At 56.5% G+C, this 261,795-nt stretch overlaps 13 protein-coding genes, 2 long non-coding RNA genes and 1 pseudogene across 33 annotated transcripts in view; 7 read left to right on the top strand and 9 right to left on the bottom strand.

Moving 5' to 3' along the window:
* The window catches only part of LOC105471126 (kinase non-catalytic C-lobe domain containing 1), a 66,225-nt gene extending 24,357 nt beyond the window's left edge, over positions 1 to 41,868 (top strand). For 3 of the 4 annotated variants that reach the window (XM_011723501.3, XM_011723496.3, XM_011723503.3), the window contains 27 exons: positions 427 to 573; positions 949 to 1,066; positions 3,196 to 3,911; positions 5,786 to 5,900; positions 6,922 to 6,993; positions 7,078 to 7,139; positions 13,203 to 13,361; positions 14,520 to 14,597; positions 15,111 to 15,204; positions 15,765 to 15,927; positions 16,006 to 16,691; positions 16,865 to 17,009; positions 17,800 to 17,939; positions 18,882 to 19,264; positions 21,035 to 21,128; positions 21,206 to 21,303; positions 21,486 to 21,700; positions 23,652 to 23,765; positions 24,437 to 24,584; positions 24,693 to 24,872; positions 26,009 to 26,215; positions 26,899 to 26,981; positions 27,225 to 27,375; positions 32,074 to 32,196; positions 32,274 to 32,333; positions 33,225 to 33,382; positions 36,077 to 41,868. In XM_011723501.3, the coding sequence (XP_011721803.2) occupies positions 427 to 573; positions 949 to 1,066; positions 3,196 to 3,911; positions 5,786 to 5,900; positions 6,922 to 6,993; positions 7,078 to 7,139; positions 13,203 to 13,361; positions 14,520 to 14,597; positions 15,111 to 15,204; positions 15,765 to 15,927; positions 16,006 to 16,691; positions 16,865 to 17,009; positions 17,800 to 17,939; positions 18,882 to 19,264; positions 21,035 to 21,128; positions 21,206 to 21,303; positions 21,486 to 21,700; positions 23,652 to 23,765; positions 24,437 to 24,584; positions 24,693 to 24,872; positions 26,009 to 26,215; positions 26,899 to 26,981; positions 27,225 to 27,375; positions 32,074 to 32,196; positions 32,274 to 32,333; positions 33,225 to 33,382; positions 36,077 to 36,308 (4,941 nt within the window). In that variant the 3' untranslated portion in view covers positions 36,309 to 41,868. The remainder of the gene's footprint in view (positions 1 to 426; positions 574 to 948; positions 1,067 to 3,195; positions 3,912 to 5,785; positions 5,901 to 6,921; positions 6,994 to 7,077; positions 7,140 to 13,202; positions 13,362 to 14,519; positions 14,598 to 15,110; positions 15,205 to 15,764; positions 15,928 to 16,005; positions 16,692 to 16,864; positions 17,010 to 17,799; positions 17,940 to 18,881; positions 19,265 to 21,034; positions 21,129 to 21,205; positions 21,304 to 21,485; positions 21,701 to 23,651; positions 23,766 to 24,436; positions 24,585 to 24,692; positions 24,873 to 26,008; positions 26,216 to 26,898; positions 26,982 to 27,224; positions 27,376 to 32,073; positions 32,197 to 32,273; positions 32,334 to 33,224; positions 33,383 to 36,076) is intronic. The other variant, XM_011723499.3, reaches the window with a different exon arrangement.
* Positions 41,869 to 44,220: 2,352 nt separating this feature from the next.
* Positions 44,221 to 45,593, top strand: LOC105471476 (undifferentiated embryonic cell transcription factor 1). Its single transcript, XM_071068895.1, has 2 exons — positions 44,221 to 44,901; positions 45,031 to 45,593. The coding sequence occupies exons 1-2, from the start codon at positions 44,352 to 44,354 to the stop codon at positions 45,504 to 45,506; spliced, it is 1,026 nt and encodes a 341-aa protein (XP_070924996.1). The 5' UTR covers positions 44,221 to 44,351; the 3' UTR covers positions 45,507 to 45,593.
* Positions 45,594 to 52,509: 6,916 nt separating this feature from the next.
* On the top strand, positions 52,510 to 56,578 carry LOC105471151 (VENT homeobox). Its single transcript, XM_011723505.2, has 3 exons — positions 52,510 to 52,810; positions 54,370 to 54,530; positions 54,612 to 56,578. Exons 1-3 carry the CDS (start codon positions 52,570 to 52,572, stop codon positions 54,990 to 54,992), a joined length of 783 nt encoding a protein of 260 aa, XP_011721807.2. The 5' UTR covers positions 52,510 to 52,569; the 3' UTR covers positions 54,993 to 56,578.
* A 3,465-nt stretch (positions 56,579 to 60,043) lies between these two features.
* On the bottom strand, positions 60,044 to 61,762 carry LOC139356028 (uncharacterized). The gene is made up of 2 exons (XR_011607398.1): positions 61,444 to 61,762; positions 60,044 to 60,595 (listed from the first exon to the last, which is right to left on the bottom strand). It is a non-coding gene; the product is annotated as an uncharacterized lncRNA (long non-coding RNA).
* A 14,192-nt stretch (positions 61,763 to 75,954) lies between these two features.
* On the bottom strand, positions 75,955 to 91,639 carry LOC105471183 (ADAM metallopeptidase domain 8). The gene is made up of 23 exons (XM_011723553.2): positions 88,860 to 91,639; positions 87,619 to 87,722; positions 86,411 to 86,487; positions 86,206 to 86,284; positions 86,017 to 86,093; positions 85,507 to 85,696; positions 85,210 to 85,272; positions 85,051 to 85,119; positions 84,641 to 84,810; positions 84,440 to 84,521; positions 84,055 to 84,203; positions 83,780 to 83,957; positions 83,455 to 83,544; positions 83,136 to 83,325; positions 82,991 to 83,060; positions 82,589 to 82,742; positions 82,136 to 82,213; positions 81,614 to 81,698; positions 80,920 to 81,031; positions 79,871 to 80,060; positions 79,317 to 79,382; positions 77,220 to 77,297; positions 75,955 to 76,759 (listed from the first exon to the last, which is right to left on the bottom strand). The coding sequence occupies exons 1-23, from the start codon at positions 88,903 to 88,905 to the stop codon at positions 76,682 to 76,684; spliced, it is 2,475 nt and encodes an 824-aa protein (XP_011721855.1). The 5' UTR covers positions 88,906 to 91,639; the 3' UTR covers positions 75,955 to 76,681.
* A 122-nt stretch (positions 91,640 to 91,761) lies between these two features.
* Positions 91,762 to 120,353, bottom strand: LOC105471177 (tubulin gamma complex component 2). 3 transcript variants are annotated; one of them, XM_011723533.2, is made up of 18 exons: positions 120,225 to 120,353; positions 113,531 to 113,752; positions 111,455 to 111,583; positions 110,793 to 110,969; positions 108,858 to 109,017; positions 104,634 to 104,841; positions 104,154 to 104,353; positions 103,618 to 103,807; positions 102,131 to 102,276; positions 101,214 to 101,394; positions 100,556 to 100,736; positions 97,648 to 97,820; positions 97,277 to 97,405; positions 96,160 to 96,280; positions 95,365 to 95,508; positions 94,433 to 94,552; positions 93,131 to 93,294; positions 91,762 to 92,035 (listed from the first exon to the last, which is right to left on the bottom strand). In XM_011723533.2, exons 2-18 carry the CDS (start codon positions 113,678 to 113,680, stop codon positions 91,900 to 91,902), a joined length of 2,709 nt encoding a protein of 902 aa, XP_011721835.2. In that variant the 5' UTR covers positions 113,681 to 113,752; positions 120,225 to 120,353; the 3' UTR covers positions 91,762 to 91,899. The 3 variants fall into 3 exon arrangements, with proteins under 3 accessions (XP_011721835.2, XP_070924993.1, XP_070924994.1); XM_071068892.1 differs by lacking the exon at positions 120,225 to 120,353 and adding an exon at positions 119,592 to 120,129; XM_071068893.1 differs by lacking the exon at positions 120,225 to 120,353 and having other exon boundaries at positions 111,455 to 111,552; positions 113,531 to 113,632.
* Positions 120,346 to 163,192, top strand: LOC105471164 (zinc finger protein 511). 3 transcript variants are annotated; one of them, XM_071068894.1, is made up of 9 exons: positions 120,346 to 120,498; positions 120,900 to 120,973; positions 121,286 to 121,487; positions 121,675 to 121,799; positions 123,653 to 123,778; positions 160,667 to 160,733; positions 161,983 to 162,023; positions 162,609 to 162,739; positions 162,846 to 163,184. In XM_071068894.1, the coding sequence occupies exons 1-9, from the start codon at positions 120,346 to 120,348 to the stop codon at positions 163,049 to 163,051; spliced, it is 1,125 nt and encodes a 374-aa protein (XP_070924995.1). In that variant the 3' UTR covers positions 163,052 to 163,184. The 3 variants fall into 3 exon arrangements, with proteins under 3 accessions (XP_070924995.1, XP_011721824.2, XP_011721880.2); XM_011723522.3 differs by lacking the exons at positions 160,667 to 160,733; positions 161,983 to 162,023; positions 162,609 to 162,739; positions 162,846 to 163,184 and adding an exon at positions 124,621 to 124,993; XM_011723578.2 differs by lacking the exons at positions 120,346 to 120,498; positions 120,900 to 120,973; positions 121,286 to 121,487; positions 121,675 to 121,799; positions 123,653 to 123,778 and adding an exon at positions 157,420 to 157,525 and having other exon boundaries at positions 162,846 to 163,192.
* Positions 135,256 to 146,479, bottom strand: LOC105471198 (calcyon neuron specific vesicular protein). Its single transcript, XM_011723573.3, has 6 exons — positions 146,325 to 146,479; positions 138,681 to 138,835; positions 137,734 to 137,847; positions 136,712 to 136,825; positions 135,631 to 135,950; positions 135,256 to 135,399 (listed from the first exon to the last, which is right to left on the bottom strand). The coding sequence occupies exons 2-5, from the start codon at positions 138,813 to 138,815 to the stop codon at positions 135,660 to 135,662; spliced, it is 654 nt and encodes a 217-aa protein (XP_011721875.2). The 5' UTR covers positions 138,816 to 138,835; positions 146,325 to 146,479; the 3' UTR covers positions 135,256 to 135,399; positions 135,631 to 135,659.
* On the bottom strand, positions 142,160 to 146,552 carry LOC139356066 (myosin IC heavy chain-like). The gene is made up of 6 exons (XM_071068865.1): positions 146,337 to 146,552; positions 146,185 to 146,295; positions 145,983 to 146,084; positions 145,239 to 145,821; positions 144,446 to 144,994; positions 142,160 to 142,632 (listed from the first exon to the last, which is right to left on the bottom strand). The coding sequence occupies exons 1-5, from the start codon at positions 146,550 to 146,552 to the stop codon at positions 144,867 to 144,869; spliced, it is 1,140 nt and encodes a 379-aa protein (XP_070924966.1). The 3' UTR covers positions 142,160 to 142,632; positions 144,446 to 144,866.
* Positions 153,362 to 154,843, bottom strand: LOC139356027 (barrier-to-autointegration factor pseudogene; annotated as a pseudogene).
* Positions 163,193 to 165,936: 2,744 nt separating the features above from the next.
* On the bottom strand, positions 165,937 to 173,121 carry LOC105471235 (fucose mutarotase). 3 transcript variants are annotated; one of them, XM_011723603.3, is made up of 6 exons: positions 169,537 to 173,121; positions 168,026 to 168,094; positions 167,790 to 167,860; positions 167,485 to 167,583; positions 166,590 to 166,696; positions 165,937 to 166,231 (listed from the first exon to the last, which is right to left on the bottom strand). In XM_011723603.3, exons 1-6 carry the CDS (start codon positions 169,580 to 169,582, stop codon positions 166,165 to 166,167), a joined length of 459 nt encoding a protein of 152 aa, XP_011721905.2. In that variant the 5' UTR covers positions 169,583 to 173,121; the 3' UTR covers positions 165,937 to 166,164. The 3 variants fall into 3 exon arrangements, with proteins under 3 accessions (XP_011721905.2, XP_011721892.2, XP_011721900.2); XM_011723590.2 differs by lacking the exon at positions 169,537 to 173,121 and adding an exon at positions 168,740 to 168,876; XM_011723598.2 differs by lacking the exon at positions 169,537 to 173,121 and adding an exon at positions 168,740 to 168,875 and having other exon boundaries at positions 166,590 to 166,663.
* Positions 173,122 to 173,264: 143 nt separating this feature from the next.
* LOC105471246 (enoyl-CoA hydratase, short chain 1) lies at positions 173,265 to 184,122 on the bottom strand. Of its 2 annotated transcripts, XM_011723606.3 has the most exons (8): positions 183,968 to 184,122; positions 180,969 to 181,166; positions 180,308 to 180,435; positions 179,184 to 179,283; positions 176,916 to 177,020; positions 176,259 to 176,378; positions 174,933 to 175,000; positions 173,265 to 173,731 (listed from the first exon to the last, which is right to left on the bottom strand). In XM_011723606.3, exons 1-8 carry the CDS (start codon positions 184,053 to 184,055, stop codon positions 173,666 to 173,668), a joined length of 873 nt encoding a protein of 290 aa, XP_011721908.1. In that variant the 5' UTR covers positions 184,056 to 184,122; the 3' UTR covers positions 173,265 to 173,665. The 2 variants fall into 2 exon arrangements, with proteins under 2 accessions (XP_011721908.1, XP_011721909.1); XM_011723607.3 differs by lacking the exon at positions 176,259 to 176,378.
* A 5,825-nt stretch (positions 184,123 to 189,947) lies between these two features.
* Positions 189,948 to 202,150, top strand: LOC105471252 (polyamine oxidase). Of its 5 annotated transcripts, none has more exons than XM_071068883.1 (8): positions 189,948 to 190,262; positions 190,742 to 191,228; positions 192,217 to 192,416; positions 194,697 to 194,974; positions 196,784 to 196,908; positions 199,573 to 199,685; positions 200,169 to 200,326; positions 201,880 to 202,150. In XM_071068883.1, the coding sequence occupies exons 1-8, from the start codon at positions 190,082 to 190,084 to the stop codon at positions 202,021 to 202,023; spliced, it is 1,686 nt and encodes a 561-aa protein (XP_070924984.1). In that variant the 5' UTR covers positions 189,948 to 190,081; the 3' UTR covers positions 202,024 to 202,150. The 5 variants fall into 5 exon arrangements, with proteins under 5 accessions (XP_070924984.1, XP_011721916.2, XP_070924987.1 ...); XM_071068886.1 differs by lacking the exon at positions 189,948 to 190,262 and adding an exon at positions 190,298 to 190,434; XM_071068884.1 differs by lacking the exon at positions 189,948 to 190,262 and adding an exon at positions 190,326 to 190,526.
* A 2,683-nt stretch (positions 202,151 to 204,833) lies between these two features.
* Positions 204,834 to 228,718, top strand: LOC105471294 (mitochondrial ribosome associated GTPase 1). Of its 3 annotated transcripts, none has more exons than XM_071068888.1 (11): positions 204,861 to 205,030; positions 206,413 to 206,479; positions 206,869 to 206,971; positions 208,687 to 208,767; positions 209,420 to 209,476; positions 209,774 to 209,864; positions 211,343 to 211,404; positions 211,955 to 212,051; positions 212,496 to 212,577; positions 227,674 to 227,786; positions 228,220 to 228,718. In XM_071068888.1, the coding sequence occupies exons 1-11, from the start codon at positions 204,919 to 204,921 to the stop codon at positions 228,357 to 228,359; spliced, it is 1,005 nt and encodes a 334-aa protein (XP_070924989.1). In that variant the 5' UTR covers positions 204,861 to 204,918; the 3' UTR covers positions 228,360 to 228,718. The 3 variants fall into 3 exon arrangements, with proteins under 3 accessions (XP_070924991.1, XP_070924989.1, XP_070924990.1); XM_071068889.1 differs by lacking the exon at positions 204,861 to 205,030 and adding an exon at positions 205,091 to 205,485; XM_071068890.1 differs by lacking the exons at positions 227,674 to 227,786; positions 228,220 to 228,718 and adding an exon at positions 227,388 to 227,648 and having other exon boundaries at positions 204,834 to 205,030.
* A 137-nt stretch (positions 228,719 to 228,855) lies between these two features.
* Positions 228,856 to 232,900, bottom strand: LOC105471275 (shadow of prion protein). 2 transcript variants are annotated; one of them, XM_011723652.3, is made up of 2 exons: positions 232,670 to 232,900; positions 228,856 to 231,858 (listed from the first exon to the last, which is right to left on the bottom strand). In XM_011723652.3, exons 1-2 carry the CDS (start codon positions 232,879 to 232,881, stop codon positions 231,387 to 231,389), a joined length of 684 nt encoding a protein of 227 aa, XP_011721954.2. In that variant the 5' UTR covers positions 232,882 to 232,900; the 3' UTR covers positions 228,856 to 231,386. The 2 variants fall into 2 exon arrangements, with proteins under 2 accessions (XP_011721954.2, XP_070924992.1); XM_071068891.1 differs by having other exon boundaries at positions 232,659 to 232,788.
* On the top strand, positions 232,736 to 233,488 carry LOC139356148 (uncharacterized). 2 transcript variants are annotated; one of them, XR_011607558.1, is made up of 2 exons: positions 232,736 to 232,840; positions 233,215 to 233,488. It is a non-coding gene; the product is annotated as an uncharacterized lncRNA (long non-coding RNA). The 2 variants fall into 2 exon arrangements; XR_011607557.1 differs by lacking the exon at positions 232,736 to 232,840 and adding an exon at positions 232,851 to 232,935.
* Positions 233,489 to 261,795: the final 28,307 nt, after the last annotated feature.

The raw sequence follows: 261,795 nt of genomic DNA, 5'->3' as shown, positions 1-261,795 counted from the left end.
CCAGAGGGGTGGGGCCATGAGCCAGCACAGACCAGGCCCAAATGTGTGGGTGGCATGGGTGCGAGTGGCGTGGGTGCAGGTGGTGTGGGTGTGGGTGACGTGGGCATGGGTGGCGAGGCCATGGGCAGTGTGGGCACAGGTGGCAAGGGCGTGGGTGACATGAGTGCAAGTGGTGTGGGTGGTGTGGGTACAAGTGGCGAGGGCGTGGGCAGCGTGGACATGGGTGGCGTGGGCACCAGCGGCAAGAGCGTGGGTGGCGTGGGCGCCGGCAGCAAGAGCATGGGTGGCATGGGTGTGGGTGCTGCTTCCCCTCAGGGGAATCTCCACGATGCCTGAAACTCGAGCTCCTGGCCCGGAAAAGCGGTGGCCGCGGTCGGGGTGGCACACACGCACAGACCCCGAGCTGATGGCCCGTCATGCCCACAGGCGCACATCTACTCCCTGGGGGCCACACTGAAGGCCGCCCTCGAGTACGTAGCAGAGCCCACACTGGAACTCAGGCTGAGCCAAGACCTCGAGGCGCTGCTGAGCCGGATGCAGGCAGAGGACCCCAGGGACCGGCCGGACCTCGAGGTAAGCGAGGCTGCCCTGGGCCGCCCCGGTTGTGACCCTGACCTCACAGGCCCAGACACCGTGTGCTCACCCCACACACGCCCGGCAGCCTCCCCTGGGTTCCGTGACCACAGTCCAATGGCATTTTGCTTAAAGGAGGACTTGGTTTTTTATTGTCCATTTTTGATATGAAAGGTCTTGCTTGTGACAAGGCTCCTGGTTCTCTGCAACCCGGATGTGCTGCCTTTTCATACTAGAAAATGGGCGAGACAGGCGCAGGCAGGCTGTGGGGACTGTCCCCAGGTCACCTTCAAAGGATCCGGCCCTGTCGGGTGGGTGGCCACGGGAGATGGCCCCTCCTCCGAGCCTTCCTGTCTGAGGCACTCACGTCCCCAGAGCATCATCGCGCTGTGTGAAGAGAAGCTGCAGCTCACGTCCTCCTGCCGCGTGTGCCGGAGCCTCTCTGCCGTGGGGAGGAGGGTCCTCTCCATCGAGTCCTTCGGAGCACTGCAGGGTGAGCTCTTGAACCCACACACATGCATCCTTGTGTGTCCACATATACCTGTGTACCATGTATACACACGTGCACATGCTGCACACGCATGCACACACACATGCACACATCCATGCACACACATAGGCCGCACACATCCATGCACACACCCATGCACAGACACACTACACACACACACTGCACACACACCCATGCACACACACGCTGCACATACCCCTGCATACAGACACATGCTGCACACACACACATACTGCACACACACCCATGCACACACACACGCTATACACACCCATACACACACACACCGCATACACACCCATGCACACACGCACACACCCACTCATGCATTCATACAGATCACATGCACTCGTGTACTCACACAGCCACACACAAGCGTTCAAATAGATCACATGTGCCCTGTACACACATGTTCACACTTGCTCACAGTCACACACATGCAAATTCAGACATGCCTGTTCACATTGCACACGCCCATACCAGAATGCACACATTACATGCCCGCTGTCATGCCTACCACGTCCACTGTCTCACACGTGGTCAAACACGCGAACATGCTGGTCCTGTGCACACACCCGTTTCCACACTCTCATGTGTATTGATTGTGCCAGCCTTGCAGGCACCCATGCAGGCAGAGGTGACTCTGGGTCAGCTTCAGAAGTCCGTGGCATTGGTGCCGGGCACATGGGTGTTAGTCTCATGGGCATTTACATAAACGGACGCGTTGATGTTTCACAGCTGATTTTCACCTGCCCCCACCACGGGTGCCAGGCGGGTGCGTTACAGAGCTGCAGCCGCAGCATTTGGGGTGTTCGTGGCTCACGCGGATTCTGGCGTCTCTCAGGCCGCCTTTGAACAGAGGCCGTGTCTGTGGGGCCTCAGGTGGGTGGCCGGGGGCACAGTCCCAAGGAGCCTCACGGTGGCCAGCAGGGCCCTCCCTGCCGAGTGAGCACGTTTGCAGCTCAGGGTTTGTGCTGCTGCGGGAGGCAGCTCAGGGTTTGTGCTGCTGCGGGAGGGGCGCAGTGTGGAGCAGGCAGTTTGTGCAGCGTGGAGTAGGCAGAACAGAGACGCACAGCAGAGAGAGAGTGATGCCGTGTGTGGGAGGCGGCCACTGACGGCTGTAGCCACATCAGGTTCTTCCTGTGGGGACTCACGTGTGTAATCCTCGTGGAAAACGACGTGCCTTTGGGTGAGATAATTAGACAGTCCCCGGATCCCGCAGGAAGCCCCAGCAGGAAGCCCCACCTGGCCTGGGGAGAGGCAGCCCCAGCCTCTAGTTAGCCAGGATGATGTGATGAGTGGGGCAGGTGAGGAAGGCGGGAGCCTCCTCCTGTGAGAGCCTGCGCTGGGGTCTGTGGTCAGGGGAGGGGAGGGGAGGGGCGCCCAGCAGCTGTGAGAGCCTGCACTGGGGTCTGTGATGGGGGAGGGAGGGGAGGAGTGCCTAGTGGTGGTCCAGCGGTGGTGAGAGCTTGCGCTGGGGTCTGTGATGGGGGAGGGGAGGGGAGGGGAGGGGAGGGGAGGGGAGGGGTGTCCAGCAGCCATGAGAGCCTGCGCTGGGGTCTATGATTGGGGGAGGGAAGGGGGGGGAGAGGAGGGGAGGGGAGAGGAGGGGAGGGGAGGGGAGGGGCGCCCAGCAGCAGTGAGAGCCTGCACTGGGGTCTGTGATCGGGGGAGGGGAGAGGAGAGGGGGAGGGGAGGGGAGAGGAGGGGAGGGGAGGGGGGGAGAGGAGGGGAGGGGAGGGGAGAGGAGGGGAGGGGAGGGAAGGGGAGGGGAGGGGCGCCCAGCAGCCGTGAGAGCCTGCGCTGGGGTCTGTGATGGGGGAGGGGAGAGGAGGGGAGGGGAGGGGAGAGGAGGGGAGGGGAGGGGAGGGGAGGGGAGGGGAGGGGCACCCAGCAGCCGTGAGAGCCTGCGCTGGGGTCTGTGATGGGGGAGGGGAGAGGAGGGGAGGGGAGGGGAGAGGAGGGGAGGGGAGGGGAGGGGAGGGGCACCCAGCAGCGGTGAGAGCCTGCGCTGGGGTCTGTGATGGGGGAGGGGAGGGGAGGCGAGGGGAGAGGTGGGAGGAGAGGGGCAGGAGGGCGCCCAGCTGTGACCACGTCTTGCTTGTGCCCAGATGTCAGCGAGAGCAGCTGGCGGGAGAGGCCTGTCCCAGGAAACGCTGGGCCCAGGAGGCCACCTGGGGACCCCAGCGCTGACCCGGAGGTTCTGCCAGCCCCCAAAGGCCCAGTGTCTGAGCCCAGCCGGGGCCCCAGAACCTCCCCAACCAAGGCTTTGCTGTCCACCCCGGTGAGAAATGGCGAGAGCCACAGCCGGGAGGAGCTGGCCAGCCTCGTCCTGGATGCCGAGCGCACCCTCGGGGACCCGGACAGAGACGCCCTCAGGAGGAGCCGCCTGCGGAAGGTGCAGACATTTCCCAGGCTGCCGTCCGACAGCCCCGAGGCCGGCCCCTGCCTGCCGCTGACCCGCGGGAAAAGCCAGCTGCCCACATCGGAATTATTCTCTCCGGACCCCAGGAAGGCCTTTCTGGACAGGAAAAATGGCCTTTCTAGCTTCCAGGCTCAGCCCAAATGCAGGCTGTGGCCGGAGCAGGAGCTGGAACACCATCTGGGAGGGGTTCCCTGTGCAGGCCGCAGCGCGGACAGGGGCCCCGGGGCGCCCGGCAGTCCAGGACGGCCCGAGACTTCACACCCGGGTCCGGGGCCAGCAGAGGCCGGACCCCCAGCCTGCCCTGCACACCCTCGAGATGCTAGCGGTGAAGCCCAGACTCCCGGGGACGATGAGAGAATTCCGGAAGGAGCCAGGCAGCCGGAAAGTGCAGCCGCAGAGCAGGTGGGTGGGCGGGTCTGGCCGGGTCTGGCCGGGTCTTGTGTGTGGCCGGAGGGTCAGTGGTCAGTGAGTCCGGGCTCAGCCTCTCCACAGCCACAAACGCTTTAACGCAGGGAATTAACCTTCACCCTCGCTCCATAATTAAGACATTTTTGTTGAGCTGCCCCGTTTCTGAAGGAAGCTGTGGCTGCGGCTGGGGATGCCGTCACCCAGGCATGGCCTCTCGGGTGGACATTTGCCTCAGGATGACCCAGAAGGCAGCCGCCTCCTCAGCCTGGCCCAGGCTCCTCGCACAGCCCTGCACGGCCGTCTCGACGGTTAATTTTCTTCCGGGAAGCAAGGCCAGCAGCCCCGGCTCCAGGACGTCATGTCAGGGGCTGTCTCCCCAGTCCTGACGCTCACAGCCTTCCTCGTCTTCCTGTTCCGATGGTTTTAAAAGTTAGAAACCAAAGCTGTGGGCTGAGCTTGCTCATCTGTGGGGCTTGGTGGTGTTGGTGCTGGGCCACCTCCGCAGCCTCCACAGGGACACTGGGATCTGAAGCAGCTGCCCGGACGTGGCATCTGTGCAGGATGGGGCCTCCCCAGCCCAGTGCTGCCCCTGGTCAGCTGCTGTTCGTGAGGATGGAGGATGCTACTGGAGCCAGTGTTCTGGGGGGCCTGGCCTGTTGGCCCCTCTGTCCAGCTGAAGACACTTGGGCCAAGGCCTGGCCAAGGGCATTGCCCTCCTTGGCTCCTTGGTGAGCCATCCCCAGCTGTGTCCCCGTGAGCAACTCAGGGCAAGGACACCTGAAGCCAGTGGCCCGCACGCAAGTCCGTCTGCCAGGCAGTGCCCGGCCTGGGAATGGGGGTGCCCTCAAGCCACCTGTCCCACCAGGCCTTGTTGACCTGAAGGACAAGAGCAGGCCATTCTGTAGCTCGGGCTTTTCTGCATGTCCTGAGCACGTGTGCCCTGTCACCCTCTACCACCCTCCCACTGCTCTCCCTGGCAGCACGCCGTCCCACACACAACAGCTTACCTTCCAGAAGGGCACATGGAGGCACGGGGTGGCTGAGCCACCTGTCGGAGGGTGGACTTTGGTCCCAGCTGTCCATGGGGCCTTGGAGTGGAGAGCGGCCTCCCAGGCTGAACGCATGCCCGGTGTCAGGGTGTGTGTGTGCGTGAGAAAATGCACCCAACAAAAGCCACCACTTTCACCCTCTGCAAGAGCCCGGCTCAGCGGCACCGGGTGTGTTCACGCTGTTGCACAGCTGTCCCCACCAGCCCACACGAAACCCCAACCCCCCAGCCCGGCCCCTGCACCCAGCCCGCCCTCCACCTCCATGAGCTCCGTCCAAGGGACCTCGTGGGGGTGGGATGGACGGTGCTTTGTGTCTGGTCTCTTCACTGAGCCCACTGTCTGCACAGTTCCTCCCCGGGGCAGCCTGCGTGAGAACGCTCCCCGTCCCGAGGCCAAGCGCCGTCCACACTGCCCCTGCATCCATCCGTGGATGCCTGGGTGCTCCCCGCATTGGCTGTTTCGAGCCGTGCTGCTGCGAACATGGGCGTGCACATATGCCTGAGCCCTGCCCTCAGTTCCTCGGGGAATGTGGCCACGTGGAACTGCTGTCACCTGGGAGGTGTATGTTGAGCTTTTTGAGGAACGGCAGCACTGTGGTCTGCAGTGGCTGCACCATGGGACGTTTCCATCCACAGGGCCAAGGGCTCCAGTCTCCCCACGCCCCCCACATGCTGGGTTTGACCTGGGACCTCCCCAGCCCTTCTGTCAGGTGTGGAGCGGAGTGGGCCTTGCCCTGGCCTGTTCCCCGGACATGTCTCTGCAGGCAGCGGGCCCCGGCAAGCGGTGTCCACACTGACCTCACCACTCTCCTGTCCACAGTGGGTGTCCCTGCAGGACCTCCTGTCCCAGCTGGGCCGGCCCTTCCGGGAGTACGAGCTGTGGGCCCTGTGCCTGGCCTGCCTCCGCGCACTACAGATGCACCCCGAGCACCCAGGTGACGCATCCCCTCGCCGTCCCATCGCCCCTCCATCCTGTCCCCCCACCGTCCCATCCCCCCTCCGTCCTGTCCCCCCGCCGTTCCATCCCCCCACCATCCCATCACCCTTCCATCCTGTCCCCCCGCCATCCCGTCCCCCCACCGTCCCATGTGTACTTGGCCCCCACCTGAGCCAAGGGACCCAGGGGCAGCCAGGACGGTGTCTCTGGTGAACGGAGCAGGCGGCTCCCGTCTGGAGCACCGTGGAGGTGCCTGCTGGGTTGCAGCACCAAGGGAGGTGTGGGGACAGATGCCTGCAAGGCGGGCCTTGAAACCGGTGACCCTGTCCCAAAGAGGAACAGGGACCTTGCCATGGCCCACACATTCTCAACACAGTGACGTTGTCCCCAGGGAGGCAGCAGTTGGCTTTGGAGTGGGGAGGGAATCTTCAGCATTGTACTGGTCCTGCCCCATCAGAGCCCGGCCCTGCCAGACAGCAGGGCAGGCGGATGGTGCGTCTGTGACATAAAAACACCCTGAGGGTGACGAGGGCAGCGTCTACGAGGGCTGGGGGAGAGGCCATGGGAGACACACCCGGCTCCAGTGTCCGTCCACCGTGGGCCCAGAGCTGGGGGAGAGGCCATGGGAGACACACCCGGCTCCAGTGTCCGTCCACCGTGGGCCCATGGCTGCCCCGTGGGCCCTGACCCGGGACAGGAACTGTGATGCAGGGGCTTCGGCTGAGGAGCTGTTGCCCGTGTTCTCCCTGCTGCCCAGCTCCCTTTCAGCTGCAGTTGTGCTGCTGCAGCCACTGTGTGGGCTGGGACAGTGCTACCCACGGGGAGGGCCAGGAGGAGGCAGCTCCAAGGACCCCAGGGGCTGGGGGCAGGCCGTGTGCGTGCACTGGCAGGTGCGTGCCCGTGCCATGGGGAGGCTGGGGGTCTGCACAGCCTGACCGAGGCTCTGCAGCTCCTTCCCCCTAGCCAACCCCAAGTGCAGGGCCGCACGCATGCCTGCCCTGACCCAAGCTCTGCCACAGCCTACCTGTGTCTGGACTCCGTGCTGGTTGCTGAGGACGGGGCTGTGCTCTTCCAGCCACCCCCTGCCAACGGTGAGTGTGTGGGGTCCCCCTCAGGCCGAGCCCAGCACCGGCTCACCAGGGGTGAGGAAAGCTCAGCCGGGGTTTCTCTCTTAGGTTCCTATGACTCGTTCTTTCTGGCTCCTGAGCTGGCAGAGGAGAGGCTGGTAACTGAAAAGGTACCTGGGGTCTCCTCACCCTTCCCCAGCCCTGCCCCCAGCCCTCGGGGGTGCCACGTCCCCCATCTGTCCAGCAGCCCCTCGTCAGGACTCAAGGGAGTCAGGGCAGCCCTTCCTGGCCAGGCGGCCACAGGCAGTATCTGCCAGCAGGGCTGTGGCTCTGGCCGGCGCACTAGGACCGGGCTCGGCGTGGACAGCACTAGTCATGTGCCCTAGAGCTTACGAGAACCGAGGGCTCAACGTCCGGGGATGTGCATAAAGTGCCTGTGAAACAAGAGCATTATTAAAATTTAAATTATACAAATTTAAATACAATTAAATAAATTACATTCAAAATCAAGGTAGAACTTCCACTCAGGAAGGATAGAAATGTGTACTTCCCTGCTCCTGCCACCAAGGAGGAGCACTAAGTATCCTACACTAAGCATCCTGCACTAAACACCCTACACTAAACACCCTGCACTAAGCACCCTGCACTAAACACCCTGCACTAAGCACCCTGCACTAAACACCCTGCACTAAGCACCCTGTACTAAACACCCTGCACTAAACAAACACCCCGCACTAAGCACCCTGCGCTAAGCACCCTGCGCTAAACACCCTGCGCTAAACACCCTGCACTAAACAAATACCCTGCACTAAGCACCCTGCACTAAGCACCCTGCACTAAACACCCTACAATAAACACCCTGCACTAAACACCCTGCACTAAGCACCCTGCACGAAACACCCTGCACTAAACACCCTGCACTAAGCACCCTGCAATAAGCACCCTGCACTAAACAAACACCCTGCAGTAAGCACCTTGCAATAACCACCCTGCACTAAGCACCCTGCACACTGTGCAAAAAACAAGCACCAGGCCACCTGCAGGAGGAGAAGGCAGCTGGCAAGGGGCCTCTGGACCAAGGAACAAGGCAGCCGTGAGTGCCCTGGATTTTCTTTCTGCCTCATATATTGAGACTTGGATGTAAAGAAGCCAGCGACTGGGAAAAACGAGTGGGCACACACACACTAAAAGCTGTGCTTTTTCATCTTCTGGGGATGTTGTCTAGAGGAACTCGGAATGGTCCACCATTTGCCAAACCATTGAAGGCTTTCCTGCAATCTAGTCTGTAATGAAAAGAGGCTGTCGTGAACCCCAGCAGTAGATGGTTCACCTTTACACCAAGAAGGCTGGGAAAGCGCCACAATCTGCAGGTGGCCCAGGCTGACCTCAGGGGGTTGGTGCTGTGAGACCTGAAGCTCTTACGAGATTTCTCAAACAAAAATCGCGTCCATGAGGCTGCAGTGGCTCTGGGTGTGTGTTCCTGTAGGATCCAGCATCTTTCTTCTTCAAGGAACAAAAATCGCTGGGAAAGTGTTGAGGCACAAGCACAGAGTCAGAAAACTAAAGAAAAAAATGAAGCTTTTTTGAGTAATAAAAAAGAATTTAAGCCCCAACAGGCCAGACACGGTGACTCATGCCTGTAATTCCAGCAATTTGGGAGGCCAAGGCAGGCAGATCACTTTAGTCCAGGAGTTTGAGACCAGCCTGGGCAACATGGCGAAACCCCATCTCTACTAAAAATACAAAAATTAGCCAGGTGTGGTGGCACATGCCTGTAATCCCAGCCAGGTGTGGTGGCGCATGCCTGTAATGCCAGCCAGGTGTGGTGGCGCATGCCTGTAATCCCAACCAGGTGTGGTGGCGCACGCCTGTAATCCCAACTACTCAGGAGGCTGAGGTGGAAGGATTGTTTGAACCCGGGAGGTTGCAGTGAGCTAAGATCATGCTACTACACTCCAGCCTGGATGACAGAGCGAGACCCTGTCTCAAAAAAAAAAACAAATACTCCAACAGGCCCGGGTGTGGTGGCTCACGCCTGTAATTCCAGCACTCTGGGAGGCCGAGACAGGCGGATCACCTGACGTTAGGAGTTCAAGACACCCTGGCCAACATGGTGAAACCACACCTCTACTAAAAATAAAATTATCCAGAGGTGTTGGTGTGTGCCTATAATCCCAGCTACTTGGGAGGCTGAAGCAGGAAAATCGCTTGAACCCAGGAGGCAGAGGTTGCAGTGAGCAAAGATGATGCCACTGCACTCCAGCCTGAGTGACAGAGCGAGACTCAGTCTCAAAAAAATAAGTAATAAAATAAATGCCCCAAAAAAAGCCTGGGTCTGTAATCAGAGGACCAGGGAGAACCAGGATGCGCTTATACTCCCTGCTGTGCACCAGCCAAACCCCACGGGAGCACTGTGTCCCCGCCCAGCAAGGGCCGAGCCTGGAGCCTGGACTCATCCTTGTGAGACTGCAGAGAAGTGCCCAGTGCCTGCCCTGGCCCCAGGTGGCCTCAGAGAAAGTGAGCAGGAGCCAGGACCTTCCTTCCCTGCAGCCTACCCTGCAAGGACAACTGGAAAACATGGCTGAAAGGAATCGGAGACTGCACAAGCAAGTGGAAACGCATCCCATGCTCACAGATGGGCAGGATCAGTGTTGGTAAAGCAGCTACACTGCCCAAAGCAATCCGTAGAGTCAATGCTATTGCTATCAAACTACCAATGTCATTTTTCACAGAATTAGAGGAAACTATTCTAAAATTCATATGGAACCAAAAAAGAGCTGAAATAGCCAAAGCAATTTTAAGTGAAAAGAACAAAGCCAGAGGCATAACGTTACCCAACTTCAAACTATACTACAAGGCCACAGTAACGCAAACAGCATGGCACTGGTAGAAAAACAGACACATAGACCAATGGAAGAGAACAGAGAGCCCAGAAATAAGGCTGCACACCTACAACCATCTGATCTTTGACAGAGCTGACAAAATCAAGCAATGGGGAAAGGACTCATGATACCAAGAATCAGGAAGATGTCAAACTGAATGAAAAAAGACAACCAATAGATACCAACCTGGAGATGACAGAAATGTTAAAAATGACTTTAAAATTTTTAAAGCAACCATCATAAAAATGCTTCGTTGGGCAATTGCAAACATGCTTGAAACAAGTGAAAAAGTCTCAGCAAAGAAATAGAAAGTTTCAACAAAGAAATAGAAAATGAAAAGAAAAAGCTAATGGAAATTTTAGAGCTGATTTTTTTAAAAAACTCAACGAATGGGCTTAAAAGCAGAATAGAGAGGGCAGAGGAAAGAATTGGTGAAATGGAGACAGAACAATAGAAATTATACAGTTTGGACAACAAAGAGAAAATAGACAAAAAAAAAAACTAACAGAGACTGAGAAGCTTGTGGGACTATAACAAAAGATCTAATATCCATGTCATCAAAATCCTGGAAAGAGAAGAGAAGAAGGGTGGGGCATAAAAAGTACTCAAAGAAATAATGACTGAAAACTTCCGAATTATGGCAAGACTCATAAAGCTACAGATTTACAAAGGTGAGAAAATCCCAAACGTGATCAATGCAAAGAAATCCACACCAGGACATATCATAGTCAAACCTCTGAATACTAACCCTCCCCTCTCCAAAACAATAGAAGTAAAAAACAAGAAGAGAGAAACAGCAGCTTACATATGTACATATGGGGGGAAACAGCTCAAATGATCAGATTTCTCATCGGTAATTGCAGAGGAAGTGCATAGCATTTTTGTAAGTGCTGAAAGAACTTTCAACCCAGAAACCTATTTCCAGAAAACATATCCTTCAGAAATTAAGGAAACAGGCTGGACGCAGTGGCTCAGGCCTGTAATCCCAACACTTTGGGAGGCCAAGGCAGATGGATCACCTGAGGTCAGGAATTTGAGACCAACCTGGCCAAGATGGTGAAACCCCATCTCTACTAAAAATACAAAAATTAGCTGGGCATGGTGGTGGGTGCCTGTAATAATCCCAGCTACTTGGAGGCTGAGGCAGGAGAGTCACTGGAACCTGGGAGGCAGAGGCTGCAGTGAGCCCAGATAGAGCCATTGCACTCCAGCCAGGGCAACAAGAGTGAGACCCTGTCTCTTAAAAAAATAAAGGAGGAAGAAGAAAGAAAGAAGAGAGGGAGGAAGAAGAGCAAGAAGAAGGAAAAAGGAGAAGGAAGGAGGAGGAGGAGAAGAAGAAAGGAAGAAGATTGACAGAGTAATGTTTAGAAACATGACCTAACCATGTACTGTCTACCAGAAACTCACTTCAAATAAAACAATGTAAGTAGGTTTCAAGTTAAAAGAGTTAGAAAAGATACATTATGAAAATGATAAAAAGAAAGCAGAAGTGACTGCATTAATATCGGGTAAAGTATACTTCAGAGCAAAGAAAATTGCCAGAGACAAAGAGGGACTTTCTATAACAATAAAGGGTCAATCCACCAAGAAGACATAGCAATCCTAAACGTATATGCGCCACATAACAGAGCTGCAGAATATGTGAAGCAAAACTGATGGAATTAATGGAGAAACAGATTAATCCACAATTATGGTTAGAGATTTCAGTTTCCCTCTCTCAACACTTGATAGAACAGTCAGACTGTAAACCAGTAAATATATGAAGGAACTGAACACCACCAGCAATCAACAGGGTTGGGTCAACATTTAAAGGACACTCCACCCAACAACAGCAGAATCCACATTCTTCTTAGCTGCCCACTGACTCTGCATCAAGCTAGACCAAATCCTGGGCCATAACGCAAACCTCAACACATTTAAAAGAATTTAAGTCATACAAATATGTTGTCTGACCACAGTAACAAAAATAAAAGGGAAATTTTCCAAACACTTGGAAACGAAACAACACATTCTAAATACTCTTATGTGTCAAAGAAGAAGTTTCAAGGAAATTTTAAAAACATATAGAACGGAGTGAAAATGAAAATGCAACAGATGGTGTACCAAGATTTTTGTGCCAATGGCGATGTGCTGGCTAAGATATTGGACTATAGTTTTGCAAGCTGCCACTGTTGAGGAAACTGGGTACAAAGTACATGAGCTCTTTCTATATTATTTCTTAAAACTATGTCAATCGACAGTTATTGCAAAATAAAACATTAATTTTTTAAGTGTAGCAAGTGCTCAAAATGGGTAATTTCCTACTTATCTGACTCTAGTTGGCTGTTACTGTTCTCATGGGGCTGTCTGCGTCCGCTGTGCCTGGATGGTGGGAACTTTATAAAGGGGAGCTTCCTCTTCCCAGCTCCACACTCAAGGGCACTGTGTTGGTAGCCGGAAGTCAGCCACGTGGGAGTACTTACACCAGGGAAAGCAGCCAACGCTACAAATGTCTTGTTCTGTTGACTCTGGACTTAAGTGATGGAGAGCACGTGGATAATGTGATTAAACTTAAAAGTGTGTCATGTCTGCAGACACTCCATTGCGGATAGCCCAAAAGATGGAGGACATGGTCTTCCAATATCCACCACGATCATCTGATTCAGCAAAGACGTCGCTCAGAGCAGTGCCCTGAATTCCAGCATGGGTCTGTCCTGTTTCACTTCCATCTCATTTACTGAAACGAATGAAAGCATCAACCAGCACCCATGTCAGAAGCGCCTGTGTATTGCGGCGGACCGCAGATGAATGTCAGTAGAAATCAACGAAAGCCTTCAGTGAGAATCGACAGGCTCTGTGGATCTTACAAAAAGTGCATGAAACGGTGTGCTGTGCGTCCTTTCCGTCCACAACGTGCCAAATGAAGTCAGTTTGCACACACGTGGTGCGGTCGCTTGGAGAGCCGGTTGTTAGCTGTGTAGCAGCACAGCACCGGGTGGGGGGCTCCCGGGAGCGGGGACCGTGAGGTGGGAACTGTGCCGGTCAGTTCTCCTCAGACCCTCGAGCTGCTGCCTTCGTGAGGAGAGCAGAAGGCGGGAAAGTCCAGTTGAGGCTTCCAACCCTCAGGTGTTTTAAAACACGGACAGAACCACGGGGGAGAGTTTGACCGGCAGGTTCCTGGACCATGACCTGGAGGCAGATGTGGGGGTCCAGGGTGGGGCCCGACAGATGCTGAGGAGGGTTCCTGAGGAGAGGCCCTCTGTGGGGGCAGTGCCTGGGTGCCCCTCAGGGTGCCTGACATGGGCAGGTCTGCTGGGCACAGTGGCCCACAGCCCTGCGGTCAACACCACTGTTCTCTCCCCACCCACCCAGGCCTCTGTGTACTGTGTGGCCGCTGTCCTGTGGACCGCAGCCAAGTTCAGTGTCCCCCGCAACCACAAGCTGGCCCTGCCACGCAGGCTCAAGACCCTCCTCCTGGACATGGCCAGGCGCAGCGCCCCGGAGCGGCCGTCCGCGGCCGAGGCCATCAAGGTAACCACACCGCTGTCATAGTCCCAGCCCAGGGTCTAAGGACTGTGGGCAGTGGCCACCCTCAGTGAGCTGGAGGTGGAGGAGCACAGGCTGCCAGTGTGCAGGTGATGAGGCCACCAGCTCTGTTTCCAGGTCCTTGTTTCTAGATGTCAGCCCAGCCATCGCATGGGGAAGGGAGTGGGTTTTGCGTCATGGCCACATCCATGTGGGCGGACAGCATGGGGGTCTCTGCTGCTCCCCACCACGGCCATTCCTCCTGTGGAGCCTGCTCTCTCCAACTTGTCCAAGAAGCCAAGGCAGGGGCAAGGGGTGTCCTGTGGCCACGTACAGACCCCTGCTTTTAGGCCCTGCTGGAGGGGAGCAGAGAGAGGCCTCCACACCCCACCCCCCACCCTGAACCCCCACCTCCTCTGAGGATCCCACCAGCCCTGCCCCTCCCTGCCTGATCTCCCCGCTGGACTCAGGCTTTGGGGCTGGGTTCTAACACACTCCTGCTGGGACCTGCGCCTGCACCCAGCAGGTGGAGCTGAGCCGTGTGTGGGTGATGAGGAGGACCTCCTGGGGAGGAGCCGTGTCTGGAGGAGCGGAGACGGCCATGGAGTTGGGGACCTGGGCCCAGCCGTCTCCGCCTCAACTGCTCTGTGGCCTTGGGCGGGTCACTCAGACCCTCTGGGCCTCTCAGGCCTCCTCTGCCATGGGAGGATGAGATCTAGAAACGGCTGGATGTCCGCTAAGCAGTGAAAGCAGATTTTATTCGGTAACTACCGAGAGCCAAGGAAGCTGAGCTCAGTTCCCACATGCACAAGGCCTGGGCTTATAAAGGGAGAACAGGAGTGGCCAGGGGCAGGGGGTGCGGGGCTCAGGTGAACGTGACCAAGGGCTGCCAGTGTCCAGGCGCCGAGGCCACCAGGTCTGTGGCCAACGTTGGGTTTGGGATTCTGCCTCCCAGAGGGCCTGGCGGACGGTGGCCGACTGTGAGCCCTTTTCAGGAAATGCTCTAAGAAAGGCTTGTCCCGGGCCTGTTGTCAGGTGTCGATGAGAACAAACAGGACCCTCCTGGCAGCCCTGAGCTTTTTCAGATGGGGACCCAGCGACATGGGGACGGTCGCAGCCGTAGCTGAGGCCTGTCGGGACGTGTGAACCGTCTCCTTCCCCCAGGTGTGCGGCAGCTACCTCCTGCAGCGAGGCATGGACAGCCGGAAAATCCTCGCCCACCTCAGGGCTTCCACCTGCCAGGTGGGGCGGGGCTAGAACAGCTGGGCCGCCTCCTCCCCCGCTGCTCTTAGCTTCCTCCCACCCGCATGCGCTTGCCCCTGCCTGGCCGCCTCCGGCAGCCCCACCCCCAGGTCTCTGCTGACCACCGAGCTGGGGGTGGGTGCGTCTGGGGGTGCGGGGGACACTTGGGTCCTATCTCCTGAAGGCCCCACAGTGGCCCCAGGGAACCAGATCAGGATCGGGGCAGGATCCCAAGGATGGCCGCCCAGCACCCACCCCAGGGCCCTGAGTCTCACATGGTGCCGGCGTCTCCCCCTCCCCGGAACCCACGGAAACCTGGTTGGATTGGGAGACAAAGGAGCCCCAAAGGCTCCCTCTCCAGGCAGAGCTCAGGCCTTGCGGCCGCCACACCCAGCTCCTCCCCATCGGGAAGCTCCACCGCACCAGCGGGCGGGTGGGGGGCACCCTGTGGGTGTTGCTGGTGCTGGCGGAGCTCCATGGTCACCTGGCCCAGGGCTGTCGCCTCCTCCCCAGGTGTACCAGGAGGAAGAGACCATCAGCCTCCAAAACGCCTTCTCAGTGGTTGAACTGAAGCCAAGTGTGGCACCAGCCCCAGAGCCCAGCCCAGGTGGGGCCCCGACCAGCCCCTGCTGCCCCACTAGCCCCTGCACCTCACACCACAGCTGCCCCCACCTTTGCATGGACAGACACAGCCGGCACCTCCCGGAAACCCGGGCAGCAATTCTAGAGCTCGGCCAGCGTGGCCAATGCAGCCCAGCCTGCCTGCCCCTGCCAGCCCCTATCTCTCCCAAAACTCCCGGTCCCTCAGGCCCCAGTTTCAGGTTCTCACTCCCATCTCCCAGCAGCTGGCCCTCCCAAGCCCACATCTGGAGACCCTCCCAGAGTCCACACAGAGCCCACCCACCCCTGTACTGAGCCCTCCTCAGCAGGCCCTTCCAAGCCTTCTGGTGGGGCCTGGTCTTTCTGGCCTGTCCCCGCCTCCTGGCCCACCCCCCAGCACCAGCCACACCCACCCTCCCGTTCCGGGGCCAGGCCGGGCACAGAGGAAGCCGCTGGGGACATGCGGGAGGGGACGTGGCAGCCGCACACCGGGTGGGATGAGCCGGTGGTGTGGCACGTGCTGGGGCCACTCCGCCCGCCCGCACCCTCAGCCCCCTGGGTCCCCAGGCTTCCTGCCGGTGAACAGCGACACCAGGCTTGTGGCTGTGCCAGGGCCGGTGCCCAGCCAGCGCCCCTGCTGTGAAGAAGCCACCCAGCTGCCTGCAGCGTTCACCTCCGAGGCCACACACTTCAAGCCCATCGTCCTCGCGCAGAACGCAGTTATGGCCAGGTGAGCTTCGTCCCCACAGCCGTGAGCTGCTGGGTCCCAGGCACGGGCAGCCCCTCCTGAGCTCCGCTCCTCCCCTAGGGACCAGCCTGCCTTGGCCCAGGAGGAGTCCCAGAAGAGGGGCAGCCAGAGGGAGGGAGACGGTGAGAAGCTCTCCTCAGAGGCCCTCGCTGGGTCCCCCAGCCTGAAGACGCCTGACGGGCCGGCGCCTGGTCCGGGGTCCCAGGGAGCAGCCCCAGAGCCTCCTGGGGAGTCGGCGCAGAGTGACCCAGCCCAGGGCTGCCCCTGCCCTCCACCCCGGGCCCCAGCAAACCAGCCAGAGGAGGCCTCATCGGCAGCTCCCAGCTCTCCAGTCCCCGCCCCGCCCATGAAGGCATCTTCGCTGCCTGAAAGGCCAGGGCCATCTGGGCAGGCCCCCCCTGGAGTCACTTCCGGGGGTCTCAGGCCCGACACCCTGGGGCCCACCACAGCCCACCACGGCCCACGCCACCCGCCCAAGCCTCCCCGAAGCAAGGCCACCGAGCGCCCGGGCCAGGACCCAGAGGGCCCCAGGGCCACCCCTGCCGGGGAACGTGATGACCAGAGCCCAGACAGTGTCGCAGAGAGGCCACGGCCCGCAGACCGGAGGCCCTGTCTGCCCGGCGTGGACGCCTCGCCACTCCCAGGGAGGACGGCCTGCCCGTCGCTGCAGGAGGCCACGCGCCTCATCCAGGAGGAATTTGCCTTCGATGGCTACCTGGACAATGGGCTGGAGGCTCTGATCATGGGTACGTGGGGGCTGCAGATGCCCCAGAGGAGGCCTGGGCCCGGGAGAGCCCCACAGGGGACTCAAGGCCGCCCCACGCCCGCCCCCCAGCCCCGCAGCCGAGATCAGCCACGAGGAATCCAGACAAGCAGCCTTGCCACCATCTCACTTGTCTCCATCGTTTTGCAAAACCAGGGGAGTACATCTTCGCCTTGAAAGATCTCACCTTTGCCACTTTCTGCGGCGCCATTTCTGAGAAGTTCTGCGACCTGTACTGGGATGAGAAGTTGCTGCAGAACCTCTTTAGAGTGGTGAACGGGCAGGCGTCACCCTCCCCAAGGTGGGTGCCCAGGTCGGCCCTGCATCCCCGCCCCTCCTGGACACCCACTGTGCTCGGGCTCTGCTGTCCCGACGTGGCCCAGCCTTCCCCTCCCAACCCTCGGCTTCTGTCTGGCTGCCGTCTCCAGGGGGCCACCCTTGGTGGAGCTGGGGGGGCGTCCCAGCAGCCCCTCCTGGGCCTGACGCTGACCCACAGCCCCTCCTGGGCCTGACGCCATCCCACAGCCCCTCCCGGGCCTGGCGCCGACCCACAGCTTTCCCGTCGGGCCTGAGTTTCTTCTGGAGGAAGAAAGGGCTTGCAGGGAATATGAGGCAGGGGCTCTCCGGGAGGCTGCAGGGGGCCTGGGCAGTATTGGCCACAGGGCTCCCTGCTCAGAAGGACCAGTGTGAGGGCCCCAAGGAGGAGAGGAGACCCCCAAACAGGCGGCCCCAGACCCCGCAGGGCCCGGCACCGAGCCGTGTTGGGTGGGGCAGCGGCCACCCCACATTGCCTTGCTCACAGCTCCATGCAGTGCTGGCAGCCCGGGCAGCTCCTGTGCCTGTGTGTGGCGTAAACTCACAGCTGTGAACAAGTGCACCCACCCCAGCCCCAGCCTCCCCGGCCCGCAGCCCTGAGAGACTGCTCCAGAGCCCCCCAGAGACCCCAAGCAGTGAATGATCCAGGGACCCCATTGGCTCCTGCCACCCGCTTAGTGACCGGGAGGGTGAGCTCCTGCTGCCTCCAGTGAGGGCTCCGCATGGCCGTGTGGGCCTGTGGGCCTGGCCCTGTGGAGACTGAAGCCTCCTCCCAGTGGGCAGGGGCGGAGACGTGGGGACGGCCACCTGACCTGCATTCTTGCTGTCAGCACGGTTGAGGACGCTCAGTCACAGCTCGAGAGTAGCCGGAGCCCCCGCTCCCCGTCCAGCAGGAGGCCCTCGCTGCACCCCCTGGGTAAGTGCTGGGCAGGTCCCGCGGCAGGAGCTCTGCAGGCTTCTCTGTGCTCTACAGTTCAGGGGGCACCCCGGGGTCCTGGCGGCCTCGGACTGCGCGGCTCTGGCGGCACTGCCTTTGCCCCAGGGGTGCCCCAGCCAAAGGCCGTCCTCTCCAGGGGGCGAGCAGGAACCCGGGGCCTTGGAGGTGAGGGGTCCTCTGTCACCAGTCACTGGGACAGTGGGAGCCGCCAGGAGCCAGGCGGGATCCCCTCTCCAAGCAGAGGCAGGCCTGTGAACCCGGGGCTTTGGTAACAAGGCAGAAGCAGCTGCCGAAAGACCCTGGGGCTGGGCTACTGGCTCGTTAGCTCCGGGCTCCCAAGGCACATGAATGCCGGGCTGGGGAAGTCCCAGCGTCCGGCCAGCAGGCTCGGTGTTAGGGACAAGGTGGTGGCGGTGGTCACCCTCAGGCTGTCCATGGTCGTGGCCAGGTTTGGTGATGGACCCAGTTCCTATTCCAACAAGTCGGAGACCAGGCAGGCAGACTGGGGCATGAGGCCTGTGCACTCCTGGATGGCAGGAAAGCCAGGGACAGAGCTGGGGACCACTTTTTAAATTCCAGAAGAAAAGAGGAGAGCGTGAGGGGGCAGAGGGACACAGTGCTGATAGTGGAGCCAGCGAGGACAGGGCCCGGCCCCACCCCAGGGCGAGTAAGTTTGGAACCAGTGAGGGCCCAGAGAGGGGCTCCACCTGGGGAGAGGCCTCTCGCTGTAACCCGGCCCGTGCGGCAGTTCAGGGTCCCAGCATCTCCCCGGCACTGGGAGGCGGCAGTGCCTCAGGGGCGCCCGTGGTGGGTGCAAGAGAGAAGGGCGTCGGGCACGCAGGCACCAGCAGCCTCCCAGTAAAGCCTGCCCGGGCTCCGCCCACAGGAGCTGCTATCCACGTAACCCGTGTCTCTTTCAAGGAAAAGAGAAGCCAGCCATGGCCAGGACCAGCAGCAGGACCTCGGTGTCGGATGTGGACTCGGAGGCACTCTCCCGGGGAAACTTTGAGGTGGGGTTTCGGCCTCAGAGGTCCGTAAAAGCCGAGAGAGCGCAGCAGCCTGAGGTTGGCGAGGACGGACGGCCAGCTGGCGGGGCCTCGGACGCGGAGGTGGTGACCCGACTGGCCGGGTCCAAGGGGGGCGGCCCGGCCGTGTCCCCTGGCCCAGCCGGATTCCAGAGCTGCAGCCCCGGCTGGTGCAGTGCCTTCTACGAGGCCGACTGCTTCGGGGCCGACATCCACAACTACGTGAAGGACCTGGGGCGGCAGCAGGTGGACGGGGCCCTGCCCGACGCCCAGAGCCCGGTGAGTCCCAGGCCTCGGCACTGCAGGGTGGTGCAGGGGCCTCCTTCCAGCAGGGCTTCCCGGTCACTGCAGGTGACGGACGGCACCGTGTACCCAGAGCCCCCACCAGGATGACACTGGTCCTGGTGCCCCCACCCCGTGGCCGTCAAGATGGTCAGGGTCCCCTCCTCGGGCTGAGCTCCACGTCGGGGCAGGCTCGTCTGCACGGGTGCTCCTGGTGGCTCCAGGTCTGGGGGCACGGAAGGGTTTTTCTCTCATGGTTGCCGGGGCGACGGGTTCACAGGAGGCCCCTCCATGCTCGTGACCCGGTTCCACCTTCTAGGCAATAACTCAGACTCCGGGCAGGTTCAGGAGAAGCACCCCAGGCGTGTGCTCACACTCACACGCTCACGCTCACACTACAGAGCAGCCAAGGGCCGGGGCAAACCCTGCGGCCACTGCCCAACACACCGCAACGCAGCCAGTGGGTTCCCGGAGGAGGGCTTCAGGGGTTCGTGTGCACAGGACAGCTGGAATCCGTGTCGTTGGGCTTAAGTTTAAAAGAAAGGCAAGGCTGGTGCAGTGGCTCATGCCTGTAATCCCAGCACTTTGGGAGGCTGAGATGGGAGAATTGCTTGAACCCAGGGAGTTGGAGGTTGCACTCCCACCGGGCAACAGAGCGAATCAGGCCACTGCACTCCAGCCTGAGTGATAGAGCAAGACCTCGTCTCAAAAAAATAATAATAATTAAATTAAAAAGTCAATAAAAATTAAAAACGGCTGGGTGCAGTGGCTCACGCCTGTAATCCCAGCACTCTGGGGCGCCGAGGCAGGTGGATCACCTGAGGTCGGGAGTTTGAGACCATCCTGACATGGAGAAACCTCGTCTCTACTGAAAATACAAAATTAGCCAGGCGTGGTGATGGGCGCCTGTAATCCCCGCTACTCAGGAGGCTGAGGCAGGAGAATCAATTGAACGTGGGAGGCAGAGGTTTTGGTGAACTGAGATCGCACCATTGCACCCCAACCTGGGCAACAAGAGAAAAACTCCGTCTCCAGATCACGAGGTCAGGAGATCGAGACCATCCTGGCTAACACAGTGAAACCCCGTCTCTACTAAAAAATACAAAAAAAAGTTAGCCGGGCATGGTGGCAGGCGCCTGTAAGTCCCAGCTAATCGGGAGGCTGAGAAAGGAGAATGGCATGAACCCGGGAGGCGGAGCTTGCAGTGAGCCAAGATCACACCACTGCACTCCAGCCTGGGCGACAGAGCGAGACTCTGCCTCAAAAAAAAAAAAAAAAAAAAGTTAAATTAAAAAGTAAAAAGGCAGACACCTGAAGACACATGGGATGCACGCTGGGGAGGTCATACTGCCACCCCCGCCCCCAACCCAGCCCGCAACATGCACTTGGGTGTCCAGAGGTGGCACCGCCCTGCCTGCTTGGGCAGGAGGGCCTGGTGCTGATTTGGGTGGGGTCTGGTTCCCCTGAGGGCCCAAGCTGGTGGTCACACGGCAGTCCCCACAAGGGCCTGTGAGTGAGGGACGCAGGGGGCAGCCGGCCCCAACTGGGCACTGCCCTGTGAGCCTGGGGACTGCCGAGGGTCCCGCAGAACACACTGCCCAGGCCGGGGCCGGCCTCGCTGGCTGGGTGGGCCTCTGTCTCCATGGGACCCTACCCTGCAGCTGGTCTCCAAGGCCAGGGAGGCCCCAACGGGGTAGGGCCTGGCCCTGGATGTGGCTGACGTGTGTTGGGGCTGCCTGGGGCTTAGGCGCTGTGTTTCGTCTCCAGGAGCTGGAACAGCAGCTCATGATGGAGAAAAGAAACTACCGCAAGACCCTCAAGTTCTACCAGAAACTCTTACAGAAGGAAAAGAGGAACAAAGGTAAAGCCCGGGTGGGCACAGGTCCAAGAACCCGGCCGCAGGCAGCCCGGCCCCCGCCCACTCTGTTGTGCCCACAGGGTCCGACGTCAAGACCATGCTGTCCAAGCTGAAAGGGCAGCTGGAAGAAATGAAATCCAGGGTGCAGTTCCTCAGCTTGGTCAAGAAGTATCTGCAGGCAAGTGGGCTCCGGGCCCCGCTCTGCTCCGGGCGGCAGCAGCTTCAGACGGGCCTCCCGCTGTCGGACGCGGCAAATCTGTCCGTGTGAAATCATAAAAGGGGCCCCGATTTGAGGGTCCAACGGAAGGAAGCCCTGGGGCGAGGGGCGGAGCGACCGAGTGCCTGTGTCCCGCCCGGCAGGTCCTATACGCGGAGCGCTGGGGCCTGGAGCCCTGCGCCCTCCCGGTGATCGTGAACATCGCGGCGGCGCCCTGCGACACGCTGGACTTCAGCCCCCTGGACGAGTCCTCCTCACTCATCTTCTACAACGTCAACAAGCACCCGGGCGGCCGGCAGAAGGCCCGAATCCTGCAGGCCGGGACGCCGCTGGGGCTCATGGCCTATCTGTACTCCAGGTGGGTCGGGAGAAAAGCTCACCCCGAAAGGGAGACGTAGCCCTGGGTGCTGAAGAGAGGTGGGGAGTGTGCCCTTGCCCCTCAGCTAGGCTGTTCGCGCTTTTTAGTTTAGAAAAATGTTTAATCGGGGTTTAGGGTTTAGGCCAACGTGCACTAGATGCCGCCGGCAGCTTTGCAGAGCCCCAGGCCAGAGTGGCCTCCGCCGCCTGTGGACCTGGGCACCGCGCCTGGTGGTCCCTGGAGGTGCTGGGGAACCCGCCCTACATAATTAACTCACGGAACGGCTTCCAAAAATCACACACACGGGCAGCTCAGCGATGTGGCCTGGACTCTATCCAACTCACCGGGTCAGAACACCCGGGTCATGAGCTCCAGGGACGGGCGAGGCTGGGTGATTCTGCAGCCCCCGCTCCGTGTGCACACTGGCTGCAGGGACGGTATGGGGTATAGTGTGTGTGCACGTGTATGATCTGTGGTGTGGGGTAGTGTGGTGTGTGTGTGGTGTGGGGTATAGTGTGGTGTGTGTGTGGGGTGTGTGGTGTGTGTGGTGTGGGGTATAGTGTGGTGTGTTGTGTGGTGTGCGGTGTGGGGTATAGTGTGGTGTGTGTGGTGTGTGGTGTGCGGTGTGGGGTATAGTATGGTGTGTGTGTGTGGTGTGTGGTGTGGGGTATAGTGTGGTGTGTGTGTGGTGTGTGGTGTGGGGTATAGTGTGGTGTGTGTGTGGTGTGGGGTATAGTGTGGTGTGTGTGCACGTATGTGCGCTGTGGGGTGTAGTGTGGTGTGTGGTGTGGGGTGTAGTGTGGTGTGTGTGTGGTGTGTGATGTGGGGTGTAGTGTGGCGTGTGTGCACGTATGTGTGGTGTGGGGTGTAGTGTGGTGTGTGTGCATGGGTGTGGTGTGTGTGGTTGTGGAGTTCTGTGTGGCTTGTGTGCACGTGTGGTGTGCGTGTCTGGTTGTGGAGTTTGTGGCTTGCACGGTGTAAGTGTGAGCACTGTGCTTCCATGAAAGGAGCGTCTCCTGACCGTGCATGTGGTCACGAGGGGCTTCTCTACTCTGTGGACCTGGTGGGCATCACCTTTGCAGGGCAGCCTGGGGCTGGAGCTGTGTAGGGCCTGGCGTGAGCTGTGGCCACCTGTGTCCTTGGCCCCCAGGTGAGCAGGTGACCAGGCCCCTTGTTCCAGGGCCATGCCGTCTCCTGCCTGAGACTCCTCCAGTGTGGGAGGCGGCCTTGCTGGACCTCGGCTTCCTGACCGTGGCCGTTGGGCTCCCAGGACAGTCCCAGACCCACATGCAGGGCCCTGGCCAGTGTCTCCTGAGGGTGGCCCCGTTTCACCCAGTGAAGAGCCAGAACCTCTGAGCATGCAGCGTTGCGCCCAGTCCCGAGGCACCGGCTCCCTCAGCTTCCAGAGCTAACGGGTCCTGCAAGTGGAGACACCAAAGTCCCGCACAGGCCGCGTTCAGAAAGGCCCTGGTGTTGAGCCGGGCGCGGTGGCTCACACCTGTCACCCCAGCACTTTGGGAGGCCGAGGCAGGTGGATCACCTGAGGTCAGGAGTTTGAGACCAACCTGGGAAACATGGTGAAACCCCGTCTCTACTGAAATACAAAAATTGGCCGGGCGTGGTGGCGGGTGCCTGTAGTCCCAGCTACTTGGGAGGCTGAGGCAAGAATTGCTTGAACCCAGGAGGAGGAGGCTGTCGTGAGCCGAGATCGCGCCACTGCACTCCAGCCTGGGTGACGAGCAAAAGTCTGCCCAAAAAAAAAAGGCCCTGGTGCTGGAAGTAGTTGGGAATTGTTATCCATGTCCCCCCTTTAATTTCTCCGGGGATTCTCCTGACAGCGATACACAAAGAGAACGCACACACACACATGCCATCACACCCCCAGAACACTAGCTGAGCCCTGGGGTGAGGCCACCCGGCTGCCTCACTGCCACCCCGTCCTGTCCCACAGCGACGCCTTCCTGGAGGGCTACGTGCAGCAGTTCCTCTACACCTTCCGCTACTTCTGCACACCCCAGGACTTCCTGCACTTCCTCCTCGACCGCATCAACAGCACGCTGACCAGGTACCGCGCTCCTGGGGCAGGGTGGGCGCCCATGGGCCTGGTTTAGCCCCCATGAAGAATGAGGTGGCCCCTGCCGACCCAAAGGGGTGAGGGGCCAGGGAAGCCTGGCTGGAGGTCTGGCTGGAGGTGGGGACACACACGGATGCTGAGAAAGCAGCTGGGGCAGGAGGGCGGTGGTTGGGCACCTGGGAGCTCTGGGAGGGGACCTGGGGGAGTCGGGGTCTCTTCCTGCTGGCCCGGGAGGAAAGCGGAGGGCAGGTGGGCAGGCAGTGAGAGCCAGAAGGTCAGCTGGGGGGAAGGGGGAGCACCAAGCAGAGGGTCCTGCCGGCCCCCAGCCTCCCTCTGGACCCATGGCCAGCAGCTGGGGTCAGGAGAGGGGTGGTGGGCCAAGGGGGGAGGGGCTCTGCCTCTCTCTGGGCTGACCTGATGCCCCCTCAGGACATGCCATGCACCCCCTTGCCCCCATATGCCCAGGCTGGGCACCTTAGGCCATCAGCCAGCCAGCTCCTGCCTCGGGGGAGGGACCCACAGAAGACACCCAGCCCCCTAAGCCCCCTGCACTCATGGAGCCTGGTCCCACACTGCCTCTCCGGGAGAACCTCACGCAGCCCCTGGGCCTCTGCCCCCGACTCCCACATCCTGGCAGCTCAGCAGCTCCCCCGCGTCTCCAGGGCCCACCAGGACCCCACCTCGACCTTCACCAAGATCTACAGGCGGAGCCTCTGCGTCCTGCAGGCCTGGGTGGAGGACTGCTACACCGTGGACTTCACTCGGAACAGCGGGCTGCTGGGGAAGCTGGAGGACTTCATCTCCTCCAAGGTGACCGTGGCGCCCAGCTGGGCAGGTGCACCCTGGGCTCCCACCGCGGAGGTGCCGCCCTCCTCCAGAAGGTGGCAGTGACCCCCCCACCACCGTGCTTCTGCCTAGATCCTACCCCTGGACGGCTCTGCCAAGCACCTGCTGGGCCTCCTGGAGGTGGGCATGGACCGGCGGGCCGAGGGCAGCCCTCGCAGCACCGACCTAGAGAACCCCAGGGAGGCCGAGGAGGATGCCAGACCCTTCAACGCCCTCTGTAAGAGGCTCTCAGAGGACGGCATCTCCAGGAAGGTGGGGTCCTTTCTCAGGGGAGGGCCTCCGTGGACAGGCGGATGTGGCTCCCTGAGCTCAACCTCAAGGGCACAGCTGGTGCATGCACACACACACACACACACGTGCACATGGGCACACCTATATACATGCATACATATAGATGTGTGCACATATACCTGTGTGCACATACATACCTGTGCACATCTCACACCCACATGGGCATACCTGCGTGCACTCACACAATACACACACACACGCACCTTCACACATCCACATGCACACACATGCACTCACACAGTCCACACATACACACACACACGTGCACATGGGCACACCCATATACATGCATACATATAGATGTGTGCACATATACCTGTGTGCACATACATACCTGTACACATCTCACACCCACACGGGCACACCTGCGTGCACTCACACAATACACACACACACGCACCTTCACACATCCACATGCACACACATGCACTCACACAGTCCACACATACACACACGTGCACATGGGCACACCCATATACATGCATACATATAGACATGTGCACATACACCTGTGTGCACATACCTGTGCACATCACACACATCCACACGGGCACACCTGCGTGCACTCACACAATCCACACACACCATCACACATCCACATGCACACACATGCACTCACACAATCCACACACACACACCATCACACATCCACACATCCACACATGCAGCCTCATATCCACACATGCACATTCACATATGCCCTCCATGTTCCCGGTCGCAGGCAGCCCTGCTGGGCTGGCACCTCCTGCCCTGTCCCAGGTGCTCAGGTGAGGAGGGTCCTGCTGTGACTCACTGACCCCAACCTTCTGACCCTCAGGCCAGAGACTAAGGTGGAAGAAGCCATTGCGGGGAGATAAATGCCCTTTCCATTAACCCTCAGCATCCTGCCCCTGGGGGACCTGCCAAAGTGACCAGGACAGGCATCCTTGTGCCAGCACAGCTATGGGTGGGCAGGCTGCTGTCTGTCTCTGGCTGGGCCAGTCTGAGGAGTCCTGGACTTGGACCTGACCTGGTCCTCACCCTGCCCTGCCTCCCTGGACCCCTGACCTGGAGGGGACACGGAGCTTGGGCCCCTCAGTGCCTGGCCTGCCCTGCAGAGCTTCCCCTGGAGGCTGCCCCGAGGCAACGGGCTGGTGCTGCCGCCGCACAAGGAGCGTCCCTACACCATCGCCGCGGCCCTGCCCAAGCCCTGCTTCCTCGAGGACTTCTACGGCCCCTGCGCCAAGACCAGCGAGAAGGGGCCCTACTTCCTGACCGAGTACAGCACTCATCAGCTCTTCAGCCAGCTCACGCTGCTACAGCAGGTGAGGAGGACGAGGATCCGTGCCCCGGCCACCTGCGAGTAGGGGCCCCAGAGACACTCGGCGCCCACAGGGCCCTCAGCAGCTGCTTCCCAGAGGAACAGACGGGCAGAGAAGGGGCAGCTGCCGAGTGCACAGGTTGGGGGTGGTGGCCAGGTGCACAGGTTCAGGCAGCTGTGAGTCCTCTCCAGACCACTGCCCGCTGGGGCTTGTCCTGCCTCTGCCCAGCACTCTGGCCTCACAGGCACTAGAGGACGCCCTGAGGGCCATGTGGGGTGCTGAGTCTCTCCCCTCAGTCCCTCTGCCAGAGCTGGACCAACCCAGTTCCTTGTGCCCCACCCAGCTGCCAGGGCCCTGCCCAGCATCTCTGCCGCCGCCACAGCCAGTCCTCAGGTGGCCTCTTCCCAGGTCCCTGCCATCCCGGGACCCCACATCACGTAGCAGTGATGCCAACCTAGTGATCCACCTGCTGTCATGAGGGCTGCCCTGGACGCCATGAGCCCCTGGGGGCCAAGCACGTGGGGAGCCCTGTGGTGGACCCCGTGGACTGTTGGGTGGGCATTGAACCTGGGATTGCAGAGATGGCCCCCAGAAAACCCCCACCCTCCCTGGCTCCCTGGGACCCTGCCTTGGCCACAAGGCCCTAAGGGATGGAAGCCTGAACCTCGTTTCCACGGTCTGGGCAGGAGTTGTTTCAAAAGTGCCACCCGGTCCACTTCCTGAACTCACGGGCCCTGGGCGTCATGGACAAGAGCACCGCCATCCCCAAGTGAGCGTCCGGGGCCCTCGGCTGGGAGCGGCGGTGGAGGGTCTCAGGGGCTCCCTGTAAGAGTGTCATGGGCGCTCCTGACCAGCAGGAGATGGCTGTCGTCTCCGGAGATGCGAGAGAGCGGTGTCTGCCCGTCGGAGCAGCCTCGTGGCCCGACCCCAGCCCACCCCGCACCAGCACCCGGGGCCGGGCAGGGCCCCCTGCACATCTCCTGGGGTGACGGGGGCCACATTTCTCTTCCAGAGCCAGCTCTTCTGAGTCTCTTTCGGCCAAAACCTGCAGCTTATTTCTGCCCAATTACGTTCAGGACAAGTATCTGTTACAGCTTCTAAGAAACGCGGATGACGTCAGCACCTGGGTGGCTGCAGAGATTGTGACCAGCCACACCTCCAAGGTGGGCACCCTATAGTTCCGAGGCCAACACGGGCGTGGTGCCCACCTGCCCGGGGGTGGCAGTGCCTCCTGTAAGGCCATGGCCTGAACCCTTTCCCGATGCAGTGAACCCAACTCCATGTCCCTCGGAGCCACACCGGACCCAAGGCTGAGGGGAGCAGGGCACAGGGGGCAGGGGGTCAGCTGCACTCCCAGCTCTCCCCCAGCAATGCCTCCCACGTCCAGAGTCACATCCACAGCCACATCTCCACGTGCCCAGCCACGTCCACAGCCACATCTCCACATGCCCGGCCATGCCCACAGCCACATCTCCACGTGCCCAGCCACGTCCACAGCCACATCTCCATGTGCCTGGCCACGCCCACAGCCACATCTCCACGTGCCCAGCCACGTCTCCAGCCATGTCCCCATCTGCAGCCACAGATGGCTCCCCTCAGTGGTGGGTGATCCTCCGCTGTGGGCCACCTGGAGACCCAGGGCAAGCTGCACCCACCACTCCTACCACCCCTACCTGTGCTCACCACACAGGTCCCTCGTGCACCACCCCCAGCACTGGGCTCCGCCACAGCACCCCATGCCCACCCCAGGGCCCCACCCCTCTGTGCCTGAGCCTGGCCCCTGGGCTGGTGTTTGTGACACCACCCTGGGCTCCTCCCGGCCGAAAGGTCATTGTGGATTCTCAGTCTGTGGAACAAATCAGCTCCGTGGCCTGAACAAGGTCAAGGTCAAGCTCTAGCGCCAGGGCCCAGTCTCGGCCTCTTCTAGGTCCTGTGGGCCTTGGGCTGGACTGAGGGCTCCTCACCTGACCTGCCCCACTTGCTGTCAGGCAGGGCCCTGTGCGGCCCCGAGAGTCACCTGCCTTGACCAGCTTATCCCTCACGGGGCCCACCTGCCCAGGAGGCATCAGGGTCCACAGGTTCTCAGGAGGTCAGAGTCCCCCAGCCCCAGGGGTCTGCACCTTCACCCAGCGGATGCCTTCACCCAGCGGACAGACACCCTATGACAGAGGCCTCTGATCTCCTCACACCTGAGCTCAGCTGGGGCTTGGCTGTCGTGGGCTGGGGAAGACTCAGGATGACAGGACCCCTCCCCCACAGCAGGGACGAGGCAGCCTCGGCCCATGGGTGGACACCCACCCCCTCCTAGGTCGGAGCTCTCTGAAAGCAAACTTGGGCCCAAGGAACAGGACTCCCGGCCATGAACCCCATCACTGCTGTCCCTGCTGCCGTCCCAGAGTGGGCCGAAGGCTCTGGGGGAACCAGGAGCTGCTCACAGTCCACCAAGGTGCAGTACCTCCCTGCCAGGCGGCAAAGCCACCTCCACGGTAGACAGAGCTTCCCTTCCTGTTATTCCTTCACGCCCCCCCAACGCCGCAGGCAACTCCGGGGCCTGTAAAGGAAGGCAGAGGCACCACCTTCTCTCCTCCCTTGGGGAGAATTTTCCAGCTTTGGGGACTTATTGCCAGGGCACACCAGCGCGGGACATGGGAACAGAGAGCCTGGCTGCCCGTTTGCGCTTATCCACGGTTTTCCCAGTACCATGAGGGACATCAAAATGTGATTTCCCTAAACCAGAGCCTTCACACACGGCCCGCGTAGCTGGGCTTCGTGAGGATGAGCACAAGGACAGCTGGCTGACACCTGGCCAACCCGCAGCGTCCTGGATGCTCCCTCATCCCGAGCTGCCCCAGCGGGTGGAGGACCACCCCTCCCAACCTGAGACCACCTCGAGCCTGCGGGGGCCCTGCCTGAGGGTCTCCAGGATGGCCGCTCGCCTGGTCACGTGCCCGTGTCCAGGTCTGCGGGGTGGGCAGGAGCTGTGCAGGCTCACACCCAGGGCTGCCGGCCCCCAGCGTGGCCGGGACAGAGCTCGGCACTCCTGCCGCATCCCCGTTAGCAAAAGGGAGCCGCGGATCACTCAGGACGGGCCCCTCAGCTCCACGTGGGAGGGGACAGACCTCGCCGGAGACCCACTCGTGTGAGACCACACTCATCGATCTAACGAGTGTTAGATACACGATGTCTTGACGTATTGTGTATCAATGGCTGGGCTGTCAGAACGTTCCAGGACACTGAGCTTCACATTTGTAAATTCAGGACCCCAGAAAATTGTTAAAATTCAGAATCTGAGCAGAGGGCAGCAGAGGTCAATCACAGCACTCGGGGATTCTACGAGGCCTGGAGGGAGGTGAGGTGGAGACAAGGGCAAGAAAAAATGGAGTAAAATTTCTCACCTTAGGAAAACGGGGGATCAGTGTTTCCGTTCAGACAGTGTCTCGGTGGCTCCGTTTAGACGACGTCCGGAGGGAGGCAAGGTGGAGACGGAAGCTCAGGAAAAAACAGCGTAAAATTTCTCACCTTAAGAAAATGCAGGCCAGCCGCGGCGGCTGATGCCTGTAACCCCAGCCCTTTGGGAGGCTGAGGAGGGCAGATCTCTCGAGCCCAGGAGTTGAGACCAGCCTGGACAACACAGCGAAACCCCATCTCCACTGAAAATATAAAAAAGTATCCAGGCTGGTGGCACACACCTAGAATCCCAGCTCCTCGGGAGGCTGAGGTGGGAGGATCACCGGAGCCCCGGAGGTGGAGGGTGCAGTGGGCTGAGGTCACACCATGGCAGCCTAGGCGACGGTGCGAGACCCTCTCTCAAAAAAATAAAAACTAAGATTGGAGAGTTTGAAAGCAAAACAGGGCTTTGGTTTCTTCAGATTTGTTTAAAAGTATGCAACACCATAGCCAAGAGGTGGCGGCACCCCCACGTCCATGGAGGGAAGAACCGATAAAGAAAATGTGGCCTCTTCGTATCTTGAGAGTTTACTCGGCCTTAACAGGAAGGAAATTCTGACACCTGCGTCAGGGAGAGGAACCTCGAGGGACTCGGGCTCAGGGAAATGAGCCAGTCATGAAGCCCGGACACCGTTACGGCTCCACGTACACGAGGCGCCTGGAGGTGCCGGATTCCCAGAGACGAAGCAGCAGGGCAGGCGCCGGGGGTGGGCAGTGGGTGCAGGGAGCTCGTGCTGAACGGGGACCGAGTTTCTGTTTGGGAAGACGGAGCGTCACAGAGATCTGTCGCTCGATGTGGACGTAGTTCACGCGGCTGACCTGCGCACTTAGAAAAGGCTACAAGGGAAAATCCTCTACGTGCTGCTTACAATTAAAAATCAAAAGGTTAAGACAAAAATGAAAAAGGGTGGTGAAACAGTTTTACCTCAAAATTACACACTTTGCATCTGCTTAAACCGATGAAGAGACAGACTGAGACGTCAGCGTAGAAAGTGTATCCGGTAAACACTTCTCAAGCCCCTCTCAAGGCACTCGGGCAGGAGAGCTGGGGCCGCCGTCGGGGCGAACGCAGGATCATCTCAGGCGTCTTCAGCTGCACAGGGTCCCTGCAGACAAGAGTCGAGCCCAAGGGCAGGCACAGTGGCTCACGCCTGTAACCCCAGCACTCTGGGAGGCTGAAGTGGGTGGATGACAAGGTCAGGAGTTCAAGACCAGCCTGGCCAACATGGTGAAACCCCATCTCTAATAAAAATACAAAAATGATCACGCCTGTAATCTCAGCACTTTGGGAGGCTAAAGCAGGAAGATCACAAGGTCAGGAGTTCCACACCAGCCTGACCAACACGGGGAAACCCTGTCTCTATTAAATATACAAAAATTAGCCAGGCGTGGTGGCGGGCGCCTGTAGTCCCAGCTACTTGGGAGGCTGAGGCAGGAGAATCGCTTGAACCCAGGAGGCGGAGGCTGCACTGAGCCGAGATCGCACCACTGCACTCCAGCCTGGCGACAGAGCGAGACTCCGTCTCAAAGAAAAAAGGAGTCGAGCCAGGGGACGGCATCCAGCTGGACTCTGCAGCCTTGGTTTCCACTAAAGGATGGCCCAGGCCAAGGTGATTCCTCAGGGACAGGCAGCTCCAACAGGAGGGGTCAGCTGAGTTCTCCAGAATCTTCTTGAAGCCCTAGAAGTAGATCCGAGAACGCAGCCTCTTGGGACAGCTCAGAATACAAATCCTGCTGGGTGGGGCATTCACCACCCATGATTGTTCCCACCAAAGCCAGCCGGGTCGTCACCGCGAGGACCGAAGCCGGCCGGGTCGTCACCGCCAGGACCGAAGCCGGCCGGGTCGTCACCGCCAGGACCGAAGCCGGCCGGGTCGTCACCGCCAGGACCGAAGCCGGCCGGGTCGTCACCGCCAACTGGAGCCCCGGAGGAGGAGGGCACTCAGGCACCCCCCAGGGACTGCACCCAAACACTCCTGCCACGGGCTCAGCGTGGAGGGTTGCAGGGGGTGGGCAAGGAGCTGCCTATGGCTCCCCATCTGCCTGTGGACATGACAGTGGCCTCTGCCTGGGTGGGGACGCCTTTTCCAGTCCTGAAGCTGCCTGGGGAGGTGCGTCCTGGCACAATCTTGCTTTTGAGAAGGGAGGGTGGACTTCTTTTCAAATCTTTCCATGTATCAGGCGTTGCTTTTATTTTGTTTTGTTTCAAGTCATGCCCACCCCATCCTGCCAGCCCAGCCCCTCTACGGCCACAGCCGCTGCTCACCTGCGTCCACACAGCCGCTTCCTTTCCACACATGTGATGCAGCACACGCTCTTGTGTCTTGGCGCTGGGTGATTTTAACAGGTTCTCAAATATTCCCTTTGTTCATCTTGAACCAGAAGATGTTGAATGTGCCATTTTCTCATTGCAGCTGCAGGTGAACTTGCTGTCCAAATTTTTGCTGATTGCAAAATCTTGCTATGAGCAGAGAAACTTCGCGACAGCCATGCAGATCCTGAGCGGGCTGGAGCACCTGGCCGTGAGGCAGTCCCCGGTGCGTCCCCCTCGGGCCCCGAGGCGGGGGTGGGCACCCGCGCGGCCGCAGGAGTCTCACCTGTGCTTCCATTTCAGGCCTGGAGAATTCTGCCTGCAAAGATAGCAGAGGTCATGGAGGAGCTGAAAGCCGTGGAGGTACCAGCACTTTACATGGCCTGCGGCTTTCGTGCACCGAGGCCCCCTCCTAAACAACCTGCTCTGCAGAGTCTGCCGCGCCCAGACGCAGGCACCACTGAGTGTGTGCAGATGGCCCAGCCAGGGTGGCCTCAGTGAGGCCCAGGAGTCATCTCCCGGCGGGGCCTCTGCTGCCGCCTGTGCAAAGGTGTCCCCCCTGCTCAGTCACGGGGCCCTGCTGGCCTGAGTTCCTCTCACAGAGCACAGGTGCCCAGAGGACAGCACTGAGGTCTGTGGCTGGGGCCTGAGCTTGACCAAGCTGGATCTCCCCCAGGACGGCAGGGGTGGCCTCGTGAGATAATGAACAAGGAAGCACCGCGGAAGTGAGGGGGCATCCCCCAAAATGACACGGACGAGCCCCACAGCAGCCAGAGCCTGTCCCGTCCTGGGTCTCAGAGCTCGGCCTCAGGCCCCAGCCACAGCTGTCCGCGGGTGGGAGGGCTCCTGCCGGTCCTTGCTGGACACACAGAGCAGGGCCTGCACTGGCCAGGGTCTCATTTAGGGAAGCTGGGTAGCTGGGTCACCTGGCACTTTCCTGGAGTCCAGCAGAGAGCAAAGACAGGGACTCACCATTTCAGTAGCAAAGACAGGGACTCACCATTTCAGTGGCAGGAGGCGCAAAGCCTCCCAGCGGCCGTCAGGGCCATGCAAGCTTAAGACCCTGCAGGTGTGAGCCAAGTCCAACCATCCAGGCACATTCGGGACTGGAAGCTAATTCAGAGAGCCGGGCAGACCCCGAGCGTGGAGAACGCAGGACCAGCTGGGACTGGTTGGGCTGCACTGGCCCCAGCGAGGCTCCTGCTCTGACCACGCCCTGTCTCTCCCCGGCCCACGCCCCGGCTGGACCACCAGGTCTTCCTGAAGAGCGACAGCCTGTGTCTGATGGAAGGGCGGCGCTTCCGGGCACAGCCCACCCTGCCCTCGGCCCACCTCCTGGCCATGCACATCCAGCAGCTGGAGACAGGTGGCTTCACCATGACCAACGGGGCCCACAGGTGGAGCAAGCTCAGGTGAGGAGCAGGTGGGCACACGCCCAGGTGAGGAGGGGCTCAGGTGGGCACACGCCCAGGTGAGGAGCAGGTGGGCACACGCCCAGGTGAGGAGGGGCTCAGGTGGGCACACGCTCAGGTGGGGCAGGCTCAGGTGGCAACTCTCTTCCTATCCCTGTTTTTCAGAAGCCTGGGTACCTTGCCCCTCACTTGGCACTCACAGCCTCAGACCTCCCTCTACCCAGGATAACCTCCAGCCACCTCCTTCTCTGCAAATTTGGAGGTTTCCTGCACTCTTGCCGTCCATGGCCCCAAAACACTCCCCGTGGTCTCTTGGGACCCCTGCGTTGCGACCCAGGCACACTTCCCACCCCACCCTGAGAGTCTCTGCAGCAGAGGCTGCCCGGCAGCAACCTGCCCTGACCCTGGGTGCCACAGTGTCCCTGCCCCCCCCAGACCCCTCTCCCTAAAGATGTGCATGTGGGACCCAGGATCCCTCCTCAGCCTGTGGTCCTGCCGTCCACCTGCCCAGCACCTGGGACCAACCACCTGGGAGGCGCAGACTGGGGCTGGCTGTAAAACCCACCACCACGACCCACAGGGCTCACGCCCCAGGCCACGCAGGCTCTTCCACGTGGTAACGGACATGGGCCAGCCTCTCCTCGGAGGCCCAGGCCTGTGTCCAGTGGCCTTCAGGTGCCCACAGCCCCAAGCCTCACCCTCTCCCTCAAGACACAATCTCCCACCGTCCCGTCCCTTCTCGTCGCCCACCGCTGTCCACACACGGTCAGGTGGAGGCTGCTCAGGCCACGGCAGCTCCACCCTCCTCCACGGTAGACGGCCCCACTTGGGGAGCAATGCCCAGTGCACCAGGTGCCCGTGGATCCCCAACCTGACAAGTGAAGGTCCCCTTCTTAGACAGACACCAATCAAAAAACAACATTTACAGTATGCCGTAAGTGTATGCTCATTGTAAGAGATCAGAAAACCCAAGTCAGCAAAAGAGAAGTTAAAGACTTAAGGTAGGCTGGGCCGGGTGGCTCACGCCTATAACCCTAGGTAGGCCAGGCCGGGCCGGGCGCAGCGGCTCACCCCTGTACCCGGGCACAGTGGCTCACACCTGTAACCGTATGTAGGCCGGGCATGGTGGCTCACGCCTGTAACCCTAGGTAGGCCGGGCGTGGTGGCTCACGCCTATAACCCTAACACTTTGGGAGACCGAGGACAGATCACCTGAGGTCAGGAGTTCAAGACCAGCCTGGCCAACATGGTGAAACCCTGTGTCTACTAAAAATACAAAAAATTAGCCAGGTGTGGTAGCTGGCATCTGTAATCCCAGCTACTCAAGAGGCTGAGGCAGGAGAATCACTTGAACCCGAGAGGCAGAGGCTGCAGTGAGCTGAGATCATGCCACTGCACTCCAGCCTGGGTGACAAGAGTGAAACAGCGTCTTAAAAAAAAAAAAAAAAAAAAGCCGGCGCGGTGGCTCATGCCTGTAATCCCAGCACTTTGGGAGGCTGAGGCGGGCAGTCAGGAGATCGAGACCATCCTGGCCAACATGGTGAAACCCCATCTCTACTAAAAATAAAAAAAATTAGCCAGGCGTGGTGGCGGCGCCTGTGGTCCCAGCTACTCGGGAGGCTGAGGCAGGAGAATGGCGGGAACCCGGGGGGCGGAGCTTGCAGTGAGCCAAGATCGCGCCACTGCACTCCAGCCTGGGTGACAGAGCGAGACTCCGTCTCAAAATAAAAAACAAAACATAAGGTGATGCACAATCAGGAAAGAAAACAAGCCAAAACTGGCACTTGCCCTTCATGGCATCCACGTGCCTGTGTGAGCGCCTCCAGATCTGCCCGTCCCCGCATCCACGTGCCTCTGAGAGCCCAACCAGGCATGCTCTTCCCGGCGTCCGTGTGCATGTGTGTGCGTGTGTGCATGTGTGCGTGCGTGTGCGCGTGTGCAGGTGTGTGTGTGCCTGTGTGTGCGTGTGCGCGTGCGCGCGTGTGCAGGTGTGTGTGTGCCTGTGTGTGCGTGTGTGCGCACGTGTGCATGTGTGTGTGCGCGCGTGTGTGTGTGCGCACGTGTGTGCATGTGTGCGCGTGCACGTGCACATCCAGGCTTGCCCTTTTCTTTGACGTAATGCACGTCCCTTTGTCATTCACACTGGGTGTGCAGTGTTTCCGTCCAAAATCAGGACAGGGCGTCCGTCTGTGGCACCAGCGTTCCCAGGCCCGGGTGAGGGCTCCTGTTCCTGACTGGCCAGTTGACTCCGTTATATCCCATGGTGAGCTGGTCACTGTCAACAACCAGCTCTCCCAGGAACACGGCCCTGGCCCGGGCCGCGGTGATTCCCAGATGTGAACGCTCCGCACGGCGGCAGAGTTCCTTGCCTGCCTCGTCCTCTCAGCTGCAGCCCCTGCAGCCGACTGGGCTTGACTCCTGTTGGGACGCTTGGCACAGACAAGCCTGACCCTGCAGGGTTTCCGTAAGCGTGTGTGGACTGAAGCGTGGGCGGATGGACAATCAGACACACGGAAAGGTCTGAGCAGTGACATGAGGTTCGGCCGCGCCAATAAATACAGAAAACACCCTTCAGTGTTTACACGGTGAAAAGGTTTAGTTCAAATGACGCCTAAGAACGCGGGGGGACGCCCTCTGCCTGGAAGCTGCGCCCCTCCCTGTGCAAACTAACGTCTCTTCTTTCCCCAACGGAAGGAACATCGCGAAGGTGGTGAGCCAGGTGCACGCATTCCAGGAGAACCCCTACACCTTCAGCCCCGACCCCAAGCTCCAGTCGTACCTCAAGCAGAGGATTGCCCGCTTCAGCGGTGCCGACATTTCCACGCTGGCTGCAGACAGCAGGGCCAACTTCCACCAGGTCTCCAGCGAGAAGCACTCACGGAAGATCCAGGACAAGCTACGGAGGATGAAGGCCACATTCCAGTAGCCGAGCTTGGGCCTGGTGTGGAATTCCAGATCCAAACCCAACTGCGGGGGGCGGGCCGGGAGGCAGAAGCCCCATCTCAGGCCCGGCCGTTATCCAGGCCCCTTTGCCCCCAAGCCCTGGGGAGCTGGGCCGGGAGGTGGAGGCTCAGGGGACCCCATAGGGACAGGCAGAGCTGGTCTCCTCCCAGCAGACGGAGCCAGGACGGGCACAAGAGTCTTGGAGGTTTGCGTGTTTCTGCTAAAATTAAAGAGTTAAATTTAAAAATGAAAACGAAAGACACCTTCCCAGGAGTTTTGTGCCTGTCTGCGCCTCACACACAGATCAGTGGCCCTTACCCAGCTCTCAGCGACGCCCCCACAAAACAGCGACGCCCCCGCCGACTCAACAGACTTCAGAGTGGCTCCTCCCTAAGCAGGTTTCTGAGCCAGCCTCGGTGGGCTGAGCAACGAAGGACCAAAGCGGACCTCTGAGCGGCATGCCAACCACAGCTCGCGGGGCTCCGAGACCTCCCGTCCGAGACCCTGCCTGGGTTCACCCTCCACAACCCAGCCCCAGAACCCCCGTCCCCCTCCCCTGCCCGGTGCCCCTCCTCCCCAGCCCAGACCCCCAGGTGCCCGAGGCCTGCTGCTGGAGCAGGCACCTTGGGCTGGGTCTGCTCCCCGAGGGCCCAGAGCTCCCAAGCTTAGAACAGCCCTTGGTGAGGCAGCCGCGCCCAGACAAAGGCCCTGCTTCCTGGAAAGGACACTCATAGCAGGTCCAAGGCAGAGGCTCTGCAGCGGGGGTCCCTGAGAGTGCCCCACCCATCTCGTGCCCCAGGGGCCGCCGCCGCCCACCACCTCCAGCAGCCATGCATGTACGCCCGCAGCCCTGCCTCCACAGCTCGCCACGCACTCACGCTTCGCCAGAGGAGACAGGAAGTGCGCTGCCTCCATGGCTCCGAGCCCTCGCCCAGGTTCTCGGACCCCAGGCAGCTGGTGTGGAGTCCCCGACCAGGGCCATGGGAGACCTGCACGGTCAGATCCACACTGGCCTCTGCAGCTGGGCGGCCAGAGCCCCAGGCACCGCCCCAGCTCAGTGTGGCTCTCGTGGTGCCAATCACAAGACCCAGGGTTGTGCTTTTGAGTTTTAGAATTAGCCATTCTTTAGAGCAGCCAGCTAGTGGCATTTCTAGGAAAACTGTGACTTGTGACAAATTGCTGCATTTTTAATGTCAAGACGTGTTTTCCCACATAAATTCACCGGAGACATCCGGGCCCTGGTTCGATGCAACGTGAGAGGAAGTCGGCGTCCTGGCCACGAAATGCAGTTCACTTTTTTTAGGCTTTTCTATGAGGATTATGTTCTGCAGACCCACGCCCGCATTTTCAGATTTTGTATTTAACAAAGATAGTGCCCAGTGCAGATCAACATTCCAGCGGTCAGGACTGACCTCAGGGGCGCACTGGGCTCAGGCTTCAGCGTGACTGTCCGCATGGCTCCCTCCTGTCCTGGCACCAATTGCTGAATAAAGTCCTTTCTACCAGCCGCTGCTGTGTGGCCACTCTGTGGGTTCCCAAGGTGACCTCTGCAGGTCGAGCTGGTTTCCTTCAAGGCCACACGAAGGCCCCTTACAGGCGCTCACGAGGACTCCAGGTGCGAGAGGTGCTCGGCCCAGGACTGAAAACCAACCTGCCGGTCCACAGCGACGCCCTCTGATGTTGCAGAGAAAGGCCTGGGTCTGCCAGACGAGTGTCGCAACTCGGGCCCTGCCAGGAGAAAAGCTGCCCCCAAAACTCCCAGGCCGTGCGAACAAGCCGACGTACCCACCGGGGCAGGAAACGCTCGCTTCTGGTGAGGACTGCAAACAGCCTAAAAGAACGGACTCCCGAAACCACGCTCGCACATCCAGGCTCGCCCCTCCATTCACAAAAAGGACGCCCTCATACTGGGCGTGCAGTGTCTTCATCCAGAATCAGGACGGGCGTCTGTCAGTTCTTTCAGGCTATTTGCACAGACCCACGGCCGTTCCTGGTCAACCTGCCCCAAACTCTGCCCAACCCAGCCGGTTCCCACCTGGCAGCCCTGTGGGCAAGACAGAGCCGGGTCGCCCGTCACCGCGGCGCAAGCTCGCCGTAGCTCTGACCGCAGCAGAGGGAGGCCAGGAGGGGAAGCTCCCGCAGGTGGGGCCTGTGGCCCTGGAAAGGACGCTGTCACGGCCGTCACAGTGTAAGGCTGGTGGACACCACTCGAGGAGGGGCTCACGGCTTCCAATGGTTTTGGGTTGTAAATTGCGGATGCTTTTGCGAAAGAGCTGATGGGTCTCTCGGGAAGTTCCCGCGGTGAACGGGTGCGGTGATCCGCCTGGAGGGAGGCCCAGGAAGAGCCGAGGAGACGACGAGATGGTGGGATCCAGCTGTGCTAACGGGAGCTGCGCCGGCCGGGGGCCCTGGGTCCCGGTCACGTGTGCTGGACGGGAGCTGCCCTGGAAAGGGGGCCCTGGGTCCCGGTCACGTGTGCTGGACGGGAGCTGCCCCGGCCGGGGGCCCTGGGTCCCAGTCACGTGTGCTGGACGGGAGCTGCCCTGGGAAGGGGGCCCTGGGTCCCGGTCACGTGTGCTGGATGGGAGCTGCCCTGGGAAGGGGGCCCTGGGTCCTGGTCACGTGTGCTGACGGGAGCTGCCCTGGAAAGGGGGCCCTGGGTCCCGGTCACGTGTGCTGACGGGAGCTGCCCTGGAAAGGGGGCCCTGGGTCCTGGTCACGAGTGCGTCGTCGCCCCCGATGCCCTGCAGGCCAGACCCCTCACCACAGTGGCTCCGATAAACTCAGCCCCGCCGAGCACAGGACTTTTCTCTCGGAGAGCTGAGAGCCAGCAACCCCGTGAGCCTCGCTCCTTGGCCTCCCGCCCTGTGTGAGCCTCTCCTGCACTGGCCAGGGCCTGTGGCCACTGTTCCAGGAGCCACCACCACATACGGGGCTTGAGCTCCCCAAGGCCAACGTGCCGGGAGCAAGCCCAAGGCAGCCAAACAGCAGGCTGGGTGGAGAGAGAGTTGCCCAGCCAGCCTGGCCCAGGGCCTCCCCAGCACCAGCTTGTGCCACTTGGAGAACGACTGAGGGTCCCCAAAAGAGCCAGGCCTTCGCTGCAGATATAGTGCCCTGGCACCTCCAGCCAGAGCCATCCTCTCCTGCCCCAGTCCTGAGGGACACAAATGAGTGGATCCTGGTCCTCACCCAAGCTCCTAGCCACGGGATCACCCACGTGAGAGGTGGCACCGGCGTCCAAGCTCTTGGGGAATGACTGGTTGCCCCACGGAAGACCCCCAAAGTGCTACTCATACAGTGAAAGCGGGCGAGTCCCTTCTCTGAGACCTGGCTTCCTGTTGGTAAAGCAGGACGCGCCAGCTCACCCACGGACCGCATAGGTCCTGTTGTTCCTGCGTTGGTGACATCCACAGCGTGCCGCGAGGCCAGCGGGAATTCCCACTGTGCGTCTGCACTTGGACCTCCCCTCCTGGCCTGGCTTCTCCACAGCACACCTATGGGGAGCGTGTGGCAGTGGCACGGCAGGCCCGTGGGGAGCGTGTAGCCGTTACGTTGTTGGCAGGTCACTTTGTGGGGAGTGTGTGGTGGTTCTGTTGTTGACAGGTCACACCCACACACAGCTGTTTCCAAGGGATGTGCAGGCACGTGAGTGTCCCCACCTGACCCCAAAGCTGTGGCCTGCGGTGGGTCTGAACTTGCAAATTGTTGCAGTGGCTCCATCCACACACATACCTCTGCGGCCACCCCGCTCCCAGCCCCTGGTGACCACGGATCAGTACCCACCCAGCCTGGTGACCGCGGATCGGTACCCACCCAGCCTGGTGACCGCGGATCAGTACCCACCCAGCCTGGTGACCGCGGATCGGTACCCACCCAGCCTGGTGACCGCGGATCGGTACCCACCCACCCCCCGTGGCTTTGCTTTTTCCAGCATGTCCCATAAATGAGTCCCATAAATGGACTCACAGCGTGTGGCCTCTGGGGCTGGCTCTTCTGCTCAGCAAAACGCACTTAGGATTCATCCCTGTCGCTGCATGAATTAAGGGCCGAGGCGCGTTGCAGCCCAAGTGCACCATCGTCCGGGGCTTCTCAGCCCTCTCCAGGTTCCGGCAATGATGAACAAAGCTGCCATAAAGGTTGCGTGCAGGTTTTTCTGTGGACACAAGTCTTCGACTCCTTTGGGTAAACACCAAGGACAGTGAATACCGGATCCCACGGGAATAACATGTTTAGTTTTCTTAAAAACCACCAGAGCGTTTCCCACAGGGCCTGCACCACGTGCACTCCCGCCAGCACCGACAAGGGTTCCTGTCGCTGCGTCCTCGCCGGTTCGGGACTTTCTCAGCACTCCGGCGTCCACCATGCCGGCCGGTCTCCAGTGACCGATTCGCCCCATCCTCGCTGGTTCGGGACGTTCTCAGCGCTCCGGTGTCCACCATGCTGGCCGGCCTCTCACGACCTATTCGCCCAGTCTCCCCACCCGGGGAATCCTCAGTGTTCTGGTGTCGGCCATGCTGGATGCTCTCTAGTGGCCGATGATGTGAGCATCTTTCCACATCTCCATCTGCCCTTTGCACATCGCATCTGACAAAGGCCAGGTCTTCTCTCCGTTTCTACGGAGTCGTTCTATGTGGTACAGGGTGATGAACGCATAACTATAACTCTCTGTCTTTATCAAAAACTCATGGAGCCTGGACGTCCCTCCTTGGGTTCAGTTTGGAAAATCTTAGAGGAGGACTCAGCTGAGTCCAGTTTGGGCCAGATGTCTGCCCTGGACCAGCCGGTCACCAATGACCAGCAGCAGTGTGACCAAGGTCAGCCTTCAACTGGGCCTCACCCCCAAATTCTGGACTTATTTTCAGAAAAGGGGGTCTTTATGAGCTGTGCTGGAACTCCGAGATCCAGCACACTTACGTTCAACAATTTGTAACAACTTTTTAAGAAAAAAAAACTAGATCTGTCTTATAAGCAGGATGTTGGGAACCCCAGGGCGGAATCACAGAAACTGTGACAGGCGACCCTGATGCAGCTGGGTGACGCCACCTCGCTGACGGGAGTGGAGACGGGCCGACCTCAGTAACAGGGGAAACCAAGGCAAGGGCCAAGGACCACACACAGACACCGTGCTCTGGCAGCAAACCTGCTTCTCAGAGGGACGCGGTCAGCAATTCTGAAGGCACCTTCCACGCACCTCAGGGCTGAACCAGTGCAGGAGCCGGGCCTCCCCACCGTCCAAGAAAGCAGTTCCAGAAAAGCAAGTCGGGAGGCGAGAAGGAGCCAACCGCGCAGGACGAGGGTCAGAGGTCATGTGAACTCACGTGTATCCTAATGATGGTCACACATGCGCATCCACGGCCAGCCCACGCCATACACGTCCTGGTTCTGTCCCAGACGGAATCATGGCGGGCTGTGCTGTGCACTGCAGCTGCCACTGCGGGCTGGACCGTCTACCCTGGGGTCCTGCGCACCATCATCTCTGATCTCCACCCATCAGATGCTCCTAGCACCCCCAACCCTCAGTTATTAAAAATCTTTCTAGTTTGTTTTTTGAGGCAGAGTCTCGCTCTGTCACCTAGGCTGGAGTGCAGTGGTGCAATCTCAGCTCACTACAACCTCCACCTCCTGGGTTCAAGCGATTCTCCTGCCTCAGCTTCCCGAGTAACTAGGCCTACAGGCACGTGCCACCACGCCTGGCTAATTTTTTGTATTTTTAGTAGGGACGGGGTTTCACTATGTTAGCCAGGATGGTCTCAATCTCCTGACCTTATAATCTGCCCGCCTCAGCCTCCCAAAGTGCTGGGATTATAGGCTTGAGTCACCGCACTCGGCTTTTTTTTTTTTTTTTGAGATCCCCTCCCAGGTTCAAGTAATTCTCCTGCCTCAGCCTCCCTAGAAGCTGGGATTACAGGTGCACAACCAACACCTCGCTAATTTTTGTATTTTTAGTAGAGACGGGGTTTCACCACGTTGGCCAGGCTGGTCTCAAACTCCTGACCTCAGGTGATCCTCCCGGCCTCCCAAAGTGCTGGGATTACAGCCACCATGCCTGCCGCCCCCCCTTTTCTTTTTTTTTAAGACAGAGTCTTGCCCTGTCACCCAGGCTGGAGTGCAGTGGGTGATCACGGTACACTGCAGGCTTAACCTCCTGAGCAAAAGGACATCCTCCCACCTCAGCCTCCCAAGTACCTGGAACTACAGGCACCTGCTACTACACTTGGTTATTTTTAATTTTTTGCAGAGATAGGGGTCTCACTATATTGCCCAGGTCAGTCTCAAACTCCTGGCCTCAGGAGATCTGCCCACCTCAGCCTCCCAAAGTGCTAGGAATACAGGTGTGAGACATGTGTATGAGTGCCTGGCCAGGAACCACAGATTTCTCGAGAAGAGTCTGAAAAGCTGATTCTAGGGCCAGGGTCAGCAAAGGACCAGACGAGGCAGGAGCATCCTGTAGTGCCAGGGAGCTGGGAGGGGGGTTTCAAAAGGACACAGGAAGACAGGAAGAGGTGAGAAGAGTTTCAATGGCCAAAGTGGGAACAATCTGAGCAAACATAAACAAAAGCCGGGTACAGGGGCTCACGCCTGTAATCTCAACACGCTGGGAGGCCCAGGCAGGAGGATCATTTGAGCCCAAGAGTTCAAGCCCAGCCTGTGCAACATAGCAAGACCCTGTCCTTACAAAAAGTAAAAAAAACAAAAGTAAAACAAACAAACAAAAAAAAACTAGCTGGGTGTGGTGGTGCACACATGTAGCCCCAGCTACCAAGGAAGCTGAGGCTGGAGGATCAGCTGGGCCCAAGATTTCAAGGCTACAGTGAGCTGTGATTGGGCCACCGCACTCCAGCCTGAGTGACAGAACGAGACCCCATCTGTAAAAAAGAACAAAAACAAACAGAACTTTTAAAATAAATAAATAACAACAGCATCGGTTTATGACCTAAGAGATAAAATAAATACACACCAGCCCACACTGCAGAAATAAATGAGTAGATAAATCAACAGGTGAGAGACAAACCTCCTTACAGAAGAATCCCACAAAATACAGACACCCCTCCAGGAGGTGGGGCCTAATTCCTCTCCCCAGGGGTTGGGGATGGACGGAGGGACCGGATACCAGTGACCACAGCAGGGATGGGGCGGCGGTAGCTGAGCAGTGCAAGACGGGCAGACAGTCCCCACCTAACCACAGAGCGGACCTCACCGGTGCTGAGCCACCGGATAGGAGGGCGAGACCCCACCCCTGCGCCTTCCTTCCAAACACCGACCCCCCCAGTCCGATCACAGGAAGACACCAGGCAAACCCAAGCCGAGGAACATTCAACAAAACACCTGGCCCGTCCTCAACCGTGTCGAGGACGCGAGAAGCTGCCACGGCCCAGAGGAGACCCAGGAGACAGGAGGACTCGGCGCCGTGCGGCGAAGAGGAAGAGGATTTCCTCCTGCCGGGATCCTGGCTGCAGACGCGCTCCAGGCGGAAGAAGTTCAGATTTAAGAAGTTCCTTCTGCAGAGCGCGTGAATTCCAACGCCCATGCCCGCGGCTGGCGCGGCTTCTCCCTCCACCCAGCCCCTGGCCTGGCAACTCCCACTGAGACCCGGGCGGTCCTCGGGACCCCTCACGTGCAGGTGCAGAGCCGGGCGGGGGGGCGGGCAGCGCCTTCCGGAGCGGGAGGGGCTCCGCACACACCTCGACGGGGGCGGGGGGAGGCTCGGCGCCGGCTAAAAGCGAACGGGGCTCAGGCATCGCGGCACCTCCGTTAAACGCCTTTAAGGACAGACCCACTGCGGACTCTGTTTCCGCCCGAAGCCAGGCTTTGCTCTGTCTTCCCGGCCGCGGCGTCAGGACGGACCCCTTAGGACCCGGCGGACGGGGGGGGCGGGGCGCGGGGGGCGGGGCGGGGGCGGTGGGAGGGTCGTGTAGACCCGGCTCGGACGGCGGGACGGCGGCGCGGGGTGCTCAGAACGCGTGTGGGCGGCCCGGGCGGCGTCCGACCCCCTCTCCATCTTCGCGCGTCGCGCCCCGGCCCAGGGATGCTGCTGCGGCCCCGCAGGCCGCCCCCGCTCGCGCCCCCCGCGCCGCCGTCGCCCGCCAGCCCCGACCCCGAGCCGCGGCCGCCCGGAGACGTCCCAGGGACCCCGCCCCGGAGGCCCGCCTCGCCCGGCGCGCTGGGGGAACTCGGGTTGCCAGTGTCCCCGGGCTCGGCGCAGCGCACGCCCTGGAGCGCCCAGGAGACGGAGCTGCTGCTGGGGACGCTGCTGCAACCGGCCGTGTGGCGCGCGCTGCTCCTGGACCGCCGCCAGGCCCTGCCCACCTACCGCCGCGTGTCGGCCGCGCTGGCCCGGCAGCAGGTGCGCCGCACCCCCGCGCAGTGTCGCCGCCGCTACAAGTTCCTCAAGGACAAGTTTCGCGAGGCGCAGGGCCAGCCGCCCGGGCCCTTCGACGAGCAGATCCGGAAGCTCATGGGGCTGCTGGGCGACAACGGGCGCAAAAGGCCTCGCCGCCGCTCCCCCGGGTCCGGGCGCCCCCAGCGCGGCCGCCGCCCGGCCCCCAACGCGCACGCGCCAGTTCCGGCCGAACCAGGTAAGCGGGGGACCTGGGGGACCGGATGGGGCCGAGAGCTGCGGAGGGTCCGGGGGCGGCCGAGGGTTGCGGGGGAGGGGCGGGCGCGTCCCCCGAATCCCCGCCCGACCGCCCTCTCCGCGATCCCAGACGCCACTCCGCTGCCCACCGCCCGCGACCCCGACGCGGACCCCGCCTGGACGCTCCGCTTCAGCCCGTCCCCGCCGAAGTCTACCGACACCTCCCGCGCCCCCGGATCCCCGCCAGCCCCCGCCCCGACCGCCCGCGCCACCTGCATCCGCGAGGACCGCACACCCCTCCGCCGTCCGGGTTCCCCGCCGCCGCCCCCGGCCCGTGAAGACGCCGACTCGCCGCCCGGCCGCCCCGAGGACTGCGCGCCCCCTCCGGCCGCGCCCCCGTCGCTGAACACCGCCCTGCTGCAGACCCTGGGGCACCTGGGCGACATCGCGAACATCCTGGGCCCGCTGCGCGACCAGCTGCTGACCTTGAACCAGCACGTGGAGCAGCTGCGCGGCGCCTTCGACCAGACAGTGTCCCTGGCCGTGGGCTTCATTCTGGGCAGCGCGGCCGCCGAGCGAGGGGTCCTCAGGGACCCGTGCCAGTGAGTGCCGGCCGAGGCCCCTCCGCCCTCCCCCCTCCTGCTGCCTTCCCACCCCCGCTCCTTGTCCCGTCAATAAAAAGATTGTTTTCCTGGTCTCCGGGCTGTGCAGGAGTGCGAGGCTCGAGGCGGGGAGGGAGTGGCGCCCGGAAGCGCTGGGGCTGCAAAGATCAGGGCAGGGTTGTAATGCTCTCATCACAGAGAGGAGCTCCCAGTCGCTTCTGAGGTGTGGACAGAGCTAGGCCCAGGAGTCCAGGCTCGAGGCTGGTGGGCGTGGTGCTTTCTGCCCGGTCCTGGTTACACACCCGGTTCTCAGGGCCACACCAGACTATCCCTGTCCCTCCTGGGGAGCCCCACTGAGTAAAACGGAGGGGGAGGGGGAGTTCCGCTGCGGGTCCGTAGAAAAACTGAGGCTGACCGCCCCCAGGGATGGGGGTTAGAGTGGCGGCCTCCACACTGCCCAGCAGAGAACCCCTTTGACCCAGGAGTAGCTTGGGGCGTTCCCAAGGTCCTCCCATAGCCTTGGGCAGTCTTGAACGACCTGGCTGAACGCTCCCAGGTCCAGGGCGACAAAAGAGGAAGAGGAGCCACACAGCTCCAGGGAGAATGTGGTTTTGTCTCCAGGGAGGCGGCTCTGGTCCGGGTGGGCCCAGGGAGGCGCTGAGCGGCTGTGGTGTGACCCTTGGGCAGAGGCTGAGGGCAGGCCCCTTGCAATTTTGAGAAAACCGAAGCAAACCTGCCCAGGAAGCAATTTCCAAGTAGCAATACAGGGCCCCACCCTGGACCCCTGAGTCAAAAGGGGGATTGGGTGGAGCCGGAGATACAAATGTAGCCTGTAGGAGTTCCGCTGGCATAACAATACCTGCAAATTAGCGGGCCCATCCAGAAAGACAAGTGGCTTGCCCAGGGCCATGCAGCTAAATGGGGCTGGGGGTCCCCACTGGCCCAGCACCCAGCAGTCCTGAGGGGTTCCCTGTGGGTGGTAGGGTTGCAGCCCCTCCCACACATGCCTTTCTGGGGATCCGGAAGAATAGGTCCGGCGAGTGCTAATGGCAGCTCCTAGGGAAATGAAGGGCTTGCCCAGGTCTGAGGGGAAGGCCTATGAGACCACGCCTGCAAGAACTGACTGCAAGCTTCACCTCATTTAAGACACTGAGGCACCGGATGTTGTGGTTCACGCCTGTAATCCTAACACTTTGGGAGGCTGAGGCGGGTGGATTGCCTGAGCTCAGGAGTTCGAGACCAGCCTGGGCAACACGGTGCATCCCCATCTCTACTAAAAATACAAAAATTAGCTGGGCATAGTAGCACATGCCTGTAGTCCCAGCTACTCAGGAGGCTGAGGCAGGAGAATTGAACTGCTTGAACCCGGGAAGCAGAGGTTGCAGTGAACTGAGATTGCACCACTGCACTCCAGCCTGGGCGACACAGACTCGGTCTCAAAAAAAAAAAAAAAAACAAAAAAAACACACTCTGAGGCCAGATGCGGTGGCTCATGTCTGTAATCCCAGGTCTTTGGAAAGCCAGAGGCGGGCAGATCACTAACGAGGTCAGGAGTTTGAGACCAGCCTGACCAACCTGGTGAAACCCCATCTCTACTAAAAATACAAAAATTAGTCAGGCGTGGTGGCATGAGCCTGTAATCCCAACTACTCAGGAGGCTGAGGCAGGAGAATCGCTTGAACCCGGGAGGCGGAGGTTGCACTGCACTGCAGCCTGGACGTCAGAGCAAGACTCCGTCTCAAAAAAAAAAAGACACTCTAGGCCAGGCTTGATGGCTTACGCCTATAATCCCAACACTGGGAGGCCTGAGCGGAAGGATCACTTTGAGCTCAGGCGTTCCAAACCAGCATGGGCAACATGGTGAGACCACATCTCTATTAAAAATAAAAAAAAAATAGCTGGGCATGGTGCCATGCACCTGTAGTTTCAACTATTCAGGGAAACAGGTGGGAGGATTGCTTCAGCACAAGAGGTCAAGGCTGCAGTGAGCCCAGATTGTGTTACTGCAGTCCAGCCTGGGTGACAGTGAGAACCTGTCTCAAAAAAAAAAAAGTCTGGGCCGGGCGCAGTGGCTCAAGCCTGGAATCCCAGCACTTTGGGAGGCCGAGGCGGGCGGATCACGAGGTCAGGAGATCGAGACCATCCTGGCTGACACGGTGAAACCCCGTCTCTACTAAGAAATACAAAAAACTAGCCGGGCGAGGTGGCGGGCGCCTGTAGTCCCAGCTACTGGGGAGGCTGAGGCAGGAGAATGGCGTGAACCCGGGAGGCGGAGCTTGCAGTGAGCTGAGATCCCGCCACTGCACTCCAGCCTGGGCGGCAGAGCGAGACTCCGTCTCAAAAAAAAAAAAAAAAAAAAAAAAAGTCTGGCATCAGCTCCACCCTGCTGTGTTCCCTGAGAATCTCCAAGCTGCTAAAAACGTGTTGGATGAGCCAAGCTTGCAAACATTCCCCTTCACATACACAGCCCCCAAAGGTCAGAGTCACAGGCTGGGGCCACAGTGGGGTCTGAAACAGAGCTTAGGGGCACCCTACATGACCCTGTCGCTCCAGAAGCTTATGCCTGACGGCAAGCCCAGGTCCCAACAGCCACATCCCAGCAAACACACCAACACCCTAAGGGTGGGGGCTGTGCCTCTCTATCACTTGGGGTTACTGGACACTCGGCCCTGGAGGAAGGACGCACCTCTGGGTTGGAGCCATTTAGGGGCACCAAGCAGAATTCATTTGCCTTCCTGCTCAGGTAGTGGGCCGGGGACCAAGTGCTGTGATCCTCCTGAGCCCGGTATCAGAATAATTAATCTGAACATGCAGGCCCCGGACCTCTAATGCTTTCTAATCTGGTGCAGGGAGTATATTTTGGCTGTTTAAATCAATCTAGGGGCCGGATGTGGTGGCTTATGCCTGTAATCCCAGCACTTTTCGGGGCTGAGGCAGGAGAATTACTTGAGCTCAGGAGTTTGAGACCAGCCTGGGTAACATGACAAAACTCCATCTCTGCAAAAAATACAAAAATTAACTGGGCATGGTGGCACACACCTGTAGTCCCAGCTTCACTGGAGGCTCAGGCAGGAAGATCACTTGGGCCTCGGAGGTCAAGGCTGCAGTGAGCTGTGATCACATGAGGCACTCTGGCCTGGGCAACAGTGAAAGCTTGTCTCCAAAATAAGTAACTTGCTCTGCGGGCATGGCAGGATTAGCCTCCTGTGTGCTGTTGGCTTAGCGCTTTTTTTTTTTTTTTTTTTTTTTTTAGACAGAGTCTTGTTCTTGTTGCCCAGGCTAGAGTGCAATGGTGCAATCTTGGCTCACCGCAACCTCCGCCTCCCAGGTTCAGGCGATTCTCCTGCCTCAGCCTCCTGAGTAGCTGGGATTACAGGCATGTGTCACCACCTCTGGCTAATTTTGTATTTTTAGTAGAGATGGGGTTTCCCCATGTTGGTCAGGCTGGTCTGGAACTCCCGACCTCAGGTGACCCACAGGCCGCAGCCTCCCAAAGTGCTGGGATTACAGGCATGAGCTACCCCCGCGGCCTCCCAAAATGCTGGGATTACAGGCGTGAGCTACCGCCGTGGTCTCCCAAAGTGCTGAGATTACAGGCCTGAGCTACCACGCCTGGCCCGCCGGTTTAGCGTTTCTTCAGCCCCCAGGCACCAGACCAGCACCACTTCCTAGTGGACAAGCGAAGGGGAGTGGGGAGCGTGGGTGTGTTGGGGAATGGGGACATGGGGGTGTTGGGGAGTGGGGAGCGTGGGGGTGTCGGGGAGGGGGGCATGGAGGTGTAGTGGAGGGGAGTTTGGGGGTGTGGGGAGTGTGGATGTGTAGGGGTGGGGGAGCTTGGGGTGTCGGGGAGTGGGGCGCCTGGAAGTGTAGGGGAGGGGGAGCGGGAGCGTGGGGGTGTTGGGGAGTGGGGCGGTGGATGTGTAGGGCAGGGGGCGTGGGGGTGTCGGGGAGAGGGGCCCGAGGATGTGTAGGGGGATGGAGCATGGGGGTGTGGGGGAGAGGGGCACATGGAGGTGGGGGCGTGGGGGTATCGGGGAGGGGGCACGTGGGGGTGACGGGGAGCGGGGTGTGGGGGTGTCTAGAGGAGAGCGTGGATGTCTAGGGGAGGGTGAAGAGGGTGGGTGTCGCGGAGGGGGAAGCGTAGGATGTCTCAGGGAGTGGGGAGCACGGCTGTCCCAGGAGAGCAGGAAGCGGGAGGGTGTTGGGGACGGGGAAGAGGGCACGTGAGGGTGTCAGTGAGGCCGAGGCCGCGGGGGTGGGTGTTGGGGAGGGATTGGGGCCTCCCCTTCAGGTGGTCTCAGAGTGCTGGGAGGAGGCTTGGGCGAGTCGTGACGGGGCCGGAGGGAGCAGGGCGGTCTGGACCCGGCGGCAGCACACGCTAGGTCCGGTGCCTGTCCTCAGGCCGTGGACTCGGGGGGAGCCCGTTTCGGGGACTAGTTGGGCTCCGGGCTGTGCGTGGGGGCGGGGCTGCCAGCCTGGGAGTGACGCGGGACTTCCCTGCCCAGCGCAACCCGGCCTGGACCCCGAGGGTGGGGAATGGGGCGACGCCCGCGGGGACCACCCTGTGCGGCGTGCGGGGCGCAATTCTCGGGGCTGGGCTGCCCCAGGGGCTGGGAGGAAGGAGGCGGAGGAGCGCCCAAGTCTCCTACCCATGGCGGCGCATCAGGACGCGTCCCAGAGCTGGGGGCGGACGGAGGCTCCGAGGCGGAGGCTCTGGTGACCCCAGACCTGGGCCAGAGCAGCCTCCGGGGGCCCTGGAGGGAGGGTGGAGGCAGAGGCCCGGGCTGCAGGAGTCGGGGGAGCCTGAGCCACGGCGGTGGGGCCGCTTGCCAGGGGAGAGGGGCCACCCAAGCCGCAGCAAGGGGCTGGGGTGGGGGCCCAGGACGAGGGGCTGTCTGGCCCTGCCGTGTGAAGGTGAGGAGGGGCGGTTCAGGTGGAGGTGGTGCGGGGGAGCTGGGAAACTGGCAGGAGGAGCTCTATGCAGAGCTGGGGCCGGCGGGGGGGGCTGAACCACGTGCAGAAGGTGGCCGAGACCTCGGGACCGGGCCCCTGGAAATTAGAGATGGAGACGTGGAAGGTTGGGTGCTGGCGTTTCACAAACCCATGCTAGTGGTTTCCTCTTTATGTAAGGGATGCTTCTGGGCCTTTTCCCTGCCTGTCGAAAGTTCTGTGTGTGTGTTTGGGGGGCGGGGTGGGAGGTGAGGGTGTGCTGCGTTTTGCTCCACTTTGAGGCACCGCCCCGCCACAGCCCCCACCCTCAGGGCCTCTGCTCCCAGGTGGCAGGGCCGCCCCCACTGCGGGAGGGCTGGGTACCTGCCTCATGGGGCATCCTCGGGGCCAGCCCTGTGGCCGTAGGCATCTGGGCCCTCGCTGCCCCTGGCCGAAACACTCTGCTGGTCCTGGGCAGTGGCTTCAAATCCCCTCTCCCGGGGGTGACCCGGTCTCTCCGGAGATGAAGTGGGGACGGGGTCTAGGCCGCCTTCCTGGCCCCCCAGCCCTCCTGGTTTTACCCCCGAGGCCACGTCCAAAGCCCCCAGCGCCCCACCCCTGCCAGCCTCCCCCTTGAGGGCCCGGTGGCCTAACTGGGTCGGCAGGGTCCGAGGAAGACCAGGGTCAGCAGCGGCGCGGTCCGTTCCCCGACCCCGTCACCTGTGACCCACCTGTTCCCCGTGAGGTCCCGCCCCAGCGCCCCCCTCCCGGGCTCCTCCCTCTTTTCTCAGCCCGGGAGGCGCGGATAGCCGGGTTGGGCGTAACCGTGGGGCGAGGCCCGCGGGTCTTTCTGATTTCGGAGAGCGGGGTGGGCGCTGAGGCAACCGCGGTCAGGACCCGGCCGGGAGTCGGGGCTGCTCCCTGGACCCCGTCTGCGCCGAAACCCCGCATGGCTTCGGACCTGCGCCCGCGCCTAACCCCGGCCGCCGGAGACGCAGTGCGGACCCCAAGCCAGTGCGCGGAAGACACCGTCCTACCCTGGGCGTGGGCGCAACGCGAGTCCGTGTGTCCCGGCGCGCGGGAAGCTGGTCCGAGGCCGGAGGGAACGCTCGCGGCGTGGCTGCCTCCCACCAAGCCACTTCGGTCCCCGCGCCCCACCCCGACGGCGCAGGCGACCCGGGGACGCCCAGGACGCGGAGACGCAAACAACTCGGGACTGAGGTTCGTGGGAGCAGCGGCCGCGCGTCGCGATGACCGTCCCGGGAGCCCGTGCTCAGGGCGTCCCCGTGAGGTTTGGGCTCCACAGTCCCCGGCGGCTCTGCCCCCGCCCTGGCCACAGTGGGGACAGCCCGGCTTGGCGGGGACGCGCCAGTCCCGCAGCCGAAGCGGAGTGTCTACCCCGCCGCGCGAGGCAGTGGCTCCGGCCCTTCCAGCTCCGGATGGGGTCAGGGAGCCGCCCGCGCCCGCATGCGGAGGCTGCTGCGATGGCCCCGGGAGTGAGTCCCCCAGAGGAGCCGGAGTAGGGCTGGAAGCGGACGAGTGCCCCGAGAGGCCCCTCCCGACATTGCCGTCCCCGCGCGCCGCTCCCCGAGCCCTCCGCGTCTTTCCCGGAAAGCGTCTCTCGGTTCCTGCGCGACCGCACAGCCTGGACGCAGCGCACGCGGGCACCGGCTGAGTCCGCCCTGACTCTCCCAGCCTGAAGCCTGCTCGCCCTCGGGTGTCCGGGCTGGGCACAGGCGCCAGCGTCCCCCTGGAGAGGAGAGGTCGCCCGGCACCGCCCAGGGCAGGCCCGAGTGGGAGCGGGACCCTCCTACCTTCCAGCAGCCTCGGCCCGCGGGGTGGGGGTTGGGAGAGATGAAAGGAGGTGACCGATGCCGAACCGTCCCCTCTCCATTAACCAGGGCCCGCAGCCCCGCCCCTGCCCCAGACACCGAGGAGCCGGGGAGGTGTGAACGGTCTCCTTTGTGTCTCTGAAACGAAGGCAATTAGGCGCTGCTTATCCGGGCGTTAGCCGTGTATGCAAACCGGGCTCCCGCCCCTCCTCCCGGGCTTATAAACGCCGCCGCCCGGCGAGGCCGGAGGTGGATCCTGCGCCTGGCCAGCCCCGCCCGGCCTTCCCTCCGGCCCACCTGGCCGCCATGCGCCTCTCCTCCTCCCCACCTCGTGGCCAGCAGCAGCCCTCCAGCTTTGGCTCTGTGGACTGGCTCTCCCAGAGCAGCTGCTCAGGGTTGACCCCCTCGCCCAGGCCTGCCGACGTCTCCCCGGGGAGCCTCCCTGGCCCGGGCCAGATATCCGGCGCCCGGGAGCCCCCTCAGGCCATCAGCATCAAGGAGGCCGCCACGTCCTCAGATCTGCCTGCGCCGGAGAGGACCGTGGCTGGTAGGTCCAGGCCGGGGGTCCTTCCCAGGTGGAGATGGGAGTGGGGGAGAGGCCAGGAGCCCGGCGGCTGAACTCCCCGCGGTACGGGGCGGACGAGGTCAGGGCCGGGGACGTGTCCATGAGGGCCGGCGGAGGCCTTGCCTGCGCCTCACTGGAGCGCAGCTTCCCTCGAAACCAAAGCCTTGACGGGGATTTTCTCTCCTTGAGCCCTCGGTGGGCTCCTCTGCCTCCCTTGGCACCCCGTTCCTCAGCTGTGTCCCACCGCGGCCTGGTGCCGAGGGACCGTCCAAGGGGTCCCTGTCCGCACCTCTCTGCCCTGATTCCGGGCGCTCACTGAAACACAGCGCGGGCGTGGGCACCTGTGCCCCTGGTGTTCCAGCCCCGCAACCATCGGGACCCAGTTCCAGGGGTCCGACGATTTGCCAAGCCCCCTCTGCCCCCAGCAAAGCCAGTGCCTGCTCAGCATCTAGGCTCAAGCCCCTTCCAGGCCACCTGGAGCACAGCTGTCTTTTAAAGAGCCTGCAGGTTTGCTGTAGGGCGGCGGTGACCCGGTGCCTGCAGAAGCTCTGAAGTTCGGTCTGTGGCCCCGAGATGCTCTGTTGTCTGCTGAGAACAAAGGTTCTCGCGTTTGTGTTTTAGTCTTTGTGACATCGTTGCCGCTGGTAGGTTTAAGGTAGTACTTGGTCAAAAGTGGGGTTAACATAAGTTTTCATTTTTAAAAATTTGACTGATCCTCATGGAGTAACTTTGTACTTCAGGGAAATGAAAATTTAAATATGTTCTTCCCAGCTAGCTATCCTGCCCCACCCCAAAAAAGTCAACCATTCCTGTCCCCCAACCCCCTTCCTGATCCCAGTTCTACAGCCCTCCCCGCCACAAGGCGTTTGCTTTTCGGGTCTCCCATGTGCTTTCAGGCTAACGTGAAGACAGATTTTGTAAAATACGCTTCCTTCCGCAGAAACTCCAGTGAGCATTTGGGTCAGACTTGAGTTAAATGTTGAGCTCGTTTCGCCACGTTGGCCTCCTTCCTGGGACCCAGACCACACACCACCTTGTGGGGTTGTTTAGTGCCAGCCCCCATTCCTTAACTTAGAAATTAGAAAACAGACTTGACCAAGGTGGGCCTGGGGATTAACTGAGCCGGGCTCTGCTGGCTGAGGAGCCGGAGCCCAGGACAGGGACCGAGTTCCCTGGGTGGGTCCCCAGGCCTTTGCATGTAATGGACTCTACCTTACCTGCCTGGAAGTCTGCAGAAAGGGCATCCTGGGAACTGGCTTCGGAAGGGAAGTGTGGGATGGGGCTGAACTGAGTGAGCTGAGCCAGCCTAGCGGAGGGCAGGCCCAAGCTGCTGGTAGCATTCTCCCTCCCCTGAGTCACCTCTCTCAGCCCCTTTCCGCACGCACATGACCTGGAGGCTGTGGCAGGGCTGCTGGTCACTGTCAGGTGAGAAGATCTGCCCTGCCTAGCCCCCAACATGGCTGTCTTCACCTGTTACCTGTGGGTGGGGCTTGCCCCATGGGGTGGCAGGCTCAGCCAAATGCTCTCACCCTCTATGCCAGGGTTGAGTAAGGAGCCAAATACCTTGCGGGGCCCCCGTGTCCGCACAGCCTTCACCACGGAGCAGGTCCACACCTTGGAGGGCGTCTTCCAGCACCACCAGTACCTGAGCCCTCTTGAGCGGAAGAGGCTGGCCAGGGAGATGCAGCTCTCAGAGGTCCAGGTGAGGCGGGCCGGGCTGAGGTGGGCAAGGGTGGGCCGGTGGCCTAGTCTCACCCCTGCTCTGATTTTGGTTTTCCTGCAGATAAAAACCTGGTTTCAGAATCGCCGGATGAAACACAAACGGCAAATGCAAGAAGTCCCGCCGAGCAGCCCCTTCCTGGGGTCTCTCCACGTGCCCCCAGCTTTCCACTCACCGTCTTCTGGCCTTGCCAATGGCCTGCAGCTGCTGTGCCCTTGGGCACCCCTGCCTGGGCCCCAGGCTCTGATGCTGCCCCCGGGCTCCTTCTGGGGTCTCTGCCAAGTGGAACAGGAGGCCCTGGCCTCTACGGGGGCTTCCTGCTGCAGGCAACCTCTGGCGCACCACCCCCCAACCGCAGGAAGTGGCCTGCCTGCACCGGGACCAGCCCTGTCCACGGGGCCCTGGGGCCTGTGCGCTCTGCCGGAGACAGGGGATGCCTTTTGAGGAGGCGCCTCTGACTCTCTCCCAGGCTCACGGTCTTGCGGATTGCACCTGGCTCCTACCTGGAGGACTCAGCTGTTGTGTTCACATCGTGGTGGCGCCTCTCACCCTGACCACACAAAGATTCTGGAGATTTCTGGAGAATAGATATATATGTATGTATATATCTATCTCTCTCTCTATATATGTATATGTATATGTATGTGTATATTTTTTTTAAGACAGAGTCTCCCTCTGTCGCCCAGGCTGGAGTGCAGTGGCGTGATCTTGGCTCACTGCAACCTCCACCTTCCGGGTTCAAGCGATTCTCCAGCCTCAGCCTCCTGAGTAGCTGGGATTACAGACGCACGCCACCACGCCCAGCTAATTTTTTCTATTTTTAGTAGAAACGGGATTTCACCATGTTATCCAGGCTTGTCTTGAACTCCTGACCTCGTGATCCGCCCGCCTTGGCCTCCCAAAGTGCTGGGATTACAGGCGTGAGCCACCGCGCCCGGCCCTGAGAATATATTTATTAAAGCCACCTCTTCACTGAAAGTTACCGAAAGGGTCGGTTTAGGAAGGAAACGAAGGGTCAGCGAACAGAGTCAGATGCAGAAGTGGGCTTGTCATGGGTAGGGCTTTCAGCGTACGATAAAAGGATCGTTTGTTTTTTAAAAAGTGTTGGAAAAACTGGTTTTCCAGTTGGAAACAGTAAAGGTGGTAAGCTTTGTGTGTAAAAAAGAAAACCAGGAAGGATTGGAAGGGAATGCAGGTGTCGTGTTTACAGCCTTGTGGTTCAAGTCCCTCTTAACAAGAACTCCAAAGCCGGAAAGCAGGAGGGAACAGGTGAAAATGAAGGCGGGGATGCTGGGGTCCTGCAGTGTGCTCTGGGCGGTGCGTGAGCCGGGACTGCCCACGGCCTGCTGGGGGCTCTTCTCCAGCCGGGGAAGGTGGGGCAGCTGGGACCTGCGGCTGTGCCTGGACTGAAGCTGTCCCGCAGGTCCCCGCCCTCCAGCACCAGCTCACCTGCCCCCTCCTCACAGCAGCCTCGGGACAAAACAGAATGACTCAAGGACAGCACTTCCTGCAGAAGGTCTGGGAGTGCCCAGAATGGGAGGCTGGGAAGCCCCTCCCGGGGAGAACTCCCCCATCGATGGACCATTCTTGGTGCAGACTCCTGACTGCATGTGTGGAAACTTAGACAAGTGAGCATCCGTCCACGTCGCCTCAGAGTGCCCGGGGGGCAGGCAGTGCGGGGCGCCCAGGCGACAGGTTCAGCCTGCAGGACTGCGACCTGTGAAACCCACCCGGGCACCCCAACGGGAGCAGAAGCGTGGTCCTGCGGCCGCATCCACAGCGAGTTCCACTTTCCCCTTGCTCGCTTCTGCCTTGTTGGAAGTGTTTACAGCTGGATGTGATTTTATAATACACCAGGTAAGAGGAGAACAGCTGCTGTGCGTCCGTCCTGGTGAGTGACCATGTGAGGGAAGCCTGGGCGAGGCCCTCGGAGGGCAGTGGCTGGACAGGGGCTCCTGGTGGGGCCTGGGCAGCACTGATTTGTGGATGTGGATGGGGGCACATCCGTGATAAAAGTACAAGTGCCCCTCGCCGCCCTTGGGGATTGCTCTCCGGTCCCGTGTGGCCCCGGGCCGCAAATCACACAGTCTTGGCCCTGAACTCCCCAGGTGAGTAAGGGCCCTGGCCCGGTGTTGTCTTGACGTCCTGTCAGCACACTGGGCCCTACAAGGGGGACAGCCCATTGGGGCAGAGCTGGGCCTGTTCAGAGCCACACCTGGACCTTCTTAGGGCCCTGGCTCCATCCTGCAGATGAGGAGCTCTGGAAAAGGACAAAGTCCCGGAGGCTGAGGAGTGGAGCGGGTTCCAAGTGCCCAGCAGGGGCCTAGACCCTGAGTTCCGGGGGGTCCACAAGGCCCTCAGGCCCAGGGAAGGCTCTGCCACCAGTGATTTCCAAACTTCCCTCCCTGTTCCCCATCCGGGGCTGCAGGGACTTGGCCCAGGCCCCATGGGCTGCTGGTATCTGAGTGGACCTTGAAGACCAAGATGCCCCCAAGCCCTCCTCCACCCACCTGCTGCGTCACTAGATGACAGGGCCTTCCTCGCATCCCTGAAGCCCATTTCCCCCTCTCCCCTGGGGTCCTCTGACTGACCGCTGGACGTCAGGCCCCGAGTTTGGCAAGTCCTCTGCTCCTGGATGCCCCCAGCTGCCCCCACAAGCCCAGTGCCCCAGGTGCTCTCGGCCCCACCCCACTCAACATCCCCAGGTGGACATCTGACAGGCATGGGGGGTCCTGACGTGACGGGGGCCGCAGGGCGGCGGGGCAGAGACACCACACGCCCCGGGCAGAGGAAGGCGGTTAGACGCAGCCTCTGTGAGGAGGTCTCAGCAGAGCTGGGCACAAGGGCTGTGGCCGGACGAGCCGGAGGGCAGGGCTTGGGGGGTAGGACGGGGGCCCTCAGGGTCCAGCTCTGAGTGAGAGGCAGAAAGTCCTGGGGTGTGGCCGAGATGTATCAGAAAACAGCTGTGTCTAGACACCCCTCCCAAGCTCCCCAGTGATTCCTGCTGAAGCTGAGTCACCTGTGGGTGTGTCATGTGTGCTGTGCGTGGGGTGTGAGTGGGTGTGTCACGTGCTGCACATGGCGTGTGAGTGGGTGTGTCATGTGTGCTGTGCGTGGGGTGTGAGTGGGTGTGTCACGTGCTGCACATGGCGTGTGAGTGGGTGTGTCACGTGTGATGTGCATGGTATGAGTGCGTGCGTGTCATGTATGAGGATTGTGTGGTGCTCTGGATGTGGGGTGTATATGTGTTGTGCATGCGTGTGTAGCTATGCACGTGTGGTGTTACTGTGTATCGTGTGTGTTCTGCATGTGTAATGAGTGCTGTGTCGTATGTAGCATGTGTGCATGTGTAGTGAACGTGTCTACTGTGTGTTGTGTATGTGCACTACGTGTGTGTCGTGTGTGCTGTGCATGTTGTATGGTGAACTTGTGCAGTGTACGTGGGTGTGTAGTGAACATGTGTACTGTGTGTGTCGTGTGTAGTGAACGTGTGTGCTGTGCGTGTTTTGTGTAGAATGTGGGTGTGTAGTGAACGTGTGCTATGCGTGTGTCATGTAGTGAACGTGTGTGCTGTGTGTGTGTCATGTGTCTCTCCCAAGCCCCAGACACCCTTTGTCACTGCCTTGTCCTCTCTGTATGTAACCCGAGCGGCTGTCAGGACAGAGAGGCTGTGGGCCCGGGTGTGGACGCCGGCGAGCTCTGGCTGCCGATGGGCCGGGGGCTGCTGGATGCCGCCAGGCTCCTGCTCACCCTCCTTTCCCTCTGAGCTGTTCAGCCACATGGGGCCAAGGGCTGTGCCGGCTCCTTCCCCGCAGGTTGGGTAGGAGGGGCAGTTGCTATGAAATAATCTTGCCAAGAATCTCTGGGAACCTCCACATCTAACTTCCAGTGGACAGGAACCCTCGGGGACTCCCAGGGGACTCAGCTGGGCTCCTGCAGAAGCCTCTGGGAGAGGGTGGGGTGCCCTTGGTGCAGAGGCCGAGGCGACACAGCCGCAGACGCACGCATGAGCCGTGATGAAGAAGTGTGGGAAAGCACAGACCCGTACAGCTGGTGGGGACGATTCCGAGGGCTCAGGACAGTGCTGGGGAGTGGTCCGTGTCCTCAGGTGTGGAGAAACCCTGTCTCCAGTGGCAGCACTCAGGGCCTCACATCTGAAACTGACATTCAAAGGGTTCAAAACACAGCATGACATAAATATGGCAGAATATCCACTGCCCTCTCCGCGGGGAGTCCGCAGGGCTCGTGCACTTCTCTTTTAGATTCTGCACCTGAGACTATCCAGGAAACTGCAGGGAGGGGCTGCTTGGACTCGGAACCACAGCTCTTCTGGGGAAATGGCCACCGTGCTGGAGAGCAGGGGCGTCTCCTCTCACAGCCCAGCAGGTGCTGTTGATGGCACAGCCCTGCGGGGACAGAGCCAGGCAGGGTACAAGCGAGCGCAAAGTGAAGCAGAGGAACAGAGCCGAGTAGGGTACGAGCACAGAGTGAGGCAGAGCCTTTGGCTCCCTGGATCCAGCCGTGCCTGCATCCGCCATTCGGCTGACGCCGTCTGTAGCTGCTGCGTGTCCACACAGCACAGTGAGGTGACACCTGCTTTAGTCTGTGCAGATTTAAAACCCTATGTTAAGGTGTCCTGTGGAGAGTGACTCAAAGGCCTGGAAGAGACTCCTGAGCGGGGTCAACCTCCACCGTTCCCCAGGGGGCTGGGGGGAGCAGCTGAGCTCATCGGGGTGGGGGGCGTGGCTGCCCTTCCACATGTGACCTGCAGCCGTCCCAGCTGGAGGCACCCACCCCTCTGCCTGCTGCCCGAGCTTTCCCCTGGGACACCCAGGCTGCCGGCTGTGAGGGAGGTGGGAGGTGACTATCAGATGAGATTAGTGCTAGGCTTGGAGAGGAGACGCGGCCGGGGGGAGGCAACCCCGATAAGGGCGCCTGGAGGCCTCCCGCTCAGCCGGCTCATTGCTCTGTTTGCTGGGCTCATTGGTAGCAAAGGCTGCGGCCTTCAAAGACCTGGGCGTGGCCCTGCCGGCTGGCGAGGACTCTGGCTGAAGGGTGGGGTCTCTCGGCCTCCCATTCAGACCTCCTTTTAAGACAGCAGCTGACAGTCATTCTTTAAACCAGCGTGATGAGGGACCCCCTGTCCATTTTTCATCAGCGGGAAGTCAAGACCACAGTCCCACCCTGGCCATTGTGGAGGCTGGGAAGCCACAGGACCCCCACCCAGGGCAGACCAGTGTCCCGCACCCTCACAAGCCGTCCCTCTGGGCTCTCCCAACACTGCCAGCCGGTCCCAGGCTCTGGACTTGTTCCAGCGACCCTGGTCATCAGGAGGGTGGCCCCAGACCGGTGCCCAGCCCAGGCCCCCAACCAAGGCCCCAGGACCCATTTCATCCCCCTAGGTTCACACATTTTTAACTAAGTTCCCCCAAGTCCACGCTTGACTAATGTGACATCCGACCACCGCGAATGAGAGGAGACCAGCACGACAGAGCCTCTTTATCAAAATTTGCATTTATTATCAAAACTTTACCACACCTCACACATGTAAATGAAATTAGCTCTACTGACATTTCTGACCAGAAAATCAACTCATACCCGTGATTACAAAAGTAATAAAGGTGTTAAGAAGCAAACGCTGGCCGGGCGCGGTGGCTCATGCCTGTAATCCCAGTACTTTGGGAGGCCAAGGCAGGTGGATCACGAGGTCAGGAGTTCAAGACCAGCCTAAAAAGGTGAAACCCCATCTCTCCTAAAAATACAAAACTTAGCCAGGCATGGTGGCAGGTGCCTGTAGTCTCAGCCACTTGGAAGGCTGAGGCAGGAAAGTCGCTTAAACCTGGAAGATGGAGCTTGCAGTGAGCCGAGATCCCGCCACTGCACTCCAGCCTGGGCAACAGAGCGAGACTGTCTCAAAAAAAAAAAAGGCAGCAGCAAAAGCGTGCAGACCCAGAGTGCACGCGTCCTCCGCCACGCCTCGCTGCCGTCTGCGCCTGGGCCCTCCGCCTCCCGCTGGTGTAACAAGTGGGCCCCACACGCTGCAGCTTCTGCAAAGAAAACTTCCATAGAATGAGTTGTGGATCCAGCCAGAGCCCAGATCCCGGGCACCCGCCCCACTTCCCCTGGCCACCAGGCGGCGCCAGAGCCAGGCCAGTCCCGCCGCCTCCTGTCCCATCTCCGGTCAGACGGGCCACGGGGCACCGCCCAGCTCCAGCCCTGCTCTCTGCAGCCTGGGTCCCAGCCCGCCCAGCTCCAGCCCTGCTCTCTGCAGCCTGGGTCCCAGCCCGCCCAGCTCCAGCCCTGCTCTCTGCAGCCTGGGTCCCAGCCCGCCCAGCTCCAGCCCTGCTCTCTGCAGCCTGGGTTCCAGCCCTCCCAGCTCCAGCCCTGCTCTCTGCAGCCTGGGTCCCAGCCCGGGGGGCTGCAGAGGCCTGGACCACTTCCTCTCCAGACACTTTCCGGACCCACACAAAAGCTCACATCCACTCTTCCCTTGTTCTGGAATATTTGGCCCCTTTCTGCCCCAAGGACGTGGGGACCAAAGCCCCAGGGCCCCCCGGCCCAGGAGAGAGGAAGCAGGCGGAGTCCCGAGTCAAGACGCAAGTGCCACTGGGGAGGACCCGACCGCCCCATTTTCCCATGCCCTATACCTCTTTAGGCCAGACCCTCAAAGAAGTATATGCATAGGAAAAAGGAACGGCGGGCGGTTCTGCGGGCAGCTCTGCGAAGGGCCAGCTCTTCAGCACCAGGAGATGGCTGTCCTGGGGGAAGGTCTCGTGCCGGGCAGCGAGAGAAGTCGGGACCGAGGCCTGGTGGGCACCAAGATCCTGTGGGAGCAAGGAGGGCAGAGCCAAGGCAGGGCCCAGTTTCCAGAGGCAGGACTTGGGCCTCATCTTACCTCTGGTCCAGCCTCCTGGGCCGCTGGCGTTGGGTAGCCTGTGAGCCTCGTGAGCCTGGGAGGAACAGTGGAGAACTCTCTGAGCCGGAGGAGCAGTGGAGAACTCTGAGCCGGAGGAGCGGTGGAGAACTCTCTGAGCCTGGAGTTCTGCTGCTGCCCAGCGAGGTCCACATTTATGCACAGGGGAGACCTTGGCCGCCACTGTCACATGCAGCCAGAGGGCTGCTCCACGCCAAGGACCCCGTCCCACCCCCGCACCTGCCAGATTGGGGCACAAAGACCTGCTGTGGGAAGAGTGCTGAGGCAGGGCCCGGTGGGCGGGCGGCGAGGGCCGGGGGCCGGGGGCTGCTGGCCCGGGAGCTGGGACGGGGCCAGCCTGTCCACACGCCCTCCTCCAGCCCTTATCTCCCCATGCGTCTCTGCTTGCGTCAAGGGCCTGGAAAGCACACGTGAGCAAGAATTGCTTGTCCAGGGAAGGGGCCACCTCTCCCTCCTGAGCCTGCCCGGCTCAGCAATAAGCAGTCTACACCGCAGCCTCCTGGCTCACAGGGCTCTCAGAACCCCCGGCCAGCACGCCCAACACTGTCCCAGCCACTAAGAACCAGACCCCACCCCAGGGCAGGTGGCCCTGCTTGGCCTGGGGCGGCCTCCACAGCTGGGGCTCCCTGAGGATTCCCAGCACCAGGCGGACGCTGGTCCACACAGTGAGGCCCGGAGCCTTCCCCAGGCCACAGAGCCCCCAAGCACGTGGAGAGGCGCCAGGCTCTGCAGCCTTGGGGGCAAGAGTGCAGGGTCGGAGAGAGAGGGCCCCTCAGGGACAGCTGGCCAGACCCACAGCTGCCCACACAGAGACCACACAGGCCAGCAGACACCCTCTCCAAGGGCCAGGGAGCCTCCCCCCGAGGGGCCCAGGCGGGCAGCAGAACTCTCGCAGGTCTGGGCCTGCCCCCGTGTCTAGGACACAAGGCCTCGGGAAGAGGCCCAGAGCTGCCCACAGGAGGCCAGGGGACGGGGCCTCTCCCCAGGACGTAGGCAAGTGGAGGCTGGCGAAGGAGCAAGGCTGAGGCCTCGAAGGCCTCTGCAGTGACCATGTCCTCGAGGAGACTCAATGTCGCTGGGCAGGCCCATGTAGGCGCCTGGCTCCAGCCCCTGTGATCTGTAGGGCCAGAGTCTCAGAACTGACCCCACGCAGCACCCACATGTGGCAGAGACACACAGAGACCCCCACAGACACACGTAGACACACACAGACACAGACACACAGACATGTAGACACATACACACACGTAGACACACAGACACACATAGACACACAGACATCTAGACAGAGACACAGACACACACGTAGACACACATAGACACACATAGACACACAGACATCTAGACAGAGACAGACACACACGTAGACACACACAGATAGACACACATAGACACACAGACATGTAGACACACAGACACACATAGACACACAGACACACATAGACACACACACACGTAGACGCAGACACAGAGACACAGACGCAGGCACAGATGTACACACAGACACACACAGACACACACAGCGAGACACGCACACAATGAGCCCACACACCCCCAGGTGCGGCAGGGCTTGGCTGTTGTGCGCGAGAATCTCCTGTCACCTGAGTGGACAAAGCCAGAGCCCGCGGTGGGGTAGGGGCATAGGGGGGCACAGGGGCCAGGTGGGGCTGCAAGACTGTCCAGCGCCCTCCTGATGGCCCCTGAGGTGGCCAAGACCCCCGTCTGGGGAAGGACACGTGGGCCCTGCTGGGCAGGAGGAGCCATAGGGACCAGGGGGACGATGGACGATGGATGGTGACCCAGCTGCCTGCCAGACCGCTCTGCAGCCCCCCCGCGGGAGTAGCCTCTGCCCCCACCTTGTGCAAACTGTTGACCTGCAGGCACATGGTGATTCTCACGACCAGCGATGGCCACCGAGGGGTGCGAGTGAGCACAGCAGTCGGTCACAAGCCCTCCTGGTGGGGGCACGGGGCTGGGGACAGGCCCTGCTCAGGGCTGGGCTCCCACAACGAGGCCCAGAGTGGGCACCGGGGGGGCTGCTGGGCTCCATCCACCTGCTGGCAGGCTGAGGGCTGCCTTCTGGGGAAGGAGGGAACGTGGAGCTCAGACACACACATGCTCACACTCAGGCTCACCACACACACTCCTGCAGGCACATTCACATCCGCACTCACACACAATTCACACAAACACACTCAGACTCATCACACTCACTCCTGCAGGCACACTCACATCCGCACTCACACACACATACACAATTCACACACTCAGACTCATCACACTCACTCCTGCAGGCACACTCACATCTGCACTCACACTCACACACAATTCACACACTCAGGCTCACCCACACTCACACACACCCATGGTCCCCCACCTCCATGAGGTCCGCAGATCCGAGGAAGGGTCCTTGAGGGCGCTAGCAGGGGAGGGGCCCCACTCCTCAGGACACCTAGAACCTTACCCAGAAAGCCCCAGCATCACACTTCGGGGGCCTGGGCCCAAAAGGCCCCTGCAGAGCCCCCCATCCTGAGCCTCCACCGGGCTTCAGCCCTTCCCGTTTACAGCTGCCCAGCAGGGCTTCTGGGAAGCACACGAGGCCAGCCCTGACTCTGGGCTCCCGGCCTCGGTTCTGCAAGAGGGAAGGAGGAGAGAGGCAGAGAGACAGCGAGACCAGCAGACCCAGAGAGAGACACAGACACAGACATAGAGGGCCAGAGAGACAGAGACAGAGACACACACAGAGACACAGAGGCAGAGACAGAGAGAGACACAGAGACAGAGAGACAGAGGCAGAGACAGAGAACCCAACACAGAGAGACAGAGACAAAGAGACACACAGAGAGACAGAGGCAGAGACAGAGAGACCAACACACACATAGAGAGACACAGAGACAGACAGAGAGAGACACAGAGACAGAGAGAGACAGACACAGAGACAGAGATAGACAGAGAGACAGAGACAGACAGACACAGAGACAGAGAGACACACAGAGACAGAGGCAGAGACAGAGACAAAGAGACACAGAGACAGAGACAGACTAACACACACAGAGAGACACAGACATAGAGGGACAGAGACAAAGAGACACACAGAGAGACAGAGGCAGAGACAGAGAACCCAACACACACATAGAGAGACACAGACAGAGACAGACAGAGAGAGACACAGAGACAGAGGCAGAGACAGAGACAAAGAGACACAGACAGAGACAGAGACAGACTAACACACACAGAGAGACACAGACATAGAGGGACAGAGACAGAGAGTGGGGAGACAGAGAGACACAAACAGACACAGAGAGACAAAGAGAGAGAGACATGGACAGAGATGGACAGAGACAGTGGGGAGACAGAGACCGAGAGACAAAGACACAGAGACAAGGAGACAAACAGAGAGACAGAGGCGGTGGGGAGACAGAGAGACACACACAGAGAGACAGACGCAGCAGGAAGGCCCTGGGCTATTCTAGGGCATCGTCCAGTTCTTCACTTTGTTTTCCTAACTTTTTTCTGGATTATAAACCCACAGCTGCTGACGAGGAAGCACTTTAAACATCCGCACAGGTTTAAAGGGGCATCCAGGGACCGGAGGGTCGGACTTGCGCACACGTGTGAGGACGGTGGCCCCGCTGCTGCCTCTGCAGGTGGAGGAGCCCAGGGCCCGTCTTCCTGCTGCCCCATTGGCTGCAGCCTGGGAGCTGAGGTGACAACTGTGTGGGGGCCCAGACCCCCCCGTTTCCCCCTAGGCCTCAGGGACCCACGGAAGACTGTGGCCAGGCAGTGAGGTGCTGGATGCTGTCTTGGGCTCGGGCTACCAGGTGGAGCTGATCAGAGGGGCAGGCTGCCAAGGCACCAGGTTTCAGTGCCGCCTGGCCATCCTGGCCACGAGCCCTAGAGGTCCTGAGACCCCTCGGGGGGTTCTGTGAGGTGAAGGGAGGGACTCAGGGTAAACCCCAACCCCTGAGGGCCAAGGGAGAACCCACAGGTGGACCCCAGGCTTCCCCACAGGGGCGCCCCACACCTGCCCCCGTTCTGAGCTCCCTGTGGCTCCCCAGTGCTTTGAGTGAAACCCAGTCTGAGCAGGAGCACGGGGTCCGTGGGGGCGGCCCCACCTCACCCACTGGAGGCCGCACAGCCTGGCTCCCACCTATCCTGGGGACCTCCTGCTGGGGTTTTGCAGGAGCAAAGGGTGGAAAGGCCTGAAAGCAGAGGACCCCCCAACCCGGGCATCCTTCCCACCATCCCGGGGCCTCCTGCTGTACCACCCACCCCAAGAAGGCCCCAGCAGTCCGGCCAGGACCAGCCGGGGACGGTGTCCTGGTCCTTCTCACATCTGCAGGGTCAGGATGGCCTCCCGGGCAGGGGCCCTGCTGCTGGGTCCAGACACTCCCTGGCACCTCAGACCCCAACAGCAGCCCCTCCACACCAAACACACTGGCCTCCCGCCCTCCCTCCCTCCACCAGAGACAGAAAGGATCTTGTGGGTCTGGCGGACGTGCTTGGCACAGAGCTGGCGGTGATAACGGGTGGCCTTCAGGCGGCTCCACTCCCTCCATTCCATTCCTTGTGGGGCCTGGTGGAGGGCGGGTGGCGGGGGTATCCCTGCAGCTGTCTCTGGCCAAAGGCAGCCCACTGTTAACCCTTGGTGTACTCTCCCTGCTGAAGTTCCCAAAGAGGGTGGCCTGCTCCCCCTGCATGGCACGTGGAGACCTCAGTCTACACTGGCCACAGCCTGAGGCTGGGCCCCACCCTGCCCAGCAGCCCAGCACCTCATCCCGCCCTGTCCCGCCCTGCACCCCACCCTGCCCCGCTCTGCAACCCAGCCTGCCCTGCACCCCGGCCTGCCCTGCACCCCGGCCCGCCCTGCACCCTGACCCTCCCTGCACCCTGTCCTGGCCTAGCACCCCATCCCTCCCTGCACCCCAGCCCGCCCTGCTCCTGACCCTGCCCTGCAGCCCCCACCCCCCAAGGCCACTGTCCCGGGAGTCAGGGGTTATGTGCTGACCCTCAGGTTATGTGCTGACCCCACTGACCCCTGAGTTGCAGGCCGGGCAATGTCAGTGGCTACCCTAGAGAAGCAGCCGAGGCCTAGAGCAAAGCTGACCGCTCCTAGACTCAGTTTCCCCACCTGTCAAAGGAGGTGCTGGAAATAGTAGAGTTCCCTGGGAGATGGGCAGAGTCTTACGAATGAAACCTGTGTCCACCGTGTGACCTGTCAGTTCCACTCCTAAGCATTTGCAAAGAGGAATGAAATCATCCATCCCCAGAAAGACTTCAGTAAGAATGTTCTGGGCCGGGTTCGGTGGGTGGCTTATGCCTGTAATCCCAACACTTTGCGAGTCCGAGGCAGGAGGATCAACTGAGCCCAAGAGTTTGAGACCAGCCTGGGAAAAATGGTGAGACCTTGTCTCTACAAAAAATTTAAAAATAAACTAGGTGTGTGTGGTGGATGCACCCGTGGTCCTAGCTACTCGAGATGCTAAAGCAGGAGGATCACCTGACCCAGGAGTTTGAGGGTGCATGAGCTGTGATGGTGCCACTGCACTCCAGCCTGTGTGACGGCGAGACCCTGTCTTTAAAAAAAAAAAAAAAAAAAGGCCGGGAAAGGCTCATGCCTATAATTCCAGCACTCTGGGAGGCTGAGGAGGGTGGATCACCTGAGGTCAAGAGTTCGAGACCAGCCTGGCCAACATAATGAAACCCCGACTCTACTGAAAGCACAAAAATTATGGCCGGGCACAGTGGCTCATGCCTGTAATCCCAGCACTTTGGGAGGCTGAGGCAGGCAGATCACCTGAGGGTGGGAGTTCGAGACCAGCCTGACAGCCTAACCAATATGGAGAAATCCCATCTCTACCAAAAACACAAAATTAGCCAGGCGTGGTGGTGGGCCCCTGTAATCCCAGCTACTCAGGAGGCTGGGGCAGGAGAATCGCTCGAAACTGGGAGGCAGAGGTTGCAGTGAGCTGGGATCACGCCATTGCACTCCAGTCTGGCCAACAAGAGCAAAACTCCGTACTAAAAAAAAGAGAGAAGAAGAAGGTCTTCAAATAGGAACCACTCCAAGTCCCCAAGTCCCCTTCATCCACAGAGAAATGGATAAAAAATCATGACGACTGTGCATGAAAGAAGCAGACACACAGGGTCTCGGGCCTCCCCAGAGCAGGCCAAACCACAGGGGCTGACAGGGCCCCCAGCAGAATGTTCTGTGGCCTGAGGAGGTGGTGGTTACATGCCGGGCGCATTTGCCAGAACCCTGGGCTTGTACACTTGAGACTGTTCATTCCACACAAAATAAATAAAATAGAAATAAAACTTGGGGCTGTGCGGCGGAGCCATGGGGTTGCCCGCTCTGCAGTGGTCGGCTGACCCCGGGATGCCCTGGCCGGAATAACATGGGGCACAGAGTCAGACCTGCATCTCGGATGAACATGGACCATTTCTTAGGATAAATATGTCCCATGAAATATTTAGGACGCATTTACACTGTAAGTTTTCATTGTTTAGCTAACATTTGAATTAACTGTGTGTCTTGAACTTTTACTTGCTGCATCTGGTGGCCCCACCCCCAGTTTATGGAGAGGACATGAGCTTGGAGCAGCGACAAGACCCCAGGTCCGTTCGTCTGTCTTCAGGGGGCTCCCGGGATCCAGGTCAGCGTGAGACCTGAAGCCTGGTGGGGTTGCCCCACGTCATGTGTGGAGGGCAGTGCAGCCAAGTGGCCGGGCCCTGACGCTCCTGAGGCCCTGGGCCCCCATGGGATGTCCCCTTGGGGGCCAAGCCCTGGGATCTGTGCTCCAGGCCGGCTGTATGGGAGATGGAGGGCCGGGCCTGTGCCCAGAGGCTGATCACCGCATGGTCCCTGGCAGGGTCTGGGATGGTCTCAAGGGGCTGGTGGGCTGGGGGCTCAGCTGAGCCACCGTAGGCAGCCCCCAGCCCCTGGTGGGAGAGGGAGGCAAAGAGTTAACCCCTGGCCCTGGGAGAGCCCTGCCCCAAGCTCAGGGCCGGCGTTTCAAGGCTGCGTGTCTGTGACTCCCTCAGAGGAGATAATCACGGCTTCTTGATATTTTCTTTCTCCTCTCCTGTGCACACCCACATATCAGGAGGACTCGCTGGGCATGAGAACTTTCCTCTGCCCTCCAAGGCCACAGCAGGCGGAAGGGGCCAAAGCTGCCTTGTCCGGAGCCTCTGTCCCCTCCCTGGGAGCACCTGGCCAGGAGCTGGGGCCACCGGGCTGGACCCCCTCCGTCTCACGTGCACACGTACCACCCAACACACACACCACACGTACATGCCACACATATATACACACCCCACACACCACACATGTACACACCACATATATATACACACCCCACACCACACACACCACATATACACACCCACACCACACACACCACATATACACACCCCACACATGTACACACCACATAGGTACCTATCCCACACACCACACACATATACACATCACATGATGTGTACAGCACTACACACACACACACCCACACACACAGCATACTACATGCACACACTCACTTGCAGAGCCTACCCCTTTCTCTACCACCTGGGTCTGGACCCCACACTCAGCCCAGGTCCTAGCCCCGGGTCTCAGGCCCCTGTGCGGTCACTGCCGTCCAATCCTGGGGGACGGGGGTCTTTCTCACTGAGGACAGGGCTGAGCTCCCCCAGGCTGAGGAGGGCCCTTCCACCTCCGACCCCCGATAAGCGGCTGCGGCCCCTGCTCAGCCTCCTTGGGTCCTTGGTGCCCTGAGCCGATGCCGGGGCCGACCCTCAGCAGCCCCAGTTAGGCTGGCCTTGGGTGGGTCTCTGTGCGTTCTTGTCCTCAGTTGAGTCTCTGTGCGTTCTTGGCCTCGGTTGGGTGTCTGTGCGTTCTTGGCCTCGGTTGGGTGTCTGTCTGTTCCTCTGGGAGCCACAAGAAGGCAGGTGAACTTGGCTCCACACTCTGCACCCAGGTCCAGCTGCCGGCACTGCTTGGTGGCCACCCAGGGCGAGGGTGGGACTGCCCAGGATCCCAGGATGCACAGCCCCTCTGCCCCGTGGTCCCACCGCCCACCCTCCTTGACACCCCGCCACCCCTGCTCGGGCAGCCACGGGGAGCTGTTGGAGGATGGAGTTCAGCACAGAAGGAGACAAAGACCCCCAGGGACAGATGGGGAGGGGGCCACCCTGCCGGGGCACTCTGGCCTCTGGACACCCCTGTCAACCCTCCCTGGTCAGGTGGTTCTGTTTTTCCTGGTGAGGGCGTCACGTGGATGGTGGGGTGAGGCCCCCACGCTGGGGGGGTCAGCAGTGCACATGATTCAGCCACGTCCACAGCTTTTCTTTATTTCAGGGTCTGTGGCCCAGGCTGGAGTACAATGGTGCAGTCTCGACTCACTGCAGCCTCGACCTCCCAGGCTCCAGCGATCCTCCCACCTCAGCCTCCCAAGTAGGTGGGACTACAGGCACCACGCCAGGCCAAGTTTTGTAATTTTTGTAGAGACGGGATTTTGCTATGATGCCCAGGCTGGTCTTGAACTCCTGAGCTCAGGTGATCCGCCCGCCTCGGCCTCTCAAATTGCTGGGCTTACAGGCGTCAGCCGCTGTGCTCAGGCTTCAGTGGTTCTTCGAGGAAGTTATATCTATACTTTAAACATATCTGTCCTTCTCAGAGTCTGTGAGAGGCGAGGATACAACTGTAAACAGGCTCCAGAAATATGGGCAGAAGGAGCAGCAGAGCTTTGCCGCTGCCTCTCTCCAGCAAGCTTTAAACAGCCATCGTTTCCACTTATTCCTGCTGGTAAAACGATACATTGTTATGACGGAGAATTGCCAGCACTGCAGAAAAGAAAGTTTTGCCACCAAAGGCAATCACTGTGGATCATGCCAGTTCCTGTCCAGCCCAGTTCCTGCACACTTGTGGGGTGCTCTGAGCCTGGACTCCACGCCAGCTCCCCTCTCCCCTGCTTACTCCTTTGTGCTTTCATTGCTAATAATTTCAGTCAGTTGTCTCTGCTCTGCTGATTTACTATTTGAAGTTATTTACAGCTTGATCTAAAGAAGCTTTGTGGCCGGACGCACTGGCTCACTCCTGTAATCCCAGCACTGTGGGAGGCTGAGGCAGGATGCTTGAGCCCAGGAGTTCAAGACCAGCCTGGGCAACATGGTGAGACCCCATTGCTACAAAAAATGAAAAGAATTATGCCAGGCACAGTGGCTTACGCCTATAATCCCAGCACTTTGGGAGGCTGAGGTGGGTGGATCACCTGAGGTCAGGAGTTTGAGAGCAGCCTAGCCAACACGGTGAATCCCCGTCTCTACTAAAATACAAAAATTAGCCGGGCGCGGTGGCGGGCGCCTGTAGTCCCAGCTACTCGGGAGGCTGAGGCAGGAGAATGGCGTGAACCCGGGAGGCGGAGCTTGCAGTGAGCCGAGATCCCGCCACCGCACTCCAGCCTGGGCAACAGAGCAAGACTCTGTCTCAAAAAAAAAAAAAAAAAAAGAAGAAGCTTTAATAGATTTTTAAAATTCATTTTTACTTTTTTTCTCCTTCATCTACCCAAGATCGTACTTTGTGTGAGGGAAAGTTTTTGAAGTAAATTTCATGACAGCACATCATTCAGCAGCGAGTTTCGGACCATCCGTTCCCATTTTTACAACGTGTGTGCACCCTAGGGTGTTTTCCCTTTAAAATTGTTGTTATATTTCACACATGCAAAAATAAACGCCAGGTGACATGAGGGGCACCCACATCCACCGTCCCGCTGAGAAACACGCTGACCGCCCCGAAGGGAGCCCCCGTCCTGCGGTTTCCTCCCGAGTCCTGGAATTCTAAAAACCGGCTCCTTCTGGGAGGCCTCGGGCTTTTCCTGCCAGTTCCACCTGGGAAAGCTCCTCTCCACCTGCCCTGCTCCCTCCAGGCCCCTCACGGCTCCCCACCCCCCACCCTGGGGCCTGTGCTCCTACATCTCTGCGGCCGCCCGACATTCCTCCTAATTTCCTGACCTTCCCCACTCCCTGGCAGGACGTTTTACTCCTTGCTCTCCTTCCCACTGGAGGGCGCACGCTTTCTAGCTGGCCGCGTGGGCAGGGAGAGGACCAGGTGCAGGCGCTGGAGGACAGGACTTGGAAGTCAAGCGGCGTCTTGGCCGCCCAAGGTTCCAGCACAAGCGCTCAGAACCCCTGATTCCAGGGAGCTCCCAAAGGTCTCATTCCCCTCTGGGGTCTTTGCTGGCCGAGGGCAAGGCCGGGTGAGGATGGAGAGAAGCAGCGCCTGCCCACCACTCACCCAGAGCTGGGAGGGGCCAGGATTCAGCACCCTACAGGGGTGGGCACAGCAGATGCTGCGGGGACCTGGTGCTGAGGGCCTGGCTCCCACTCCAGCGTGGCCTGGTGGCTTCTCCCCAGTTGGGGTACCCTGCACAGGGGTTGTGGCGCCTCCCAAGGGCCAGCCCTGCCCTGACAACCTCTCCTCCAGCCAGGATGGAATCCACACTCCCTTGAGAGGGTTCCTGGCTTCAACATGCTCCACCAGCCTCAGGCCGCCAGGGCCCTGGTCACCCCGGGAACCCTGCCGAGGGCCTCCTGTCTTCCCGAGGGTGAGCCGGCCCTGCCTGTGGGTGTCTGGGCTGTGGCCTCCAGGCACCAAGCGCCTGCTGGCTCCTGATACCTGCCTTTCTGACTGTGGTGTGTCTCTGGCCTGGCGCCTGCTTTTGGGTGCCCGGAGAGAGCAGGCTCCTCGCAGGTGGCAGGCAGCCCTGTTTGTGTGTGCATGAGCGTGTGGGGGCACCTGGAGCTGAGCGGTGGCCTGTGCTGTCACTACCCGGGGTGGCAGAGCGGGGTCTGGCGCTGCCACCACTCCCGACGGAAGTTGCCTGGGCCTGGGCTGGCTCGGGCTTCTCAGCCAGGCCCTTCCCCAGCACTTCCTGCCCAGCCCCAGCTGCAGGACCTGCTGAAATCTGTGCTGTGGGAGCCCTGTCTCTGAGGGGTCACTGCAGTGACTGGGAAACCTGAGTCTCCCTGCTCCTGATTCCAGGAGCACTGCTTGAGCCGCCACCTTCATGACTCAGCATGACCCGGACTCCAGATCCAGGACCAAGAGTCCCCCTGACAGTGGGGAGGTGGCGGACCCTGGAGGCTGGCACCCACCGTGGCCCCTCCCCAGCCCACTGTGGCACGGAGGGGCTGCTCTCTGGGAATGGCCCCTTCCTAGAGGCAGCCCTGGCCTGGCTTCCAGAAGGGGTCTGGGAACAGGCGGCTCCGAGTAGCTGACCACACCTGACCGGGCCAGTCTTTGGGAAGCCGCCCTCTCAGCCTGTGCACTGCAGGGACACTGGGTGGAGGGGGCCGTGCAGTGGCCGTCCATGCAGGGGGTGGGGCCTTGCCTTCTGACTCAGGGGAAGCGGCTGCTTTCAGCTGCCTTCGCCTCAGGAGGCGGCTTTGAAACCCTCCTGAGGTTTGTGGCCCTGAAGTTCCTTCCTGAGACCCTGCAGGGGACTGAGCCCTTGGCCCAAGGGCACCGGGGAGGGCAGAACCTCAAGACAGGGGCTCAGGACGCAGGACAGAGTGTGTGGGGCAGGTGTGCAGGACTGTGCCCAAGGGTCTAGGGTCAAAGGGGCTCTCGGAAATGATATCATCTCACAGTTCGTGGCGGGTGCTCAGATCTGGATGAGCTGTTTTCTGGAGGAGGCAGGAAAGCGACGTCATTTTGTGGCTTCAGATTGACCGCAGCCTGACAGAGAGGAAGTGGTGCCCGAAGTGAAGCTGCTGACTTCCCAGCCACGGCCTCCATGGCCCACGTGTGGCAGCGGGAATCACAGCTGCATTATGACACCAGAGGGAAAGCAGCTCAGGCTCATTATGACACCAGAGGGAAAGCAGCTCAGGCTGCAGTTTAAGGAGACTCCACGGAGTGTCCTGGCTTAGCTGTTGCACAGCACGGGGTCAGATGGATGCCCTGGAGGAGTCAGCAGGGACCCCCGGCAGGGGCAGTGAGTGGCCTGGGCCGTGAAGAGCAGGCACCTCCAGTGTCCTCTGGCAGAGGCCCAGCACCGGGGCCGTGCTCCTCACATGAAGGCCGAGGCCACCCTTCCCTTTGGAGTTTGTCTCTGAGCAAGGGACGCTGTGGGGATGACCAGCAAGTGGCGTTCAGTCCACAAGGGGGCCCTGGTCCGGCTGGGTCTACTGAGTGCTGGCTTGCCCCTTGCCACCCAGCTCTGTCCATAGGTGGCTGTCACTCCTGGGCTTCCCGGAAACGTCATTTGAGGCAGCTCAGGTTTTCCAAATCCAGTGGAAGTCACGTTGTTTGCTGCTGGAGACTGGCTGGGACTGTGCTTCCAGTGTGGGAAGGTTTAGGAGGCAGTCAGCAGCCCTCTCCTGTGGCCACCATGCCCGAGGCAGGTGCCTGGGGTGAGAGGGATTCTTCCCGATGCGGCCGTGCACTGCCCAGCAGGCCTAGAGTGAACGTCTGTGTGGAGCCAGGGCTCCCATCCAGCATCCCTTAAGGGTCCTGATGGCTGGAGCTGGGGGAGGCAGGTATGGCAAGGGGCTTCCTGCATGCAGGAAAACTGGAGACTCCTGGTCAAAGAGCCAGGTGTGCGCCTGCAGAGGCAGGCATGGGCCCACAGAGCCTGTCAAGCCTGGTTTACACCACAGAGCTGGGTATGCGCTGAGAACCAGGTGTGCATTGAGGAGTCAGGTGTGCACTGAGAGGTGTGCACTGAGAACTAGGTATCCAGAGAACCAGGTGTGCACTGCAGAACAGCGTGTGCACTGAGAGCCAGGTGTGCAAGGAGAGCCAGGTATCTGTTGAGAACCAGGTGTGTGCAGAGAGCCAGGTGTGCACTGCATATCTAAGTGCTCATGTGGAGTTTCGGGCTGGGAAGGTGCTGCCCAGGACCCTGCCTCTCTGGCTGTCTTCTGTGCATTTGGGGATGCCAGAAGGGGCTCGGCTCTGGCTGGAGGGCAGCCAGCAGACTTGCCAGCCAGCACCCCCAGGTGATAAGAGCTGGTGCCCATAGGTACTCAGCAAATGTCTACATTTTGGGGAGGGCTGGAGAAAACGAAGGCCATGCCCTCTCTGCAAGGCTCGGCACAGGCCCTCTGTTTCCCAGTCCTTCGGCCACAGGGTGTCCAGGCAACAAGGGCGCCAGGTCGCCTGTACCCTGTCTCCTGCGGAAAGGACAGCGCCTGCTCCTTGTCCTCCAGTAGCTGCTGGACCCCGGGGTCTGGCTGCTCTGGCGCCTGGTGGCTGGGTCCCCACTACAAGGCAGACACCAGCCTTGAATCCAACTGTCGAGGAAATGGGGTGGCTGATGGAGGCTGGGGAGACCGGGAGGGAGGGAGGTATGGGCGGTTGGAGGGCTTGAGAGACAGGGACCCACCCCTGCAAGTACAGTGGCCTGTCCCCTCCGGAACGCTCTCATTCTTCGTGCTGAAGGAAGCTGGAGGCTTGGCAGGCCTGCGAGACGAATGGGCGCTATCAGCTCAGGACTCTCGTCGGAGGAACCACCCGGAGGCAGCACCCATGGGGGTAGGGGCTTGGCCACAGGCTGGGGGGACGTCGATGGCCAATGTCAGGCCTCCTCGGTGCAGAACCAGATGCGTCTAACAGCCTCCGCCCCGTGGGCGCCCACTCAGACGTGCTGCCCAGGTGCCTAGAGCAGAAGCCACCTCCTCAGAGGCCAGCGCGCCAGCCTGGCACCAGGGGACGCTCCCAGGGGTGCCCACAGGAAACGTGCGCATCGGGCTGGGTACTGCGGCGCGTGTGGGCTGCGAGCCCTGCCCTGTGGTCGGTCACTGGAGTCCCGGATCCTACAGATCCGAAAGGCTGAGTCCGATGCAGCAAAGGCGAAGCGGGGTTCGCAGCCCCAGACTCTGGGGAGGTCAGCGAGCGGTGGGGAGGGCGCCGCGGGCCATTCGCCGCTTCTCCTGGGCCGAGGGCGCAGGCCCAGGTCGCGGGGGCCCCTCGGACTCCACGACTTCGCGGACGCGCGCCCACCGTCGCCGCTGAGGTCCCGGGCCAGGCGGCGCGTGGGTGGCTGAGCGGGAGCGCGTTCAGCCAGGCGTGGAGGCCGCGCGCGGCTGGGTGCGAGCCCAGCATGGCGGGTGACGTGCGGGGACGCGGCCCGGACTAGGGGATGGGGCCGGAAGAGGCGGGGCCGTTGCCGGGAGACGAGACGGAATGGGCGGGGCGCGGCCGTTGCCGGGAGACGGGGCGGGGCGGGGGCGGGGCGGGGCGGGGCGGGGGCGGGGCGGGGCGGGGCGGGCTCCTCCGTGCATCGTAGCGAAGTCGCCTCGGGCGCGGGTTCCGGGATCCGATCGTCTGCCCGCGGGAGGGGCGGGACTGCTTAGTTCCGCTGGGGAGGGCCTGAGAAATCCAGGGAGAACATTTTACCAAGCGCCGACCCTTGTATCTCGTGAACTGAAACCCACCACCCTTACCCGCTGATCCAACAAGCATCTGCAGAACTCGGTCAATAATTTATTAGTAAAATATACATTTCTCATTATTAAAGAATAAAAGCTTTCAGCCCTGCTGAACACACATCTGCGGTCTCAAGAAAACCAGACAAGACAGCTGACTCCCAAGCAGCCCTTTCCCTAAAGGCGCTTCCTAAGCTTAAACACACACGAAGCTGGGGCTGTCCCTCTTGAATCCCATGGGAAACAGGCCCCACGATCAGGGGACTTGCAGTCAGGAGCTTGGGGTGCAGTCCGCTCCCTGACACCCTCTCGAAGGGCACCCAGGGGAACATGGTCCTGGGATGGAGTCTTTCTGGGGATACCCCACATCTGCGCCGCCTGGAACTGGGTACCCAGGGCAGCCACTCAGCAGGCCCCAGAGCTGGGGCAGGTGTGGCCGGAAGGGGCTGTGTAGGTGGCCTCCTGAACACGGGGAGACCAGTGGCCACCTGGAGACACATACACACACATGCACCCACAGGCACACAGCTCATCCCAGCCTGGTGCCTGCAGACAGCTGGGGCTACGCGGGGCCAAGGCGGGGAGAAGGGAGTGGCTGAGGGCCTGAGAGCAGGAGCCTCTCAGGTGGATGCATTCCTGAGGTCAGAACAGCAGCTGAGCCTGCAAAGTCAGGGTCTGGAGCCGAGCGGCGCTAGCTGGACCCTGGAATGCTGGAAGGCATGGTTTTTCCGCTGCAACTTCTCCAAATTTCCACACAGGCACAGGTGCCTCCCTAGGGTGCAGTGGGAGCTCCGGCCCCTTTCTTCCTCTGGATGGGGGGCTTCAGGGCAACCTTTGGGCCAACAGCACTCTGGAAGGAGGAAAAGATAAATGGTGTTGAAAAACTACCTGCTATAAAAGGCATATAAAGGGTACAACTCAATTTTACTTCCTTTAACATTTCTTAAAATGTGGATTCTTGGTTCATCCAACAACAACATAGCCCATCCACACGATGGCAAGTGTGGCAGCCGCAGTAGATACGGCGCACAGAGGGCCAGACGTCCTTCCCTGCGGTCACTGGGGGAAAGTCAGGCACCTTGACAGCCGAGGTCAGCGTCTGCTGAGAAACCCCCTGATCGCAGCACAGACGTCACAGTACACCCACCGCCGATGCCCTTCCCTTTTCTTTCAGACAGTCACCAAGTTTATCCACAGATAATTAGGAGAAAACTCCACCGCTCCAGAGCAGTGCCACCATCAGCCCTGTGGGGAGGCCATATGCCGTCCATCGCACAGGGGACTCCGCCTGGTGTGTGCTGGGGCCTCACCTCAGCTGGACCAGGCTTGGTCGCACCAGCCCCGGGTTTGACTGGGGGTGCTGGGGGCGCGAATGTCGGCTTGATGACCTGGGAGGGAAACAGACATAGCTGACATGGGTGCCCCAGGCAGTCCCGGCCCTAACCTGGACATCACCTTCCCTGGATCCGGAATGAAGCTCCCCACAGGCCTCGCTCTGCCCCCCAGGGGCCTGCAGGCTCCACCACCACTGAGCCCGCTACAGAAAAAACCCTCCTGGCCACCACCGCCCACAGAATAAAGCCCGTCAGTGGCCGAACGCCATCCGGGGCCCATCTGCCCAGTCCAGCTCCGGCCACACCTTCCACATCCCCTACCCAACCCCCATATTATCCTTGAAGAACTTTTTTCCCTTTTTTTTTTTTTGAGTCAGGATCTCCCTCTGTCACCCAGGCTGGAGTGCAGAGGCATGATTTTGGCTTACTGCAGCCTCTCTTCCTGGGTTCAAGCAATCCTCCTGCTTCAGCCTCCTGAGTAGCTGGGACTACAGGCACAAGCCACCACATCCAGCTAATTTTTTATTTTTTGTAGAGATGGGGTCTCCCTATGTTGCCCAGGCTGGTCTTGAACTCCTGGGCTCAAGTGATCCTCCTGCCCCAGCCTCCCAAGTGCTGGGATTACAGGCGTGAGCCAATGCGCCTGGCCTGAAGAGCTCTTAAACTGCCAGAATGTGGGGTTTTGGAAGCTCAAAGGCCAATAATTAACTACTAAAACACGTGTTTCTTTGCATGTCAGCTTTCCCAGGGTAGGGAGGCTGGAAGTCCACCACACAGAGCTGTGGAGCTCACTCCTGGCTGCGTCGTACGGAGCCTGGGTGGGCTGAGCATTTGCAATTTTCAGCAGTTTCCAAAGGACCCCACTGAGCAGCCAGGGGAGGCCGATACAAGTGAAGAGTGAGTGACTTCCCTCCTGCATAATTCTGCTGCAGCCTCTGCCCCATCTCCCACCACGCCTGGCTCCTGCTGTAGCCTCTGCCCCATCTCCCGCCACGCCTGGCTCCTGCTGCCGCCTCTGCCCCATCTCCTGCCACGCGTGGTTCCTGCTGTAGCCTCTGCCCCATTGCCCTCCATGCCTGGTGAACATCACTTCCTTGGCCAGAAATTTCTCCGCCCCCTCCAGGCCCCCGTTTTGCCTGTCCAGACCCCTTCTAGGACTATTTCTGCAACTCACATGTAAGTCCGAAGTTAGCTCAAATAAAAAGTTAAAAAGGAAAGAGAGAAATAGAAAAATCACTATTAGGGCTGGGTGCGGTGGCTCACGTCTGTAACCCCAGCACTCTGGGAGGCCAAGGCAGGCAGATTACGAGGTCAGGAGATCAAGACCATCTTGGCTAACACAGTGAAACTCCGTCTCTACTAAAAAAAAAATATACATATATATATATATATATATGTGTGTATATATATGTATATATGTATATATATATGTGTGTGTATATATATATATATATAAATTTAGCTGGGCATGGCGGCAGGCATCTGTAGTCTCAGCTACATTGGGAGGCTGAGGCAGGAGAAGGGCGTGAACCTGAGAGACGGAGCTTGCAGTGAGCTGAGATTGTACCACTGCACTCCAGCCTGGGCGACAGAGCGACACTCCATCTCAAAAAAAAAAAAAAAAAGAAAATCACTATTATGCAAACAGCGCAGAACAACTGTTGCAGCCAATGTTCACCAATGGATGCCAAAACTAGTGGGTCCAAGTTTAAGGTTCAAAGAGTCTCAAGGTATCTCCCCGAGACATCTGCTAACTATAAAAAGAAGACAGGGGATTTCTAAGGAAAAATCTGTGGACGCTGCTCCAACCAGGCGCCCTGTCAACATCACCCGTGACCGAAGCTGCACGTGGGGCCAGGCCTGGGCTGTGTCCTGGGAAGGGTGTGTCCAGTGCTGCCCCTGCCAGCAGTGCACGGCCCTCATCCACACGAGGAAACAACGGGACAAACCGAAGCTGAGGGACCCTGAAAACACTGCTGGCCGCACTTCCAAAGTGCAAGTGCACAGACCCCATCCCATCAGGAAGGCCTGGACACCCTCAGATGGCTTGGCTGCCCAATCACCACGGCTTACCTGCTTTGGTGCCTGCTGGGCATAGACAGGAACTGGGAAGGGTGGCCTGGACACAGTGGCCGGAGGCTGGAGGAGATAGGGCCGAGAGCCGGGGTCAGAGCTGGGACCCCCCCCCCCGTGCCCCTCCAGCACCCCCAGCTCCAGGATCCGAGGTTCCTGCCTCTTGTGTGTGCCGGAGGGGTCTGTGCAGCCCCACCCCAGTCCTCCCCTCAGCGGCATGACCCCGAGCTGCGGGCCGGTGAGCATCTGCCTCTCGACACGGTCCTCAGACGGGCTCTGCTGAGTCCAGGAAGCTTCCCTGGCCTCCGAGCCCCAAGTTTAAGTTCAAGCTCAGAGTCTGTCATGGCTCAAAGGGGTCCATGAAGCACCCACTCCCAAAGCCTCAGTGTTGCCAGCAGGATGACCACAGCAGCTGCTATGGGCCTCGGGGCCACTGCCAGCCCACGTGTGAAGTTAATGAAAGGGCTCTGCTGGCCTCGGGCTGCACTTGGGGTCACAGGACGGGGCCTGGACACTGCTTTCAGCCTCACGAATCCGCCAGGGGTGGTGCTTACAGCAGGGGGCGGCCTCTTCAGAGCCACCGAGGAGGCCAGGTGTCTGGCGGGCTGGCCCGCGTGGGTGGTGGGGACCTGCTCTTGGGGGCCCCTGGTTGGGGCCGGAGCCCCCTGCTTGGCCGGCATGCGGCTGGCAGCCTGGTGAAACAGGGGGTTGGAGAGCCCCGTGGTGGTCTTGGGAGTCGAGTTCCTGGGGAGGAAGCACAGGGCACGTGGTCAGTGTCCGGCCACGGGGCCCCAGCACCACACCCTGTCGGTCCCTCCCAGCTCCAGCCGACCCGAGAGGCTGCAGGGTGAGAGGTCGCAGCCATGAGAGACAGACAGGCCCAGGAGACGCGGCGGACCCTGAAGAGCCAGGGACACCCCTCCATGTCCTGGGGGCCCCAGTCAGGTGGGCGGGAGATGCTTGCAGGCTGTGGGGCCAGTGTGTCTTGCACCGTGGGGGTCTCCGCTGCGTGGGGCTCAGCAGGGAACTGGTGGGGTGCTCATGGGGCTGGGCCAGGGTGTGGGGGCCCCACCAGGCCTCTCTGGATTTGCTCCAAGCGCAACCTGCCACCAAAACCATCCCCTGCCTTAGCCTCGGGGGATGGCAGAGTCCAGAGCAGCACCGGCCCAGTGGAGCCAGGAAGGCCCTTCAAACTCAGCTCAGGCTGGGGGGCGTCACGACGTTGGGGCATGGAGGAGCCTGGGTGTCCGTGCCGCCCACCGTGGGCCCGTGCTGGGTGCCCTTCCTCCAGCAGCAGGGACATTTCCCTGCAGCCGAGCACGGGAAGCACTTACCACCCTCCATCACAGCCCCCGCCGCCCTCCGCCACAGCCCCCGCCGCCCCGTCACGGCCCCCCGCCGCCCTCCGCCACGGCCCCCGCCGCCCTGTCACGGCCCCCCGCCGCCCTCCGCCACGGCCCCCGCCGCCCTCCGCCACGGCCCCCGCCGCCCTCCGTCACGGCCCCCGCCGCCCTCCGCCACGGCCCCCGCCGCCCTCCGTCACGGCCCCCGCCGCCCTCCGCCACGGCCCCCGCTGCCCTGTCACGGCCCCCGCCGCCCTCACCTGCTCAGGATGCGGCTCCAGGCTTTGCGGTAGACGATGATGCCTCCCAGGGTGACCACAACTGCCAGGAGCACCAGAACCACCGCCACGATGACAGGGAGGCTCCCGGATGCTGTGGGACACACGGCCCCACTTCAGGCAGGCAGGCCACAACCTCAGGCAGGGGCCAGGGAGGTTCCCAGAGACACAGCCTTTCTCAGCACCCATAGGCCGTGCCCTGTGGACCCCTCAGGGAGGACCCAGTACGTTACACCGGGACTCCCAGCTCTCCAGTGATGGGTTGGAGAGCTTGGCAGGGTGGCCCTGGGCCACAGTGCTGTGGGCACAGCTGTGCCTTTGAGGCCTGATGCTCTGGACAGCCGTGTGCTCAGTGGCCACCAAGGAGGAAATGCTGGGTGCCTCAGGGCCGTGGGCCGAGGAGGGGCTGGAAGACACAGGCTGAGGACACTGGAGTCTCAGCTCACCACCGTGCCCTGCCCTCGGCCACTGCCCCCACTCTGGGACAGGGCTCTCCCCTCCTCACATCAGCCTGGGGGCAGACAGACTCTGCCTATACCTGTGCATCGATGCCTGTGGGGGAAAACCAGCACTGTGAATGCCACCAGCTTCCCGGGCCCGCAGCTTCTGCCTGGGCTCCATTCGGGCCCTCTGAGCTTGGACCCCAGCCCTACCCACGCTGGCCAGGGAAGCCTACCTGCGTGCACCTCAGTCAGCAGCTTCGCACAGTAGGGCGGGGCCCAGCCCGCGTGGCAGTGGCACTCCTGCTTGTGGTTGCACACCTGTGGGGACGGCTGGGCTCAGGGCCAATCCCAGCGTGGACCCCAAGGGGCCGTGGGGGCTGCGCCTCCAGCATGAGGGCCCCGGGCCAGCCTCACCCCTGAGGGCCCCTGGGTACCCGTCCGTGTGCGCCAACGGTGAGGCCTCTCCAAGTAGCCCCTGCCCACTGCCCGGTGACCACGCAGGTTCCATCCGCGGAGGCCACCCAGGCCGGGCCTCAGCCCTGAGATGGGCTCCACTGAGACCCCCATGGATAGGACATGCCGGGCTCCCCCAGCCTCAGGCTCCCTCAGAGTGGCAGCCTCTGTGCAGGGGCCACACATACCCCGTGGTTGTGGCACTGTCCCGAAAGGCCACACATACCCCATGGCTGTGGCACTGTCCCGAGGGGCCACACATACCCCGTGGCTGTGGCACTGTCCCGAGGGGCCACACATACCCCGTGGCTGTGGCACTGGGCGGAGCAGTTTCTGGATCTGTAAACGTGTAAGTCCTGGCAACGTCCCTTCCAGCAAACCTGGGGGTAGGAGGCGTCTCTCAGGCGTCCGCTCTGGACCCCCGCCCGTGTCCCTTGAAACCGCGGGGTAAGCTGGGGGTGGGCTGTGGTCACCACATCCGGGGTGGCTGTGCTTCAGCCCATCTGCCGGCTGCCTACCCCTGGAGCCCCTAGGAAATGGTGCTCCTGGGGCACGTGGCAGCCGGCGATGGCCATCAGATGAACTGAGAACCATGTCCCTCCCCATCCCCCAGCAACGCTTCAGTCTCTACCAGAAGTGTGGAGAGAACTCTGTTCCCACAGCCTCAAGCAGCTGCCAAGCCAGAAACCCATCTGCAGGTGGGGCACACGCCTGGGATGCCTGGGGGTGGCACGGCCTCTGAGCCAGGGACTTACCTTCTCTGGTCCACACCGGGTGCCCTCGGGCACTAGCTCATAGGCAGTGCCATCCTCTGTGGTGAGCGCGTGGCACACACGGTTCAGGATGCAGCTGGTGCGCCCCGGGGGAAGCTGCCCGCCCTTGCACTGCAGAACGCCACACATGTCAGCCCTGTGGACGGAGGCAGGTCGTGGGCCGGCTTGCCCAGGCCCATGCTGGGGGGCCCAGGAACCACAGCAGGCTGGGGCCACAGTGACCCACCTCCCTCCCACAACACAGTGTGCTTGAGCCTGGGTCCACGGGCCCAGGGCAGACCCTCATGGGAACAGGACTCCTTTGTGGAGGACCTTCTGGGGCTGAGCCTGCTGTGGGAACATCACATGTCCTGGGCCCAGGGGAATCTGGTCTCAGAAGCTTACCTGTACCAGCTGGTCTTGCAGCCTGGTAGGATGTCATAGGAGAAGCAGGACTCCTCGGCAGCCCGCCCACCTGCGGGACCAGGAGCGGGTTAGCCCTGGCAAAGCCTGCAGCCACCCTGCCAGGTCAGCTCTGTGCCTACTTCACCTGGCCCCCAGAAGGCCTGGCACTGCTGGGTCAGTGTGGGGCAGGTCCCGTTGTAGCAGTAGCCCCCAAAGCAGGGCGTGCCGTTCTCCTGGAAGGCGTCTTCTGGGCACTCAGGGTGCCGGCCGTCACAGAACTCCTCAAGGTCACATGTGTCCTTCTTGGGACGGCACGGCTCACCAGCTGGCTTCACCTGGCCCAGCAGAGAAGAGCTCACCGTGGGGACGGGCCCATGGAAGCTGCCTGGTCCCTGGCGCCCCAGGGTCCCCTCCCACCTGCCAGCCATGGGCTCTGGGGGTCCCCGGTGGGAGGCTGCACTCACCCTGCACTCCTGGCAGCAGGTACCGTGCGCACACTGGGCCCCCTCAGCCAGCTGGCAGGTGGTGGAGTTGCAGCAGTGGTTCCGGCAGTCCTGGGGCGACGGCAAAGGCCTTGGCAGGCTGCACCGGGGCCGGGACAGGCTCCAGGGCGGACTGGCCGCCTCCCCTGACCACCGGGGTGCCCTGCAGCCACTCCCTCCCTGTGACCACTTTGGACACCAATGGAGCCCCAAGTTCCACATGTTCGTGCAGTGGTCGCCCTGACCTGAAGGGACAGAGGTCGTGGCACCCCATGCTGACGGGAGCAGGTGCGGGGTGTGGACGCACCTCGGGGGGGCCGCAGTCGCACTGCTCCCCACGCTCTACAAACAGGTTCCCGCACACGGGGCCGCCCACCAGCTGGCTGAGGTCAGGGGCGTTGGCGAGGCAGGCCGACTGTGGCCGCTCCAAAAAGCTCTCCAGGTAGGCCCGGCTGCAGTCACTGAACATCCTGGGGAACGTGGAGCTGGTGGGGAGCGACCCGTCAGGGAGGCGGCCGGGCCCTTCCCCACCCACCTTGCACCTCCAGCATACCCTGGCTCCGCCAGGCCCGGCCGCCTCACCCAATGCTGCCCGCCATAATGCAGCGGCCGGCCTCAGAGGGTTCCCGGCAGTGGCAGCCCTGGACGTTCTCGTCGTGGTCCATGCCCAGGTTGTGGCCCATCTCGTGGGCCATGGTGCAGGCCACGCCCACGGGGTTCTTGCTGTGGTCCTGTGGGAGGGTCTGTGCTCTCAGGAACCATGTGGCCAACTCCCCACACCTGCCACCCTCACCCCACCAGGGCCCAGGACTTGGCACAGCTTCCCGCCAACACCACCTTAAAACATAAAATCAGGCATTAAACCTGGCCTGAGGGAAGGTGGCCTGCTCCAGAGACCTGAACCGAGGCTTCCCCTCCCCTAGCCCCTCTGGCCTTGGCCTGGCAAACCTGGGCAAGAGCCCCTCACCTGGTTCACAGCCCCTGAGCCGTGGGAGCACATGGCAGACACCCTGGCAAGCCCCACGGTGGTCCCAGTGAAGTCGACGCCCCTGAAAGTGGGAGTGACACAGATGCCCTGGACATGGCTCCCTCCCCACTTCCCTCCCACCCCAACCCTGTCCACCCTCCCTCCCCAGCCCTCCCCACCCTGCCCACTCCGCCAACTCACGTGATGAGCTGCACGTTGTCCTGCAGGTGCCGCTGTGTCAGCCGCTGTGCCTGCCAGGCCAGGAGGTTCTCCAGTGTGACATCGGGATGGGGGCTGACGTGGAACCTGTCCTGACGATTCCAAATCTCCAGGCCCACCAGGACCACACGGAAGTTGAGTTTCTGATATAGCTGGAGAGATGGTGGAGTCCTGGGGGTCAGGCGGGGTGGCGGAAGGTGCAGCAGGGAGGGTGGGGGCGGAGGCTGCACCTGTCCCACTGCGAGGTAGGGCCAGGCACAGGTGTGGGGCAGAGGCAGAGCAGGTGGAACGAATCCCGTGGCAACGCTCCCCCACCTCCCACCAGGGGCTCCGGCACCTCTGCAGCCGGCACCTCTGCAGCCAGGACCTCTGCAGCCAGGACTGCTGCCCACCTTGTCCACGTGGTTCACCACCTCCAGCACCCGATGGCGCACGGCTGCTTCGCTCCCCAGCATCTGGAACTGGGGACACGAGACCCTCAGGTTGGAGCCCACACACCCCCCATCCACCCTCCGCCGGCCGCTCTCCCATCTTCCCCGCCCCCAGCGCACCTCTGCATTGTCCGCGACCACATAGAGCTCCACATAGCGCGTCTCTCGGGACGGCAGAGAGCCCTTGGGAACAGCCACAAGAAGCCAGTCAGCCTTCCCAGCCCCAGGGCCTGGACCCTCCCTCAGGGACCTGGGGCCACTGTCCAGCCCCTGCCCAGTGCTGGGGGAGTGTGGCCAGGCCTGCTGCAGGCTGCAGACGGTGGGCAGCACCCAGTGCATGGGGAGCCAGGGAGACTCACAGGTCAGGCAAGCGGACACCGGCAGGACCAGCCAAACACGGGAGACAACGGTGCTCACCCCGGGCTGAGGCCTGAAGACGGCTGCCGTCCGGGGCCCCAGGAGGCTGCCCAGGCTGTCATCACTGACCCCGCAGGTCCCAGCTGTCTGCAGGAGGTGCTCAGCCTCGTATACGGCGTGCCGCCCACCCTCTCCACCTTCATCCAGGGGCTCGATCAGGTGCAGGTCTGAGCCCACCTGGAAGAAACCCCTGAGGGGAGCGGGAGCCGGGTGTGCCGTGGGCTTCAGAGTGGCCTGGTCCTGCCCCGAAGGACCAGAGGCTCTAGTTTGCTGCCCACGGCTCCCCCTACCCTGCCACCTGTAGCCCCCGACAGGTGACTTCAGGCCCCAGGGTACAGGAGGGTGAGCCTCTTGGGCTTGGCAGGGTGCCCCGAGCAGACCCCTCTGTGCGACAGCAAAGGCCTGAGTGCGAGAAGGAGGCACCTCCCCGCCTCCCTTCCCCACCCCCGCCCCAGGCTTAGGCCTTCTTCTCCACCCACGGGAGCCCTGGTGTTCGTCCGCTGCACCCACCTGAGGCCGGCACAGGTGCTGAGGCTGGCGGCTGAGTCCGGGTGCCCCTCCACATGGCCCTGGTAGAAGCAGTGGTCCTGCAGGGGAAGCAGGAGAGGGGTCCACAGGCTGTGCCCCCACAGCCCCACAGGCTCGGGGAGGGCCGCCCAACCCATCTCTGTCCGCCCAGCTGCTTCGACCGACCCACACCTGCCCGCGCGGCTGTTCCGTCACCTCGGACCCATTGGCAGCCGTGTAGGTCTCCGTGTAGCCGGAGCCCAGCAGGTCCCTGAAAAAGAAGTGCTGTGGCTGCCTCGTGCCCCTCGGTACAGAGGCCGGCCCAGAGGCTGGACGCCGAGGACACCAGTGTGCTGGAGCCAGGCCCAGGCAGGGGGGTGACCTGAGACCCACTCACCTGTTCTTCCGAAGGTGCAGAGTGAAGTTGTGCCCTGTGGCCCCAAGGACATAGCTCACCCTCTCTGGGTACAGGCCCTGAGCGAGGAGGGAAGGGTCCCGGGTGAGCAGCCTGCCTGGGCTGGGCCCACCTCAATCCTGGGGGCCAGAGAAGCTCAGCTGGTGGGGAAGGGGTGCCGGCCTCCAGCCCCAGGCCAAAGCTCCGTCCTTGAGGGTCCACAGCCTCAGGCAGGGTAGAGGGTGGAAGGTGGGGGGTGGGGGTGGGGCTGTGCTGGAGGGGACCGGCAGAGCCCAGCACTTGGGTGGACAGGAAGGACACAGTGCTCCTCGGGCCTCCCAGGCCTCAGTTTCCCCATCTGACCACACATGGGTAATAACAATGCCCCTTCCCCAAGAAAGCACAAGGTGGGGGAGACACAGCCTCAGCCAGGCAGCAAAGGAGGTGGGCGGTGGGGATGGCACACACAGGCCCCTCCAGCGGCAGCTGTCTGCCTCCAGGCCCCGTCCCTCCCAGCAGCTGCCGGACCTGGTGGTGCCTGCAGAGCCTCCTCCTCAACTACTGCGTCTTCAGCCCCCATATGGAGGCTGGGACGCGGCCTGCTGAGCCCCGGGACAGCCTTAGCTGTGACCCCGGCTGGATGAGAGCCCAGAGCAGTGGGCAGGTCGGTGGCAGGTTCCCAGGATGCTGAAGGAAGGACAGGGCTGGGGCCGGGGCCACCCTCCCTGGAAACACGCACACGCGTGCATGCAGTGCACACGTGTGCACACCCACCCACTCAGGTTTCAGGAATCACCCTTGGGCAGCCCCGGTGGGGGAGGGGGGCCACTCTCGGTTCCTAGCCCCGGGGAACCCCTGCCAGGTCCCACACACACAGGAAGGTGTGTCAACTCTGCGGTGGGCCAGCGTCACTTCTCAAAGAGGAATTTGGCTTATCAGCCTCGCCAAGTGAAACTGGGGAGGGGCCCGGGGCCAGCACAACCTACCCCTGCTCCCTTCTGGGGGCGCATAGAGTTCCTGAAGGAACCGTGAGGCCCTGAGCCCCCAGGCAGCGCTGGAGGGAGGAATGGAGATGGGCCCCAGGCGACTGGAGCTGAACAGGGTAGCCCCAGATGTCCACCTGGTCTCACCACTTCCCGTAGGCTAAAGCTCCTTTCATAGAAACGGGCTCAGGGGCCAGTCAGGAACCCCCCAGACCAGCTTAGACTCACCACGTGGGAGGGCAGAGCTCGGCGGACTCGGGGTCCTGGCAGACGCCGCGGCAGCACCACCTCATACCGCTCCACGCGGGCCCAGGGCCGGCTGGGGACGATCGCTGCGGGAGGGAGTGTCAGCAGCAAGCGGGCGGGGGGGGAAAGGGGTTTCCTTCCCAGAGTCCTGGGCCCTCAGATTCTGCCCCTTCCTGGTCTTGACCCTCCCCTGGGGAAATTGCCAGATAGCTCAGAAACAAAGACTCAAGTGAGGGTTCTGTGCCTAAAAGACCCCAGGAGTCCCCCAGGCAGGGCCGGTGGGTCTGTGTCCTGCAGCACCCACACACGGTGCTCGGAGACCCTGCAGGTGCCAGCGACTCCACAGGCCTCCAGGCTGTCTCAGATGGGAGGAGGCCCCCGCCGCCGACGGTTTCCATCTCCTCCTCCATTCATCTGATCATCTGGTTGTACCTAACTGGGGAGCAGGAAGGGCCTCTCGGAGGCTGTTCACCTCCCAAGTACTGGAAACTCCCTGGTTTCCAAGAGCAGAGGGCAGGGACCCAGCATGCAATGGGCAGAGTTTCGGAGACCACCAACCCCAGGACCCTTTTCTCCCGTTAAAAACAATAATGGACGTGTCTCCATGACGGCATTCTAACCTGGAGAGGCAGCAGGGGAGGGAGCAGCCGGCCCCATCTGCCCAGGAAACTGGCGGAAAAGCATCCCGGCCTCCAGCCTGAAGCTCCCTCACACACCCCAGCCCAAGTCACTCCAGAAGCAGGGGCGGGATCCAGGGTCAGCAGCCCCGGGTCCTCCCCCAGGCAGGAGACGGGTCCCCTCAGGCCCACACCCTTGCCCTCCAGGCCCCAGCTCCTCTGCCCTCCCTTCCCTCCCTGGCCAAATAGTGGGGGTGGGCAGCCCCACAGGCAAATCCCAGGAACCCAGGGCGCCTCCGGCAGCAGGTGAAGCCGTCCTGCCTGGCCTGGCCCCGACCCCACTAACAAGCTCAGAGGCGGGACTTCCCTCTCACAGTTCACCTTTGAAGGTTCTCTCCGACCTCCCCGGCCTCCCCGGCCTCCCCGGCCCAGGTGTATCCACCCAGAGACCACTGTGCACCCGACACCTGGCTCCCAGGAACCAGCCCGAAGCGGGGCAGGGTGCCTGGTGCGAGCAGGCCAGGGGTTCGGGGCCCGCGTCGCCTCCTGCGGGAAGAACCACCCTGCCCAGCGCCGCGCCCGGGACGGCTTCCTGGAGCCACTCACCAGGCAGCGCCATCGCGCACAGCAGCCAGAGCCCGAGGTCGCGCATGGCCGGGTCGGGGCGCGGAGGCGGAGGTGACAGCTCCGCGGGACACGGTCTGGTTCCTGTGCTCCCGGCCCGAGGCTCCTTTCCGCGCGCCGCGCCCCGCCCCGGTGCCCCGCAGCCAATGGGCCCCTCGGCCGGCGGGAGGGGCGGGACGGGCGGCACCTGGGGGCGGGGTCCGCTTCCCCCTCCCCCAACAATCCAACATCCTCCCTTGCACAGGCGAGGAAACTGAGGCACAGCCTGTCCCAAGTCCGGCCAGCACCCCGAGAGGCGGCCTGAGAGGCGGACCCGGCGGCGGGAAGGAGGTGGTGCCAGACAGATCCTGGAGGGGAAGGGACTTGTGAGGGCCTGGCGGTTTCAGGAGAGGGGGGCTCCGACTTCCTGGGGAACAGAAAGCCCCAGGCAGGGGCAGTCATGGCTTTGTGTGCATAGGGTCAGCCCTGTGGGAAGCTCTGCTCCCCGCAAGCCTGCACCCCCTCCACCAGGCTGAGGCCTCACTGGAATGGGACAGGCACGGGCTGGAGTGGGATAGGCGTGGACCCGATGGGCCCCCAAGTGTCCAAGTGCAGAAGGGGAGCCCCAGGTGGGGGTCCCAGCCCAGGTGATGTCAGGTGCAGGGGCCGTCCCCAGCCTAAGATCCCCAGACAGCAGCTGACGCTGGTCGACATGGACCAAAGCCTGCAGCAGCCCACCGTGGTCTGGCTCCAGCTTCTCCAGGCCTGCGGCCAAGCGTGCTTGCCCTTGGTAGCCACATTCCCCGTGGTGGGCTCAGCTTCAGGCCGAGTGCAGGTTCAGGCCGACACCATGGCTCCCCAGACAGTCTACCCCGGACCCCTCCCTGGGACTTTCACAGCCAGGCCTCCCTCCTTGGGTGGGAACAGTGGTAGTGGCAGGAACGGCAGCTTGGCCGACCACACGGGACACTGCTTGACTGAACATATTGGGGGAGGGCCTCAGGGCCTCCCTGGGGAGAGGCAGGGCAGGGCCAGCAAGGGGCTGGGAGTCCTGCCTGGAGAGAGAGCCCCAGGGCAGGGCGAGTCAGGGAACTGCACGGGCCTAGGGCAGAGGACAGAGGTCAAGGGGCAGTGGCAAGAGGCCGGGGCCTTGGACGTTATCCTGGGAAGACAGGGAACCCTGAGGATCTAAGCTGGCCTGAGTGATGCTGTCACATTTTGTCTCGAAGCCATTCTTACCCCAGTGTGAATGGCATGAAAAGCAAGAAAGCAGCGGCTGGTGCTGGGCTGCAGGTGACTTCTGCTGCCTGGGGGTGTCCCCGCTTGCCTGTGTGGCACAGAACAAGGCCCCGCAGGCTGCTGAGAATGTCATGAGGCTCCCAGGTAGGGCTGGGGATGCTGGCCTGTGCCTGAGCTCATGCAGGCGACCCTGTATTACAGAACGATGCCTAGCCAGCAATCACACTGCCCTTCCCTGACCCCGTGGTGCAAGTCACTCAACAGCAAAAGTGCAAAGGCGGCACGCTGGCCACATCGGAGGCACAGCAAGGCCCTTGCCGATGCTGAGCTCCCAGGGATTTATTCTTAAAAACACAGCTCGGGCCAGAATGGGCTCCTCCCACGCTGAGGAAGTCCCACCCAATCCCACAGAACATAGCTCACTCATCTCCAGCAGGCGCCGGGGGGTCTGGGAGCCTGGACTCCACAGCCCTGGAGGTTTCCCTCCTCTCCTCCTGTCACCACCTGCAAACCCCACCTCTCAAGGCCCAGGGTTTCCCAGAGCCCAGGAGACAAGACCAGGGGTTTCTGGGCCTTGCGGCCAGGCAGGAAAGCTAGCAGGATCCTCTGCTCACGGGCCCAGCATTTGCCCAACACTAAGACTGTGACAACTCGGGTTGCTGACAAATGTGTTTACTCACAGGCCAGACCTGCACAGGCTGCCGCCGAGAGGAAGCAGTTTGTGGCTCGAGAGTTGGACACCCCCACACCCCCGCTCTGTGGTGTTCTCAGTGAGGCAGCCCCGGGCGAGAGCTGCCCACACCCTTGTTCCCCACAGGAAACTGTTCCAGCTATCCTTCCTCCCAACCTCGCCTCCAGGGCCCTTCCTCGCTGCCCAAGGGGGCCGAGGTGCTGAGAGCTGAACAGTGACAACACACATGCAGGTCGGCAGGAAGGGGCAGCCTGGCCAGAACGTAGCCAGAGCAGACCAACCTGGCCAGGGCAGCCCTGAGGCTCCCAGGGCCCTGTCACACCGGGGATGGCTGTGCTGCCCACTGTAGCCCTGGAGAAGGTGGGAAGACAGAGGGCAGACGATTGCCCGAGGGGGACTGGGTAGGGTGTCAATCTGCTGAGTAACTTCTACGTGACAAGGCGGCACCGGATAGGGTGGGGCAGGAGTGCCAGCCAGGAGCAGAGCCTGCCCCGTGGCCACTCTTCAGTGGGTACGTCCCACGGAGGGGGAGGTGTGGGCTCCCAGGTGCCTGAGGGCCCTGCCATGGCCTCCTGCTCCAGACCAGTTGGAGCAGCAGCAGGAGGAGGGGCATGGAGGTGGGTGAGTCCTCAGGAGAAGGAACGGGGCTGCCTCTGGGGCTGAAGCAAACCCAACGCCTGGCGGGTTTCGGGGATTCCCTGGCCATTTTCAGAGGCTCTTCCCGGTTCCGACCGACCTCAGGGAGCCTGGCCCCAGCTCACCTGGAAGGATGTGGACACCAGGCCTGGATCTCACCCCGCATGCATCTTTGCTTGCTTCTTGCTTAAACACAATGTATTTCCACTTTGAGGCCAAAAACACCCAAAAAGGTGATAGTGTAATTTTAAAAAGCAAACAGACTAGCAAATCCAGGGAGACACCCACCCTGTCTGGGCAGCTTCTATAAAATGAAACCCAGCGCCTTGAGAAACAAAATGAGGTAAGTCAATCATGCCTGCTTTATATTTAAACTGCAAAGACAGAGAACACAGAGCATTTTGATTTGAAAATTCTGGACCCATTTGCACCAGTCGCTGCTGACCCCACACCCTTCCTTCCTGTCGAAGCCAAGGCTCACTGTGCCGTGACTGCGACCCTGGGTGCGGGAGCCGGGGGCCCTCGTGGGACAGGCACTTGGGGGGCAGCCTTCTGGCTCCTCTCTGCAGACACGCGCTCCAGGCGCTCCGTGTAGAAGCCATTGAAGTCAAGCCTGTGAGGGAGGACGGTGGAGCTGGGGCGCGCACCCCTTCTGTGGGTGCACGCTGGGCAGCCCTGCTCCTACCATGGGGAAGTGTTCAGCTATAGAGACCATAGGAGGCCCTGCAGGGGTGAGGGTGAGACACCTAACTAATGTTTCCACAGAAAGGTCTTCAGTCCTGTGCAGTCCTGGTCAAAGGCACAAACACAGGTTTCTTCTCTCCTGGCCCCAGAAAGTTGGGGCTCCCGTCACCTCAGCAGGGCCTGGCAATGGGGCCTGAGGTGTCAGGGGCTTGGAGAACCAAGCAGTAGTTCTCAATGCAGGGTGGCCTCAGAAACCCCTGCTCAGGAAATCAGGACGTTTGTTGGGGGCACAGGGCACAGTGTGGTCCAAAAGCACAAATAGGCACTTTCCCAAGGACAGCACCCCCAAAGACAGCAGCCCCAAAGACAGCACCCCCAAAGACAGCAGCCCCAAGGACAGCACCCCCAAAGACAGCACCCCCAAAGACAGCAGCCCCAAGGACAGCAGCCCCAAGGACAGCAGCCCCAAAGACAGCACCCCCAAAGACAGCACCCCCAAGGACAGCACCCCCAAGGACAGCACCCCCAACTCCCGGTCAGCACCTCCTCCGGGCTGGCAGCTTAGCCACCTTTCCCCTCCCTGCCCCCGAGGGCTGGGCCCCTTTCCCCAGGCTAGGCGTTCAGTGCAGCATGAGGGAAGCTGACCCAGGCCTGACCAGCCCCACAGGACACACACAGCCGCAGGGTGCCAATGGGGCAGCCCAGCTGCACAGAATGTCACACCCCAGGGAGAGCCGGGCTAGCCTGACTTCAGGGAGTGGCACATGACCAGCACTAGCATCAGGACACAGACCTGCCCCACCTTCTGAAGGAGGCCACACCAGGTGGACCAGGGGAGGGTGCAGGGGAGATGGGGCCTGGATGCAGGGGCACGTGCTGAGCTGGGGCAGGCGCTGGGCTGGGGCAAGTGTTGGGGTGGGGGAGGCGCTGGGCCGGCAGGCGCTGGACTGGAGCAGGCTCTGGGCGGGGGCAGGCACTGGGCCGGGCTGGGGGAGGCACTGGGCCGGGGCAGGCGCCCACCCACCTGGAGATGACGCTGGCCATGCCGTGCTCACAGTCACTGGTGCTGTAGATGCTCAGCCGAGCCAGGAGGTCCAGCAGGTGGGCTGAGAAGTTCTTGTCAAACTTGTTGATGGTAGCCTCAAAGCCAGACACCAGCTGTGCAGCGTCCGCGTGCTCGGCCAGGTGCTGGAAAGAAAGCCGGGGCAAGTGAGCCATGCCCACCCCCACCACGGGCCTTCCTGGCTCCACGCTGTTCCCAGCAGGCCAATGTCCTTTCCCTTCCTCTTTTCTTTTTTTTTTTTTTGAGACGGAGTCTCGCTCTGTCGCCCAGGCTGGAGTGCAGTGGCCGGATCTCAGCTCACTGCAAGCTCCGCCTCCCGGGTTCCCGCCATTCTCCTGCCTCAGCCTCCCGAGTAGCTGGGACTACAGGCGCCGCCACCTCGCCCGGCTAGTTTTTTGTATTTTTTTTTTTTAGTAGAGATGGGGTTTCACCGGGTTAGCCAGGATGGTCTCAATCTCCTGACCTTGTGATCCGCCCGTCTCGGCCTCCCAAAGTGTTGGGATTACAGGCTTGAGCCACCGCGCCCGGCCCCTCTTTTCTTAAATAGAAAACATGGGTTCCACGATGTTTTCATGGGATTCAATGTAAAAAGGACGTCAAAAAACGTTCCTGAAAACCCAGCACTCAGAGAAACACTCCCGGCCTCGCGGGATGAGGTGGTAAAGGATCAGACCCCACAAGACTGTACCTCGAGCTCTCCTTTGGGGTCAGATCTACAAGCAAAGCACAAGCTTTCCCAGCAGCTTCTCAGCAAGGAGGTCGGGCGCCTCTCAGTGTCCCTCACTTCCGGCCCCCACAGGCCCCCAAACCCAACTCCTCTCTGCAGCTCCACTCCAGCGTGTGAACACGGGACTACCCACCCCTCATGCCACTCCAGAGCTGGTGCCGCAGGGCCATGCCTCCGAGGACATGCGGCCTGTCTGTGCCTGCTGAGAGCCTGATGGTTCTGACTCAGGACCGGCACTCAGCAGGGACAGCGGCTGTGGCCCCTGTCCTCACCAGGGTGCCCTGCACAGTGCTTGCTCTGAAGATCTGTGGGGGCGCCCTCGAGTCCGACTGGCTGAGGTGGGAACCAGCGAGCTGAGAAGGTTGTGAGAGGCTCTTGTGCTTGTGCTTAGAAGCAACTTTTAAGTCTTTTCTTCAATCCGAGGGGAGATGGAAAAAAAAGGGGGGGAGGTTTGTTCTCCCTGTGTCAGGATGCTCAGGCCGCTGCCCCAGGCGGGAGGAAGTGTCTCTCTCTGGCCAACCCTGGAGGCCACGCACCTTCCTGGTGAGCTCCTTCCGGGCCCGCTCCTCGGCCCCTGTGGGCAGCCCCGGGACGGTGCCTTGCTCCAGCATCTGCCCGCCCAGCTCGCTGTCCAATTTCATGCTCTGTGTAAATTTCTAGTGGGTGGAGAGTTGCAAGGAAATGCTTCTGTTAGTTACAACCACAACGCTTTGCAGAAAAAATAACTCCTGCAGGTACATCACCCGCCGCATCTCTGTTGTAGCCTGCGGCTGCAGGAACACACAAGCATCCCCGCGGCCGCGGGAACACACGGGCATCCCCGCGGCCACGGGAACACACGGGCATCCCCGCGGCTGCAGGGGAAATGACTTCAGCTGTGCCGACAGAATTCCCAGGTCTGCCTTCACAGAGACCAACTAATTTTCCTAAGAGCAGTGTTTTTTGTGTTTCCCGATTTGGGACCCCGAGATGGCTCTCACATGTCAGCAATAGCTGAAAGTGCCCGTGCCCTCCTCCGGACCCTCCCCATGGCACTGCCTGGAGAGCCTGATCCCCAGACCCCTGGAGCCCTAGCGTGGCCCCAGGTGCCCCTTCTGCCGCTAGACGCTCAGGTTCTGTGCCATCACCACTGGGCAGCTGCTTGTGACTAGTGCCCACAGGTCCTTAATGGAACCAAATAACTCAAGTGCTGAGGAAAAGAGCGCACAAGGGCCATGAACAAAGGCCCCAGACAGAGACCAGCACCACGGAGGCTGAGGGATGGTTCGGAGGAACACAGCCCTGCTCACGCTGCCAGGGCAGGGGCTCCAGGAGGGAACCACCCGGCCAGGAAGACCGGGAGTTCTGGAAACACTCAGATCCCAGCGGCTCCTCCACCCACACAAGGGCAGGAAAAGGTGAGCAGGCTGTGTGTGGCCATGGTCGGGATACGGTCTGCCCACCCAACGGTGCCGCCCGCGCCACGCACCTGCATGCAGTTGGTGAACATGACGCACACAGACATGAGCTTGGAAAAGACCTTCAGCAGCTCAGGGTTGGTGAGCATGCAGTCCTTCAGGCAGGTGTCCAGGAAGCCCGTGTGGTGGCCAAGGACGTCATCGATGTTGGAGGCCTTTGGGGAACAGACCAAGCCCCTTCTCAGAAAGACGTGGCCGACAGACGGGCTTCGCGTGCGCACGTGCTCAGTTCGGGCTTTGCGCATTCCTGTTCACGCATTTCTACCTCTTAAATGGGCCTTGGGCTTTTAGGGGGAAAATTCCAAATACCACTAAAAAAATGATGGGCACGTCCCGAAGGAGTTTCAGTTCTTAAGGCAGAAGACAGGAAGGGAGGCTGCGGCTGCTTCTAGAATTTGGTAACAACAGAGTCTGCCTTCAGGCCCCTCAGCCTCAGATGCGCAGTGTGGAGGGGATGACCCTGGGGGCAATGACGGCTCAGAGTCCCCAGATGATGGCAGGCAGCAAGGGGTCCCCTGTGTGGCCAGCAATGCTGGGACAGCTCCGCCCCGGGGGGAACCCCTGCCTCTCCCCTCCCCCTGCCTCTCCCCTCCCCCTGCCTCTCCCCTCCCCCTGCCTCTCCCCTCCCCCTGCCTCTCCCCTCCCCCTGCCTGTGCCCTCCCCTGCCTCTCCTGCCCTCCCCCCGCCTCTCCCCTCCCCCCGCCTCTCCCCTCCCCTGCCTCTCCTGCCCTCCCTGTCTCCCTCACATTAATTATGTGAAAGGAAACTGGCTTTCAATTGTTACGATCTATGGAGCTAAAACTCACAGATTTCAGGTTTTTCTCCAGGATATGCCAGGTCGGTTCCATCACTTCGAACATCATGTAGTACTGAATGTTCTGGACGAAGTTGAGCATTCGCTGCCGCAATGTGAAAGCCCCGGCAAACCTGAGTGACACGGAGGACGGAGGACAGCCATGGAGGACGTGGCCCCGACGGCACCCAGTGGATGTGGCTGTTTCCTCTGCAAAACAGGTGCCCCTCCCAGTCCATCAGACATGGCCGCTGCTCCTGTGTCTGCCCGGCACAAGCTGTCACTGTCTACCAACCTGTGCCCCGCAGGGACACCCCCAGCCAGCCGGACAGTGGAGACTGGGATGCGGGCTCCTTGGTGGACAGACTCCTTGGAGCCCCAGGAGCCCACACCAGGAAGGTGCCACACGGCAGATGCACATTTGTGCTTCATGACTGAGATGACGTCTTTTTCATCTAATTTTTTTTTTTGAAAGACAGGGTCTTGCTGTCGCCCAGGCTGCAGTGCAGTGGCTGGATCTTGGCTCACTGCAGCCTTGACTTCCTGGGCTCAAGCAATCCTCCCACCTTAGCCTCCTGAGTCGCCGGAACTACAGGCATTCCCAGCTCATTAAAACAATTTTCCATTTTTTTTTTTTTTTTTTTTTTAAGAAATGAGCTCTCATTACATTGTCCAGGCTGGTCTCAAACTCGTGGGCTCAAGCAATCCTCCCACCTCAGCTTCCCAAAGTGCTGAGATTACAGGCAGGAGCCACCGCACCCGACTGGACAAATTCTTAAGCAGCTCTGCCATCGACCCCTTTTTTCAACACCCTAGAGCCACAGACCAGCAGCAAAGCACCTCTGGTTCCAGCAAGATGTGGCTGCCCGCTCTCGGGAGGAGCTTCTGTCCTGCACACTGACCTGGGTGGTCTCCATGCCCGTGCAGTCACCACAAGGCTCCAGAGAGGGCTGAGGGACAGAGCCAGCATGCCCTGAGGGGTGGACGGCAGCGCCGCGCAGCCCCAAGACAGGAAAATGAAGCATTATGGATCTAAAGCTACAAACGTGCGCTTCCAGATGACGTTTCCAGAAGCCTAGAAAGCAGAGCTGTCTACCAGGAGGGCACACGGGGACAGAGGAGGAACGCACCACTGGGCGGAGGGCAGCGAGTGCTGCTTGGCGGTTTTGTTGCTGATCCAGACGCTGCAGAGCTGTCGCTCCACGTGCTTGCAGTAGAACATGTGCCTGAAGAGCATCTGGTAGCGAGTGAGGGCCTTCCTGCAAGAGAGGCAGTGGCACCTCAGGCGGGCCTCCGTGACAGGTGGCGTCGTGCACATGGTGTCTGTGCTCCACAGTCTGCACGGTGGCCCCCGGACAGCCCGTGAATCCCCCGGGCACTGAAGGCCGGGGACAGCCGCCTTGGGTCCTCTGTGGGACGAGGTGGCCACTGGGTGGCACAGTTCTCGCTTCTGCCAAACCTGAGTGAAGACCTAGCGAGTGCCTGAGTGGCCGACCCGCACCTGTTGATGATGAGTGAAAGGGGCCACTTGACGATGTAGTCGAAAGAGAAGGCCTCCAGGCCACTCAGCGTCAGCTCTGTGGGGTCGGCGTGGGCCATCGCCTTCTCCTGCTTGGTCTCGATGGCCAGAACACGCAAGAGCTGAGTGATGAGGTCATGGGGCATCAGGTCGATCTTGGAGGGAAGGAAATGAAACAAAGCATCCTGTTTTAAGGAAAAGACGCGAAGTCCCATCCCGACACCATCCACGCTCACAGGCCCAGCACTGACATAAGGTTCCCTACATTCCGATTCTAAACCTCAGAGGCTTTTCGAAAACCCAAACGTCTACTGATAAATCAAATTCAAAACTGAACCACTTCCTATCAAAACAAAACAAGAGAAATTCAGATGAAGTACTTTGTAAATACCCAATGCTGCTGTGGATGGTGTAAGGGAAAAACGCTTGGGATGGTGAAAGAAAGGTGATTCCTTAGGACGGAAACCTTAGTACACGATAAGCACCAGGCCCAGGTTGAAAAATAAAGCATATTTGATGAGGGATATACTAGTTATTATGGACAAGTAATACTGTCCTCACGTTAATCATTCAAGTACTTACTAAGTTCCAACTACCTGACAGAGTTCCTACAAAACCATCACACAACGACAGGACAGAAAATGAAGGGCAGAGGATAAAGCAAGAAGAAACAAGCAGCAGACGGACGAAATCGCCGACTGTCAGGAACGTAGAAATGAACCCCTGATGTCACTTCTCCATGGAGCAGACAAGACGGGGGCTTTCGCAGGTGTGCAGACAGCAGCCCCCAGCTGTGTGGCCCAGCGTCCTGAGACCGAAGTCCACCAAGGTCAGCCTAGTTGTACAAGGGCCATATATTTTGACCCAACAATTAACATTCCTGCTCTAACAAGAGACCCCAAAATACCTGAAGCAAGAATAGACAGAACGACAGGAGAAAAACAGCTCTTCAGTGACAGGGAGACTCGGTGCCCTACTTCTAATCATGGAGAGAACCGCCCGACGGAAGATCAGTGAGGTAAGACAGGGCCTCAGGACCCCAACTGCAGAACACCCAACAGCGGCCGAAGGCACGTCCTCCTCCCGCGCGCACGGAACCAAGGGCGCCTCCTCCTCCCTCCCGCGCACACGGAACCAAGGGCGCCTCCTCCTCCCTCCCGCGCACGCAGAACCGAGGGCGCGTTCTCCCGTGCACACGGAACACTCTCCAGGATGGATGTGGGGCCACTACACAAATCAATACATTTCACAAAACTGAAGCCACACAGTCTGTTCTCTAACCACAAAGAGATAAAGCTAGAAACAAGTAACAGAAGGAAAACCAGAAAATTCACAAACGTGGAAGTTAAACATAAACCACCCACGGCTCCAACAAGAAATCAGAGGGAATCAGGAATAACTCCAGACAAACAGAAATGAGGACGCTGGGGGATCAGCGAAGGCCGCGCGCAGAGGGATGTTTACAGCTGTAAACTAACTTTGCAAATTAAGAAACTAAAAAAAGACCACACTAAGCCCCTAAGCAGCAGACAGAAAGAGTAACAAAGATGACAGAAGAGAGAAAACAGAAAAACAGTCCAAAAACCCAAGAGTTGGTTCTTTGAAAAGCTCAATGAAATCGACAAATTCCCAGCTACATCAGCTAAGATGAAAGAACATTCAAATTACTAAAATCAGAAAAAGAAGGGCTATAACTACCAGCCTCACAGAAATAAAAAGCCGATACTAGAATTCCATGAACTGTGCACCAGACGAGATGCGAGACGGACAGCCGACCAAGAGGAAAGGGACTGAGCAGACCTGTGGCCAGCAAGGGGCCAAGTCCGCCTCAAAAGCCTCCAACAAAGACAAGCCCAGGGCCCAAGGACTCCCAGGCAAACCCTGTCAAACGTCCAAGAATCCACACACTCCTGGGGAGGCAAAGGTGGAAGGATCGCTCGAGCCCAGGGGTTCAACCAGCCTGGGCAACATAGTGAGACCCCCGTCTCTATCAAAAACAAAAATTAACAAACAGAAAAAAAAAAAAACAAAAAACAAACGGCCAGGCGTGGTGGCTGACGCCTGTAATCCCAGCACTTTGGGAGGCCAAAGTGAGTGGATCACCTGAGGCCAGGAGTTCAAGACCGGCCTGCAAAACATGGTGAAACCCCCCCTTTTTTTTTTGAGACGGAGTCTCACTTTGTCGCCCAGGCTGGAGTGCAGTGGCACGATCTCAGCTCACTGCAAGCTCTGTCCCCCGGGTTCACGCCGTTCACCGTGTTAGCCAGGATGGTGTCGATCTCCTGACCTTGTGATCCGCTGGTCTCGGCCTCCCAAAGTGCTGGAATTACAGGTGTCCGCCACCACCCTCGGCTGAAACCCCTTCTCTACTAAAAATACAAAAACTAGCTGGGCATGGTGGCGCACACCTGTAATCCCAGCTACTTGTGGGGCTGAGGCAGGAGCATCGCTTGAACCCGGGAGGCGGAGGTTACAGTGAGCTGAGATCGCGCCACTGCACTCCAGCCTGGGTGACAAGAGCGAAACTCTGTCTCAAAAAAAACAACAACAACAACAGAAAGACAAAAACAAAAAGAACACCACTCCTGAAACCCTTTCAAAAAGCAGGTGGAGGGACAGGTCCACACTCATTCCACAAGGCCAGCACAACCTGACACCCAGGCTGACAAGGGCACTGCGGGAAAACCCGAGACCTGCGCCCCTCGTGAGCACAGGTGCGAAGACCCCCGATCCCGGCAAGCAGCCCCCACAGCCGAGAGTGAAGGAAACAGACCCCGCGGCTGCCCCACCCGGGCGGGGAGTGGGGAACAGGGCTGGCCTCTGCTGCGCTCTCCTCCCAGCCCCTCCGAGGCCCCTGCCTGAGGTGGCAGCCCCCGGCGCCCCCGCCCACCTTGAGGTCGTCCTTGTAGGGGTCAGTGTTGGCCGTGCTCATGCGCAGGGCCAGCTCCAGCAGCGCCTCCAGGCGGGGGGGCGTGATGTCCTCCACCGGCTTCCGGAGCTCCTCCTCCGCCAGGTCCATGAAGTGCACGAAGAAGTCGCCCTGGTCCATGAGGAAGTAGCGCTTGATGGACCTGCGCCAGGGAGCAGGCGTGAGCACGTCCCACCCGCAGGTGCCCGCCACAGCCAGGGAGCAGGCGTGAGCACATCCCACCCGCAAGTGCCCGCCACAGCCAGGGAGCAGGCGTGAGCACGTCCCACCTGCAAGTGCCCGCCACAGCCATCATGCTAAAACACACCAAAACGGGCTAAGCGCTTGGCTCTCGGGCAGGGGCTGTGCGACCACCATGTAGGCTGTGGCAGGAAGAGCCGAGAAAGGGCTGGTGGGCCCTGGGCAAGGAAGGGAGCTGGGGCCCCTGGACAAGGTGACCCGGGGCCTACACCACCGACTGTGCGTGCCAGGTCCTTGAGCTAGAGACCATCTGGCAGTGCCCACTTTCAAAAAGACAAGGCAGAGCTGCCAGAAGAAACCCAGCGATCTCAGCCCCACGTCCCACAGGCTCCAGTTTGAGGGAGGCGAGCGCCCGCACAGGGACAGAGCAGGGAATCACCTGAGGTGTGCCACCAGTTCCTTCTCCTCCATCAGGAAGTCCAGCAGCACCTTGCTGGCATAGTTAAATGCCTTCTCGATCTGCTCCACGTACGCCCGCTCTTTTAACGTGTAGATGATCTCTTTAGCCACCGGGCAGGTGACGTCATGGCCACACTCTCTGACCACATTTAGATATTTTCCTGAAAACGGATAGAAATTAAAAGTTTTATTCTCCACATGGTCGATCTCAGGCCCTAGCTGTCTTCGTCTACACAGGAGGCAGTGGACTGGAAACTGGGCTGCATGAGGCGGCTCCACACCCTTGCTCCCTCCTGGTAAATCACGGTCAGCTGCTACAGACTGAGCGGGTGGCGTCAGGGCTTTGCTGTGGCTCTGCACATCTGGAATTTTCTAACCAAGGGCACAGAAATAATTTCGAAAAGGCATTATGAGAACCAGATGGCTAACCGCTTCCCAACCCTTTTGTGACGGCCCCGATGTGCCAAGTCCAACCCCGCACCGCTGCCCCGGGTCTAGGTCAGGCCCTAACCTGTGTGGTCAGAGACTGAAAACACTGCCGGCCAGCGGGCGCGTGTCTTTGACGGTTTTTCCTGTCATGCTAATGGAGTTTTAGAAATCAGAAATGAGAAACAGGGAAGGCACCCGTGAGAGAGCCTCCTAGGGTCAGGGACAAAACAAAGTCCTGGCGATGGAAACCTGATGAAACCTGGCAAGAGACCATCTCACGGCCAAACTCAGCACTGCAGCCCAGCTCATGGGCCGGTCCTGACCTCGGCCCCACATTCACGGACACCCAGGCTCAGGACGCCCACAGGGTGAGGCGCAGGCTCCCGCGGGAGGGCCTGGGCTGCAGGAGACTCTCCAGGCAGAGCTGTGCTGCGGCCCCGGGCCAGGTCCCCACTGTGTGCACTGCACCTGTGCTGAGGATCTTGTCCGCCACCTTCTGCAGAAAGGAAGGGATCTGCTGCTGGACGATGGTGTACCGCTGGTCCCAGTACTTGTCATTGTAATCCTCCTGGATCCTCTCCTTCCGCAGCTCGTGCTCCTCGACCATAAACTCACTAAAACCACAGGGAGTGCTTCGGTCACAGGCAAAGCAAGGGCACCTGTGAGGCAGACGACACACTTCTCCAGGCCGGCAGCGTGGAGGGACCTTAACGGAGGCCAGCATACTTCCAAATAACGTTCCACAAGGGCCAAGCCTAACCTACCAGTTATTTCTCAACTGTGGGCTAAAACAAACCTAGGGGCCGAGCGCGGTGGCTCACACCTGTAACCCCAGCACTTTGGGAGGCTGTGGTGGGCGGATCACAAAGCCAAGAGATCAAGACCATCCTGGCCAACACAGTGAAACCCTGTCTCTACCAAAATACAAAAAAGCAGCCGGGCGAGGTGGTATGCGGCTGTAGTCCCAGTGACTTGGGAGGTTGAGGCAGGGGAATCACTTGAACCTGGGAGGTGGAGGTTGCAGTGAGCCGAGATCACGCCACCACACTCCAGCCTGGCAACGGAGCGAGACTGTCTCAAAAAAAAAAAGAAAAAGAAAAAAAAGAAAACCAAACAAACCTACAAACCTCACTCTGGAACGGAGCATTTAACCTGGGCTCAGGGAGAATGCAGGGTCCGCAGAGCTAGGTGGGAAACTGATTTGTCTTTATCTGCACCTGCCTCTTTTTGGAATTTAGCATTTCCTTCCATGATGAACCCGGGCAACAAAATGATGCTCGTGTGGGGTGCGTGGGGCCAACACGGACAGAAACCAGACATCTCCACGTTGTCATCTGAACAACCTCAAACATCATCTGCTTCGAGTGCGAAGGTGCTTTGTTTAAAGGTGCCCATTGTACCACATTGTATTTGGTCCGTTAGGGAAGACATAATATGTCCACATCACACATGCATCTTCTGAAAATATTTCAACAACGGTATGTCGACATGATAGACATTAATACAACGCTTTGGGAACTAACATATATTTATGCATTTAAATATATCTCGCCGAAGAGAAGCCGACAGACCCCACCAGATCAGGAAATCCATGCACCAAAGAGGCTGAAGGACCTAGCTGGAGGCAATTTAATGTTCTGCACACAAAAGAATAAGGCCATAAGCAGCTGGGCCATTCCTGTCCTGGGCCGCATGGGCAGCAGCAAGTGGACGCCTGTCTGGTGTGTGCTTTCCTGAGACCACAAGCAAAACAAGGCCAGAGCCCCCCGGAGAGGGCAGCACGCGTCCTCCATGTCCCAGGAGCCCTACCTGTACGGGACAGGGCAGCACGCGTCCCGTGTGTCCCCGGGGAGCCCTACCTGTACGGGACAGGGCAGCACGCGTCCTCCGTGTCCCGGGAGCCCTACCTGTACGGGACAGGGCGGCACACGTCCTTTGTGTCCCGGGAGCCCTACCTGTACGGGTCGTGGATGATGCCCCTGTAGATCCACTTCTCCAGAACCTCAAAGTAGGGAGCGCTGGCCGCCTTGGTCAGGTACAGGCAGAGTTCCTGCGCCTGGCTGTCCCCTGTGTAGCTGAAGCTCCTGTCATGGAGCAGGCTCAGTGTGGACCCCCCAAGACACTCGCCTTTGTCCACCGAGGTGGCTGCGGGGAGAAAGAAAGGCTCACTGCCGAGAAGGAAGTGCACGCCTAGCCTAGCAACAACACTGCTGGGGCCCCACATGCTTCTCCAGCCTTCTTACTGGGACGTGCTGCTGCTTCTCTGGGATACGTATGAACTGTATGGCTGTAGCTGCTGATTTAAGCTGACCAGTGAGAGCCTCCAGGGCTTTCCTCTTGCAAGTTAATAACACATGGAGCAACAGGGGCTTTGGCCACACGCACCTGCCCTGGGCGGCTGCTCCACAGCCCCTGTGGTCTCTCCTCACACCGGGTGCTGTGTTGAGACACCTGCCACCCACTGCCCCATGCCCCCCGGGCGGGCACGCACCGAGGGAGGCCAGGATGTCCATGGTGCGCATGGCCGGCTGGATGTAGAACCAGAGCTTCTGCAACGAAAGGAGGCCCTGCCTGTGCAGCTGCTCCAGCTGTGACACCAGGATCAGGTGCTCCTTCACCAGAGTGCGCATGGCGGCCGCCAGGGCGTGGTTCACCTGCCCGTACTCGAAGGAAGACTTCTCTTCAATGAACCTATGAGAAAAGCTGTCAGACTTCCTCAAAAAGGCAAGCTGCAGGCACATCCAACGTCTGACATTCTAAGTCTCATCCCAAACAGGAAGCACATGACTCACTCAAACCCCACATCCCAGAGGGGAACTTTTGCCCCTAGGAGGAGATGAGTCAGGACCCTGGACGGTGACTCACAGACCCTCCAAAACTGAGTCTGGCACTGTCCCCATGGTCATCAGGACGGGACCCAACCCCTCCCCCACAACAGGGCACGCCCCCAGCGACCGCACCCGGTGCCCACCTGGTCACGGTGGAGTAGCTGGCAGCCACCGGGAGGATCCTGTTCACCAGCTCCCTGATGGACAGGTCCAGGTTGGGGTCCACAAGGAAGGTCCGGCTCTGCCTCCCAGCCAGGGGCTGAGCAGTGACATACCTCCCGTCCACACCCACCAGCACGTACAGCAGGTCCTCCACCACGGCCGACTCCTGCGAGGCCAGGGGCAGCGTGCCTGCAGGCACAGACAGCGCTGTGGCTCCGCGGCCCCCACTCCCACGCCCCCACAGCCACGTGCCTCCTCCGCGGGTCAGTCTCGCTCTTGCTCGTCTTGTTTATGGGTATAAAAGGTCGGCCACTGCACTTGGCTTTGACTGACCCCACTGGGCAGCCACAGGCTGAGTTCCGGCCACCACAGGACGCGGCCGGCCTGGGAGGCGGAGGGGCTTGTGTCAAGGTCTCACCACACTGGGCTCTGCGATGCTCAGATAATGGCTGACATTTGAAAAGATGAAGTTAGGAGTTGAAAAGGCAACTCCAGCAGAAGCAGCACTTTCAACATTCGTAAGTACAACTTGGTAAGTCTGGGTTACTCTGGTACAAAAAACCTTGTCTTCAAAAAGTTATCATTTATATGTTAAGAAACGCTGATAATTTCTATCCACACAGCATGAGACGGCTGCAGGACACACAGCTAAGTTTCCTCATGAGGACAGCCACAGGCCGTCACCCACCAAACCCCTCACGTCCCAGGACCAAGTTCTCAGTCCACAGCCTCAGGCGGGCCCTGCCTGGGGGGCCAGGAGGAGCACCAGAGGAAAGCACGATGTTGAAACTGTCCCCATGTGGGCCTGACAGGGCCCCGTGCCAGCCAGACCACACCCAAACCAGGCCCTAGCAGCTCAGGAAGGCTCCAAACAACACGCTTCCAGTTTACAAAATCACTGTCGGCCTCACACGTCCGCTGGGAAGTGTCCTGTACTGCAGGCCTCAAGACTCTGAACGCAGCTGCAATCCGTCACCAACGCAAGCCCTTCGGCAAAAGCCTCAATCACGATGCAGATCCACATTGTCCTTGTTTTTTTTTCCTTTTTGAGACAAATCTTGCTCTGTCACCCAGGCTGGAGTGCAGTGGTGCAATCTCAGTTCACTGCAGCCTTGAGCACCTAGGCTCAAGCGATCCTGCCTCTTAAGCCTCCCTCAGAGCTGGGAACACAGGCGCATGCCACCACTCCCGGCTAATTTTTAAATTTTTTGTAGAGGTGCGGTCTGGCCGTGTTGCCCAGGCTGGCAGATCTACACTTTTCAGCTTCAAGTTCCATTTCTGTCTATTACTCCAGCGGCTTCTCCGGATGGCCAATAAAACAGGGACCCCGAGGTCTGCCATTCCTAAAGCAGTAGGTGTGGCGTGGGGGTTCGAGAACAGCAAGCGCATCTTCCAGGAACTGCCTCTGACTCTGCACCACTTACTTTCCACCCTGTTGGCCTCATTCACCCACAGCCACGAAGTGGCCAGTGCCCATGTGGGGAGAAGCCTCATGGTGGGGTGGGGGTTAGTGTGGATCCGGCTGCCTGACTGTGGAGGGACCTCAAGGCCAGGCACGGCGGCTCACACCTGTAATCCCATCACTTTAGGAGGCCAAGGTGGACAGATCGCTTGACTCCAGTTCAAACCAGCCTGGGCAACATGACAAATTCCCGTCTCTACTAAAAATACAGAAATTAGCTGCGTGTGATGGTGCACGCCTGCAGTCCCAGCTACTCGGCAGGCTGAGGTGGGAGAATCACCTGAGCTTGGGCGGTCGAGGCTGCAGTGAGCTGAGATCACGCCACTGCACTCCAGCCAAGGCAACGAAGTGAGACCCTGTCTCAAGAAAAAAAGAAGTCAGTTGCTTCACCTCCCCAATATTCAACAACCTTGGTGTCTTCTCAACACCTGCGTCGTCGTCTGCGAATCACCACGTCCGAACGACCACTGACCACGTGGCTCCTCCGTGCCGGTGTGGGGAAAAGGCAGGACGCGGGTAGGCAAACAGCTCCGCACGCTGCACAGCAGCGACGAGAGGGAGGACACTGCCGCGGCGGCGCTGGCCAGGTGGACGCCCACACTGTGGAGAGGCACGGCGGGAACGTGGAGGGCTGGCAGCCGCCTCGTGCTCACAAGGTCCTGATGCTTTCCAAGGCACGTGTCCTCATCACACACCACTCCAGGGGTGTTTTCCAGAGGACGCTGGCCCCAGGTCATGCAAGGTCCCGTGGTGTGGCACTGGTCAAATCGTGGGGTAACGGCTGGACAGGCCCCGCACGAACACCACAGTGAGCTCCATTCTCGAGTCTGCACAGGCGGCACGAGGGGGCGGGGACAGTGCGGACAAAGGGAGGCGAGGCAGGCTCGATGCCGGTGGCACGCCTGGGACCTGTGGCCGTGGGAGGGAGGTGGGGCGAGGCCGCCCCTTCCCTAGGGCTCTGAGTGTGCCGAGGGCACCCGCACCCTGACCTGAGAGCCGGCTGCAGGGTTCACAGCCAAGTCCCACACACTTGCTTCCAATCACCGCCATGCTCAGAGCTGCCCGTGGCACCCAGCATTATTGGACACAGCCCCTTCCCTGGATGGGGAAACATGGGGGGAAAGCCTGAACACCCCCCTCGGTGCTTCCTGCTCCAGAAAGCTGGTTCCGCTGTGCTCCACTGCCGGGATCTCGGGCACCAGGGACCCGCGCGTCCTTCTCTGAAGCCTCCCTGGGCATCATCAGGAGCTCTCAGATGCCCACTGCTGCCCCGGCCGCCCGCTAAATACCCGCTAAGGGAGCGGCTCTCTCTCCCTAACTCTTCACAGTTGGATTATTACTGAAAACACACTGCACAAAGCAGACTGTTTTCTTTTTTTTTGAAACAGGGTCTTACTCTGTTGCCCAAGCTGGAGTGCAGTGGCATGATCACAGCTCATTGCAGCCTCGACCTCCCAGGCTCAAGTGATCTCCCACCTCAGCCTCCTGAGGAGCTGGGACTACAGGTGCCCGCTACCACACTCGGCTAATTTTTATACTTTTTGTAGAGACTAGTCTTGTCATGTTGCCCAGGCTGGTCTCGAATTCCTGGGCTCAGGTGATCCACCCACCTCACCCTCCCTAAGCGCTGGGATTACAGGTGTGAGCCACCACGCCCGGCCAAAGTAGACTGTTTTCTACACTTTTCATTAACTTACAGCAGAGTTCTGTTTGTTGGGAATGAGGAAAACAGGCGGATTTCATGTCACCGTTCTCCAGGGTTTCTGGCAAAGGCAAGGGTTGGCCTCTCGGTGCCTACACCGCAGAGCTACGCGAGCAGTGGGAAAGCAGATCGCGTTCCATGCTGCCTCTTGAGTTTGGACTAATAGGCAGAGGCAAGACAAGCAAGACAAGCAGGTATCTCTGTCCTTAAGTTCGTGAAATCTCATTTTTCAATCTAAAAATGTACTTGACTAGGTGTGGTGGCTCACGCCTGCAATCCCACACTTTGGGAGGCCAAGGTGGGCAGATCACCAGAGGTCAGGAGTTCATGACCAGTCTGGCCAACATGGCAAAACCCCACCTCTACTAAAAATACAAAAATTAGCCGGGCGTGGTGGCACCTGCAGTCCCAGCTACTTGGGAGGCTGAGGCAGGAGAATTGCTTGAACCTGGGAGGTGGAGGTTGCAGTGAGCCGAGATCGCACCACTGCTCTCCAGCGACAGAGTGAGATTCCATCTCAAAAGAATTAAAAATAGATAAAAATGTACCCATGAATTGTGACAGATGAACACACCCCGGGTCCCCAACAACATGCCTTGAAATGACTGTGTGGTCTCACCCGCGTCTTTGTGTGGTCTCACTTGCATCTTGTTTACACGAGCACTACTTTAAGAGGCCTCTGGGAACAGAATCTATGGGAGTTATGAACCGCTGTTCAGCAGTAAGTGCTGCACACAATTCTGGTGCCTGCAGGTCTGCACCAGGGCACCAGGATGCCAGCTGGGGAGGGGCCTGCTGTAGGCTGCCCCACAGCTCTGGCAGGAGGGACGGGAGAAGAACCCTCAAGGACCCAGGGGAGCCACTTTCTGCTGCCACCCTGGGCTAGGAATATGGAGGCAGCGGCCAGTCAGCATCGAGCCTCACAACCTGAGGAAGGGCAGGCCCAGGGGAGGGCTGGGCCTCAGAGTGTCCTGCCCAGGGGCCAGAAATAAACCCATCACATACCTATCGGCAGAGCCCGGAAATAAACGCATCACGTACCTATCGGCAAAGCGGTGTCTGTGCTGATGCCAGCACCAATCAGGAAATCTCCGATCAGGGCAGGTCTCTCATACACCCACGCTGGGAAGACAGGGAGGTGCTGGCCCGAATTTTTTTTGTTCTGCTTGTCTCGAAGCATCTTTCTTTTAAGTTCCAGAGACTAGCAAGGACATTTTTAAAAACAAAACCAGAAAGATACACTTTAGTGCAAACACTCAAGACACCTGTAGAAACTAACATCTACAGCAAAGATGATTAGTCAATTTAGCACCCACAAAGAGTCAGCCACATAGAAATGAAATGCAGCTCGATATCCCTGCCACACGAGGGGCTGGGGAGAACAGGGCAGATGGGGAGCCCCAGCCCCTCCTCTCAGGAGTCCAGGTCCAGCAAGGGCCCCCTGGGAAACCATGGGCACCAGCAGTGGGAACCACAGGAGAGGGGGCACCTTGGCACAGAGCCGCTATTTCAGAGGAGGGTGCCCCATGAACAAGCTGAATTGCTTCTTCCTGGCAGTGACTAGGTCTGAACACCACTTGCTGGGTGAAGACAGGTGTTAGCAGTAGACTTGCGTCCTTACCCTGCTGGAGAACGGCCCCAGCGCGACAGGCTGGCTCCTGACATGTGGTCAGAGCGCCTGCCCTCCTGTGCCAGTGGTCGCCGGAAGCTGACAGGTCGGCCTGGGCTGGCCCAGCTTTCAGAAGCACTGACTCCCACTCAGGGCTGGTCAGGCACAGGGCAAGTGCAAACTGTCTCTGCACGTGGCAGCACGACCCAGTCTCCTTATGTGCCACACACAGCGCGGCGCCAGGGCTGAGGGAGACGTGAACAGAGGCCTAGCACCATGTCCAGCACAGAACGTGCCCAGCAAAAACCGGCCAGGCCCTCAGGAGCCGCTGTACTCAACATGCACCACAAGGCCAGGACGCCTCAGGGACACAGCTCCAAAGGGAGCTTTAAGGTCACAAAGGCAGGAACGTCGCAGCTCCAAGGAGAGAGACTGGGAGATGACTTACATCAAAAGACCAGGGTAGGACATAAAATCAAAACCAAGAACAAGTACCAAATACGGAAGGAATAATAAAAATTATAACAATCTGAAAGCATTCCCTCGAAACTGTCAAAAATTAGAGGAGGGAAATGGGGAGTCAGGATTGGGTAGGCTCACAGTCACGTGGCCACCTGGCAGCACAACTCCCACGTGGGTCAGAACCTTGTTGTTATTGATTCTTGTGGTTCAGAATTCTTGGTTTTAAAAACAAAAATAAACATATAGAGCTAGGTCATGATCAAGCGTTAAGCCTTGACCTCTCTAAATTGGGATTCATTTTTTTTTTTTTTTGAGACGGAGTCTCGCTCTGTCGCCCAGGCTGGAGTGCAGTGGCCGGATCTCAGCTCACTGCAAGCTCCGCCTCCCGGGCTCACGCCATTCTCCTGCCTCAGCCTCCCGAGTAGCTGGGACTACAGGCGCCTACCACCTCGCCCGGCTAGTTTTTTGTATTTTTTAGTAGAGACGGGGTTTCACCGTGTTAGCCAGGATGGTCTCGATCTCCTGACCTCGTGATCCGCCCGTCTCAGCCTCCCAAAGTGCTGGGATTACAGGCTTGAGCCACCGCGCCCGGCCGGGATTCATTTTTAATAAACGACAGAGAGACATGCCCTTGCAGCAGGGGTCCGGCACAGCACTGAGTGTGGTGCCTGTGGACAGCCACGGACGCAGTACCTGCTGCAGTGTGGAGCCCGTGGATGGCCATGCATGCAGTACCTGCTGCAGCGTGGGTGCCTGTGGACAGCCACAGACACAGTATGTGCTGCAGCATGGAGCCTGTGGACTGCCATGGACACAGTACCTGCTGCAGCATGGGCACCTGTGGACAGCCACGGATGCAGTACCTGCTGCAGCATGGAGCCTGTGGACAGCCATGCACATAGTACCTGCTGTAGTGTGGAGCCTGTGGCTACGCTGCCAAGCTGCTTCCTCAGCTCCTCAAGCTCCTGCATGGAGATCTTGGAGGCTGCAGCAGGGACGTTGACGCTGGTGGTACTGCTGCCTGCAGCAGCGGCTGCAAGCTCAGCTCTTTCTTTTGCATTCTGTTGTAAGTACAGCAGAGTCTGAAAACATGTAAAACTGTGTGTTCACGCTGGGCCAACACCTCTTTGGCCACAGTGGGAGAGTAGGGGCGACACCACCAGGACGGCCCTCCACCCTGACAGGCACCCCTGTTAATAGCAAAACGACGCATGCAACAGGTAGGAGCTGAGCGCAACACACACGGGAGCTCAAAGTGCCCCAGAGGCTGCTTCTCATGTTTACATCCATCATGGGAGAAGGTCAAAGTGCCCCAGAGGCTGCTTCTCATGTTTACATCCATCATGGGGGAAAGTCAAAGTGCCCCAGAGGCTGCTTCTCATGTTTACACCCGACATGGGTAATCTTTCATTCTGACTCACCAAAAGTGTCCTACACGGTCTAGAAGCGTTACTGGTGTGAGGGAGGGAGAGCTGACAGGAAGGTGGCGCGGAGAGAGCAGGAGATGCGACCTCACTCCCAACACGGGCTGCACGGGCGCGGTGTGGCATGCGGCATGGGGACCTACCTCTTTGTCTTCCGTGAGCTTTGACAACAGGTACACCAGCGGGTCAAGGTTCCTCGCATTTTTAGATTTCAGTTCATCATATTTCTTTAGAAAGTCTTCTGGAGTACGAGAAAACTCTGCAATTTTAACCTCAAAAGCACAAACATGAGTGATTTAATGACAATAATTAATAAAACACTGTTAAAAAAAAAAAAAACTGTTAAGAAAATTATGCACAATAAGCCAATACAGTTAAATTGGGTAGGCTAAATAATCATCCCTCTGAAATAAACTAAGAAAACCCATCTCCATGTTGTGTTAAACTTATCCATATTTTGAGCTAGGCAGTGGCTCACACCTGTAATCCCAGCACTTTGGGAGGCCAAGGCTGGTAGATTGTTTTGAGTCCAGGAGTTCAAGAGCAGCCTGGCCAAAATAACAAAACCCCATTTCTACAAAAAGATTCAAACATTAACAAGGTGTGGTGGCACTCGCCTGTGGTCACTACTCTGGAAGCTGAGATGGGAGGATCACTTCAGCCTGGGACGCTGAGACTGCGTAAGACTAGATCGTGCCACCTGCATTCCAGCCTGGGTGACAGAGTGAGACTCTACCTCAAAACAAAACAAAACAAACCTTATCCATATTTCCCATAATGGTTTCTTTCCTTTTGTGCTTCTTCGTATTATTTTAATTTTTTGTAGAGACAGGATTTCACCATGTTGCCCAGCCTGGTCTCAAACTCCCAGGCTCAAGCCATCCACCTGCCTCGGCCTCCCAAAGTGCCTGTGTTACAGGCATGAGCCCCCGCGCCTGGCCCTTTTATGCTTCTTCAGGTTTGTACTGGAAGTAGTGACTGGCATTTCCTCCCAGTAGTTTATGCATTCATTGTATACGTTTCACTGTATTCCCTCTGGAATTTATTATTATGTGCAAGCCTAGGAGTTACACTATTTTTTTTTGACGGAGTTTTGCTCTTGTTGCCCAGGCTGGAGTGCAATGGCGCGATCTAGGCTCACCACAACCTCCGCCTCCCTGGTTCAAGTGATTCTCCTGCCTCAGCCTCCCGAGTAGCTGCATGACAGGCACGCACCACCACGCCCTGCTAATTTTTGTATTTTTAGTAGTGATGGGGTTTCTCCATGTTGGCCAGGCTGGTCTCGAATCCCCAATCTCAGGTGATCCACCCGCCTCGGCCTCCCAAAGGGCTGGGATTACAGGCGTGAGCCACCATGCCCGGCAGGGTTTATGTTTTACTCAGTGATTTACGATGCTTCCCTCAGAATGAACTATAACATGGGTGTCCCTAAACTCTCTATTCCACTCGGCTAATTTGCCTAATTATCCTTATACCATTGTTAACCTGTTTAAATAACTGAAGCATCATAATGTGTTTTTAAAACTAGACTTCAAATTCAAAATCATTTTTTACTGAAAATCTATAATTCTGAATTACATAAAATTTGAATAAAGAAATATCTTAAAGGGATTTCAACATGGTTAAGACCACAGGAATGCACGTCAGGACTCTCCCTCCTCACAGCTGCAGCGGACAGAGTGGGGAAGAGGGAGGGTTCTAGGCCCCGCTTTCTCCTGGGGCCTCCGTTACTCATCTGCACAGTGGGGTGAACCACAGGAGCTGCTGGGGGGAGTCAGCAGAATGAGAGCTGAACACACACAGCCCAAGTACTGTCTGCCATCGTTGCTGGTACCACTGAGGCCACCCAGGAATGGGCACTCACCCTTCACCTTGCACGGAACACAGCTCTGCACCAGGTGTGGCGCTCACCCTGCACCATCCTGACCCCGGGGCGGCGCTCACCCTACACCCTGACCCCGGGGTGGCGCTCACCCTGCAGCCTGCACCGGGGCGGTGCTCATTATGCACCCTGACCCAGGGGTGGGCTTACCCTGCACCATCCTGCACCAGGGGTGGTGCTCACTTTATACCCAGACCCAGGGGTGGGCTCACCCTACACCCTGACCCAGGGACGGCGCTCACCCTGCACCTGGACCCAGGGGTGGGTTCACCCCGCACCATCCTGACCCCAGAACAATGCTCGCTCTGCACAGAGCTACCCCAAGGGCAGTGCTCACCTTGGCACTGTGAGCAGAGACAGTGGTAGTGACGTACGGGGTCCTGTTCTTTTGAAGCAGGTCAATGTAGACCTCAGCCCCGTCTCCTCCGTGGACACGCAGCAGGCTAAGCAGTTCATTGACGTCATGGTGAATCCGAAATTCACTCATGGTTTTAGCTCTGAGGCACCAACATCACAATATGTTCTAAAGGTAAGAGGGCAGCTACTCATAAAATTTAAACTGTAGAAATAAAACAAAAAAAAATTTTTTTTTCTTTTGAGACGGAGTCTCGCCCAGGCTGGAGTGCAGTGGTGCGATCTCGGCTCACTGCAAGTTCCGCCTCCCGGGTTCACCCCATTCTCCTGCCTCAGCCTCCTGAGTAGCTGGGACTACAGGTGCTGCCACCACGCCCGGCTAATTTTTGGTATTTTTAGTAGAGATGGGGTTTCACTGTGTTAGCCAGGATGGTCTCCATCTCCTGACCTTGTGATCCGCCCGCCTCAGCCTCCCAAAGTGCTGGGATTAAAACAAAATTTTTTTAACCCTTAAGGCTGGCCAATGTCAGGCCTTTGACAAACCAAGTTATCAACCGGCCTGGGGCCCCTCCTCCGACACCCCAGCAGCCTCGAGAGGGTCCTCTGCATGGGAATGGGATTCACCTGCCTCCAGCTTCCAGGCGGCCTCCACAGCTCTGGGAGCCATCCCCGTGGGCAGCACGAATGGGGCCTGAGACCCGGGTTCCCTTTCTCCTGCACCTCCCTCCACACACGGGTCTGGGCCAGCAGGGATGCTCGGCTGCTCGCCTCGGCTGGTGGGCGGAGCTGTCTGGTCCCAGATGTGCAGATGGGAGGCAGTGCTTGTGGAGTCCACACAGGGAGCTCTGCACAGGCCCAAGCCACTGACACTGTGCCAGCTCCCGGCACACACAACAAAATCCCAGCGTCCACCCGAGAGGCCCACCCTGGTTCTCAGACCCTGGGGTGCTCGGCCGCAGCTCCATTCACTTGGCCGGCTCTGCATTCCTTCTTCACTCCGGTACCCGTGACATCTCCTTTTCTTGCCCAAGCGTGGCTACCGACAGAGATGCTCTGGTAAGATTTCTACACGTTCCCTACGCGTTTGAGCCAGGTGAGGTTCCACTGCAGCTCCAGCTGCCCCAGGGTCTCACCAGGAGACACGTAACACATACGAGATCGAAGCCGTCACAGACACACCCAAGTGGGCAGCAGAACACTGCGTGGGGTCAGAGTGCAGGGTGAGCGCCACCCCGACTCTCCCAGCAGTGGCTGGTCGTCAGCTTCTGTCACTGAGAGTTCTGCCACAAGGCCATCAAGACAAACACATGGCTGTGTGCGGTGGCTGCTGCCTGAAATCCCAGCATTTCGGGAGGCTGAGTCAGGTGAGTCGCTCAAGGCCAGGAGTCAAGACAGCCTGGGCGACACAGTGAGACTCTGTCTCTACAACAAATACAAAAACTAACTGGGCATGGTAGCATATGCCTGTAGTCTCAGCTACTCGGGAGGCTGAGGTGGAAGGATCACTTGAGCCGCTCCAGCCTGGGCGACAGAGGGAGACCCTGTCTCAACAAAAAAACAAAACAAAACAAAAAACACACATAGGCAAGGCAACTGGCTATAGATTAAAAAACAAACATAAGCAAACTTTACATGCTTCACAAACATTTCAATTCATCTACACAAGGGTTCCTAATCTGGTATCCATGAATAATCAATAACAGACAAGCCCTTGAAAGTTATGGGCAAAATAATTTGTGAATTTTCTGAGGAGATGGCCCTTCGACAAATTCTCAAAGGCTCTATGACCCAAAAAAGGTAAGCAACCACTCTGTGACAGCTTCAGGAAGACAAGGACGAGTTCAGCAAAACATCGAGTACAGAAGACTTGGCACACACTCCCACAATATGCTAATTCTTTAGTGACTATTAGCGTGGGACTCGACACCGAGATTCTAATCCTGTGTGACAGAAGGGCGTATCCGTAGATGAACATCAAGTACTGGTCACAGGCAGGGTATCTCTGAAAATGGAAGGAGAGTGACAAGCAGGCATGGTGCCCAAGTTGCTCACATACATGCTTTTGACTCAGGAGGCACTCATGGTAACTACAGTTCAAGCACAAGGCAGGGCACGCGCCACGGAGCCCCACGCAGTCCGGACACTGACATGGCCACTTCCAGGCTGTAGGAACCTGAAAAAGGATGTGTCCTCTCCAAGCTTCTTCTGAAAAGGGGAAGCCCTAGGTCCTGCCTAGACCTGTGGTGGAGAGAAGTGAAATCATCCTGAAAAAGCACAAAAGGGCCCATACGTGGTAAGTTCTTACAGTGTTGTTACCAGGAAAGCAGAAACAAACACGCGGCCACTGTTACTACCTGGAGGTATTAACTCAGTTACCTGAGAAATGGTTAAGTTTGCAAAAGGAAAATTGGGTCCCAATCATTGACAATATCTTAAACTACCAGTTGCTTTTCTAAGTCACGGGAGCCCTGGATGAGACCTGCAAACTACCTGCGAAGCAGAAGGACAGCCCAAAACTTTCCGGCCAGCGGCCTCTTCAAATCCAAGGGGAGCCTGTTTCACCCACATTCTACTGGGCTCCCCGAGGACTGCAGGTTGCCCTGTAGCTGCTGGACTGGGACACACTTTGGTCATGCTAGGTGGCAAGAAAACCATCTGCCACCAAAACAAAGCAGTCCCCCACCAGACACAAGTCGGGAGAGAAAGCTACCTCTGAGGAAAACCATCTGAGTATTTACTGAAAAACTACCTCCCGGGCGCGGTGGCTCCCGCCTGTCATCCCAGCACTTTGGGAGGCCAAGGTGGGCAGATCACGAGGTCAGGAGATTGAGACCATCCTGGCTAACACAGTGAAATCCCGTCTCTACTAAAAATACAAAAAAAAAAAATAGCCGGGCGTGGTGGCGGGCGCCTGTTGTCCCAGTTACCGGGGAGGCTGAGGCAGGAGAATGGCGTGAACCCGGGAGGCAGAGTTTGCAGCGAGCCGAGATCACGCCACTGCACTCCAGCCTGGGTAACAGAGCAAGACTCTGTCTCAAAGAAAATAATAATAATAATAAAAAAATTAAAACTACCTTCAGGAAACTTCCCATCTCTTCTAGAAATAGAAGCACAGATGCCCGCACGTCATGAGTGTTCACCCTGTGAGGAGCCTGCTGCTCTCCCTGAATGTGCGGACCCGTCCTCCAAAAGGGCAGCCTGCGCCCGCACAGAGTTCCCCCGCTTCGGGAGACCTCTGGAAAAGTCTTGGGGCAACTCTGGGGTGTCACGGTCACGGAGGTTGCTCTCGGTACTTAGAGGGCCAGGGCCAGGGACGTTAATCATCCAGACAGCTGTCCCACCAGAACGTGTCCCTCTCGAGCTCTGAGGAACTGTTTAGCTTCGGCCGCTTACTTGGTCTTCTTGATGCTCCTGAATTCTTTCTTTTTTTTTTTTTTTTTTTTTTTTTTTTTGAGACGGAGTCTCGCTCTGTCGCCCAGGCTGGAGTGCAGTGGCCGGATCTCAGCTCACTGCAAGCTCCGCCTCCCGGGTTCACACCATTCTCCTGCCTCAGCCTCCCGAGTAGCTGGGACTACAGGCGCCCGCCACCGCGCCCGGCTAGTTTTTTGTATTTTTTAGTAGAGGCGGGGTTTCACCGTGTTAGCCAGGCTGGTCTCAAACTCCTGACCTGGTGATCCGCCCGTCTCGGCCTCCCAAAGTGCTGGGATTACAGGCTTGAGCCACCGCGCCCGGCCGATGCTCCTGAATTCTTACTATTAATCACACAAACGGGCAGGCCCAGCGTCTGTGACTGGGCGGGACTGAAGTCCTTTTCACAGAGGCTGTGAGCTACGCAGGGACATGAGGGCAGCAAGCCATCCAGGTGCCAAGGCAAGGGACCGAGGGCACGAGCTATTCCAGTATAATAAAATACATTAAACAACAAGTTATACTAGATGTAAATCATAAACATGATTACATATAAATATCATTAATCATTAGTTCACAGCAACTACTCTTCATTCCAATATTATAATAATCCTCGCTCTACAATCATAACCTAGGAAAAACCAGGCCATACAGAGACGGAGCTGAAGGTACACGCTGAGAAGTGACCAGAAGACAGTGTGAGCCTCTGTTATGCCTGGGCAGGGCCACTAGAGGGCTCTTTGCTCCACTGGTAACGCCAGCATCTGGGAAGATGCCTATTTCCAAGCGGACTGGGGTCTAGCGGTAGCGTCGGTGCTAAGGAAAAACACCCACTACTTAGCAGACCAGGAAAAGGAATCTCCCTGTCCCCGGGGGAGTTCAGAGAAGACTCTACTCCTCCACCTCTTTGTGGAGGGTCTGACATCAGTCAGGCCTGCCCGCAGTTATCCAGAGGCCTAACGGTCTCCTTGTGATGCTGTGCTTCAGTGGTCATGCTCCTAGTCCGTTTTCATGTCCCATCCTGTGCACCTGGCTCTGCCTTTTATATTACCAAAATAGTGAAAAATTATTTTATAGTACCAAAATTAGTGAAAGTACTAAAAGTCTCTGATATTCAGAAAGAATGGCATAAGCTGTCTCCCTCTGTGCCTCGGCTGCCAGGCAGGGAAGGGCCCCTGTCCAGTGGACACGTGACCCACGTGACCTTACTATCATTGGAGATGGCTCACACTCCTTACCCTGCCCCTTTGACTTGTATCCAATAAACATCAGCACAGTCTGGCGTTCAGGGCCACTACTGGTCTCCACGTCTTGGTGGCAGGGGTCCCCTGGGCCCAGCTGTCTTTTCTTTGATCTCTTTGTCTTCTGTCTTTATTTCTACAACCTCTCATCTCCGCACACAGGGAGAAAAACCCACTGACCCTGTGGGGCTGGACCCTACAAGGACGCGAGCTGAGGAAGCCAGGCACGCATGCCACAATCCACCACAGACAAGCAGGGCACACACTCCCCGTGAGTAAGTGATTAAAACACAGAGGGGCGTGAACAAGAGCCTCTGCTGAGAGCTCAAAGCTAACTGTACAAATTGGTGTGAAAAATTATTATTATTTTTTTTTTTTTGAGGCGGAGTCTCGCTCTGTCGCCCAGGCTGGAGTGCAGTGGCGCGATCTCGGCTCACTGCAAGCTCCGCCTCCCGGGTTCCCGCCATTCTCCTGCCTCAGCCTCCCGAGTAGCTGGGACTACAGGCGCCGCCACCACGCCTGGCTAATTTTTTTTTGTATTTTTAGTGGAGACGGGGTTTCATTGTGTTAGCCAGGATGGTCTCGATCTCCTGACCTCGTGATCCGCCCGCCTCGGCCTCCCAAAGTGCTGGGATTACAGGCTTGAGCCACCGCGCCCGGCCGAAAAATTATTTTACAACTTGTGGAAAATGCCAAGAGCCCAAAGGCTTTCACAGAGACAGAAAATACAGTCAGGCATCACTCAGCGTTCTGACAAATGCCTGGCCAACATGGTGAAAACCAGTCTCTAACAAAAATACAAAAATTAGCCAGGCCTGCTGGCGCACACTTGTAATCCCAACTACTTGGGAAGCTGAGGTAGGAGAATCGCTTGAACCCAGGAGGCAGAGGTTGCAGTGAGCCCAGATCGTGCCACTGCCCTCCAGCCTGGGCGACAGAGACTCTATCTCCAAAAGAAAAAAGTGAAACGTATGGTTACATGATTTCCTTCTGAGCGATCATCAGTCACTGGCAGACCTAGATGGTGTAAGGCCTACGATAAACCTAAGCCACCTAGTGGAGCCTCCTGCTTGTGGGCCACAAACCTGCCCAGCAGGTGGCTGTGCTGAACACTACGCAACTCTAACACAGAGGTATTCGTGTACCTAAACACGGAAAAAGTACAGGGGCAGGCATGGTGGCTCACGCCTGCAGTCCTAGCTCTTTGGAAGGTTGAGGGAGGAGGACCACTTGAGCCCAAGAGTTTTGAGGCCGCAGCGACCTATGAGCTATGATCGCACCACTGCACTCCAGCCTGGATGACAGAAGGAGAAAGCTACAGCCTCTATCCGCCACCGGGAACATTCTCTGCAGTAGATCTGAAGCCTCCACTGCTTCCCCCGTGTTGTCAATCACCATTTTAATTAGATGACTCTTTAGTCTGACGTCTGTCTCTCCTACTAGGCTGCCGCGCTCTCCTGTGACGCCTTCACCCACACACCCTGGGCACCTAGCACAGGTCGTGGGTTTCACGGGAGCTGCGGGGACCGGAGACGTCGACAGGACCCCGACAAACCAGGAAAGGGCCTTTGAACTAAAGTAACGGGAATTCACCCAAGCGCCTTAAGTTAAAAACGGCTGCAACAAAACCGGAGCCACTTTGGCTCCGGTTTGCGACTGGTTTAGAGGGAACAAGATCCAGGGACTGCCGCGGTCCAACAGGCGGGAGACGAGAGCCGGGGCAAGGCGGACGGGAGAGAGCGTGCGAGAGGGGGACCTGCGACCCGGCTTCCCAGGGCTGGGAGGGGACACCCGGGACCACCCGGAGGCCCGCTCCGCCCCGCCCCGGCTGAGTGTCGGGCCGCGGGGCAAGACGCTGGCCTGGCCGGTGCAGGCCCCAGGGGCTTCGGCCCAGAGTTCGGGGACCGCTGCGCAGCCAGAGGGAGCGCGCGGGAAGAGCCGCGTCCCACCAGTTCCGTCGCCTAGCGGTCCCCCGGGCCCGGCAGTCCCCCAAACCCCTCTCTGCGCCCGCGCTCTGCCGGGACTCACCGCAGTACCGGAGCCACAGCTCCCGCGCAGCCCCCCACGGCGGCGGAAGTGCGCACGACGTCACGTCCGGCTCGGCTGGCGGACGGTGGCCGACAGGCTGCGCCCGCCCGCGCCCGGGGTGATGCAGCTGCCCCCCGCGCTGTGCGCCCGCCTTGCCGCGGGGCCCGGGGTGGCGGAGCCACTGCCTGTAGAGCGGGACCCCGCTGCTGGGGCCGCGCCCTTTCGCTTCGTTGCGCGCCCGGTGCGCTTCCCGCGAGAGCACGAGTTCTTCGAGGTGCGTGAACAAAATTGGGAAAAGGCAGTTGTGGGATCCAGCTGGGCCTACGGCTGCGGGGCGGGGCCGGAGCCGGGAGTGGGCGGGGCCTGAGGCTGCAGGGCGGTGCTGGAGCCTGGAGTGGGCGGGGCCTACGGCTGCGGAGCGGGGCCGGAGCCTGGGACAGGCGTTACCTGAGGCGGTGGGGAGGGGCCGGAACGGATGTGGGCGGGGCCTGAGGCTGCAGGGCGGAGCCAAAGCCTGGAGTAGGCGGAGCCAATGGTTGTGGGGCGGGGCCGAGCCGGGAGGGTGGAGCCTACAGCTGTGGGGCGGGGCCGGATCCCGGGATGGGTGGGGCCACGGGTGTGGGCGAGGCCTGCGGCGAGGCACCTGGCCCCGCCGACGGCGCACTTCTCCTGCAGGATGGGGACGTGCAGCGCCACCTCTACCTCCAGGACGTGCTCATGCAGGTGGCCGACGCGCCTGAGAAGCCCAGGTAAGCGGCTGGGCAGCGCCCTGCCAGTGCTATTTCTGCGCCGCCTCCCTGCCTCGTGCCTAGTCCCTGGGGCTGCGCTGCTGCCTTTCCATGTGCGGCTGCCCCACCAAGGCGCTGTGCCTGTCCAGATTTGGCATGGCTGACTCCACCACCACCTAGTCTGTTTGTGAAACTTAATTCATAAAAAGAGGGCTTGGGATCGCAAAAGATGCATGGGGGCTTTATTGGAGGTCTCAAAGGGAAACTGTGCAGAAAGTCCAGCTTGGTTCCTCGCACTGGAGGAAGGGCCCCTGAAGCAGGTCTCCTTGGCAGGGTGCCCGCGTTTGCCTGCCAGGTGGCCGGCTGCTGCCAGGTGTTCGATGCCCTGGACGACTACGAGCACCACTACCACACGCTGCATGGAAATGTTTGCTCCTTTTGCAAGCGGGCCTTCCGTTCCGGACATCTGCTGGACGCCCACATTCTGGAGTGGCACGATTCGCTCTTCCAGATCCTGTCTGAGAGGCAGGACATGGTGGGTGAGGTCTACATAGCCGCCGAGGCCATCCCCAGTGGTGATGGGCTCAGAGTGCTGCCCCCAGCTCTCAGGTGCACAGGGGCAAGGCCAGGGATACCTTTCCGCCCTTGGCAGCCCTGCTAGAGGGGCGTGGTGGTGGGGGAGGGCCAGGGGTCAGAGGGAGGTGATGCCGTCTCTGTTTCAGTATCAGTGCTTGGTAGAAGGCTGCACAGAGAAGTTCAAGACCAGCAGAGACCGGAAGGACCACTTGGTGAGGATACACCTGTACCCCGTGGACTTCCGGTTTGATAAGCCAAAGAAAAACAGAAGGTAGGGAGCCACCAGGCTCTGCACGTGTCTGTTTTTGATTTTAGGAAGAGGCTTCCAACCAGCCAGAACACATAGACTGTCAGACTTATCCTAATGGGGTGTCCACCTACGGGTACTTGAAGCCCTGGCAGCACAGCTACAGGTGGTTGTGCCGGCGGCCACCCTGCCGAAGGGAGGCTGGAGGGGAGCCCCTGGCTGCCCAGCTCTGTGCCGGTGGAGGCAGCAGAGGGGGTGTGGGAATGAGCAGGCACAGCACCTCTGCACTCACACCCCCTGGGGCTGTGCCTCTACCTCCTGCAGCAGTTGGCTGTGCTCACACATCATGCTGCCCTGGCTTTCTCTTTGTCCTGGTTGTGCGCATATGAACTTGATGCCAAAGCCATTTATTAACATGTTCTTGCCTAGAGCGCACTCTGGGAAATACTTCCAAGAACAATCTTTTTTTTTTTTTTTTGAGACAGGGTCTCGCTGTGACACCCAGGCTGGAGTGCAGTGGTGTGATCTAGGTTCACTGCAACCTCCACTTCTCAGGCTCAAGCGATTCTCCCACTTCAGCCTCCTAAAGTGCTAGGACCTGCCAACACGCATCACCACACTTGGCAAAATGTTCTATTTTTTGTAGAGACAGGGTCTTGCTATGTTGCCCACTCTGGTGGTGAACTCCTGGGCTCAAGCAATCCACCTGCCTCAGCCTCACAAAGTGCTGAGATTACAGGTATGAGCTACCACATCCAGCTGGAACAATTTTTAAATTGTGTTACATTTCTTCTTTTTTTTAACTGATTATCTTAGGTGAACCTTCATAATCATCTGAAATTGTATTGGTCGAAGTCGTTCAGACGACGTTTTCTCAAGTAGTAATTTGCTGTTTAAAAGAAAAGAATTGGGAGAACTCACTGCAATATGGGAGGCTTTTACAAAGACTTGTGTAGAAAGTGATTGTCTCCCTTCCAAGGGATCATTTGAAGGAGAAAAACCCTGCAATGCTGGACTGAGACATTCGTATTATGGAAGAGACTAGTTTATAGTCTCTGGTTAACTTGAGCAAATTTCTCACACTCGTAAAAAGACCTGTGGCACCGTTGGCACCAAAAATACTATTCTCAAAACAAGTATGAGGCCGGGCGCGGTGGCTCAAGCCTGTAATCCCAGCACTTTGGGAGGCCGAGACGGGCGGATCATGAGGTCAGGAGATCGAGACCATCCTGGCTAACACGGTGAAACCCCGTCTCTGCTAAAAAATACAAAAAACTAGCCGGGCGCGGTGGCGGGCGCCTGTAGTCCCAGCTACTCGGGAGGCTGAGGCAGGAGAATGGCGGGAACCCGGGAGGCGGAGCTTGCAGTGAGCTGAGATCCGGCCACTGCACTCCAGCCTGGGCGGCAGAGCCACACTCTGTCTCAAAAAATAAATAAATAAATAAATAAATAAAACTAGCCAGGCGAGGTGGCGGGCGCCTGTAGTCCCAGCTACTCGGGAGGCTGAGGCAGGAGAATGGCGTGAACCCGGGAGACGGAGCTTGCAGTGAGCCGAGATCCGGCCACTGCACTCTAGCCTGGGCGGCAGAGTGAGACTCCGTCTCAAAAAAAAAACAAACAAACAAACAAAAAAAACAAGTATGATTGTTGCAGTTAAGTTTATAAAATGCAGGCTTTATTATATAAACAATGACCTTGCTGTAATCATTTTCCTTTTCCCAGTATCCTGAAAACCACACTATAAAATTAGACTATGCCAAAATAGAAAATATGCTACTTAAAAGGAAATCCAGTTTCTTTCTTGCACATTCATTTCTGGGGAACACGGGGGCTGTAGGAGCCATGCAGGGCTGCTGCTCACTGCTCTGTCCCCGCAGCCCAGCCTCAGCGGAAGTCCCAGGCGACAGTGGAGAGCGGTCAGAAGGGGAGGCCATGGAAATCTGCTCCGAGCCTGTGGCGGCCTCCCCTGCACCGGCCGGTGAGAGGCGGACCTACAGTCATAGGTCAGTGTCCAAGCTGTTTCTGAAACACGTTCTCAATGTGTGTTCGGTGCTGAGGATTCTGGGTTGCACCCTGGGCCGCTGCGCTTCTCATACTGAATTCAGAAAGGTAACGCTGGGAAAGAAAATCGGCTTCCGATTTTGCCGGAGAAGAAAGTCCAGATGTTTCAGGTCCTGTGAATAGCTAAGTTTCTCTCGCATACTCTGTTTTTGAGGCGCTGAAGTGCAGGAATGCCGAGCACCACTCCCTTTTCCTCACTGTCTGAGTGGGATGGAAAGAGTCCCACTTGCAGTTGCTTCAGTTACAACCCAGGCGTCTGCTTTTCTCGCGCTACCTGTGCCGTCTGCCTTCCTAGCGTTACCTGTACTTGTCTTGGGTTAAAGTCGATTTCAAATTAATTTGGGGAAAACAGTGAACAATTGGGGAAAAACATCATCAAAGACTCCGAACAGGTGGAAAGATCAACTTAGCGTTCCCTGCACCCCCTTACAGATGCCTGGACTTTGGCCTGTGGATGAGCCCCGGGGGGCTGGGGCAGTAGGGGTTTCCACTGGACAGACGTGGGGTAGCAGGAAGTCTCAGCCCCAGAGGACTTGGCAGGAGCCGCCGTCTCCTCTGAGTTCTTCCCAGTGGGTGTGCGTCGGTGGCTGGCGGGGATCTCCCCCAGGAAGTAGGTCTCAGACAGGCTGTGGAACGGAGCTGCCCCAGGGCCCAGGAGGGCTGGCTCTGCATCCCGCATGTTCCCAGAGTGAAAGAGAATGAGAAGGAGACACACGACTACTGTTATGACCTGGGTTGTTGGTTGGCAAATGCAGCGTCTAATACAAACTTTCTTCCATCCCAGAATACCCTCTACCATCTGCTTTGGTCAGGGTGCTGCTCGAGGATTTAAAAGCAACAAGAAGAAAACCAAACAGTGCTGATAGATTCAGAAAAGGAGTGGGGGGCAGTCACCACTGGTGGGAGTGGCATCCACCGTGGGCCTTTCTCCGACCTTCTGGTGTGGCCGCCCTGGGGCCAGGCCCTCGCCATCTTCCCTGTCCCTGTTCCTCAACAAATGGCATCAGCAGCCATCATCAGAAGCAGTGAGGGACCCACAGATTTTGGAAACGACCTCGAGACACTATTGGGACTGAGATGTGGACGGCCTGCCTCCCCCTGCAGGGCAAACCCTAAGAATGTATTTTTAAACACATGAAATAAGTATTTTTCACTGATGGTCTTATGTCTTCATTTCTGTGTTGAGTCAGGTGGGGAATGGTCATTGTTACCCATGTGTATTCTGTTTTCCACCCTCAGTTTTCAGGAAGATTTATAAAGTCCTGGCACCCCTCAGACGTGGGTGATGGCGTAGGATACAGCACTCCGCCTCATCCCAGACCACTTGGCTTTGGGAGCCACACCCGGTTGTCCCTGCCACACCACTCCGGAAGTAGACCTGGTGGGGGTAGGCAGTGATGCCCACAGGGAGGGGCACAGTGGCTCTGGGGGTGTGGGGTGCTGGGGGTGTATGGGGTGGTAGAGGGTGCTGCCCCAGAGGGCGCAGGACCCATCACTGGTGCCAGCAGGGACCACAGAACCTGCAGCAGGAAACGCAGGCCGGGAGGTTGGGGCTGGCATTGGATTGCAGAGAACACTGGGAGCAGTGTGTCCAGGAGAAACCGCTCTGTTTTGATAAAATTAGGGCTCTCGGCCCCCCGACCATGTCTTCCTCCAGAGGCCCTGTTCCCACAGCATGTGACTGAGGTGCTCCTGGCCCCCCGCCCCCGGCCTCACCTCACAGCCCCCGGCCTCACCTCACAGCCCCCGGCATCACCCCCGCCCCCCGCATCACCTCTGCCCCCGGCATCACCTCACAGCCCCCGGCATCACCCCCGCCCCCGGCATCACCTCACAGCCCCTGGCATCACCTCACAGCCCCCGGCATCACCTCACAGCACTCCTTTTGGGGCTCTGGGTCTGGCTGGAGGCAGCCGGTGGTCATCTGCAGCTGCTGCCCAGCTCCACAGGGCAATGCTGAGAGCTCTCCAGCAACCTGGAATCAGGGAATCTCAAGGGCCTCAGGTTCAGAGCTGACATCGCTCAGTGCTTTGTGCTCTGGAAACTGAAGGCAGGTTCCCAAGCACTCAAGGGAAGACACTAAAGCCTGAAGCCCAGGCCTGGGTGCACAAGTGAAGAGAGGCTTAACATGCACGTGTGTGGGGTGGAAGATGAGCAATGACTGAGGGTGGCTGTGGCGGGGTCGCCCGGGGCCCGTCAGCCGCTTGAGAAAGCACAACACAAGAAAAATGCAAACATGCACATTTACTGCTCGTTCTGTCTCCCCGAAGAGATCCTGTCCCAGCCCGTCAAGTCCTTCTCCAGCTCCTGCATGAGCTCCCTGCACAAGGCCGGCAGCACAGCGCTGGCGGCAGTGCTCCACGAGGATGTGTTAGCCCTTTCCACAACAGCAGATTCTGCTAAAACTCTTTTGTTCACAGCAGGACTGTTTTATACTCTTTGTGGGCTGTAGGTCCTGGGTTCCAATCCTAGCTTCATCTCCGCCTGGAAGCTGTTTGTTTATTCTGTCTCAGTTTTTCTTCTGACAAGTGGGGAGTGTAGAACTTCGGTATGAAGAATGTTACTGATTTTTTTTTAAAGCCAGCATCGTAATTGTACGTGGGCTGCATCCATTTCTAAGGAGATGCTCATGTTTCTTTTCTTTCTTTTTCTTTTTTTCCTTTTTTTTTTTTTTGAGACAGTCTTGCTCTTCTTGCCCAGGCTGGAGTGCAGTGGCATGACCTTGGCTCACTGCAACCTCCGCCCCCCAGGTTCAAGCGATTCTCCTGCCTCACCCTCCTGAGTAACTGGGATTATAGACGCACACCACCATACCCGGCTACTTTTTGTATTTTTAGTAGATACAGCGTTTCACTATGTTGGCCAGGCTGGTCTTGAACTCCTGACCTCAGGTGATCTGCCTGCCTCGACCTCCCCAAGTGCTGGGATTACAGTTGTGAACCACTGCGCCAGGCAGATGCTCATGTTTCTGCTGCAAGACCTGTGAGAGCTGAAGCCAGCTGGACTTCCTGGGTCGAGTAGGGACTTGGAGAACTTTTCTGTAGCTAGCTAGAGGTTTATAAAATGCACCAATCAGGGCTCTGTAAAAACGCACCAATCAGTGCTCTGTAGCTAGCTAGACGTTTTTAAAATGGGCCAATCAGTACCCTGTAAAATGGACCAATCAGCAGGACATGGGCAGGGACAAATACAGAGAATAAAAGCTGGCCCCCCCTCCCACACACATACATCCCCACCCCTACACTCCTACACCCCTCCCAGCCAGCAGTGGCAACCCGCTGCTGTTCACAGTAAATCTTGCTGCTGCTCACTCTTTGGGTCCATGCCATCTTTAAGAGCCTTAACACTCACCGCTAAGGTCCGTGGCTCCATTCTTGAAGTCAGCGAGACCATGAACCCACTGGAAGGAACCAACTCTGAACACACCTGGACGTGGCTTCCAGGTCACAGCTGTCAAGAGAAGACTCAGACAAGACACAGGATGGAATGCCCACAACCCCCAGACACAGAGATGGAAGGGCCGCACCCCCCACAGGACACAGAGATGGAAAGGCCGCACCCTCCCCTCCCCAAGGACGCAGATGGAGAGGTTGCACCCCCCGGAACACGCACAGGTGGAGAGGCTGCACCTCTCCTCCTGGAACACACACAGGTGGAGGCCTCCCCCCCCAGAACACACACAGGTGGAGAGGCTGCACCCCCCCGAACACACACAGATGGAGAGGCCGCACCCCCCCGAACACACACAGATGGAGAGGCCGCACCCCCCCCGGAACACACACAGGTGGAGAGGCCGCAAACCCTCCCCCCGGAACACACAGGTGGAGGCCTCCCCCCCCCAACACACACAGGTGGAGAGGCCGCACCCCCCGGAACACACACAGGTGGGGAGGCCGCACCCCCCCCGGAACACACACAGGTGGAGAGGCCGCACCCCCCCCGAACACACACAGGCGGAGAGGCCGCACCCCCCGGAACACACACAGGTGGGGAGGCCGCACCCCCCCCGGAACACACACAGGCGGAGAGGCCGCACCCCCCCCCGGAACACACACAGGCGGAGAGGCCGCACCCCCCCCCGGAACACACACAGGCGGGGAGGCCGCACCCCCCTCCCGGAACACACACAGGCGGGGAGGCCGCACCCCCCCCCGGAACACACACAGGCGGGGAGGCCGCACCCCCCCCGGAACACACACAGGCGGGGAGGCCGCACCCCCCCCGGAACACACACAGGCGGGGAGGCCGCACCCCCCCCGGAACACACACAGGCGGAGAGGCCGCACCCCCCCCGGAACACACACAGGCGGAGAGGCCGCACCCCCCCCGGAACACACACAGGCGGAGAGGCCGCACCCCCCCCGAACACACACAGGTGGGGAGGCCGCACCCCCCCCCGGAACACACACAGGCGGAGAGGCCGCACCCCGCCCCCAACACACAGGCGGAGAGGCCGCACCCCCCCCCGGAACACACACAGGCGGAGAGGCCGCACCCCCCCCCGGAACACACACAGGCGGAGAGGCCGCACCCCCCCCGGAACACACACAGGCGGAGAGGCCGCACCCCCCCCCGGAACACACAGGTGGGGAGGCCGCACCCCCCCCGAACACACACAGGTGGAGAGGCCGCACCCCCCCCGAACACACACAGGCGGAGAGGCCGCACCCGCCCCGAACACACACAGGTGGGGAGGCCGCACCCCCCCCCGGAACACACACAGGCGGAGAGGCCGCACCCCCCCCCGAACACACACAGGCGGGGAGGCCGCACCCCCCCCCGGAACACACACAGGCGGAGAGGCCGCACCCCCCCCGGAACACACACAGGCGGAGAGGCCGCACCCCCCCCCGGAACACACACAGGCGGAGAGGCCGCACCCCCCCCGGAACACACACAGGCGGAGAGGCCGCACCCCCCCCGAACACACACAGGCGGAGAGGCCGCACCCCCCCCGAACACACACAGGCGGAGAGGCCGCACCCCCCCCGGAACACACACAGGTGGGGAGGCCGCACCCCCCCCCAACACACAGGCGGAGAGGCCGCACCCCCCCCGGAACACACACAGGCGGAGAGGCCGCACCCCCCCCGGAACACACACAGGCGGAGAGGCCGCACCCCCCCCGGAACACACACAGGCGGAGAGGCCGCACCCCCCCCGAACACACACAGGCGGAGAGGCCGCACCCCCCCCGAACACACACAGGCGGAGAGGCCGCACCCCCCCCGGAACACACACAGGTGGGGAGGCCGCACCCCCCCCCCAACACACAGGCGGAGAGGCCAGGGCCCCGCTGTGCATGGATGACTCCGGGCTGAAGTGCAGCCGTGGGTGCCGGTGCCGGTCTCCGTCCTTCACAGGAAACAGGGAGGCCGGGGCCGCCAAGCCCCGTCCCTTCATCCTCCGGCCCCTGCGCCCGCTCCTCCCACGGCCAGGCTGTGCCCGTGTCCGCTCCACCGCCAGCCGGCCGACACCCCGGGGCGTGCGGAGACAAGACCTCAGGCGACCGGTCGCCGTCCTCCCCTTTCCCCGCGGCCCGGGGCGGCCCGGCCGGCTGCAGCGCCCCCTCCTGGAGGCGTCAGCAAAGTGTCGCCTTCTCCGCTGGGTGTCAGCTCGGACACCAGGAGGGATGCGCTTGGAGGATGTGGGTGGCCCCGTGGGGAGCCGCGCAGAGTCGGCGGTCGCCGTGGTCCTGGCCCAGCTTCCAGGCCTCCCATTGCCAGGGGCAGGCGGCTGGGAGCCTGTGGGAGGAGGTGTGGGAGCAGGCAGGGGTCCGCAGTGATCCTCCCGGCTCCAGCCACCCTGCGCGAATGTAAGGCCTCTGCCGCGGGCCTCAGTTTACCCATCTGTAGATGAGCAGGTGACAGGTGAGCTCCAAGAATTAGCCAGATTTGAAGCCCAGTGCTGGGAACACAGTGGACACATTCCTTGACTCCTACTGTCCCCCTTGCCCCTCTGCCTCTCACGCTCATTCACGTGCACAGTCAGACGATCCACTCGATCTCCTTTCTGTGTGTGGTTCCGTGCTCACACTCACACACGCTCACACAATCCATGTCCCTCCTCTCTGTGGTTCCGTGCTCACACTCACACACGCTCACACAATCCATGCCCCTCCTCTCTGTATGTGTGTCCCTGCTCACACACATGCTCACACTCATACACACAATCCACACCCCTCCTCTCTGTATGTGGTTCCGTGCTCACACACACATATACTCACACTAACACTCTCACACACACTCCACACTCCCTCCTCTCTGTATGTGCATCCCTGCTCACACACGCTCACACTCACACAATCCATGCCCCTCCTCTCTGTATGTGCATCTGTGCTCACATTCACACACTCATATGCTCATGCACACACACAATCCATGCCACCTCCTCTATGTGTATCTGTATTCGCACTCTCACTAACACACACACACAATCCACACCCCTTCTCTTTGTATATGCATCTGTGCTCACATGGTCACACTAACACTTTCACACACACACACAATCCACACCCCCTCTCTGTGCATCTGTGCTCACACACATGCTCACACTAACGCTAACACACAATGCACACACTCTCCTGTCTGTCCGTGCTCACACGCTCACACACACATAATCCACACTCCCTCCTCTCTGTGCGTCTGTGCTCATACTCACACACACTCACACACACAATCCATGCCCCCCTCTCTGTACGTGCATCCATGCTCGCACACAGGGAAGCCAGAAGTGTTGGCTCTCATGTGGGTTGTGTGGATCTGGAAACCTAAATTCCTGATTTCGATCATTGCATGAAGCTTACGTAAGAAAACGCCCTTGTTTGCGGGGAATCCACACTGAAGTATTTAAGGATAAAGAGGTCACTTCCTCTGAGTGCAAGGAGTTGCCAGGCCGGGTGGGGAGGATGGGACTCCAGGAGTCCCTGGGCCCTTCTCAGCTCCCATCTGGCTCCAAGGGAATGGGAGATGCCCGTCCCTGGGGCAGATCTTACCCCTCCTCAGACCCCACTCCCCACTCCCCACTCAGATGCCCCATTCACTCATTGGCTCAGAAAAAACGTTAGGTAGGTAGCAGCTAAAGAGAAGACAGATTATTGATAGATGATAGGTAATAGACGGTAGGTGATAGATGATAGAGGATAATAGGTGATAGACAATAGGTGATCGATGATAGATAATAGGCCATAGACAATAGGTGGCAGATAATTGATAGGCTGGTAGGTAGAGAGACGAGGTGGTGGAGTGTGATAGAGCGGATGGGGTGGAATGCCAGATGCTGGAGTTTGGATGTTAACATTTGACCCCCAGCGTTCAAGGTGGGGCCTGGATGGGAGGTGTTTGGGTCATGGGGCAGATATGAATGGGTTGGTGCCACTCTCAAGGTAATGAGTGAGTTCTTGCTTGATTACTTACTGTGAGGAATTTTTTTTTTTTTCTTTTGAGTCTTGCTCTGTTGCCCAGGTTGGAGTGAGCGGTGCAATCTTGGCTCACTGCAAGCTCCACCTCCCAGGTTCACACTATTCTCCTGCCTCAGCCTCCTGAGTAGCTGGGACTACAGGCGCCCAGCACAACGTGCAGATAATTTTTTGTATTTTTAGTAGAGACGGTGTGTAGTGTGTCTGGAGTTGGTTCCTTCTGGTGGGTTTGTGGTCTCGCTGACTTCAAGAATGAAGCTGTAGACCTTCACAGTGAGTGTTACAGCTCTTAAAGGTGGCACGGACCCAAAGCATATATAGCAGAAAGATCTATTGTGAAGTGTCAAAGAACAAAGCTTCCACATTGTGGAAGGGGACCCGAACAGGTTGCCCCTGCTGGCTGGGGGATATGGGGGGTGGTGGCCAGCTTTTATTCCCTTCTTTGTCCCTGCCCATGTCCTGCTGATTGGTCCATTTTACAGAGTGCTGATTGGTCCATTTTACAAACCTCTAGCTAGCTACAGAGTGCTGATTGGTGTGTTTTTACAGTGCACTGATTGGTGCATTTTACAAACCTCTAGCCAGCTACAGAGCGCTGATTGGTGTGTTTTTACAGAGCACTGATTTGTGCATTTTACAAACCTCTAGCTAGCTACAGAGTGCTAATTGGTGCATTTTATAATCCTCTTGTAAGACAGAAAAGTTCTCCAAGTACCCACTTGACCCAGGAAATCCAGCTGGCTTCATCACTCAACCGCGTTTCACCGTGCTAGTCAGGATGATCTTGATCACCTGACCTTGTGATCCACCCACCTTGGCCAACCAAAGTGCTGGGATTACAGGTGTGAACCACAGCACCTGACCCGATAATTGATTTTTTTTTTGACGGAGTTTTGCTCTGTCGCCTAGGCTGGAGTACAGTGGTGTCATCTTGGCTCACTGCAAGCTCCGCCTCCCAGGTTCACGCCATTCTCCTGCCTCAGCCTCCTAAGTAGCTGGGACTATAAGCGCCCGCCACCACACCAGATAATTTTTTTTTTTTTTTTAGTAGAAAGGGGGTTTCACTGTGTTAGCCAGGATGGTCTCGATCTACTGACCTTGTGATCTGTGGGTAAAGGATTACCCAGGTGCCGAGGCAAGAGACTGAAGACACAAACTGTTTCAGTATAATAAAGGAAGTAGTTAGAATAAGAATAGTTATAATACAAACTAGATATAGAGATGATCGTGGACATTATCAATCATTAGTATAAACATTAGCTTTTAATATTACTCTTTGTTGTATTACTAATATAACCTAGGAATAACCAGTGGGCATAAGGTCAGGTGCTGAAGGGACATTGTGAGAAGTGACGAAGAAGACAAGAGGTGAGCCCTCTGTCACGCCCGCATAAGGGCTGCTTGAGGACTCCTTGGTCAGGTGGTAACGCCAGTGTCTGGGAAGGCACCCGTTACTTAGCAGACCGCGAAAGGGAGTCTCCTTTCCTTGGAGGAGTCAGGGAACACTCTGCTCCACCAGCTTCTTGTGGGAGGCTGGATATTATCCAGGCCTGCCCGCAGTCATCCGGAGGCCTAAACCCCTCCCTGTGGTGCTGTGCTTCAACGGTCACGCTCCTTGTCCACTTTCATGCTCCTCCCGTACTCCTGGTTCCTCTTTGAAGTTCGTAGAGGATAGCGGTAGAAGAAATAGTAAAAGTCTTAAAGTCTTATCTTTCCTATAAGTGCATAGAAGAAAACGCTGACATATGCTGCCCTCCCTCTCTACTTCGGCTACCTAAGAGGGAAGGGCCCTGTGTCCTGTGATCACGTGACTTGTTTCACCTTGTCAATCACTTAGAAGATCCACCCTCCTTACCCTGCCCCTTTGTCTTGTATGCAATAAATATCAGCGCGCCCAGCCGCTCAGGGCCACTACTGGTCTCCACGTCTTGGTGGTAGTGGTCCCCCAGGCCCAGCTCTTTCTCTTTATCTCTTTGTCTTTATTTCTTACAATCTCTCATCTCCACAGGCGGGGAGAACACCTGCTAAGCCCCGTAGGGCTGGATCCTACAGTGATCCGCCCACCTCGGCCTCCCACAGTGCTGGGATTACAGGCATGAGCCATTGCTTGCGTCTAGCTGAGAACTGATTGTTATAAAGAGTCTGGCATGGCCAGGTGCAATGGCTCACGCCTGTAATCCCAGCACTTTGGGAGGCCGAGGCGGGTGGATCACGAAGTCAGGAGTTCAAGACCATCCTGGCTAACACAGTGAAACCCAATCTCTACTAAAAATACAAAAAAATTAGCCGGGCGAGGTGGCGGGCGCCTGTAATTCCAGCTACTCGGGAGGCTGAGGCAGGAGAATGGCGTGAACCCAGGAGGCGGAGCTTGCAGTGAACGGAGATCGCGCCACTGCACTCCAGCCTGGGCGACAGAGCAAGATTCTGTCTCAAAAAATAAAATGAAATAAAATAAAAATAAAAATAATAAAATATAGGGAAAAAGCTGTATTTTAATTCAAACATCAGCCATGCAGAGACTCCCTGCCCTCATATATCCCAGCTGAGGTCCCAGGTCCCCCACCTTCCTCCCTTGCAGGCCATTAGGGCCAACTCAGTTCTGCGTGTGCCTGTTCAATGCCCTTAGAAGCCCAGCAGTGAAGGGTGTGGTGTGCACAGCCCTGCCTTCCCTGACCCCACCTGGCTGGCCTCCAGTTCACCACGGCTTCCCTGGCAGGCTCAGTTCACAGGCTTCCTGGGCACTGCCCACTGTTCCAAAGCAGGCCAGTCCCACGGAGCTGGGAAGCTGCCTAGACCCCCACCTTGCCAGCAGGCCTGGGAGCCAATGGTGGGGGTCTTCCATCCACTCTTGGTCTGAGCATCCAGCCCTGTGTTCACAACCAGGACTCCAGTGACCATCCAGTCCCCTAGCCCAGTGCCCAGGAACAGGTTAGATCCATTGGCGCTGGCTCTGGCAGCTCCCTTGATGCCGTAGAGGCTGCTCTGGGCTGTTCTCCAAGTCACTGGGCTCCATGCTGAGATCAAGGCGGGGCTTCCCAAAGGGATCCCACCTGTGTGTGAGGCCCCCACCCTCCACCACGCAGTGCAGGAAATGCCGGCCCCTCCTGCCTGAAGCTGCTTCCAGTGGCTGGCGGGACCGTCTAGGCTCTGTTGCTGTCTCTCAGCCGCAAGCCCTTAGTCCCAAGGCCCGAAGTCCCCTCCCACCAGGTGGGGCGTCTGGGCCCCACGTGAAAGGGATCCGAGGAGGACAGGTGTTTGGGTGGGCGGCGCTGCAGAGCTGCAGCTGGTTGGGGTGGTGCAGGCGGTGGGTGAGATTTGCCAGAGTCCATTCCCTGTAGTGTTCAGTGCCGGGAGTTGGCTGGGGCTGAGGTGGGGATGCTGGGGGGGGACTCACAGCAGCTCTAGGCTCCCCTGGCCCTTCAGCCTTACCATCTTTCATCTGGCTCCAGGGACACGGGAGAACCCAGACCCCAGGAGCCAGAGCTCACCCCTCCTCAGGCGCCACTCCCCACTCAGACGCCCCCATTCACTTCTTTCTTCACTTGGTCATTTATGCCTGTGGGCCGCACATCTAGGAGGCAGAAGCTGCTCATGGGTGCCGCCCAGAACCAGGGGTCAGCGGGGAGGCAGACACTCCTGTCAGAGGGGGGATGCCCGGGACCCAGGCCCAGCACCAGGTAGATGGTGGGGGTGGAACCAGCAGGACAAGGGGCTGGGCAGCGGTTAGGGATGGACCCGAGGCTCCCCTGGGTGGGCCGGAGCCCCGCCATTAAGGCATATCCCGGTGGGGCTTGGACAAGGCCGGGACCACCCAGCGCGAGGATGCGCGTGACGCCTGGGCGCGCTACAGCTTCCCGGGAGCTGCCCCCACGGAATCTCTCCTGGGTCCTTCGGGGGTCCCTGGGGGGAGCACAATGCCGGCCTCACTCACAGCTGGCAGGGTGGGGGGCGGGAGAAAGGCCAGCCGGGCAGAGGACGCGCAGGAGAGATGGAAGACTCCGGTGAACGTGAAATCTTTACTTAGAGAAAAGCGACAGAGTCAGAGACCCACGGGGGCAGGGCTGCAGCGAGGGCGCCTGGGGGCGAGACACGAACACGGCGGAGAGCATCGGGCGACGCGCTGGTCACAGGAGCTGGCGGGGGACGCTGCGGAGACAGAGCCCGAGGGTTGAGAGCGGCGACGCGGCCGGGGGCTCCCCACGGACACCGCGCCCCACGGCGGGCTCGGATTCACACCCCCCACTCCCGAGGTTCTGGCGGGTCGGGTCGGAGGGAAGAGGAAGAGGGGGGTGGCCGGGGTCTCTGGCTCAGAAGCGGTGGCGGGAGGCCGGGAAGAGACCGGGGCAGAGCCGGCGGGGCCCCGCGGCGCGCACCTACCCCGGACCGGGCTGCGGGGCCGGAGACCATCACTGCACGGGCGGGGGCGCCGCGCTCCCGGCCGCCTTCCGCGCCGCCTCCTTCTCCGCCTTGGCCGACGACTTCCCGGGGGGTTCGGTGGCCGCCGCCGCCCCAGCCTGGGTGGGCCCCTTGCGCTCCTCCTTGGCGGCGCGGTAGCCGTCCCCCCAGGCCGCCGGCGTCTCCGTGCCGTGCTTGCGGCTCAGCGGGTAGGCCCCGATGGCCGCCAGGATGCTGCGGTGGCGCTCGGGGTCCAGCTCCGTGTAGTACATCTCCAGGGTCAGCGGCGTGCAGATCTTGTGCTGCGGGAGGGGCCGGGTCAGGGCCGGCGGGCTGAGCCCTCCTGTGCGCCCCGGGCCCGGGCCCTCCCGCTTCTGCGGTTGGGGGCACCGCGGACAGTTTGTAACGGAGCCATGGTTTCAGGACACCGAAGGTCAGCCTCCGGTTCAGAACTCAGGGCCCTGGGTGGGGGGGGCCACGGAGCCAGGAGGTCGCGGGTTGTAAGGGGAGGGGGCCACCCAGGGAGAGGGGCGCAGACACCAGTGGACCTGCTCAGCCCAGCAAGGCCTCTGCGAGCGCGCTCCAGAGCATAAACCATGGAGTTAAGGAGAAAAGGAGCAGATTTTACTTCTGATGAATAAAAGGCTTTCTAAAAACACACTAAATGCTATAACTATTATTGGCAAAGAGATTTAAAAAAAAAGGATGGAAGAAAATATTTGCCAAATATGTAGGGAGCATTAATATCATGTTATATGAAAATAAAACCTCGCACAAGTCACTCAGGAGGACAGATGACCCCTAGAGAGATGGCTGGAGGGCGACCTTTTCTGCCTCATCTTTTACTTATTTTTTAAATTACAAGAAGAGAAACCCATCACTAACACATCCTTTCTTTTAAATTTTCAAAAGATAGACTTTCATGTTCTAGAGAAATAACGGGAACATGGCTTTGGAGACCACTTTCCCCCAGCAGCAGCAGACACCCCTGCCACCCCCTGCCTGGAGGCTATGGGAGGAGGCGCGGCTCCACCGCCCCCCACCAGAGCCCTGGCCCCCTTACCCGCAGCAGGAAGCCATCGGGGCAGGTGAACTGATCGTACCAGATGGCCTTGTACATGATCAGCACGCAGCCCAGCAGCGCCATGGCGAAGGCGATCATCCGCGCGGTGGGCAGCTGGCAGGAGGGCAGAGAGGGGCTCAGCCACGCCAGGCAGGGGTCGCCTTTGTGGGGAGCTCCTCAGGGGCTGGTGCTGGCACAGGACCATCCCCGCCCTCCAGTCTTGATACCCCACCCCCCGCCCTGGGCAGCCAGTGGCTTTTCCCACTTTTCCGAGGGTCAAGTGTGCTGGCATCACCCCTGGGGGCCAGGCCTTGCTGGCGGCCCCTCCACTGGGGTTCTGGAGACATCTGCCACCAGGTAAAGTGATGTGGCCTTTGACCCAGGTGGGTCTTGTGGAAATTTGCAGCTTCCCTTCGCTGTGGGCTCCACAGGGGATGGGGGCCACAGCCTCAGGTGAGTCAGAGGCTGCACTCACCAGGCCTCCCAGGGGACTGCCCACAGTGGGTGCTGTAACATGAGCTGCAGACTGGAACGTGAAGCCAGGGGCGGGGAGCCCTAGCAGATCTTACTACTGGAGAATGGAAGGCTTTGGAAACAGTCCACTAAAAATGACTAAAGCTATCTTAATAACGTTGAGAGATTTAAACAAGAGGATGAGAGAAGATATTTGCCAGATATACTGCAGAAAGAAAGTATTACATAGAAAGCCCGTAAGTCACTGAAGATGAGACAATGACCCTCTGGGCAAACAGGCAAGCAGCACTGGCCAGCGCTTCCCAGGAAGAGAAACATCTCAGGAGCACCACCGTTTGGTCAGTCCGCACCTGCAGCCTCGCCAGGGGGCCTGATGACTGCAGGGCAGTTGGAGGCCAGCTCTGGGTGGGGTGTCTCACCGCCACCCTCTCCTCCCAGACAGCAAGGGGACTCCAGCCCGGCCTGGCCTGAGCCCAGGCACCCCCAGCTGCCTTCCACCTTCTCCCCCTGCCCTGAGTCCCCACAGTGGGTGGGGTGAGTGTGGTTACCCTGCGTCCTTCCTCTGGGTGGCTGCAGTTCAGCCTCTGGCCCTCCAGGTCAGGGAACTTCTTCTGCTGGTCTAAGGAGGACAGCTGGTATTCTGTCTGCGTCTTGATGACCACCTGTGAAAAGAGATGGCCATGGCCTCAGTGGGCAGCTGGGAGGGATCCAAGAGAGCCCTGAACTGAGAGGGGAGGGAGCCAGGGTCAGCTTCGTGGCAGTGGTGTTGACCCTGACCATCTCCCAGGACCGTCTGGTGGATGGCAGGGCTCCAGCAGCCACAAAGTTAGGCCAAGGGAAGGTGGACACTGAAAGTCTGCTGGGCGCATGGCAGTCCTGGGCTTGGCCTGGTTGCTGACGGAGCCCCTCGCTTTGCCTGCTGCCTTCAATTCAGGGTGCTGGAGAATTGCCCTTGGCCAGCAGGGGTGGTCCTCCTGTCCCGGGTCCCCAGCATAGATGCTGCCCCCACCTCCAGCAGGGACAACTCAGGGTGCCTTTCATGCTGCACAACTCCCTAGGGGGTCAAACTGGGCTGGGCTAGAACTGAGCTCTTTGCTTCTCCCCAGTTTCTGCTATAAGCACCCCCGGTGGTCACTTGCCCAAGGACCTCCATATCTCAGGCTCAACCCAGGACAGGGCCATGCCCCGAGGGAAGGGTGGGAAGCGTTGCCTGCTGGGTGCCCTATGGACAGCAGGTGGGCGGGCTGCTGTCTAGGAGTCAGTGCGTGAATTCTTGGTTACCCGTCGGCCAGTTTGCCCAGCTCTGGCATATGGGGGAGCTGACCAGGAGGTCACAAGGAGTGCCCATGGCCAACTGGGGTTTTGGTCCCCACGGTCCTTCTTCTGCTTGCTCTACTGCACCTGGGAAGAGGTCACATCTAGACAAACCTCACCCCACACCCCTTTGTTCCCAGGGGAGCCTGAGAAGGGACTCCACGCTGGCCCAGGCCCTCACCTGGTCAGGGAGCGGCGGCTGGAGCTGGCTGACGTCCAAGGGGCTGATCAGAGGCACACTGTCCATGGCAGCCCCATCCTGGTCCCCAGGGTCTTTACCTGGCTTCCCAGAGAAGCTGCAGCCCAGCTTCACCATGGTGGATGGCAGTGCTTGTCCTGTCCAGAGACAGACAGGGTCACTGCCCACAGGCTGCCCCCTGGACACCCACGCCAGCTGGCTCTAAAGCCAGAGGACCCTGAGCTGGTCCTAATGCTCCTCACACCAGAACCAGGGACAGGCTGTAAGTGGTCAGGCCAGCCTCCTTGGGCAAACCGGTCAAATCCAGCCAGATGCTGGGTACTGTACCTTCTTGACCCCCACAGCCCCTCTGGACCCCACAGCACTGCAGGGGAAAGCACCCCAACCAGTGACTGTCCATGAAGCCGGGGGAGTCTTCCACCAGCGGCTGCTCTAGACAAGACAATCTCCTCTTTTTCCTTCTTCTTCTTCTTCTTCTTTTTTTTTTTTTTTTTTGAGACGGAGTCTCACGCTGTCGCCCAGGCTGGAGTGCAGTGGCGCGATCTCGGCTCACTGCAAGCTCCGCCTCCCGGGTTCCCGCCATTCTCCTGCCTCAGCCTCCTGAGTAGCTGGGACTACAGGCGCCCGCCACCGCGCCCGGCTAATTTTTTTGTATTTTTAGTAGAGACGGGGTTTCACTGTGGTCTCGATCTCCTGACCTTGTGATCCGCCCGCCTCGGCCTCCCAAAGTGCTGGGATTACAGGCTTGAGCCACCGCGCCCGGCCACGAGCCCATTTTTAATATAAGAGCATCCCTCGCAATAAGCCGCATGGGACGTGCTTATCCTGCAGTCAGTCCTCGTTCTGTCCGGCGACTCTGCCGGAGACGCAGGAAGTGAGACAGAGCGGCCACAAGAGGGCACCCGCGAGTCAGCCCAGCTGCGAGCCCGGCGCTGAAGGCCGCGGGGAGCGGGGCCCCTGCGGAGCTGAACACCACAGCGGGGCCCCACCAACCCCGGAGAGGCCGAGGGTGCTCGGCTTCGCCTTCAGGCGGACCTCCTAGAGAAAAAGAATGCAGCGGATGACCTCCGAGCTGATCAATGGAAAAAGCAGAAAAACAAAATGTATTCAATCAATCAAAGGAAAAAAAGAAAGGTCCTGTGTGCAGTAGAAACGGAACCTGTGGCCCGGTGCGATGGTGGCACCTGGGGTCCCAGCTACTCGGGAGGCTGAGGCGGGAGAATCGCCTGAACCCGGGAGGCAGAGGTTGCAATGAGCCGAGATCGCGCCACTGCACTCCAACGTGAGTGACAGAATGAGACTCCGCCTAAAAAAAAAAAAAAAAAAAAAAAAAAAAAAAAAAAAAAAGAAGAAGAGGAAGAAAGAATCTGCCATTGCAACCTTCTCACAAAGAACTCCAAGCGCAGACAGCATCACCACAGCATTCTACCAACCATTTACAGGGAAAGTAATGCAAACGTCCACAAAACTTCCAGAAAGACAAGGGAGCACTCACCAGCTCCTGAGGCCAACTAGCCTCAGTCCCCTAACCCAGCAAGGACAGCATCAGAGAGGAGCTCACAGGCCAGCCTCCTCCACACGCACACACCACTGCGAAGCCCCAAAGCTCAAGCAGGGTGAGTCCAGCGAATACAACAAGGTAACATATGACAGGTTGGGTGTATTCTGGAAATGAAGTTTGGCTTAACATTTGGCAAGCAATCGTATTTTTCACCGTATTAACAGAACAATGAAAAAGCGAATCTGATCAATTGCTAGAGGAGTAGAAGTAACTCTGGGTAAGACTCAGGGCTCATTTACTATTCCTCGGACCCATTAGCACACTAAGGCAGGAGGCGAGTGCTGTAACCCAGTAACAGTGAACCACAAAATCCCCACAGCAAACCTCACTGAATGTGAATCCTGAAAGCGCCTTGATCTGCGGTTCTACAAGTTATGGCGCTAGAGGTCTCAGCCAATGCTGTAGGGTAGGACAAAGAAATGAGCTCTAGTGCCAGGCAAGAATAAATAATACTCTGATTATTCACCCATGAAACACTTTCTGTGTTTAGAAACCCCAGAAGAATCTATAGACAAATCATAAGGATCAAAAAGTGAGTTTGGCAAGGCTGTTGGATTTAAGGTATTCAGAAATCAGTTACATTCCTATATGTCAGTGGCAAAAATAAATAAATACATAATTTATTGAAGTACTCCATTTAAATAATATCAAAACTATCAAATCCTCAGGAATAGGTGTAAAAAGAGCTGAGGAACAGGGACAGGGCAGGGCCTCCACATGGAAACCAGGGAACATTGTCGACAGAGACCAAGAAAAGCTAAATCCCCCAAGTAAATGGGGAAGGCTGTGTCTATGGATTTGGGGAGTTTCCATGTTTAAACAAATTACCTACCCCCCGATCTGTAGATGCAGTAAATCTTAATCAAAATCCCAACAGTTTTTTAAATGAACTTGACAAGCACTGTCATTTTACATGGAAGGCAGAGGGGCAGGAACACACCAAGTATCTTGGAAAATAACATGGACTGCCAGGCATAGTGGCTCACGCCTGTAATGCCAGCATTTTGGGAGGCAGAGGTGGGTGGATCACAAGATCAGGAGTTTGAGACCAACCTGGCCAACATACTGAAACCCCATCTTGACTAAAAATACAAAAATTAGCCAGGCGTGGTGGCACACGCCTATAATCCCAGCTACTCGGGAGGCTGAGGCAGGAGAATCGCTTGAACCTGGCAGGCAGAGGTTGCAGTGAACCGAGATTGTGCCACTGCACTCCAGCCTGGGCAACAAGAGCAAAACTCCATTAAAAAAAAAAAAACCCAAAAAAACAAAAACAAAAACAAAAAAACATGGAGGAGATCTCATCTGCCAGGGTCTGGCTTGTTGCACAGCATTGGAAATGGAGTGGTGTGGGGCTACTGTGTGGTGGAAGAAGTCCCACATGACACACTTTGCACACACGGACCCTGACTTGCAGCATAGCTGCCTCTCAGTAAACCTCTGTCTGCATCAAAAGCAGTGAGCCTGATCCCTACCTCACATTACACAGAGAAGTCTACTCCAGGTGGATAAACCTGAACTGGAAAAGCAAAACAATAAAGCACCTCAAAGATAATACAGGAGAAGATTTTTCTGATCTCAGGGAGGGAAAAATTTTTTCATTAGGACAATAGGTACTAACAACAAACGGAAATATTGATAAAATGACTTCATTAAAACTATGAACTTCTGCTTATCAAAACAGCCTTCAAAAAATGGTAGGAAAAAACCAATACTGGGAGAAGACAGTTGCAACCCACAAATGAGGAGGGTACATTGTGGGTTGAATGATGTTCCCTCAAAAATACATCCAAGTCCTAGGATCTGTGTGAGGGGTGCCTTTGAATGGGACCTCATTTGAAAATATGGTCTTTGCAGATGTAATCAAGCTAAAATAAATTCGTCCTGAATCAGGGTGGGCCTTGATCCAAAACTGGTATCTTTATTACAGGGAAATTAGATGTAGGAGACGGAGCAGACGGAGCAGAGACTGGAATGATGCAGCTGAAACCCAAGGATTGCTTGGGCCACCAGAAGCTGGAGGAAGCGAGGAAGAAGCTCCCCTAGAGGCTTTGGAGGGAGCATGGCCCCGCGAACACCTTCATTTTGGACTTCTTGACTTCAGAACTGCGAAAGAATTTATTTTAAGCCACCCGCTTGTAATTTGTGACAGCAGCGCTAGGATGGGATGTCCAGTTAACTGCCAGAGCCAGCAGTGACCACTCTTTCTCGCCCTGCAGTGGCCAGGCTCCGCTTCGGGTTCCAGGTGTGGGAAGGCGCCCGGGGAACAGGAGCAGGGGACCCGCGGTCACAGAGCTTCTGCCCAGCTGCTGCCACTCAAGTAGAGATAATGTGGAGGCATCTGCGTGGAGGAGAATCTAAGGGTGGAAGGAGCTGAGGGTGGAATGATTGCAAGGTGGAAGGATCAGAAGGGGAAGGATGAAGGATTGCGGGGAGGGGGGGAAGGATCCAAGGGCAGAGGGATCCAACGGGGGAGGATTGCGCGGGTGGGGGTGGGGTGGAGCGGAGGGAGTCGAGGGTGGAAGAATCTGAGAGGGGAGGGACCCCAACGGGGTGGGGGAGGGACCCGAGGGGGCAAGGAGCCGACGCAGGGGGAAGGATCCGAGGGTGGAAGGATCTGAGCGGGAAGAATCAGCCTGGCGGAAGGATCCCAGGTGGGAAGGATCGGAGAGCGGAAGTATCTGAGAGGGAAGGTTCTGAGGGGAGAAGACTCTGAGGGGGAAAGATGTGAGAGTGGAAGGCTCTGAGGCGGGAAAGCTCTGTGGGCAGAAAAATCTGAACGGGGAAGGATCTGAGGGGGAAAGGATCTGGGGGGGAAAAATCTGAGGGCGGAATGATCCGTGAGTGGAAAGTTCTGAGCGGGAAAGGATATGAAGGGGAAGGACCTGAGGGGGAAGGGTCTAAGGACGAAGGATCTGAGAGTGGAAAGATCTGAGGGGGAAGGACCCGAGGGCAAAAAGGTTAGAAGGTGGCAACTTTCGCCTGGGGAAGAATCTGAAGGTGGAAGGATGTGATGGGGATGGCTCTGATAAGCAAGGACCTGAGGGCGGAATGATCTGAGTGGAAGGCTCTGAGGCGGGAAGGATATGAAGGAGGAGGGTCTCAGGGGGAAAGACCTGAGGGTGAAAGAATCTGAGAGGTGTGGAAAGACCTGAGAGGGAAGGATCTGAAAGCGGAATGATCAGAGTGGGGAAGGATCTGAGGCGGGCAGGCTCTGAAGGTGAAAGCTCTGAAGGATCGGAGGGGGAAGGATCTGAGGGGCAGGGCCTGAAGGGGAAAGATCTGAGGGGGAAGGATCTGAAGGGGAAGGGCATGGGGGGGAAGGGCATGAGGGGAAAGGATCTGAGGGGGGAAGGATCTGAGGGGGGAAAGGATCTGAGGGGGAAGGATATGAGGGGGAAGGATCTGAAGGGGAAGGATCTGAGGGGGAAGGATCTGAAGGGTAAGGGCATGGGGGGGAAGGGCATGAGGCGGGAAAGGATCTGAGGGGGGAAGGACCTGAGGGGGAAGGATATGAGGGGGGAAGGATCTGAAGGGGAAGGATCTGAGGGGCAGGGCCTGAAGGGGAAGGATCTGAGGGCCAGGGCCTGAAGGGGAAAGATCTGAGGGGGAAGGATCTGAAGGGGAAGGGCATGGGGGGGAAGGGCATGAGGGGAAAGGATCTGAGGGGGGAAGGATCTGAGGGGGGAAAGGATCTGAGGGGGAAGGATATGAGGGGGAAGGATCTGAGGGGGGAAGGATCTGAGGGGGGAGGATCTGAAGGGGAAGGGCATGGGGGGGAAGGGCATGAGGCGGGAAAGGATCTGAGGGGGTAAGGACCTGAGGGGGTAAGGACCTGAGGGGGAAGGATATGAGGGGGGAAGGATCTGAAGGGGAAGGATCAGAGGGGGAAGGATTTGGAGGTGGCAGATTCTGCGTGTGGAAAGAACTGAGGAGGAAGGACCAGAGGGGGAAAGGATCTGCGTGGGCGGGAGTGAGGCTGGAAAGCGAGGGCTGGATAGGAGATGGGGGAGGCCACTCTGAGCCGGAAGGACCTGGATGAGCGGAGACAGGGTCCCCAGTCCTGGACCTGACCACGCGCTCTGGGGCCCTAACCCGTGCCCCTTGCTGGGCGTTCATCACAGGCGACCCTGTGCCCGGCTGGGCCTTTCCGGAAGAGGCCGTGCAGGGTCCCCCGAACACCCACCCTGGGCTGGAGACTCTGCCTGAGGTGGGTCCCCACGTGGCCCAGGCAGGGGCAATGGGCACTCGGCGGACGAGGTTTCACGGTGCAGCCAGCGTCCGTGTGTGTGCAGGTGGAGACGGACGAGGCCCTACGGGGCTTAAATACAGAAGTGATCCATGGAAGCGGAGTTGGAGCAGCCGAGGGCCAAGAGGCCGGGGAATGACGTGGTCCGGGCGAGGGCGGCGAGCGCCGGGGCTTGAGGTGGAGCTTGGCCCGCGGGGGTGGGGGTACCACCGAGGAGGAGGGGTCAGGGGTCTCCCCGCAGCGGACTCCCAGAGCAAGCCCAGCCTCTGTACAGACGGGAGGGGGGCGGAGAGGGGGCGCAGTCACGGCCCGCAGCGCCACAGGGTAGAGCCACGCCCCGGGGGGCCGGCGCCAGGGGTCAGGACCCCGCCAGGAGGAGCTTCGCTTCTGGGGTCCCCTTCGAGCCAAACTTCAACTCCAACTCCTCGGACGGCCAATTTACGTCATCGCGGGTGTGCATGGCAACGGAGACAGGCCGAGAGGCGTCTTCAGGAAGAAAAAGCCGTTGGGGGCCCACTGGAGCCTCGCTTCTGGTTCCAGGCCCAGCGCCCCAGGCGGAATGCGGGGTTGGAACGGGGAACCGGCCTGTGTGTGGGGTCCAACCCTCCCACCCCACACACCAGACCGTCCCTTTGCACTGCTGCGTCATGGGGGCCTCCTCCCACGGAAGGCACGCGGCTCGTGGAACTAGGGGGCCGCCTCTGCTCCTCCTCCCGGCCCCTCCCTGCACCTGCGCTGTGGCGGCATCTTCTGCGGGTCCCCTGCGCCCCACCCGCCGCGTTCTGGCAGGGAGGCAGTGCCCAGCTCCTGTCTCTGGGGCAAGGGGAGGCGTGGGATGCTGACGGCAGATGGGTGGGGGCGCGGGTGAGCGAGGCCGTGTGGATGGACAGATGGATGGCGGGGGCGGGGGTGCAGGCTCTCAGTCGAAAGTCCACGGAAGCTCGGCTGGAGGTCACGTCACAGACTCGCTTTCGCATGCGCCCCCCAACCTGGAATGCTGCGTCACGCTGGGGGTGCGCGCAGGAGGGCTTATGTGGGGGGCACAAGAGCGTGTGACTGCGGATCCCTGAGGGTCCCGCCCCTCCCCCACGGGCGCCACCGCAGCCTCCTGCCCCTGGCGCTGCAGGCGGCCGTGGCTGCCCGGCTGATTCAAAGGCAGCTGCACTGCGGGGCCGGCGCAGCCCCGCGGAGGGGAGTGGGCGCGCAGCTGCTTCCGCTTCCACTCCCTCTCCAGCCACCTGTGGCCCCGCACCCGCGCCTGTTGCAGGTGGTTCCGGAGCCGCGCCCCTCCCGGCCTTCTGGCCGCTTCCTGCCTGTCACGCAGACGCCCCCATCAAGACCACCCCCCACCCCGCACCACCGTGCGGGCAGCCGCTCCTCGGTGCTCTGGTCCGACGCCCCTTCTGCCGCCCGCCCCACCCCGCCCCCGGCAGACAGAGCTGGGCAGGAGCTGGAACTGGCACCCCCTGCCCACCTCGGAGACACCCTGAACTGCAGGCTGCGACCCTCGTGCCGGGGCCCCGCCGTCACGGGAAGCCTGGAGACCACTGCCTCGGGTCCGCGGGGTCGGCCTGGCCTGGGACAACCAGAGGAGGCCCGCGGGAGGGGGCCGGCCGTGCAGCGCGCCCTGCACACTCGCATCCGCACACGCGCCTCGCACACACGCACACTCACACCCTCATCCGCACGCGCGCCACGCACAAGCGCACTTGCGAGCACACGCACCTCGCACACTGCCGCACACGCGCCTCGCACCCCCGCACCCACTCGGGCCCCCCGCCCCCACTCTGCAAGGAGAAATGTGGAAATAGCTCACAGGCGGCTCCACTGGCAGCTGCTGCAGGACGCGGTCGGGGAGGACGACGGTGCGGATTGTGGATGCGGAGGATGCGGTTCCAGACGCTTCGCAGCCGGGCGGGGCGGGGGCTGCAGCGGGGAGACGGAGGCTGCGGTCGCCATGGAAACGCGGCTGGAGGCGGGGCCTGGGCTCTGGCCCTGCACCCCCCCACCCCACCCCCACCGCCCCTGCTAGGGAGCCGCGCATGCGCCCCTCGGACCCTGCCCGGGCCTCACCACACACCTCACACACACACCTGACACACCCCCAGAAACCACACCTTAAACACCAGAAACATCCACCCACACACCTCACACGCATCCCACACACCTCACAGACACCCCACACACCAGATACATCTGACACACACCTGACACACACCTCAAACACCAGACACATCCAAACACACACCCCAGGCACACACACCCCAGACACACACCTGACACACCCCCAGAATCACACACTTCAAACACCAGACATTCAAACACACACCTCACACATACGCGACACACACCTGACACACACCCCAGACACACCTGACACACACACCTGACACCCCAGATACACACCCCACACCTGACACACACACCTCACACACCCCCAGAAACATATACCTGACACCTCACACACACCTGACACACACCTGATACCCCACACATTTGACACACACCCCACACACCTGACACACACACCCCAGAAACACACCTCAAACACCAGATACATCCAAACACACACCTCTCACACACACACACCTGACACCCCACAGAAACTCGTCAAACACCAGACATCCACACACCTCACACCTGACACACACACCTGACACCCCCAGAAACACACTTCAAACACCAGACACGTCCAAACACACACTTCACACACACACACCCGACACATCCATGCCTGACACACACCCTACACACCAGACGCACCCAAACACACACCTGTCACACATACACCCCACACACACCTGACACCCTCCCCAGAAACACACCCCTCAAACACCAAATACATCTAAACACACACCTCACACCCAGACACACACCTCACACACACCCCAGACACACACACCTGACACATACTCCAGAAACACACCTCACACACCAGACACATCCACACACACACCTCACATATACCACACACACACCTGATACCCCAGAAACACATACCTTAAACAGCTGACACACCCACACATGCCCCCCACACACCTGATGCCCACCTGACACATACCCCAGAAACACACACCAGACACACCCAAACACACCTCACACACCCTTGACCCACACACCACACACCTGACATACACACACCTGACCCACACTCCACATACCTGACACACACCCCAGAAATACACACCTCACACACCAGACATACCCAAACACACACTTCACACACACCCCACACACCCCTCAGACACACCAGACACACACACCATACACACATCACACACACCTCTTACACACACATCTGAAACACACTCCCAACTCACACCTCACACATGCCCTTGACACATACAGTTCACACACACCAGACACACCAAAACACACACACCAGACACACCCAAACACACACACCTCACACACCCCAGACACACACCTCACATACCCAAACACACACCTGACACCAGTCACACAGGAAACACACGTTTCACACACACCACACACCCAAACACACAACACACACACCCCTTAGACACACCAGACACACACACCAGACATACGCACATCACACATGCATCTCACACACACCTGAAACACACCCCGACACACACACACCTCACACACAACCCAGACACACCCACACACCTGACACCTCACACACACCCTTCACACATACATTTCACACATATGAGACGCACCAATACACACCCCGGACACACCCACGCACCTGACAGTAGACACCAGAAACACATACTGTGGGGGAAAGGAAGAGAGATCAGACTGTTACTGTGTCTATGGAGAAAAGGAAGACAGAAGAAACTCCGTTTTGATTTCTACTAAGAAAAATTGTTCTGCTTTGAGATGCTTTTAACCTGTAACTTCAGCCCCAGCCCTGTGCTCACAGAAACATGTGCTGTGTTGAATCAAGGTTTAAGGGATTTAGGCCTGTGCAGGATGTGCCTTGTTAACAGTATGTTTGCAGGCAGTATGCTTGGTAAAAGTCATTGCCATTCTCCATTCTCTATTAACATGATGCACTGAGGAAAACCACAGGGACCTCTGCCCAAGAAAGCCTGGATATTGTCCAAGGTTTCCCCTCACTAAGACAGCCTGAAATATGGCCTCGTTGGCAGGGAAATACCTTACTGTCCCCCAGCCCAACACCCGTAAAGGGTCTGTGCTGAGGAGGATTAGTAAAAGAGGAAGGCCTCTTTGCGGTTGAGATAAGAGGAAGGCCTCTGTTTCCTGCATGTGCCTGGGAATGGAATGTCTCGGTGTGAGGCTGAGCATTCATTTTATTCTGAGACAGGAGAAAACTGCCCTATGGCTGGAGTTGAGAGGCTGGCGGTGATACTGCTTTGTTACTCTTTGCTACACTGAGATGTTTGGGTAAAGAGAAACATAAATCTAGCCCACGTGCACATCCGGGCACAGTACCTTTCCTTGAACTTATTTATGACGCAGATTCCTTTGCTCACATGTTTTCCTGCTGACCTTCTCCCCACCATCACCCTGTTCTCCTGCTGCACTCCCCTTGCTGAGATAGTGAAAATAGTAATCAATAAATACTGAGGGAACTCAGAGACCAGCGCCAGTGCAGGCCCTCCGTATGCTGAGTGCCGGTCCCCTGGGCCCACTGTTCTTTCTCTATACTTTGCGTCTTATTTCTTTTCTCAGTCTCTTGTCTCCACCTGATGAGAAATACAAGGGGCAGGCCCCCTTCACATACAACTCACACACCCCACCCATACACACCCCACACACCCCTCAGACACATGCACCTCACACACACCATACACACATCACACATCTCACACACACCTGAAACACACCCCGGACATACACCTTACACACGTCCCCAGACACACCCCCACACATCTGACACATGCCAGACACACACCCCAGAAACACCACACACACCTGAACACACACACCTCACGCCACACACACCTCACACGTACCACTCCTCACACACACCTCAGACACTCACACATACACCTAACACACCTCACAAACACACCTGACACATACATCCTCAGGAAGGAGACCACTACTTCTCCTGCTGCCCCCCACTCCTTGCCTAGTTTATAAGACAGGAGAAAAAGAAAGCAGAAAGTTAAAAAGAAACAAGAGTAAAATAAATAGCCAGACAGCCTGGCGCCACCACCCAGCCCTGGTAGTTAAAGGAAAATAGTAACATTGATCCCTGACTTAAACTACTTGTGTTATCTGTAAATTCCAGACATTGTATGAGGAAGCATTGCACCACTTTCTGTTCTGTTAGCTGACGCATACAGCCCCCAGTCACGTTCCCCACGCTTGCTCGATCTATCACGACCCTTTCACGTGGACCCCTTAGAGTTGTAAGCCCTTCAAAGGGCTAGGAATTTTTGTTTGTTTGTTTTGAGAGGGAGCCTCGCTCAGTCGCCCAGGCTGGAGTGCAGTGGCGTGATCTCGGCTCACTGCAAGCTCCGCCTCCTGGGTTCCCACCATTCTCCTGCCTCAGCCTCCCGAGTAGCTGGGACTACAGGCGCCGCCACCACGCCTGGATAATTTTTTGTATTTTTAGTAGAGACGAGGTTTCACCATGTTGGCCAGGCTGGTCTTGAACTCCTGACCTCAGGTGATCCACTGCCCTTGGCCTCCCAAAGTACTAGGATTACAGGTGTGAGCCACTGCGCCTGGCCATTATTGCTGTTAACCCATGGATTATCCAGGTTTCATCCATTCGTCCACATGAACTCCTTCCAGTTTGTCAGCTGCTTACAATGTTGTGATGAACATTCTCGTTCCAGTCGTGGTGGACGTGTGCTTTTATTTCTTTTGGGTAGATACTGAAGAGTGGAATTGCCAAATTTGATGGGAAGTTGACATTTAACTTTTAAAGAAAATGCTAAAGTGTGTTTTCCAAAGTGGCCGTACCATATTACATTCCCACCTGCAGTGTAGGAGGGCTCCAGTTTCTCCACATCCTCACCGACTCTTGATATTATTATTATTTTTTTCTTGAGACAGAGTCTCCCTCTATCGCCAGGCTGGAGTGCAGTGGCGCAATCTTGGCTCATTGCAACCTCCCCTCCCAGGTTCAAATGATTCTCCTGCCTCAGGCACCCAAGTAGCTGGGACTATAGGCTCGTGCCACCACGCCTGGCTAATTTTTGTATTTTTAGTAAAGACGGGGTTTCACCTTGTTGGCCAGGCTGGTCTCAATCTCTTGACCTCGTGATCTACCCACCTCGGCCTCCCAAAGTGCTGGGATGATAAGTGTGAGCCACTGTGCCCAGCAGCCAACTCTTGATCCTTGACTTTGTCTTCTTATGCTAGCCATCGGTCTTAGCTCAGGCTGCCATAACAAATTGCCAGAGCTTGGGCGGCTTCAACAATGGAAATTTATGTTCTCTCAGCACTGGAGGCTGAGGTCTGAGATCAAGCTGTCAGCAGCTCCTGAGGCCGCTCCCTGGGTTTGTGGGTGGCCACATCTCCCTGTATCCTTACTGGTCTTCCCTTTGGCGTATCTGTGTGTCCTAATCTCTTCACATAAGGACACCAGTCCTGTTGAATTAGGGTCCACCCTAATAACCTCGTTTTACCTTACTCACATCTTTAAAAACCCACCTCCAAACATCGTCACATTCGGAGGGGTTAGGGCATCACACTATGAATTTAGGGGGGACACAGCTCATAACGCCGTCCTATAGGAGTGTAGCTGTGGTTTGAGTCCATGTCGCCCTAATGACAAGTGGTGCTGAGCATCTTCTCGGGGTGGAGTCACCATTTGTAAATCTTCTGTGGTGAAATGTCTGTGCAAATGTTTTGAATATTTTTCAGTTGGGTTGTTTGTCTTTCTATCGTTGAGTTGTAAGAGTTCGTTTTATATTCTGGGTATAAGTCTCTCTTTCTTTCTTTCTTTCTTTCCTTCCTTCCTTCCTTCCTTCCTTCCTTCCTTCCTTCCTTCTTTCTTTTCTTTTCTTTTCTTTTCTTTTCTTTTCTTTTCTTTTCTTTTCTTTTCTTTTCTTTTCTTTCTTTCTTTCTTTCTTTCTTTCTTTCTTTCTTTCTCTTTCTTTCTCTCCTTCTCTCTTTCTCTCCTTCTCTCTTTCTCTCTTTCTCTCTATTATTTTTTTGAGAAGGAGTCTTACTCTGTCAACCAGGCTGGAGTTCAGTGGCACAATACATCTCACTGCAACTTCTGCCTCCCGGATTCAAGTGATTCTCCTGCCTCAGCCTCCCTAGTAGCTGGGACTATAGGTGCACACCACCATGCTCGGCTAATTTTTGTATTTTTTTTTGTGAGACGGAGTCTTGCTCTGTGGCCCAGGCTAGAGTGCAGTGATGCAATCTCGGCTCACTGCAAGCTCCGCCTCCCGGGTTCGAGCCATTCTCCTGCCTCAGCCTCCCGAGTAGCTGGGACCACAGGCGCCGCCACCTCGCCCGGCTAATTTTTTGTATTTTTAGTAGAGACGGGGTTTCACCGTGTTAGCCAGGATGGTCTTGATCTCCTGACCTCGTGATTTGCCCGCCTTGGCCTCCCAAAGTGCTGGGATTCCAGGCGTGAGCCACTGCACCTGGCCCTTTATTTTTAATTTTAAAAAAGTTTTAATTATTATGGGTACATAATAGGTGCATATATCCATGGGGTACGTGGATGCCATGTGTAGTGATCAAATCAGGATAATTGGGGTATCCATAACCTCAAGAATATATCATTTCTTTGTGCTAACATTCTAATTCTATGCTTTTTATTAATTTAAAATATACAACAGACCAGGCATAGTGACCCATGCCTGTGATCCCAGCACTTTGGGAAGCCTAGCTGGGAGGATTGCTTGAGCCCAGGAGTTCGAGACCAGCCTGGGGACTTGTCTCATTTTACTAAAGACTAGATGTTTTAGATAATATATTGCAAACATTTTGAGTTCTGATATTTTCTCCCAAGGGTTGTTGTTGCTGTTTTGTTGAAATCAGTGGACGTGGTTTCCTCTGTAGCATGTGGCCCGGTATCTCCACCCAGTTTTTTTTTTTTTTTTTTGAGACGGAGTCTCGCTCTGTCACCCAGGCTGGAGTGCAGTGGCGCAATCTCGGCTCACTGCAAGCTCCGCCTCCCGGGTTCACGCCATTCTCCAGCCTCAGCCTCCCGAGTAGCTGGGACTACAGGCGCCCGCCACTGCACCCGGCTAATTTTTTTCTATTTTTAGTAGAGACGGGGTTTCACCATGGTCTCGATCTCCTGACCTTGTGATCCGCCCGCCTCGGCCTTCCAAAATGCTGGGATTACAGGCGTGAGCCACCGCGCCCGGCCTCCACCCAGTTTTTTTAAGCCTGTCTTCCTTGAATCACACTGGACTGTGTGGTTGTATAGCAGGACAAGCTTCAGACAAAACCCCTCAGACACCAAGTTAAAGAAGGAGAGGGTTTATTCAGCCAGGAGCTTCGGCAAGACTCACGTTTCCAACAACCGAGCTTCCCGAGTGAGCAGTTCCTGTCCCTTTTAAGGGTTCACAACTCTAAGGGGGTCCGCGTGAGAGGGTCGTGATCAATGGAGCAAGCAGTGGGTATGTGACTGGGGGCTTCGAGCACCAGTAATCAGAACGGAACAGAACAGGACAGGGATTCTCACAGTGCTTTTCCATACACTGTCCGGAATCTATAGATGACATAACCAGTTAGGTCAGGGGTTGATCTTTAACCACCAGGTCCAGGGCGTGGCAGTGGGCTGTCTGCCTGTGGATTTCATTTCCACCTTTTAGTTTTTACTTCTTCTTTCTTTGGAGGCAGAAATTGGGCATAAGACAATATGAGGGGTGGTCTCCTCCCTTAGTTGGAGACTGTGTGCACAGACCTCAGGCTGCGGAACCCACTCTGCTGGCTCCTCGAGGCGGGGCCGGGGGCACGCTCTGTGTTGATGCAGTTTTTAAGGCTCCCAGCCTCCACTTCCCACCAGGTGTCTCCTGGCTCTTCGGTGTGAATGCACAGACTTGTGTTGGGCCAGAGGGATGGGGAGAGGTTGTGCCTTCGGCTGGGACTATGTGGGAACCCAGGGAGGTTCCCTGTGACTTTCTCACTCCAGATCTGATCCCCCCGTTCAAGTTCGGGCTGGCCTGCCAATCACTGCTCATAATCCCCTTGGGGACCCCAGTTCCCTGAGCCACTGGCCTTCTGCTGCCTCCCCCGTGGAGCCCCTCGGCCACTGGGGGGTGGGTGGGAGTTTAACTGCCCAACAGGCTCCTTCTGCTGCCCAGAGACAGCCGATTTATCAAGACAGAGAGAAATTGCAACACAGAAAGTTTAATTCACGCAGAGCCGGCTGAATGGGAGACTGGAGTTTTATTACTACTCAAATTTTAAAGGAGAATTTGGTGGGTAGTGGTTGGGAAGTGGGGAGTCCTGATGGGTTGGGTTGCAGATGAAATCACAGGGAGCTGAGCCTGTCCTTTTGTGCTTCCTAAGTGGGGGCCACAAGACGAGATGAGCCGGTTCACGGATCTGGGTGGCACCAGCTGTTCCACCAAGTTCAGAGTCCGAAAAATGTCCCGAGCACCAATCTTAGGTTTTACAATAGTGACGTTTTCCCTAAGAGTAATTGGGGAGGTTTAGAATCTCGTGGCCTCCAGCTGCCTGACTCCTAAACCATAATTTCCTTTTTATTTTACTTTTTTTTCTTTCATGAAAGCCACTGACTTTCTTGATCTAAAGAACTTTACAAGGACAGTGACTGTCCTGCCAAAAAAGAGCCAAATGGTATCAAATGGACTGAAAGTGAGGGTGGGGGTGAGGGACGGGGCCAGGAGTCCATTCAGGAAAGCTGGTAACTGTCGCCAGGCAACTGGCAAGGGAAAAAGGAAGTGGGAGTCCTGCAAGAACGAGAATCCAAAAAAGTTGAAATGGTTAGGGGAGAAAACTCCCAAAAGATCCCAGAGTACGTTGGAGGTGAGTATGGCAGTAGCAATCTTTTCCTTTGCAGAGGACAGGGGAGGAGTCCCTGCTCAGCTGTAAACTCTGCATGAGGGCTGGGGATCGAGAGCTTCCCGGAGAGCATCACAAGAAGGCGTCACATGCTCTCGAAGGCATCCGAAGTCCCGGGACTGCTTGGCGTTGGCACCACGAGTCCTTCGGCCACTCTCGGAACAGGTTTTCATCTTTCCTCAGCACCAGAAACTGGCCAAGGACAACATAGGCCTTGTCAAAGCCCCTTTCCTCCAGCTTCTTGCCCAGGACTTCACCCATCCCGGCCAGGCTCCCCACTGGCTTTTCCCCCATGGGCTCTGCCCTGAAGTCTCAGTGCTTTTGGGAGCTTGGCATCTTGATCAGGCTTAATCGGCAACTTCAGTTCCCGTAACGGTTCCTCCCGCCACCTGGCCACTCCCGCCGATGCCTCAAGCCACTAGAAGTTTCCTAAACCATAATTTCCAATCTTGTGGCTACTTTGTTAGTTTTGTAAAGGCAGTCTGGTCCCCAGGCAAGAAGGGAGTTTGTTCAGGAAAGGGCTGTTTTCATCTTTGTTTTAACATTAAACTGTAAACTAAGATCCTCCCAAAGTTGTGTGACCTGCACCCAGGAAAGAACAAGGACAGGCTGGAGGTTAGAAGTAAGATGGAGTCGGTTAGGTCAGATTCACCATCATAGCTTCTGCAAAGGTGGTTTCAGGAACAGCCCCAGCAAGAAGCCCCCGGGAACGTCTGTTCTCACCCAAGCCCAGCTGCCTCTTCGGGTGACCACTCCTCAGCAGCTCAGACGCTGCGGGTCGCGCTGGAAAGCCCGGAGTTGGCCGTTCTTGAGGGCCCTCACTCCACCCGCTTGGAAGCACTGCCCCCACTTGTGTCTGCACATGAAGCTCTGGGAGGAACCCATACCCTGCAGCCGGCGGGCTCAGAGCCCCCAACAGTAGCTGCCCACTGGGGGCTGTCGAGGAAAAGAGTAAAATCCTGTAAAATACTTGGAGAGTGATTCCGAGCCAAATATGAGTGAAGGAAGGCCCATGACGCCGTCTCAGGAGATCCTGAGAACACCTGCGGCCCGAGGGGTTGGGGTGCAGCTGGTTTGGGTTGGGGTGCAGTTGGTTTCATACACGTTCGGGACACGAGACATCACTCAGTACACGGGAGATGTATATTGGTTTGGTCCGGAAAGGCGGGGGGTGTCCAGGTCATTGGTGGATTCAGTAATTTTCCAATTGACAATTGGTCAAAAGAGTTAAGTTATTGTCTAAAGACCTAGAATCAATAGCAGGGAAAGTCAGGATTAAGACAAGGCGTTGTGGAGACCAAGTTTATGCAGATAGAATCAATAAAAGGGACTATTTCTTGTCAGACTTAAAGAGTCTGTTCTTTCAGTCTTAAGGTCTCTGTTTTAATGTTAATGCTGGTCCGTTTTGCCTGAATTCCAAAAGGAGGAGAGGGTACAATGAGGCCTGTCAGACCCCCACTTCCCACTGTGGCCTGAACTAGTTTGTAGGTTAACGGTGGAATGCCCTTGGCCTAGGGAGGTCCATCAGTCGGGTGGGGTTGGGGAAGATTGGAATCTTTTTTGTTTCACAGGGTGTGCCAGGGATGGCTAAGGACAGTGGTCAGGGCCAGGTGTGGTGGCTCACGCCTATAATCCCAGCACTTTGGGAGCCCGAAATGGGTGGATTACTTAGGTCAGGAGTTCGAGACCAGCCTGGGCAACATGGTGAAACCTTGTATCTATTAAAAATACAAAAATTAGCTGGACACGGTGGTGCGTGTCTGTAATCCCAGCTACTCGGGAGGCTGAGGCGGGAGAATCACTTGAACCCGGGAGGCGGAGGTTGCAGTGAGCTGAGATTGCACCACCGCACTCCAGCCTGGGCAACGGAGTGAGACTCTGTCTCAAAAAAAAATAAAAACATAAAAAAGGCAATCAGGGCACTGGGCCCCGTGGAGTGGCAGACCTCAGCCACACAGCATGTAAGACTCCTCAGGCTGGTGTGGCCAGAAAGGAAGGACTGGCCGGAGCGCCTGGCAGCGGTGGGGAAGGTGGTGGGGTTGGGGGTGAGGGTTCCGTGATGGTGGAGCTGAGCCGGTACAGTGCTGCCGCAGGTGGTGGGCAGGGGCGGGTGTGATAGGCAGGTGGGGTGGGGCTGGATGGGGGATTGATTTGTCACGCCCACCTGAGGAAGGAAGCACTTCAACAGAGGTGGGGACAGCCGCCCACGACACCCCTCCATGGGGACAGCCGCCCGTGACACCCCTCCATGGGGACAGCCGCCCACGACACCCCTCCATGGGGACAGCCGCCCACGACACCCCTCCATGGGGACAGCCGCCCACGACACCCCTCCATGGGGACAGCCGCCCACGACACCCTTCCAAGGGGACAGCCGCCCACGACACCCCTCCCACGACACCCCTCCAGGGGGCAGCCACCCATGACACCCCTCCATGGGGACAGCCGCCCACGACACCCTTCCAAGGGGACAGCCACCCACGACACCCCTCCCACGACACCCCTCCATGGGGACAGCTGCCTGCGACACCCCTCCAAGTTGCCTTGGCTGTGAGCTCAGTTCAGCCTTCATGACAAGCAGGTTTTTGTTGTTGTTGTTGTTGTTTTGTTTTGTTTTTTTACGGAGTTTCGCTCTTTGCTGCCCTGCAGTGGCGCCATCTTGGCTCACTGCAACCTCCACCTCCCAGGTTCAAGCGATTCTCCTGCCTCAGCCTCCCAAAGTGCTGGGATTACAGGCCTGAGCCACCGCGCCCGGCCACCAAGCGGGTTTTTAAAGGCAAACTTCTTCCTCAGTCAGGTGTGGCAGGCCCTGAGGGGGCGGCTGGGTGTCCCCACTCAGATCCAGGCCCGAGTGGGCCGGGCGGCTGCAGAGCCAGTCACTTGGGCTGCGCAGGATGGGATCCCTGACTCCGACCTCTGTCCTGACACGCCCCAAGCGGCAGCAATAAAGCCCCAAGCAGCCTGGGCCTGGGCAGGAGGAGCTGGGCCGGGTGCCAGATACTGGGATCAGCCACTGCAGCTCCCTGAGCACTCTCTCCACAGAGACGGGGACCCAGACATGAGGAGGTAATGCCCACCATCCCTGAGCCCCGATCCCCACCCCACCCAAACCTGGAGGCCTGGCCCTTAGCCAGAGGGGGCCCGGCCGTGCTGCGCTCGGGGACCTGGTTCAGGGGAGTGTGCAGGTGGGAGGGAGAAGGAGGGGCCCTCTGAGGGTCTGGGGTCTGCCACCAGGCTCCACCTCCTCTGGGGCTCCAAACGCATGAGACAGTGCCTTGCCCCTTGGTTCCCCTGGCCTGGTGGAGAATCACCCAGAACAAGGAAGGGGGTGGTGCCAGGCTGAAACCAGCAGGCCTGTGACTGCCCAACAGGAAGGGGGCTGGGGCCAGGGCGTGGCTGTGATTTGGAGCTCAGGGAAACACCCGGGCTCCTGCTGGACCCTGGAATCAGAGGCTGCCTTCCTTCTGTGGGGGTGTCCCTCTTCCCCCTCCTTCTATGGGGGTCCCCCCTCCTGTGGAGGTGCCCTCCTCCTCTTCCTCCTCCTCTAAGCCCGGGCCCTCCTGCCCCTCCTCTCCTGGTGTTTCTCCCTTGTAGAGAGGTGGCCTCTGGGTGGCGTGGGGGACCCTTTGGTGCCCAGAGCCATTTGTCTGGAGAGGGGACCCTCGGAGTCCCACAGTCTGGCTGCTTGGCAGTCACCACCAACCATTGTTCTAGGGGCTACCGTGTCCTGAATTCTGGGCCCCCAGGCTGTGTGTCGGGGAGGTGGGCTCCAGGGGTGGCCCAGGCAGCACGGCAGTGGGAGTGGGGTCCAATGCCCGGACAAGAGCCCCTGCCCAGCATCAGAACCAGCTGGGGGTCCTGAGGAGAAGCAGGGCCCCTGAACCAGACCAGGCCAGGCCCCGACCCCGGGCTGTCTGGGGCATCCCCCCTGCCCTTTGACCTCCTCCCATGGTGGCTGAGTCACCCAGAGAAGGGGCAAAGGTCCCTGTGGAGCTGCAATCCAGGCCTGTAGGGCGTCCCAGACACTGACTCTTCTGCCTCCGCAGAAGTAGCTGGGATTACAGGCTTGTGCCACCACCCCAGCTAAGTGGTTTTTTTTTTTTTTTTTTTGAGACAGTCTTGCTCTGTCGCCCAGGCTGGAGTGAGTGCAGTGGCTCGATCTTGGCTTACTGCAACCTCCACCTCCTAGGTTCAAGCGATTCTCTGGCCTCAACCTCCCAAGTAGCTAGGATTACAGGCACCTGCCTCCACGCCTGGCTAATTTTTTTTTTTTTTTGTATTTTTAGTAGAGACGAGGTTTCACCATGTTGGCCAGGCTGGTTCCAAATGCCTAACCTCAAGTGGTCTGTTGCCTCAGCCTCCCCAAGTGCTGGGATTACAGGCGTGAGCCACCGCGCCCGGGCAGTTTCATATTTTCAGTAGAGACGGAGTTTTGCCATGTTGGCCAGGCTGGTTTCAAACTCCTGACCTCAGGTGATCTGCCCACCTCGGCCTCCCAAAGTTCTGGGATTATGGGTGTGAACCACCGTGCCCAGCCCCAGGCACCCTTGACTGCAGCCATGCTGAGCCCCGTGCAGACCCAGAGCCTCACCCCACCCCCAAGACCACCCCACCCTGAGAGACCGAAGCCTCCCCAGACAGAAGCCTCCCCACAGGGGCCTGAAGAGACAAGACTGAACCACACCACACATGCCCACACACACACGCCCGCACACACACACCCGCACACACACACGCCTGCACACACACACGCCTGCACACACACACCCGCACACACACACTCCCAAACCCTCACTCTACACCACACCACACGCACCCACCCACACGCGCACATACACACGCACACACACACGCGCACACACACACCCGCACACACACACTCCCAAACCCTCTACACCACACCACATACGCACGTGCACACACACGCCTGCACACACACATGCCTGCACACACACACGTGCATGCACACACACACATGCACGCACACACACAGTCCCAAACCCTCACACTCTACACCACACACACACACATGCACACAGCACACGCCCACCCCAAACCCTCATGCTCCACACCAGACACAACATACATATGCGTCCAACACACATGCACACATGCATGCACACAGCACACATACACCCCTAAACCCTCACGCTCCACACCACACACAACATACGGATCCAATACACACACAAGCACACACATGCACACAGCACACACATCCCCAAACCCTCACACTCCACACACAACATACACATTCATCCACTACACACACACCACACACACTCCCCAAACACACAGAAGATACATGCATATCTACCAGGCACACGCACGCACACAGCACACACACACACCCAAGCCTACACACTCCACACCACACACAACATACACATGCATCCATCACACACACAACACACATAACATACATACAACACACGGACTCCCAAACCCACACACTCCACACCATGCACAACATACACATCCACCACGCACACTCAAGCACACGGTGCACACACACCCAAACACACCACCCACAGCATACACGCACACCCACCATGCACATAGTCCACACCCACAAAACACATGTGCACATACAACATATATGCACACCCCCCACCACATACACAAACACACACGTCCCGTGTCCAAACAGACCTGACACCCTGCCTGCCTGCCTAACAGTGCTGCCATGCACCCCTGAGCCCTCCAGCCGTGGCCCCACAGCTCTGGGACACAGCGGGTGCCCGCCTGCGGCAGTGTGCAGCCTCAGGGCTCTGTGGGTATGGGGCTGTGGGCCCCCGCTGTGCCATACCCTCCCATACCCCAATCTGTGTGCAAGTGTGTTCACGTGTCCCCACGTGGAGGGTGGCAGAAAGGCGCAGCAGAACCTCTGGAGTTTCCGAGCCAACCACCAGTGCCTGCTACAGTGGGGTCTGCCCAGACTGTGGGGAGCAGGGTCTGGGGCTGGGGCTGTGGGCTCTGGCCTGAGCGGGGCTGGAGGCAGGTGGGCCTGGGGCTTCTCCCCGCTCTGTGCCTGTGTGTTGGCCCATGTGAGCAGAGTCCAGTAAAACCACTTGCCCTCCCAAGGAAGAACCCAGCCCAGGCCTCCCAGCTGCCCATTGGGTGCTGCCTGGAGTTCAGGGGAGGTGGGACTGATGGCCAGGCTCGGCCCTTCCCCTACCCCACACTTTCCTCTCTGGCCCCCCTCAGGGTCCTCATGGTCACCAGCCTGGTGGCTGTGCTGCTGTGGGAGGCAGGTGCGGCCTCAGCACCCAAGGTAGGTGTGAGCCCCTCCCATCTGGCCACCAACTCCAGTTGTCACCTTCTGCCCCCACAGCAGGAGATGTGGACAAAGGTCCCCTCTTCCGTCTTCAAACCCCAGGCTGGCCTAGGAGAGAGGCGCGGGTGCGCTCATGACTCTTGATGCCTGGGCACCTGAGGACGAGGAGGGGGCAGGCTTCCCTTCACTGGGGTCAGATGGACAGGCCTCAGGACACCCAGGTGGAGGAGGTGGGGCCAGATGAACCCACGTGATCTCAGGTGGAGGAGGGCCTGGATGACACCCCTTGATGCTCACCTGGGCCCTGAAGGCCAGAGGTGACTCCATGTGCCGGCAGCTCAGCTGTGCTGTCTGTGCTGACAGTGGTGTCCTTGGCTGGGACTATGCCTGGGGATGTGCCCTGTTCCCTGGCCCATGTCAAGACCACTCAGTCTTGCACACCTGTCATGGATCAGGAGGAAGGAGGCCCACACCTTCCTTGACTGGAGACGCAGGAACGTGGGCACAGCCTCCCACAGTGCTGGTCCTCCCCTGGGGTCACTGGCCCTCTCCGGGGTCACTGGTCCTCCCCGGGGCCACTGGTCCTCCCCTGGGGTCACTGGTCCTCCCCGGGGTCACTGGTCCTCCCCTGGGGTCACTGATCCTCCGCTGAGATCACTGGTCCTCCCTGGGGTCACTGGTCCTCCACCGAGATCACTGGTCCTCCCCAGGGTCACTGGTCCTCCGCTGAGATCACTGGTCCTCCCCAGGGTCACTGGTCCTCCACTGGGGTCACCTGCTTTGCTCTCCTGTTTGTCCTTTGCCCCACTGAGGGTGGCTGGGCTTAGAGAACTGACAACTAAGGTTAGCTGGGCTCGGAGCAGCTGACCGCCTTCTCTAGGCACCTGCCAGGGAGGAGACACAGCCCCAACCAGTCACCTCAGAAACCAGCCAGTGCGCTGACAGCTGGGGTGGGGAGTGCTAGGTCGGGGATATCGTGCCAGGTTACATCCCAGTCCTGTGCCGCCCCAGGCCCGGCCAGAATTCCAGGCCAGCTGGTCATCTGCACACAGGCCAGCAGCCTCACTCCCGGCTTGCAATCCCGACACCCGAGAGTGGTACACCCACTAGAGATGCTCGGGCTGTGCCGAGCTGGCCCTGTCCCCACCCCTGCAGCCCCAGGTGGGCCTCGGAGCAGCCTCTCCCTAGGTGTCCTCCATCCGTGTGGACTGTGGCTGAGCCCACACCTGTGACTCTCCCTATCAAGGTCCACGTCAAACACTGGCCCTCAGAGCAGGAGGCAGAGAAGTAAGTCCCCCCAGCCCCACCTGCCCATCCCCACCCCCGCCATTCCCTGAAGCTATGGCCGGATCATCTGGGCCCTTCCTGAACCTGGAGTGCACGAGAAGGATGCAGAGGGGAACCCTGTCCAGCAGCTTTCGGAAGGAGGCGGCACTCCAGCCTCACGGGGATCTGTCAACAGCCCCCGTGCAGGGAGAAGAGAGTACAGCCAGAGGGCTTGGGGCTCCCGGGCTACCCCCACTCAGCTTCCCCACGGCCTCCAGGGCAGCTTGTACCCCACAGCCGGTGGCTGCAGCCAGGGTGGCTCAGTCTTGGCTCCTGAGGTTTCCCCACATCCACATCTTTGGGACGCTGCTCAACCAAGGCTCTGACCACTGCCCCCCACCCAGTGGCCCAGGGACGTGGTGTGGAAGCCTGGCCGGGAGCACTGTGGGGGCCACTCATCACTGCGGCTCTTGAGAGAGGGGCTTGTCCTGGGGCTGCTGGTGGTGGGGGCTGGAGTGGCTGCCCCGGGATGGTGGGCACCCTCCTGCGGGGGGTTCTGTCCCCCTCCCCCACCTGCGTGTGGACAAGACCGAACTGTGCCAGCAGGGCCTGGGGCGCCCGTGTGGTGGAGCCTCCAGAGAAGGACGACCAGCTGGTGGGGCTGCTCCCTGTCCTGAAGCCGAAGCTCTTGACCGCTGAGAAGTCACCAGATCAGGGCAGGGGCCCCGTCCTTCCAGGTGGGCACGAGGCCACAGCAGCAAAGCCTGCTTGTGGGGTTGGCTTGGACAGACCAAGGGTCTCGGGAGAGAAACTGAGGCTATCCCTTCATCTGCTTGTCCCTAGGCATTAAGGCCTCGGTGGAGACCGAGGACATCCTGGGCCATGTCCTAAGCCCCCAGCAGGGTCCTGAGCCCGACCATGACAGCCTGCACCACCCTCCGCCCGAGGAGGACCAGGGCGAGGAGGGGCCTCGGTTGTGGGTGATGCCAAATCGCCAGGTGCTCCGGGGACCGGAGGAAGACCAAGACCACATGTACCACCCCCAGTAGGGCTCCAGGGGCCACCACTGCCCCTCCCTGTCCCACGGCCCAGGCTGTTGGGACTGGAACCCTTCCTACCCTCCCCCTGCCAGAGGTAGGCAAATAAACCCCAGCAGGCCGGGCGAGGTGGCTCACGCCTGTAATTCCAGCACTTTTGGAGGCTGAGGCGGGCGGATCACCTGAAATCAGGAGCTCCAGACCAGCCTGGGCAACATGGTGAAATCCTGTCTCTACTAAAAATACAAAAATTAGCCGGGTATGGTGCCAGGCGCCTGTAATCCCAGCTACTTGGGAGGCTGAGTCAGGAGAATCGCTTGAATCTGGGAGGGGGAGGTTGCACTGAGCTGAGATCGCGCCATTGCACTCCAGGCTGGGCAACAGAGCAAGACTTCGTCTCAAAAAAATAAATAATAAATAATAAACCCCTGCAAACAGGCAGGAGGCCACACGCCCTGGAAGACTGGTGACCGGGGCCCAGCCTGCTCTGCCCAGGAGAAGTAAGGGCTGCACAAGGCCCAGGTGACCCCTGGCTCCCAGAACGTTGCACTACCCCCAGGTCCCCTCCTTGTATACCGGGATGCTGAGGGGTGTGGCAGCAGTTAGGGGCTGGGACCAGAGGGCACCCGTGGGACCAGTCTCAGCCGGGAAAGAGCTCACCCTGGGCTCCCCACAGCAGGGGCCTGAGACAGGGCCAGGGGAGGAGGGAGGCCGAGTGCCTGGGGCTCAGGGCCCAGCTGGACGGACGGGCATGTGCTCAGGTGGAAGGTGCACAGGTCTCAGGTGAAGGGGGCAGACCCAGGCCCAGGACGTGGTCTTTCTGCCCTCCTGACGTTCTGTGCAGCTCCCACTCTGGGTGCCCATCCTGCCCTGCCTGGCCCAGCAGGCCCAATGCTGCAGCGCAGGTCCAGGCTGCTGCAGTCACTCACACGCCACGTGTCCTGGGCACATGCAAATATGGGTGGGGTTCCTGCATGGCGATCTCATCCCTATGGTGAGAGAGAAGCACCCGGTGCCAAGCCTGGGGCTGAGCCACACACATTTGCCAGCTCCAGCAGCTAAGACACAACAGAGCAAGGGAGAGAGGCCACCCAAACCTCCATCCTGCCATGCTCAGCCCTTGTGCGGCCACTCAGGGGGCCGAGGGTTTGCCTAGGTGCGGAAGAGCTCCCTGCACCGCCGGCAAGTCCCCTGCTCTCCCAGGACACAAACGGCTGAGAGTAACTGCCCAAGGGTGCCCCATGGCGTCCCACAGTGTAAGAGCTGTTACCCTGGCTTACGGATGAGCTGGAGAGGCCAGTGACCTTTGAGGTTCTGTCCTGAAAGGGCCAGAGCTGGGCTCCCCGTCTCCCTCTTGGCAGCTTCCCCTGTCATCCTGATAAGAACATGGGGTGGGAGGGCATTGAGGGATCAACACGCTCAGGGCGGAGGTCTGGGCAGCTCCTTCCCCGCTCCCGGGGCCCCAGGCAGGGAGAAGACCCTGGATCTCCGGGGTCGCAGGAGGGTCTGGCCCTAGACAGCCCAAGCTGGTGTTTGTGGCTTTTTTTTTTTTAAAGCTATCTTGATTTTATTTTGTTTTGCCCATTACTTTGTTTTTTTCTCATGATTTCATTAGTTTGCTCATATATGGTTTCATTTACATAAAATGCTAGAGAGGGCACCCTAGCCCCAGAGGCCCATCTGTGGGGCTGAAACGGGATGGGCGAGGGTGTGTGGAATCAGCTCGCACACTTCTGATGTCAGACCACAACGTGGCCATGGGGTCTGGAGACGGGCAGTGACTGGCCAGGCAAGTACGAGGCCCATGGGGCCAAGGCTGACCGCTAGTGAGCACGGAGAAGGCCTTGGCTGCCATCTGGGGGCAGCAGGCGGACAGGTCCCCGGAGTCTACAGCGAAGCCCAGACAGGATCCCTTCCCCAGACTTGGAGCCAGATCTCAGCTGGGTGGGGGGCTTGCCTGCACTCCCAAGGTTCTCCTGTGGTCCGGAGTGTGGGTCTGGGACCCTGGGACTTGCCCCCTGGAACCCCAGGGACACCAGCCCCTGGCCCTGGGGGAGCCCCTGTCATCCCCGCTCCTGCCCTTGGTCCCTCAAAGTCCAGCCCTGCCCCATCTTCCTCCTGTACCTGTCACTGAGGCAAGTTCTGGGGAGCAGGGGGAGGGTCCTGGGGAGAGGCCCAGGGTCTGGAAAGTAGCGGGTGGTTATTCTTCCCCATCCTTGGAGACCAGTCCAAGCATCCCATAGGGAAGCCTCCAGGCGCCCCCTTTCAGGAGCCCCCTGCATCCCACCTCTGCCCGGCACTGGGCTCCAAATGACCTCGTGTCCTTTACCTCCCCTGCCTGCCAGGGCAAGTGAGGCTTCCAGCAGGCAGCCACCTACTGCCACAAGCACAGGGCATGGCCCACACCCAGGCCTCTCCAGCCGGCACCTCCCTCAACAGAGCTCCCACTTCCCACTCCCGAAGTGTCCAGGCCAGCCCCTGCCACCTGCCCTCCTGCTGGGCGGAAAGAATGGACCTGGGTGAAGAATCCCCTAAGTGTCCACAGCCCAGAGGCTGTGGCAGAGCCTTCACCCCTCTCAAGGCCTCCAGGCAGCCACTGCCCCCACTCCAGCCCTTGGTGTCCCCAGGGCCCCAGGCACCCGCCCAGCCCCCAGGGCCCCAGGCACCCATGCAGACCCCAGGGCCCCAGGCACCAGCCCAGCCCCCAGGAACCCAGGCACCCGCCCAGCCCCCAGGGCCCCAGGCACCCGCCCAGCCCCCAGGGCCCCAGGCACCCATGCAGACCCCAGGCCCCAGGCCTGATTTCGCACTCAACGTTTTGTCAAGGGTACATGGGGGGCCCTCTCTGGAGCCAGCAGCCTCCCTTGAGCTGGAATTAAGTGACAACAGAGCTGGAATTGAAACCTTTAGATTGAACGTTTACTGGCGACTACATTTTTCCATCATTTTCACAAATCAGGGACATTCGTACCAATTGGCAGGGCCCACCCCATGACTGCCGGCCCCCTAGAGCCCTGGCCAGGGCCCAGGTCTGGGGCTGCTGCTGGGAGGCCTGTTGTGAGTGGTGGTACCGGAGCTCAGGGTGCCCCCAGTTCCTCTTCTGGCCCAGGTGGTCTTCACCAGGCCTACAGCAGGGGGCTGAGGGCAAGCACCCCCTTCTTGAGGATGAGGTTTCCGTAGAGGGCCGTCTCCCTGCAGAGGAGCCAAGCCCAGCACTAAGCTGGGCGGCAGGGCCAGGGTGCTGAGACCTTTCTCCAGCCTCTGGGGGACGGAGCAGACCCCGTCCACCTTCACCCACTTGATGCTCAGGCAAATGGGGGCCCTGCCCCCCAAATTCCTCCCTGGTCTCTCCAGTCTGTGGGACATCTAGCCTCAGCCAGGCAGAAGCTGAGAAGAGGGTAGGGGCAGCTCCTGAGGCTCCGGTGGGGACGGGGGCAGCTCCTGAGGCTCCAGTGGGGACGGGGGCAGCTCCTGAGGGCCTGGTGGGGATGGGGACAGCTCCTAGGGCCCTGGTGGGGATGCGGACAGGTCTGAGTCAGCTGGAACTCACCCCGTTGCCACAACAGCAAAAGCCTTCTTAGCCCGCTCATAAAACTCGAACCTCTCTAACTTTGCCAGGGCTCTCTGGAAGACAAAATGGCAGGGTTGGAGGACACCCTGCCCAGAAACCCTCATGGGCCAGCCCTGGACTCCCCAGGGCTCCTAGGGAGGGCACCAGGAAGTGGGGCCCCTGAGTTCCATTTCTTGGGCTCTCCCTCTGCAGGGGCCCCAGGGTCACTCAGCCTCTGGCTCCTGAGGCCTAGGATGGGGGCCCCAGGACATTGTGGATGAGGAACCTGCCATGCTTGGTTTCTGCCTGGCCTGGGACCACCCAGCCAGCTCAGCAGACTGTCAAGCCCCTGCCAGCTGTCCTAGGGGGTCCCCTGCCCAGGACGAGAGACCCTGGCCTCCCCTTATGGAGGCCCTGCCTGAGACCTGCCAGTGGGTTGCCCGGGACAATGGGCCTGTCCCCTTGCAGGGCAAGGTGAGGAGGGGGCTAGGCCTCTGACCAACCATAGCCAGGATGGGGCAAGAGACCTGGGACCAGGGGGTACTCCCCCAGGGGAGACTGAGGAGGTGGAGGCCAGGCATCCCGCGTCCTCCAGGCTTCACTCACAGGCTGTGGTGGGTGAGGACCCCTCCCACCTCGCCCCAGCAGGTCAGGATCCTGGGCGGAGTTGGGGGGCAGGTGGAAAGCTCGGGGGCAGAGGAAGAGGGGCCACACTGCCCATGTGCACCTCTTCCACCCGGCTGGTGAGGGAGCGCCCAGTGGTCCGGGGTTCTCAGGGTGATGGGTGGGAGACCGCTTAAGGACAGAGCTTGGGACCCTGTCTTTGGCTCCCACTGAGCCTCCAGGAGACAGAGGGTCCCTGGCCCTTTCCCCACAATTGGGGCTGCAGGCTCACCGTGCAGCCGGCCCTGTGTAGAATGGACTCGTACTCCGTCCACACTGGGGTCTGCAGGCCCCTCTCCTTGTCGCTGGGCACCAGCTCCATGACTGCAGCCTAGAGGGAGGGGTCAGCTCTGGGGCCCTGGGTGCTGCCAGCCTTCCTGGTCAGGTGACCATTCAGGACTCCCCTGGTGAGGATCAGGGCCCCTTGGGGACACATGGCTTCTCCCCCCCACTCCAAGGCAGGTGGGCCCTATGAAGCCCGCAAAAGGGGAAACCGAGGCGCGGAGCAGCAGGGTGCAGGGGCGACTCAGCCCTCACCGGACTCTCCACATAGGTGTCCAGGGGGAGCAGCTTCAGCAGAGCCTCCAGGAGCGGCGGGATGCCCAGGCCTGGAGGGCAGAGGGGGCGGCACTCAGTCTCCAGCCCGCCTGCCCGCCTGCACCCTCCACACTGCAAGCATGGACTTGGGGCCACCACAGGCCACAGAGGAGCCTCAGAGCCAGGGGCACTGCTCACCCGCCCGCCCTGCCCTGGGGGACCTGGGGCTCGCTCACCGTCTGCACGGATCTCCAGGGGCCCACACTGGCAGATGGAGGAGGCCGGGAAGTTCAAGTCCGCAAGAACTAAACAGCCGGGAGGACAGCGCGTGGTCAGCACCTATCCCTGCCCTCGGGGTCGGCGCCGCCCATCCTCCCACCCGGTCACGGCGGCAGATCGTGGCCACAAGGGGTCTCAGGTCGGCCGGTTGGGCGCCCCCACCGCCGGCCGCAGTCAGTCTGCAGGGCTGGAAGCCAGGCGGGGAGGCGGGGAGGCGGGGAGGGCAAGGTCCCCGTCTGGGAGGCGGAGAGGCGTCAACAGCTGCCCGCCAGGCTGTCGGGTGCTGCCCAGGCCAGGGGCCGACCCGGACCCGGCCGCCTCCCCAGGGGCCAGAGGACGCGCAGCCGCCCGCGATGCCCGGACCAGGCCCCCGGCCACCCAGCCCCGCCCCGGGACCCCAGGCCCCAGGAGAAGAAAAAGCGCCGAACCCTCGGGCGCAGCCCAGACGCGGCGGCTCTCGGGCCGTCTGGGGAGGGACTCGGGGAGAAGCTCCGGCCGGCCCCGCCCAGAGCCCCACGAGGTCGCGGTTCCCTAAAGAACGCGGGGGAAGCCAGGGAGGCCCGAGCGACACCCGCACCCCAGGACCCTTCTCGGCCCGGGGGTCCCCGCGCAAGCCTCGCCCGCCTGCCTGCCCCGGCGTGGTCCCCGAGGCCCCGGCCCGCTGCGCTCACCGATCTCGTCCCCGTGCCCCATGCGCGCCAGCGCGTAGAGCAGCTCGGGGGACAGCAGCGCGGGGACACCCTTCAGCGCCACCATGGCCTGGCGGACGGGGCGGGCGGGGCCTGGGGCGGGGCGGGGCCTTGCGGGGAGGGCGGGGTTTACGGGCCGGGGCGGGGCTTTACACGGAGGGCGGGGTTTGTGGGGAGGACGGAGATTTTGGGTCCCGGGCTTGGGGCTCGCGGATTGGGGATCCGCCGGGGCTAGGGTTCGGGGCTGGGGTCCAATTACGGCTCTTGGAAGGGCGGGGAGCCCCGGGAACTGGGGACACTCGGGCTGAGTCGGGGCGTGGGGGCAACACCCACCCAACCCACGGGCCCCTCGCCAGGTCCGAGATTTGGGTGCCCGCGCGCTGTGGCCGGGGCTCCCCAGTGTCCCTACCCGAGCTTCCCACCTCGAGCTCCCTCAGGCAGAAGGGGTTCAACTGCCGCCCTCTGCGGCCTCCCCTCATGAGGGTCTCTGCCCTCTGACCACGTCGTGCTGCCCTTAGGCCTGGCAGAATGGCCGGAGCGCACCGGGTCCCTGGGGTCACCAGGGCAGGCAGCTGGATCCAGGCCTTCAGCCCACGCTCCTGAGGGGCGGGAGCACGGGACACGGGAGCCGGGACATTAGACCCCCTGGAGGGGGTCCAGGAGGGCAGCCAGGCCCAGCTTCCAGGCTCAGCCGCAAGTGCCAGGACACCTAAGGGTCCTCTGTCATCCCCCGGTGTCAGCGGCCTGCAACCCCCTTCCCAGGATGGCGGCGTCCTGACCTTTGGCTGGGCTCAGACTGGCCGAGCCCTCCCTCCGCGGAGCCATCTTCTTCCACCTGATTCCCAGCTGGACGCTAGCTGTGGGGCCAGCTCTGTGGCCCTGGCCCTCAGCCCTGAGGTGACACAAATGCTCCGAGGCCTGGTGGCTCCTAAAAAGTTCTGAAAATCAATCTGTATGTGAAAAATGACAAAGCCGCCTCAGAAACCCAGAGGAAACAGACGTCTCCATGTTGAACTGCTTGGCCCTAGGAGCCTGTCCCCACGGGAAGTGGACTGGGCTGCGTCAGAAAAGCCTGGTGGGGCCACCCAGGCTGGCACCCAGCAGCACCTGAACAGCTGGCCCTGGGCTGGCCGCTCGGGCAGAGAGAAGACTGGGGCTACCCAGGGCCTGCCGATGAGGGCGGCTTTGCACCGAGGCCACCAGGGTTCGGAGCTGTCCCTGGGCAGTTTCTACTCCAACCTGTAAGTGGAGAGTCACCATTTACCCAAATATACAAGGGCAGCCGATTTTAGAGAGATGGGCAAGAAAGTTTTCAGCTTCAAAACCAAATCAGGCCGGGCACGGTGACTCAACACCTGTAATCCCAGCACTTTGGGAGGCTGAGGTGGGTGGATCACCTGAGGTCAGGGGTTGGAGACCAGCCTGGCCAATATGGTGAAACCCTGTCTCTTCAAAATATACAAAAATTATCCGGGCGTGGTGACCGGCGCCTGTAATCCCAGCTACTTGGGAGGCTGAGGCACGAGAATTGCTTGAACCCGGAGGGTGGAGAGTGCAGTGAGCTGAGATCACTCCTCTGCTCTCCAGCCCGGGTGTCAGAGAGAGACTCTGTCTCAAAAAAACCCAAAACAAACAAACAAAAAACACCTAATCAAACCCCAAACAATATTGGGGCCAGAGGTCAACTAGCTCAGGAGTGGAAGCCTCACTCTGCGTCTGGGGTACCCCTGCTCCAGGCTCCCTGGGGCCAGCATGAAGACGAGGTCCATTCCCGAGCCTATGAGTTGGGCGCTTGTCCCTGACAAACTCTGGAACCAGATAACTAAGACGCAGACCTCTGAGACGCGGCTTCCAGCCAAGCGTGGCTGACACAGGTGTGAACACGAGGCTGTAACCGGCCCTCCAGATCTCTGGGGTTCCATTGCTTGAAATCAAATTATGGAGGCTGACCCCAGTGCACATGAAAAATTAAACGGAGTGGATTTTCCCAATGTTCAGGCTTCCTCCCTTGGATACTTGAACATTTGGTGCCTATCCCTGCGTGTTTACTCCAGGCTCCAGGGCCAGTGGTTCATGACCTGCACGAACCTCCATGTGCTCCACTCCAGTAAGTGAGCAGGTTCCAGGTTCCCTACCCCGAGGGAAGAGCCTGTTCTGCCCTGTTGGACCTGAATCAAACTCCTTTTGTACCTATTTCAGTATTTGTCAAACAGTCCCAGATCCCAAGGCTTATCTGAAAAGAACATCTGCCTGTTTGAAGGTAAACTGCATGAGAACTCCCACCTGCCCTGGCAGAGGCGAGATAAACCTGCTCCACCCTAAAGGCAGCTCTGAGCTAGTGGACTCCAATCATGGCACACAGGAGGACAGACGGGGTGGGTGGAAGTGCAGAGCCAATGCTTGCAAGGCCAGCGGTCGCAGAGCACGCGTGTGCCCATTTTGCCTATAAATGTAATTGGACACACGGGCGTGGCACCTGCCGCACTCAGGGAGCCAGAGCTCAGCAAAGGTCTCTGTACTTCTTGATGCAGGTGAATCTGTCCTTGGTATTCAGCCCAAGAACTCAGGGGTGGGGGCTCACACACTCTGCCCACCCAGCCCAAGGCCATGACCACAATCTAGGCCACTACCCACACCAAGCTGCGGGGCCAAGTGGAGGAGACACCTGTGAACGCTCTCTAGAGTCTACACTGAGCTAGAGGGCAGGTGGGCTTCCCTGGGGGAAATATCTAGAACCATGGGCACGATGACACGTCCACAGTATGAAACATCAGGGCCACTAAAAAGAATGTTATGGGATCGTCATTCAGTGAAAAAAATCAAATGGTGAAACATGCCACAACAGGCACAAACCTTCTGGACAGTATGTGCCTTAGCTTGGGCTGCTGTGATGCAGTGGTATGGTCTGGGTGGCTGATAAACACTGACTTTCCACAGTTCTGGAGGCCACGGCTCCACGCAGGTTGTGTGTGAGGCCCATGGTTCACAGACAGCACCTTCCCACAGAGCACTCACATGGTGGGAGGGGCAAAAGAGTGCCCTCGGGGCTCTCCTAAGGGCAATAATCCCACTGGAAGACCACCGCCCTCTCATAAGGCACTAATTCCACTGGAGAGGCTCCGCCCCCTCATAGGGCACTAATTTCACTGGAGCTCCATCCCCTCATAGGGCACTAATCCCACTCGAGGAGCTCCACCCCCTCATAGAACACTAATCCCACTGGAGGGGCTCTGCCCCCTCATAGACCACTAATTTCACTCAAGGAGCTCCGCCCCCTCATATGGCACTAACCCCACTCGAGGCCCTCCGCCCCCTCATAAGGCACTAATCCCGCTCAAGGAGCTCTGCCCCCTCATAGGGCACTAATCCCACTGGAGGAGCTCCGCCTCCTCATAGTGCACTAATCCCACTGGAGGAGCTCTGCCTCCTCATAGGGTACTAATCCCACTGGAGGAGCTCCGCCTCCTCATAGTGCACTAATCCCACTGGAGGAGCTCCGTCCCCTCACGGGGCACTAATCCCACTAGAGGAGCTCTGCCCCCTCACAGGGCACTCATCCCACTCGAGGAGCTCCGACCCCTCATAGGGCACTAATCCCACTGGAGGAGCTCTGCCCTCATGACTAGTCACTGCCCAAAATCCTCCCTCCTAAAGCAGTCACAGTAGGGGTTAGGATTTCAACCCAGGGATCTGGGGTGGGGCTGAAACGAGCCTGACCCAAAGGGACAAATGGAGGTCCCTCCATAGTGACAGGAAGTAGAAGCATGGGTGCCAGGAGCTGCAGGGAAGCAGAAAAGGGGTTATTGTTTAATGGGGACAGTTTGCATTTGGGAAAATGAAAGCTTTCTTGGATAGACAGTAATGGTTGCACAAGGAGAATGTACTTAATGCCGCTGAAATGTGGACTTAAAATGGTTCAGACCAGCCTGGGCAACATAGGGAGACTCCATCTCTACAAAAGATAGATTTTAAAAGTTAGCTGGGTGTGGTAGTGCAGGCCTGTGGCCCCAGCTACTTGGGAGCAGGGAGGATCACTTGAGCCCAGGAGATTCAGGCTGCAGTGAGCTGTGATTGACCACGGCACTCTAGCCTCGTCTCTAAAAAACAATGGTTAAGATGGTCAAGTTTACGTCGTGTGTTACCACAACAGAGAAGAAAGCAGTGAAACTGAACAGAGAGCTCCGTATGACAGAAATACAAAGGAAACAGGGTGGGCTCTCGTGAGGAAAGGGCTCGACGTAAGTGGGCATGGAAGAAAACCACAGTCCATGCCCGTGCACATGTGCAGGGATGTGTGTGTGCGCACAGAAGTCTCTAGGAAGCCACGAGCCCAGCTGTTCACAGTGGATACCCAGGAAGGATGATGTGGGGCGACTTACTATACAAACCTTTTTTCTTTGAATGTTGTTCCTTACAGTGAAAAAACAAAAAAGTTAAAAAAAAAAAAAAAAAAAAAAAACTAACATGACAGAATACTCATTCCAGACATGACCTACGAGGCGTGGTGTCACCTGAATCGCTGTCACTTTAATCAGCAGAGCATCTGTGTGAAGGCAGCAGTGTTTCCCTCAGAGCAGCCCCTCTCCAGCGGCAGGGACACAAGGACCTGCAGGCCCTACTTTCCGCCCAAGCACAGCATGCCCAGAGGGACCAGCAGGGGCTCCTCAGCAGAATCTTAAGATTGAGAAGAAGGTGCTCCAATCAGGACGTGAACACGGACCCTCACAGGCTGGGTGAAGAAGGCAGTCATGCCGTGAGAGCTCGGGCCGTGACCACGCAGCAGTCAGAGAGAAACTGCGCACCACGGACGCTGCTCTCGAAAAGAGGATGATTTACTTGCTTCTAAAACTGACAGCAGGCTGCACTTGCCCTCTCCAAGCAAAGGTGTGAGGGAGGGGCGGCTGAGTCTCACTGGTCTTTGAAGTTGGCCTTTCTCTTTTCCACAAACGCAGTCATCCCTTCTTTCCGGTCATCCTGGTAGGAAAAGGGGCAGAAACAGAGCTGGACGCGCAGTCTCCTCACAGAGCCTGATGCCACTGTCCGCCCGTGTCTCCCTGGTCCTGCCTCACTCCTCATGCCCACAGGGGCCCAGGGGGCCAGGCAGGGGACTCAGCGGCAGGGACACCTGCCCAAGCAGAGCTGGGCCTGGGTGCGGGGATTTTCACTGCCTCTTTCTACCAGTCTAGGTGATGGTCATTCAGGAGCTTGTGTATGTCAAACAAGCTCACATCTAAAGAGCCTCAGATGCACCTGAATGGGTCACTCACCAAGTCATCAAGTGGACGATGGGTGACCTGTATCAGGGGCTACCCTGTGTCAGAGCAGGACATGAGAACTCAATTCTGCATCTGCTTTTCTCAAGTTGTGTGCAAGCGTCCCCAGGCACGCACGTATCTGTACCCCTTCCTCAAGTGCCCAAACCACTTTTAATTTTACCGAACAATTAAAATGAGGCGCCTGGCCTCATTTTTTAAAAAAGTCTTTTTTTTGAGACGGGGTCTTGCTTTGTTGACCAGTTGGACGCGAACAACCCGCCTCAGCCTCCCAGGAAGCTGGGACTATGGATGCACGACACCCAGCTGAAACCGCATTTTAAATAAAGTAGCCAGGCCGGGCATGGTGGCTCACGCCTGTAATCCCAGCACTTTGGGGGGCCGAGGCGGGCGGATCACGAGGTCAGGAGATCGAGACCATACTGACTAACTCGGTGAAACCCCATCTCTACTAAAAATACGAAAAATTAGCCAGGCGTGGTGGCGAGCTCCTGTAGTCCCAGCTACTCGAGGCTGAGGCGGGAGGCGGAGCTTGCAGTGAGCTGAGATCCGGCCACTGCACTCTAGCTTGGGAGACAGAGTAAGACTCCCTGTCAAAAAAAAAAAAAAAAAAAAAAAAAAAAAAAAAGGAGCTGCTGCTTGAGGGTGCAATTCCTAGACCTCATATAACAGGAAAGACAAGAAAAGCGCCTGTAAGATTTCATACTTTTGAACTTTCACATGCTCTACTTTTTTTCTAACATCAAGACCCACTGATAGAACAAATCTGATCCTGCTGAAGGTGAGGCTGGCAGTTCTGACCAGAAAGAAACGACACTTAATGATAAGATGTAAAAGGAAATTCCCAGCAACTTGTGTGACTGAAATGTGCTAGATTCTCCAGTTGCACGCTGTTTACTCACGGTGGCAAAGGTTGAGTAGAAGAGTTTCTTCTCTAACTTACTTCCTTCTGTTAATGTCATTTCAAAAGCTGAGAAACAAAGTCCTAGAGTTATGAACGGAGCTATTCCATGCAGAACTTCTCCTCCCTCCTCACCGACCCACGCACAACTGTGCTTCCGACGTGGCCCGGCCCTGCGCAGGCTTCCACGGCGCTGCCCTTCTCAAAGGCACTGCCCCAGCGGAGACCTGGCAAAACCAACAGCTCTCCTATGGCCCCACACGTCACACTCGGGTGGCCCAGGGCCCCAAGGAAGAGACAGGAACTGGATGAAAGGTGAGATGGCAAACTGCGCCCTTGAGGAGAGGCTGTGAGGCAGCAACAGGGCTGCAAACAGAGAAAAGTAAACAAGGATGAAAACCAGGAAGGACAGCACGGGAGCCAGAGCTGGGCGTGGCTGGCACCAAGAACGCCTTTGGCTCTGCTCATTCCAGGCCCTTCTTTGCACGAGGCCAAGCAGGGCAGATCTGGATACACAGATGGAGGCAGGCGCGGTGGTTCCGGGGCTGCAGCCAGCATCCTCTCCGAGAGGAGCCCGACCTCGCCAAACACCTTGGGCAACAGCAGCCTCCCTTTTTTTCAAAATGCTCTCCTCACTGTATCCTGCCTCAAGCCAACGGCAAGCCCGGCAGACGGCCACACCCTCGAGGTAAACGCACTCAGAGAGGTTAGGGGACCTGCCTGGGGCCACCCACACCTGTCCGGACTCAGCCAGCTAACCACCATCTCATTCTCATGCCGAGAATAAATTGTGACAATAAAACTTGAGCATTTCTGAGGAGGGGGAAGATCAGATCCACTTCTCTGGCAGAGGGAGACGAAAAGGGATCCAGGCCAAGAATGAACAGCGTGGCGTTGGCCTGTGTAGCCACCTGCCAGGCGCAGACGCGGCCGCCAACCCCAGGTCCCGGGAGGTGAACCGAGCCTCCCCGTGGGCGAGACCGTTTTACTTTTGGGACCTCGGCTCCCTTCTCAGCCTTTCCCTGCCGTGGTCAGCTCCGTACTGCCCTCACCTCCCAGGCCTGCTCAGTTCTTGGGCCCTGGTACAAAGGGGAGCTGGGAATATCTCAGCGGAGTTCCTGAGGGCGTGACCAGAAACCACAACTCTAGAGACAGCAGAACTGAGACACTGAGAACCATTTCTGCCCAGGAGGGCTTAAGGCATATCCATTCGGAGCCAGAAAGCCTGCCGCTCAGGAAGGCTCCCCACAGTCACAGAGACGCCTCAGGGATACTCCTGACAGCCCCGGAGACCTCTCTACCTTGTCTTCCTGGCAGGATCCCCTACCTGCATTCACTGATTCTTTGGCCATGGCTACTATAATTTTAGAATTGCTGGCAATTTTTTCTGCACACTGGATGGCTTCTTCCACCAGTGTCTCAACAGGAAAAATCTTGCTTACGAGACCTGAAACACAAGAACGTCGGTGAGTGAGTGCAGACAGAGCGCTTGTCTATTCCTTTTCGAGGGAGTGGCCGCTGGGGAGCAGCGTGCTGGAGCATCCCAGCCTCTGAGCATTAGCAAGGGTGGCTCCACACGGTAAGTGCCGCACGTGCCCCTTCCTGAGTGCTGAGCGCTCTTGGCACCGCAGTCCCTGTGCTCTCAGACACGCAGGTCAGGCTGTCCATAGCTCCGACGGCAGAGGCAGCCAGACCCGGGGACCATGATCCCCAACAGGGCAGTGGGAGGACTGGCCAGTGAGGGCCCGGAGACGCCCGTTGCTTACACCGGACTTTGGGGACGTAATTGCTGGGCTGTTCTTCTGCACCAGATACTTATGCGTGGCTCCACTTCTGTGCGTACAGTACTTCAAAACGTAAAAACTAAAGGCAGTCAGTCTTCTCCCAGGTCCTCAGGACCCAAAAACTCATGCAACCACTGTGGAGACACCTGGATGCCGCCCCGGGTTTCCATGTGGCTTCCGTGGGCAGCCCCAACCCATACCTGCTTGCTTGGCGTCCTGGGCTGAGATCCGGTCACCGGTGAGGACCATCTCCATTGCCAGCGACTTCCCAACAGCACGCGTGAGTCTCTGGGTGCCACCCGCACCTGCGGGGAGGGGCTGGTCATGGCTGGCACCGCAGTGAGTGAACCCAAGAGGACATCGCAGCTGCGCAGCCAGCAAGTTCCAAGGGGCTTAAGATAGGCCCCGAGACAAGGTCCAGGGGTCAGAGGCCGAGCAGCACAGGAGCCCGGCAACATCAGGGGCAGAAGCCCCTTTTCAAGCTCAGGTCCCACATCTGGCGCTCCCCTGTGGGCAAAGGATTACCCAGGTGCTGAGGGAAGAGACTGAAGGCACAAACTGTTTCAGTGTAATAAAGAAAATAGTTAGAACAAGAATAGTCATAATACAAATTAGATATAGAGATGATCATGGACAACTATCAATCATTATTATAAACATTAATCATTAGCTTTTATATTACTCTTTGTTCCATTACTATATAACCCAGGAATAACCAGTGGGCATAGGGTCAGGTGCTGAAGGGACACTGTGAGAAGTGACCTAGAAGGCAAGAGGTGAGCCCTCTGTCACGCCCGCATAAGAGCCGCTTGAGGACTCCTTGGTCAGGTGGTAACGCCAGTGTCTGGGAAGGCACCCGTTACTTAGCAGACTGCGAAAGGGAGTCTCCTTTCCTTGGAGGAGTCAGGGAACACTCGGCTCCACCAGCTTCTTGTGGAAAGCTGGATATTATCCAGGCCTGCCCGCAGTCATCCGGAGGCCTAAACCCCTCCCTGTGGTGCTGTGCTTCAACGGTCACGCTCCTTGTCCACTTTCATGCTCCTCCCGTACTCCTGGTTCCTCTTTGAAGTTCGTAGAGGACAGCGGTAGAAGAAATAGTGAAAGTCTTAAAGTCTTTGATCTTTCTTATAAGTGCAGAGAAGAAAACGCTGACGTATGCTGCCCTCCCTCTCTACTTCGGCTACCTAAGAGGGAAGGGCCCCTGTCCTGTGATCACGTGACTTGCTTCACCTTGTCAATCACTTAGAAGATCCACCCTCCTTACCCTGCCTCCTTGTTCTTGTATGCAATAAATATCAGCGCGCCTAGCCGTTTAGGGCCACTACTGGTCTCTGCGTCTTGGTGGTAGTGGTCCCCCGGGCCCACCTGTTTTCTCTTTATCTCTTTGTCTTTATTTCTTACAATCTCTTGTTTCCGCACACGAGGAGAACACCCGCTAAGCACCGCAGGGCTGGACCCCACACTCCCCCAACACCCTGATATTGGATCAAGGTGTGTGGCTCCGTGGGGCCCTCCCCAGCCTCTGTGGTCAACATCTTAGAAGCTTATAGGCCTCCCTGACCCCAGGCACTGGTCCCTTAGAGCAGCAGCTCTTCTAGGGATCAGAACCTGAAAAACGCACCAAGCACGCAGCTCAAGGCCTCAGAATCTGCCTCTGGTCAAACTCAGAGGGCGGCGAAGAGCGCCCTGAATGCAGCTGCTCCCCTCAGTGCCCACCCTTCTACCAGGCCCGCCCTCAGGGTCTCAGCTCCCTCCTGGCTGCCCAGCCTGTGCCCACCCTTCTACCAGGCCCGCCCTCAGGGTCTCAGCTCCCTCCTGGCTGCCCGGCCTGTGCCCACCCTTCTACCAGGCCCGCCCTCAGGGTCTCAGCTCCCTCCTGGCTGCCCGGCCTGTGCCACCCTTCTACCAGGCCCGCCCTCAGGGTCTCAGCTCCCTCCTGGCTGCTCGGCCTGTGCCCACCCTTCTACCAGGCCCACCAGGAAGACCCTGGGGGTAGAGGGTGTTGCTCTTTGCCAAGAGCCCAGGCCCTTCCCACGGGCATGGTGGGGGGTCTGACTCCCCGCTCTGAACTCAGGCCACGTGACCTCCAGGCCAGTGAGATGGCAGTGGGCAGAGCTCCCAGTGCCACCCAGGGTCACCATGTTCTCTCTCTGGACACGAATCGCAAGCAAGAACTGCCATGGTTAGAAGCCAGTGTTACCCATGACCTGCCTCTCCCAACACCATCAGACGTGCGACCCGGGCACAGTCACAGGAGCCAGACACGGTCCCGGGACTCTGAGGCCATGCCAAGCTCTGTCACAACCACTCCAGCCTCTGTGGCTGTCCACAGACAGACCACTGACCAGACACGGGGCTGTCCATCCAGGGCCTCTGGTCAGATACGAGCTGTGGGCCCTGAGACACAGGTCGATTTTGAGGAATTACCTAAGGCATCTATGCCTATCAGAGACAGTGTTACCCTTTACCTGGGATGGTTCCTAGTAAGATCTCCGGCTGTGCAAACTGGGCCTTCTCGCCGGCATAGATGATATCACACATCATGGCAAGCTCACAGCCCCCGCCAAACTGTAAAACATTCGGCATCAGGACAGTCTTACGAGGGGAACCCAGTCAGAAATCACTCTGCTTGCTTATTCAAATTTTCCATTGAAAAGAAACAGTGTCAGGTGTATGACAAAGACTAACATAGTGGCACCAAACTAGATAATCGTTGTGATAAGTTAACTACAGATGGCTGATGCTGTTTACCAGCGGCCGGCAAACATTCCGTAAAGGGCCATGAAGGTCTTACAGGCTCTGCTGTGACGACTCAGCTCCGCTGCTGGGTGCCGGGCGCGGGGCTCACGCCTGTAATCCCAGCACTGTGGGAGGCCAAGGCGGGCGGATCACAAGGTCAGGAGATCAAGGCCATCCTGGCTAACACGGTGAAACCCCGTCTCCACTAAAAGTACAAAAAATTAACCAGGCGACGTGGCGGCCCCTGTAGTCCCAGCTATTCGGGAGGCTGAGGCAGGAGAATGGCGTAAACCTGGGAGGTGGAGCTTGCAGCGAGCCGAGATCGCGCCACCGCACTCCAGCCCGGGCGACAGAGCGAGACTCCGTCTCAAAAAAAAAAAAAAACCTCTGCTGCTGTGGCCGAGACGCAGCCACAGAGACTGGGGGGTGTGGCTGCGCCGAGAAAACTCCACCCGCAGACCCCTGGCTTCCACGGAAGGGAGCGCCATGAAATGATCACACTGCTTCCCTGTAAGTCAAGATCAGCCTCAGCACTTCAAACAGTCCCAGGACACAGCTTTTAAGGGCAGCAAAAGAAGCCAGTTTATAGACGTAGCCAAAGCCAGCACCTCTCTTCCACCGCCCTGGGAGAGAAGCTTACTGGGGAGAAGCTGTCAGGTGAACAGCCATGAAAAAAACAGATGCCAGGAGGTGTCCTCTCTGCACGGTTCCTGGCTCTTTAGCACCATGAGGCAGGAAAGGAGGCTGCTGGCCTGGGAACTAAAGGCCTCTTCAAAATAAAAATCTGTTATGCTGTGTATGCACAGCACAGTTCCTTCAGCCACAAGAGGAGACCCTCGGCAGCAATACTCACGGCATAGCCATTGACAGCAGCGATGACTGGCTTCTTCATCTGGGTGAGGTGGTCCCAGTGCTTCAAGAACTTGTTGGAGTAACAGTCCTGGAAACTCAGGTTCTGCATTTCCTTGATATCAGCTCCAGCTAGCAGGAGTGGAAAGGAGGTTCCAGTTACCAGACAGCAGAGAGCCCATCCGTCCTGTATCCCCCAGACCAACAGGGAGCTTCGGAGCACACCAGACACGGGCACTGGGGTTGCTGGGCATGGGTGACACCAGGCCACGCGGATAGCTGTAGGAATGCTGTTATGCCAGCTCTAACAGAGGTCATGAAGAGGGGTTCTGGGGCAGGTGGCAGGTGCGAGGGAGGCGCCCACAGAGGCGGGGCATATTCATCAGGGCGTAAGCCCTTGACAGGCTTTGTGTAAAGCCTGACTGCCAAGGACCTGAATCTCTTTGAAGAAGCTATTTTGCTGGGAGAGCACATGCGGTTCTCCAGCATACACAAAGCTGCTCATGCAAGCTGTTCCCATGCCCGTCTTCACTGGATATGTGAGGAAGTCCCCACGCGCGTGCCTCCGCCATCACAGGGGTACAAGTCAGTCTGGAGGCTTCTCCCAAGGCCACACGTGCCTCCCACATCTGCCCAGACACAAAGGCCTCCGCTGCTGCGCACACCTGCAAAGGCCTTATCCCCGCCGGTGAGGACAATGGCCCCCACGCCCGTGTCCTCCTCGAAGGTCTTCAGTGCCTGGTTGAGCTCCTCAATCAGGCCATCGCAAAGTGCATTGAGGGCCTTGGGGCGGTTCAGTTGGATCAACCCCACGGTGTTATTCTTCCCTCTTTTTTCTGCGATGATGTACTCAAAGTTAGCACCTAGAGCAAGAAGGCAAAAAGGGGTATCTATTCACACAGGTATCAAACTGGGGAGAGTGGGGGAAGGGATGTGGCCCCATCAGTGGATACAGTGTGACCCCAAGAGGCCCTCTGAGGGCTCCCTGCCCAGTCCTCAGTGGCTCCAGGTGTAGCTCTCAGCCACAGCGATAGATGGGTAGCCTTGGTACCTTTCTCTCTGCTTTCACATGTGTTTGAACATGTCCTAAAGAAAATCCCCAGGCCGGGCGCGGTGGCTCACGCCTGTAATCCCAGCATTTTGGGAGGCTGAAGCGGGCAGATTACGAGGTCAGGAGATTGAGATCATCCTGGTTAACACGGTGAAACACTGTCTCTACTAAAAATACAATTAGTCGGTTGTTGTAGTGGGCACCTGTAGTCCTAGCTACTCAGGAGGCTGAGGCAGGAGAATGGCGTGAACGTGGAGCTTGCAGTGAGCTGAGATCGTGCCACTGCACTCCAGCCTGAGCGACAGAGTGAGACTCTGTCTCAAAAAAAAAAAAAAAAAAGAAAAGAAAAATCCCCAGCACAGAACGCAGCCCACGGCCGCTCTCCTTCTCCTAATATGCCTTGGGCAGCTCTTTCCAGGACACCACACTGGAGACAGCCCTGGACTCTGCTAAGGAACCAGGAAACGCCTTCTTTCAACACATGCCAACAGGTGAGGGGGTGTAAGCCTCAAACAGGATGGAGCACCAGCTCCTTGCACTTGGTGCCTCCCCATTGCCAAGACCTCTGGCCAAATGGACACTGGGTGGGGGCTGTGAAAATCCTGGGTGTTCCTGCGGCATTAAGATCAGGCACAGGTCAGGTCTGGTGCAGCAGGCCAGCCCGAAAACGGGAGACGCAAGCGCATCTCAGCTTGGCCTGCTGCACAAGACCCGTGCCTGCTGGGTGGACAGCAAGGTGGGAAGGGGACAAAGGACAATGGCATTCAGGGTGAGAAGGTGAACCTGAAAAGACAAAGGTAGCCTGCGTGTTGGATGCTTGGCTCTCTTGGTGGCAAAGCAGGGATCATAGTCCCTGTCCTGTGGGTTTCTTTTTTTTTTTTGAGACCGAGTCTCATTCTATCGCCCAGGAGTGCAGTGGTGCAATCTCGGCTCACTGCAACCTCCGCCTCCAGGGTTCAGGGGGTTCAGGTGATTCTCCTGCCTCAGCCTCCCGAGTAGCTGGGACTACACACACCACCACACCCGGCTAATTTTTGTATTTTTAGTAGAAATGAGGTTGCACTATGTTGGCCAAGGTGATCTCGAATTCCTGACCTCAGGTGATCCACCTACCTCAGCCTCCCAAAGTGCTGGGATTACAGGCATGAGCCACTGTATCCCACCTTATCCTGTGGGTTTCTAGGGGTAACTGGAAGATCACAGGTGAAGTGTCTGGCAGCTATGCAAGATCCGGGAAAGGGCTGCTGTGAGGGTGCAGAAGCCGACGGCCAAGGAGAGCTTGGGGATGAAAACAACACAACTCAGCGGTCCACTGGAAACACAGGGTGAGGGAGGAAGAGGAAGCAAGAGTTCTTCCCCAGCCCAAGGCATGCCCCAAGATTCCTCAGATACTAGAGCGGGTGATGGCCACTGATGAGTGGGGCCCCGGGTGAGCCCCGAGGGAGGAAGAGGGCAGCTCCCTGTGGCTGGGGAGAAGGTGTCAGCTTTTTCCTTAGGACCGTCTGAGGGGCAGCCCTGGTCAGGAGGCACCCAGGACAAAATGAACCTGCATCTCCTGTTCTTGGGCTGGCCTGCTGCACAGGACCTATGCCTGCTCTTAGAGCCGAGGGAACGCCTGGGATTTTCACAACCCTCACCCTGCGCCCAGTTGGCCAGAGGTCTTGGCATTGGGGCAGTAAGAGCCAGCGGCCAGGCCTCCTGGGCCTCCCGCAGTGCGCGGCCTGGTGAGAGTGGCCTCCTGCAGAGGTAGGCGTGGGGGGGGGATGGGGTGTGGGCCAGGGTCAGGTGGATGGTGTTGGTTGCGGGGGGGCGGGTGGTGGGGGGTTGTTAAGGCTGGGTCAGGCTGTTGGTGTGGGCCAGGTTGGGGGTGCAGCACTAGGCGAGGGGGGTAGGGTGTTGCAGGCCTGGGCCAGGCAGGGACTGCGGGTTGGGGTCAGGTGGTGGGTGCTGGGTCAGGCAGGGGACTGTAGAGTCAGGCCATGGGGCTGCGGGATCGGGCGGAAGAGGGGTGCAGGGTCAGGCCGGGGGTGCAGGGTCAGGTGGGGGGGTGCGGGGTCAGGCGGAGTGGGGTACGGGTAGGGGTCAGATGGGGTGCGGGGCCAGATGGGGTGCAGGGTCACGTGGGAGAGGGCTGCGGGTCGGGGTCAGGTGGTGGGTGCGGGGTCAGGCAGAGTACTGCGGAGTCAGGCCACGGGGGTGCGGGATCGGGCGGAAGAGGGGTGCGGGGTCAGGCCGGGGCTGCGGGGTCTGGTGGGGGGTGCAGGGTCAGGTGGAGTGGGGTGCGGGGCCAGGTAGGGGTGCAGCGTCACGTGGGAGAGGGCTGCGGGTCGGGGTCAGGTGGTGGGTGCGGGGTCAGGCAGGGGAATGGGGAGTCAGGCCATGGGGGTGCGAGGTCAGGCCGGGGGTGCGGGGTCAGGCGGAGTGGGGTGCGGGTAGGGGTCAGATGGGGTGCGGGGCCAGGTAGGGGTGCAGGGTCATGCGGGAGGGGGTGCGGGTCGGGGTCAGGTGGGGGATGCGGGGTCAGGCGGGAGGGGTGCGGTCTGGGATCTGGTCGGGGCGTGCAGGTCGGAGTCAGGAGGAGATTCGGGCCGCCCGCTCTCACCGCGCACTCACCCGAGGCGAAGGGACGCCACGCAGGACAGCGAACCGGGGGCCTCAGCGGGCCGCGGAGCCGGGGCAGCAGGACACGCAGGGCGGCCATGGCGCTCCGGACTACTCTCCCGACCCCGCGGAGCCGCCCCCTCGCCTGGCCTTTCAGGGCTCACCCCGCCCACAGGCAAACGCCGCGAGATCAGGCGGCCCTCGCGAGATCAGCCCGCGCAGAGGGAGCCGGGACCGCCCTCCAGGCCCCGCCCCCAGGCCCGCGCGGCCGCTCGCGGATCTAAGTCCCAGGGGCGCCCCGGGGACCCCGCGCTGGGCTGGGGCCAGCCCCCTCCAGGCCCCGCCGCCTTCGCCCGCGCCCCAGCCATCGGGGCCCCGGGGAGACCGCGCGGATGCAGAGGCAACGGCGGCGCCTGCCGGGCTCTGCGCCGCCTCCCGCGCGCCCGCATCTAAGTCTGCAGCTGCAGACACAGCGCGCCCGGGCGCGGGGCCAGGCACGGTGGCAGCGGCGTGGGCATTGAACGCCACATTAGGAAGAGTTTTATTTTCATGTACACAGTCAAGACTTCAACAGATTTAAATAATAAAATTTTGATTCATTAAAATTATTTTGTTTATAACTTTTATATATATATGTAACTTTTATATATATGTCTATATCTAGACAAGTATTGTGGAGCATCCTTTCGTGTACTTGCCCGGATTCTGCAAATGCCAGGGTGGAGATAAAACTACCCTGGATAAAATGGAGTGGAAAGCGAAACTGCTATTGTGACCGGTGGAGGGTGTGCAGGTTCTTGACGTCTTGAACAAAGAAGTGGACAAGATGCAAGGAAAGAAGGAAGTAAATAGGCCGGGCGCGGTGGCTCAAGCCTGTAATCCCAGTACTTTGGGAGGCCGAGACGGGCGGATCACGAGGTCAGGAGATCGAGACCATCCTGGCTAACACGGTGAAACCCCGTCTCTACTAAAAAAAAATACAAAAAACTAGCCGGGCGAGGTGGCGGGCGCCTGTAGTCCCAGCTACTTGGGAGAGCTTGCAGTGAGCAGAGATCCAGCCACTGCACTCCAGCCTGGGCGACAGAGCAAGACTCCGTCTCAAAAAAAAAAAAAAAAAGAAGGAAGTAAACAAAGCGAGATTTATGGAAAACAAATGTATGACCGGGCTCGGTGGCTCACGCTTACAATCCCAGCACTTTGGGAGGCCAAGGCAGGCAGATCACCTGAGGTCAGGAGTTTGAGACCAATCTGGCCAACATGGTGAAACCCCCCTCTCTACTAAAAATGCAAAAACTAGCCGGGCATGGTGGTGCACACTTGTAGTCTCAGCTATTCGGGAGGCTGAGACAGGAGAATCGCTTGAATCCAGGAGGTGGAGGTTGCAGTGAGCCAAGATCGCAGCACTGCACTCCAGCACGGGGCGATAGAGCGAGACTTCTTCTCAAAAAAGGAACAAGAAAAGGAAAGTAACTCCACAGTGTGGGAGCGGCTGAGCATAGGGGCTCAAGAGCCCCATTACAGATTTTTTTGGGGGTGTAAATACCTTCCAGAGGTTTCCATTGGTTATTTGGTGTAGCCCTATGTAAATGGAGAGGACAGTTCCTGTCAGCGGGAAGTGTTCCATTCGATTTAGTTCTAGGGAGTCGGCGTGAATTGGCCTCCAGACCCTGTTCTCCTGCCTCACTATGTTCAAGAAAATAATTCAAACCAAAAATGAACACGCACCAAAATTTTATTTCAAGACTGAGGGTAAAATGAAGACATCTCATGTGAGTAGAAACAAATCAACAACAAACCTTTACTAAAAGATGCTCTATATTAGTGTAGTTAAACCTCTGGGACAGACAGGCCCAAAATGAAATGGCTCAAACAGAAAAGAGGTTTATTTCCTTCCTTCCTTCTCCTCTCCTTTCCTTTCTTGTCTTGCTGTCACCCAGGCTGGAATGCAGCGGTGTGATCTCGGCTCATTGTAGCTTGCGCCTCCCGGGTTCAAGTGATTCTCCTGCCTCAGCCTCCTGAGTAGTTGGGACTACAGGTGCTTACCATCATGCCCGGCTAATATTTGTAGTTTTTTAGTAGAGTCGGGAGTTTTGCCATGTTGGCCAGGCTATTCTCGAACTCCTGACCTCAAGTGATCCACCGGCCTCGGCCTCCCACAAGTGCTGGGATTACAGGAGTGGGCCACCGTGCCCACCGAGAGGTTTCCTTTCTAATGACCCAGGAGGCCAGGCAGCTCCCATCCTCCATCAAGCAATTGAGCAACAAAAGCACAAGCAACAAAGGTAGAACATATGTAAATTGGATTTCACCAAAATTTAAAAATTTTATGTCTGAAAGGACACTACCAGGATAGTGAGAGCACTGAACACACATTCCTCCAGTGAAGATAATCAATGTCAGATGAGCTTAGCATCACGAATCATTAGGGAATGCAAACTGACACCTCAATGATACGACGTCACACCTGCTGTGGTGGCTGCAATAAAAAGCCCAACAGTCACAGTGTTGTGGGGGATGTGAGCAGCGGAACGCTGGTGCACTGCCAGTGGGAAGGGAAAATGGTGCAGTCACTTTGGAAAACAGTCTGTTGTTTCCTCAAAAGGTCAAACAGCAACTCCACTCTTAGGCGTATGCCCCAGAGAAATGAAGACAAATGTCCACAAAAACTTAGACATGAATGTTCATAGCAACATTATTCACAATAGCCAAAAAGTGGGAAAAAGCCAGTTGTCCATCAACTCATGAATGGACAAACAAAATGTCATATATCCAAACAATGGATACATTAGAATGAATGAGACTATACAATGGACCGTATTCGGGAGTAAAAAAGAAAGAAGCGCCGATACACATTAAAAAATAGACAAGCCTTGAAAATGTTATGCTCAGTGAAAAAAGCCAGACACAAAGGCCATGCATTGAATGATTCCATTTCTATGAAATGTACAGGACAGGCAAATCCATACAGACAGAGACTAGATGAGTGGTCACTAGGGGCTGGAGGGAGGGGGCAGTGGGGGTGACTGCTGAGGGGTATCCCCATTTGCTTTTTAGGGTGATGAAAACGTTCTAAGCTTGGGGCTGGGTGCAGTGGTTCATGCCTGTAATCCCAGCACTTTGGGAGGCCAAGGCGGGTGGATCACCTGAGGTCAGGTGTTCGAGACCAGCCTGGTCCAACATGGTGAAACCCTGTCTCTCCTAAAAATACAAAAATTAGCTGGGCATAGTGGCACGCGCCCGTAATCCCGGCTACTTGGGAGGCTGAGGCAGGAGAACTGCTTAAACCTGGAAGGCAGAGGTCGCAGTGAGCCAAGGTAGTGTCACTGCACTCCAGCCTGGGCAACAGAACAAGACTCCATCTCAAAAAAAAAAAAAAGTTCTAAAGTGGATGATGGTGACAGTTGTACAACTCTGTAACTAAACTGAACACCATTGAATTGGACACTTTAAACAGGAGAAGTCTTACAGCATGATGTCTGTATCAATAAAGCTATTTTAAAAAATCAGCAAGCTTGATTCAGTCAAAGCCACATGGGTAGTTCCCACCTTGATCACCATAGGTGGCATCACCCAAGGCGCTCTGGAGCTAGAAGCAGCACATACCTTGTACCAATCAGATGGAAAAGAGGTTGTGTCCGTGTATTCCAGCTGGTGGCTCTGGCATGGCAGGATTGTCTAGGACTGGCTGTGGTCACATGCGCTCTCCATTTCAGAGCAAGGGGGACAGGTGACTGAGCCAGCCCTAGGTCAGAGTGCCAGCAGCAGGTGCTATTTGATTCAGGCTGTGGCACTATGTCTAGGGGACAAAGAGTACATCGGTTGTCCCCGACCTGCAGCTCTTGCGGTCCATGTCTTCTCTCCGCGCCATCAAGCCAGAGTTCCCATTTCAGTCACCACAATCACCCCTCCTTGCACCAGGCCTTCTGGCTGTGGGGCATGGGCATGTTTACCTCTGGCCTGTGAGGGCCGCTGTGGGGAGGCTTGGCCAGCAAGTTGCTGAGCCAAGTAGTTCCTGCTTTTATGGGATCCTGCTGCTCCACAAGAGGATCCGGGAGGCTGAACTAGAATTAAGTTAGAATCTCTCAGGTCCCCTTCGGGCTGGGCTCCCTGCAGGAACCAGGAATGGGCTGGCCAGGAGGACATGATGGACCAGGAGGAGGTGACAGAGGCAAAGCCAGACCCTTCCTGTTCCATCTTGCAGAGGCTGTCCCAATGCAAGGTGAGGCCAGGTGCCTGGGGGACATCGATGCCTGACCAGAGCCCAGACTGGACGGCCTTCCAGCAAAGGCTGCGCCCTGGCCGACCGCAATGGCCCAGGAGAATGAGGATACAGGGGAGTCTTGGTGCTGGAGGAGCTGGCTGACCGGTGGTCCTGACACTGTACTGAAAACAGGGCAGCAGTCCCGAGAGGCTGAGGGGCCAAAGTAGCCTGTCCACCCAGAGTGGGGAGGCCCAAGCCCATGCAGGAGGCCCGAGGCACGGGGTGGCATCCCTCACAGTCGTGCCCACCCAGTCGTGTGCAGGGCGATGTGCTCCTGTGTCTGGGCAGTGAGCTGGGCCCTGCGGCCAGAGAAGCAGCTTGATTTCAGACGGTGCCACCAGGGAATGGGCCGTCCCCTTGGCCATAGCCGTGGGGGACCCAGTTCATCTGTGGAATTCAGGACCCCAGAGTATTTAATCTGCCATCTCAGGACTTCCACTGGGAAGCTGGGGCAGGTGGGTGGGTGGTCCTGCTGTGCTTCCGTGGTGCACGCCAGGGACCTCAGAATGAAGCCCTCACTGAGCTGTTGGCTCTGCTTCAGGCCCAAAAGCAGTGAGTAAGAGAGAGGCCTGCTCAGGCAGAACATGGGACACTAGTGGCGGGGGCTGCAGCCCAACACTTGCCATCCGACTATGGGGGTGGGGCAGCCCTTTTTTCCTTAGCCTGGGGATGTCAGGTGGGTCAGCCTGGTGGAGAGCTGGCTCTGCTGACCCGGGAGGCACCCTGGGTTCCCCCTGGCCTGGTGGCAGGAGGAGATGACCACTGCATCCAGTGTCTCCTCCAGGCGCTGGGGGCCCCTGATGGACAGAGGCCGCTCGACCACTGACCGCCACCGCCCAGGGAGTCAGCCCGTGTCCCAGGCACCCGCACCTCTCCCTGCCTGGAGCTCAGCTCGCGGGGTTGGCTAGGGAGGGATGGGGAGTGGAATCCAGACACCAGGTCACCCTTCCGGGAGCCTTTTTTCCAGCTGGGAAGAGAGGGAATCAAAGGAAAGGAAGACACGGCTCTGGGGGTCCACGTCGAGAGCGAAGGGTAAAGCTCACACTGGCAAACTTGAGTGCGCGGCCCCTCCGCAGAGGACCGGGGCTCAGGAGGCGGGGACGCCCCTGAAAACAGGGCAGGAGCGTTTCCAACCCCTGCGGACTGCGATGCAGTAGAAAACGCGGCCGCCTGCACCGGGGGAAGTCTCCAGAAATACAGGCGTGCCTGGGTGTGCGCTCAACTTCTCCGGAAGCTGGGAGGGGGCGAGAGACTCAACTTCTCCGGAAGCTGGGAGGGGGCGAGGAACATTTCTGCACTTGCCCTCGGCTTCTGAACTTTGTACTTTGCGTGTGTACTTTGTGCTTTGGTCCTGTGTCCCTGCAGACCTGTGACCACACACGCACACGCAGGCGCGCGCACACGCGAACTGAGGGCTCGCCGGCGTTGCTGGAGGCTCTCACAGCCCCTCCGGACGCGTTAAGCTAACCCAGGTCCCATCCTTGACACCGTGGCACCCCCAGGCCCACTGCGCCCTCGCACTCGAAGCGGGTACCTGCGGGAAGCGCTCGCTGCGCCCTTGTCTCCCTTGGAGGAGACTCTGGCCTGGCCGGCCGGCTTCTCCCTCCGTGGGGACGCTCGCGCGCACCGCCCGGCAGCGCGGGACGCTCCCTGACGCCGGTCCTCGCGGGCCTTCCCACTCGGGGAGCTTCCCTCCGAGACCCGAGCCCAGTCCCGAGGCTCGCGGAGGCCGAGGCGCACTGTGGGGCCCGCCCGGCCCCGCCCTTTCCCGCCCCGTCCCCGCCCCCTCGCCCCGCCTCCGGCCTCCTCCGAGAGCTCCAGACCTCCCGGCTGCTCGGAAGCCCTCGGACCGCCCGGACCGGACGATGGAGGCGACCGGCAGCGTCGGGAAGGCTCCGGGCGGCCCCCGGGTGCTGGTGGTGGGCGGCGGCATCGCGGGGTTGGGCGCGGCGCAGAGACTCTGCGGCCACTCCGCTTTCCCGCACCTGCGGGTCCTGGAGGCCACGGCCCGCGCCGGGGGCCGCATCCGCTCGGAGCGCAGCTTCGGTAACCGCCCCTCCCGGAGCCCCTCCCGGAACCCAACCGGTTGCGCGCGAGCTCGCCGGCCCCCACCAGCCCTGCGCGCAGCTGACCGGCCCGGCCGCCTTACCGGGCCCCCCGAGGAAATCCCCGCTCGCTTAATCGGCCAGAGTTCACCGCCCCAAACTCAAGACTCAGAGTTAGTCAGGAGGGCGCCGGCCAGGGAAGGCGACCTACGGCTCCACAAGGCCTCCCCGGTTGTGCCCTACAGACCCCCCACCCAGCCCCGGGGTACGCCCACCCTGCACCCCTCTCTCTGGTCCAGACCGCCCGACAAGTGCTCTCCTGCCCAGGTGCTCCCCTTAAACTGGGTCTGACAGGGCCCTTGGGGACAGTGTGGTCACATCCTACTTGGGAAGGGCAGCGTGGGCGTGGCCCAGGAGAAGGGCTCGGAGTGACCGTTCTGAGAAAGGAACCCCCAGGTGGCATCTGCTGTCCCCTCGCAGGTGGCGTGGTGGAGGTGGGCGCGCACTGGATCCATGGGCCCTCCCGGGGCAACCCCGTCTTCCAGCTGGCTGCTGAGTACGGGCTGCTGGGGGAGAAGGAGCTGTCCGAGGAGAACCAGCTGGTGGAGACCGGGGGTCACGTGGGCCTGCCCTCCGTGAGCTACGCCAGCTCCGGGGCCCGCGTGAGCCTCCAACTGGTGGCGGAGATGGCGACTCTCTTCTACGGCCTGATAGACCAGACCCGGGAGTTCCTGCATGCTGCGGAGACCCCGGTGCCCAGCGTCGGGGAGTACCTCAAGAAGGAGATTGGCCAGCACGTGACCGGCTGGACAGAGGATGAGGAGACCAGGAAGCTGAAGCTGGCCGTCCTGAACTCCTTCTTCAACCTGGAATGCTGTGTGAGCGGCACCCACAGCATGGACCTGGTGGCCCTTGCACCCTTTGGGGAGTACACCGTGCTGCCGGGTCTGGACTGCACCTTTTCTAAGTGCGTGCCTGAGCCCCTGCCGCGCCAGTCCTCCCACCAGGCTCCCCAGGGCCCCGGGGTTGGCCATTCTCTGCTCTTGCTTGGGTATGGGAGGGACAAGAGACCATTTGTCCTCCCCATTCAGACAGACTGGTTGCTCCTTTCTCTAGTTTTGCTCATTTAAGCCAAAAAAGTTATTTCTGAGAGAGGGTGGTTAAAATACGAAAGGTAAGGCCGGGCGTGGTGGCTCACTCCTGTAATCCCAGCACTTTGGGAGGCCAAGGCGGGCAGATCACGAGGTCAGGAGTTCAAGAACAGCCTGGCCAACGTGGTGAAACCCCATCTCTACTAAAAATACAAAAATTAGCCAGGTGTGTGGGCACGTGCCTGTAGTCCCAGCTACTCGGTAGGCTGAGGCAGAAGAATTGCTTGAACCTGGGAGATGGAGGTTGCAGTGAGCCAATGCCATGCCATTGCACTCCAAGCCTGGGGGACAGAGTGAGACTCTGTCTCAAAAGAAACAAACAAACAAACAAACAAACAAAAACCAGAAGGAAAGACTTCTCTTGCTCCTGTATTTGTGAGGGGCTTCGACTGCAGAGGGGGCCAGACATCCCTGTAGCAGGGTGGCTGCTGGGTACCAGGTACAGGTGAGACCCTCCTTGGGCTGTCCCCTCACTCTCCTAGACGTCACCCCTGGTGTTGTCCTCAAGGCTCCTGGCCAGGCGATGGGCATTTGTGAGTCAGGAACTCTGGGGTGGTAAGGAGGAAGCCCTGGTTCTGGCAAATTGCTTTGGGAGCTCTGTGCCCACTGAACCCTCCCTTATGGCCTGGAGGGCAGGTATGAGCATCCTTGCGGTGGAAAACCACAGAGTGCAGCTGGCCCCAAGTGATGGAGAGCTCCCTGCAGCTACCTTTGATGTGGGTGGGAACTCCGAGCAGGTATTTCCACCAGCCCTGCCCTTCCAGGGACTGGGCCTCTACGAAACCAGCACTTCTGTCTTCCTAGGGGCTACCAAGGGCTCACAAATTGCATGATGGCCTCCCTGCCGGAGGACACGGTGGTTTTTGAGAAGCCTGTGAAGACCATCCACTGGAACGGGTCCTTCCAGGAGGCAGCCTTTCCCGGCGAGACCTTTCCCGTGTCGGTAGAGTGTGAGGATGGAGACCGGTTCCCAGTGCACCACGTCATCGTCACCGTGCCCTTAGGTAAGTCAGGTTTTCAGCCCAAATCCCTATCCCAAGTGCCCCTGCCTCAGTTGGCTCTGGGGCATTTGCTTGTGTACGAAGCTCACATTTTCATTCTAATAATTTCCAGATAGGTGGAAGGAATGATTCTGTTATGTTTTGTAGCAATTGCATGCTTTGGAATTAAGGGTTTCACTGTAAGAAAAAGCGTGAGTGAATATGTGTCGTGCTTGCTTGGAGGTAACCGTTAGGATTGGGACGACCTTGGAGATTAACCACACTGCACTTTGCTGGAGACAGGAAAAGGCATGGAAAGCCTGATCTCAAGGTCAGGCCTGGGGTGACCTGTTGAAGGAGCCATGTGTATAGTTCTGTTTAATTCTAGATCTGGTGATTTAGATCTGTCCTCGAGTAGAGGTGGTTTGAAGCTGTTTTGTGAAAGGTGGAGATGGTTGAAAACAGAGTTACTAGGATAATTGCTGTCAACTGGACATTTGCTTCACACGGGTTTCACGCTGCCATGGGTCTCTGCCTGAGTTATCTCATTGACTCCTCAGGCAGCCTTGGGAGGTGTCTGTCACCATCCCCCATTTGACAGATTTGAACATCTAGGCAAGTAGAAGTTACTTAATTGCCCAAGTTCACAAAGCTAGCAAGTGCCGGCACTCACTTGGAAATCTAGGTGTGATTGAAGGTTGTGATGAAAAGCAAGAGCCTCTGCAGCCCTAACTCCTGTCTCCAAGGGGTGGCTGTGCCCTCTCCAGGGCAGGGATGAGCACTCAGACCTCACTGCTGTTCCCAGAGATGCAGTCATCGTCCACACATGAACATCTGCTGCTGGCTGGGCGTGGTGGCCTATGCCTGTAATCTCAGCACTTTGGGAAGCCGAGGCAAGCGAATCACCTGAGGTCAGGAGTTCGAGACCGGCCTGGTCAACATGGTGAAACCCTGTCTTTACTAAAAATCCAAAAATCAGCTGGTCATGATGGCAGGCACCTGTAATCCCAGCTACTTGAGAGGCTGAGGCAGGAGAATTGCTTGAACCCAGGAGGCGGAGGTTGTAGTGAGCCGAGATGGTGCCATTGCACTCCAGCCTGGGTGACAGAGTGAGACTCTGTCTCAAAAAAACAAAAAAACAAACCCCAAAATCTGCTGCTCAGTTTGCCTCTTTTTTTTTTTCCTTAATAGAACTTGTCAGTGTTTCCAAATCAGCACCCAGAGATCTACAGCAGTCTTTTTTGTTTCCCTCCAGTGACTTTGTTCATTCTTGTTTGGAGTATGTAGTTGCAGGGCCTGCTAAGTGCTGATCACTGGGGACATTTTCAGTAGATACATTGTTACAACTGTGAGCATTTTGTTTATAAGGAGCCAATTCACAAAAATTAGCGGTTGGGTGCTTGTAATCCCAGCTACTCAGGAGGCTGAGACAGGAGAATTGCTTGAACCCAGGAGGTGGAGGTTGCAGTGAGCTGAGATCGTGCCATTGCACTCCAGCCTGGGCAACCAGTGTGAAACTCTGTCTCAAAAAAAAAAAAAAAAAAAAAAGGAGCCAGTTAATTTGCCATGCAGTGTTTTCTTGTCATTATTTCATAAGTGCAGATGGAAAGTTAGGTGGTCTTCACGTTTCTATTTCATGCAGTTTTACATGTGTACTTAAAAACACTTGTGATAGCCAGGCAGGGTGGCTCATGCCTGTAATCCCAGCACTTTGGGAGGCTGAGGTGGGTGGATCACCTGAAGTCAGGAGTTCAAGACCAGCCTAACCAACATGGCGAGACCCCATCTCTACTAAAAATAGAAAAATTAGCTGGGCGTGGTGGTAGGTGTCTGAAATCCCAGCTACTTGGGAAGCTGAGGCAGGAGAATTGCTAGAACTGGGAGGCAGAGATTGCAGTGAGCCGAGATCATATCATTGCATTCCAGCTTGGGCAACAGAGCAAGAATCCATCTCAAAAAAAAAAAAAAGAAAAAAAAAAAGAAAACCCAAAAAACAAAAAAACACTTGTGTGAAAGGTGGGGAATGGTGGCTCACGCCTGTAATCCCAGCAGTTTGGGAGGCCAAGGTGGGAGGATTGCTTGAGCCAGGGAGGTCAAGGCTGCAGCGAACCCTGATCATGATGCTGCATGCACTCTAGCCTGGGCAGCAGAGCAAGACTCTATCTCAGAAACAAGGAAAAAAAAGTAAAACTGCTTGTGTGAATGTGTCTGTAGGATAAATCCCAGCAGGGGAAATTGCTGGGTCCAAGGTCTAGACAGACAGGACTTCCAAGGATGTAAGTAGAGTCCAATTCTGAATTCCAGGTTTTCTTAAGGAACGTCTGGACACCTTCTTTGACCCTCCACTGCCGGCTGAGAAGGCAGAAGCCATCAGGAAGATAGGCTTCGGGACCAATAATAAAATCTTCCTGGAGTTTGAGGAGCCCTTCTGGGAGCCCGACTGCCAGCTGATCCAGCTGGTGTGGGACGACACGTCGCCCCTGGAGGACGCTGCCCCTGCGCTGCAGGATGCCTGGTTCCGGAAGCTCATTGGCTTTGTGGTCCTGCCTGCCTTTGCGTACGTTTGCTCCCTGAGAGGCTCTGTGAGTAGCTGGCTCATAGGCCTTCATCTGATGGAGGACGCAGCAGTGTGTCCGTTCACTGCAGGGCATTTCTGGGGGTTTAATGGGTAGGGATCCCATGAGCCCCCCCAGGTGCTGGCTGCACCTGGGCCTGACCCCTGCAGGGACAGATGGCACCCTGCTGTATGCAGGTTGTCAGCATCCCTCAGGGCCCAGAATGTATCTGTGGACTTGCAGGCAGGCTCAGTCTTCAGTCAGTGGGAATGCGTTTATTGGAATGTTGCAGGGAGCTGGGGCTTGTAGATACAGAAGATCTTTGAAACACCACCTGCCCATACCTGGGGAGACAATACTTAACTAGGATGAAATAATTGAAGGAAACATTCCTAGAAGTAATGGAATCGTGGACCCATAGAGGAAGGGCTCACTTGTAGGGGCTGGACCTCTTAGAAACAGCATACATAGACCACGTGGTGATTCAGGAGATAATCCCATGAGTGATGTGGGGATGGAGGGACTGACTTTTCCAGCAAGATTAAAACACAAAGACAGCCAGTTGTAGTCAGATGGCAGATATAATTCCATGTTTCCATTGAGAGATGCTGCAGGAGGGGCACTGAGTTCTTGTTCTGAAAGGCCTGGGATGGGGTGGGAGTGTAGGGCATGCCTGCCAGACGGTTCATAGTCGCCGTCCACTGGGAGTAGGAGGCTGCAGGCTGCAGACCAGCCCTGCACCTGTGATGGGGGAAGCCTGTGTGTCTCCTTCACACTGAAGAGAAAACTAGCATTCCGACCAGGCGCGGTGGCTCACACCTGTAATCCCTGCAGTTTGGGAGGCTAAGGGGGTGGATCACCTGAGGTCAGGAGTTCGAGACCAGCCTGGCCAACATGATGAAACCCCGTCTCTACTAAAAATACACAAAATTAGCTGGGTGTGGTGGCGGGCACCTGTAATCACAGCTACTCAGGAGGCTGAGGCAGGACAATCGCTTGAACCTGGGAGGCAGAGGTTGCAGTGAGCTGAGATTGTGCCACAGCACTCCAGCCTGGGCAACAAGAGCAAAACTCTGTCTAAAAAAAAAAAAAAAGAAAAAGAAAAAGAAAGAAAACTGGCATTCCAGGTGTTGAGATAGGCCTGGGTTGCTGGTGGGCAGCCGGGTGGGTGACTGTGTAGCCACCTGCCCCAGCCCCAGCCCTACCTCCTGTGCTCTCTTGCTTGGGACATCAGTGGGATCCTGAGTGCTTTGGTGGGACCCTGTCTGTGGCATGGGATGGTAGTTATCCCATCCTTTTATATACCTGCAAAGGGTTGGGGATCTCAAAGAGCTTTTGTTTATGTGAGTCATATCTGTAAATGTACCCCATGATAAATTAATTATTATTATTATTTTTTTGAGACGGAGTCTCGCTCTGTCGCCCAGGCTGGAGTGCAGTGGTGCTATCTCGGCTACTGCAAGCTCCGCCTCCCAGGTTCACGCCATTCTCCTGCCTCAGCCTCCTGAGTAGCTGGGACTATAGGCACCCGCCACCACGCCCGGCTAATTTTTTGTATTTTTAGTAGAGACGGTGTTTCACCATGTTAGCCAGGATGGTCTCGATCTCGAACTCGTGAACTGCCCGCCTCGGCCTCCCAAAGTGCTGGGGTTACAGGCGTGAGCCCGGCCACCACATGATAAATTAAATTATTATTTGAGATGATAGTAACAAACCTATTCCATGTTAGCATAAATAACATTTTTTAATGAACATTTTCTTAAAATTTAATGAAGGGTGGCAGCAGTTTTGTCTTTTCTGCAAAACCTTTTTTTTTTTTTTTTTTTTTGAGACAAGTTCTCCCTGTCACCCAGGCTGGAATGCATGGAATGCAGTGGCATGATCTTGGCTCACTGCAACCTCTGCCTCCTGGGTTCAAGCGATTCTCCTGCCTCAGCCTCCCGAGTAGCTGGAATTAACAGGTATGCGCCACCATGCCCAGCTAATTTTTGTAATTTTAGTAAAGACAGGGTTTTGACATGTTGGCCAGGCTGGTCTCGAACTCCTGGCCTCAAGTGATCCGCCCACCTCGGCCTCCCAAAGTGCTGGGATTACAGGTGTGAGCCACCACGCCCGGCCTTTTCTGCAAAACTCTTTAGTGTTACACTTAATAGAAGACATCTGGGTTCTCAGGCCTCCTCTGCATTCATTCTGTGGTGATGTTTTATTTTGGTTGAAACATAGGAAGAAAATCTGGATCTACATGGATATGTGGTTGGAAGAAGGAGTGAAACTTATTTATTTATGTAATTATTTATTTATTTATTTATTTATGAGATGGAGTTTTGCTCTTGTCACCCAGGCTGGAGTGCAATAGCTCAATCTTGGCTCATTGCAACCTCTGCCTCCTGGGTTCAGGCATTTCTCCTACCTCAGCCTCCCGAGTAGCTGGGATTACAGGCATGCACCACCACGCCTGGCTAATTTAGTATTTTTAACAGAGACGGGGTTTCTCCATGTTGGTCAGGCTGGTCTCGAACTCCTGACCTCAAGTGATCTGCCCGCCTTGGCCTCCCAAAGTACTGGGATTACAGGCGTGAACCACCGTGTCCAGCCAAAGGAGTGATATTTAAACAGCTTTTCAAATGATTGTGGGTATTCTTTGATACTACACCAAAAGTCAAGAAGTAGTAGTAGTTCCTTAAAGCTTGACCAAATATGAAATTGGAGAGCACACTGGTGAATTTTTTGTCTTCTGTGACACTGAAATCTATTTGTCTGTCTTGTACTTCAAATGGATCTTTTACCTATCCATGACTTTAGTCATTTGGAAAATACTAGGCTGGGTGTGGTGGCTCATGCCGGTAATTCCAGCACTTTGGAAGGCCAAGGTGTGCAGATAGCTTGAACTCAGGAGTTCAAGACCAGCCTGGGCAACATAGTGAGACCCCGTCTCTACCAAAAATACAAAAAAAAATAGCCAGACATGGTGGCGTGTGCCTGTGGTCCCAGCTACTGGGAGGCTGAGGCGGGAGGATTGCTTGAGCCCAGGAGATGGAGGTTGCAGTGACTTGTGATCAAGCCACTGAACTCCAGCCTGGGCAACAGAGCGAGGCCCTGTCTTAAAAAAAGAAAAAATATATATACTGGTTCATGTAGTCTTCCAAATGTTGATACATTTCCTTATACGATATAAAAAAACCAAAATTATTAACATACCACTGATCTCAGAAAAGTCTTTCGGTATCGGGAAGCTGTGATGCTGTTGGTGGCAGAAACAAGCTTTTCTAAAAAAGCTTGTTTTTAGAAAAACAAGCAGTTTTTGCTTGAGAGCTTAAACTTTGTCAGTGTCTATAAATCCTATTTGTTAGTTGTTTTCCTGTGACAGAGACACTTTGCTCGTTTTCAAGAAAATGTTGCCAAATACCAGACCATGGTTTGTCTGTCCGGAGCTCCCCTGAGTTCTGAGCCAGCCCCGCCAGGAGTGAGCTTGTGCAGGGCGAGTCCTCCACGGCCACCGTGCACCACACACAGCAGGAGTGTTCTACGTGGATCCCGCTTCTCCACACAGATTATTATTATTTTCTGAGACAGAGTCTCGCTTTGTCGCCCAGGCTGGAGTGCAGTGGCGCAGTCTTGGCTCACTGCAACCTCCACCTCCCGGGTTCACGCCATTCTCCTGCCTCAGCCTCCCGAGTAGCTGGGACTACAGGCGCCCACGACCATGCCAGGCTAATTTTTTATTTTTATTAGAGACTGGGTTTCACCATATTGGCCAGGCTGGTCTTGAGCGCCTGACCTTGTGATCTGCCCGCCTCGGCCTCCCAAAGTGCTGGGATTACAGGTATGAGCCACCACGCAGATAGTTAAAAAGACATGAACTCGAGGGTCAAGATTTAATAAAATTAGTAACTTTTACTGCCTATCAAGGACATTCTCAAGTGAAAGCAGCATTTTTATTTATTTTCTAATGTATATATTTTAACTTTTATATTCAGAGGCAGGGGTACCCGTGCAGGTTTGTTATATAGCTAACCGTGTGTCATGGGGGCTTGTACAGATTCATTCATCACCCAGGAATTAAACCTAGTACCCATTAGTTATTTCTCCTGCTCCTCTCCCTCCTCCCATCCTCCACCCTCCCGTAGGCCCCAGTGTGTGTGCTCATCATTTAGCTCCCACTTGAAAGGGAAAACATGTGCTGTCTGCTTTTCTGTTCCTGTGTTAGTTTGCTGAGGATAATGGCCTCCAGCTCCAGCCATGTCCCTACAAAGGACATGATCTTGTTCTTTTATGGCTGCAAAAAGCAGCATTTTGTAACCTGCTTGTGTGGCAGTGGGAATGCCTGCAGGCGAGTGTGGGTCCCGTTGCTGTCTCGATTCTGCTAAGGGACAGTTCTTGCACAGGTGGAAATGTTGGCGTGGTGGAAACAGCAAATGCTGTCTTAGCATCTGAAGATGGCTGTGACCTTGAGGGTCCCTGGCAGGGTCTTCGGACCCCCAGGACTTTGCAGCCTGAGGGACGCTCCGTGGGGATGGCTCCTTGTGCCCCTGGGGCCGCTGCTCCATAGGGGGCTCCTTGCTGAGAGACGTGGGCAGAGAGCTGGGCTGGATGCCGCCATCCCACGGGTCTCTTTCTCCATGCAGGTCTGTCCACGTTCTCTGTGGGTTCATTGCTGGGCTTGAGTCTGAGTTCATGGAGACTCTGTCGGATGAAGAAGTACTTCTGTGTCTCACCCAAGTGCTCCGAAGAATGACAGGTACTCACCACACACGCCGGTTCCTGCCTCTGCTCGTTACTGGCTGATCTCTAAACAGAAACTAGGCTTTTCAGAACAGAGAAGAACTAAATTTGGCTGACTCTGTATATCTCCAGGGACCATCCTTCCTCATGTTAGTGGGGTCAGTAACAGTTCTTACCTCCGAGGAACTGAAATGACTTTGCAAACACTTCCTACTTCTGCCACTGAAATAAATGCCGTTGTCCTTGATCAGAGTTTTACAGAGGAGGAACCCAAGGCTCGGAAACAGGAGCATGCTGCTGTCACAGGCTCCTGGGTCCCAGCCTGCTGTTCTCCGGTCAGGGTCGGCAGGAAGGGCCTCTCCTGATGCACTCTGCTGCTCGGTTTTTCTCCTGTGTAGCATCTTTCACGTTAAACTGCTCAATCTTTAAAAATGACACAAACAGTTGCAGACCTGTGGGTGAGAGTTCTTGGTTAACATGCAGTGTCTCTGTGGCTCAGGAAACCCACAGCTCCCCGCGCCTAAGAGCGTCCTGCGGTCTCGCTGGCACAGCGCCCCGTACACTCGGGGCTCCTACAGCTACGTGGCCGTGGGCAGCACTGGGGGTGACCTGGACCTGCTGGCTCAGCCCCTCCCTGCAGACGGCGCCGGCGCCCAGGTATGTGGTGTGCCCCAGTCGGGGGATGTGGGTCCGGCTGCAGAGGCCCCCGCTGAGTCTCAGTGCTGCAGGAGCACCCACCAGTGACGGGTGGGCTGGGACCCCAGACTCAGAAGCCATTTTCTTGTTGAAACTAAGAATAATTTTTAAATGTATTGTTTTTGTGAGAATTATACACACATATAGCTTAAAAAGCACACTCAGAGAATTCTGCAGTGCTAACAAAATAAAATAAAACCAAAACAGCAGGTGGAGCCCCTTTTGCCCTTCCCAGACTGTGCTCCCAGCTGATTCTGACTGCTAAGTTTACCGCATCTCTAAAAACATGTTTCTGCTACCACTTTTTGAGAAACATTTCCTATGCAAAATGTCAAACATACAAAAGTAGGTAGAACCTTTGAGTGCCCACCAGGCTTCCCCTAAGTCAAGCTTGCTCCCCACCTGGCCCCGCCCTTACTTATTAAGCATGTCTCACACAGGACATTCACCTGGGGATATTTTGGTGCCTGTCTCTAAAAGATAAAGACATGCTCGTAAAATACTTAACTGTGATGCCGAGGGCAGTGGCTCACACCTGTAATCCTAGTGCTTTGGGAGGCCGAGGCAGGAGGTTTGCTGAGGCCGAGAGTTTGAGACCAGCCTGGGCAACATAGTGAGAGTCGGTCTCCACATACACACAAAAAAGTAGCCAGGCATGGTAGCATGCACTGTAGTCCCAGCTGCTCGGGCTTGGGTCCAGTTGAGGCTGGGGTAAGCTATGACTGCGCCACTGGACTCCAGCCTGGGTGTCAGAGCAAGACTGTCTCAGAAAACATACAAATAAAACCATATAACTATGATACTATTTACCTACTTAAAAACTAACAATCATTCCTCAGTATGATCCAATATCTAGTCAGTGTTCAGTTTTCCAATCAGCTCATGATCACTCTTCAGTGAGCCTGCTTGGAAATGTTGCTGCATGCGTTTTCAGTTCCAGGTGTTATTAACTGACTTCTCATTACATCAGATAAAGTTGTAGCTTTCTTCCACCCCTCTGCCCACCCGACTCCCAGATCCGTCCCCAACCCTCCCCATATATGATCCAGTAGTTGTGGCCACATCACTATTCAGTGTTTACACCACCTTGTTTTCTCTAAATGCTGTTCACACCTGAGCTGCGGGGAGCAGCCGCTTCCTTTCCCACCCATTGGTGAATGTGTGTGAGCCGTTTTCCTGCCGGTTGATAGATATGGGTGAGCTGTTTTCCTGGCGGTTGATGGATACGTGTGAGCCGTTTTCCTGGCTGTTGGTGGGTATGTGTGAGCTGTTTTCCTGCCCATTGGTGAATGTGTGTGAGCCGTTTTCCTGCCCATTGGTGAATGTGTGTGAGCCGTTTTCCTGGCTGTTGGTGGGTACGTGCGCGAGCCCTTTTCTCGCCCGTTGGTGGAGGTATGTGAGCTGTGTTTTCCCACCTCTTGGTGGATGCTCGTGAGCCATTTTCTGTGTGTTTATCTGCCCAGACCCTGCTGTCTGAATTGCATCCCCATTCTAACCCTGGCTCTTCTTTGCAGCTCCAGATCCTGTTTGCAGGGGAAGCCACACATCGCACGTTTTACTCCACGACGCACGGTGCTCTGCTGTCGGGATGGAGGGAGGCTGACCGCCTGCTCAGTCTGTGGGCCCCACAGGTGCAGCAGCCCAGGCCGAGGCTCTAGCTGGGTCCAGCCTGCTCTGTTCTTCCTGTGCCAGGGGAGGCTGGGACCCTCGTTTCCTCTGACAGATTTCAATCTGACTTGATATTTGGGGATGTTAATGAGAGTCCTCTGGTTTTTGGTAACTGGAGCCATCTTCTCAGTTCTTGTGTCTGTTATTGGAGTCTGGCCAGGGTTGACTTGAGCTAAGACACCGGATGCTCATGGAGATGCCGGGCACATAAAGCACATTACAGCCGCAGCGTCCAGAGCCGTCCTTCCTGCCTTGGGGCTCTAGCATCTGCTGCTGTTGTCTTTGTCTTGCTCTAGGCCCAGGTTACACAGGGCCTTTTGTCTCCAATCCCCACAACCACACGTGGCCCCGCACTCTGGGTTCCCTGAACTCTGGGTCCTGTAGTTGCTTCTCGTCCCCCTGCATTCTCATGGCTGCTGCCTGGGATGACGGCGTAGCTGACAACCCTCCTCTTGCTCATCAACTGCTGCTGCGTCAGACGCCCACTTCGCAGGTTCGCAGGCACTGGGGAGATGAGGGTGCCCTGTCCAGAGGCTGGGGGTTTTCTGGAGGAAGTGAATACCTAATAAGGCCTGAAATGAGAAACAGGGTGCCCGGCCCATGGGAGCTGGGGAGTGTGTGGGGTGTGGGCAGTGCTGGGGTGAGTGTGCTGGGGTGCTGGGCAGTGTTGGGGTGAGTGTGCTGGGGTGCTGGGGGTGTTGGGGTGTGGGCAGTGCTGGGGTGAAGGTGCTGGGGTGCTGGGCAGTGTTGGGGTGTGGGCAGTGCTGGGGTGCTGGGGGTGTTGGGGTGTGGGCAGTGCTGGGGTGAAGGTGCTGGGGTGCTGGGCAGTGTTGGGGTGTGGGCAGTGTTGGGGTGCTGGGGTGCCGGGGGTGTTGGGGTGTGGGCGGTGCTGGGGTGAAGGTGCTGGGGTGCTGGGCAGTGTTGGGGTGAGTGTGCTGGGGTGCTGGGGGTGTTGGGGTGTGGGCAGTGTTGGGGTGAGTGTGCTGGGGTGCTGGGCAGTGTTGGGGTGAGTGTGCTGGGAAGCCAGGCCCCTCTCCGGCCCCTCCACCCCAGCCTGGATCTGCAGGGCTCCTCTCTTCTCACCCTCTGGTCTCTGTTCAAATCGCCCCTCCTAGGGCGCTCCCTGACCCCAAGCCTCCCGAGCCCCAGCCTCTCTCTGTAGCAAGCACCCCACCTGCATTTGCTGTGTCACCAGACTGGTCTCTCCAGAGACCTGCCCATCAGACGCCTGTGAGAAAAATTCAAATTCCACAGGGTTTTATTGTGGTTTTGTGCTCCTAGGACCATGAGGGAATGCAGCTTCCTTCAAGTACAAAAATCTTTATCGTTGATATTTAAGGTTTCATCAGTTCTGTATCCCAGGGACAAAGACAGCAAGACCCAGGCTGCCCCCTCTGGGTGTGAGGGACCAGCTTGGTGAGGAGGGGGGCTGGGGACATTGACCTAGCAGGAGGCCCTGACTGTCCCACTCAGCCCAGAAACCACCTGGGAGGAGGCTTCTGTCTTCCGTGGAGGGGCCACGTCTCTCACGCCCAAAAATGTTTGCAGCTAGGTGTTAGGGTATTAGGTGGTTTAAGAACATCAGAACCATGGCAATATTTTTGTACTTAGAATTTGAGCATGTTTGGTATTTTCAGTAGCTTGTTTAAAAAATTCCAGTGGAGGCTGGGTGCCATGGCTCATGCCTATAATTCCAGCACTATGGGAGAGGCTGAGGTGGGCAGATCACCTGAGGTTAGGAGTTCGAAACCAGCCTGGCCAACATGGCGAAACCCCATCTCTACTAAAAATATAAAAAAATTAGCCGGGCGTGGTGGTGTGCACCTGTAGTCCCAGCTACTTGGGAGACTAAGGCAGGAGAATTGCTTGAGCCCAGGAGGTGGAGGTTGCAGTGAACCAAGATCGTGCCACTGCACTCCAGCCTGGTGACAGAGCGAGACTCCGTCTCAAAAATAAAAATTCCAGTAGAGGAATACTCTTGTAATGCAGTGTGCAGTTGAGCAGTTGCTGACTGCTGATTTAGAGTTGAAATCCGACTACATTTATGTCTAGTCTTGGACAGTGGAGAATATTTCAGCCTCGTGGTATTAATTGGTTTAACAGAACTGAAGTCAGTATTTGGAAATGGTTTGTTATATTAAACCCTGAAGTACTTGAGGCTGCGCGTAGTGGCTCATGCCTGTAATCCGAGCATTTTGGGAGGCCGAGGCAGGTAGATCACTGGAGGTCAGGAGTTCGAGACCAGTCTGGCCAACATGGTGGAACTCCATCTCTACTAAAAATACAAAATCAGCTGGGCGTGGTGGCGGGCGCCTGTAATCCCAGCTACTCCGGAGGCTGAGGTGGGAGAATCCCGTGAACTCGGGAGTTGGAGGTTGCAACCAGCGAGATCGTGCCACTGCACTCTTGGGCAACAGAGCGAGACTCTGTCTCAAACAAAACAACACAAACAAAAACCCGTAAGTACTTAAAAAGAAAATGAAGAGATTACATTTATAAGGTAAATTTAAAGTATTTGAGAGATTTTACCAAATTGTAAAAAGAGATTGCTAAATTTTGTTACACTTATACTCAGGATATGCTTAAGGGAGAGCGATGAGTTTTAATATTTAATGAATGTTAATCTGCGAATTTCTTAAACCCACGAGCCCCGCCCCCCCGGGTCCCCGGGGTCTCCTCCTAGTCCCGCCCCGGCTCCCGGCCCACCATTCGCCCCTCCCCCTGGGCCCGGGGCCCGCCCACTCCAGGCTTCGCCGGGGGCGGAGGCGACGTCGTGCGCACGCGCGGGCCGTGCTGCGGGACCTTGGAGCGCCGGAACCTGAGAGGCGGGTCGCGGCGGCGCACAGGAGGTCGGCTGCGGGAGCGTTTCCGGGGACGGTGCTGCCATGACACTGGCCCCGCGCGCGCTGTGCAGCACCGCCCAGGCCGCCTGGCGGGAGAACTTCCTACTGAGCGGCCGCGACGTGGCGCGCTGGTTCCCGGGCCACATGGCCAAGGGTGAGGCACGGCGGGGAGGGGCAAGGTCATGCCCACGGCCGCGGCGCCTGTGCTACCCTCCCACCGCCGTTTCGGCCGTCGCCTGTCTCTCCCGGTCGTCCTGGGCGGGCCCCCCCTTCCTCCCTCGTCTTCCCTCCTTCCCCGGTCTCACCCGCTCCCGGAGCTGCCGAGACGCCTTCTGCGCAGCTGCGGGAGAGGCCCGTTCCCACGAGTGCCCCCGCAACGCAGCCGCGGGCCCGGGGCCTGCTTGACCTCCGACCTCTGGCCCGCCGCGCCGTCCTCTGTTCCCAGCAAGTGCCTTCTGCCCGTTTAATCCCCCGAAGCCTCCGTTTCCACGTGTTCTTGACAAGATAGACTTCTGAGTCTTTTGGGGACTAAATGAAACAGCGGGCATGAAGGACCTGTTCAGCTTTAACTCATATATTGAGTCGTTTTCCTGCTTAAATAAGTCTTTGGTAATTTCTTACTGTTTGTCACAGTTCGGCCCCGAGAAGACCGCTGGGGCCGGCCCAGCCCCTCTAGGTGTGGCGATGGCCACTCCTGCCTCGGCTCTGCGTGCTCTGGGGGCCGAGCTGGAAGAAGGGTCCGTGTGGGTGTCTGAGGCTGTGTCCTCGGTCTTTGGACAACACTAGAGGGGAGGGAAGCTGGAAGCTTTGTTATCTCGGTTGTGTGTGGTGTTCCTGGTTAGGGGACTGGTCATTTTTCCTACAAGGTGGCAGGGGCCTGATGAGCCAGTGTTACTGTTTTATAGCCCAGATTAAGACCCGTGGAAATGGAAAGGCCCGACGCGGTGGCTCACGCCTGTAATCCCAGTACTTTGGGAGGCCGAGGCGGGCGGATCATGAGGTCAGGAGATCGAGACCAGCCTGGCCAGCATGGTGAAACCACGTCTCTACTAAGAATACAAAAAGTTAACCGGGCAGGGTGGCGCGTGCCTGTAGTCCCGGCTACTTGGGAGCCTGAAGCAGGAGAATTGCTTGAACTTGGCAGGCGGAGGTTGCAGTGAGCCCAGATTGCGCCACTGCCCTCCAGCCTGGGTGACAGAGTGAGACTCGGTCTCAAAAAAAAAAAAAGAAAAGAAAAAAACCCCATGGCAGTTAAATATTCCACCCAGAGTCAGCCACGAGTCAGGTGGTGAAGACCGCATCTGGCTTTTGACACATGGCCCACCCTCTGGCAGGGCGCCTCCCCGTCTCCCATTCCAAGGGTGTGGAACTCGGAGGAGGCGCTCAGTGGATGTTACCTGTTACTTAGTACGCTTCACTCAGATGTAGACTTTGTAGGTTATTTATGGTGGCGTGTCACACTGGATGGTGCAGCTTGAATCGTTTACTCTAGAAAGGTTGTGAGCTCCTTCGCTGAGGCGTCCTCCTGTTTTCCAGGGCTGAAGAAGATGAAGAGCAGCCTGAAGCTGGTGGACTGTATCATCGAGGTCCATGATGCCCGAATATCCTTTCACAGAGCAGGGGAGGCCCCTCTGCCTGAAGTCATATTACATGTTAGAATTACCTGGGGAGGCTTTTAAAAATAGGAATTGGTAGGCCCCTTTCCAGACCAGTTAGTCGGAATCTGTGGTGTGGGGTCCAGACTGCGTGTCTTTGAAACTTACATGTTTCATACATGTGTCTGGGTCACTCAAGCCTGACAGTAGGCTGCAGCGGTGGCATTCTCTAGGTAGGCTGTGAAACCTCCGTTTAAATGTTCCTGCCAGCTGGGGCTTTCCTCCTGTACTTGAGGAATGAATTGGCAAGATGTGATGACTCGTTCACTGATGTCAAGAAAAATAGTTGGTTGGCTGGTAAAGCTTTGGTGGAATTTTTACCTTAATTTTGCCACATCCCACTTTCAGGCCGCAACCCTCTGTTTCAGGAAACCCTTGGGCTTAAGCCTCACTTGCTGGTCCTCAACAAGATGGACTTGGCGGATCTTACAGAGCAGCAGGTAAAGGCCTTTCTCGCAGATGCCTTCAGCAGTGTGGCTGTGTTTTCCCTAGGTCGGTTGTTCTAATAGAAGAGTTGCTGGACACATACTCTTGTCAGTTTGCCCAGGCAGGCTCTGCTTTAGAAACAGCCCTTTCTTTCCAGAAGTGTGCCAGCATCGTTTCTCATACGGCGTTCCTCCCTCTAACGTGTGGCTCGTGATCTGGACACCCAGTGAGCGCGCGTCTCTTGTGGGAAGTGGCCAGGCTGTGCTGCCAGAGCCCGAGTGGTGGCCGCGGTGGTGCTGTGGACCTTTCCTTGCTGATGGGGTCTCTGTGTCTCACGCGGTGGCTGCCTGTGAGCACCTGACATGTGTCTACTGCCACATGTGACTTTCACATTTTGCTTGATTAGTTTTAGTAGCCACATGCGGCCATTCTGGTCTGAGGTCTTCTGTGGTGATTGTGGTGCCCCCAGGTGTCCGGTGTGCGGCTTTGAACCAAGGGCTTGTCCACCAGCCAGCTTGTGCACACCTTGGGATTTCAGAAGCAGAGAGCGCTGCTGGGAGGCCCGAAGGAGCTAAAGGATTTTTCCAAAGCAAAGAGCAGAGTCAGGGGTGCAGGTGACCCTGGGCAAGGTGTGTAGAGGTAAAAAAAAAACAAAACAAAAAAAAACCCAGACGTGGAACTGGCCCGTTGTCCCACACAGCTGATGTTTATGGTTTCTTTTGAGTAAACATAGACGTGGACCACCCCCCGCCCCCAGTCTTTTTTTTTTTTTTTTTTTTGAGATGTAGTTTTGCTGTTGTCACCCAGGCTGGAGTGAAATAGCGCGATCTTGGCTCACTGCAGCCTCCACCTCCTGGGTTCAAGCAATTCTCCTGGCTCAGCCTCCCGAGTAGCTGGGATTACAGGTGTGTGCCACCATGCCCAGCTAATTTTTGTATTTTTAGTGAGACAAGGTTTCGCCATGTTGGCCAGGCTGGTCTCAAACTCCTGACCTCAGGTGATCCGCCAGCCTCAGCCTCCCAAAGTGCTGAAATTACAGGTGTGAGCCACCACACCTGGCCTGTTTTTTTTTTTTATTTTACTTTTTAAATCATCACAAGTGCTTTCGCTAGTTAGGTACTTTTACATCACTTCAGTGGCTACTTCTGCCTTTGGAAATGCAACTTTTTGTAGACTGGTGGGTAGCCGTCTAGTACAGGGCACAGCAGTGTCTCGCCTGGTCAGAGAAAGGCCAGTGCTTCTGAAGAATCCAGGGAGAGAGGTTGACTTGCCTCTGGGTGGCCCTGCCTTCCACCTGCCTGAGCAGGGACACCCGAGTGCATTTGCTACCCAGAGTGTGTGGCTTCAGGTGTGTGTCTTGTGCTTGATCTCTCCATCCATGTCATCTTGATGGACAGCTCAATAAAACCAGCTGAACCGGTGAAGGACTTGTTGATTTAAGCATCAGTCATATTTTAGGTCCACTGATGAACAACACTGATGTTTAGAAATATGATACAGCTTTGCACTGGTTTCACTGCATGTTAGGGCTAGTGAATTCAAAAATTAATTGGATGTGGTGGCGCACGCCTGTAATCCCTGCTACTTGGGAGGCTGAAGCATGAGAATCACTTGAACCGGGGAGGCGGAGGTTGCAGGGAGCCGAGATTGTGCTACTGCACTCCAGCCTGGGTGACAGAGCCAAGACTCCAATAAAAAAAGTCAAATGGAAATGTTTTGTGTCTTTCAGAAAATTATGCAACGCTTAGAAGGAGAAGGCCTAAAAAATGTCATTTTTACCAACTGTTTAAAGGATGAAAATGTCAAGCAGGTAGGCTTTTTGTCTGTGCTCTGACGTTTCTGCTTCAGTAGGTTCGAGGAGTACTATAAACTGTTTTATGCTTTAGTAAGAAGCAGAGCTTTGGAAAAGATCCTGGGTACTGGTTTCTAGCTGCCACACATGAATGTGATCTCCTGGGGCAAGTGCATCTCCCTGTACTGAGGGCACGAGGTCAGGCTGTGAACACATTCCAGGGTTGTAGGTGGTCAGAGTCTTTTGGAGACTCAGGTAGCTCATGTTTCCAGTTGTACGTGGCAGAATTTTCTGGCTTGATGTACTTCTTCATTAGAAGGTAGTTACAGTCACAGCTGTCCCTGAAGCCCCGGGTCTGCCCTGCTTGTTTTTGATAGGAGGGGACGGGCATAGGTGGTCCTCCGGCCCCAGAGCTCAGTCTGACGTCTGAGCTGGACAGAACTCCAGTTTCCCAGCACCGGATACTTGCGTGTGCTACCTCCAGATGAAGGGCAATGCCCAGTTTGCCTATGAAATGTTGGGTAGAATTCCAGATACAAGGTCTCTGTTTTCCTAACTGATGTGTGAAAGTGGAGACCTGGAATCCCTAATCCTGTTCTGAGGTGGCAGGAGTGGGTCGGTGCACAGACGTCCGACCTGGGGTGGCTCTGTGAGTGGGTGTTTGTTGCAGATCATCCCGATGGTCACTGAGCTGATGGGGAGCAGCCCCCGCTACCACCGAGGAGAGGTTGGTTGGTGGGACCCGGGGCTGGGAGGCTGGCGCGGGATGGGCCAGCCCCTCCTGCTTGGCCTCTCCAAGGAGAAGGTGCTGCGCCCCAGGCAGGGAGGCCCCTCCTTTGTCCTCTCGTTCTCTTCAGTGGAAAGGGCTGAGGCCGTCCCCACTGGGTGGGCAGAGCCTCTGCGTTAACCTCCCGTTCTTCCCTGAGCTGGCCTGGCCTGGGGTCCCCTTGCCTGGGTGGGGTTGGAGAATCTCAGACTCTAGTGGCCAGGGTGGCCCCTGTGACCCCTCTCTCTGCCTCCACAGAACCTGGAGTACTGCATCATGGTCATCGGGGTCCCCAACGTGGGCAAGTCCTCCCTGATCAACTCCCTCCGGAGGCAGCACCTCAGGAAAGGTACTGGCGCGTGCGGCTGGTGTGCTGATACCTCCATCTTTCCCGGAGGGGACGTGCCCGAGGAGCACTGCCAGTCTCCTGCTGACCCCACAGCCCCCAGCGCATCTGGGCTTGTCTCGTTCAGTCCAGTTCACAGGAGGGTTGAACAGTGGGACCAGGTCATTCTGCTGTGAATTTCACACTTAATTTTTCTCTCTTTTAAAATCTTTAATATGAGGATGGCTTTTCTAAACTTCGGTATTTTTTCATTTATTTAAATCCGTTTGATCCAGAGAATTCAAAGCGTGTGAAGTAGACAGGACTGGATTATCAGGCAGGGAGGCCGCAAGGCCATTCCTCCGATGGCGTCCGCCTTGCTGTAGCTGGAGGTTTCCTGGACTCTGGAGTCGCAGGTGCTCCTCTCCGCTCCTCCCTCCTAGCTTTTCTGACTCTGATTCAAAGCCAAAGCCCCCAGCACCCCTCAATGCCCCGTGTGCTCTTTTCCTTCAGTGTTTTCAAGTTTAATTCAAGTCCTTATTGGCTTCATTTTTCACATTAATAAGGTATTTATTAACAAACCCATTTGTGATGTGCAAATCTGAAGGCTTTAAACTATAGCGAACCCTTATTTTACAGAGAGTGTTTTTGGTGCTAATCGGAGAGTTGTTACAGTCATTTATTCTTTTAAGTTTATTTTTAAGCATGTTATTTTTTATTAGTGGCATTAAGTACATTTATAGGGTTATGTAACCAGCACCACTATTTTCAAATATTTTGGTTACCTGAAAATGAAACTGTAAATATGAAGAGTCACTCCCCAAGCCCCGCACACCCCTTGTTCCACTTTCTGTCTGTGAATGTGATGACTGTAACTACCTCCTCCTAGGGGACTCCCAGTACTTGGCCTTTTGTGACTGGCTGATGTCACTGATCGTGATGTTTCTCAAGGTTCATCTGTGTTGAGTGTCAGAATTTTATTCCTTTTTAAGGCTGATCACCTCATTGTGTGTACAGACCACATTCTGTCTGTCCATTCATCTGGATGGACACTTGTGTTTTTTTATTCTTGCATTGTTTGTCCACAGTGGAGTGGCCTCATCTTGGGATATCCCCTGAGCTGGGTCCTGGAGCAGCCAGCCCCCTGTGGACAGTGCTGTGGGAGGCAGGCTGACCTTGGGGTGCAGGGGTGGGTCCAGGAGGGGGACCGCGTGGAAGGAGCAGCTCTGGTCTGACCGCCGCAGTCTGACAGTTCCTTTCCAGTCCTGGGGAGGCAAGTTCTGGTGCGTTTGTTGAATAATCTCAGCCTCTGTGTGGCTTGGAAAGTGCCGTTGCTGTGAGCTGGTTTGGGACTGAAAGTGAAACAAATCATGGCCTTGGGAAGCTCATTTGGCTTTTAGGTTTTTCCATTTTGGCCAGATGTGTTTGTTACATACGTCTCCCTGCTTGTTCTGCAGCTTCTGTATTTAGTATACATGCCTCCTTTTCTCCTTTTCCTGCAGGAAAAGCCGCCAGGGTGGGTGGCGAGCCTGGGATCACCAGAGCTGTGATGTCCAGAATTCAGGTAGAGTCCTCAGGGGCCAGGCCCAGCACTCTGTCAGGAGCTGTGCAGGCATCTGGCACCTGCTGACCTCTGCGTGGCTTCCTGCTGCTGACCACGCTTCCCTCCCTCCACTCAGTGTCCCCGCTGAGCACCCCCTGGCAGGTGCTGCCCCCATCCTTACTCCATAGTCCTCATAGTCTTTACGCCAAACCTTCGGGGAAGGCACACTGTTTTCCCCATTTCCAGATGAGGAGGCCACTGTCCAGGGCCACGCAGCAGTCAGGGCAGACCTGAGCAGCACGTCCCCCGCCCTCCACTCCCTTCCTTGTGGTTTGTTCGGGAGCAGAAGACAAGCTGTTGGGACCTGATGCTTTTATTTATTCTCCAAATTAATTGGGAATTAGATCCTCTGGGGAGCCTGGAGCTTCGTGAGAGTGACGCTGCCGTGGGGTTGGGTCCCCGAGGCCTTCCTCGGAGCGCTGGGTGTCAGGGGCTGCCCAGGCTTCCTGAGCAGCCCACCTGGGTGGGAGGCTGCCATTGCGGCCTGATTGTGCCCTCTGTGCCCACACAGGTCTCTGAGCGGCCCCTGATGTTCCTGTTGGACACTCCTGGAGTGCTGGCTCCTCGGATTGAAAGTGTGGAGACAGGCCTGAAGCTGGCCCTGTGTGGTGAGCCGGGGCTGGGCTGGGGCTGGGGCCCTTGCCACCCCACCTTTAGGACTGACTGTGGCACAGGGCCCTAGACTGGGGTTGTTACTGCCTTTGACCTGGTTGCTGCCGGACCTTCCTTGGAGCTTAGTGTGAGAGCTGTAGTAGCGCATAGCTGATGGGCTCTGGTCACCGTTACGCCCTGTCCCGTGAGTGGCCCCATGAGCGGCCTTTGCTTTCCTTGTTTGATGGACTGGGGCAGAGAGGTAGGTTGCGGATGCCAGGCAGGAGTTGGACCTGGGACCACAGCCGAGTGCCGTCCTCCATGGGAGCCTCTGTCGGTGGGTGGCCTCTTCCTTACGAGCACAGTGTCTTTGGGCTGAGACTGGAAGGGATGTGCTGGAGCTTGGCAAGAGCATAGATGTGGGCTCTTTCCAGTGCTTACCTCGGCTGCTGCTTCCACAGGAACGGTGCTGGACCACCTGGTCGGGGAGGAGACCATGGCTGACTACCTGCTGTTCACCCTCAACAGACACCAGCGCTTTGGGTGAGTGCAGTGAATGCAGGGCAGCCGAGGCCCCTCCTCCTAGTCACCTCATTAAAAACAAACAAACTGGCACTATAAAGGTATTACAAACACAGTAATCTGCACATTATTTAAAGCGTCCAGTTGGACAAGTTCAGGAGTATAGTTACATCTGTGAAAGCAACACAATCAAAAAACGAGTGTTCCCGTCACCCCCAGTCCCCTGTGCTCCTTCGTGATCATTCTTTCCTGCCCCTGCCCGAGCCCAGCAGCTGTCTTCTGTCCCTATAGATTGCTTGGAGTTTTCTAGAATTCCACGTAGATGGACTCACACAGGATACACACTCTTGTCGAGCTGTCACTCGGCACGATTGTTGTGTGGTCCTCGTGTGTCGTAGCTGTTGTCTGTAATTCCTCTTCATTGCCAAGCGGTGTCCAGGTGCCTGCAGTTTGTCACCCGTTGACGGATATGTGGGTCGTTTGCAGGTTGTGGCTGTTGCAGATAAAGCTGCTGTGAACCTTCGTGTGCCGACAGGTCTTTGTGTGGATGTGGGCTTTTGTTTCCCTTGGGTAAATACCTAGGAGTAGAGTGGCGGGATCATAGGGGAGGCATATGTTTGGCTTTTTAAGAAACCGCCACATTGTTTTCCAAGGGAGTTACACTGTTTTATATGCCCACAAGCAGAGAATGAGTCCTTCCGTTTCTCTGAGATCAGTCTTTTAACTGTCCCCCGTCTGAGGGGCGTGTGGAGGCGTCGCACAGCATTTGAGTGTGCATTTCCCCGTTGACAGTGACGTTGGGCATCTTCATGGGCCCATTTGTCATCCCTCTCTGGGGAAATATCTGTTCTTTTTCTTTTTTTTAGCTGAGTTGTTTCTTTTTTTATTGTTAAGTTTTAATCTTTTTTTTTTTTTTGAGACAGGGTCTCACTCAGTTGCCCAGGCTGAAGTGCAGTGGTACAATCTCAGCTCACTGTAGCCTGACCTCCTGGGCTCGAGCAGTCCTCCCACTTCAGCCTCCCAAGTAGCTGAGACTACAGGCGTGTGTTACCACACATAGCTAATTTTTGTATTTTTTGTAGAGACAGGGTTTCCCCATGTTGCCCAGGCTAGTCTTGAACTCCTGTGCTCAGGTGATCTGCCCGCCTCAGCCTCCCAAAGCATTAGTATTATAGGCGTGAGGCACCACGCCCAGCCTGTAATGTTTTTCTAATGTATTCTGGATGCAGGTCCTTAATCAGAGATACGGTTTGTAAATAAGTCTGTGCCTTGTCTTTTCAGTCCTCTTCACAGTGTCTTCCGAGGAGTAGAATTGTTAATTTTCATGCAGTCCAGTTTATCAGCTAGACCTTTTCCGGAGTGCTCTTGACATATCTGAGAAACCTTCGCCGAAACCAGGGTCGTCACAGGGTTTCCTCACTGAAGATAGTTTTAGGTTTTACATTTAGGGCTATGATCCTTTTTGATTTTTTGGTATATGGTGCAAGCTACAGATTGAAGTTTTTTTTTTTGCACATGGAGAACCAGTTGTTGAAAAGAGAAACGTTTGTTGAAAAGACTGTCTTTTCTCCCCTGAACTGTCTTTGCATCTTTGTTGCAAATCAGTTGTCCATATATGTGTGGGTCTGTTTGTGGACTCTTTCCTGTTTCACTTATCTGTGTGACCGACTGTCTTGGTAACTGCTTCTGATTTAATATGAGACTTGAAATTTTTTGTCTCTTCTTTGTCAAAATTGCTTTATCTATTCCTGGTTCTCATGAATTTTTCAGTCACTTTGTCAGTTTCTGCAAAACTCCCTGTTTTTCTTGGGGCCAGGCGGCAGATTCCATTGAATCTGGAGAAGAATTGACAATATTGTAACACTGAGTCTCTGACCCATGAATACAGTGTCATCTCTTTATTTATTTAGGTCTTCTTTAGTTTTTCTTTGCAGTGTTTTGTAGTTTCCAGTATTAGATCTTTCATACCTTTTGTAAGATTTGTATTTAACTCTTTTTTTTTTTTTTTTTTTTGAGATGGAGTCTTGCTGTGTCACCCAGGCTGGAGTGCAGTGGCCGGATCTCAGCTCACTGCAAGCTCTGCCTCCCGGGTTTTTACGCCATTCTCCTGCCTCAGCCTCCCGAGTAGCCGGGACTACAGGCGCCCGCCACCTCGCCGGGCTAGTTTTTTGTATTTTTTAGTAGAGACGGGGTTTCACCGTGTTAGCCAGGATGGTCTCGAACTCCTGACCTTGTGATCCGCCCGTCTCGGCCTCCCAAAGTGCTGGGATTACAGGCTTGAGCCACCGCACCCGGCCTGTATTTAACTCTTTAAATTTTTAATGCCAAGATTTATCTTTTATTGATACAAAATAGATGTTTTCAGGGTACCTGTGACGTTTTGATACATTCGTGTAATGTGTAATGATCAGATCAGGGTAATTGGGATATCGATCATCCCAAACGTTTATGTCATGCTGGAAACATTTGAATTGCTCTCTTCTGATATTTGAAATATACTGTAGATTCTTGTTAACTGTTGTCACCTGCCGAACTTTCGCACACTGGGCCTTATTCCTTCTTCCTAACTATTCATTAATCAACCTCTATTCATCCCCTCTTCCCCCTCACCTCTGGTAGTCACCAGTCTGCTGTCTTCATGAAGTCCACATTTTTAGCTCCCACCTTTGAGTTAGAACATGCATTATTTGTCTTTCTGTGCCTGTTTATTTCACTTAACAGAATGACCTCCAGTTCTGTTTGTGTTGCTGCAAATAACAAGATTTTGTCCTTTCTTATGGCTAGTATTTCATTGTGTTTTATGTACCACATTTTCTGTATCCATCATCCTTTTTTTTTTTTTTTTTGAGACGGAGTCTCACTCTGTCGCCCAGGCTGGAGTGCAGTGGCCAGATCTCAGCTCACTGCAAGCTCCGACTCCTGGGTTCACGCCATTCTCCTCCCTCAGCCTCCCGAGTAGCTGGGACTACAGGCGCCCGCCACCACGCCCGGCTAATATTTTGTATTTTTTCATAGAGACGGGGTTTCACCGTGTTAGCCAGGATGGTCTTGATCTCCTGACCTTGTGATCCCCCCATCTCGGCCTCCCAAAGTGCTGGGATTACAGGCTTGAGCCACCGCGCCCGGCTCCATCATCCTTTGATGGACACTTAGGTCTATTGCAAATCTTGGCTGTTGTGAGTAGTGCTGCCGTGAGCATGGGAGTGCAGTATTTCTTCAGTATATTGATTTCCCTTCTTTTGGGGCTATACCCAGTAGTGGGATTGCTGGGTCCGATGGCAGTTCTTTTTTTTTTTTTTTTTTTTTTTTTTTTTTTTTTTTTGAGACGGAGTCTCGCTCTGTCGCCCAGGCTGGAGTGCAGTGGCGCGATCTCGGCTCACTGCACGCTCCGCCTCCCGGGTTCCCGCCATTCTCCTGCCTCAGCCTCCTGAGTAGCTGGGACTACAGGCGCCCGCCACCGCGCCCGGCTAATTTTTTGTATTTTTAGTAGAGACGGGGTTTCACTGTGGTCTTGATCTCCTGACCTTGTGATGCGCCCGCCTCGGCCTCCCAAAGTGCTGGGATTACAGGCTTGAGCCACTGCGCCCGGCCAAGGCAGTTCTATTTGTAGTGTTTCGAAGAACCTCCATACTGTTTTCCATAGCCGTGCTAACTTACATTCCCACCAACAGTGTACGACAGCTCCCCTTTCTCCACATCCTCAACAGCATCTGCTATTCCTGGTCTTTCTCATAAAAGCCGTTTTAACTAGGGTGAGATGAAATCTTATTGTGGGCCGGGCGCGGTGGCTCAAGCCTGTAATCCCAGCACTTTGGGAGGCCGAGACGGGCGGATCACGAGGTCAGGAGATCGAGACCATCCTGGCTAACATGGTGAAACCCCGTCTCTACTAAAAATACAAAAAAAATTAGCCGGGTGAGGTGGCGGCGCCTGTAGTCCCAGCTACTCGGGAGGCTGAGGCAGGAGAATGGCGTGAACCTGGGAGGCGGGGCTTGCAGTGAGCTGAGATCACGCCACTGCACTCCAGCCTGGGCAACAGAGCCAGACTCCGTCTCCAAAAAAAAAAAAAAAGAAATCTTATTGTGGTTTTGATTTGCATTTTTCTGGTGATTAGTCATGTTGAGCATTTTTCATACACTTGTTGGCCATTTGTATGTCTTCTTTTGAGAAATATTTATTCAGATCTTCTGTCCATTTTTTAATAAAGTTATTTGTGTTTTTGCTGTTGAGCTGAATTTCTTATATAATCTGGTTATTTATGCCTTGTTGGGTGGATAATTTTCAGATATTTTCTCCCATTCTGTAGATTGTCTCGTCACTGCTTTGATAGTTTTGTTTCTTGCTTCGGGTCTTGTTGTGTCATCCAGGCTGGAGTGCAGTGGTGCGATCATAGCTCACTGCAGCCTCGAACTGCTGGGCTCGAGACCCTCCTGCCTCAGCCTCCCGAGCGTCTGGGATTACAGGCCTAGCTTGTTGATTATTTCCTTTGCTGTGCAGAAGCTTTTCAACTTGATGTAAATTTTTTTACTTTTGCCTATTTTTTTTCCCCTTTGTTGCCTATGCTTTTGAGGTCTTACACAAAAAAAATCTGACCCAGACCAATTTCCAAAAGAATTTGCATTTCCCCTTTGTTTTCTTCTAGTAGTTTTGTAGGTTCAGGTCTTAGATTTAAGTCTTTTTTTTTTTTTTCCTTGAGACGGAGTCTTGCTCTGTCACACAGGCTGGAGTGTAGTGGTGCGATCTCGGCTCACTGCAACACCTGCCTCCCGGGTTCAAGCAGTTCTCTGCCTCAGCCTCCCAAGTAGCTGGGACTACAGGTGCCCGCCACCATACCTGGCTAATTTTTGTATGTTTAGTAGAGACAGGGTTTCCCGTGTTAGCTAGGATGGTCTTGATCTCCTGACCTTGTGATCCACCTGCCTCGACCTCCCAAAGTACTGGGATTACAGGTGTGAGCCACCGTGCCCAGCAGTAAATGGGATTTTCTTAATGTCTTTTTTTCTTTTTCTTTTTCTTTTTTCTTTTTTTTTTTTTGAGACAGAGTTTTGGTCTTGTTGCCCAGTTTGGAGTGCAATGGCGCGATCTCGGCTCACCGCAACCTCTGCCTCCTGGGTTCAAGCGATTCTCCTGCCTCAGCCTCCCGAGTAGCTGGGATTACAGGTGTGCACCACCACGCCGGGCTCATTTTTTGTATTTTTAGTAGAGACGGGGTTTCTTCCTGTTGGTCAGGCTGGTCTCGAACTCTTGACTCAGGTGATCCGCCCGCCTCAGCCTCCCAAAGTGCTGGGATTACAGGCATGAGCCACCGCGCCTGGCCTGATTTCTTTTTCTAATTATTTGCTGTTGGCATGATACATGCTGCTGATTTTTTTATGTTGGGTTTGAATTCTGCATCTTTACTGAAACCTTTTTGTAAGTTCTAACAGTTTTTTGGTGAAGTCTTTCAGTTTTTCCAAATAGAAGATTTTGTTATCTGTGAATAAGGATAATTTTGACTTCTTCCTCTCCAATTTGGGTGACTTTTATTTCTTTCTCTTGCCTAATTGCTCTGGGTAGGACTTCCAGTATTCTGTTGAATAAAAGTGGTAGAAATGGGCTGTGTTGCAGATCTTAGAGAAAAGCTGTTTTTCCTTGTTCAATACACTGTTATCTGTGGGTTTGTCATATATGGCCTTTATTGTTTTAAGGTATGTTCCTTCTATATGCAGTTTGCTGAGAGCTTTTATAATGAAGGGATGCTGAATTTTATTGAATGCTTTTTCAGCATCTGTTGAAATGATTGTTTTTTTCCCTTGGTTCTGTGTAATGTTATATGTTGATTGATATGCATATGTTAAACCATCCTTGCAACCTTGGGACACATCCCACTTGATGGTGGTGAATGATCTTTTTAATGTGTTGTTGAATTTGGGTTGCTAGTCATTTGTTGAGGATTTTTGCATCTGTGTTCATCAGGGATGTTGGCCTGTCGTTTTTTTTTTCTGCTGTGTCCCTGTCTGTTTTTGTAGCAGGATAATGCCATGTACAATGACTTTGGAAGTGTTCCCCCCTTCAGTTTTTTTGAATAGTTTGAGTACAGTTGATACTAGTTCTTCCTTAACTGTTGGAAGTTCAGCAGTGAAGCTATCAGGACCTGGGATTTTCTTTGATGAAAGACTTTTTATTACTGCTTTGATCTTATTACTTATTGGTCTGTTCAGGTGTTTTTCATTTCTTCATGGCTCAGTCTTGCAGGGTGTTTGCACCCAGGAATTTGTACGTTTCTCCTGGTTTTCCAGTTTGTTGCGGTATAGTCGTTCGTAGTGGTTCCTAACGATCCTTTGTATTTCTGTGGTATTGGTTGTAATGTCCCTTTTGTTTTCTGATTTTATTTTGATCTTCTCTTTTTTAAATTTGAGCTAAATGTTTGTGAATTTTTATTTATTTATTTATTTATTTATTTATTTATTTTTTGAGACGGAGTCTCGCACTGTCGCCTGTTGGGGAGTGCAGTGGCATGATCTCGGCTCGCTGCAACCTCCACCTCCCAGCTTCAAGTGATTCTCCTCAGCCTCCCAAGCAGCTGGGATTACAGGCGCCCGCCACCACGTCCGGCTGATTTTTTGTATTTTGAGTAGAGATGGGGTTTCACTGTGTTGGTCAGGCTGGTCTCAAACTCCTGACCTAGTGATCCGCCCGCCTCGGCCTCCCAAAGTGCTGGGATTACAGGAGTGAGCCACCGTGCCTGCCTTGTCTATGTTTTTGAAATAATTTTTTGTTTCATTGATCTTTGGTATTTTTTTTAGTCTCAATTTAATTTACTTCTGCTCTGATCTCCTGATCTCTATTATTTCTTTTCTTTTACTAATTTTGGATTTGGTTTGCTCTCACTTTTCTGGTACCTTGAGGTTCATGGTTGGGTTATTTGAAGTCTTCTGCTTTTTTTACTGTGTTTGTTGCTATAAACTTGTCTTAGCAACGCTTTTGCTGTATCCCATAGACTTTGATATACTGTGTTTCCATTTCCGTTTGTTCCAAGAAATTTAAAATTTTTCTTATTATTAACCCATTGATCATTCAGGAGCCTGTTGTTTAATTTCCATGTGTTTGTGTAGTTTTTGAGGTTCCTCTTATTGCTTTCTAGTTGTATTTCCTTGTAGTCAGAAAAGATAGTATGATTTCAACTTGTTTGAATCTGTTGAAACTTGTTCTATGGCCTAACATATGTTCTCTCCTGGAGAATGTTCCGTTTGCTGATGAGAAGAATGGGTGTCCTGCAGCAGCTGGGTGAAATGTTCCATAAATGTCAGTTAGAGCTGCTTGACCTAGCGTGCGGTTTCACTCCAGTGTTTCCGTTGATTTCTGGCTGGAAACACCCTACAGAGCGGGGGTGTTGAAGCCCCTACTGTTACTGTGTTGCAGTCCGCCTCTCACTTTCAGTCTCTCAGTGTTTGCTTTATGTATCTGGGTGCTCTGGTGTTGGATGCATAGATATTTATAATTGTTATATCTTCTTGCTGAATTGACCCCTTTATCATCATATAGTGATTTTCTCTGTGTCTTTTTACAGTCTGACCTGTAAGTCTATTTTCTGTAAGTATAGCTGCTCCTGCTGTTTTTACAGTCTTTGACTTTTAGTCTGTTTTGTCATCTATAAGTACAGCTATTCTTGCTCTTTTCTTTTTGGTTTCCATTTATGTTTTTCCACCCTTTGACTTTCAGTCTGTGTGTGTCTTTATAGGTAAAGTTGGTTTCTTATAGGTAGCATAAGTTTGATCCTGTTTTTTAATCCATTTAGCCACTCTGTGTTTTTTGCTTGTTTTTGAGACAGGGTCTCACTCTGTTGCCCAGGCTGGTGTGCAGTGGTGTGATCATAGCTCACTGTAGTCTTGAACTCCTGGGCTCAAGCAGTCTTCTCACCCCAGCCTCCTGATAGTTAGGACTACAGGCATGTGCCACCACACCTGGGTATTTTATTTATTTATTTATTTATTTATTTGTAGAGGCGAGGTTTTGCTATGTTGCCCAGGCTGGTCTTCAACTCTTGGCCTCAAGTGATCCTTCCACCTTGGCCTCCCAAAGTGCTGGGATTACAAACATGAGCCACTGTGCCTGGCCCACTGTTACGTCTTTTAGTTGGAGAATTTAGTACATTGGCTTTCAATATTATGGATAAAGACTTAATATTGCCATTTTGTTGCTTGTTTTCTGATTGTAACTCCTCTCTTCCTTACTGTCTTCCTTTGCATGTGGTCAAGAGATTTTCTCTGTTGGTATGTTTTAATTTGTTGCTTTGTATTTTTAGTGTATATATTACATGTAGTGTACCATCAGATGGCTCACAAAAAGCATTTTATATTTATAACAAATTATCTCTGTGACTGTACCCTAGGTACTCAGCAGGCTGAGATAGGAGGATTGCTTGAGCCCGGGAGTTTGAGGCTGCAGTGAGCTGTGATCATGCCATCACACTCCAGCCTGGGTGACACAGTGAGACCCCTCTTAAAAAATTATTTTAAACACATGACGCCTTATCTTTGATCACAGAGGAAAGTATAGAAACAAAAAACTAAAAAATTCTGTACTTTAGCTGCATCTTTCCCCCAAATTTTCATTTGTTATTTCGATTTATTTGTTTTTATATTGGCTATCTCTTTACAGGTTGCTGTAGTTATGATTTTTGGTACATTTTTCTTTTAGTCTTCATACTAGAGATGTGAATGAATGCACACCACATACACAGTATTATTCTGAGTCTGTGTATTTACTTTTCCCAGTGGGTTTTATGCTTCACATGTTTTCCTTTTGTACATTAGTGTCTTTTTCTTTCAGATTGAAGAACTTTTTTTTAGCATTTCTTGTAAGTTGGGTCTGATGAATTCCCTCAGCTTTACTCTTTCATGTTTGAAAGTGTGTCCTGAGTTGACAGTTGCATTTTTTTTTTCCTTTAGCACTTTGAATATATCATCCCACTGCCTCCTGGCCTATATGGGTTTCCTAGTGAAGTCTGTTGCCAGATACATTGGAGCTCCTTTATAAATATATTTGCTGCTTTTCTCTTACTGCTTGTAGGATTCTTTCTTCATCCTTGACTTTTGAGAATTTGATTATTATATTCTGTAGGGTAGTTTTATTTGGATTAAATCTGTTTGGTGATCTCTGACCTCCCTGTACCTGGACATTTATGTCTTTCTGAAGGTTTGAAAATTTTTCTGTAATTATTTCTTTGAATAAACTTTCTGCCTCTTCCTCTTGCTCAGTTCCTTCTTGAACCCCAGTAATTCTTAGGTTTGCTCTTCTGAGGCAGTTTTCTGTATTTTGCACGTGTTCTTCATTCCTTTTAATTCTTTTTTCTCTTTTGTGTTCCCTCTTCTGTATATTTTCAAATAGCCAGTCCTCAGGCTCACTGATTGTTTCCTCTGCTTGATTCATTCTGCTGTTGAGAGCCTGTAATGCGGTTTTCAGATCAACAAATGTATTTTTTAGTTCCAGGATTTCTGTTTGATTTTTTTTTTAAATTTCAATCTCTGTTAAATTTGTCTGACAAATTTGTGAATTGTTTTTCTATGTCAGAGTTTGCTGAGTTTTTTTTTTTAACTGTTATCTTGAATTCTTGATTTGAGCACTTGACATGTTGCCATCTCATTAAGGTTGGTCATTGGCTCTTTGCTTTGTCTGTTTGAGAAGGTCACGGTTTTCCGTTCGCTGTTGTTTCTTGTGCACATATGTCTGTGGTTTTGCATTCAAGGATTTGTTATCTAAGCTTTCCTGTCTGGCTTGTTTTGTTTTTTCTTGGATGTTTGCTTAGAGGTTCTTTGCAGCTTACTGTCTGCCTGGAGTTTTTTCACTTCTCTGGTCTCATCCTCAGATTTGAGTTCTGGAATATTGCTGTGATATTCTTGGTGCTGGATGTTTGGTTTTGGTTTTGAGAGGGTGAGTGGAGCCAGATTGCTTCTACTTCTCTATTTGGTGATGTCATTCCCTCTATTAACTCTTTTAATATTTTTGATGCTATTGTAAATGGTGTTGTTTTTATATTCACTTTTGATTTTTCATTGCCAGTATATAGAAGTAGAATTGAGTTTTGTATATTGATCTCGTATCTTGTAACCCTGCTAAACTCATTTATTCATTCTAGTAGCTCTTTGTAGATTCCAATAGATTTTTTACCTAGACAATTACGTCATTTGCAAATAAAGATCATCTTACTTTTTCTTTTCCAGTCCAGATGCCATATTTTGTTTTCTTGCTTTATTGCACTGGCCACAGTCTTCAATACAATTGGCAGGTTTTTTTAGTGCTTGAGATGTGGTACATCTTTTTTTTTTTTTGTTCCTGATCTAAGGTAGGAAGCTTTTACTCTCTTACCATTAAGCGCAATATTAGGCATGGGTGTTTCTTAGATGCCCTTTTTCAAGTGGAAGAGAACTGTCTGGCTAGAGGCTTATTAATTTTATTTATTTTTCCAAAGAATCAGCTTTTGGTTTCATTGACTTTCTGTTGTCTTTGTTTTTATGTCATTATTTCTGTTCGATATTTATTTTTTTATTTCTACTTTGCTGACTTTATGTTTGTACTACCAATTATTGTGAGGGGGGTATTGAAATTTCCCACTATAACTGGATTTCTCTATTCTTGTTGTTCAATCAGTTTTGGCTTCGTGTATTTTGAAGCTCTGCTGTTAGGTACAGAAATGCTCAGGAGATTGTTACGTCCTCTTGATGATTTGATGCCTTTATCATTATCAAATGATTTTTTTTTTTTTTTTTTTTTTTTTTTTGAGACGGAGTCTCGCTCTGTCGCCCAGGCTGGAGTGCAGTGGCGCGATCTCGGCTCACTGCAAGCTCCGCCTCCCGGGTTCACGCCATTCTCCTGCCTCAGCCTCCCGAGTAGCTGGGACTACAGGCGCCCACAACCGCGCCCGGCTAATTTTTTGTATTTTTAGTAGAGACGGGGTTTCACCGTGGTCTCGATCTCCTGACCTTGTGATCCACCCGCCTCGGCCTCCCAAAGTGCTGGGATTACAGGCGTGAGCCACCGCGCCCGGCCAAATGATTTTTTTTATCCTTCAGAATATTCTCTGCTCTGAAATCTATCTTGTCTGATATTAATGTAGCCATTCCAGTTTGTTTTCTTTTGTTTTTTTGAGACGGAGTCTCACTGTGTTGCTCAGGCTGGAGTGCAGAGGTACAATCTTGGCTCACTGCAACCTCCGCCTCCTGGGTTCAAGTAATTTTCATGCCTCAGCCTCCCTAGTAGCTAGGATGACAGGCATGCGCCATCATGCCTGGCTAATTTTTGTATTTGTAGTAGAGAGGGGGTGTCGCCATGTTGGCCAGGCTGGTCTTGAACTCCTGGCCTCATGTGATCCGCCTGCCTCGGCCCCCAGACTGCAGGGATTACAGGCGTGACGTGATCCGCCCGCCTCGGCCCCCAGACTGCAGGGATTACAGGCGTGACGTGATCCGCCCGCCTCGGCCTCCAGAGTACAGGGATTATAGGTGGGAGCCTCTGCGTCTGGCCCATTCCAGCTTATTTTGATTAACAGTAACATGGTGTATCTTTTTCTGTCCTTTTATTTTTAGCATATTTGTGTCTTCATATTTATACGTTTCTTATAGTCTGCTTCTTTGTATTGTTGGATTTGGCTTCTTACCCAGTCTGACAGTCTCTGCCTTTTAGGTATTTAGGCTATTTACATTTAATCACTTAATGTGATTATTTATGGATTTAAATTTATTATCTTGCTATTTGTTTTCCATTTGTCTCAATTTTTTTTTTTTTTTTTTTTTTTTGAGACAGAGTTTTGCTCGTCACCCAGGCTGCAGTGCAATGGTGCGATCTCGGCTCACTGCAACCTCTACCCCTCGGGTTCAAGTGATTCTCCTGCCTCAGTCTCCTGAGTAGCTGGGGTTACAGGCACGCGCCACCACGCCCAGCTAATTGTTTTTGTATTTTTAGTAGAGATGGCATTTCACCATGTTGGCCAGGCTGGTCTTGAACTCCGGACCTCAGGTGATCCACCCACCTCCCAAAGTGCTGGGATTTCAGGTGTGAGCCACCATGCCCGGCCTATTTGTCTCAATTTTTGTTTTCTTTTGTCTTCTCTCTTGCCTTTTTAGGATTGGATATTTTTAAATGATTCTACTGTATCTTATTTGTTAGCTTATTGTCTACAACTTTTGGGAGACGTTGCTTTAGGGTGTATAGTATGTCTTTAAGTGATTTTCTATTTTTCTTATCCTGATCCTTGTGCCATCATCATGATGATATATTTTACCTTTACATATTTTATAACCTCCAGATACATGTTTTTTCCTTCATACAATTATCTTTTAAAGAAATATAAAATCCCAGAAAAAAAGTTTTATATATTTTCCCATCAGTTTACCATCCACACCTTCTAATTTCTTTGTGTAGGTCCAGGTTTCCTTCTGGTGTGATTTTACTTCCGTCTGAAGGATTTCCTTTAATATGTATCGTAAGGCAGGTTTGCTGGTGGTGGATTCTTTCAGCTTTTGATTGTCTGAAGGTGTCTGTTTCACCTTTGTTTTGCAAGATATTTTCTCTATGTATAGAATTCCAGATTGACGGGGTTTTTTAGTGCTTGACAGGGGGTGGTCTCCCTTCATCACTCGCGTGGTGTCTGATGAGCTGTCTGCTGTCGTGTTTGTTCCTCTGCTGCCTCCAGGATTTTCTCTCTTAGTGCTTTTGAGCAACTTGATTACGATGGACCTTGGTATGGTTTTCTACCTTCTGCTTGTAGTTGTAGTTCATTGAGATTTTTGGATCTGGGGCTTTGTAGTTTTCATGAAATTTGGATCATTTTGAACCTTTATATCTGCAGACTTTTGTTCTGTCCCTCTCTTCTCCTCAGGACCTCAGGCACGCAGGTACCAGGCTGCTTGGCCTCGTCCCACCGCGGCTCAGTAAAGCTTTGTGCCTGATTTGCGGTTTCTGTTGCTGTGTCTTCGGGTTCACTCATCTTTTCTTCTGCAATGTCTAATCTGCTGTTCATCCCACTCAGTGGTTTTCATAGTTTTCACTTCTGCAAGTTCAGTTTGGATTGTTTTAAAAAATATCTTCCGTGTTTCAGCTTAGATTTAATGTCTTGTCTGCTAATTCTAACATTGGGTCAGTTTGAGTTGACTGATTTTTCTTCTCATTAAGGGGTCTGTTTTTCTCCTTTGTAGGCCTGGCAATTTTTGGATTTTATATATATATATAAAATATATATTAATATTTTGGATAATATATATATATATGTATTTTTTTTCTTTTTTTGAGATGGCATCTCACTCTGTCGCCCAGGCTGCAGTGCAGTGGTAGGATCTCAGCCCACTGCAGCCTCCGCCTCCTGGGTTCAAGTGATTCTCCTGCCTTAGCCTCCCAAGTAGCTGGGATTATACGCGTGTGCCACCACACCTGGCTAATTTTTGTATTTTTAGTAGAGACAGGGTTTCACCATGTTGGTGAACAGGCTGGTCTCAAACTCCTGACCTCAAGTTATCCGTCCACCTTGGCCTCCCAGAGTGCTGGGATTACAGGCGTGAGCCACCGTGCCTGGCTGGACGCCATGTATTTTGAGTTTCACCTTGTGAGGTGATGGATGTCTGCATTCCTGTAAAAATTCTTGAGCTTTGTTCTGGGATAGCTCGGTTATTTGGAAACAGTCCTGTGCTTGCAGGAGTTCTCACCCATTGGCAGGTCTCGGGAGTGGGCAGGGGTCTTCTCCAGGCTTGCTTCTCTCTCCTGGGACAGCTTTTTTGGAGCACCAGGGGCCCTTGAGGCTGCTGATTGAGAGCTCACGCTTGCTGCTTCCCAGAAGTGAGATTTAGAACCGTGTTACTCAGGGTGCTGATGCCCCCGTGGGCTCTGAGCTCACCCAGAAGTGAGACTTAGAACCGTGTTACTCGGGGTGCCGACGCCCCCGTGGGCTCTGAGCTCACCCAGAAGTGAGACTTAGAACCGTGTTACTCGGGGTGCCAACGCCCCCATGGGCTCTGAGCTCACCCAGAAGTGAGATTTAGAACCCGTGTTACTCGGGGTGCCAACGCCCCCATGGGCTCTGAGCTCACCCAGAAGTGAGACTTAGAACCCGTGTTACTCGGGGTGCCGACGCCCCCGTGGGCTCTGAGCTCACCCAGAAGTGAGATTTAGAACCGTGTTACTCGGGGTGCCGACGCCCCCATGGGCTCTGAGCTCACCCAGAAGTGAGATTTAGAACCCGTGTTACTCGGGGTGCCGACGCCCCCGTGGGCTCTGAGCTCATGTCTTGCTTTGCTGGGCCTTGTGGTGAGTCCTGTGTTACCGGGTCATGCTGTGACCAGGTCCGAGGGCTCCAGCCTCCTCAAGGTTGAGCCTGTCCTCGTGGGAGCCATGAGACAGGCTGCCCTCACCCCTGGCTGTCAGGAAGGTTGGGAAAGTGTTGGGTCTGGGTTAGTTGGGCTCCTGAGGCTTAGGGTGGTGTCTGTCCCTGTGAGTTGCTGCTCTGTGCTGGCCTTTCCCTCCAGGCCTCTCTGCCCAGAGTCTGCACTGTGAGGAGTCCGAGTGCCCGTGAGAACCACTGGGTGGCGCTCAGCAGTGCTGGGTGCCTAGTCAGCCCATGCTGGTCCGTGTGCTAGGAAACACCGCTCAAACACCCAGCCGGGGGGAGAGGATGCAGGCGTACTGGCTGCCTGGAAGTCACCGAGTGCCATCCTTAGCAGCAAACAGTGTGTTTGCAGATGGTCTGCTGTGCTACTCTTTTAGTTTCCAGGACCTGGGCCTGCACAGAGGCCTGCCTGTCCCTGCCCCTGGATAGGGTGGATGAAGCCTGTGAATGTGAACAGCTGGTATTCCTCCCGTTGCAGCAAGAGCTCCAGTGGTGGGAGCCACCCTCCATGCTGCTGGCCATGGCCACACAGGACAAAGCTCAGGGATGGTTCTTAGTGGCTCTCCCCCGGGGCTCAGCACCAGTCACCTCCAGTGCCATCTTCGTCATCCACAGCACTGCAGTCACTGTCACCCACAGGAGTTGCCTAGCCATGGCCTTTGTGGCATTCAGGAGGAAGGGCCCGGCCTGGCTGGCTGTGCACCTGGCTGTCTGCGTGGTGTCAGTGCTGGGCCCCCTGGTGCTGACCTGCAGCCTGTGTGCAGGTACGTGCAGCACTACGGCCTGGGCAGTGCCTGTGACAGCATAGAGCGTGTGCTGAAGAGTGTGGCTGTGAAGCTGGGGAAGACACAGAAGGTGAAGGTGCTCACGGGCACGGGTGAGTGAGGTTGCTGATGCGGGCACTGGAGCCTCACCCCATCACCCAGGGGGACCCCGGCCGTCCCCAGAGGAGGCAGGGAGGAGAGGAACGTCTGAAGGAGCATGCGGGCGGGTCTTCTGGGACTGGGTTTCAGGGCAGGGGAGCTACAGAAAGTTCTGGAGAGGAAGGGCTCGTAGTCCAGGCTTCCGAGGGTCCATCAGCCCTGCCGCTTGATGGGCAGTGCTAGGTGGACACCTGCAGGCCTCATGTGCCTGGCCTTGGAGGCTCCAGGCAGCGCAGCTCCAGCTGGTTTCTTTCTGAGTGTGATCCTGTTCCCTGGGCTTCCCTGATGCCACCCTAGAGTCTCTTAGGGCTGGTCCCTCAGGTGGGTAAGGGCTGGGCCCGTGCTGCTATGAAGGCTCCTTCCTCACTGATCCCTCCCATCCCCCAGGTGACGTGAACGTTGTTCAGCCTGACTATCCTGCGGCAGCCCGTGACTTCCTCCATACCTTCCGCCGCGGGCTGCTGGGCCCCGTGATGCTGGACCTCGACATCCTGCGTGGCCACCCCCCGGCCGAGACTGTGCCCTGAACTTGTCCGGGTGGGGAGGGCCACGAGTGGCCTCCCAGACCTCCTCACCTGGGTTGTTGAGGCTCAAGACAGCTCACCTGGTCCAGGAGCTCCACGCTGGCCACTAGGGTGCTGTGCTCTCTGGTGCCCCCACGGCCTGGCTAGCTCCAGGGGCCCCAGTTCCAGGGGCCAAGCAGGTGGGAGTGGACACCAGGCTTCCCAGGTGACGTCCCTGAGCAGCTCCGCATGCTTGTTTCTCCCGGAGCTTCCTGCTCAGGCCTCTTGAGAAATGGATGCTGTCTCAGAAGGAGTTAAAGCTATAACCTGTAACCTTTAAAATCTCCAATTAAAGGGCCTGTTTCTTACTGGCCTGTGAGGTGTACCGTAGTGCCTTGGGCCTGTGTATTAGAGCCGCTTTCACCAGTGGAACCTAAGAAAGGAGCAGGTTGGCAACCAGGGCTTGGTTGGGGGCTTTCGGTCCAGTGTCCTGCAGTCCCACAGCAAGTAAGAGGCTGGCTGCCGGCAGAGAGGTTTATTTCACACTCACAGGCGCACGCAGACACAACAAGACTCCCAGCAGCAGAGCCCAAGCACTGGCTTCACCCCTCCGTGCCCTGGGGCATGTTCCAGGGCAGAGTTGAGGGGGGCGCCCTGCACATGGCTTCGCTGTGCACAGACGGGAAGGCCGCCCGTTACAGGCAGTGGAGACCCCCTGGCCGCTGAGCACCTTCTAGCTCATGGGTAGTGGGTTTCTGTATTAGTGGGGCTGAGAGGTGTGGGGGCCCCTCCAGCCCCATTATCAGTGCACCTGAAGGTCCACAGCCTGTGTCCTAGAAGAGGGAAGAGGAAGGAAGGTGAGTGGGGCTGGGGATATGGACTGAAGTGCTGCGGGGCCTGGGGCCGGGGACATCCTGTGCAGAAGCTCCGGCCGATTTCCGGTGGTGGCCTGGCCTTCCCACAGCAGCCTCCACCAGGGCCCTGGTGCTCAGCGGCCCCTCCTTGCTGGCTGGCTGCCTCTCCTGCCCCGTACCCCACACTCATCAGCCTGAAGTTAGCCCCCGCGTGCCACCTGCATCCTGCCATAACCCTGCCCGCCTGGGCCGGAAGTGTTCAGATTGGCTGTGTCAGAGACTAATGTACTGAGTACGCGGATCACGATGTGTCCATCACATCTGGAACACTCTGCCAGCTTGCAGTGCTGTGGTGTGTGAGGGTCTGGTGCAGCTCAGCCCATCTTCTAGGTGGGCATCTGCGAAGTCGAGGGGGCTCCGCTGGGTCTCCCTGCTTTGAGGAGACTCAGACCACTCCCTGCCTCCTGGGGAAATGGCAGATCTGGGGCAGGGCCTGGCCTTGGCCTGCTGGTCTTGGTGGCACTGAGCTTGGTCTGGAAGGGGTGGGGGAGCGTCTGGGCTCACTGGGCCGGGGCATTGCTGGCAGTGTGGATGGGAGGCTGCAGGGTGCTGCCTCCTGTGGCTTAGTGCCCCGGAGCTAGAGAGCAGTGCTTGGTTGAGTCCTGCCAACAGCTTCCAGATCCTCACCCTGGCCAGCACCCAGGCCAGCTGGGGAAGGCAGAGGCTGGCAGGGCCCATGGGGGGTGCTGGTCTCAACTTTGGTGTCCACTGAGTCCAGAGGCTCCGGCCCGGGAGGGATGCAGCCTGGCAGCGGCGAGGCTCTCACCAGGGCCTGGAGAGGGTGAGATCCTAAGGCCACGGGGGGCCAGGGAGAACCCATCCTACCTCGGATGAGTCGGGTGACCGGAGAGCTAGAGAACGTGGTAGACCCAAGACCCCTCAGTGCTGAGCCCATGGAGGATGCCCCAGGCTGGCAGGGCTGGGGAGCAGAGGGCCGGTCTTAAGACAGGTGTGTCCAGTGCTGGTGGCAAGTCCTTGTGGCTGCCCGGTGCCACTCCGTGTGTCTCCTGTCCTTGGGTGGTCAGAGCTCTTGGAGATGTTGGGGGCTCAACCTCTTGCATGGGTGTCCTGCTGGGCGCCGGGGCCCGCCACTGGCCCCTGCTTGCTCCATGGTCTGAGTTAGCTCCTGATCCACTGAGCAGGCCGTCAGCTGCCGATCTACCACGCCTCGATACCGAGGCCCTGTTCCGAGGCCTGGAACAGCTGCTTCCGAGGAAGGGGCTGCCTGCACGGAAATCCACGTGCTGTGCAGCCTGAGCTGTGCCCAGGGAGGGCTCTTCAGTGGGATTGGCAGTTGCCGTGCCCTGAGTACAGGCAGAACTGTGTGATGCCTGAATGTGAACCTAAAGTTCAGAAGATTTGGAAAGCTCTGGAATGTGTTGGGTTTTTTCCCCCAAAATGGGTCCTAAGGAGGGTAAAGTGACATGTTTCAAGTTGTTGGAGCAAAGTGGGTCTCTGACGGATCTCGGCCTGAGGGTGTGGGGCACAAGGCCTGGCAGCCCTTCCAGGGCAGGGTGTGTTTTCCCACCAGCTGCAGAGCCAGGATGGACGTTCCTCGGAGGGACAGTCCTGCTTGGGAATGTTCCTGGGCTGTGAGATCCACTCGTCTCTTCTGGGCAGGTGGTTAGCACCTATCGTTTTCCTCTCACTTCCCCCCAAATCCTTAAGTCCTTTGGTCCATTTCATTGCTGCTTTTGGGAAGGGCCAGATTCCTCAGGGCCTCAGTGGCAGAACCAGCCTGAGGTCGCCTCCCTGCCCATGCGTCACCACAGCCCCAGGGCAGGTGAGGGGAGCCGGGGTGGCTTGGGTTCCTGGCCTTGGCACCTCCCTTTGGGCGGCTCTGGAGCGTGGCTGGGCGGTTGGTACAGGAGCCACAGGCCGCTGCCTTTCTGATTGGGGGGACCGTAACATCCTGGAGCGGGTTGGGGCAGGATCCATGGTCCCCTCGAGGTGGGAGGTGGGAGGCTGAGGCGGCGTGGGCAGGACACTGGATGGCGGGTTCACAGGGACAGCCTGCAGCTCCTGCCCCAGCTGGGGCCCAAGACCGTGGGCAAGGGAGGAAGGGGGAGCCCAGGCCGGGGGATCCTGGGGACGGCACGGGCCGGGGGCCAGATGTAGTCCCCGAGCCCAGCCAGGCCTAGGGCCACAGCAACCCCAGGGCGCCAAGGGCGCCGCCCAGCACGAGACAGAGACTAGGGCTGCGCGTGGGTCCAGCGCCTGAAGTCCACGCCCGGTAGCTGTAGATGCCGGGGCCGGTCCCGTTGCCTCCGGGCACCCCGTCCTCGTTGTCCTCCAGGCCGCGCTCCCCGGGTCCCGCGGCCCTTCTCCAGCCCGAGCCCGCCGCCAGGCCCGCGGCTGCTCCCGCCGCCGCCCCAGCCGCCGCCCCTGCCGCAGCCACGCGCAGGGAGGAGCCAGGGCCACCGTAGCGCGGCGCCGGCCTCACGCGCACCCTCGAGGTCCCGCGCGCGCCCCCGCGAACCCCTCCCCGGGCACTGCCCCGCGCCCCTCCGCGGCCACCCTTGGCTGCGCCGCTGTCGCAGAGGAACGCGGCCGCCAGTAGCAGAGCCCAGCACGTTGCGGGTGCCCAGTTCATCTTGGTGGAGCCAAACCTGCGGGAAGAGCGGGAAAGGGCCCTCAGTTTCCATGGAGATCGGGCCCCCAGGGGCGGAGGCCTCAGGGCTGGAGAGCAGAGGGACCCTCGGCTTTTGTGGGATCAGGGTGCCCCCAGCATCTTGGAGGCCCACGCAGGCCTGGGGGGCGCGGTTTAACCTCTAGCATCAGGGACTTAGGCCTGGGGGAGGCGCTGGGAAGTGGCGGGTGGGGCAGGAGGGTTCTGCAGCTGAAGGTTGTGCACCTGGATTGGGGGCGTAGAAGCGGGGATGGAGCCCGGTGGTGGGAGCGTCCAGGCCTCGGGGGGCGTCCAGGTCCGGGGGGTATGGGGCAGGCCTGGGGGAGGGCCGCCATGCTCCTGGGCTCTGCACGCGTTGCTGGGATGCGAGGTGGGGGGAAGCATGGGGGCAGGGGTGTTGTGTTTGGAGGATGCGGTAGCGGGGACCAAGTGCTGGCTCAGATAAGGGTCTGGAGCGGGGACGGGCCGTGCCTGGGCCTGGCGCCCACCTTTGGGGCCAGAGCCTGGGTGCGGGCCTTGCAGGTGCTGCGGCTGTCAAGCGGCTGCTGACACCGTGCGGACCCCGCCCCAGCAGGCCCGTACCCCAGGGACGGTCCCTCCCGCGCACTCCCAGCGCTCCATGCCGTCCCCGGTTGCCTAATTCAGCACCTGGCGGGGGACAGGATGGGGTCGAGTAGCGGGGTCGCCTTCGGACGCGGCTATCCGGGCGACAGCGGCATCCCCTGCCTGCGCCGCCCCTCGCTCCCCGGCTCTGTACCCGCCCCAGCCTCCCGGCCTTACCCGCCACGGACCTCGGTTGGAACCGCGCGCCGGAGTATCCGCCCAGGGGCCGCAGCCAAGCGGGAAGGAGCGGGCGGGCGGCGGCGCAGACCCTCAGCCGGAGCGCGGAGCCGAGGCGCCTGGGTTTTGCGCGAGGCCTCCGCCCTGGGATTGGGGCGGGCAGTCGCGGAGGCGCATCCCCGGTGAGCCGGTGGGAGGGGAAAAGGACGTCCCCATTCCCCATCCTCGCGGCCTCCCGTCCTCCGTCACCAGCCCCCTCCGTCTCCTGCATCACAAGGTCCCTTCCCCGCGATCCCCCGCGACCCCCGCACCCGGCCCGGTTCCACCCGCCCCGCTTCCTTTCCCTCCACACCCTGGTCCCCACCTGGGCCCATCCGCCTGTGAGTCCCGGTGCCCGGGGATGAGGGCCGAGGTCCTGAGAGGAGAGGGTCCCTGTGCCGGCCCCACGGAGGCCCGAGCCCACCCCGCGGTCCCTACCCTGGCAGGTGCGGCTTCTCCCCTTGTTGTCAGCTGCGGGGCCGGGCAGGGACCGTCTCAATCTTCGACCTTGTTTCAGGGAGGATGGGGTCGACTCTCGCGATCCCCAAAGGCCTGCCCCGGCCCCTCCTGGGCCAGCTGCCTCCCTCCTGTGGGTTCTGATGCCACCTGGGCCCACGGCGTCTTCCCAGCCCAGGGCGGCCGCGCCTCCGGTGAGTTTCAACTGAGCCTGGCTCCGGGTGCAGCGCCCGCGTGGGACCTCTGCTGTCCCGTGTAGGGTTGCCCTGCAAATATGTGATGAATAAGTAAATAAATACTTTCTGTCTTCTAACTTGCCGGATATTAGAAGGAAACCAAGCTGTGCTTCTCATTTATAGCTACCGTTAAGGACTGAACAGAAGCTTAGCTTTCTGGGTGAGAGGGACAACAGTGTTTTTAGAACCTCTGGAAAGAACATGTATTTGAAAGTGACTAACAGGTCTTCTGGCCCTAGGGGGCCGCCTGAGCAGGTCCACCCAGCTTCCCTCCAAGACAGAAAATAAATTAACAAGGAGAACAGGAAGGGCCCCGGGAGACTCCAGACCGGACCGGGGGTGCTGCCCATCAGGCAGGAGGGGATGTGGGATGTGGAGGTGGAAATGGGGGTCATCATAGGTCTGCACACTCTGGTCAAGTCCCCCTTTCCGGTCACACAAAGAACAGCCAGCAGTGAGCTGCTTACTCTAAGGAGTCAAGGGGGTTCTTGGGCAACCGCTGGTGCTGGAGCCGGCAGTGGACAGCGCCACAGCCAGACCTCGCTTATTTTTGGCTCATGGGGAAAGTCTGTGACTGTTCCCTCCCCTGGCCCTGGGAGCGGATGTGTGACCACTCAAGACAGTGATGCGGCTCCTCTGGCTGTGGGCGGGAGGGGATGTTTCCCAGCACAGGCCCAGGACTGCCAGCTGAGAGGCTGGGAGGGGCGCCTCACCCCTAGGCTCTGTGTGAGAGGCCAAGTGTGGAGTCTCATGGGGAATCTGCGATGGGAGCCAGCGAGGTGGGGGCAGGACCCAGAGGGGAGAAGGGGTCCTGGGGATGCTGCGGGTCTGGATCCAGGGGCAGGAGCTGAGGTTCTGGAGCGAAACACTGCCTTTCATGGAAGCACGTCTTCCTGTCACCCATTGGCTTCATTGAAGGATGAAAAGTATCAGACATTCAAGGAGAGCTGCATCACATAAAAGAAAGACCAAGCAAAGAAACAGAAAATAAATGGATTGAGAAATTTGAATGACTCAGAGGAAAATAAAAAAAAAAAACATACTCCAATCCATAGACTCAGACTGGGGACATATATTTATATAATAAGAACAGGAAACTGTGAAGATGGAATAAGACAAAAAAGGCACTTTTAAAATTAAAAAAATTATTGCCAAAAAAAAAAAAAAAACCCAGAAGGATGGAATTGTACATTTAAGGAAATCTTTCTGGCAAAAAGGCAGCAAATATGAAAGAAAAGGAGATAGACCCAGGGGATCTGTTTTGGGCTCTAACATCTGACAGTTGTTCCAAGGCTGAGAGCACAGAATGGGAAAGGAAGGGGGAGGCGGTGCTCCAGCTGATTTATGATTCCGGAAGCCTTCTATCTTAAGATGTATAGGATGTATCTTAGGGTGTATAAGAGAAGCACAAGAGAAACATTTAGGCTGTGTTATGTTTGAGTAGACACATGAAAGTTTTAAATAAAGCAGTAGCAAAATGCATCGAGCAGCGCATCAGAACAAATCACCATGATCCATCAGGTTCAGGGTGGTTTTACATCGTAAGATATGTCAATGTGCTTTACCTATTAGTGGACCAAAGGTGAAAAATACGGTTTTCTACAGAGGAAGACAAAGCATTTGATTTCAATTAACATTCGTTTGTGGTGAAACATGTTGAGAAAACTCGTCATAGAAGTGAAATTTTTTCCTTGACAAAGGCTAATCTCAGAAGACATATGTAGTGGAGAGCTTTTAAATGTATTTTAAAAAATACGAACCAATGAAAAGATTGCCTACTTTCACCACTTCTGTTTAACACAGCATTGGCAGAGCTGCCACCAGGAAGAACACAGCATGTTGAAGGCACGGTGGCTCCTGCAGCTGCAGCCCTGAGGCCTGATTCTACCATAGAAGGCACAGTGGCTCCTGCAGCTGCAGCCCTGAGGCCTGATTCTACCATAGAAGGCACGGTGGCTCCTGCAGCTGCAGCCCTGAGGCCCGATTCTATCACAAGTGCTGCAGCTGGCAGAGGCCACAGGACATAGGCATAGCTGGTGAAATTTGCAACTGAGGGTGCCGGGGGCTCCTGGGAGAGCCTTTGTCCCCCCTAAGGCGAGGGGCTGTTCAGAACCTGTGTGCTCTTGTCCTTTCCCCCTTTTTCCTGCTGGGAGTGGGACTGGACTGAGGGTGGCTCCTGCCATTGGAAGCCCCCAGGATGCTGGGTCAGCAGCCAGGCGGGTGGAGGGCAGGGTCGTCCCCGGCACACAGGGTGCTGCTCTGCGCTGCTGGTGTCTCACCTCTCGCCCCTGTTTTAAGTAGGTACTCCCTAGACTTGCAGCCAGATGTGTAACTTAGACTTAAAATGGTAGAATTTCTCTACCAGAACAAAAAATAGCTTTAGAAAATATAAGATAAAAAGCCACTGATAGCCTGGCATGATGGCTCATGCCTGTAATCCTAGCACTTTGGGAGGCCAAGTCAGGCAGGTCACCTGAGGCCAGGAGTTTGAGACCAGACAGGCCAACATGGTGAAACCTCATCTCTACTAAAAATACAAAAATTAGCCAGTCGTGGTAGCATGTGCCTGTAGTCCCAGCTACATGGGAGGCTGAGGCACGAGAATCACTTGAACCCTGGAGGTGGAGGTTCAGTGAGCTGAGATTGTGCCACTGCTCTCCAGCCTAGGCAGCAGAGAAAGACGACTCCTCTGGAAGAGAGAGAGAGAAAAAAAAAAGCCATTCACCACAGTCCACAATGTAAAAGACCTTTATGGAGAACATCAAAAAGTTATTAAAGAATATAAAAGAAAATCTGCATAAATGGAGCATGAACAGGATATTGCAAAGGTGACAGTTCACCACAAATTGAGCCATAAATTTAGTGAAATTACAATCAAAATCTTGGCATAATTTTTAAAAGGCTCTGTTATAAGCTGAACTGTGTCTCCCTCAAATTCATGCATTGAAGTCCCAACCCCTAGTACCTGCATTTGGAAATAGGACCTTAAAGAGGTGACTAAAGTTAAATGAGGTGAGGTGAGCTTGATGTCCTTAACAAGAGGAGCTTAGGACCCAGACACCAATTGAGGCACAGCCCTGTGAAGACAGGGAGAAGACAGTGTCTACAAGCTAAGAAGAGAGGCTGCAGAAGAAACCAACCCTGCCAAACTGAGAAAACAAATTTCTGTTGTTTAAACCACCCTGTCTGTGGCGCTTTGTTATGGTAGTAACAAAATAGCACAGAACCCAAACGTTTCTAAAGTCTGTATGGAAAAATAAAGGCCTAAAATAGCTATTAATAAAATAATTTTGAAAAAGAAGATCAAAGAAGAGCAAATCACCATGTCATATTCAGACATTGTAGAAAGCCATCGTTATAAAACAACCCAGTCTTGGCAAGGATTACACAGAGACCAACACGAGAACAAGGATACCATTAAGAAACTTGTGTAGGAACCGGTCCATGTCTACAGAATAAAACAAGATTGAGAATTTTGGTAGAGAATGGGAAACTAAAATGACAAAAAGGAAAGTCTAGAATAAAAAAATACATTTTGAAACACAGAAGATTAGACATGGCTAGAGAGAGAATTAGTAATCTGGAAGATCAGAAAATAATCCAGAAAAAAAAAAAAAAGAGCATGCAGAATAGGATGTTAGGAGGCAGAGGGTACACTATAAAAAGGCCTGATGTGCCATGTAATATTAGAACCAATGGAAGAAGAGGAAGAATGAGGTAGAGGTAATATTCAAAGAAGTAATCACCAATAATTTCCAAAAACTGATGAAAGAAATTAAATCATGAATTCTAGAAGCATTAAAAACTCCAAGTGCAATAAATACAAAATGAAGCATACCTAGGTAAGACAGCTGTAAACCAAACAACTTCTAGAAGCAGGGGAAACTCAAGTTACTTGCAAAAGAGTAAAAGTAAGACTGGCAGCTGACGTCTCAACAGAAAGAGGGAGTGGGTGGCAAAGCAGAAATGCAGTTTGTCAAGTCCATGTTCCAGTGTCACAGAGCTGACTGTGAATGGTGGTTAGAAGCTAAGAGGCAGCAGATTAATAATTGGCATGGATAAAAAATAGATACCATGCAAATACTAACTAAAAGGAAGCCAGTGTAGCTATATTAATGCCAAAGTAGACTTTATGACTTAAAAGTTGAGGTAAGGTTTATGACTTAAAGGTTGAGCATTATTAGGGACAAAGAGTAATGCTTCTTAGTAATGAAAGGTTAAATTTTCCAAGGTTAAATGTTTCCAAAACATTTCTAAATCTGTATGCATTTCATGACATAACCTCAACATATACAAAACAAAAATAGTAAGAAAAAAGATTTACAGTGAAAACTCATTGACATAAATTTAAAACTCACACACAACATCATGCATCTGTTGAGTACCTCGCTCTCCAAGTACACGTGCTGAATGCATCACACTGGGTGGCTGTGATGAGGGAGGTGGGATGGGAGCATGGAAAAACCGTGAAATCAAGCGAGGGATACCTCCCCACAACCAGGTGCTGCAGCCCAATAGTAAGAGACGTGCTCGGTCAACTTAGTTTCTGCCTTCAAGCACCAGAGAGAAAAGGCACAGAAACCTGGTAAGGGCACGTCATCTATTCATTAGACCCATCAAATTTTCAATAAATGGACACAAAATGACGTTCTTGTTTCTGAGGAAAGGGGGCACCTATGTGTTTGGTGGTGCTACCTGGATGTGCCGGAGCCCTTTGCTGACCTGGCCTCAGGTTCTGCTCTGAGGAGCTGGGACCTCATGGCAAGGAGACTTCCCTGTGGGCCCGGAGGACCGGGCTGAGTGGCTGGCCTCCACAGCAGCTGTTCATCTGAGAGGGTCAGGTCCGTGAGAGGGGGCTTCCTGTGAGCTCCAGGCCCAGCTTCTCCTGGGCCGGAGGCTCCCGGCTGCCATGGCGAGGCACTGTTCTGGCAGTGCTGAGGCCCAGGTCTGGCATCTCTGCCCCTCCCCTTCTCATGGAGATGCTTGCCTATGGCTGCTCTGTGCTCTTGGCAACTCTGACTCTGGGTGATATGGGCGAGGGTGGGGCTTGCTGACTGCCCTGGTGGGAGAGGGCTGTGGCGGCCTTGGGGGGTCACCAGTGTCTGTGAGCACAGGGAAGGAGGAGGAGCTGCAGCTGGTGCTCTAAAGGCGCAGGGCCTGGAGGAGTTTGGCCAGGGCCTCCCTGCAGTTCCCCAGGCAGATGATGGGTTTGAGCAGAGGATCCCAACCAAGTAGACCCCCGACACTGTAGCAGGATGAGCCACAGACAAAACTCCTCAGACACCGGATTAAAGAAGGAAGAGGTTTTTTTATTTGGCCGGAAGCATCGGCAGACTCGTGTCTTAAAAGCTGAGCTCCCCGAAGATAGAGTTCCTGGCCCTTTTAAGGGCTTACAGCTCTAAGGGGTTCCACGTGAAAGGGTCGTGATAGATTGAGAGCACATGTGGTTAGAGTGGGGGGTTAATCTTTTAACCTCAGGCCTGGTCATCAGTGGCACTGGCTGGTCTCGCCACTGACTTCATTCCTGTTGTTTTTCAACTTTTACTTCCTCCTCTTCAGAGACAGTAAGAGAAATGGCTTCTCTCCTCAACACCAGCTTGATGAGGTCAGAGGAGCTGCCACCCCAGGTGGGAGGCATGGGTGGGGAAGGCCTTTGGCTGCTGGGCCTTCCTGGAATCCTCAGCGACCTGGCCAGGATGTGGGCGTAGGACACCGTGGTTGCCTGCAGGGAGGCCACGAGGATCACCCGGGCTGCCTCAGAGACCAGCATTTCTATGGCGATGGTGCTGGAGCAAGACAGCCACAGTGGGGGTGAGATATCACAGAAGTGGTTGAGGATGTCGGGGCCGCAGAGCTTCTGGCTGGAGTTGAGAGCCATGAACAAAAAGAGGCCTGGAGCTGTTGAGCCGGGCGCTCTGGTGGGACTCCCAGAGCGATTTGTAAGGTGCTCTGCAGGCCCATGGAGGGACCCGCCGAGCTGGGAGGCCTCCCCACACTCTGCTCAGTGGCAAATAGGGCTTTCCACGCAACCCTCCGTCCCGGTGACCTGACCCTGGGGACGCCAACCCGGGACAGGTCGCAGACTCAAGGCCCTTCCCTTGAGGTTGGGGGCTGCTGAATGCTACCCAGCAGCTGCCTTCGGAACACCCATTTCATTTTCTTTCTTTTTCGATGCATGGCATTTATTCATCTATTTATAAAATAATACAAAGAGCACATAAACATCCCTCAGCACAGGACATTGACAATTACCAAGCGATGAGCTTAGCTCCTCCCCTCTCCCACTCTCAGAGGTACCATTCCTTGGGATTCTCTGGCGGCTTTCTTGAAAGCACGTTGATGACCTGAAATACAGGCGGAGCTTTGCTGGGATTCAAGCTTCATAACCCAGAGCGCTGGGCTGTGCGCTGTCCTCTAGGTCTTGCTCTTTGGTGTCAAGGCTCACCCTCTTCTCAGCAGCTGCACTCCGCTCACTTGGACACCTGTGTAATATTCCGCGGTGTGACTACACCCCAAGTCATAACACATTCTTTGTTCACCGACACCTGGAACGATCCCCAGTCCTCTGTCATTGCGAATGGCACTGGGTGACGTTCCTGTGCCAGGTTCCTGGTTGTCGTGTGTGAATATTTCTCTTGTAATCCACCCGTAAGAATGGGAGTGCTGAGGTCAAACTTTACTCAAAACTTCCTAAGAAAATACCAAATTCTTTTCCCTATGTGGCTTCACAGCTCCTGTGGATCTCCCACCCTCTCCAGCAGGTGGTGTCGTGGAATTCTCAGTCTTGGCCACTTCAGTGGGTAAGAAGCAGCGTCTCATTGTGTTGGTGACTCATGTTCTTGCTTGTCCCACAGGTTTGGTATCAATGCGTGTTTCTGCTTCTGTGTGTCTTTTCCAATGGTGTCATCTTTTAGTAATTGATTTGTAGGGATTCTTTAGCCCTGTCTAAATTTCTTTGTGGAGGCAAAGTTTACACAGTAATGTGCTTAGTGTTGAGGTGATGGGTTTTGATAAATGTGTGTGTGCCTGGAAACCAGACGCATCAGGATGCCAACTTCTGTCACCCCACAGACATCCTGCATACCCTTTCCCAGTTAATCCCTGACTCTCGACCTTGAGGCAACCACTGCTGAGATTCTTTTCTTCATAGGTTTCGTTCATTCTAGAATGTAATATAAGTGGAACACACAATGTCCTCTCTTTCAACTCCAGTTTCTGCTCAGCGCAATGTTTTTGAGGCATATCCAGAGTTTGAGTGTTTGTTCCATTATTATATAGTCTCCAGATTATCTGGAAATGTGTTATTTAGTTTCCAAATGTTCAGAGATTTTCTGGAGACATATCACTGTTGTTCACTTCTATTTTAATTCCATTGAGATTAGAGAACATACTTTGTTTTAAATTTGAGATTTATTTTATGGCCTAGAATATGGGTCTCCATTGGTGATTGATCTGTGTTCTCCCAAAAGAATGTGCATTTTCTGTCGTTGGATGGCACATCTTGGAGATGTCAATCAGGGAAGCTGGTTAATAGTGATGTTCAATCTTTATTGAAATCTGTGGTTCTAATTGTGGATTTGTCTATTTTTCCTTGATGTTATATTGTTTTTGCTTCATGTATTTTCAGGTTGTTACTAGGTGCAAACCTCTTTAGGATGATTTTGTCCCTCTAAAGCATTAACCCCTTAATAGTTATGAAATGATTTCCTTTATCACTGGTAATATTTGTTATTCTAAAATCTACTTTGTCTGTTATTAACTCCAGCTTTCTTTAAATAGTGCACGATATATCTTTTACCATTATTTTACTTTAAACTTACCTGTGTCTTTCTTTTTAAATTGTGCTTTTTGTAGGCAGCATATAGTTACGTCTTGCATTTTTATTCAATCTGATAATCTCTGGCTTTTATTTGGGGTATTTAACTATTTACATTTAATGTGATTATTAATATGATTACGCTTACATCTACCACCTTACTATTTGTTTACTGTTTATCCTGTCTGATTTTTGTTGCCTTTGTCATGTTTTTCTTCCCTTTTTATGATCACATTTTATCTCCTTTGCTGACTATGACCTGTAACTCCTTTTGTTACTTTAGTGGTTGTTTTAGGGTTAGTGTATTCCTTTAACTTACCGTCATCTACCTTCAAGTGATATGTTATTTCTTCATGTATATTATACAAGCTATACAATAGTGTACTTCCATTTCTCTCCTACTGGCCTTTGTGCTACTGTGGTCATGCATTTTATGTTCATGTATTATAAATTCCACAATAAATTGTTATTATTTTTGTTTATACAGATACTTATCTTTTAAATAATAAGGAAAAGTGTGGTGTGTTTATTCATATTGGCATTCACTGTGCTCTTTATTTCTTTTTATAGATCCATATTTCCATCATTTGCCTTTTACCTGGAGGAATTCTCTAAATATTTTTTTGTAATGCTGGTCTGCTCGTGATATATTCCTTCATCTTTTGTAGGTATGAAAATGTCTCTATTTACCTTTTGTTTTTGAAACGTATTTTTGACCTGGCATGGTGGATCATGCCTCTAATCCCAGCACTTTGGGAGGATGAGGCGGGTGGATCATCTGAGGTCTAGAATTTGAGACCAGCCTGGCCAGCATGGTGAAACCCTGTCTCTACTAAAAATACAAAAAACTAGCCAGGCAGGAAATTTCTTGAATCCGTGAGGCAGAGGTTGCAGTGAGCCGAAATCTTGCCACTGCACTCCAGCCTTGGTGACAGAGTGAGTCTGTCTCAAAAAAAAAAAAAAAAAAAAAAAAAAAAACTTTTTCCTGTGTACAGAATTCTAGACTGACAGTTTTTTTTTTTTTTTTTCTTACAGTCTTTAAAAGATGTGGCTCCACTGTTTTCTTGCTTGCATTACTTCTCTTGAGAGATCTGTGGTCACATTTATTTTTGTTCCTCTGGCTACTTTTAAGATTTTCCCTTTATCACTGGTACTGAGCAATTTAATTATGATGTGCTTTGGTGTAGTTTTCTTTATGTTTCTTATCTTGAGATTCATTGAACAACTTGGACTTAGGAGTTTGTAATTTCCATCAAAGTTAGAAAAATGTTGGTTATTAGTTTTTCTTGTTTTTTTTGAGACGGAGTCTCGCTCTGTCGCCCAGGCTGGAGTGCAGTGGCCGGATCTCAGCTCACTGCAAGCTCCGCCTCCTGGGTTTACGACATTCTCCTGCCTCAGCCTCCCGAGTAGCTGGGACTACAGGCGCCCGCCACCTCACCTGGCTAGTTTTTTGTATTTTTTTAGTAGAGACGGGGTTTCACCGTGTTAGCCAGGATGGTCTCGATCTCCTGACCTTGTGATCCACCCATCTCGGCCTCCCAAAGTGCTGGGATTACAGGCTTGAGCCACCACGCCCGGCCTGGTCATTAGTTTTTCAAATACCTTTGCTCTCTCTTCTTTGTTGATTCAGTTACATGTATATTAATCTGCTTGGAGTTGTCCAACAGTTGTCACTGATACTGTTTCACTTAAAACATTATTCTCTCCTCTCTCTGTTTTGTTTTTTGGTAGTTTCTATTGCTGTGCCTTTAATTTATGTTTCCTTCTGCAATCTCTAATCAGATGGTTTGTTGTTGTTGTTGCTGTTGTTTTCTTGAGATGGAGTCTTGCCCTGTCTTCCAGGCTGGAGTGCAGTGGTGCAGTCTCGGCTCACTGCCACCTCTGCCTCCCAGGTTCAAGCAATTCTCCTGCCTCAGCCTCCCAAGTAGCTGGGATTACAGGTGCCTGCCACCACAGCCAGCTCATTTTTGTATTTTTAGTAGAGATGGAGTTTCACCATGTTGGCCAGGCTGGTCTCGACCTCCTAATCTTAGGTGATCTGCCCACCTTGGCCTCCGAACGTGCTGGGATTACAGGCATGAGCCACTACACCTGGCCCCAATTTCATTGATATTTTCTAAGAACCAGCTTTTGTTTTCATTGATTTTCTCTATTGCTATTTTTGTTTTCTATTTTATTGATTTCTGCACTGATCTTTAATATTTATTTTAATCATTTTCTGCTTAATTTGTTATTATATTTCTAGTTTCTTAGGGTGGAAACTGAGGTAACTGGTTTAAGACCTTTCTTCTTATACGTGTTTGGTGCTATACATTTTCCTCTAAGTACTACATTAGTAAACTCCAGTAATTCTTTTGATATATTGTGTTTATTTTCATTTCAAAACATTTACTAACTTCTCTTTTGATTTCTTCTTTGACTAATGGGTTATTTAGAACTGTATTTTTCCCAAATATCAAAATATTTCCCATATATCTTTTTCTTCTGTTGATTTCTATTTTTATTAATGTGGGCGGCAAGCCACCCAGGCGCCGAGGCAAGAGACTGAGGGCACAAGCTGTTCCAGTATAATAAAGAAAATACATAAAATACGAATAGTTGTACTAGAAATAGATTATAGGTATAATGACATATGAATATTGTTAATCATTAGTTTGTAGCAATTACGCTTTATTCCAGTATTATAATAATCCTTGCTCTACAATTATAACCTTGGAAAAACCTGGCCATACAGAGACGGAGCTGAAGGGGCACGTTGAGAAGTGACCAGAAGACAAGAGTGTGACCCCTCTGTTATGCCCGGGCAGGGCCACTAGAGGGCTCCTTGGTCTAGCGGTAACGCCAGCACCTGGGAAGGCACCCGTTACTTAGCTGACCTTGGTCTAGCCGTAGCGTCAGTGCCTGGGAAGGCACCTGTTACTTAGCTGACCGGGAAAGGGAGTCTCCCTTTCCCCGGGGAAGTTAGAGAAGACTCTGCTCCACCACCTCTTGTGGAAGGCCTGACTCAGGCCCGCCCACAGCCATCCAGAGGCCTGAACGTCTCCCTGTGATGCTGTGCTTCAGCAGTCACGCTCCTGTTTGACTTTCATGTTCTGCCCTGTACACCTGGCTCTGCCTTCTAGATAGCAGTAGCAGAATTAGTGAAAGTACTAAAAGTCTTTGAAATGTATAGAAGAAATAATGGCATAAGCTGTCCTCTCTCTGTCTCTCTGCCTCAGCTGCCAAACAGGGAAGGGCCCACTGTCTGGTGGACACGTGACTCACGTGACCTTATCAACAATTGGAGATGATGCACAGTCCTTACCCTGCCCCCTTTGCCTTGTATCCAGTAAATAACAGGGCAGCCTGGCATTCCGGGCCACTACTGGTCTCCACGTCTTGGTGGTAGTGGTCCCCTGGGCTCGGCTGCTTTTCCTTCTATCTCTTTGTCTTGTGTCTTTATTTCTATGATCTCTTGTCTCTGCACACGAGGAGAAAAGCCCACAGACCCTGTAGGGCTGGTCCCTACAAATTAGTATGTATTACTTTCAATTCTTTTAAGTTTGAGACAATTTCTTGGCCTAGAATATGGGTTTATTGGGTAAATGTTCTGTGTGTGCTTGAAAAGAATGCGCACCCTGCTGTTTTTGGATGGAGTGTTCTGTAAACATCAGTTAGGCCAAGGTGGCCGCGCCATTCATGCCTTCCATACCCTTCTGACTTGTTGCTTGTCCTGCCTCCTTGGATCTTGTAAGTGCAGTGGTTTTGAGTCTGTCTGTGGTGTCCGATGCCTGCGTTTCCCTGTCTCTAGGCCTGATTATGTTCCGCTGTGTGCTGAGCACTGTGATTAGAGACTGATTAGAGCTTGCTTTGATGCAGCCTTCCTTGAGTATCTTTGCTTGTTTTTACTTCTTCCAGACACATGGTGGGGGTGGTTGTCCAGAACCATGTAGCTCAATTCAGTCTACACTTGATGCTCCACCTGAAGGTTCAGGGTTGTCATGGTCACAGGGGCTGGGGCTTGTCGGGTTCATCCTCGTTCCTCGGGGGCATAGATGTGAGTTTCCAGGGCCACTGTGTTGGGAGGACCTGGGCTGGAGGGGCTGGCACGGGGCCCGAGTGCTGGGCTTGCCTCATTGGTGCCCGTGGGTTCCTGCCCGCAGCCCGGCAGCTCCTCGCTCACGTCTACCCCTGGCTGCTTTTGAGAAGATTAGACTCATCCTGTTGTCCTCCTGGAAAGGGAGGCTCTGAATTACTAAGTTGTTTTCTCTGGACGTGTGGAACTCTCTCCTGCTTAGATATTGGATCTACTGGGCTAATTGTAAAACATACTTAGTCTCCATTTTCCATACCACATTTTGGTTTAACTTGTTGAGTGATTTCTTCCAGTCCTTCTTGAGTTTATTTCTGGCATCCTGTTTCCAATGTGTGAGTTATCTGTCTTTTCTTTCTCTGACTGTCTTTCTTTTCTTTTCTTGTAGTGTTCTATCGTTTCAAGGGTGCAAACTACATGTTCTGCTGTCCGTGAGGATATTCACGGATTTCACTGCCCTCTGTCTCCGTGTCCTGCAGCCTCTTCTCAGTCTCTCAGCCTCTGTCTGTCTCCCCTGTTAGGGGCTCTCGTCTGATGTCCGGTGACCCTTGGCTCTCAGCCCACACTGGAGAGATCCAAAATGCTGACCAGGCCCCGGCAGAGTCATCTCGCTGGGGAAGCCCCGCCCTCGCCTGCCAACATCACGCAGATTCCTTAGAGGAATGTCGTCTGGGGTCCTGCCTGGAGGAGACGGTGGCTGTTGTCCACCATCTAGGGACCTGGTGGGGCTGGGGTCTCTCTGTTCAGTGCAGGGGCCTTCAGGCGATTCCCTGATGTCTGTCCGTCTGCTCTCAGAGGTCTGGGTGAGTCCAAATCCAGGACCCCCTGGCTTCCCCTGAGCTCTCAGAGGTCTGGGTGTGTCCAAGCCCAGGACCACCACAGCTTCCCCTGAGCTCTCAGAGGTCTGGGTGAGTCCAAATCCAGGACCCCCTGGCTTCCCCTGAGCTCTCAGAGGTCTGGGTGAGTCCAAATCCAGGACCCCCTGGCTTCCCCGAGCTCTCAGAGGTCAGGGTGTGTCCAAGCCCAGGACCCCTTGGCTTCCCCTGAGCTCTCAGAGGTCTGGGTGAGTCCAAATCCAGGACCCCCTGGCTTCCCCTGAGCTCTCAGAGGTCAGGGTGTGTCCAAGCCCAGGACCCCCTGGCTTCCCCTGAGCTCTCAGAGGTCTGGGTGTGTCCAAGTCTGGGACCCCCCAAAGCCGCCCCTGGTTCACAGAGGAGGTCCGGGTGTGTCCAAGTCCAGGCCCCCCTGGCTTTCCCTGGCTCACTGTCTTCAGAGTTCTACTGGGGTCATGGCTGGCTTTGCCACCTTCTGAAAATCCCTACCTTCACCCCACCGGCATCTTGCTTTCAGAGCACCTGGCTGTTTCCTCCCTCTGCTCCTGCTCTGTGTCTCCTGTAGACAAAGGCATCCCAGACACCCCCAGGCCATGCACCACCCCGGGGCAGCCGGGCCACCCTGGGCTTGGACGGCCCTGGCATCTGTCCCTGTACCCGTGTGTCTGTGTGTCTATGCCTGTGAGCCCTGCGTGCAGGGGCCCCACGGCCTGCAGGCTTTCAGTCAGCACGAGGCCCCTCCAGACGTCCGGGCCAATACCTGAGTGTGGAACGGCGCCTCAGCCTCAGCCTCTGTGTGTTTCTACTTCGGTCCCGAGAGTGAAGCTCAGGACTCCCGAGTGTCCACTGCACAGGATGAACGTCCTCGGTTTTTACCACCTTGCCAGCAGGATCGACAGTCATTACTGAAGCAGTTGTTGCAGATCCACATGGTTCTGACCTACATGCAGGCTGCATCTGCGGCTCCCAGCTGTGGGTCCCTGTGACACTTGAAGGTCACCATAGACACATGGCATCACACAGCTCCGCCAGCCCGGAGCCACTGCCTTCGACCGGGAACTGGAGGCTCCTGCACCTGGTCTGCCGCCCTCCCTGTCCTCACAGCCTCTTAGGAGGAGCAGAGGACAGATTCCTCCGGGAGGCCAAGGCTGTCGCTCCCGTCGGCCCTGCAAGCTGGGCTGTGTTCAGCATGGCAGCCTCGTCCCGTCTCCGAGCCTGGCTGTCCACAGAGGCCCGCCGTGCAGTGGGATTGAAGGATATTTGCCTGGAGAGTGGCTCAGCCTCTCCATGGGCTCCTTGTGCTACGGTCTGGGGGCCGGTTAGGGAGGGATGCAGGGAGGGGCCTAAGGGTGGGGCACCAGGTGTGAATCCCTGTGGGGACCCCCAGTGCCTGGGACGGGGTTCGTGAGTGCCTGGGTCAGCGTCCATCAGGGTCTAGGTCAGCGTCCATCGGGGCCCGGGTCAGCATCCGTCGGGGCCTGGGTCAGGGTTCATCAGGGTCTGGGTCAGCATCCGTCGGGGCCTGGGTCAGGGTTCATCGGGGTCTGGGTCAGCGTCTGTCGGGGCCTGGGTCAGGGTTCATCGGGGTCTGGGTCAGCGTCTGTCGGGGCCTGGGTCAGGGTTCATCAGGGTCTGGGTCAGCGTCTGTCGGGGCCTGGGTCAGGGTTCATCGGGGTCTGGGTCAGCGTCTGTCGGGGCCTGGGTCAGCGTCTGTCGGGGCCTGGGTCAGCGTCCATCAGGGTCTGGGTCAGCGTCTGTCGAGGTCTGGGTCGGGGTCTATAGGTGTCTGGGTCAGTGTCTTTTGGGGTCTGGTTCAGTGTCTGTTGGGGTCTGGGTCAGCATCCATCGGGGTCTTAGGTCTGGGTCCTTTGGGGTCTTGGTTGGCATCCATCGGGGTCTAGGTCAGTGTCCATCGAGGTCTGGGTCGGGGTTTATAGGTGTCTGGGTCAGCGTCTGTCGGGGCCTGGGTCAGTGTCTATCGGGTTCTGGGTCAGCGTCCATCACGGTCTGGGTCAGGGCCCATCGGGGTCTAGGTCAGAGTCCATCGGGGTCCAGGTTGGGGTCCATCGGGGCCTGGGTCAGCATCCGTCAGTGTCTGGGTCAGCATTTGCCAGGGTCTGGGTCAGCGTCCATCGGGGTCTGGGTCAGGGCCCATCGGGGTCTGGGTCAGCGTCCATCGAGGTCTGGGTCGGGGTCTATAGGTGTCTGCGTCAGCGTCTGTCGGGGTCTGGGTCAGGGTCTGTTGGGGCTGTGAGCTCAGGTTCCAGCCTCCCTTACCCACTGGCTCCCAACAGAGCCGGGGACCAGCCGTCCATGGAGACTGGGTCATGGGTGGGCAGTGGGTGACCCAGCAGCTTGGTTTTTGTTTGGTAACATTCTTGGCCACCTGAGTCCTATATCCTGTTTTCCTGTTTCTCCTCTCTCCCCACCCCGTTTTAAAGTAAATCTGTTTGTGTGTAGTGTGGTTGGGCTTTTCCTGCTTATCTGCACCGTATGTGCCTCTGGTAAGCCCTCCATGCATCCTCCACTTAACCTCAAGGTGAAGCTCAGCCAGTTTGATAAACAAGCTGTGTAATTTTGTGAACGCATTTGGGCCAGGAATGGCTGACGACGAAGCACCACAGAGCTGAGCTTGAGGCATGGCGGGTGGTGTGTGTGGAGGGCTCCTCCAGCCCTGGGCCATGGCAGCCTCTGAGGCTGGCCAGCTAGTAGATGCTATGAGGGGGAGCAGCTCTGCCCACCCTGCCACTCCCCAAGGAGGTCCCTGGACCAAGAACCCTGCAGGATGGACTTGGGAGGGCAGCCCCCAGCCTCGGCCCCCACCCTCACCCTGCACTGCTCGTCCACTGCGTCTCCTGCCTCTGCGCCTGGGCTGCCCAGACCCTCTGTGCCTTTCCCTCCCCAGCCGGCTCAATGCCTATGTGAGGCCAGCAGAAATGTGCACTTTTGTCCTGAAAAGACTATGGGAGGCAGCAGAGCTCTTCAGAGTGTGGGCTCTGGGACAGGGGCTGGAATTCAAATTCCAGACCCACCCTTGCTTTGTGACCTTGGACCTGTGGATTGGGAGGGGTCAGGAGTCTGCGGTGCAGCCCCTGTGCTGGTCCCCCATGGACGAGCTCGCTCCGGGGCTTCGGGTGTCCGTCGGGGGTGGCGTGAAGCTGTGCACCAGGAGGTTTTGGGTCAGATCTTAGCGAGGTCAGACCCAGTGTGGCCAAAGCCCTCACCTTTGCACAGCCGCCATCCTTGATGCTGCCATCTCCCTGGTGATCTAGGCCTCTCACTGCCCACGGCTCCTGTGACTTGTGACCACCAGCTTCCTCTAAAAGCTGCCATTCAGCAGCCGTGGGGCTTGAGGTGCACATCTGTCTCTTCTGGTCTCAGGTTCCCTCTCGAAAGATGCAGCCAGCGTTGCCTTATCTGATAGAATCTGAGGCGGAATCTGCAGCGGAGACCTTGAGTTCTCGTCATTGAGGTATGTGGAGCACCCTGTGCTCTGCTGCCGAGTGTGGAGCCGGAGAGCTTCATGCCCTATACACAGAGGTGCCCACGGACAGCCTGGCATGCAGGCCCTGCAGAGATGCTCTCACACAGCCCATATGCCCCCCACACCTGCCGTAAGTGCAGAATCGCATCCCCTACCCCACACTTGGCTTCACTCACAGGGCACCCAGGTACCTGCATCAGAACTATACCCATCCCCACCCGGACACATGTGTCCCCAGCACAGGCCCCATGCAGACAGAGGCTCCCAGCAGGCAGACAAAAACACGCACACAGCAGATCCAGACCCGGCACACAGACATCCATGCAGACATGCTGCCCCTGCCCAGGAGACAGGCATCACTCACCCCGGCCTCTGGGGCACCGTGCTTCCCACAGAAACGAGTGGATAAACAAGGCCATGAAACAGGGACAAATGTGAAACCACAGACATGCTGCCCCTCCTCATGGCTGCCTGCTTCAGGGAAGCTTGTTGACCAGCCCACCCCAGACAGCTCGCTGCCCGATGTAGTTACAGGCACAGGCATGTGCAGATGTGCTATGGTGCAACTGCCAGGGCCGAGCAGGCCTCCTCCCTGTTCTTCAGAGGGTAGGAGTCAGGGTGTGGGGGAAGCCTACCTGCCTGGGCAGGTCCACGCAGGTCCTGTACCCTTGATGCAGGGAATGTGGCCATGTACTGGGCAGCCTGGGAGCTGAGGCCCGTCTGGACAAGGCCAGAGTCAACTGTCCTCCACCCTCACTGACACTTATCTCAGAAGAACTCACAGAAGAGAGAAGCTGTTCAGATGGGGCTTCTCTCAGAGGGCTGGGGATGGGCGAGGGAGCAGAGGCTCTTCCCACCTGTCCGGGGGGTGGCTCACATAGGTCCCTCTCACCTGCCCAAGGGACCTGCCTCCCCTGTGACCAGGCCCATCAGCCAGAGTGGCTGGAATCAGAACTGGAGGCCGAAGGGAAACCTGCCCACCGGCCCCGCCCCAGCTGCCTCTGTGGGACAGGGCAGGTGTGATCTGGCCTGAGCAGGATGTGGGGTACTGACGGACATACCTGCACACCCCAGCAGCAGCCAGAGGAACAGAGGGGGACCAGGAAGAACCCACCTGGGGATCCTTGCATGCCTCCCAACCCCTACATCCCAGAGCAGAGGGCGCCAGTCCCCCAGGGCCTCCCACAGGAGGGCTCCGCCTGCCCACTCAGAGCAGAGGGTGCCAGTCCCCCAGGGCCTCCCACAGGTGGACTCCGCCTGCCTGCTCAGAGCATTCGGGGCTAAGACTGGGGTTTGACTCATTGTCTGTCCCTCACCTCCTGATCTCTGGCCAGGCCACTGTGAGGGGCACAGGGTTTATTGAGGAAACCTTTTCATGGTTGGTGAAAGGGGCAAAGGCACCTGAACCCTCTGCCCTCGTCACCTAGACCCGTGAGGACCATGGCCCTGGGACAGAGCCCTCTCCCTGGACACCAAGGTCCTCTGACTGCTCCCCGCCTGGTTGGCTGAGCCTGGCTGATGCTCCACAGAGGGGCGGTCCAGGCTGGACAGCTCAAGCTGGCAGAGGGCAGTGGGAGGTGAGGAGAAGGTGCCCAGGACCCACTGAGGGGTCTTTGGTCCCCGCCTTCTGTGTGTGCTTGGAGAAGGGACTTTGTTGGCCCTGGGGACAGCAGATCAGTCCATACAGCCTGGCCTGGGGTCCTGATCCACGCAGGCCACAGACCTCCAGGGCTGCTGGAGGCAGATGTATTGGTCTGTGTTCTCGTGCCCCAAAGCCACATTCATAAATGTCACATCTATTCACATTCAGCCATGTCTGCGGGTCCTTCCTGGGTCTCTGCACTGGCTCCCGACCCAGCAGTGGACGGATGAGTTTTTGCCTGGGGGATCAGGTGTTGGAGGGGGACAGACAACAGCTAATGGCGGTCAACTCTGCCACACGTGGGGGTGGAGCGTGGCATGGAGAGGCAGGCACGAAAAGGAGTGGGATCAGGGCCACTGCTTGGACAGAAGACCCAAGGCCAGGTTCCACCCTGGAGGGGTCAGAGAAAAGAGTGCTGGGAAAGAGGACGGTTCCTGCAGAGGCGAAGGTGGGCATGGGCCCTGTGTGGTGGGGGACCCAGCAGTGGGCAGGAAGGGCTGAGCTCAGCGGTGGGGGGCAGCACACAGGCCTGTGGTGTGTCCTTGACTGTCACCGACTGAGCGGCTGCGGGGTGGTGAGCAGAGTGGGGACTGATATGACTTTGTTTTCATGGATCCCCCTCGACCTGTGGACGCTGGAGGAGCATGCGTGGGGCAGGGCCCAGTTGGGGGCAGCCCTTGCGGCTGAAATCATGCAGACCCTGCCGGGGTGCAGTCCGATGGATTTGCTGATGGATCGGATGTGGGTGTGGAACAGAGAAAAGCGGAAGGCTCTGGGGTCAGCGTGGTTTTGGGGGCTGGGGGAAGTCGGAAGTAAGGTTTTGGGGTGCAAGTTCAGAGATGGAGGAACAGTTGGGCAGAGGCGTGGACACAGGCGTGTGGAGCAGGGGCCAGGGCTGGAGGTGGGCATTGGGTGCGTCGGGACGGAGCCGGGGCTCCAAAGGCCGGCGCTGTGGGCTGGGGGAGAGCGGAGGCTGGGTGTCCATCGGTGAAGGTGCCATTCTCATCTCCTCTAGTTTTGTGCCGGGGGCAGCCCGGGAGCTTCACTGGGTCTGTGTCCGCCGCGCAGCCCCGCTCCGCCCTGCGGTGCCCACCAGGAGGCTTTGCCGGGGCGGCCAGGACCCCTGAGGGCACGAACACCGCAGACTCGCGGCTCTGGCCCTGCCCAGTCCCGCCAGCCCTGCCCTGGCGCGGCCGCTTCTCCCGGGGCAGCTTTCGGGGCGACCACCCACCCACAGGCAGAGCCCCCCGCCTGGAGGCCCCGGGCTGAGGCCTGTGCACGCGCCGGAGGCTCTTCCTGGACGCAGCGCACAGCGTGGCGGCGCCGCCCACCCAGCCCTGCAGCCCCACCGCGCCCCCTGCCTCGGGCGGGTGCGGACTCCAGGTCCCGCCCGTTTCTCGGGGTCTCTCCCAGGGCTCCGGGTCCGCCTCACTGAGAGCCCAAGACAGGGGCGCCACCGCCTCAGCGACCCCCACCCCCTCCCCGCCCCGGGGACCCCGCCCCGCGCGGCGCCCGCATCCCCCCCCCCGCCCCGGGCAGCCTCCTGGCTGTGTCCGTGCGCGTTTGGGGTCCCATCCACGCGGTCCCCTCCCTCCCACGCCGGGCTGGCAGGGAGGAGCCCACGCCCACCGCGGCCCCCGGACGCCCCCACTCCTCAGCACCGCCCAGGGAGAACCCGCGGCCGCCTGGCTGGGAAACCCACGGCCTTCTCCGCCCTGCGCTGTGGGCTGGGTTTCCAGGGAAATCTTAAGTCAGTTCGTCAAGTCCTGTCTCCCTCCCAGAGTTTACTCTGGGGGAAATTTCACATCTTTGCAACAGGAAAGCTTCCAACCCAGAAACGTGGTGCGTTTCCACGTTTACTTAGATCTTCCTGTGACGCCTCTCAGCTTTCTGCATTAACGCCTTCCACGTCTTTCACTAGATTAATTCCTAGATCGTTGGTAGTTTTGTTGCCTTTATACGTGGTAGCTATTTTTAAAAAGTCATTTTCTGTTCATTGCTTATATGTAGAAAAACAAGTGACTTTTGTCTATGTTCAGTGAACTCGCTACTGTCCCGTGTGGCTAAGTGATCTGCGGTTCCCATGGGTCTTGGCATTCCCAGCGGCGTGTCTGTGAGTCCTGCTGGTCTTCACTTTCATTCTCCAAGCATCGTGCCTTTTCCTTTTCATCTTTCTGCACTGGGTTTGGCCCCCAGGGCAAAGTGGGCCGCGGGTGGGGCGGTGAGAGCTGGGACGGGGACGCTGCTGTGAGCTGCGTTTCTATGCTGTTGTTATCAGATTAAGGAAGTTCCTTCCTATTTCTAGTTTGCAAACACTTTATTATCAGAAATGGATCCTGAATTGTATATTAAAAATTTTACGTCTCTTCAGATGACAATATGATTGTTCTCCCTTAGCGTTTCAGTGTGGCAAATTACAGTGACTGATTTTCTAGTGTTAACTTTTTTTCTAAATGCAACTTTGCAGTCCTGGAGAAAACCAGCTTTGGCGTCAGTGGTGTGCTTTGCACGCATTGCTGATTCTGTGGGTCCTGTGTCTGGATTCAAGACAGGCAAACATTGAGGGAATTCATCATCACTAGCTCAGCCCTACAAGAAATGCTTAAGGGAGTCCTACATCTAGAAGTGAAAGGATGTTAACCACCATGATAAAAACTCACAAAAAAATAAAAATCACTAGGAAATCAGATACACAAATGAGAACAAGAAAGAAATAAAATCTTATCATTATAAAAACCCACCAAACTGCAAAGATAGACAATAAGAGAGGAAGAAAGGAAAAAAGGATATACAAAATGACGAGAAAACAATTAACAAAATCACTTGAGTAAGTTTACACCTATCGTTAACAACTTTGAATGTAAACAGTTTAAATTCCCCAATTAAAAGATCTGGAATTGCTGAATGGATTAAGAAAACAAGACTCACCTATATGCTGACTATAAGAAACTCTCAGCACCTGTGAAGACACATGTGGATGAAAATTAAAGGGATGAAAAAATATATTACATTCAAATGAAAAACAAAAATGAACAGGAGAAGCTATATTTATGACAGATAAATCAGACTTTAAGACTAAAAAAATAGGCCGGGCGCGGTGGCTCAAGCCTGTAATCCCAGCACTTTGGGAGGCCGAGACGGGCGGATCACGAGGTGAGGAGATCGAGACCATCCTGACTAACGCGGTGAAACCCTGTCTCTACTAAAAAAACACAAAAAACTATCCGGGCGAGGTGGCGAGCGCCTGTAGTCCCAGCTACTCAGGAGGCTGAGACAGGAGAAAGGCATAAACCCGGGAGGCAGAGCTTGCAGTGAGCTGAGATCCGGCCACTGCACTCCAGCCTGGGCAATAGAGAGAGACTCAGTCTCAAAAAAAAAAAAAAAAAAAAAAAAAAAAAAAAGACTAAAAAAATAAAAAGAGACAAGGTGATTAAATAATGGCAAAGGGCTCAACTCAGGAAGAGGATATAGCAGTTGTAAATATAGATGATCCCAACACCGGAGAACCCAGATATATAAAGCTAATATTGTTTGAGCTAACAGGAGAGATAGATCCCAATATAATAATTGTTGGGACTTCAGGACCCCACTTTCAGCATTGGACAGATAATGTAGACAGAAATTCAATAAATAAACATTGGATTTAAATTGTACTATAGACCAAATGGACCTAACAAACATTTACAGAACATTTTATCCAGCAGCTGCAGAACACACATTGTTCTCATCAGCACATAAAACATTCTCCAGGATAGGTCATATGTTGTGTCACAAAACAAGTCTCAATAGATTTTAAAAAATAAAAATCACATCAAGTATCTTCTCAGACCACAGTGAAATAAACTAGAAATCAACACCAAGAATAACTTTGGAAGCTATACGAACACCTAGAAGTTAAACAACTTGCTCCTGAATGACCGTGGAGTCAATGAAGAAATTAAGGAGAAAATAAAAAATTTCTTGAAACAGGCCAGGCGTGGTGGCTCACGCCTGTAATCCCAGCACTTTGGGAGGCCGAGACGGGTGGATCACGAGGTCAGGAATCGAGACCATCCTGGCTAACCCGGTGAAACCCCGTCTCTACTAAAAAAAAAAATACAAAAAACTAGCCGGGCATGGTGGCGGGCGCCTGTAGTCCCAGCTACTCGGGAGGCTGAGCCAGGAGTATGGCGTAAACCCAGGAGGTGGAGCTTGCAGTGAGCTGAGATCCGGCCACTGCACTCCAGCCTGGGTGACAGAGCGAGACTCTGTCTCAAAAAAAAAAAAAAAAAAAAATATTTCTTGAAACAAATAAAAATAGAAACACAACATACCAAAACCTATGGAATACAGCAAAAGCTGTACTCAGAAGGAAGTTTATGGCAACATGCAGGGTCCAGCCCCACAGGGTCGGTGGGTTGTTCTCCCCGTGTGCGGAGATGAGGGGTTGTAGAAATAAAGACAGAAGACAAAGAGATAAAAGAAAGGACAGCTGGGCCCAGGGGACCACTACCACCAAGACGCAGAGACTGGTAGTGGCCCTGAATGCCAGGCTGCATTGGTATTTATTGGATACAACACAAAGGGGCAGGGTAAGGAGTATGAGCCATCTCCAATGATAGTAAGGTCATGTGGGTCATGTGTCCACTGGACAGGGGCCCTTCCCTGCCTGGCAGCTGAGGCAGAGAGAAAGAGCAGAGAGAGACAGCTTACGCCATTATTTCTGCATATCAGTGACTTTTAGTACTTTCACTAATTTGCTACTGTTATCTAAAAGGCAGAGCCAGGTGTACAGGATGGAACATGAAGGTGGACTAGGAGTGTGACCACTGAAGCACAGCATCACAGGGAGACGGTTAGGCCTCCGGATAACTGTGGGCAGGCCTGACTGATGTCAGGCCTTCCACAAGTGGTGGAGGAGTAGAGTCTTCTCTAAACTCCCCTGGGGAAAGGGAGACTCCCTTTCCCGGTCTGCTAAGTAGCAGGTGTTTTTCCTTGACACTGACGCTATCTCTAGACCACGGTCCGCTTGGCAACGGGCATCTTCCCAGATGCTAGCATTACCGCTAGATCCAGGAGCCCTCTGGTGGCCCTGCCCCGGCATAACAGAAGGCTCACACTTATCTTTTGGTTACTTCTCACTATGTCCCCTCAGCTCCTGTCTCTGTATGACCTGGTTTTTCCTAGGTTATGATTGTAGAGCAAGGATTATTTTATTTATTTATTTATTTATTTATTTATTATTTATTTATTTATTTATTTTTTTTTGAGACGGAGTCTCGCTATGTCTCCCAGTCTGGAGTGCAGTGGCGTGATCTCGGCTCACTGCAAGCTCCGCCTCCCGGGTTCATGCCATTCTCCCGCCTCAGCCTCCCAAGTAGCTGAGACTACAGGCGCCCGCCACCACGCCCGGCTAGTTTTTTTTTTTTTTGTATTTTTAGTAGAGACGGGGTTTCACCATGTTAGCCAGGATAGTCTCGATCTCCTGACCTCGTGATCCACCCGCCTCGGCCTCCCAAAGTGCTGGGATTACAGGCTTGAGCCACCGCGCCCGGCCAAGGATTATTTTAATATTGGAGTAAAGAGCAATTGCTACAAACTAATGATTAATGATATTCATATATAATCATATCTATTGTCTATATCTAGTATAACTATTCTTATTTTATATATTTTATTATACTGGAACAGCTCGTGCCCTTGATCTCTTGCCTCGGCACCTGGGTGGCTTGCCGCCCACAGCAACAAATATCTACAACAAAAAAGATAAGTATTTCAAATAAATAATCTAATATTGAACTTCGAGGGACATAGGAAAGCAAGAGCAAAACAAACCCAAGATTAGTAGCAGGAAAGAAATAATAAAGATGACAGCAGAACTAAATGAAATAGAGACTAAAAAAGAATACAAAAGATCAACAAAACAAAGTCAGGCTTTTGAAAAGATTATCAAAATTAACACATCATTAGCTAGACTAAGAAAAATAAAGATAACTCCAAATAAAATTAGAAACAAAAAAGGAGACATTATAACTCATACCACAGAAATACAAAAAAACATAAGAGATCATTAAGAACAGCTATATGCCAACAAGTTTGAAAATCTAGAGAAAATGGATAAACTCCTGGACACATATAACTTACCAAGACTGAACCAAGAAGAAATACAAAACATGAACAGACCATCAATGAGTAATGAGATTGCATCAGTAATAAAAAGTCCCCCAACAAAGAAAAGACCAGGACTGCATGGCTTCACAGCTGAATTCTACCAATCTTTAAAAAGAAAAAATAGGCCGGGCGCGGTGGCTCAAGCCTGTAATCCCAGCACTTTGGGAGGCCGAGGCGGGCGGATCACAAGGTCAGGAGATCGAGACCACAGTGAAACCCCGTCTCTACTAAAAATACAAAAAATTAGCCGGGCGCGGTGGTGGGCGCCTGTAGTCCCAGCTACTGAGGAGGCTGAGGCAGGAGAATGGCGGGAACCCGGGAGGCGGAGCTTGCAGTGAGCCGAGATCGCGCCACTGCACTCCAGCCTGGGCAACAGCGTGAGACTCCGTCTCAAAAAAAAAAAAAAAAAAAAAAAAAAAAAAAAAAAAAAAAAGAAAAGAAAAGAAAAAATAGTAACTCTTCTCAAAATATTCCAGAAACTTGAAGGTGGGGAGTGGAGGAGGGAATTTGTCCAGACTCATTCTATGAGGCCAGAATTGCCCTGACACCAAAACTAGGCAAGGACACAACCAAAAGAGAAAACTATAGGACAATGTCCCTAGTGAAAATAGATGTAAAAATTCTCAACAAAATACTAACAAACCAAATCCAACAGCATATCAAAAAGATTATACAGCATGATTGAGTGGGATTTGTTTCAGGAATGCAAGGATGGTTCAATATATGAAAATCAATAAATGTGGTATATCACAACAGCAGAATGGACAAAAGTCATATGATCATCTTAAGAGATGCAGAAAAAGCATTTAATCAAATCAACAATCCCTTCATGATAAAAATTCTTAACAAATTAGGTATAGAAGGAATGTATCTCAATACAAAAAAAGGCCATATATGACAAACCCACAGCCAAAATCATACTGATTGGGGGAAAAGTAGAAAGCTTTTTCTTTAAGAACTGGAACAAGACAAGAATGTCTACTTTCAACACTCTTATTCAACCTAGTACTGAAGGTTCCAGCCAGAACAATTAGAGAAAAGAAATAAAAGGCATCCAAATTGGAAATGAGGAAGTTGAGTTGTCCCTGTTTACAGATGACATGATTTTATATATAGAAAAATCTTAAGACTCCACCCAAAACTTTTCATACTGATAAATACATTCAGTAAATTTGCAGCATACAAAATCAACACACACAAATCAATACCATTTCTATGCAACAGTAACACACTACCTAAAAAAGAAATTAAGAAAGCATTCCCATTCACAATAGCTACAAACCCCCACCGCCAGGAATACATTTAACCAAGGAGGTTGAAGATCTCTACAATGAAAACTACAAAACCCTGATGTAAGAAATTGAACATGACACAAAAGAAAGAAAAAACATCCTATGTTCATGAATTGGAAGAATTAATATTGTCCAAATAACCATATTATCCACACAATCTGTAGATTCAATGCAATTCCTATCAAAATATAAATTACATTCTTCACTGAAATAGAAAAAAGACTCTTAAAATTCCTATGAAACCACAAAGACCCTGAATAGCTAAACAATCCTGACCAAAAAGGGCAAAGTTGGAGGAATCACACTACCTGACTTCAAAACATACTACAAAGCTATAGTAACCAAAACAGCATGGTACTGGTATGAAAACAGACACACAGGGCAATTGAACAAAATGCAGAACCCATAAACAAATCCACATAATTACAGCCCTAACTGACTTTTGACAAAGGTGCCAAGAACACATTTGCGGAAAGTATACCTTCTACAATAAATGGTGCTGGGAAAACTGGATATTCATATGCAGAAAATAAAACTAGGCCTCTATCTTTCACCATGTAAAAATCAGCTCATGATGGATTAAAGACTTAAATGTAAGATCCAAACTATAATACTACCAGAAGAAAATATAGGGGAAATGAGTCAGGACATTGGTCTGGGCAAAGATTTTATGAACAAAACTTCAGAAGCACTGGTAATGAAAGCAAAAATGTACAAATGGGCATATACCAATCTAAAATCCCTCTGCACAGCACAGGAAACAAATGACAAGGTGACAACCAACAGAATGGGAGAAAATATTTGCAAATTATACATCTGACCAGGAGTGAATAATTAGATTATATAAGGAATTCAAACAACTCAAGAGCAAAAAAAAATTAAGTTGATTAAAAAATGGGTGAAAGTTTCTGAATAGGCATTTCTCAATAGAAAACATATAAAGAGCCAAAACATATGGAAAAAACCTCAACATCACTAATTACCAGAGAAATGCAAATTGAAACCACAATAAGATATAATCTCAACCAAGTTTGAAGGGCTTTTATCTAAAAGACAAACAGTTAACAAATGCTGGTGAGAATGCAGAGAAATGGTAAAACTTACACACTGTTGGTGGGAATGTAAATCAGTACAGCCATTATGGAAAACAGTATGGGGTTTCCTCAAAAAAATAAACATAGAATGACCATATAATCCAGCAATCCCACTACTGGGTATTTATTCAAAGGAAGGGAAATCAGTGTATTGAAGAGATGTCTGTACCCCCGTGTTCACTGCAGCACTATTCACAAAAGACAAGACATGGAATCAGCCTAAGTGTTCATTAATAGGTAACTATATAAAGGAAATGTAATATACATACACAGTGGAATACTATTAAGCCATAAAAAAGAATGAAATAGGCCCGGCATGGTGGCTAATACCTGTAATCCCAGCACTTTGGGAGGCCAAGACGGGTGGATTGCTTGAGTCCTGGAATTTGAGACCAGCCTGGGCAACATGGTGAAACCCCATCTCTGCAAAAAATGCAAACAAATTAGCTGGGTGTGGTGGCATGCACCTGTGGTCCCAGCTACTAGGGAGGCTGAGAAGGGAGGATTGCTTGAGTCCAGGAGGCAGAGGTTGCAGTGAGCCAAGATCATGCCACTGTACTCCAACCTGGGCCACACAATAAGACCCTGGGAGTGTCTCAAGAAAAAAAATAAAATAAAGAAACCTGTAATGTCAGCACTTTGGGAGGCCAAGGCAGGTGGATCACCTGAGGTCTCTGGTCTGAGGTCAGGAGTTCAAGAATAGCCTGGCCAACATGGCAAAACCCCGTCTCTACTAAAAATACAAAAATTAGCTGGGTGTAGTGCCATGTGCCTGTAATCTCAGCTACTCGGGAGGCTAAGGCAGAAGAATCGCTTAAACCTGGGAGGTGGAAGTTGCAGTGAGTCGAGACTGCGCCATTGCACTCTAGCCGGGGCAACAAAAGTGAAACTCCATCTCAAAAACAAAAACAAAAACAAAAACAAAAAAAACTTGCCATTTGTAGCAGTGTGTGCATGTAGGACATTATATTAAGTGCAATAAATCAGGTAGAAAAAGTTCAATACTGCAATACTGCTAGTTGTTACTCATATGTCAGCACTAAGAAATTGACTTCATATTAGAAGAGTAAAATTAGAGTTACTGGAGAGTGGGAAGGGTTAGGGGAGAAGCAGATAGGGAGAAGTTGTTTAATAAATACAAAGTTACAGAGGAATAAGTTCCAGTGTTCTGTAGCTCTGTGGGGTGACTGTAATTCACAGTAACTTGTGTATTTTCAAACAGCTAGAAGAGAGGATTTTGAATGTTCCCAACAGATGAATGATAAATGTTTGATGGGCTTGGTAATTACCCTGATTTGATCATTATGCATTGCATACATGTATCAAAATATCACTCTGTATCCCATAAATATGTAAAATTCTTACATGTCAATTAAAATTAAGGCACTTCCTACTTGCTTCCATTTCAGATGAGAAATTAGCTGTAATTCACATGACTATTTTTTATAGTCAATGCATCCTTTCTGTCTGGCTGTTTTTAGGATTTTTTTTTCCTTTAGTTTCCAAAAATTTAATTATGTGTCTTGGTGTGAATGTCTTTGAATTCATCTTATTTGGGATTTCTCAGCTTCTTGAATCTGTAGTTTTGTGCCTTTAACCACATTTGGAGAGTTTTCAGTAATTGTTACTTTAAATACATTTTCAGCCCCACACTCTCTTAACTTTCCCGGATTTCCCATGATACAAAGATTAAGTCTTGTTATTACTGTCCCACAGATCCCTGAGGCTCTATAAATTTTTCTATTTTCTCTCTGTTGTTTGCATTGAGTAAATTCTATTGATGTATCTTCAAGTTCACTGGTGCCATCCTCTGTCATTTCCATTCTACAAGTCCGTTCATTGAGTTTTTAACATTTCGGTTATTATATTTTCAGTTCTATAATATTCATTTATTTTAAAAACAACTTGATTGAGGTTCCTATATCATTAAAGTGTGTGGTGCAGAGGATTTTAGTATATTCAGGATTATGCAACCATCACCACTAGCTAATTTCAGAACATTTTTATCACCTTATGAAGACAT

The sequence above is a fragment of the Macaca nemestrina genome, chromosome 9 (assembly GCF_043159975.1).
Source record: "Macaca nemestrina isolate mMacNem1 chromosome 9, mMacNem.hap1, whole genome shotgun sequence".
NCBI lineage: Eukaryota > Metazoa > Chordata > Mammalia > Primates > Cercopithecidae > Macaca > Macaca nemestrina.
This window is presented reverse-complemented; position numbering and strand designations above follow the sequence as displayed.

Excerpts from the sequence above, each read along its gene's own strand:
- LOC105471476 (XM_071068895.1), top strand. The coding sequence starts at position 44,352 with ATGCTGCTGCGGCCCCGCAGGCCGCCCCCGCTCGCGCCCCCCGCGCCG. Across the intron at positions 44,902-45,030 it reads GCCAGTTCCGGCCGAACCAG|ACGCCACTCCGCTGCCCACC; the intron begins GTAAGCGGGGGA and ends CCGCGATCCCAG.
- LOC105471151 (XM_011723505.2), top strand. The coding sequence starts at position 52,570 with ATGCGCCTCTCCTCCTCCCCACCTCGTGGCCAGCAGCAGCCCTCCAGC. Across the intron at positions 52,811-54,369 it reads GCCGGAGAGGACCGTGGCTG|GGTTGAGTAAGGAGCCAAAT; the intron begins GTAGGTCCAGGC and ends CCTCTATGCCAG. Across the intron at positions 54,531-54,611 it reads TGCAGCTCTCAGAGGTCCAG|ATAAAAACCTGGTTTCAGAA; the intron begins GTGAGGCGGGCC and ends GTTTTCCTGCAG.
- LOC105471183 (XM_011723553.2), bottom strand. The coding sequence starts at position 88,905 with ATGCGCGACCTCGGGCTCTGGCTGCTGTGCGCGATGGCGCTGCCTG. Across the intron at positions 85,697-86,016 it reads AGCACCTGTGCCGGCCTCAG|GGGTTTCTTCCAGGTGGGCT; the intron begins GTGGGTGCAGCG and ends CGCTCCCCTCAG. Across the intron at positions 83,958-84,054 it reads ATTATGGCGGGCAGCATTGG|CTCCACGTTCCCCAGGATGT; the intron begins GTGAGGCGGCCG and ends GCTCCCCACCAG.
- LOC105471177 (XM_011723533.2), bottom strand. The coding sequence starts at position 113,680 with ATGAGTGAATTTCGGATTCACCATGACGTCAATGAACTGCTTAGCCTG. Across the intron at positions 97,821-100,555 it reads CCTACAAGGACGACCTCAAG|ATCGACCTGATGCCCCATGA; the intron begins GTGGGCGGGGGC and ends CTTCCCTCCAAG. Across the intron at positions 95,509-96,159 it reads TGGAGAAAAACCTGAAATCT|GCCTCCAACATCGATGACGT; the intron begins GTGAGTTTTAGC and ends TGTTCCCCAAAG.
- LOC105471164 (XM_071068894.1), top strand. The coding sequence starts at position 120,346 with ATGCAGCTGCCCCCCGCGCTGTGCGCCCGCCTTGCCGCGGGGCCCGGG. Across the intron at positions 120,974-121,285 it reads GACGCGCCTGAGAAGCCCAG|GGTGCCCGCGTTTGCCTGCC; the intron begins GTAAGCGGCTGG and ends TCTCCTTGGCAG. Across the intron at positions 121,800-123,652 it reads AAGCCAAAGAAAAACAGAAG|CCCAGCCTCAGCGGAAGTCC; the intron begins GTAGGGAGCCAC and ends CTGTCCCCGCAG.
- LOC105471198 (XM_011723573.3), bottom strand. The coding sequence starts at position 138,815 with ATGGTGAAGCTGGGCTGCAGCTTCTCTGGGAAGCCAGGTAAAGACCCT. Across the intron at positions 137,848-138,680 it reads AGCCGCCGCTCCCTGACCAG|GTGGTCATCAAGACGCAGAC; the intron begins GTGAGGGCCTGG and ends CTCTTTTCACAG. Across the intron at positions 136,826-137,733 it reads ACCCAGAGGAAGGACGCAGG|CTGCCCACCGCGCGGATGAT; the intron begins GTAACCACACTC and ends CCCTCCTGCCAG.
- LOC139356066 (XM_071068865.1), bottom strand. The coding sequence starts at position 146,552 with ATGCGCGGCTCCCTAGCAGGGGCGGTGGGGGTGGGGTGGGGGGGTGCA. Across the intron at positions 146,296-146,336 it reads GCGTCCTGCAGCAGCTGCCA|AGTGGGGGCGGGGGGCCCGA; the intron begins GTGGAGCCGCCT and ends TTCTCCTTGCAG. Across the intron at positions 145,822-145,982 it reads CAGTTCAGGGTGTCTCCGAG|GCAGGAAGCGGCCAGAAGGC; the intron begins GTGGGCAGGGGG and ends TCTGCGTGACAG.
- LOC105471235 (XM_011723590.2), bottom strand. The coding sequence starts at position 168,824 with ATGGTGGCGCTGAAGGGTGTCCCCGCGCTGCTGTCCCCCGAGCTGCTC. Across the intron at positions 167,861-168,025 it reads CCTGGAGATCCGTGCAGACG|GCCTGGGCATCCCGCCGCTC; the intron begins GTGAGCGAGCCC and ends TCTGCCCTCCAG. Across the intron at positions 166,232-166,589 it reads TTTGCTGTTGTGGCAACGGG|GGAGACGGCCCTCTACGGAA; the intron begins GTGAGTTCCAGC and ends GCTCCTCTGCAG.
- LOC105471246 (XM_011723606.3), bottom strand. The coding sequence starts at position 184,055 with ATGGCCGCCCTGCGTGTCCTGCTGCCCCGGCTCCGCGGCCCGCTGAGG. Across the intron at positions 181,167-183,967 it reads GTGGCGTCCCTTCGCCTCGG|GTGCTAACTTTGAGTACATC; the intron begins GTGAGTGCGCGG and ends TTCTTGCTCTAG. Across the intron at positions 173,732-174,932 it reads TCTACTCAACCTTTGCCACC|GATGACCGGAAAGAAGGGAT; the intron begins GTGAGTAAACAG and ends TTTTCCTACCAG.
- LOC105471252 (XM_071068883.1), top strand. The coding sequence starts at position 190,082 with ATGGAGGCGACCGGCAGCGTCGGGAAGGCTCCGGGCGGCCCCCGGGTG. Across the intron at positions 191,229-192,216 it reads CTGGACTGCACCTTTTCTAA|GGGCTACCAAGGGCTCACAA; the intron begins GTGCGTGCCTGA and ends CTGTCTTCCTAG. Across the intron at positions 200,327-201,879 it reads CAGACGGCGCCGGCGCCCAG|CTCCAGATCCTGTTTGCAGG; the intron begins GTATGTGGTGTG and ends TCTTCTTTGCAG.
- LOC105471294 (XM_071068888.1), top strand. The coding sequence starts at position 204,919 with ATGACACTGGCCCCGCGCGCGCTGTGCAGCACCGCCCAGGCCGCCTGG. Across the intron at positions 206,972-208,686 it reads CGGATCTTACAGAGCAGCAG|AAAATTATGCAACGCTTAGA; the intron begins GTAAAGGCCTTT and ends TGTGTCTTTCAG. Across the intron at positions 212,578-227,673 it reads AACAGACACCAGCGCTTTGG|GTACGTGCAGCACTACGGCC; the intron begins GTGAGTGCAGTG and ends GCCTGTGTGCAG.
- LOC105471275 (XM_011723652.3), bottom strand. The coding sequence starts at position 232,881 with ATGGGGAATGGGGACGTCCTTTTCCCCTCCCACCGGCTCACCGGGGAT. Across the intron at positions 231,859-232,669 it reads GGCGCGCGGTTCCAACCGAG|GTTTGGCTCCACCAAGATGA; the intron begins GTCCGTGGCGGG and ends CTCTTCCCGCAG.